The sequence below is a fragment of the Poecilia reticulata genome, chromosome 18 (genome assembly GCF_904066995.2).
Source record: "Poecilia reticulata chromosome 18, P_reticulata-male-v2, whole genome shotgun sequence".
Classification (NCBI taxonomy): domain Eukaryota; kingdom Metazoa; phylum Chordata; class Actinopteri; order Cyprinodontiformes; family Poeciliidae; genus Poecilia; species Poecilia reticulata.
Window position 1 is genome coordinate 23,284,725 of NC_088847.1, and position 288,358 is coordinate 23,573,082.

Below are 288,358 nucleotides of genomic sequence, written 5' to 3' on the forward strand. Positions count from 1 at the left end.
TCATGCCTTCGTGTCTTCATGCTCCTCTGAATCCTTCTGCTTTTTTTCTCACATGCAGATCACACCCAAAAAACATTTGCAGTCGTTTTCTCTTCACAACTTTTAGCGCACACACACACACCCACACACCCACACACACACACACACACACACACACACACACACACACACACACACACACACACACACACTCTGCTCCTCCCACCGGGATCTGACCGATTTACTCAACATGTTCCTGAAAAGACCAACATGCCCTCCGCTCTGTTCTGGTTCTGCACTGACTGGATTTTGCTGCTAAAGCACGACAAACCTCCAATTTTGGTTCTGCACTGCAAAAACAAAATCGACAAGGTGTTTTGGTTGGATTTAGTACATTTTCAGTAAGGATTAGTAAAAAAAAAAAATTGGATTTTTTTTTACATTTTCCTATTATAGGTTTTCTTTCCCCCAAAGAATTAAGGGATTATTGCTTAAACAAGCTCCTACATCTTGCTGAAAAGTTACTTGTAAGCTCATTTTGTCTTATTTCAACTATTGTTAGGCATTTCCACTAGAAACTACACAAAAAATACTCTCATGCCAGTTACAATTTAAGTCCAAAATAAATCAGTTTATATACAGATAAGGAGAAAAGTTCATGCCTAAGCAAACCCAACAGATTGTATGAAGTGACTGACGCTGCAGTTCATACTGAGCTAGCATGTGGAAAGAAAAGACGCGTCTAACAGAAAAACCCTGGTTTGTCAATTTTATGTTTCTTATTAGGAAGTTTTAGCTTGTTGACAGTAAAGCAGTAAAAAATAAACATTTGAACATTAAGTTAATATAAACTGTTATAGTAGAAATCCCTCAGTTTATTTCAACAGGCATGATTAAAAAAGTAAAGTGTTAAAGCCTGTTAGCTAGCTAGCCAGCTAGAGCCAGGCTAGTTAGCCTTAGCTAAACATGTGAAAATTAGCTTTAGCAGGATTCTTTCTGCTTCCTAGCTCACTCTTTATTGTTGCTCTTTTTTTAACATTTGTAAAAGGGTAACAATTTATTTGCTTCATTTATGAAGCCATTGTAAAAGTAGTTAATGACTCTGTGGGTTAGCTGCAGCTAACGGTTCAAAGCTAGCTTTATCCTTGCTAGGAGATGGTTTGCATCAAATTCAAAAATAGCTTTTTTAAATTCCAGAGGCAAATTAAGTATTGTTTTAACTCATATTAAATAATTTTCTTCAAAATGTTGTAGATGCTAATGGCTGTGAGTAAGAAGGATCTCCTGTAGCAGTCTGTTTTACAGTGAACCTGAGGCAGCCTCTGACTGTAGATTCTCTTATAAAGAAGATTGCTGTAGTTTTCTTCAATTGTTTGAAGAATCCATTTCAGAAATAGTTTTATTTTTAATATACTGAACTTTATTTTTGGCAAACAGCCTGTTTTTTGTTGTTAGCTTGTTATGTATGTTGTGTAATTTTAAGATTTTTTTAAAACTACGTGTCAAACTCCAGGTCCAGGGACTAAATCTGGCCCGCTGTAGCTTTTTATGCGGCCCTCTAGACTCTAAATGGCATCAAGAAGTCCCTCCACTTTTTAACAAATCAGCAAAATTCAGACAAAATCAGCAGATTATATTTTTTTCAGATTTCACAGATGTAATTTTTTTCTCAAAATTGGTAAAAAAATAAAATAAATAAAAATATTGGGTTTAAGTCACCAGCTTAAATATTGTCCGTAGATCACGGACTATTACTTGATGTCAAGTTATAGTCCGTGATCAATACGGCGATTAATAAAAATTTGTATTTAATATCGTACATTAGCGCAAATCTTTTAGAAATTCCTTTCAAATATTTCTAAGTTAGCACCAAAAACAAAGCAGAAAAATGCAAAACAATCAGAAAATCCTGTCTGGACTGACCAGTGTGAAAAGATGTTCAATAATATTTAATTTTAAGAAACTGTTATAAAACTCTAACAGCAATTCATTGATATTGTAACAGTTTAATCGATTCAGATTGAGTTTGACAAACAAAAATAAATCTAAAAACACAGCCCATGTTTTTGAAATAATTTCAAGGACAGTCCAAAACGAGTCCAGCAGAAATCCTCTCACGATTATTATTTTATGCCCTAATTTAACTTGCTGCCCGTACATTATTTCCTCTCTTGGTTTCTGTTCTCATGCGGTGACACTGTGGGCTTTTGCCATATACAGGTTTTATTTTTTTCCTCTCTCTAGGTGTAAATGACTTTGGATGGCCATCTGTTACTTAGCCACCCTGCAGAGAGTTGGCCTGCATGCGCACCTCCAGTGTGTGTATGTGCCTCCCTTTATGTTAAATTGCATGTGTGCAGTTACTGTAATACAGTGTTTGACTGTGGTTATTTATGCCTACGTGCACATGAATAATAGAGTAGCTTATTGTGTGTGTGTGTGTGTGTGTGTGTGTGTGTGTGTGTGTGTGTGTGTGTGTGTGTGTGTGTGTGTGTGTGTGTGTGTGTGTGTGTGTGTGTGTGTGTGTGTGTGTGCGTGCGTGTGTTGGAGACTGGGTGAAAGGCTGTGTGTGTATTCAGCTTCATTTGTACATGCAGAACATGAATTCCTGTGTATTTATAAGGTTACGTGTTTTATTCTTGTACAAGTTGCTTCATGTGTCAAAGTTTCTCAGATAATCTTTTGAAATTTGGATCTAAATTAAGAAAATAGTGTATGTTTTGTTTTTAACATGCATCTCAGAGGTTTTACTTTTTACCGATTAGGTTAAAAGCAGGTAATAAAAACTGCATTTGATTGTTATATGTATTTTATTTATTTGTTTTTTGGCAGTAAAGCTTAAAATATTAATTTAGTTTAAGTTTATATCCATGAGAAAGGGGTACTATAGTGACCGTTTTAGCTCCCCTCACTGTTTTTTGCAGGACCTTATCAGCTGCTGTTGCCTCCATGTGATGTTGTTGTACATAAATATGTTAAACCTTTGAATAATGTTGAATCTTTAGATGGAAACTGAAAAAAACACTGAATCTTACCAAGTATTTTGGTCTAATTTCTAGTGGAAATGTCTCAGTTCACTTGAAATAAGACAGAAACTAACTTACAACTTTTCAGTAAAAAAAAAAAAATCTGAGGTTGTTTTAGGTAAGTAACGTTAAACTGGCAGATTATTTCACTTAAAACATTTTGTCATTACTGAATTTATCTACTAGTGGAACTTTTTCATCAAAACTAAGGAATTATTTACTTAAAACAAGCTCCTATATCTAGAAGAAACATTATTTATAAATTAGTTTTATCTTATTTCAGTAGAAACTGGACAAAATACTTGGTAACATTTTGTGTTTTTGCAGTGTGCTGCGAGTTGTTGCAATGAAAGTAATTAAACTGTTTATATTTCATTACAAAAATAAAATAAAATACAGTCATTGATGGTGTTTAGGCGCTACAGTGATTCAGATTTCTGGTTTATTTGCTAATCTAACTTTCTAATAACATGACTATAACCTTTCTTTACATTTTTAACACTGAGTTGTTTGGTAATCAGTGTGGCTGTTTTCTGTTTTTAAACCATTTTTGTTAAAGTTAAGACGATATATCTGTTGAGAAACTCACCACACGTCTTCGGGAGCATCTTTACGTGCAAATCATGCAAGCTTCAGCGAAAAGTGCTCCTAAGCTGCTGTTGGGCGACGGTTTGTGATTTGATTAAGTCCGAGTGACCTGCGGCGTCCATCCAGCTGTTATCGTTTCCTGGGGACATTCAGATCAGAGCGCTAACCTCCAAGTTGTCCACAAACCTGGAAACAAGCTGCAAGTTGTGCAGAAAAACAATGTGGTTGTTATTATTACTTAGGGCAGTGGTGTCAAACTCATTTAAAATTTTTGGCCGAATCAAAAATCTGAATGTTCTTAAAGGGCCGGTTGTGCCAGAATCTATTGATAAAACCAGTAAAACTGGTAAAATATCAATAAATAGCTGTTCCTCCAGGATTTGTGATTATTTTACAGTTTATTTTTGCAATCAAAATGACAGATTTTGTGGTGAATATTAAGAAATATTTGTCTTTTTTTTTTTTTTTACAATATTCACGCTAATGTATGATGTCAAATGTGACTATCACTCGCTGCATCAGTTACGGATTCAATGTTTTTGACCAATTTTGAGAAAATTAGCAGTAAAATCAGGAAAGAATGTCGAAATTTGTTGATTTTGTGTGATTTGTGCAGATTTGTGAAAAACTGGAAGAACTTACTGGTGTAATTTGGAGCCCAGAGGGCCACATAAAAAGCTACGGCGGGCCATATTTGGCCCCCGGGCCTTGAGTTTGACACCTGTGATTTAGGGTAATATTAAGATAAATGTGGCTCTTGGCGTTAAATCAGGGCTGAAACGATTAATCGAAATAATCGTGATTAATCGATTATTAAAAGAATCGTCAACTGGAGCATAGAGAGTTATTTCCTAAAAGAACAACACACTATGAACAGATATTTAGTCCAAACTGTTAAAAATATATACACACATTTTGGATTTAAAATAAAGAGACACCTTTGTCTGTGAACAGGTTTTACCCAAAACTTAAGAGGTAAAGTTTCAACTTCACTTGGTTCAAATTCACTAAAATGTTTATTTTTTTACTTAAAAATTAGTTTTTTTTACATGCATATTATAGTGCATTTCAAATAACGCATAAAAAGACTCGAGGTTTGTTTAAAAATCTAGCAGAATGTGTAATCGATTAATCCAATTAATCACTAAATAGTTGATTAGTTAGATAATCAGAAATAAGAGCTGCTCAATAAGATACTTTCCAATATCTGTTTGCTTTGGTTGGATGATGCTAAATGATCAGAAAATTTCTAATTTTGACAATTAAAGCAATCATTTTCCTCAACATGAAACATATTATTCTAAATTCTGAGTGAAAAATTATTAAAATAATTTTATTCTGCATCGAGTTTCGTCCTTTCAGCCCTGATTTCCTCGGTGTGTTTAGATCAGAATCCTGTCTTTGCTGTAGTAACTAAGTGATGTGCGTCGTCTCTCCCCTGCAGCTCTCGCCCCGGCCGTCCTCCCAAGCGTTGCTCCGGCGCCGGGATGCAGGAAAGCCCCCGGCTGCTGCACCCGGGGCTCCCCGGCCTGCTGTCCCCCAACCTGCTGTCGCACACCGGTAAGACACGCGTCCATGTCCTCACTTCCTGTCTCTGTGGCGCCCCCGGTGGAGAGGAGACGCTGCTACGCGCCCAGTTAGCTCACCAAACCTGCTAGCATTGTGTGACGTTGAGGACTTTGTCTGTAGAAATGTATGCAGTCGGTTCGCTTGACTAGGAAATCCTAACCGTCCGCAGACAGGGGGCGCTCCACAGGATTAGGGAGCAGTTTGATGTTTTAAAAAGAAAATAAAATGTGTTTTCGTCACTCTTTGCTCGCACAGACGTACACATGTGGTGACGTGACATTTCCTCTGTTTTATCCGCAGTTTTCACCCCATTAAGGTGTTTTTTATATCATCTGTTATTGTTAATAATGTCTTGCTATGTGTATTATTCTACACAGCAGGAACAATGTAAAGTAAAATTAAGGCTGGACAATATGGCTGAAAAACGTATCATGATATAAACATTTCATATCAGCCAAAATTGATCATCATTGATTTGTTTTTTGTTTTTTAATATCTGAAATACAACCAAACTGGTGACGTGACCTTTTCTGATTTATTCACAGTTTTTATTCCACGACATTGTTTTTTATTATTATTTCTAAGCAGTTAAGAAGCTTGAAGGTGCTACTGTGGCAGTTACTCAACAGGTCGTTGCTAGGCAACCAAAGAGTCAGAGAGTTGCTAGGCAACCAAAGAGTGAGAGAGTCAGTTGATTCCACCAACTTAGCTTAGCTGGCAGTGAGAGGTTGAGCAGCTAACGTCTTTCCTCTGCCTACATCTCCCAGAATGCTGTGCGGTTCTGGATTGGCGTTCAGTGAAATTATTGATACTAGGTGTATTCTCTATTGATATTGATCATTTGTCCGTCAGGACACGTGTTGTTATTGATTGATTGCCCAGCCCTAATCTTGGGTGTGATTTGCTGATGGTACGAATGTTTAATACAGCAAATAATCTGAAAAGAAAACAAAGAAACAGAAATCCGTCATTGTTTGTGTTGTGATGAAAACTGGAACAAAGGGCCCCAAACTTCTTGTTCCTAATAGTTTTTATTGTTCATTTCCATGGTGGCTCTAAACTTTAGACTTCAGATATTTCCCACGTCGTCTCTCTTGTTGTAGTTTCTCCTTGGTTTATGTTTCGTTTCCTCTCCAACTCGTCTGTTCTCCATAGTTTGATCAGTTTCTTCTCGTTTGGGTTCGTCTTCCTCCTTCAAGGATCCGGTCCTGTTTGTTGTCGACGTTTTGCTCTCGCTGACACAGAAAGTGAAAATGGCGGGAGGAGCCAAGAGACCGGAGGGGCGGATGGAGAGAGGGACGGAGGGATGTCGCCGGAGGAGATAACGAAACCTAAAAATGGCTGCCAAAGTCCTGGGAGAAAGATGGAGGAAAAGAAAGAGAGAAAGACTAGAACTGTGACAGTAGCATGAACGGAGGAACAAACGGACGGATGGATGGATGAGGGGAAGAGGAGGAGGGTGAAGGAGTGCAGATTGCAGGGTGGTGTGATGAATGACACGTCTCTGGGGTCCCACTCCTCCATCTGTCCGTCCCTCCCACCTCCTTTACTCCTCCTGTCCCTTCCTCCCATCTTTACTCACCTTCTTCTCTTCCTCCTGATGTTAGTCATCCCTTCTTCCCTCTTTATTATTCTTCTTTCCTTGAAACGCTCGTCTCTCGTGTCATAATTTCCTGTTTTTCTTGTTGCAGATTCCCTCCTTTTTCTCTCGTCGTTCCTTTAACTGTTTCTTCTTTGTATTTGTTCTCATTTTAATCTAGAATTTATTTTTCACTAAATATTTTCTTTTATCATTTTATTTTTTTATCGCTTCACCTTCGTCTTATTTCGTTTTATCTTATTGTTTCACCTTCATCTGTTCCTCCGTTCATTCCTGTGGAATATATTTTATTATTTATTCCCTCTCTTCTTTGTTTTTCCTCCCTTCTTTTCTATCCCGTTGTCCTTTTTGCTCTTTTATCAACAATCCTTCTTTCTTATTCTGTCTCTTCTCTCAATCTCTCCTTTTTTCTCTTCTTTTGTTTTTTTTCCTCCATATTGAAGTTTTTCTTTACTTTTACTCTCGTTTCTTCTTAATCTGTTTTTAATCTGTAATTTTCCCAATTCTCTCTTCATCTTAACTTTCTTTTTCATCCTTTCTTTTTCCCTTTTAACTGTAAACGTCTCCATCGTCTCACGTTTCCTTAATTTTCTGCATCTCGTCACTTTTTTAATCTCTTTCTTTCTTGCCAGTTTTTTCTCTTATTCCACTTTTTTCTTTCACTTCTTCCTCTTCTCGTCCTCCCGACTCTTCGGTCGCCCCCAAAGCTGCTCCATACTTCCATCACTTTTCCTTTTCTGCTGTTTTTTAATTTATCTCTTTTATCTTTCTTCTGCTCTTTTCTTGTTTTTCATCCTTATAACCTTTGACCTGTTTTGCATATTTAGCGACTTTTGTTTGTTCATCTGCCCAGACTTCATCCCTCTTTTTCTTCTTCTCTGTTTTTGCCTTCATTCATCTCAGTTTTTGTGTTTTTTCTACTAATAATCTTAAACTTTCATTTTTCTTTCAGTTTTTCTCAGTTATCCTCTTTTTATCTTCTCTTTTTCTTTCACTTTCATTTTTGTTTCTGCTGCTTGTTCCTCTATTTGTTGATCTAATGTTACAAACAATTTCTCACACCTAAAAAAACATTTTTTTATTTAAACTATATTAAATAAATAGTTTGGACATACGATGGAGTGTTAGAGCCAGGATTAGAGAAAAAAAAAACATTTAATTACAAGAATTAAGTCATAGAATCAGAGAATAATGTGATTGTGTTATTAAAATAATGAGATTAAGTCAAATTACTACAAGAATTAAGACTTAATATTGCCAAAAAAAATCATATTATGAGAATAAAGTTGTAATAATATAATATCATAAATCATATCGCTGAAACAGTTTTAATATTGCGAGAATAAAGTCATCATGTTCCGAAAATAACAATAGTATGTCAAAGTAATACAAGAATAAAGTTGAAGGACAGAAAATCAAATTAAGAGAATAAAGTCTAAATAATATGAGAATAAATTCATAAAATGACCAAAGTAAAGTCGGAATATTACGATAAAAAAACTCAGGATTGTGAGAAAAAAAGTGAAATTTGGTGACCAGATTTTAGAGTTTAAGCTCTGAAGTCTCAGTTTAGATGTTAGTTTGAAACCAACATCATGTAAACATCAAATGATGTAAATTAAATGGTTTTACTCATGGAGAAACTATTTCTACATTATTTTCACAGCTGTTTCACAAATAAAGGTTCATTTCCTGCTGCGTTTGGCTGCCGGGGAAATTTAACGTATTGAACTTGTTGACTGTAAATTTAATGTTTATCAGCTGATGTCACTGTAAAATGGTTAAAATAAAATGGCAAACTTAAATACATTTTATTTTATTTGCTATTCCAGTAATGTTTATGTAAACTAATTGGAAATGATGCTAATAATATTAAGTATGTCAGCTGGTTTTGACATGTTGGTATGAGGGGTGGGGGGCTCAAATGAAAATCTGTTTGGGGCCCCAAAAATGCTTTGATCGGCCCTGTATCCTCTAACTTCCATCTCCTTTTACATCTCCATCACTTCTTTAACGGAGACATACTCCAAACGTCCCTCCATCTTCTCACCTCTCTAATCTTTTTTTCCTCCCATCCTGCCAGTTTCCCTCCATCCCTCCCTCCATCCCTTCATCCCCTTGACAGTGACTGTTGGCCTCCTTCTCCCCCTCTTCCTCTCCGGGATAAATAAAACATGCTTGTGTTTGGTGACATATGGACACAGCTCACTGTGGCATACTAATCACACACACACACACACACATACCTGATCTATAAGTGTGTGTGTGTGTTTGTTGAGCATTAGTGGAACCCAGAGAAAACATTTGCTCACTTATGATCGCTCATTAGCTTTCACACACACACTACATATATAACAACCACACACACACACACACACACACACACTTGGCAGTCGTCGGATGTCGCATTCCGCCTCGGCCGCACACACGCAGAGTCGGTCGTCTTAGCGGCCCCGCGTCCATGGAGACGCCACGTTGCCGGGGGAGACGGGCTGTTGTTTATGACCTCGCGGGCGCCACGTCGATGGGGGGCATCGGCCGATCGCAGATGGACATTTATCACACCGTTAGGAAGAAAAAACACAGAGCAGAGGACCAAGGAAGTTCAAGATGGAAGAAAACAAAATTAAATAAGGCCATCGCAGATGTGAAAAACTGCAAAACGGAGGTGAAGAGAGACGTTTATAAGAACAAAAAAATGGAGGAAGGTTGGGAAAAGTAAAAAAGATAAAACACAAAGATCAGAGAGAGGCTTTAAACGACAACAAGAGAGTGATATCAGTTTAATTGGCCTCATCTTCCTCAACAAAGACGCTGTGATGATAAGCGTGGGAGTGTGTTAGTGTGTGTGTGTGTGTGTGTGTGTGTGTGTGTGTGTGTGTGTGTGTGTGTGTGTGTGTGTGTGTGTGGTAACCTATGCAGGGTGATGCGGCACTCATTTGACTTGTTAATTCACTTCAGAAACAGCTCAATGCTTCGCCTTGTCCTCCAACACACACACACAAACACACACACACACGCACCTGCACAGACTGCTGGAACATAAACGTATATTTATTTTCATTTATCGCCTCTAACTTCACATTTCGGAGAATCAAACACGCACCCCACACACACACACACACACACACACACACACACACACACACACACACACACACACACACACACACACACACTCCTACTCCTGAAAATGCGAAGCGTTCAGCCTCTTCCTGAAAGGAAACCCGGGTGTGAGGACTCTGCCGCGCACCTGCAGAGAACGAGATGAAGACGAGGAAGAGGAGGAAGGCCGGAGAGCTCTGGAGTCACATCAAGTCTTTTTCATCTTCCTCTTCCTCCTCTTCCTCCTGCATCACTTTGTGCTGCTTTCCCCAAGAAACGCTGAACTCCAGGCGTTTAGCAGCAAGCGCCCCCTACTGGTGCAACTTGGAAATGTTTACTTTGAAATGCATTTAAATTATAATTATCACGTTTTTTTATGAATCTTCATCACGGCAAATGTTTGTTGGTTGGATGTTGACACAAACATCAGATGCTTCACATGACTTACTCTGCAAAAACACAACTTATTACCAAGTAGATTTGGTTTTTGTAGTGCAAATATCTTAGTACACTTTAGATATGAGAAAACTAACTTACAAGTAACTTCTCAGCAAGATATAGGAGTTTAAGTAAAGTATTCCTTAATTTTGATGAAAATTTCTAGTTCCAATTGCAGATTATTTAATTAAAAACATGGGAAAAATATCTTGTTGGAAGTGAAATAATCTGCCAATGGAACTGGAGCTTTTTCATAAATACTAAGGCGTTATTTACTTAAAACAAGCCTCTGCGTCTTGCTGAAAAGTGGTTTTGTCTCATTTCATGTGTACTAAGCTTTTTGTCCTATAAACCAGACCAAAACTACTTGGTAATATTTTGTGTTTTTGCAGTGTACATATTTAAAAGTTCATCTGAAACATGACCTTTCCTTTCTCAGAGACTAAAAACCTGAACTCCTCGAGAATTTTGTTTATAGGATTTTCAAATAAACTTATAATTGATAAATTACACGAAGGAACAAAGTGACTTCCTGCTACAACCCTGCGAAACAATTTGGTACAATTTTGTTGGTGTAAAGAGTCGATCAAAAGGTAAATGACGGTAGAAATTAAAGCCGATTAAAGACTTAAAACATTTTAAAAATGAGAAACTCTCAAAAGTCTTCAGGATGGTTTATGATAAATTTAAAATGAAAGAAGAAAAGCTTCATTGTTGATAATTAATTAGCCCACATGTTCTGGTCTGATCTGCTAGCTAACCAAATAACGCCTGACTCAAATATTTTTTTAAGCTCTTTACTTGGTGTTGTACTTTCTCTTTTTTTGTCAGTGTGTGTTTAAGCAAGTAATTGCAAAATGTAGAGTTCATACGTTTAAATAGAAACAACCTTTTAAAGTAACAATGTAACAACAGGAAAGGATCGTTTCTGTGAGGCAGTAGAAATGTGGTTGGGTTTGCAGTGTAAAGCAATAAGTTAAGTTTTGAATGCAGATGTTGTTCAAGACATCTCCTCCCCCATTTATTTATTATCTAATTCAATTTCCTTTGAGTTTCCTGTAACAAATCCTGTATATAAATCTTAAGGAGAGGTTTCGTGATTGATCCTTAATAACCAGCTGTAATGCCTCTGGAGTAGTTTACTTATGCAATAACATCTGAGAGCCAAAGAACGTGCAGATACAATTACTTTAAAGTCACTGAGTTTATTAGAAATAGCCCAAAATGGCTGGTGCAGAATGGCTTCAAATGGGCGTCTTGGACAGTCGGTGAAAGCTGAAGATGGGCGATCTAAGTGCTCTTGTGCTGAGCTGAAATCTCTTTGACTCAGCACAAGAGCAATCTACTGCATTTGTAAATTGGCGCTCCTAAGTGCTCGCAAGAATAAAAAGGAAGCAAAACAAACAAAAAGAAAAAAATCCAGACGTGTGTTTCTAAATCCAGAACACAAAGAGCAATTCCTCCGTTTCCCTGTTTTGTTTTATTCAAAGTGTCACTCCGTCTCTTAGAGCACTCCTTCACAAATGTAGGTGCAGCCAATTAAATATTTACAATCACTGGCAAACGGGGAGGGTTTCACGCAAGCTCAGTAGGGGGTTCAGAGGTCTCGAAGATCACCAACAAATATGGAGCCATGAAAGAGCGTCTGAAGGGAGCGTGCAGAGAGGACAGCTTATTTGGTTTTAACCTGCCAAAGTTTGACTTGGCTTTTACGCCATGAAGCAGAAAAAGGACCTGCAGCTCAAGCAGATTGATGGAAAGCTAACTGTTTGTATCATGTTGAAGACTTCTTCACCTGTCCAGGTACCAACTCACATAAAAAACAAGAACAGATGCATGTTAAGCTAATAGACCGATTCTGAAGTTTATTTTAAACAGCAGAGCTTGAAGTGTGGATTTTCTGTTTCCACTCAACTCAGGCCTTGTCCACACTAGAGATGGTTTTGAAGTGCAGTACTTTTATACCTCACCATCCACGCTGTGAAACTGTCCGACAGGTGGATGGGGAGGTACGTCTATCAACGTTCAATGAACATATAGATATACCTGCCTCCTCTGCCAAATAACCACCGCAACGTTAATTTTACTGATTTGATAGATTTCTTGATTTTCCATTTATCATCAATGATCTTCAGTCATCGTTGGACCAGTAAAATTTCTTGGTTCTTCCCGAGACATCAAGAGTGGACCAAGGTTTTTGGAAAACTGATGATTTTCTAGCACTGGACTTGGGTCACTTACAGTTTTTTAATCACCAGTTAAGCTTTTCTTATAAGCACAACAAGCGTCTGCTGTTCTTTGAAATCCCACAATGGAGCAACATAAACTAAGCAAAAGAGAAATAGTTATGCTCTCAAAATGTTCTTGACATTTAATGTGACACCTTGAAGTTCACTCTGGTCAAATCCAAACATATTTGGAATGACTTCGTCTTTCACAAGGTCAGGGGTTCAAACTCCATTTCTCGAAAGCCGCAGTTTGTCAGATATTAGGTGATGCTGGAATCAAATGGCTTAATTTCCTCTTCAGCATTCAGTCAAGTTCCTGCAAATGAACCATTTCTTTGACTCAGGTGCGTTGAGATGAATCTAAAAGTTTAAGCAGCACAATACCCCTAACTAGGGTCTTCTTGGGCTTTCTGCAAAGGTCTACATCCCATCCAAATATTTGCAAAGCTTTGTAAAACAATGACATTTGTTAAGAAGTACAATGAGGAGAGATTCTTTTGTTTTTCCTATATGCGTAACTTATTTCTCAAGAACTACAAGGACATTGGCTTTCTGGTTGAGAAATCTTTTTATTCTTTCTAAACAGCTCTTTTTTTCTTCTTCTACTTTGAATGGGCAATGCAGAAATCACATCTCCTATGAAGTGAAAACCTTGTATTACTCTCATTGGAAAATGGTATTAACATGGCCGCTTGTGTTTGTGGACATGGAGAGATAACGTTACAACGTTTCATCAGAAATCCGTCTATAAGTCAGACTTTCCAGCTGAATCCTGAGGTGTTCTTGTAACATTTATTTAATGTCAGAGAATCAAAGCATCTCTGTGATCATTTTCTTTCAGTTGGCAGGAGTTTTAACTGCAGTAACATATTGTGGATTTTTGTAGCTTATGGGTTAAAGCCAAAACTTTGCATCTCCAAAAATGAACTTTTCATCAGTTTTTAATGATAATGTTGCTCTGGATCCCATATTGTTTGCTTTTTTTGGATAGCCCTGTGTATTTAAATACCATATTGCAGCCCAACCCCTAGCAAACATAGCTGAAATAAAAGTCACAAAGATGCTGTAGATCTTCTCACAGCAAAGTTTAGATTCTAATGTTTTCTGTATTCTCGTGTTATGATGATGACTCACTGCTTTTCTTCTCAATTTGTGTAATGCGTCTTTTTATTTTCTTCCTCTTACGACTTCTACTTTCCTCCATCCGCCCTTCGAAAAGCATTATGATGCACAGGAACGGAAAAACAGATGGGTAAATGAGGTGCAGACAGGCCACAGGGGAACACTGACACACACACACACGCACACACACACACACACACACTCCCAGGTACACAGGAAAATATATATTCTCTCCCCACACACACACACGCACGCACACAGAGAGAGAGAGAGAGAGAGAGAGAGGTCTATATGATGCTGGTGTCTTTGAAGCAGTCTGTCAATCAATCACACACTAATTCCCCAGGTTCCGTGGTCGCCATTTACGACGGGGGTCGATGCTCGGTAACCGTGGACACAGCGGACAGCCATCGATCTGAGACAGAAAGAGAAGCAGAGCAGTGTGTGTGTGTGTGTGTTTGATAGTCATGATGGAGAACAGCATTGTGGCTCTGCCCTCAATATTGATCGACTCCTGGTTGCACTGAGGCGAAGCGGGCGTTCTGACTCTGTGTCCGAATCTGTGTGTACTTGATTGAGTGCGTGTGTGTGTGTGTGTGTGTTTACCTATGTATCTCTACACATGAAGTGTGTTGGAGGGTCAAGGTGTTCTTCAGAGCAGTAATCAATCTGTAAATACAGTTTTGACCCCACACAGGGACTTCATTTTCTTCCCCTTCATTTCGTCTGTTCCTAAGTACTCTCTCTCTTAAACTTCAAACTCCTACACTTCAACTTGAAGACCTTGTTAAATGTTTTCAGCAGCTGCTGCTGCTGCTGCGTTCACTTATAATGTATTGTCAGCTGAAAATCCATGTCTTTTTGAGAGATGTCATAAAAATATATTTGCCAAAAGTCTACTACATCGAACACTGCTCGCCTGAAGTACCGTTTCCCCTGGCGGTGAGAATTGAGGTCATTCATAGTTGAAGCAATCTCTGGTCCACTTCCATCAAATTTGAGTCCACCAACCTGGTCTGCCACCCCCTGGGTGTTGTCCCAAGATACGTTTCCAGCTTGTTTGAGGCCGACTCAAAGTTGCTTTTTTTTTTTGGCTCCCTAGAGCCTCCTCAAGCTTGACTGTGACCACCAATGGATGATCAATGCCGCAATGGTTGACACCAATGACCTTCAATCCACAGCAACTGGAAGTCTTCGTCCATTTGGATAGAAACTCTTTCCAGACATTGCCCATCATGACTTCTTTAGGTTTCTCAGGTTTTGGTGGCAGCCAACCTTGCCTCCAGCTCCAACTTACCACCATGTGGTGATCGACTGAAAGCTTAGTCTTTCTCAAATTAGCAGGTTTCTTTCTTGCTCTCTGCTTTGTGCCATTGAATGCCGAGATGTGCAGGCAGAAAGTAATCCAACATGCTGATTAAACGGTATCGCATCACGTCAGGGTTGAGCTGAAATTGGTGCTTTCAGAGCCAACCATACCCATTTCCTACATTTCTCAAGACAAATTTTTTCATTTTCTACAATTTCAGCAATGGTGTCAGTGGTTTCTCATTCTCACCCAGGATCTGAGTTATTTCTTCCCACAAATTTTTTTGTTTTCTTTAAGTCCTTGTATTCCCTCATTGATATACCCTACAAGTTTCTATATTCCCTAATCAGTTTCACTTCCAAAAATGGAGCGAATGGCAGAAATGGCCCCTTATCAGCTTGGTGTCGCATACAAAACTGTCAATGTGAAGAGTTTACCATGTAACACAGACTATGTTTCATGAAAATGGAGCTTTGTGTGGACATGTTTGCTTTGAGTGCATTGAAGTACAATGTGGACATTGAAGTACTTTGGACTTTCCAAGTAATTTCATGGAAAGTCTTCTGCATTTTAGAGCTTTAGATGTTGTTTTTACAGCCAAAGGGTCAGAACCGAGCAAGTAAAACACCAAATTTTACAACTGACAGATTTAAAGCGGCCATTCTCAAAATGTGAGGTGGGAGCCCCCTAGTGGTCTGTGAGGTACTGCATGTAGAGGACCATTTGCATGCTATGATGTGAGCTCACAGTGCGACGTTACTGTTAGCTTACCAAAGGATTGTGTTTGAAATTAATGTTGGATTAATGGCTTAAGATCGGGTCACTAGGAAGAAAGCCTGGAGGTACCGGTAGAAAGTTTCTCGGGGTGAGTTGCAGAACTTTTCTTGAACATTATTGCGATACATAGCATGACATGAGTGCGACACGCCGGTGACGAGACGGTGAGCAGCGCTGCGCCCCCACACTGACTAACTGCATCTCAACACCGAACACAAAATTATTTATGCTGGGCTTTCTACTGGCATTTGAAAGAAAATGTTTGTTTTCGCCAAAGCAACTTAAGTCTATTATCCTAAATTACAAACAGCCCTAAAACGTTATTAGCGCGCACAACACGCGTAGTAAAGAATTTATTTTATTTCCATGTGTTTTATATCGTTGGATCAAAGTCGGTGCCTTTAGCATTTCGGTGAAAAAGTGGATGTATAATAAGAGATGCACTTCTACTCTGCATCAGTCAGCGGAAAATGTGGCTATATGTATTACTTTGTCTAGGTTAGATTAACCTGCACACAGCTCTGCCCTTCATACCTCACTCATCCATCCATCCAGTCAACCTTCCATCAATCCATCCATTCTGCTTCAAATTAAATTTCAAACTCCTCCCTCCATCCCTCTCTCCCCTCTACCTTGTTTTCTTTATAGCTTACAGACAACTGTACAGTGTGTAATGGACATTCCTGCAAGGCCGTCAAGCGTGACCGGGGCAAAACCAACTGACCTAAACACACACACACATGAAAGTATGCAGAGATAAGCATGAATGCATACCTCTCTCTCTCTCACACACACACGCACACACACACTTAAAACATAAAAGCACTCAGCACAATGCAAAAGCTACCGTGCACGCTTACACACACACACACACACACACACACACAGAGGGTCATCTCTCTCACTCTGCTGGTTGTTGTGTATAGAAGTCAGTTCCAGGTCAGCGCACAGAGCCGAGGATCTTGTTCCTTACAAAAGACTGCATGTACATGTGTGTGTAGCTGTGTGTGAGTTAATGTGCACCAGGCCTGAGGTGTCTAAAACTGCTCTAAACACTCGCGTTGAAAAGAGGGTTTGACATCGACCCGTCTTGACCGTCACTGTGTGTGCAGAAAGGCATCCTGGGTAACAGCAGGCCGTGGCTAGACTGCTGGTTTGTGATTGGCTCGCTGTGAGGAACATTAGAGTTGATGGGTTTCAAATCAGCTGACTGTACTCACAACAAGATGACTAACAGTAGTGATGTGTGTGTGTGTGTGTGTGTGTTTAAGGGCTGACCGCGGCCGCCATGGCAGAGCTCCAGAAGCTGCAGAAGGTGAAGATGATGATGAGTCTCCAGAACGGCAACGAGTCCGACAACGACGACCTGCACTCCAACACAGGTGCTGCACGCTAACGCTAACACAGGCATGCTGGGAAACGATGAGTAAAGTTGCTTCTCACAGTCTGACTCAGGAGAGGAGTCCAAATATGGGGACACTGTGGAAGTTTTGTGTGAACATTAGCAATAATCTAGAGAAACCCCTGGAGACGAGTTAAACTTTTTAAGGCCGTTTGTTCTTTCTGTGCGCTGTAATGAACTCTACACCCACCTTATCAGGCCTTCACACCGTTAGTTTGTGTTCGCATCAGCAAAATGAACAAAACTAACCGGATCAGCAACTTGAGAAACTAGAGGAATGGAAGAAGAAAGGAGCTTGTAATAACCCTGGAACTAGCCTCTGGTTTACTGTGGTCTTCTCAGGATAACAAGGACTTCGTCAGCACAGCGTCTTTAAATTGGTCTGCTTTTCTTGTTTTTTTTTTTTTTTGAGAAAAATTATTTAGATTTCTTGTATGTCTGGTACATATGAAGTAGACTTTGACTTGCATGTCAATCAGGTGTAAAGAAACCCAGAGGGAAGTCTGAATCTTTAAAGTGTTTGTCTCCTTTTTGTTCTCTAAACTCAGTTACTTTTCAGTTTGATTTAATTTTGACTCTTTGTTTTGCTCGTTGCCTCTGACTCGACACGTCATGCATGCAGCAGCGATTTCCAAACTTTGGGGTCCAGGCAGAAAAAAATGACAATAATAATCAAGATTTAAATTCATCTGTAGTTGCATCTTATTCTAGTTTTTTATTCTTTTATATTAGAGCCAGAAAACCCTAAAAAATGAAATAATCTCCAGAAGGTTAGAGAGATTTGTTGAATAAGCTCTTTAGGTTTAGTTCAAAACAAATGACGTCATATTATTATGTAGATTAATTAGTGACATTTTTAAACTTTTATTACTTCTAGTTTTGACTCGCAGACAAAAACCCAAAATTCAGAGTCTCAGAAAATGAATCTAATCAATAAAAATTGATATTTTATGTGATCGGCCTGGTTCTGCTGAGGTTCTGGAAGCCCAGATCGGATTGATGGTTGCCTTCAGGTCAACTGACTCTTCTCTTCGCAACAGCCAGTAGAGTCTCCATGGGGTTAAAGGTCAGGCCAGTTTGCTGGCCAATCAGGAACAGGATCACCATGGTGATTGGACCGGCTGTTGGTACCGTTAGCAGTGTGGGTCGGTACCAAGTCCAGCTGGAAAACGAAATCAGCATCTGTAGAAAACCTGTCAGCAGATGGAAGCATGAAGTCTGAAATGTCCGGCTGCATTGACTGAGGATTTCAGGAAACCCAGTGGACCAGAACCAGCAGCTGACATGGCGACCCAAACCGATACGGACTGGAGACGTCAGTCAGCCTCTCCACTCTTCCTCCAGATGATGGGACCTGGATTTCCAAATGAAATGGAGAATTTATTTTCATCTGAAAACAGGACTGTGTATCAATGAGCAACAGTCTGGTTCTGGTTCCCATAAACCCAGAAAAGACGGGTTTTTCTGCCCATTTCTAGGATTCGTCTGTCCTGGTGAAGCTCCTGATTGGACTCTGGTTGTGCAGTTATCCCTCATACTGGTGCATCTCTGCTGATTCCCAATGAAACCATTTCAATCTGTAGCGTTTCTGTTCCTTTTTAAGGAGGCGCGGTTTTTACCTGACACCTGCAACAAAAACCGCTTGATAACTTTAAAGTCCACGTCCATTCAGGCCTGAACTGCTCTCGTTTTTTTACACGTTACCTATAAAACTTGGACACTCAATCTCTTCTGTTTGTTTCTCTGAATTATTTAAGAAGCGAAAAACAAAAAGCAGAAAGAAGATAAAGGAAGGAGCGATCCCTTCATTTGTTTCCACCCTGGTTCTTCTCCGTTTTCTCCTTTTCTTCAGCTGACCTGGCAAATGGGTTGATAGAGTTACTCTTCCTCTCTACTGTCATCTCATTCTTTCGCCAAGTCGTTTTTTATTTATTCCCTCCTGCTCTCTTTTTTTTTCTACGCCTCCTTCTGTCTTCTTTTCTTTCATTCGGAGTGATTTTTTTGCGCTCGCGGTGAGCCTCCTTTTCATTGTCCGACCTTGTTTTCTTTGTGCGAGACACTCACACCGGCCTGGGAAACTGTGGCGGACAATAGAAGAGAGGAACCAGCGTATGAAATGAAAAAGAAAATAAAACGAGGTGGGGGGAGAGAAAGGGATATTTAGGGCGAGAGGGAAAGGGGGAGAGAAAGAAAAGACGCTGTGGCGTTTGGCTCGGGCCTGTTCGGCACGCGGTGACAGAATAAAAATGAGAAAAACACAGATTGGAGCGAGGGATGAATGACAGGAAAGATGGAGAGAAAAAACGAGTTTCATGTCAACGGTCTCTGTGTCACAAGAGGAAGAGAGTGAAACTAGGTGGAGCTGAGGAATAAAAGTCAAATAATCGTGATGAAGAAAAGATAAACGGGGCGAATAAAAGGGGAAGAATGGGAAAAAGAATAGACTTGTAGGTTTAAATAAATGAGATTTTATTCCAGATTCCTGTGGGAAACAAACAGCAAAGGCTCCTAATACACAACTATTCAACATTAAGCCCTTAAATTAATCAGAACTGGCCACTAGAAAGCTCAGCTAAATGTTCTTTAAGGGTTTTTAGTTTATAATTAGCAGAATTAAACCGGTTCTGGTCCTGCAGAAAGAACCGGTTTGGTTTTCCACAGCAGGAGAAACGTCATTTTCACACTAAAACTGAAACTCTAGATCAGTGGTGTCAAACTCATTTTAATCAAAAACCTGATTGTTCTTAAAGGGCCGGTTGAGCCGGAATCTATTGATAAAACCAGTAAAACTGGTAAAATATCAATAAATAGCTGTTCCTCCAGGATTTGTGATTATTTTACTGTTTATTTTTGCAATCAAAATGACACATTTTAAGAAATATTTGTAATTTTTTTATTTTTTTTACAATATTCACGCTAATGTATGATGTCAAATGTGACTCTTTATGACTCGCCGTATCAGTTACAGATTCAATGTTTTTGGCCAATTTTGAGAAAATTAGCAGTAAAATCAGGAAAGAATGTCGAAATTTGTTGATTTTGTGTGATTTGTGCAGATTTGTGAAAAACTGGAAGGACTTATTGGTGTAATTTGGAGTCCAGACGGCCACACAAAAAGCTACGGCGGGCCATATTTGGCCCCCGGGCCTTGAGTTTGACACCTGTGCTCTAGATGCCTCGTTTCGCCACAGTGACATCACTGGTTAGCATCTTTTAGCTCTGCACTCGTCAGACCCAGGTGTGCAGAAACAGGACGTATCTAAAGGTTGGAAGATAAAACACATCTAGATGCAGATATTCCAGATCTAGAACAGATCTAGATCTGTTAAGGTAACAACTTTTGCTGGCTCATAAATTGTCCTACAAGTTGTTGCAATAATAATAATAATGTTATGAGAACATTTTCCAGTAATAATAACATAATAACACATTCTCAAAGATCAATAAATTTACATTTCAATGAAAATGTAACATTTTAAATACCTAAAATAAATAAACGAAACAACAGAAATGAATTATTAAGTCTGTGTAAACAAAACTGTCCATCAAATAAAGGGAGAGTTCAGACCAAACTACCAAACTTAAGACTTTTATCCTCCTGCTTTTGGTTGAAAGAGAGAAAAGAGATGCAAGTGGAAATGATTGAGCTTGTTTTAATTTATTATGTTATTATTTATTGCTTATTGCAACAGGAGACTTTGATGTAAAAGATGCATTTCAGGAAATATCTAAGAATGAATAGTTAAATGTGTTGAAGCCGTTAGCTCAGTGCCTGGCCCTCTAACCAGGCGAATTTCTGAGGTTTGTTTCATGTTTCAGCTAAATGTAGCTCTGCTAAATTTGGAAAACTGCAATAATCCCCAAACTTTAGCTGATTATTCAAAGGTTACGCTGGAAAAGCTCCAAGATGGAGGTGCACCAGACTGAAAGACAAAAAAAAAAAAGATGTGGAAAAGACCGAAAAGTGACAGAGGCCAAGCAAAAAAAAAAAAAGAGAAGAGCCAGAGAGAGAGCGAGAACATCTGCCCATCTGTTTATTCTTCTTTTCTTCCCCGGTGTAAATGGCAGCGGCGATGAGGCCCAGCTGTCGTCCACACACACCGAGCGAGCGCAGGGAATTCAGTAGGCAATAATAGAGAGAGACGGTCGCTAATTCAAACTAATGGAGGGAGATGAAGATGGATGAGCGCGAGAACGGTGGAGCGGAGGCAGAGGTGTGGAGGGCGAGCGAGGCAGGATCACACGGAGGAGGAGGAGAGAGAGAGAGAGAGGGAGCGACGTGAAGAGAGACGGCCATTAAATACATTTTCCAGTCAAACAGAACGTTGTCATTGTTAATAATCAGGCTGAGTTAGCTGGCACAGTGGGAGGCTTTTAATAATTTATTAATGTCATAAATTCATCCGACTCCGTTTAAAACATCAATTGTCTCTGCTGGTTAATAATCGGAGCGTTTAAAATGCTGGAAAGATACAATAAACGTTTTTTTTTTCATGACGTTTAGATGCATTTTGTCCGATTTCCTGCTGTAAAAAACGTGTTTTAGAGCCTAAACGCGATAAAAGACGAGGGTTTTATTTCTCTCGTCTCGTGTTTAGTGCAACAGAGTGTTAAGAAAAAAGAAAATTACAAGAATAAAATCATAATATTACGAGAATAATGTTGAAATAATGTGAGACTAAAGTCAATATTACATATAAAAGGGAAAAAGTTAAATATTAACAGAATAAAGTTGGATTTTTATGACAACTTTTGTAAAGGTATGACTTTATTCTTGCATTTTTTCAACTTTATTCTCATATTATTTTAACTTTATTGCTGTAGATGTTTAGTCTCATAATTTTATTTTATTATTTTCTTAGCATGGCTCTAATGTTCCGTAGCTTAGAGCCATCTAGTGGCTCAAACTGAAAATTGCAACAAAATACTCCAAACCAAGCGAAAAAGAAGCATTTCTAGCCGTTTATCTTCTGTAGAAACGTAAACAGCAGGAATAGATCAGCTTTTTTTGTGTGTTTTTTAGATGTTTTTTATAGTAGAGGTTCAGATCCCAAATCAAAATTTCCCATCAGAACCATCGTTAGATTTCAATACTTTTTTTTTGCGGTTACGCGTTTTCTTGTATTTACGGTAATTTCTTTTAAAGTGTGCAGCTTTTTTACGGTATTTACGACCCGTAGAGAAATATCTAATCTCGTCTCGGTTCTTTTCGATTAAAGTTCAGTTAGTTTGTATATTTGTTTTTCTGTCTGGTGGACAGTAAGCCGGAGGGATGGACGTTATTTACATTTTTCTAATTTTGTCACCATCCGGTCATAAAAATCCAAACATTTAAAGACATTTTGTGTTTAAGCGTCTTTACGTCCCATAAAGTTCTTTTGGTAATTGTTGTTTGGTTTTCCTGCCGTCCATTAAGGAAACTTTAACCCACAAATCTGCTCTAATCTCTGTTTTACTAAAGTGCAAAGTTTGGCCTCAACCTGCTGGGTCAGAACCGACCCGACATGCAGAACCGGCCGGGTCCAGCTCATGTGATGAATTACAGGAAACACCATCTTCCCTCTCTCTGGAGAGAACATCTGAAAAATGGTCCAGGAAGAGACTAACACAATTATGAGTAATAGAATCGAAAAGTGCAGAGACCAACGTTAAAGTAGAGGAAAAAGTGGAAGCGGCGGTTAATGTTACTGATTCACCTCCAGTCTGTTTGCTGTCCGATCTGCCCAGCAAGAACGGAGAAAATACCAACAAATACCAGCTAAAAAGACTTTAATCAGCTCAAAACAAGAGGAATCATTTACGTCCATCTCTGTTAAAACACTTACTGATCTATTTCAAGGGATTAAATCAGAAACGAGAGAAAATATGTTTATTTTTAAAACTCTAAATAGTTCATTGGTTAGAAACTAATATAAAAATGTGGGCTTAGTTAAAAGAATAGGACAGAAATGATTAATAATCCTCATTGTGGTGAACTGATTATTGAAATTGATTGTTTAGTATAATATACAGACTGTAAAACAGCAGTCAGAGCATTAATCAAGCCAAAACTGCACAAAAAATGTTATAATTTTGCATTTAATATAAAAAAAACCGCAGGGCTGCACAGTGGCGCAGTTGGTAGAGCTGTTGCCTTGCAGCAAGAAGGTTCTGAGTTCGATTCCCAGCCCAGGTCTTTCTGCATGGAGTTTGCATGTTCTCCCTGTGCATGGTGGGTTTTCTCCGGTTGCTCCGGTTTCCTCCCACAGTCCAAAAACATGACTGTCAGGTTAATTGGCCTCTCTAAATTGCCCCTAGGTGTGAGTGTGTGTGTGCATGGTTGTGTGTCTCTGTGTTGCCCTGCAACAGACTGGCGACCCGTCCAGGTGACTCCGCCTCTCGCCCGAAACGTTAGCTGGAGATGCACCAGCACCTCCTGACCCCACTGAGGGACAAAGGTGTATGAAAATGGATGGATGAAAAAAACCTTTGTGTGTAAATATATTCTAGGAAGAGCTCTACATATTAGCTTCACATTATTCAAATTCTGTAAAAGAAATCAAATAAAATATTATATTAAGCACCTTTTGTTTGTTTAACTCATAAAATAATCAACAGATCAGCCTGTATCGATGGGCTGAGCGTTGCTGTTGCATTTTAGCCTTTAAAATATGTATTTTCTGATTTTAGAAATAGATGGAGTTGTTTTTACATCTCAATGTATTTCTAATTTTGAGACGGTGTATGAAGGACAGTCGGAAAGAAAAAGGAATAAATTTCTAACTCCATTTTTTAGATTATTTTAAGAAATTTTATAGAAAAAACGTGGAAATTTCTGAACTGAAAATCTGAAAATGTGCGAGGAAAACCTCAAAAAGTTTGAGATTGATTTTAGAAATTTTCTAGAAAAAAGTTGAATTTCTCATTTTGAAAAGTTAAAAATGTTAAAAAAAAAAAAAAAAAAAAAAAAAAAAAAAAATCTAGAATTTTTTTTAAATCTGATTAATTATCTATAAAATCAATAGAACATTATTAAAATAGTAGTAAACAGCAGCTTCAGGAAAGAAGTTTAATGCCTTCTTAAATGTCCTTTTAATGCCAAACGAGCCTCATCAGAATATAAACTGTAATTTATTGAATATGGCTGCACATTGCTGCCCATAAACCATCCTGAATGATGCGTTTTTAGTTATGAGTGCGGATAAATCACAGGTGCCGGCTTGAACCAGCCTGGAGGGACATTTTTCCTGTTCACTGCCTTGGATTGCTGTAACTAGGTTAATACAGCCATGTGGAAACGAGCGCGCGTGGAGACTAGTTAATGCTGGTTATACGTGAGGAAGGTGAGCCCTGGCTGCCATACTCTTCATCACTGATTGCATATAAATGTGTGCACCTCTACCCAGGAGGGAGTGAGTGTTCCTGGGATAAAGAGCGCCTGACCAGCCCCCCTGCTGGAGCCCACAGCGGCGGAGGAGGAGGCGGCGGCGGCGCCCCGGCGGTGGGAGGAGGAGCAGCAGGAGGAGGAGGAGGAGGAGCAGCGGGAGGCCCTGGGAGGGGGTCCGCCTTAGGAGCCGTCAGTCAGCAGCAGCTCCAGCAGCAGCAGCAGCTACTGGCTAACAGTGAGCGTTCATCCACCGTGATAACCAGGAAGTCCTTACAAGGACTTCGATTCATTTAATTTAAGTTGGCCTTTTATTGTGGCAGGAATATTTACTCTTGTGAGATGTTTCCGTCTGACAAAAGTTTGAGTCACAAGCAGACAGCTACCGCTAATAAGCTGCTAATAACCCTTACTCACTAGCTAGCTGGCTAACTAGCTTTTATGCGTCTGGGAAGTGTAAATTACTGTGGTGTTCATCTTTGCTACATGACCCACACAAGGCTTAGGGTTTGACAGTAAGTCAATAACAATATAAATTGTGATGTGATCAGTATCAATAGGTATAATTTTCAATAATTCCAATGAACTCCGATCCAGAACTGCACAGCATTGTGGGGGATGTAGGCAGAGGAAAGGCTTTAGCCACTGAACCCGTCACATTTAGCTAAGCTAGATTGGTGGAATGAACTAGCTCACTCACTCTTTGGTTACCTAGCAACAACCTGCTGAGCTACTTGTTACCTAGCAACAGCCTGTTGAGTAACTGGCCACTGGGCCTCATAACTGCTTAAAAATAAAAACAACATTGCAGAGAGGAAACTGTGGATACAACGGGAAAGGTCACAATATTTCAGATATTTAAAACAAAAACGCTAATCAATAATTATTAATATCGACTTATATTGTGATCTGTTTTTCAGCTATATCGTCCAGCCCTAACGAGGCTAAGTGCATTCTGGGTAAAAAAAAAAAGAAAAAAAGCTGGGCACTATGATGAAAAACCGCAATTTTCTTTTATACATTTCTGTCATGATACAAGTCTTAAATTTCATTCATTATGGTCTTAAAGAGTCTTAAATTTGAGTTGGTGAAACCGGCAGAAACCCTGGATAACACTCCAAGCTCACACACACACACACACACACACTTACACACACACATGCATTCACACTGTGTGTTTAAAAGATGGCAATATTTGTTAATGTACGCCATTTAATCTGTCCCCATCTCCTGTATTACCACTCTGCTTGGATTAATCAGCACACACTCTACTAAATGACTCAATTCATCAACACCACCATTACACACACACACAGGTCACACACACATATGGGCAGGCAAACAAACAGATACTCGGCCCTTTCTTTCTGCAGAAGTAATGCATTTGTACTCTCACACCGGGCAGCAGGAAGCGACAAACACTCACATTGATTATTCTATCACTTCAGTCATCACGACAACAGCAATCAGTGTTATTGTTTCATTGCAAAGAAAGCTGCCAGTGTGTGTGTGTGTGTGTCCGTGGAGCGGGAGAGCCACTCTGAAAATGGGGGCTGTTTTTAGGGCAACCGGGTCATCGAGGTCAAAGGTTAAAGCTTAAACGTTTCATGTTGTCGGGAAGTTTTTAACATCAACCAAAGATAAAAAGAGTAAAAAGAAAGTGATTGTATTCACTGAAGGCAAAAAAGAGCTTTTTAATGCCATTTGTATGGAGAACCAAAAGGGCCAAAATTAAATAATTTTTAAAAATGTATTTAATTTTGGCCAAAATTAATTGCATAACAAAACAAATCGAAGCTGGTATAAAAAAAGGTGAAAATTGGTATAGATTTTTTTTCTTTTACACACCAGCTTCGACTTTTCGTCTTTTTTTTCTAAAAACAAGTGACAGAAAATATTTTCAAAAATTGGCACTTATCATTCCTTCTGTGAGTTGTATGAAAAAACAACAAATTTGAAATTGTTTTAATATGAAAATATTGTGATATTAGCAGAATAAAGGGACAACTTTACCAGAATGTCTTAAAAATTACAATAAAGTCATTTAATAAGAAAAAAGCTTTTATAAAGTTATCAAGCTCTGACGTGAGAAGCTGTTTTTTCTTTGAAATATACAGATTTTTTTCCACAAATTGTTTCTCCTAATATTACAACTTTATTGTAGTAATATTAAAACTTGTAATATTTTGACTTTATTCTGATAATTAAAGAACTCCACTACATTAGGTTAGCAGGAACAGAACCCATGAAATAATTTAACACAAGTTTAATCAATCATCTGTGTTGATTATTGTAAGTGTAGAAATTCTGGCCCAATCTTTTAAGAATGAATTTCATTCAGACACATGGAGCTTTTAACGATACGTCGCAGCATCTTAATCATCAAAATTATGGATTTTGAACCAAAATAAGTCCTATCACCTTACATTTTGCATTAAATTAGAACAATAAAGATTTCACAGTTTAAAAAGAGTAACAACTTCCTCTTCCTGCTTTTGTCTCAGGGTTGGACCTGCCGTTCATGATGATGCCCCACCCTCTGCTGCCCATGGGGCTGCCGCCTGCGTCCGTGGCCATGGCCATGTCCCAGATGAACCACCTCAGCACCATCGCAAACATGGCCGCCGCCGCGCAGCAGATACACACACACGTTCACCGCGCACCTGTCATCAAGGTAACACCAGCAGAACTGATCGCAGAGCAGATTGGTCTGTTTTAGTCAAGTTCCAGTCCATTTGTTCAGAAAGTCCAGTCCATTTGTTCAGAAAGTCCAGTCCATTTGTTTAGAAAGTCCGGTCCATTTGTTCAGAAAGTCTGGTCCATTTGTTCAGAAAGTCCGGTCCATTTGTTTAGAAAGTCCGGTCCATCTGTTTAGAAAGTCCGGTCCATCTGTTTAGAAAGTCCGGTCCATCTGTTTAGAAAGTCCGGTCCATCTGTTCAAAAAGTCCGGTCCATTTGTTCAAAAAGTCCGGTTCATTTGTTTAGAAAGTCCGGTCCATCTGTTCAAAAAGTCCGGTCCATTTGATCAGAAAGTCCGGTTCATTTGGGGAGATGTGAACGGTCAATCGAACTCTGATGCAAACTCTGGTCCAACTACAAGTCTCGGTCTCGGTTCAGTTGAAATGAACTTTGGTGCGGTTCAAGCTCATATGTGAATCCCAAGCAGACTGGAAAAAGACTTCCGCGCAGGGCATTCTGGGTAAATACATCCAAAACAAATCAATGTGTCTAACACCAATGGGAGAAATGTTTCGCAGTCTTTTACCAAAGACAGAAGATAAATCCTACAACCACTAAAATCAGACACTTTTCATTTTTGTTTACAATTTGTGAAGAAGGAAGTTGCGTTATTCTCTCATTCAGAAGTTTTTGTCGTTTCCTTCAATGTCTCTTGGTGCAGCGCCCCCACAGGCGAGGAGGGGAACTGGTTTGTTTGACTTAGAGCAGCGTGAAAGTGAACCACATCAGCTGAAAATGTAACAAATGATTCGAGTTTGGTAAATCAGGCGTGAAAGCATCCCGAGATGGCTTTTCAAGCACAAATTTTGTGCTTTTTTGTGTTACATTTAACTTGGGAAGCTTATATTGTCAGTAATCATCAAGAAAGCTCAACTAATTAACCTGCTTTTCTTTGTAGAACATTCTGAGGGATCGTCTGTCAAGACAAAACCAAAATTAGTTTACTAGTTAGATTAAAACCCATCAGTGAGCTCATCGTCCCATTATTTTCTTTACACTTATAGCCTTCATTGAACCCCTAAAGAATACCTGTTGAGACCCGTTAACTAAACATTTGAGGGAAAACTTTTTGTTTTGTTGTTTCTCTAACGTGTTGGTGTGTGACGCTCCTCTTCCTGTGTTTTTAGGAAAGAGTGTGTGACAGCCCCTCTCTGTCTCCATCTGTTGATGAAACCAACACTCCTCTGCAGTCACAGCCCAGCAGCTCGGCCTCCAGCTCGCCTGAAAGACTGGGTACACACACACACACACACACACACACACACTATTTCACGTTGAAGTTTTCAGTCTTCACAGCATGTTTGTACATTAGCTAAACACTGACAAATGCAACCATGAGAGGCTTTTTTTATGCCGTCGATCAGTGGAGGAGTAGCTGTCTGTCAATCAAAGGATTGGGAGTTTGAATCCAGTTTTACCCAACAAATGTTCAAGACGTTGAACCTCAAGTTGCCTCTTGATCTGTGAATCGGTGTAAAGGGTTTGAGTTGCAGCATAAAGTAAGAATAAAACATTGAGAGTATTCTTAAATTTTAATTTGAATGATCTGACCAATGAAATTAGAGATAAATTCCACCATTTTAATGTTTTGAATTTGGTAAAAATATCTTAAAACTTCCTAATTATGACAAGGAAACTGAGATGGACGCCTTTGACGATAAATCAAAATTCTTTATCACGATAAATGCGAACCTTTAGCTCCAGAATTGGCTGATCTGTCTTCCAGCTTCACAAAGTGCGTTTTCTTGTGAATATTTTATATGAGCTCATAATTTGGAGTCACGTTCCACAAAAAAATGTGTGAACATGAATCGCAGATATGCAGGTATCCACTTTTCTTTTCCAGCAGCCATTGTACAGCTTTAGAAAGTAATATTCAATTAAATGTAGTCGTACCACTTTACAATAAAGTGGCTATTAAAAAGTTCATAGATATATTAATTCATCTCTATGCATTTCATAAATCAGTAATAACAGTTTATTATGCATTACTTCAGAGTGCGAAGGAGACAAAATGTACTAGTTTCTTGCCAAACAGTGAGCAAAGTCTGTTCACCTATATTTTATTTAAAGTGGTTATGCAAACATTTCAGATTTCTCTGTAAGTATAATAAGCATTTGTAAACATAAAGTTATCATAGATTCTCCTTTTCACCACTTATTAATGATTTATGGAGTTGATAGTTGAGCGGATAACATATTTATAAATTATTTATTATCCGTCTGTAAGCGAAGCCTTATTGTAAAGGTGTAATACTGAAGAACGTCGTTATGAATTGCATGTAGGGGGTGGATGTAAGAACTTACACACTGCACATGTTTACACACACACGCACGCACACACACACGCACACACACACACACACACACACACACACACGCACACACACCTAGATAATGACTCTGTGTGTCTTTTCTCAAACAGGATTGGTGTCAGGTGATGCTGATGTTGCATTGACCAACTCTGCTGCACCCATCAAGAAAATAACAAAGGACAAAGGTTGGACCACACACACACGCACACACACACACACACACACACACACACACACACACACACACACACACTTACTTACACCAGTGAGGATATTCCATTATCCACACTAATCTAAACCATCAACCATTTTCTTTGGACATCTGACAAATTGTTCTCACTTAGGAGGCCTTTTCTCATCCACTGTATCCCAACAAACACTCAGATCAACACAAACAGAGAAACAGAAGCATCAGCCATTGATCAGCTGTCTCTGAACCATCAATCACAGGAAAGATGGATAGATAGGATGGGGAAGAAGGTGGGAGATGGAGTGAAGAAGGCATGGCTAAAAGGGGTCAGCGGGTCATGCACTAAAAGCATGCTGCCCCCTCCCCTTTAAGCCCCTCTGAGTTTTCCATTCTTCCAACGCGGTCCGTTCATCTAATTTTTCACTCTCGCTCCACATTTGATCATTCATGCTCCTGATGTGTCTCTGCAGGCATCAGCAGAGGGAATTAAGATCAATACGGGCGAAATAAAATGCATCCATCCGGGACTTCTTTGTTTTTGGTTTTTTATGTGGGATCGGAGTTATAAATACACTCAACGTGTTTGTTATACTTTTAGGGCCTCGTGTCACTTTAAAAAACAGATGCGCAACTATACAACCGTACATCTTTGAAAAGCAGACGTGGAGCCTCCAGCACAGCCAACAAGCAAGTGTTCTCTGGATGGTTAAGTCAACAATAAAACAAAGAACATTAACTTATTCCCAAAAATTTTTTTTGTTTTTTTTTAATGCTTGAGTTGTTTTTAGAATCAGCGAAAACCCAAATAAAACAACAAAAACGTGCAAAATGTGAGATTTTGCATAATAGGTCCGCTTTAAAATGCAAGTAAAGATTTTTATGAGCCGATCTGGATCGATTGCTTTGTGACTGCAGACTGGAGCTGCTGAGAACTTCAACGTCAGCTTTAAGACGAGATCATTTCGTTACATCCAGCTAAAGAGTTCAAGATTTCCAACTTTCTTAAAAGTGAAAGTAAGTTTTTAACAAGACAAGACGTTTGTTAAAACGACTAAAGTATTTACTTACTCTAACTTGCAGCAAAGTTACACGTTGAGCAGAAATGAAGAGAGAAATACTAGAAATGTTGCAAAAGAATAAATGCAACAATAATCACTGATTTTAAATATATTTAAAGTATATCAAGTGTTCTTTAAAAGATGTTATTTGAAAATGGTATCAAAACAACTATCATTTATCGCAATCATTTCTAGCAAGCAAAATTTGCATTGTGACGAGCCAAGTTGGTGACCCTTCAAAATAAAAGGAGGGAGACAAACAGGAAGACATTATTTGGTCTTTTAGGAGCCAAAATAAATTAATACAAGAAAAAAAGTGGACAAAATTAAACTATTGATGACGACGAAGGAATTTTGGGGCAAAATATGTGAGAGTTAAATTAGTTGGAAACAATAAAGCTGACATAGTTCAGCTGAAGGTGAAAGAATGAAACGAAAACAAGAAAATAAGGCAAAAAAGTGAAGAAAGTCGAGGATGCAGAGGAGGAAAAAGTGCTGGAGAAAATGAGTGAGTGTGTAATGGTGGAGTCGAGGGATGTATGGATGAAGTGGCAGATAGGGAGTGTGTGTGTTAGAGTGCATCTTAATCAGCGTTAATTTCACAGCAGAGTTAACCCAGTTGTCGGAGTGTTGGGCATTAAGGGCTGAGCAGACACTGTGACGCACTCGCAATGAACACACACACAAATCAAGGATGTCTTTAATCCCTGCCAATTAGTACCCCACATGATTGTCTGAATACTAACAACCTCTGAGTGTGTGTGTGTGTGCGTAATTGATTTCCACGTTGCCGCTTCGCTGTCTTGTAACGTTAGTAAACTCAAACGTTTCATAAAGTTTACTGATGACAGCTACACTTCATGAAAATCATCTAAAAGTGGAGACGCTCCTAACAAACCTCCATCAGGGTTTCCTCACAAATACAGTCGATTCTCCTAAAACAAATCAAAGTCCTTAAGAAAGTCTATCAACCCTCTTTAAATCGTTTGCAACACTCGTAATTATGGTAACTTGCAGCGTAACAGAGGCGTTATTCCTATCTAAACCAGACCTGCAGGGTGAAATATTAATGAAACCGTAAATATTTAATGCTCTCCAGGCTTTGTGCTCGACAGAAATCGGTCCGTAGACATTTGATTCTGCCTGCGCTTCAAAACGTCACCAGAAAGTCCAGCAACATACTTACTGTACAGAGTTGGAGCTGCTTGGAGCAACAGCAGAGACGACATCAACGTCGATTCGATCTGGATTAGGAGAACATTGTGTTCAGATTTACAGTGCCTAAAAACATTCACTCCTGTTTGTACGGCCTTCAGAAATCAGGCATGATCAACAAAATGTGACTTTTTTACAAAGAGACATTACAAAACAACATTAGGTTTTGTGGGTTGACTGGGTTTGTTTTGTTTGTCCCTCCAGAAGAGTCTCCATTGGGTCAGACCCTGCCGCCCGGATTTCCTGCTCCGTTTCTGTTCGCCGACGGTCTGTCGTCGGTGGAGACTCTGCTCACCAACATACAGGTATGATGGTTTCAATCAAACCAATTGATACGTATGTATAGCACATAGAAGCTGAATGCTGCTTCTCCATGTTTGGTTCTGGTTCTGAGAATGCAGAGCAGAACCAGAGAGGTCTGGAAGGTTTCTATGACGACAGCAGATCTTTAATGTATTGCGGTGTAGGGCTGAAACGATTCCTCGAGTGATTCGAGTACCTCGATTATTAAAATTCCTCGAGGAAAATTGACCTGCCTCGAAGCTTCGTTAATTTATGTTTTATCATTTAGCGCACCGTGTTTCAGCCGGAACATTATTTGCGTTGCGCGGAGCTCTGACTTCCGCCTCTGAGTTGTTGACGGAAGCTACGTGTTAGCGGCATAACGTCCAATCTTCAAGTTCGGCCCGCGGGGATTTTACTGATTGGTGATAATTCCGGGTTTTCATTGTTTTTGTGGGACCAATAAACATCCTTAAAATGACCGGCGCGATGCCGGGAGTTCGGCAGCCTTTCTGCTCCGGAGCTGCTGGTTGAACGGCGGGAAGAAGCTGAGGAGGATTTACACAGGTGAGCGGAGAGACTGAACACGGCGGGCGGCTGATGCTTACAGGGTAAGAGCAGCTTTACGGACGAACGGCAAAGTAAACTTATATCATCCCGGTCTGAACAAACGGGAGGCGGAACATGGCTGGTAGATGAGTTTCTGAACGGAGGAGCCGTAAATATCCCGTATTGCTCCCCCTGTCTACAAAAAAGTAACTGGTAGGGAAGCTCAAATGTGGAAAAAATATACTGATGTTGATATCCGATAGTAACACTGGTGTTATGGAAGATTTACCAATATTTTATTTCATAATTGTTTTTATCCGATTACTCGATTAATCGTAAGAAAAATCTATAGATTACTCGATTACTAAAATAATCGTTTACAAGAGCCCTATTGCGGTGCTTTATAAACTAGCAGTATTTTGAAGTCTATTCTCTGAGCCACAGGAAGCCAGATCCAGGGTGACGTGCTCTAACTTCCTGGTTTTAGTCAGCGTTCTGAACCTGATTGATTTTTTTCAGCCAGACCTGTAAAGATAAACGCATGGATGAGTTTCTCTAGATCTCACTTAATCCTGGAGATGTTCTTCAGGTGACAGAAGGCTGACTTTGTAAACATCTTTATGTGGCTCTGAAAGTTCAGGTCAGAGTTCATCACTACTTCTTTCTTTCAAACCCTGTTCTTTAACTATCGGGTCTGTGACGTCTTCTGGGTAAAGGATTCGTTTTTGAAGTATTGTTTTCCAACCGTACTGCTCGTCATTTCCTGTCCAACCATTCAGGGCCTGCTGAAGGTGGCCGTGGAGAACGCCCGAGCGCAGGACAAACAGATCCAGGCCGAGAAGAGAGAGCTGAAGATGGAGCTCTACAGAGAACGAGAGATGCGCGAGAGTCTGGAGCGACAGCTCAACTCCGAGCTACAGAGCAGAGGTTGGAAGCAGAACTCAGAGCTTCTCAAATCTGATCCAAAGAGACGCTGCGTGACAGACATGTCTTTGTCCAGCTTCCATCCAGAAACGACTGAAGAAGGAGAAGAAGGCGAAGAGAAAGCTACAGGAGGCGCTGGAGTTTGAGTCCAAGAGGAGGGAGAGAGTTGAGGACGCGCTCAAACACTCGTCCTCTTCCTCCCCGTCTCCTGAGCCGCTGCACGCCGCCAACAACAACTCCAAGAACGGTACGGCGCCAGCCTCTCTTCTTCTTCTTCTGCCATTCTTTACCAATGTCTGTGCATCTCTTCTTCAGACCCTGTAGGTTCAGCATTTGTTCACTTCAAATAGCTTTTCAAATAACAGAGATGTGCATTTAAAAAAAAAAAAAGATTTAGATCAAGTCTGATTTTAGGAATGAAAGACAACCTTATGTCCTAAAATCAACACCTACATTTTCCAGGAAACCGAAAGCACTTCCTGTTTGATTCATTCAGAATCTGACAATAAAACATGTAATTTCTATTAGGCTCAATATTATAGATTATCCATTTTTAACAGCTATCACCATCTACAGCAGTGGTTCCCAAACTTTTTCTCCTGGGCCCCTATGGATTACAAATAACTGTCTAGTTGAACGACTTGTGCGAGCGGGGGAGGGCGGGGGGGCAAAATGAATGTACGTAGCTGAACATCTATAGCCTACAGGCTACTTGTTAAGCTTAAGGTATTGATATTAGCTAGTCATCTTTTAGCTTACATTATTTGCTGGTTTGCTGCCATGATTCTAACACACCTGCGTAGCTCTGCACAGCAGCAGCAGGTCTCCTTCACAGGTGTAAACCCAGCGCGAGAGTCGTAGCGCTCATGGTGCGTTTAAAGGTGGCTCGGAAAAACAGGTTATCACATGTTAACAACAGATAAAACGGTTTTAACTGCTGATAAAAGTGACAGAGGACACGGATATGGTTAGTGCAGAAGCCCCTACTGTATCAAATTGACATAGGAATAACAGAGAGTTGGTCATTCTAAGGTAAAAGCCCAGCACATACAGCGTTCAGGTTTTGTTTTTGTTTTTTTTTCCATCCAGACGGCTTCCCGCGCCCCCCCTGCGACGGCACGGCGCCCCCCCTTAGGGGGCGCGCCCCACAGTTTGGGAACCTCTGACCTAAAGTAACTCTTTGGAGAATCTGAATTAATATGAATTACAAACTTTGAATTTGAATAATTTCAAACCGTTTCAAACAGATTTCAGGGTCGCTCCATGAAAACAGCTGTTGGTATTTTTTCCTTTACCACATTCCTCACTGCTGTTGGTGTTAACACTTTTCAGCGACTAACGATTTCTGATAAAACCTCCAGGAAGATGATGTTTGCTGCTAATATTCGGGTTGATCTGGGTGTGAAACACGTAGATATCCAAACACAAACATCCTTTGTGTCTCAGTTTTCCGTGTGGAACCGGTAACAAGGAGCTGTTGGGTTTTTATGGGCCGACCCACTGAGACTCTGTCTTGTCTCTGTGTTTCATACCAGACGCTGCTGTAACCGAGGACAAACCTGAACTTAATGGAAACCAGCAAGACAACGGCGCTGTACAAGGTACAAACAACACACACACACACATTAAGAGATACCATACTGTACACAAGTACGTTCAAAGGCTGAGCTTTACACACACATGGTGGGCACATGTGTGTGTGGGGGCCCCATTTAGATTAGTGGAGACATTGGACAGACGTTGTGGCCTCCCTTTGAAGTGCACCTTAGGAAACACACACACGTCTTAACATATTTTATTTAGCCTATGAGTGTTTTTTACAGCAGTTTTTGGACCAGGGCCAGACGTGGATCAGTCAGTCTGTCCAATGGTTGAGAACAGTTTACCGCAGTAACGTTCAGATGGTGAAGATGTGGAAAAAGGTTCAAAATAAGGTAGTTTTCTGTTGCTTTGTCTCACACTTGTGTTTTCATTGACGTTTTTCATGCGCTTTTTTAAAGTATTGGATGAAGGAAATGGCAAAATTTGAAATAAGTTTCTCAAAAAGTGAGATGGTTTTTGGATTTTCCAAAAAAAAAACAGGACTAAGGCGGTCCGCCGTGTTTTGTGTAAAAATATTGAAAGTTATAAAAATTCAGAGATGCTCGGCTTCATAATTTGGAAATAATAGCTTGTGAGGCTAACAGTTCAATGCGTCAACGTAGCTTAATCTGTCTTTTCTATTACTGGTGTATAAAAAACCCTGTTTAAACTAAATGAACAGCCCTTAGCCTGGCAGGGGGCAAGTAAAGCCTGGTGGCCCGCCAGGCTTATAATACACTGGAGTTCCTAGAAACTTTGTATAAATAATAAAACATCACTATTTAGAGGCTTTTTATACAGTTTTCAGGGCATTGATTTTGTTTCTGAGTGTTGAGAGATGGGCAGAAATGTTCCAGCTTAGCTTAAACTACAGGGTTATGAAGCCCGTTAAGCCGAGCAGGACCCTCACAGGTACAGTAGCGATGCGTGTGTGTTGGTATGCATGTGTCGTCGTCTTTCCACCAGCTGTGCTCAGTCCTCCCTGACATTGAAAACCTTCACCTGAAACTCTGCGAGCGTATAACATCTCTACACGCACTCACACTCCGTAGGTGTGTGTTTGATCCGCATACTTGTGAGACAGGGAGCTCTAATTAGCTCTCACTCCTCTTTAGACCCCTTTTAGATCCCCCTCTCTTCTGCAAGCCAAGCACTCCGACACACACACACACACCTGATTTCATTAATGTTGATTGGCCCAGTAGGACCCCTTTGCTGCCTTGCTCTCTCACACACACACACACACTGGAAAACACACACTCATCCCTCCTGCCATAAAAGCATTTTGCACCTACGGTGGTTTAGCTTCACACACACACACACACACACACGCGCGCACGCACACACACCTCCCCTGCCTCTCACCTTCTACACTCTTAATTAACGAGTGAGGAGAAAACTGCTGAATACAAAGAAAGACATCGCATTACAATCAAAAAGAGAAGAGGAGAAAGAAGGGAGTGAAAAAGACGAGAAACATGGGAGAGAGTACGGAAAAAATGGACGAGGGAGGAATCCTGGGCGTGTTGGAGAAGAAAGAGGAAGACGAGAAGAAGTAGGAGAAAGGGGGGAAAATGGGAGGAAGAAGCAAATCAGGCTTCTTTAGAGAACAGAGAAATGTAAAAAAAGACCTGAAGAATAATGGAAATAAAAATGAAAAAGTTTAAGTGAAGAAGAGGAGAAATAAAATGGAAGGAGCAGCTGCAGGAGAAATGAGGATTTCCTGGGACAGCGCTGAAAAATGCGACCTTGTTCTGAGACCTGGTGACATTTTCTCCACCCTGCTGATAGACTCCTAACGAGGCAGGTCAGCGTCATTTTTAACCAGGACACACACACACACACACACACACACACACACACACACACACACACACCAGGCAGGAGGTGAATGTAATTTTGGTGACAGATGTGAGGAGAAGTAAACCCTTATAATAGTAACACCGTAAAAAAAAATAAGAGGAAGAAATAAACAGGAAGTTGTTTTACATCTTCATCCGTCGTTTGATTACATATTAATACCAACATGTGGTGGGAAAATATAAGAATATTTACAAATGTTTTGAGTTTTCAGAGGGTAGCAACACTGGGATACTATAGAAACGCCCAGAACACTGCAAAAACACAAACTCTTACCAAGTAGCTTTAGTCTATATTCTAGTGCAAATATCTTGGTACACTTAGTACATTTTCAACAAGAAATATGAGCTTGTTTTTAAGTGAATAATTCCTTAATATTGATGAAAATGTTCTAGTTCCATTGAAAGATTATTCCACTAATTAAAATCTGTTTTCACCATGTTTTTGCTGATTTTTTTTAAAAAAAATTATTGATATTAAGGAATTATTTAACTTCTTAATGAGAAGTTTGTTGTAAGTTAGTTTTGTCTTAATCAAGTGTTTGAAGATATCTGCAGTAGAAACTGGACCAAAATCACTTGTTAAGGTTTTGTGTTTTTGCAGTGTAATCACACTCAGAAATCAGCCGGTTACTGACTTTCAGTCAGAAATTCAAAAATCCAATCTTTTTCCAGCCAGTGAACACACCACACGTTATACTTGGCACCATCAGGAGAACACTCTTCAGTGCAGTAGTTGTCACTGAAGGAAGAGGAATCAAAGCTGACCATTTCCTGTCTTACAGAGTTTCAAATTAAAGGTAGAAGTCATAAGAAGCTATTTCAGACGCCATGTTGAGGAAGGCAACATGGCGTCTGGTACATCAGGGAGCTGAACTTCAGTCTGTGATGATCGATTCACTCTTTTTCTATAGACTCCAACCTATTTATGGTTCAGTATTCATAGATTTTTTTCTAAAATAATAATAAAATGCAGCTTGGGAAGCTGAAAATAACCACTAATAAAGCTAATGAATAGGAATCGCAAGAAAGGAAATGAGTAAAATCGCAGATGTTAGCTTCTTTGGTAGCACTAAGACTGTACACTTGGTGTTTGATCTGTTAAAATAGATGTTTAAAACGTTTTTAGAAAAGAGTTTTTGTGGCAAGTGGTGGTGATGGTGGCGAACCCTCATGACTGTAGTTTAGCTGCAGCGGATGCTCTAGTTCAGGGTCCACAACCTTTTCTGGGTCTTGACCTTTTGAAAAAAGACAACCTATAATTTTGATGAACTTCTACTGCAGGATGCGTGTTTTTCTTACGCAGCCGCTACATTATTTACATTTCTGGGGTTGTAAAATAAAGAAAAGCATAAAACATGAATAGATTTTCCTTCCGTGGGATGTTGACTTTTATGGAAAACGATAAACTTTTTAACCGAATGACAAGAAAAGTAGATTTAAAAACATGTTGCTGGTACTTTTAGTGATATTCTGCAACTATTCCGTGAAAGTAAAACCTGTATTTATTTTTATATTAGCTGGTTTATTATTTTTTACCCATGTTTTTATTAAAAGTTATTGTTAAAAAAATCTAAAGGCCTGCAGATCTCTGCTCTATTTCCCATCAAAGTGTTTCCCCGCGTTAACACACCTGATTCTGATTACTGCTGTTCAGTAAAAGTCTGTTAATCAGCCAACTGGAGAAGAAAAAAAAAAAAACTTAAAACTTGTTTGAACAAACTTTATGGCCCCAATTTAGCTTCGTAAACATTGGTTTCACTCAGAAAAACAAACTGATAAAGTCTCAGAATGAGAAGTTGTAACGATCGCGCCGCTCCTTCGCTCCTTCCTGTCTCCGCCATGTGAAAACATCATTCAGCTCAAACTGTACAGGGTTCAGTGAAAGAATCCAAAGAATCGTCTTCCCACGTTGTACGACCTTCAATTCTTGAGTGAGAGAAGAATAATCGTTTCTGTAAGAACATATAACGGCTTAATGCAGATGATTCTTGTGGATTTCACCCACAAAACGATTAAAATAAAATTATATTCTGGATAAAATGTCTTGTTCTTTGGGTCATTTGAGCGGCTCTTTGAACTGAGTGGATCTTGAACATTCAGTTCTCTGAAGAACCTCAAATATCACTGATTTCAACATTTTTGGCCTTCTAAAAGGGAAATGCAATGTTTTTGTGACTCATCATTCTTCATATTTCATGAGAAGAAATTTGATTTATTATTGTCTCAATTTCAATTAATGACATTACTGAATTTTTTTTTTTTATCACAAAAGCGTAAATAAAATGCAATAAATAGGTTTTATCATCGTTTTTAACATTATTGCAACAATATCACAAAATATGTGTCGATATTCCGCTGATGTTGAAAACACTGTATTTCCGCGCCGTTGGCATTAAATACGAAACGCAATTAAAATCACACGTGAATAAGCTTAATGTGATGATTTAAAAACATGCAGTGCCGTCATGCATCTACCACTTCCTGTTGTCTTCTTTGTCGTTTCCGCCAGTAGTAACATCCATATTTCCATTGGAGTTTTCTAAAATATACTAATTTTCAAATAGCTGAAAAATCCTCAGAGCTTTAAAACTTATCTAATAGTTGTTGTTTTTTTTGTTTTTTTAAGTTGCTGTGTTTCCATTAAACAACTTTATTTCCGTAATTTCAATTTTATATGATCAACGGAAACACAGCTACTGTTGTTGTTAACGTCAGAGTTCAAAAGTCACTGAAGTCATTTCCTAGTTAATTTTGAGCTGCTGTTGACTTTGATCTTTGTCACTTTGGTGTTTGTATGTTTTTAAGCGCCCAGTTTTTGCTGTTTTCCAAAAATAAAAGCGCCATTAGCCGAAACCCTGACCGTCCTGCAGTAAAAGTCGTGATGAAGTTGGTATTTTTAACCAGAGGAAAGTTTCAGATTACAGTTTTAAGGTCAGCACTGAGGGGATCGTCACGGCAACTCTAAGTTTCAGAGCAGTTTTTTTTTTTTTTTTTTTAAACCTGCAGCCTGAAGGGGAAGAAAACGTAAAAGAGGGCAGGAGAGGACAGAGAGAAGAATGGGGCGGGATAAAAATAAGAGGTGGAGGACAGGAGGGAGCAAGAGGATGGGATGCATGTAGAAGAGAGGGATGAAAGAGGAGGAGAGGAGGGGGTTTGAGTGGATTGTGAAGTGATAAAAATAGGGAAGGGCAGGAGATGAGAGGGATGAAAAGGAGGGAAGGCTGGGAATACGAAGGAGGAAGTGAGCGCAAGATGAAAGAGAAAATTTAACAAAGTTTTATATTCCAGCGCGGAAAGTCTTACTCAAATCTTTTAAGGCATGAAGAGGTAAAAAAGACGAGTGTCGAAGCAGCAGAGGGCAGGGGGAAAAAAAGACGGAGAGAAGGAGGGAGGGCAGGTTTATGGTTGCTGTTATGCAGAAATGTAAACAGTTTGCAACGTTCGCAGAAAACAATGACACCGCGGGGAGAGGAAGGTGTGCGAGCGTCTCTGTTGTATGTACGAGTGTTTAATGTGTGGGTGGGAGCGGCAACAGCACCGCAGGGAGCGGAAGGAGAGCGACGGAGGTGAAATGAGAGAAAGAAAGAAGAGAGGGAGGGAGAAGGGGGTCCACCCTGGCAAAACTGGGGATATGAGATTTCTATCATAAACGGATACGGCATAAAGGGAGAACAAGACGGAAACGACTTCCTCTTTAAATAATCATGATCCCAGTTCCTGTGCAGATGGAAACTCGTTGGATTTACTTCATTTAGGGCTGAGGCTGAAGCTCCAGGAGCGTCTGACACCAAAATAACGACGTTTAAATCACGTGGGTCAAACTCGAGGCCCGGGGGCCAAATCTGGCCCACCATAGCTTTTTGTGTGGCCCCTCTGGACTCCAGAGGGGTGAATAAAACCTTTAAGGTCACAGTTGTGTGCTCAGGTATAGTTTTATCCAATCAAAGCAGTTTTGTACCTGCATGCTGCCAAATTACATCAGAAATTCACTCAAAATCAACAGATTCTCACATTTTCTTGTGAGTTTATTGCGACATTCCTGCTAAAATGGTCAGAAACATTTTTGTCTAAGTGATGCTGACACCCACCTGCAGGTGGCGGTATGTCTTACTTCTTCTACCTCAGCCTGACTCCATGCCAAGTTATCGTCCCACATCGATGTGGCGAGTTACAAAAAGTCACGTTTATAGAAATAAGCTCACTTTTTACTGGAGTAATTGCATCTCTGCTCTTATCTGAGTAACATTTCTGGATTTTCTACCCACTGAATGAAGAACAAACATGTTTTAACCAGACAATCACCTGCAGTTTGTTAAAGTTTCATAAGATTTTCACTGAAAGAAACTAATTGGGGAAAATGTTCTTGTTATTTTTTCTTACTTTCATGAATTATTGTCATTTTTTACCAAAAACTAATTTCTTGGACGGCTACTTTTTACTTGGGTAAAAACATGTTGAAGTAGTTCTACTCTTTCTTGAGTGAATGAATAAAGAGAAACCGCTTGTTAATCGCCTGTAGAGTTGAAAGTTTCTGAAGTGTTTGTTAAAACGTGACGGATAAAACGGGAATAAAAGCAGGTGGATAATAAACCTCTGGTTGTTTGTGTTTTCCTCCAGAGTCCCGGGCGTTCCTGAAGACCCCCATGATGTTCTAGACCGAGCAACAATCCTTCCTCCTCTTCCTGTACAAACTCCACCAGCCCGTTTCCACGACAACCACGACATCCACTGGACTACATCACGGCGAACGCAAACCCCAGACGTTCCGTTTCCTTTCCCACACGGATACAAAACAATGAGACTACTAAGAGACACACTGGACTTGTTTTGGGGTTCTCTTTGCTTCCTCTTTTTAGACGGACCTTCCTGCGCTCATTCCCGTTCTTCGGAATTCATTCCAGAACTTTTTTTTCCCCTCCCAGAACCTGACGGGACGCGTCGTCGCTCCCGAGAAAACGGAACAGGGCCGAACACAACTCGCGTTTGGAAAAGAAAATAAAGGGACTCATCTGTGATTGGACAGACTGACGGGGAAAACGGTCCAATCGTGCGACTCAATCTGCAGGAGGCTCTTCCTGATTGGTCCTCACTTCCGGTTTTATGGGGGGGAAAAAAAATATATATAAAGACTCAACCTCATTGGCTGATTGCTGGATCGGCCAATCAGAGGAAAAGGATTTAAGTATAAAAAGTTACGAGACAAAAACACTGAAGAAGAACTGGAGGAAAACAACAACTATAAGAACGCATGGGGAAACTTCTGACGGCTAATTTTACACTTTGAACTCTTCATCCTCTAATAAAACCATTTCTGCTCCTTTTTTCTTTTCTCTTCACATTAAACTGCTTCTCTGCATGACTCCTCACTCGTTTTCTCCTCCTCTCTCCGTTTTTTATCCCGTCGTTTCCTCGGTGACGGAGGCGATGCTCTGAAAATGTCGGCCGCAGCTTTTTGATGTGTAAACTATTTTCTATTCCCCTTAAAAATGTGGAATCGGTTTCTGACGTGATGCAAAAACTGTAGAAAATCGTTTTTACTACAATGGAGTGATTTTTAAAACACGGTACAGTAAAATCTGCTCCTCGATGTTTTTCACATTTTATTCCAGAAAGCAGAAAAATAAACAGTTTCTGGTGGTTAAAACAGGAGAACGCTGAAGCTGCCCTCATGCAAACTTCTTTTCGATGATTTTGGATTAGAAAACAAATGAACCTGCATTTTCTGCAGGCGTTGAAATCAAGCGCTCCTCATCTACAACCAGAAACCTTTTTATTTCCTAGATTTTCAGACCTACTCCGAGTGCAGACTGTTGTGTTGACGCTTTGTTTATTCCACTGCGTGTTTTGTTCATTTGTTGATTTTCAAACGTGTGTGTGTGTGTGTGTGTGTGTGTGTGTGTGTGTGGGACGAATGAGGGCGGGGAATCGGTCAGGGTGGGCGGGGCTTGGGCTTAAAGGGACATACTGTGTAGATAGAAACAACATTCAGCATTTTGTTTGTTTTCTTTTCTTCTGATGATCTCGGTCTGTCACTGTTCTCTGGGTTTGAAATGACTGCAAATATACAGTATTATAATGAACTGGAATGTCTTGTGGTGTTTTACACACACACACTGGTCAGCGAGCGTAAATAAAACACTATTAAACGTCCAGTTAAAAGGCTAAATGGCAGCCATTTTCATTTGAATTCAAGGTTTTGTTTTCCATGAAGATTAAACACACTTTGCAAAGAGTGTGTGAGTTTTACAGTGTTAACACCAGGCCTGTCGCGGTGATTAATCAGAACTTAATGTGATGAATTGTTGTTTTGAAAACATTTTCAACTGATATAATAGTAATGTCATAAAAATGCAAGAACAAAGTCTCAAAGATCGACAAACATTTAAACACTGGAACTGGAAGACGTGTGGAATATCCAAAATAAAGAAAGAAAACAGAAACGACAAATTAAATACATTATAAAGTCTCTGTAAACAAAACTGTCTGGCAAAAAAGGGTCAGTTGAGACCAAAACGCCAGACTGGAGACTTTTATCATTCAGAGAGAAACTATAAATCAATCCTTTTATTATGTGATTAATCGATTTACTAGCTGTGACAGCTAACATGTTAGCTAATGTTGTGGGTAGCCATGGTAACCAGTGACAGTTCAAAGGCCGACCGCCATGTTTACAAGCAAATAATCCCTCGATAATCGTGATCTAATTTAAAGGCCACACAGTGTTTTTAATGTCAGTAAACAATAATCAGTCTTCACCGGAAAGCGCTTCCGTCTCCGGATGGCCCTGAACGCACCGAGCGCGTTTCTGTAAGCGAAGGCATCACCGGCGTCTCCGACCAGGATGTAACACTGTCTGTCTGTCTGTCAGGGAGGTTAAGGCGTTTATGCTCACACACTCCTGATCTCCACCTGCCGATGACGGCTACACACACACACACACACACACACACACACACACACACACACACACACGTGGTGTATGTTCCATTTAGACTGTATGTTTACTCTGCATTAGGAGCTTAATGAGGTGAGGTCTTTCCCTCTTTCCCTTACTTTCTCTTTAATGGATCTCTACCTCTTTCTCTCTCTCTCCATATTTGTCTTTTATTCACTCCTTCATGTCTCTCCCCCTCTGTTTTCCTTTCCCCTCTTTTACAATCATCCCCACTGTCACTCTTTTGACCTTTGCTTTTCATTTTTCCATCCTGAGTTTTCATCTTCTGTCTCTTTCTGTCTCTCCATCTCTCTCCGTTTACCAAATAGCTGATGTCACTTTTTCCATTTCCCACTAATGGAGGCAGAAACACTGAGCGATGGACGGCGGAGGGGAAGCAGCCGCAGATGAAGAACGATGGATAGAAAGAGAAGGAGGCACCGAGGAAGGATGAAAAGGTGACAGTGTGGGAAAAGAGATTGAAGGATCCCAGGGTCAAAACAAGATGGAGGAAAAGAGACGGCAGGAAGAGGAGCAGCGATTTGAAGTCATATTTTGGAAAAGAGTTGGTTTAGAAAAAACAGGAAGTGAATATTTCTTTAGCCATTAGCTTACTAAACAAACGGTTAAATAGTTGGCGATGTTAACATTTCAAACTTTATATCAAAACTAATAAAATAAAGTGTGATATTGGATTATTTTAGTAATTGATTATTCTGTTGACTATTTGAATAAAAAAAGTCACGATCTGTAGCAGCTATTTAAGTTAGTAAAAGAAATATGTGACAGAAAATGCTACTAAAACAATGTTTTTATACATTTTATTGCTTAAAATGTAATTTAAATATTAGTTTCAAGTGTGAAGTCTGACAAAACATGTTCTAAGGTGCAAAACAGATGAGAAATAAAACATTTCACATTAACATCTAAAAATTAAAACTCAAATTGAGGCATTTTTAAACACTAACTTTCATATTATACTTCACTATCAGTCTTGAAAGTTTAAATCTGAAAATACTTTCATAAAATTGATATTTCTAATTAATTATGACAAAAGTGTGCATCATACAAATGTGCACCACACTTAAGATATTTATGAGATAAAAATCCACAATTTCCTTTTCTAGTTCATTATTTACAACTTCCTGTTGGCCTTTTTTAACTTTAGCACGACTAAACGTAAATAGTTTGAGGCCTTGGACCACCCAACTTTCTACTTTTCATTTTATAAATCTACGGGAGGCAATTATAGACACTTTGCCCCCATCCGCCTGCTGGAGGGTAAAACCGCTGCTCGCTAACGATGGCTACTTTTGGTTTTAGCTGTCAACTTGCGAAAACCAGAAACAGGGACGCAGTGCTTTGCTACTAATTGTCAACACTGACGACTAGATAACAAGGTCAAGGAAAAGTTTTAACTAAAAACAGTTGTGAGGAAGCGGGAAGTAGGTTAGCTATATGCTAGCTTGACTTTGACAAACCTAACATTTAGATGTGCTGTGGAATTTGAAGTGTTTCGGTTCAGTTTAATAATCATACAAAAGGCGAACTAAACACCAACTCTGACAGATCATCAGGTGTTTAAATTTGCTATTTATCTGCGTTATTTTTCACTTTGCTGTAGCGCAAAGCAGAAACGTTCTGCTCCGGCAGAACGACTACAGTTTTATAGTTTTATAGAATAGTTTTGTTGGACAGAATTTGTGGATGTAAACAATAACATGCAATGTGTCCATATTAGGACTTTGAACCACCTCCATTTATTTTAGTAACCACATTTATGCTTAACCCAAATCATTAGCAGTATAACCTTAACCAACATCTCTAAACCTCACCAACCGGACAAAAGGGGGTCCACCAGATTAGGACCAGGCTTTGGTCCCCATAAGGACCGTCGGTCCTTACAAGGTTAGAGAATATTCCAGAGAAGGTCCTAAATAGGCTAGATAATCAAGTACACACACACACACATACACACACACACACACACACACACACACACACACACACACACACACACTCTCCGTCATTAGTCTTCATTAGAGTCTTTATGAGGAAAATTAGGAAGGGAGTTTCTTCCCAAACTGAACCCTGGGGTCCAACCTGCCAGCCAGAGTCTGAGTGTGTGTGTGTGTGTGTGTGTGTGTGTGTGTGTGTGTGTGTGTGTGTGTGTGTGTGTGTGTGTGTGTGTGTGTGTGTGTGTGTGTGTGTGTGTGTGTGTGTGTGTGTGTGTGTGTGTGTGTGTGCGTGTGTGTGCGTGTGTGCGTGTAATTGTAGTTTAACTCTTCAGTGATTTTCAGTGGATCAGAGAAGAAAGGATTTTGGACAACAGCATCTGTTGGACAAAATCTAAAGATTAACTTTGTCCTTCATCAAATCCTTGTGTGTAAAATAAACAAAAAAAGAAAGAAAATCTGAAGAAAATACTAAAAATACTCAGCATTAACCTAGTAGAACGTAAAACAAATTAAAACATTGCTATAAAAATGGTTAATAAAACCTTAAAGAACATTTATTGATTTGAATCAATCATTGTTGGGTGTTGTAACTGAGGGCTGGCTAAGACCCGCCTCCTGGCTCTGATTGGTTGCTTTTGGTCGGGAGGAAGTGGAAGAAACTGATCTTTTCTCAGGTTTCCTGTCTCATGTAAAACTTTTATGGCAGTTTAAAAAAAACATTTAAAACTACACTGTACATGCTGCAGCCCTCAAGAACGATCAATGAGTAAATTAAAGAAAAATTTAAATTTTAAAACAGAAATATTTGCACTCAGTTCTCCTAAAGTTGGATAATGGAGGTTTCCACAATTTGTAGCCGTTAATTCCACCTTTATATTTATTCTGACGCTTATTTACAGACTGCTGATAATTTTGTACCTGCTGTTTGTATTCCTACAACATGAACTGTGTGTGTGTGTGTGTGTGTGTGTGTGTGTGTGTTTTCTGCCTATTGAACTGGTTAAAATGAATAAACACCACCGTTTCTTTCTCTTCGTCTCTCAGCGCTCGTTTGCTTCGTCCCCCTCTCTTTCAATTTCTCCCACACATATTCACAATCGTATCCATTCAGAGTGAAACTCGCACACGTGTGTCGCTTCTTCTCTCCCTTTCACACACACAATAAACACTTGTCAGTGGACGACATCAGACGTTTATTCTTGCTGGAGCGAGGGATTTGTTTTTGTTCTTCCTGTCATTCGCCCATTTGACTTGATGGATGGAGGGTGGTGACGCAAAACACCTGCCACACACACACACACACACACACACACTCAAAAACTTCTTATTTTAAAGAGGCTCACAAAACCGTTTATCAAAATATTGTTGAATTAATTATGCACAAACCAAACAAATTAGTCAGAATGAGTCTCCTAAACTAGTCAAATCCTGATTTTTTATTTTCTGTCTCTCTTCTTCTGTGGTTTCAGGCTGATACAAACGGTCACGGTTGACTTCCTGCTTGACCTGAAGTGTAAACAGCAGTTTATCTCCATCGAGGACAAATGGACAGCGAAAACACAGAGCAGGAAGAGACGAGAAACTCTGGCTCTCGGTATGTTAGTTAAGAAAAGCGTGTGTTAAAAGGAGGAAACGTAAGAAAACCTGCCCCAAACATCCACTAACAACTCAACCAGGCGTCAGCAGGGAATCCTGCTGGAGACGCAAAGCAAACACAGCTGAGACACAGAAAGGATTCAACTCTGAGGTTTTTCTTCTTCGCACAACTTCAGTGCTTATGATTGGAGATAAAAACTCCATAACTGAGCTTAAAAATGTGGTTTTAATTGTGATATCTTGTGATGGAGGTCTGTATGAAAGCATATTAGTAGAAAATTGAGTGGAAGGAAGAAAAGCTGCACCAGCAATCGGGAGAGCTGAAGCATTATCGGGATTGTCAAGTAAAATACATTTAATAATTTGGAAAAGACATAATTATCAACATTACAAGAAAGAAAGCCTTGAAAGCCATATTTAGCTCTAATCTGATTAAATATTAATTTCACTTCCTGAAATGACCGACAAATAATACTTTTTTTTTTTTGCCTAAGTGATCTTTTGGAAAGAAAGAGGCATTTTAGGAGGATATTCTAATTATTTTAGAAAAGCCTGTGTTATTAAAACATTATTAAAATGTTCATCCATCTCAGTCTCCAGTTTCTCACCACAAATATATCAGCCATAAACTTTAAATGGGTTAAAGATGTAAATGTTTCTCGTTTTATTCATGTAAAATGTCCCTTGAAGATCAAATAATCTGATGCATGACAAGTTTGTTAAAGTTCACTAAAAATAACAAAATAAGAAAAACTGAGAAGACATGTTTGTTAACTGAAATAAATAAAAATGGAAATTAATGGGGAAAAACCACGACTGGAACTTTATCATGTGTTTACGAAGCTGACTAAATTTAGACAAACCGTCAGATGTTTGAGTTCATGAATCTATTTATCGACCTTCTGAACTGATGTGAAATAGATTTTCTTTCCTCCCACCAAAGCATTTCACGTCAGCTGTCGGCAAATTACGGCGCTCCGTACTCCACATCCGTAAATGACGACAGGAAAAGTTTGGACTAAACACCAGAGTCGATGTTTGCTCAACAATAACTGGATAACCAAGAATTAATCACCCTATCGATGTAAACGTAACCACAGTACTTTAGGGCTGTGTAATAATATCGATATTGAGATGTATATCGATATTTTCTTTCCTAGAAAAAAAATCGATATTCATCAGCCAGTATCATAACATCCATCTGTCGCCTTGCTCACTCACTGCTTGCTTCGCCGGGAGAGTGATTAGGTCATCAGGCTTAGAGTGTCCAGGTTAAAAAGGTATCAAACTATTCAGAGCAGGTACTTGGTGACTTTATTTACTTTACAGATGCATGTAAGCTACAGTTTGTACTGTTCCAATTAAAAGAAACATGTTTTCTCACCACTTCTTTGATTCATTTTGTCCAGCTGTCGACTTTAAGTCTGTGTCCAACCAGAGCCAGGAATTGTGTAGTTGGTGCTTTTAATCAGTTTTCAGTTAAATTAATTCAGTTCAACTCTATAACAGTCACAAAATGTCACAAAAATCACTCTGTCCCTCTAAAAATATATTTTTTTAAATCGCAAAAGTGCATTGAATTGTATTGTTTGCTGAATATCGCAATATACATCGTATCGTGGGCAGAATATCGTGCATCGTATCGTATAGTGAGATTATTGCATCACTACAGCCCTACAGTACTTGGACCTTTTTGAAAGAAAGTATGAAAAAAGTAAAACTAATAAAAACTCAACTAAACCTAAGCAACATGTAGCCAACAATAACTAATACAAACTAACTGAACTGAATCACGACGACATAAAACTAAACTATGATGAAAAACACAGAACTTTTGATCATCACAGACACAAAAACAGACGTGGACAAAAGAACAAGCATGTTTTCAGCAAAACATTGAAGCAACTATTTCTGCGAGCCGCGATCCTGAGGATGGACGTGTGTGTGTGGCCCATATGGCATCATGGGAATAAAGAGAGAAATGCGCACACACACACACACGCACACACACACACACACACACACTCCAACTCTGGACATAAATTGATACCAAATTAGAAACGTTCTCTCTTTCTTCCTTGAAACAGACTCAGGAGCTTGGCAGGCAGAGCGGACACTTGACCAGAGGGAGACGGAGACGGACAGAACGTGAGAACGGAGGAAGAGGAATCAAAATAACTTCATGACTGGACGGAGGGTGATTGAGGCGAAAATTGATCCGGAGGGAACCGGTCTGTATTCGCCGTGTTGTTTTAGCTGGATGACCTTGGACAGCCTTCGCGCAGATAGCAGCTGGTCATCTCCCGAGTTTAAATTTGGTTTGAGATCTGGTTGGAGCGCAGCGACGTGGAAAACAGATGGAGAGCGAAGGAGGACAGAAGAGACCAAACTCCTGCAGCCTGACTGAGGATTCGCGTTGGCAAATTGTCGTTCCATTCACTTTTATTTCATTTCCAGAAACGCTTTCGCGTCGCTTAAAAAGAGCGACGGAAGTAAACTCTGGCCGAGATGGACTCTTTCAAACATGCCAAGAAAAAAACACTTTGAGTTTAGTTAAAAGGGAGAAGATTCGACAAAAACTTCCTGCAGAAAGTCAACCGTCTCATTATGTGGGGATTTTCTCATCTAGTAGTTACAGTTGGACCCAAAGCTAGTGACCCAATTCAGCGTCAACAATCTGCTTAGAAATGGACCACAACCAAACATGCAGTGAGAGCTGGTTCAGATAAAACAGAACATGTTCTCAAAGACCAATACACTAGTAATGAACATTTAACACTGGAACTGGAAGACATTTTAAATATCCAAAATAAATAAATAATGGAAAAAACAAATAAAATGAATTATGAAGTCTCTGTAAAGAAAAATGTTCTTCAGAAAAAGGACTAGTTGAGACACCAGACAGAAGACTTTCATCATCCAGTTATTGGTAAAAAACTGGATGCAAATGGAGATTATTACATTTGATTCGATATGATGCGATTAATTGATTTATCACTTATTGCAATAGGTCTAGTAGTTGGTAAACAATAAAAGACATCATTCAATTGAAAATAAATGTATCATCTGATACCAATATATCGGTATCGGACGATATTTTTTTAACATATTGGTTAAAAAATGCGATATTGACATTATCGATACTTTGATATCGACCCGATACATAAAACTGGTCAAATATTTATTTCCATCTTGTTGCCGTTTATTTTTGGTCCATTGTTCTTCCAATGGCATCGAAACAGTAGAGAAATATGTACAATATCAGTAAATATTAATTGTCAGCAATGTTAATACTGCATATAGATATCGGCCCAAATCTTCATATCCTTAATTTTTTAAAATAATTTTAACATTTTAAATTGAGAAATCCAACTTGACTAAAATGAATACAGAGCTTCACAAGATCGGCCGATTGGAAACATCCTTCATGACCATCAATGTTTAAAAAAAACACCCAAGAATTCAATTAATATTATTTTAGCTAAAGGGGTTCAGACAAGCCCGTTTACTAAAATGGTCAGAGCCAATTAAACCATGAGAAAATGTTGCCAAAACACAAAAACACCAGAAAAAACTAGATCTGCATTCACATTTAATAAACCAACCTTTTAACAAGAAACAATGAACTGTTACATTTTTTAGAAAACGAGAGAGAGCGAGGAGCAGAATAGATCTGAAGTGAGTTGTGATATCCAGTCCTCAGGTCTGTTGTGTGATCATTTCACAGCCTAAATGTCCAAAGGTCAGCTGTTAATAATGGCAAGCCCCGAGGAGTGAGCGTATGCAGATGTGTGTGTGAGGGAGGCAGACAGCGAGTGTGAAGGCCTGCATGTCACACCTTTCTGCTCTAAATGCCATGTAGTCTGCCGTTAGTGTCACCGCTGGACCGTCCTCACGAGGCCGGGACATCAGCGTGCGTTTGGAAATTTAACCGACACCGAGCAGTTTTTTCATGAGCAACGATCCGCGCGTCCAGAGGCCCACGCCACGCCGCGCTCAGACGAGGCTCAGCTCTTCAGCTAAAAGTAGAAAACGGCTAACAGCAGGAGAAAGTTGGGCTGTTTTAGACTCGGTTCAATTAGGAAAGAAGCATTTTCAGCTGCTGTGGTTCTTTCACGCTGCAGTGTGTAAAACAAAGCAAACAAGTTGAAGAAACAGTTCTCCGCCTCGCCTGCGGGGGCGCTGCACCAAGAACCACTGAAGGAAACGACGTAAAAACTAAAGAAGACAGAGTGGAACTTTCTACTTCACAGAATGGGAACAAAAATGGAGTAGCGTCAGATATTAGCGGTTGTAAGATTTCTCTTTTATGTTTGGACTAGACTTGCATGTTTGTTTTAGTGGCATTTACCCAGAATGCCTTGTGCTGTAGTCCACTTCCTGCTTTTGGAGCGGTGTCCGATCTGCTTGCATCCACAGTCAAACTGAACCAGAGTTTACTTTAATCAAACGGAGACTCAGGTTCTTACGTGGACCACAGTTTGCTTTTTTTTGGTTTGTAAAAGCTGCTTTATGTCATTTTTATAAGATTTTATTTTACTTATTTGTTAAAATGGTCACCATGTCCTGACAGTTTGATATGAGACAGATAATCTGTGAATCTCCCTGAGTTACTATTGTTGCATGAAGCGATGCACCGCTAACCGACCAAAAACCAACCAATCAGAACCAGGAGGAGGGTCTCAGTGCTAACAATCATCCTCATGAATGCGCTGCTAAATGTGCTAATGGTGGAGAAACAACTCACCATTACAGGAAAACCCGTTTTCTGCCATCATCAGTGGGAATGCTAACTAGCCTGAGCATTCACAACAAGTTATGCTAGCTGCAGCGCAACAGAGAGGAAGCGGAACAAGATTGTGATTGACAACGCTAAGTTAGTTACATACTGCAACTTTAAAACCTCGGTCTCCATTGGTTTGAAGTTCCAATTCATTTCTGAAAACCAAGCGGACCGGAAACCGCTCCAAAAGCAGGAAGTGGACTACAGTGCAAGGCATTCTGGGTAAAACAACCAAAACAAACACGTGTTTCTAGCGCTAGTCGGAGAAATGGCTCGTCGTCTTGTACCAAAGACAGAAGAGAAATCCGACAGCCAGTAAAATCTGATGCTAGTCCAAACTGTTTACATTTCACGAAGGAGGAAGTTGTGCTCCGTTTCTTCTTCAGATGTCTAACAGATAAAAACATACCGACTTATTTCAAATAAAGTATTTGCTAAACATTCAGCCTTTCTGCCATTTTTAAATACAGCATATTAAAGGTTTCTATGCTAAAATTAAAATAAAATATATTTCAATTTCATCTCATGTAAATCACAAAAAAGGGAGAAAAGATTGGACTTAAAGTCAATTAGTCAACAAATTAATGAAAGCTGTAATGCTCCACTTGTGAAAGTAAATCTGCTGAACTTTTCATTGGGACTTAAGCAACTTTGAATAATAAATAAACATAACAACAAAAAATTAGTGTAAAGATAAACTGGAGGAAACCAGTCTATCACATAATTATATTAATTATATTGTTATAACATATAAATTTCTTTACATCTAACACAGTATCCGTAGTTATTAAGCTTTTTATACTAATTGCTCTAGTTAAATAAAACCTGATGTCATCTAATAACTCATAAGTTTTTACAGACTTGAAAAAAATCTAAACAAACACATAAATAAACATGACCCAGATTCAGAGCCAGGCTTTGAATTGGTCCAAGTGGTGAACATGAATGAATTCGGGTTTGGACTGTGTGAGCTGAACTTTGAGCTGGTTCTGGTGAACCGTGAACTGGCCCAACAGTGGCCACATTAAAACACAAACAAGTCCCCACTGAGTGGACGCATTGTTGTGCTGTCACGCAACTGACCAGTTTAACATGTGATGGAGCATAAAGCAGCAAAACACCAGCAGGAAGAAGACGTATGAGGCTGTACGGCAGGCCGTCGTAGCATAAAATCAGCTTCAACGCTTATAGTCCAGATATCCGGTTTATGACAACAAATTAGTCATAACATGCTTAGTCATAAATCATTATGAATAAACTTATACCCCTATTTATTCAATTAAAGTCGTAATGTTACGAGAATAAAGTCATAATATTATGAGAATAAAATGCTAATATTGTGAGAAAAAGGTAGAATATGAGAATGAAGTAATACGAAAAAAGTCAAAATAATACAAGAGCATCAGTATGAGGATAAAGTCGAACAAGGAAAAAGTTGAATATGATAAGTTACTTAAAAAAGTCAAAATAATACAAGAATAAAATCATAATAAATTCGGAATATCACGACTTTATTCTCATAAAACCATGTCTGCATCTCGTAATCTTAAAAACATTGGTCATAGACCTAGCACTCCGTCGTAGAACATTTTTATTCTGGTTTATGTTTTTAATGAAAGCGTCTCTTTTTTGCAGTAAACCCTTCAACCTCGTTCACATCAACACCTCCAACGCTGCAGCAGAAAACAGAAAAGGCCACCGCTCTCCTTCATCAGCTTCGGCCGCTACGACCCGAAAGTCAAGGCAGAGCGAGAATCAGAAGTTTCTGGAGACGCAAAAGTGAGCCGAGGAGTTTGGAAGTGAAATGAAGAAGAACGACGTGTGAAGGAGGAAGACGGGACACAGATCCGACTCCAGCTGACCCTGACGACCTGTTAGCTGCAGAGGTCAGCGTTTTATATTTCTGACTCACCGACTGTAATCTACTTCCTTTGATTTGTTTGGCGGCTGTTCGAAGTGTTTCCACAGAAAACTCGCTTTTTATGTACAAACCTGAAGCTGACCTCCATTTTTACCCGCAAGGAAAACCGAATCAGAGGTGACGGAGTTAAACTTGAGAGTTGTGTAAAAGCAGCGAGTTTAAAGAGGAAATAAGCCGCGCAGCATCGATCGATTACTGTAGGGCTTTTTTCCTCCCTGAGACTGGACAGCCTCAGCGCTCCAATTCATCTTCCTTCTGTGTTCTCCAGGAAGGTCAAAACCCGGAAAATAGGCTACACACCAGGCATTCTGTCACCAGACACCCTTCACCTGCTTCTCAGCACCAACAAGTCGAACACAACTGGGACACAACCAGAAATACACCAGGTGGAGCAGCACCCTCGCATTCGTTCTGCAGTCAAGCTGCATCTGCCGTCCGTCCAGAGGAAACAGAGGAAAAGTTAACCTTTGGTTGTTCTGAGATCTGGACATTTGGTGCTTGTTGTTGTAGCAAAGCTAATTAAACGTCAAACAGCTTCACTACTTCCATTTCTGCAAATCAGAGGCAAACATTTGCTGGTTTCTAGGTGTGTAATTTGTGCTGCAGTTAACTAGCATCATAGTAATCGATTAATCGGTTAATCAGATTTTAGTCTATCGGCACATTCTGCTGTTTTTTCAATTAACCACTTTAGACTTTATGTGGAATACTAGATTATAAGAATTATGCAAAGAATTAAACTATTTTTTAAATAAGAAAATGAAGATTCATTGCCTAAAATACAATAACAGCGTTGATTTTGTGAAGCTTAACTTTACAGATATTAATCTTAAATACAAAACACATTTAGTTTAATTTTTTTAAATCGATTAATTGATTAATAAATTAGCTGACGATTATTTCAACAATCGATTAATCATGATTCGTCCGATTAATCACTTCAGCCGTAGCGGGCTGATATTGTTGACAGAAAGTTTGAGTCAGTCAGACACTGAAAAAACTGAATGGTAAGATTATTGCATTCAATCTTTTTAACTTTATGACTTCTATAGAAATATTAAATTAATTTCCAATTACGATGGACTTAAAACGGCTTAGAAAAGGTAAGTTTAACCGTTTTTTCAGATTTTTTGATTGAAATATAAAAATTTTACATACATCTGTGACATTTTGACTTGACAAAATACCAAATCAAGATCATAATGTCTTTCTGACCAGTCAGAATGCTAACTGAAGATTATAGATATAAATATCTTACTTTTAACAAAAGTAACCAAGTAAAAAAAATCCTAAAAAAATTAAAATGATTTTTTTATATTCAGCAGTTCAACAATTTGTGATTCTGTTGGGTTAGGGTTTTTCTTTACTTTTCTTTACTTTTAGTAATGAACTAAATCTTACTGCAGTTTTCACTCATTAGACACATCAGTGGTGCAGTTGGTAGAGCTGTTGCCTTGCAGCAAGAAGGTTCTGGGTTCGATTCCCGGCCCCGGTCTTTCTGCATGGAGTTTGCATGTTCTCCCTGTGCATGGTGGGTTTTCTCCGGGTACTCCGGTTTCCTCCCACAGTCCAAAAACATGACTGTCAGGTTAATTGGTCTGTCTAAATTGTCCCTAGGTGTGAGAGTGTGTGTGCATGGTTGTTTGTCTCTGTGTTGCCCTGCGACAGACTGGCGACCTGTCCAGGGTGACCCCGCCTCTCGCCCGGAACGTTAGCTGGAGAGGCACCAGCAACCCTCCCGACCCCACTGAGGGACAAAGGTGAAAGAAAATGGATGGATGGATGGATGGATAGACACATCAGGATGGCTAAAGCTAACAGAAAGACAACCTTCATTGGTCTAAAAACAGAACATCAGAGCGCTTGTAGTAGATATAATACAGTATAAAATGTAGTAATAACTGGATACCTGCCAGATGGGAAAGAACATGACTTGAAATGGCATTTGAAATGCACACACACTCACTCACACACACACACTTTGACAGAGGAAACCAGATGAATATTCAAATGAAAAGAATCAATATTTCCATTTAAAGGTCTGTTTCCATTTCTCCAGGTCAGCAACGAGCCGCTGTCAGAGGAATAAATCTGATCCAAACATTACTGTGAGGTCAGTTTGGAAATGTTATAGAAATGATCAACATGCAATAAGTGATAATTCAACAACTCCATAACATAAAGCTTTATATAAATACACACTTCTTTACCTTCTAACTATTTTTATGTTGCATTAAACTTATTGCAGGAAGTCTGGTACTTGCATATTAAACTTGTATGCGTTGCAGATCAAGCAGTTCTTCTTTGTGATTTGCCACATAAAATCACTTCGAGGTCTGTAAGCACAACCTGTTTTACTCCAGAACAACATATAAGTCGCACTGTTGTTCTTTCATCAAATTAGAGGCTTTTAAGTGCGCCTTATAGTCCGGAAAATACGGTAACTCATTCTTTGGTTACCTAGAAACTAGGCGTGCACCGCTTGCAGTTTTCTGGCCGATCGCTGATTACCAATTTTTTAAAAAGCCTATCTTAGCGATTCCGATTTTGGCCGATACCATTTTTTTGTCTGAAATGTTGCTCAATATAGCAGGGAAGTTGCTGAATTGGCAACAATGGGGCGACTTTTGTTAACTGTAAATGTGCAGACATGAGCTGGTCGGCCGGTTTGTCAGTCAAACCTCTCGGCAGAAGAGAAAAGCGCAGTGGTTGAGTTTTAGACATCTGCCGAGGTTGATGACACTGGTGGATAAGATCGGCTTCTCACGTAAAAATCACCAATCTCCCAAAATTAAGGAAATCGGCAGTGATAAATCGGCTGGCCGATAAATTGGTGCACCCCTACTAGCAACGACCTGTTGAGTAATTTGTAACAGCTTCTGGTTTCGCCACCATGTCTCATAACTGCTTAAAAATAAACAAAACATCAGTGCTACCAACTGCTTTATAATAAATTATCTATACAGCACAGACTGAACCCTCAACCTCATCTTTCATCCCAATATTACTGAAAATCTGAGCCAGACATTGTGTAAACCACCCGAATGTTTAATTCAAGCAGCCCAAATCTAAAATAGTTCAAGGTTACCCAGGAAGCACATCAATTTTCCTCACTGGGATGCAAAAAAAAAAAAAAAAAAGCACAGACCGAAGATATGGAGCACATGAAGATAGTGAGAAATCTCCATGGGTAATATAAATGTGTGTGTTCACGTGTCTGCTCTCTTTACATTCCATTTCCACCGTCCACAGTGTCCAAATAAACCGTCAACCCTGAAATGGCTGATAAAGTGTGTGTTCATGTGTGTGTAAGTCACAATATTTGCCCTGTGTTATTGCAGCTCTGAGGCCACAGTTTCTTCTATAAACACCCAGCTGTGAATTATTCAATAAATAAACACATTCAGGACCTCACACACACACACACACACGCACACACACACACACACACACACACACACACACACACACACATTTCAGACAAAACATTTTTTATATGAATGGTGGATATGTAAAAATACACACACCTGTCGAGTGATAACAGGAGATATCTCAATTTCTAACATAAAAGACAAGCATACACACACACACACGCTCCCCCAAACGCACACGCACACACACGCACCACACACACACACACACACACACACCCACACACACACACACACACAGGGAAACACACATTAAAAAAGCGTTGAAAGGAGATGGGAAAGCTGACGGACTGAATTAACTTTGGAAACACACCCACCTACACACACACACACACACACACACACACACACACACACACACACACCATTTAATTTAGTCTCTGGTTAAGTGGATTTGGCTGCTGGTCAAGTGCAAAGCAATATAGAAGATGTCACTAAAACAAATGATGGGGTGACACCTACGGCACAAATGCGGTACTGCAGGAGAGCTCAATTAGATCACAACATTTGATGTGAATCACCATCGGCTCCGTCACAGAAGAGAAAATTACTTTAAAGACCACCATTAAGTCCTAAATCAAATTATTTCACAAGTCAGCACCTGCTTTTTATGGAAAATATTGGGTCTGAAACAATCAATCATTGAATTGTTGAAATAATCGTCAACTAAGCCAAAGTTTCCCTTCGATTGCAGCTTCCAGTTCCACCTCATTTTTCACAACAGGGTTGAGTATCTTCAGTTTGCTACACCTAGTTCTCGTGTGACGTCACTTCCGGGGGCTTTGTAGTTGACAGGTCTCTCTTATGACAACCATGGAGTTACTAATAATATTCTGCATCTCATACTCTTGCACATTGGTCAAAAGTATCAATACATTTTCTTTTTGTTGGTCTGGAAGCCATGACGCGTCTATGCTTTGCGCTGCATTTGCTTACCAAGATGGCGGCTCAGAGGCACTGATCACTTCCGGTTCACACTTGTAGGAACTATGTATAGTTTAAAAACTACAATACTTAGACTCTTCAAACCTGGACTAGACTGTTTTACACAAACAGTAGATTCATTCAAACTCAGTTTGAGATGCAAAAATGTGCTTAAATCGCCCATCATTAACCATTCGCATATCAAGTAAAGGTTTCACAAATCACAAACTGGATTTTAAATATTCTGGTGGTTGTGTACAACCAATCAGTTTATGAGTCTGAGCGATTTTAACTAGAAGAGATTAAAGACGCTAAAGGGAGTGAAAAATTAGGTGGAATCGGCCTTTAGCCATTTCCCCAATCAACGGGAAGCCAACTTCAGCTCCAACAAAAGCCTAATATTTAACCTTTATTTTTCAACAATTTAATAGACAACATCTCAGCCAGAGCTGGCTAATATAAACAGCTGTAAAAAATAAAAGGATCAGCTTACCTCTAATGATGACTCTGAGTCCGAAAAGATGAAGTGTAGAGTTCAGTGTTCAGATTTCGGTGCTAATCACTTTCGTTGTTATTTATCTCTCTTCATTTTCTTCATTCGCAGTGAGCTAGAAGATGCTGCGATCCAATTTGTTTAACAAGTGGGAAAACTTGTTACAACCAGCTGTATTCTTGTTTAAACGCAAGTAGCTAAGACTTCGTTAGAGGCTAACTGGCAAACGGTTAGCTAGCCGCCATCTTTGCTAACAATAATGGCGTCGAGAATAAAAACAGGAGCGATTTTACGCCAGATTCTGTTTTCGACAGATGCCTTGCCATCAGAGGGCGCCGTCATTGAATTAATCTTTTTAATGTCACGGTCTATGTATGAAAAACCCATATTTACCAGATTTATTTAATTTGTTACAGCCAACAGTACATTTTTGTTAAATTTGATAATTCTGCTACTAAAAAATGGAGGATCACGTTAACGCTGATCTTCACGTGTTTTTAACCTCCATTTTGTATAACGATACTGTCCTTTTTCTGTGGGGTAAATACTGACAACAGATGAAATACAGATTACACCATGAACGCAAATCATTTAGTAATTAATGTTGTGAACACATAATGCACGTGTTTTTACTCACCTATCCAGTCCCTTTACCTTTTCTAGGCAATCATTTGTCCAGCAACAACTTACAAATATCTGGGATTTGTTGATTCTCACATTACTTACAGTGAACATATTCAGAACATATTGGGGTTTGATTGTACCAGTAGGTCTGGCACAAATGAACCCTTTAAGTGTAATTTGAATCGCAAATACTTTTTAAATAAAGTACAGGTTGGTTTGAGATAGCTTTTCCCCTAAATAAATGAAGACACAATTATAATACAGTTCTGTTTTTTAATTCAAGCTTACATCCTGATAAAGTTTGTTTGATTTAAAAATTTAAGACAAATTGCAAAAATCCCATTGGTATTTTAAAGAAACTTGCTGTTTGTGAACTTCAAGTCAGACTCCACCTAGTGGTCAGAAAGACCACTACATCACTTTAAAAGACAAATTAAAACCAAGTTATCTTACAAAAAACAATCTTCTATAACCAGAGAATGAGGCAACATACTGACACACTTTAATTCATCCAATGTTTGCAGAGTTTCAAATAGTTCCAGCTCCAATACATCAACACCAGCATCTTACTTCAGAGTAAAAATCTTGTAAAAATACGCACAAAAATGCAACAGCTGAGGTCAACCATACACACCTTAAATAGCAGCCTCTGTACAGCGCACAAAAATAGACTTAAATGAAACACAAATTAATGTACCTAAATGTCCAGCTCTCAGGAATGAACTGATATGAAAACGGAGAATAGGAAACGAACGAGTCGCTTTGTCAGGAGACGAAAAATATGAGAAAAGTTTCACAACTTTAAAGTGAAAGTTTGCTTTCTAGACTCAGACCTCAGCTTTCATTTCCCAAGAAGTTTAATTTACAATCAGAAAACCATTAAAAAATGCATCTTTTAAAAGAAAGTAGAATTAGATTATACTTGATTTTCATTATTAAATTATTTAATCTCATCTTTCGGCCGTGATTTCAGATTCATGTCACTTAAATTTGGGGCAAAACTGAGTTTCTCAACAGAACCATGATCTTAATGACACAAGCTGACACCAACTTTTGTTTAAATAAGTCATTGAAGTCTCTTGTTGTGTAATAAATTCACTAATTTAAAGGCCCCCAAATTTAAATGCCGTTCCTTCTGATTAGTGGATGTAGACATCAGGACAAATACCAAAAAGGTACTTTTAAATTAAAACCGTTTGCCATGAAGTCCTAAAACAACGATAACATCCTGGCTTAAAGGACCTTAAAACTCTAACAGGAAGTGCTTGTTCAGCACATTTCCTGTTTAGACGACGCTGCAGATTGTTTGAAGCGGCAGGAGAATCCAGAGGAAAACCCGGCGGCTCACAGCTCCGTTTTCTGCCCAGAAAGAGGCACCTGAGGCTGGACCTCCTCATCCGACGTCTGCCCTCCGTCCGACTTCTCCACCGGAGCTTTGCTCTTTTTCTTCTTCTTCACTTTCTTCTCCTTCTTTTTCTTCTTGGTCGTCTTCTCTCCGTCTGGGCTCCCGTCTCCCTTCTCTCCTCCTTTCTTGCCTCCCTTCTTCTTTTTCTTCTTCTTGTCCTCTGCAATCGCTGCCTGGTCTCCTTTCTTCTTTGGAGTCCAGTTCTCATCCAGGCAGGCTGGATGGATGGATGGATGGATGGATGGATGGAGGTGTGAAAAGGAACAAAATTAGAGACAAAAATGTTCAACAAGGAAGAGGAAAAAATGAAAAAGAGCTTAATTTTAAAGTTATTCATTGAACAGCTAAAGGCCGAATCCATTAAGTCCTAAAGTTAATGTTTGGATGATCAATATCTCATTGTGTAATTTAACAAAAACTAAACAAAAATAAGGATACATGAAGGTAGAATCCAAAAATAAAGTCGTAAAATTACCTGAATGAAGTTGTAATTTACAAGAATAAAGTCAGAAAATTGGAATAAAGTCTGAATCTTGTGAGAATAAAATCAGAAAAAGACCTGAAACAACAACATAAGATGTTTAAATTCAAAAAATTTTAAGTTTTTCTTCATTAAAACAGCAGAATATACAAAGTACTAAAGTTGGTGCTTGGACGGTTATTGACTGCATCGTGTAATTTAACAGAAACTAAAGATTCCTAAACGTAGAGCAACAATCTGGTTACACCGTCTGTTTCCATCATCTGCACAGCCTTCAGTTAAATAAATAACAATGTAATCAATTATGCTGCATTCTGGGGAATAAAATGTTAATTTTCTTGTTTAAAAAAGGAATCTGATCATTTTCTAAATATAAATTTTTAATGGATAAAAAAGCTTAGATGAAATTTCTGCAGCATTTTTTATCTGATCGCTCGTCAAAATAATCGATACGAGATTCGATCACTGAAGTGCAGCTCTAGAAATGACTGGGCGACATCCAAGCATCCGTTTCTATTCCAACATAAACACTTATTTTCTCCCCCTTTTCATAAATAAACAAATCTTAAATATATTTAAATTAAAGAACCAAACAAAATGAGATGTTAAATTTGACCAAAAAGGCAATAAAAGTTATTTTCTTGAATGAAACATTTGATAATTATGGAAAAGGGGGAATAAAATGTAGTCCTAATGACAAACTGAAACAAAAATATTCAGATTTAAGTTGTTAAATGGATCTGCAGCCTTTCATTTACATCAAACGTAGCTCAGCTTGGTGCTAATAAGACAGAGTGAATATTCGGTTATTATTGCATCAAATAAGCAACAACTGGTGAAAAAGTTAACTGAAGTCAGAACGAGCTCTGGAAGTTTTCATGCTCGGGTTTCCAGCGGAGGATTTTCCTGGATCAGATGTTTTTTGGCTCTGGTCGCTGCGTATAAATAAACTCCTGAGAACCAGCGGCTCGCCGCTCCCACAATGCATTTCATGACATCAGTTCTGCTTCAGTTTCACATGTTTCTGCTGCTCAAACACAAAAAACGGAGCAGAGAAACATTTAACGTCCAGCTCATCTGTTCTTGTGAATTTGTTTTTATTCCACATGTTTCTGCGCACCAAACGAGGTGTCCGGAAAAAAAAACACATTTAAAGTCACAAAATCTGCAAACTGAGAAACTTTTTAAGGCAAGTGGAAATAAAATATAATTTTTTTTCCTGTTAATATGCTCCTTTAAACTCGGGAATGCTGAAAACGGACAAGAAGAATGTGGTGTGAACTCGGGCCAGAGGGGATTTTTAACCTCCGTTATGCGCGACCCTGCCAGTGGAAACATTTCTCCAGCTTGAGGAGCTGAGCGAGGTTTCTAAATCCAGAACAGCCGAAGGGAAAACATTGAGTCAGCAGAAAAACAAACAACAACCTGAGAGCATTCTGAGTGTGTTCACCTTTGTCTCCTCCTTTCAGGACGTGTTTCTCACACAGGTAAGTGGTCAGGTCCTCCTCCTGGTTCCCTTTGTACCAGTCCTCAATCACGTCCTCGTACTCTTCCACCATCACGTCACACTGGGAGACACACACTGGCGTCAACACGCTAGGGCTGTAGTGATACAATAATCTCACGATACGATACACGATACTCGGCTCACGATACAATTCAATACACTTTTCCGATTTTCTGTAAGATTTTAGAGGGACAGAGTGATTTTGGTGACATTTTGTGACGGTTATAGAGTTGAACTGAATTAATTTAACTGAAAACTGATTAAAAGCACCAACTACACAACACCTGGCTCTGGTTGGACACAGACTTAAAGTCGACAGCTGGACAAAATGAATCAAAGAAGTGGTGAGAAAACATGTTTCTTTTAATTGAAACAGTACAAACTGTAGCTTACATTCATTTGTAAAGTAAATAAAGTCACCAAGTACCTGCTCTGAATAGTTTGATACCTTTTTAACCTGGACACTCTAAGCCTGATGACCTAATCACTCTCCCGGCGAAGCAAGAAGTGAGTGAGCAAGGCGACAGTTGGACGTTATGATACTTGCTGATGAATACCGATTTTTTTGTAGGAAAGAAAATATCGATATATTTCGCAAAATCGATATTATTACACAGCCCTACGACACAAACTCACAAAAAAACGAGAACGGGGCACGCCATTTTGAATTTTCAGTTTTCTCTGGTTTGTTTAACCCACACAGTAAAGACGTCGCAACAAAATGAGAATAAAGTCGCAGCAATATGAACAGAAAGTCGCAATAATACGAGAATAAATTTGAGAATAAAGTCGCAATAACACGAGAATAAAGTTCTGGCAAAACTCATAATAATGCAACAGTAAAATCATGGCGATATGGAAATAAAGTCGTAGCGAAACCATAGAATAAATGTGTAATCATATGAGAACAAGGTTTTAACAAAGTGAGAAGTCGTAGTAGTGCGAGAATGAAATTTGAGAATTACCTGACCCAAGTTGTAATTTACAAAAATAAAGCCGTGAAACGAGAATAAAGTCATAACAGTACAGAATAAAGTCAAAGAATTACTAAAAAGAAGTCATTATTTACAAGAATAAAGTTATAGTGACAAAATAAAGTCATGATACTTAATACAAGAAATAGATATTAAAATAAGGAATGCTGAGTGTCTTGTGAAGTTAAAGTTTCTATAAGTTATCGGAAGCAGAACTTTGAAATGATTTTGTTTATTTAAAACTAAGAACCAGATGGATTTGCTGAACCTGATAACACCATCAAAGCTTTTTTCACTTTAAAACAACTTTTTCTCCCCAATTTAAAAAATAAAAAAAGTCTGGTCCTAATACTCTGTCGTCAATAACACCCAGTTGTTTTTCACATTTTATCACTATCGTATGTTCAGTTATTATTTCCCCCTTTTAATTTAAACTTTTACCCTGTTTATTCAAACACAGCACATATGAAAAGAAGCAAAAACAAAACAACCACCTGCTTCTTGAGGTCGGCGACTTCAGCAGACGTCTCGTTCCAAAGTTCGTAGGGAATATCCATCACCACCTTCACTCCCTTGTGCACCAGGCCATGAAGGGTGGAGAACGTCTCCGACATGCCCTGCACACGCACGCACACACACACACACACACACACACACACACACACACACACACACACACACACACACACACACACACACACACACACACACACACACACACACACACACACACAGGTACGCAAACACACACGCATCTGATCAGGAATCATGGGAAACTGAACTTCTTAAGGACATTTTCTCTTCTCCAAATGAATTCAGACAAAAAGCTGCAGAGACGAGAGGAGAAACATCCTAAAATTAAGTCCAGCTTCATTTAAAACTCTTCCTGTTTGTCTAGAAAACATCCAGCATTCAGAAACCTGATCTGGATCAGGGGTCTCCAACCTGCGGCTCCGGAGCCACCAGTGGTACTTTGGATCGTCCACGGTGGCTCCAAATATTTTTGGCTAAAATTTACAAAGAACCAACTGAAGTTTTAAATGTAGATGCAATAATATCTCAATGAAAAGAGACAAAAAACTCAAGACATTTTGACTTTAGCTTCAGAAATTTTCTAGGAAAAACAAGAAAGTTTTTCATATTGAAAAGTTCAAAATTTGATTTATAAAAAAAAACTAGTTTTTTTAGGCTAATCTTAAACTTTGAAATTTCAAACGTCAAAATGTTCTCAACATTTGAAACTCAGAAATGTCCTTGATTTTTCTAGAAATGTTGAGATGTTTTGGCAGAAATGTACTCCCTTATTCATGGAATAACTGCTTTACATTAAAGCAAAATGACACTAAAAGTACCAGAAATACATTTTCAGATCTGAGCTTCTTGCCATCAGGTTGGAGACTTTCTGTCTTTTTTAAAACATTTTTTCACAAATGCCAACGTCACAAAGAAGAAAATGTTTTTATTTATCCTAAATCCTAAAAACAGAAATAATTATATATATATATTTTAATGATATTTATCAAATACTATGATCTGGTCATGTAATATTTGTGGCTCTGAACCAGTTTTTCTAGCTGGACTGAAGGCAAACAGGTTGCAGACCTCAGATCTAGATGAGCCTAAACTCCTGACCTCTGACCCTTGACCACACACAGCCAGTCTGACCTTGGCGAAGCGGTTGCTGCCGCTCCTCTCTTTGTGCAGGTTGTACTCCAGCAGCCTCTGGCAAACGTTCTCCACAACCTCGATGAATCGCAGATCTCTGGAAAACGACAAAAAGACTCGGCTCAACTTGAGATAAAACTTTATCACTGCTGCGCTGCTGAAAGGTCAGAGGTCACGGCTGTCTGGTTTAGGCTTGGTTTACAGCTACTCTGAGCTGTAGAAGGAGAAAGAAGCAAATCGGATCGCTGCTTTTGTACCAAACCAACATTTCTCCCACATTTCTCTCCTCAGCCTTTCAGAGAAGAACCATTTTTGCCCCATAGAGTCGTTTTGGTTTTTCCTTCATATTTTCTGCACAGTTTGCATGTTTTCCTGCAACACAAACTGCATCTGAGGACTTTACCTACATCCTGTCCACCAGCGAGTCGGTTGATATTCTATTATACACGTAGGTCAGTAAATTAGCTTCATTTGTCAGATTAAAAAACATTTTTAAAAAACATTTAAGCAGGTACTAAACATACTTTCATTAAGACCAGATTACTGTAAAAAAGTTTACAGGTTTAAGTTAATATTCTAATCTTATTAGGGTGCACCGATACAAGAATTTGGGCTGATATCGATAACCGATATTGATATTTCTGCTGTGTTTTATTTATCGGACCGATACCATATGTTAAAACAAGACTTAATATCGTCCGATACCGATGTTGCATCCCTAAATCATCTTATGTTTTTATTTCACTTTGAACATAAAAATCAAAATAATTGACACATTTAATGGTTAAAACCATTAAATGGTTATAAATCTGTAATTCCTCACTATTGGTGAAAAAGTTCAAGTTACAAGTGAAATGATCTGCCAGTGGAGCAAGACGTTTTCTCTTATTGTAAGTTATGCTAAAGGAAATAGTGAAATTTCACTTGTAACTCCAACTTTTTCATCAACATTAAGACATGATTGACTTAAAACCAGCTGCTACAGCTTGGTGAAAAGTTTGTTGTAACTTTATTCCCAGTGTTTTAAGATATCTTCACTAGAAACTAGAGCAAAATACTTGGTGATATTTGGTGTTTTTGAAGTGTGAGCTGCACCTGTATTCACTGAAGCAGCAACAGAAATTGGTGAGTCGATGTCAATTATTAGAAATATCACCTAAAAACTAAAGATCCAGCTTCAAACTAAGGAGAAAAACTAAATAATTATGCAAATAAAACTTCTGTAAGTAATTTCTCTGTACTTTTGTTCTACAAGCTGCTGCAGATAAATGATCACTTCAGAAAGTATTTCCTGCAGCGCGGCCCGTTTCTATATCGAGTTCTTCCACAGGAACTGAATCTGACCGGGTTCTCGTCCCCTGGTGCCAGAATCAAGGTCTCATTTCTGCTTTTCGACCCAACCGCTTCGCTGAGAGCTGCAGAGAAACTTACGACTTGACGTATTTAACCGGCGGCGCTCCCTTCCCGTCTATGAAGTTGTAGTTGCTCTCGATGACCGCCTTCGTCTTGCCCGTCTCTTCGAAGGCCGACTTCATCTCGATGCTGACGAACTTACAGACTGAAGCAGGAGAAGCCAAAACGTCACTGAGGGAGATTTCTTTCTGCAGCACAAACTGCAGAGCTTCAGCTGCTGCTTCCAGCCACAGTTTGAGCTCAAGTTTACCGTTTTATTAGCAAAAATAACTAATTCAGTTATGATTTAGGTCTAAAATTATGGAGAATAAAATCTCTCTTTGGTCCAGGAAAAAAAAATAAAAACAGGTCCAACTTTTCTATCTGTTATTGATTTAATCAAATAATAATGGATTTATTTACTTAATATTAAAACTTGTATTTTTAAATTTAACTTGGATCTATTGTTTTAATGTACAGGTTGAATTTTAAGTAGTTTTAATTCATGTAGCTTTTTATTATTCATTTTTTTATATTTAATTAGCAAATTAGCAAATTATTTACTCGGGGCTGCACAGTGGTGCAGTTGGTAGAGCTGTTGCCTTGCAGCAAGAAGGTTCTGGGTTCAATTCCCAGCCCCGGTCTTTCTGCATGGAGTTTGCATGTTCTCCCTGTGCATGGTGGGTTTTCTCAGGGTACTCCGGTTTCCTCCCACAGTCCAAAAACATGACTGTCAGGTTAATTGGTCTCTCTAAATTGTCCCTAGGTGTGTGTGTGTGTGTGTGTCTCTGTGTTGCCCTGCGACAGACTGGCGACCTGTCCATGGTGACCCTGCCTCTCGCCCGAAACGTTAGCTGGAGAGGAACCAGCAACCCTCCTGACCCCACTGAGGGACAAGGGTGCAAGAAAATGGATGGATGGAAACTATTTACTCATCTAATTTATCCAGTTTTTATTGATTTTATTATTTTTCAATTACACATATTTGGTTAAATATTTAGTTATAAAACTTGAATTGCATCATAATACAGAAAAATATGAATAAAGCGATTTAAAATGTATTTCTGATGGGTTCTAGAATTTAGTTTTCACTCCAGATATTCCAACTAAACCTCCAATTATCATCAAAAGCCTTCAGATAAAATCTGACTTTACTATTATGACAATTTCTGGACAGAAATATTGAAAGAAAAAGGTTATTTTTCTTCAGATCATATGCAAACTTTCCAGGTTTTAGGTCAGTAATGAGCTCTTGAACATAAACTTCTGAAATCAAAAATAATTTGAGATATCAAACTTTTTCAACTCTTAGAACTGATTTATCCTTAAACTACTATGAGATAGCTGCTTAAATACCTTTTTACATTAATATTACAGTATTTTTACTAAATAAATACACTTATTACTCTAGCAGCAGCCATTATTGTTATTTATTTGTTCTGTAAATGTGATCCCTTCGGTACAATTTATGTTTACAGATTCACTTTTTTGCTTGTCCTTGCTCTGTAGGCAACCAATTCTTATATTTAAAAATATAAACGTACAATTGTATTAAACATGTAACTGTGACCAAGATCTCGTCATTTGGGTCATTTTAAAAAGATAAATACCTGACATAGGAGGAAAAGTGATGAAGAACAGTTCATATCAGCAGCAAAAACAACAACAAATCCACGGAAATGAAGAATTAATCTCATGTCTGTAAATAAAGTAAACATGGGGACTGTTCGTGTGACTGAGGCCCGGCAGTGGACCGGATGACCCAGTGAGGAGCTTAAAATGACCCCAACAGCTGCTGAACTTCACTTTTACCTTCACATCTGTTAGGAAGATGAACCCAATCATCGTCTCCGTCCGTTTTAGCTGCTCCAACCGACGAAATTACGGCCAGAACCGACCAGTAAACCGCGAACATCATACCGTAAGTTGTCTTCAGCTCCTTATCGCTACATAAAAGTCGTTTAAACCGTTAAAACGTGACTGGGTTTCCCATTTCAACCCAGTTTTCACATCCCTCTGCGGGTCATGATCACAGGTGTACAAAAAAACTCGACTGCAGCCACTTCCGATAAGGGCGTTACGAACGTGACGCACGCCAAAACTCGGACCAATCAGAGCCGAAGAAGTGGCAGTGGCTTGACCAATAAGAGGCCGAGGAGGTCCAGAGAGACGATATGACATGAGGTATCACTCTGCGCCCTTTTTTCGATATAACGCATAAAACACATCTCATGTCAAAGATGAACAGAGTAAAAATACATCAAAATTTGATATTTGTTAAATATTGTTGTGTGTTATAAAATAGACGTATTAACAAATTTTCAGTAGCAATATTTGTGTGTATTTTTTTTTTACTTTTCATCAATTATTATTCAATAATTGTGTATTATTAAAAAATAGCAACATGCAAGTTAGTTTTTGTTGTTCGAAAAGAGAAATATATGATTCAAAATCACGACTATCACACAATATAGTGTGCTACTTCAATTTAACTACAGTTAATTATCTGCCATTTGTTTTGTAAATTTGTGCTGGATGAATTGCATTTTTAAAGGTCTGTTTATTTTATTGTTATTTTTTTTACCAGTAACAAAATATTGCTTAGTAAAAAAAAATCATTTAAATAGTGACGCCTACCGTTTGAATTCAGTGATCTTGTAATTCCTAGATGTCTCCAGCAGGGGACGCTATCTCCAAGTCTAAAGTAGACGTGATTTCTGATAGGTAGACAAACAGCTGAATAAAACAGTATTTTTAATGATTAAACTTAGTGATCGTGCCTAACTATCACCAGAGTGTGGATTTGGAGATAATTTGATCAAATTTTTCAGACTGAATCCTTACACCTGCAGCATGTATGGAACGAAATAAGAGGTGACCTGTTTAGATTATTACTAATGAACACTGAACTGCTGTGATGACCTGGAGTTCCTTGCTAAACCACAAAGGAATCAGTCAAACATAAGATATTAATGAATGTAAATGAAAGTGACATTTAGAGACGAGACTTCAGCATCTAGTTCAGGTCAGAGTGTGTAATGTTAGCTAGATCACGGCTTCATCTGCTGTAATGACAGCTCTGCTTCAGGGTAACAAGGAGCTGAAGTTTCAGCTTTTTGTCCCGTCTTTGTTCCGCTCCTTTGTTATAGTTATGAGATCTGAGGGCTGGACTCAGATTAGAGATGCTGTTCATCAGAAACCGTCTTTTGACTCCTAACTTTGGAGGCTTTCTCAACTTTATTCAGTCATGGATCACCCCAAGGCTCTATTTTAGAACTCGTTCTGTTTTTATATGGGCTGCACAGTGGAGCAGATGGTAGAGCTGTTGCCTTGCAGCAAGAAGGTTCTGGGTTCGATTCCCGGTCTTTCTGCATGGAGTTTGCATGTTCTCCCTGTGCATGGTGGGTTTTCTCCAGGTACTCCGGTTTCCTCCCACAGTCCAAAAACATGACTGTCAGGTTAATTGGTCTGTCTAAATTGTCCCTAGGTGTGAGTGTGTGTGTGCATGGTTGTTTGTCCTGTGTGTCTCTGTGTTGCCCTGCGACAGACTGGCGACCTGTCCAGGGTGACCCCGCCTCTCGCCCGGAACGTTAGCTGGAGAGGCACCAGCAACCCTCACGACCCCACTGAGGGACAAGGGTGTAAGAAAATGGATGGATGGACGGGTATATATGTATATCCATATATATATATTGGTTTTGGAAAACTGCAACGGAAACACTTTTTGTGATCAACAGCTGGATGTTACTACTGGCGGAAACAACGAAGACGACAGGAAGTGGTAGGAGGATGATGGTTTGGTTTTTTCTGACATTTTGGCTTCATCAGAGCTTTCTCAGCATCGCCCCGTTTCATGAAAAGCTGTGTGTCATTCAAACATGTTGAATCCATAGTTATAATGTAAAAATCAGCGACAATTTCCCCAAAATGCCGCGCCTAATAGCCGCTCCCAAATATATGGACAACATTAACCGTGAACATCTTCTTCTTAAAGAATTTGAATTAACATGAGTTACAAAAACATTTAAATTTCCCTAGAAAAGTATTTTTGGACTGAATGAGACACTGACGTCTCTGATGGCTAAAGTTTGAATATATTTCAAATGTTTACATCTGTTGCTGCCATGATGATTTTTTATTTTTATTTTGCATGAACCAGATTATTCAGGTGTGATTTTTAGTTTTTTTTTATTTAATTGCAAAATGGTGTGTTTTTTTTTCTACATTGGTAACCCAGAACAAGAATCAAACATGGAGAACCAACATTTAGCTTAATGTCTCCCTAATTCAGAACAAACTTAAGATCCAGAGAAACCTCTATCCGTTTATAAATGATTGACTTTTTACTCTTATTTTTATTATTAGTTTTGTACCTTTTTGTCTTTTCGTTTGTTGTTTTGTTTGCATTTCCTTCTAATTCATGTGAAGCACTTCGAACTGCGTCGTTGCTGAAAATGACCTTATTAGCAGAATATAGACAAAGATTTCCACACATTGGTAACGGAAACGCATCAGCTAAGTCCACAATAAACTTAAACCAAAATACTCTAGAGGAAGTTATGAAACCTACTGGGTCCAAATCTGGTCCAAGGTCCGATCAGCTGAAAAAAGAAATAAATTAAGGTAATTAATATCCAAATCTAAACCTGAAGTAGCAGAAATTTCCTGCTACTAGAAAAAAAAAAAGAAACAAGCATAAAGAAATGAATTTACTGGACATACTTGTGTCATAATTGAGATAATATTTGGCTTTAATCTGAATTAATAACTAGAAACGAGTGTGTGAACCTTCAGCAGCAGTATAATGTGTTCCTGTGCTTGAATGTATTTGTTTGAACCCGGGTGTGTGTGAAAGAGAGTTTCACAGCCAGATAAGAGCCAATCCCAGCGGTTCAATAATAGTGCAGTTTTTCTGAGAGGTGCTCCAGTGTACTGCTGCCTGCCAAAAGGACAGTCAGCACACACACACACACACACACACACACACACACACACACACACACACACACACACACACACACACACACACACACACACGCTGCTGCAGATCGGTGCGTCTCATAGCAGGACTTGACACTGAGTTGGTGGAGTTGAGGTTGATGTGGAGAGGGAAAGAAAGATGAAAGCTGGTTTTTATGCAGCCCACACAACAGGCAAACCGGCGCTTTGTTGGACAAACTCTCATCTCTGCTGCTTTTCAGCTGTTCCTCTAAATAAATAAAGTAATACAGACTACATGGCAGCTTGTAGAAAAGCGCCGTCGCTCTGGTTTGATCAGGTTGAACCAATAAGAGCTGAAATACAAGTGAGCCACAAACATGATGTGAAAAGAAACACAGAGTCTTTGTTTGTGAACAAAGCTGCTTTTACGCAAACACACTAAAAATCTGTCTGTTTTAAAGTAATCTGCTGCAGCATTGGAGATGTTATGTGGATATTTACAGCAGCACCAATATAGACTGATGGGAAAAGCTAATTATTCAACCGTCTTCAGCAGCGTTGGCCCTCTGTAGTGGTTTTCTCTCTCGGTTGGAGGAATCCAAGATGGCCGCCAGGTATGAAATAGGCAGTGACAGTCTAAGTTTGTTTTCTGCTGCTTGAGGACAAAACCCGTTTAGAAACACATTGTTATCGATAGCAGAGGCTAAACTCCAAACATTTAGCACGTTCCGCTGATTAGCAACAAGAATCTGCTCAGTTTGGGTCAAACATTTTCCTCAGGTCAGAGTTCTGGAAAATCAGGGTCAGAAAAGTCCAAATGTTTACATCTAGTACCTCGTTTTTTTTTTTTTTTCAGCTGTTCGGTGGCAGGTTTGCTGCTCAGCTTGAAGAAGCTGTTGTGGTTTTTGCATTTTGTTGACCTTTCTGGGCCACCGTACACGTCAACTATCGTGCATTGTGATGGAGGCTGTTTATGTTTAGTCACATTTTGCAGTGATTTAGTTAAGAATAAACTCATTTTTATATCAAAGCGTGTGGTTCAGGTAGCTTAAGCCACAACAACAAAAACTACAACTAGTTTTTGTTGCTAGCTTCGCTTTTGTTGTGTTTTTCTTTTTACTGACTTGAACTTTATCTTTCAAGTTGTTACATATTCATTCTGAATGCTAGAGAGGAAAACAAAGTTTAAAGTTAAACAGGATTGTCTTTGTAACCTCTCGTCTATCAAATAAAGTGATTTTCTTTAAACTCAAACAGGTTCGAATTGTTTTGTTGCAGAAACTTTAACAAAAAGTTTCAGGTTTGGGTGCTGGCCCAGAGCGCCCCGTATCAAAGGGGCGGCCACAGGGTCCTTTGTATATTTTCAGCTTAGAAACAAATATATCACATTATCTCTATTCATTTTGACATCGTTAGTTATGTTTCTGTGGCTTTAAACTTTTCTCTTGTAATCAAAACAAGTTTTTATTTGAAAATATGTCCGTACGTTGCTGCTTTGCAAGATTCACACAATCAGACGGAGGAGGAAGCTCAGATAAATGCAAATATTGGTGCAACATTTCTGAAGAGGCAACATTAATCCACAGTAGAAGAACAATTTAAACTAAATGTATTAGTGTGCAACTTAACAGAGAAACACGAATGAAAATCTACAGGCATATTAAATCATTTTAAATCATAAAGAAGTTGATGTTTTATGCATCGTTCTACTCCGTCTGTGTTTTTAGTTTTTGCTCTTCTCTGCCAGAAGTAGCAGAAAGAAACGACTGGATATCAATTAGACCCCAGACTGAGTTACGGCTCTAAAAATAACTCCAGCTGCAGCTCTGGGTTTCTGATCGCAGCGGCCATTTTCTACTTCACAGCCACAAATCACACTGCAGCGCAGAAACGCATTTCCTCAAATTTTATGTCAGATTTTTATGGATTGATTAGGATTACAAAACCTGGTCACTTGCATAAAACAAGTGTTTTAAATTAGAGGCACTTTTTTATTCTTTGCTTTTAAGAAACGTGTCAGTTTTTAACTATTTTTGCCGAGTTAAAACAAACAAGGAAGTAAAAGTAAACTTGAGTTTAGAGTCTTAAACAAGTACAAGGATCTGCAATTTAAATTTTAATCACTTTTAAAAATCAACCTTAATGTTGTTCCAAGCTTATTCTTTCTGACGCAAAGAAAGACGTGAAGTTAAACCCCACAGTTTTCTAAGGATGCCTTTATTAAAGAGTCAACAACGTGCGCTAGCCGTCCAGTTCTAGAAAAATAACACAGTCATACATTCATTCATGTGGAAATCCGTAAAAACAAAGAAAAACAAGGACAGTTTTTATTCTTAAAGCTAAAAATCCCTTTAGTAGGTGAGAGGGGAACCTGAATGGTGCCGTGTGCCGTATGCAGCGTGATGAACAGACGAGTCAAAGTATGTACCCGCTTTAAAAATGAGAAAAAAGCATGAATACAAAATTTAATCCATCTGGTTTATGAAGATGTTCGAGGCTCTTGTTGAAAATGTCATTTTCAGGAATAATAAAAATAAAATATGTTTACAGTTTCGATCCAGCCGCCGCGTTTTCGTCAACAATTTGTAAGACGCATTTTAAAATTGAGCTTTACTGACACCTAGTGGACATTGTGCAGCGTTTCAGGTGAGCGGAACCGCTCCGGTTTAACTGGGATTTTATTCGTCTGTAAGTTCATTTTACTATTTATTATTTCACAACATTGTAAACAAACTTAATGTATTGTATAACATTTTATCAGGAAAGGTTTGTTCACTAAAACTCAAAGCTAAGCTACATCGCTAGCTAACCGGTCCGGTTGCTTTCTGCGTACTCTGAGGTCGACGCTTCGTTTGTTTTGTTACAGTTTTATAAAGAATCATTTATAGATGATTAATCCGGTCATAGAATAATAATAATCTGGGACTGAATTATTTCTGGCTAGCTGTGTAGCTTTGTAAGAGCAAAACACTGTGAGGGCATCATAGTCGTGACATGTGAGCTAGCCGCTAGCCTAGCAGATAGTTGGTCAAATGGTAAAAATTTGGTAAACGTTTGACCAACAGAAAACAATGTATGTCGTTTTAATAAGGTAACAGTTTACTGAAGCGTTAACACTGCAAAAACACAAAATCTTACCAAGTAATTTAGTCTCATTTCTAGTGCAAATATCTTATTGCACTTAATATAAGAGAAAACAAACAGAAGATATAGGAGCTTGTTTTAAGTAAATTATTTCTTAATATTGATGAAAAAGCTCCAGTTTTGTTGGCAGATAAATTTACCCACGTTAGACGTGAAATAATCTGTCAATGGATCTAATACTTTTTAATCAATATTAAGAATTTACTTTAAAACAAAGTCCTGTATCTTGCTGAAAAGATATTTTAAAGTTAGTTTTGTCTTAATTCAGTTGCACCAAGACATTGTCACTAAAAACTTGACTAAAACTACTTGGTAAGATTTTATTTTTGCAGTTTTGACATGATTCGTCATGTCAAAACTGCAAAAGTTTACAGTCCAACCTGCAGATCCTACTGTAATTAATCTGCCTCGTCTCGACTCTTTTAATGTAAATTTTGACGTTTCGTCCCGTCGTCGTCTTCTTGTTTATCCCCGGCGAACCATCAGGACTCAAATGTCTCAGCTGAACAACACGAGCGCAGACGGACGCATGCTCGCTGTGCACGAATCTAAATCGATCACCGTGAATCAGGACCTCAACAGAATCTAATCATGGGCTGCGAGTGGATCGATGGGCCTGCAGCGCCTGTACGGACCCACATGGGGAAACTGGAGCCCATTTCTCATGGTGATTGATTGTCCTCACTGCACCAGAAAGTACAGTATTATTATATTTTTCTACATATTATGAACTAATGCCGTGGTAATGAGTGCTCCTCGTTTCAGCGTTAAAACCTCACCTCCCAGTTGTCTCTGAAAAGACCTACTGGTTCCCATCGCAGTGATTGATCAGAGATGATTGAAAAGCTGAGTCCTGTGGTGAAACGCTTTCATAAATCTTCATGTGTCACTGAGCCGCATGTCTGAGTGAAGCTCAACCAGAAAGGCCTCCATAACCTTCACTGGTTCACAGTAATCTAACAAAGTGTTTGACCCAACAGATGTCAATCATTCAGCTGTAGCAAGAAAAAAGAGACAATTCCTGCAAAAAGGAATTTTGAGGTTAATCTCAGAAATTTTCTATAAAAAACGTGGAAATTTCTGAGTTTGAAATGCCGAAAATTTGCTTGAAAAAACAGAGAAATTTTGAGAATAAGCTTCTAAATTTATTAGAAAAAAAACTTTAATTTTTCTGAGTAAAAAGGTTTTAGTTATGAAACTCTGAAAATTTCCCAGTCAAAAATTTTTTGCCTCTTGATGCGAGATTTTTCCAAAAAAAATCTGACACAAGGTTATTTTCCCCAAGAAACTTTTTGACTTTTCAAACTCAAAATCCAAATATTTTCTAGAAAATTTCTGAGAATAAACTCAAAGTTTTTGCTGGTTTTTGTAGCAAATTTTTGACAAACATGCTAGCAATTTAAAGTCTATTATAAAATCTGACTTTAATCACATAATTCTGACTTTTAGTCTCAGATTTTTGACTTTTACCTCATAATTCAAACTTTCAACATATTTCTGACTTTTGAAAATCTAGATTCTGATCTTAATCCAGAATTCTAACTTTCAATCTCAGTTTTTTTTACTTTTAATTTCATAATTCTGACCATTATTTTGAGACTAAAGGTCAGAAATCTATTTTTCTTTCAGTGGCCCTAACCCTAACTTTTATCTCCCATGAATAGTTATGTGATCATTCGGTTAAAGTAAAATTTGATGTTGGGTCGTTTGCTGATGTAAATCCCCAAAGTCTCGTTGACGTTCAGAAAAACTGCCGCGTTTCTGCCAGGAGGCAGCAGGACGGTTTCGGAGCTCTGCGCTCCTGGCCGTGACGCCGAGCGGATAACGGGGTCGCCATGGTTGCAGACCTGACATTTTGGGACGTTGATTCATTGACACGTCGAGGCGTTTTGACGCCAAAACCGCCGGCAGCGAGGTCACAATGTCCGCCAGAGGGAGAGGAAGAAACGGGGGAAATAACGGATGATGTCACCCTGTTGTAGACGGACGACTCCTGAGAGACGAAACAAAGGGCAGAACGTTTGACTCGAAGCTATTCATCACACCTGCTGTGTGTGTGTGTGTGTGTTGTAGGTAACTGTGTTTTTCTGATCAAACATGCATAATTTCTCCACTTCATTGCCGACAGTAGTATATTATCCAGAGTAAAAGTTAACAGCCTCGGCTCATGCCAACCTTTTGAAGTCGCAGCCTCAACGACTCCCAAGATAAGAAAAAAATATGATGAAATTCTGGTGAAATTTGCCTTTAAAACTGAATTTCCCGTTCATGTCCATCCACCACTCGTTCACTTCCTGTCTCCTCTCATTCCTTCTTTTTACTCAAGTAAAACTTCTGTTGCCTTTTACTCGTCTTTCGTCTTCGTTCGCCATTCATTTCTGTCCACCAGGTCAAAGTGTACTTATTGAGGAAGAGCTGAACGAGAAGCCCAGGTACCGTCGGCAACTCAAACAGAAGCAAAGACAGTCTTAAGAAACCAGAAAAGTCCTCATTATTATCATTATTATTACTATTAGCAGTTTTATCATCATTATTATTATGATATTCTTAATTATTATTACTAGTGTAACTCGTATTAGGATGAAATAAAGTTCCTTGGCCCTTGTTGATGCAGAGAGAGAGGCTGCAGACTACGACAGCAGAGCGCCGGTTCCGTGCCGCTCCATTTCGTCCCAGAGATCCAGCTGGACTTAAATCCATCAGTCCGCAGGTAAAACGGAGGTATTCCACTGAAAGTATGGCACCTTTATTTTCAATATTCCACTTGGAGGTAAAGGGTAGTTCCATCCAACATCCAGAAACATTTGAATCCGGTTTATTCCACTGCAGGTTCAACGTTCGGTTCGCAGGGCAGACTCCAGGTAGGTGGAGAGGATTTTTAAAGATGTCGCCTCGGCTCTTTGTAATTCCACCGTTCAGAGGAATGAGAGACATTTCAGAGTTTCTGTTGAAACGTCGTCCTTTGGTCTTCCTGGGAAATGTTTATGAGGACAGTTTGCTTTGACTGAGTCAGGCTGGGCAGGAATAAGGTTTTCGCCTCTTTTAGAAATATGTGTTTTTCAACTTGGCATCAGTAGAGACGTTTTCAGTTGTTTGAGTGTTCAGTGACAAATTCAGATTAATAATTTCGTGTTTTCAAGATTGTTCATCCTTTAAAAGAAACACGTATGACATTAATGTCACAGGTTGAAAGAGTTAGCTTCTCTCCACTACTTTTTACAACTAAAGTTATTTAACTTTTATACGATTCCTTCCTTTTGGTAGCTCTTCAGTAATTTCAGTCTCTGTAAATCCCCAGAAATATTTGAAGCCCCTTTAAATCCTGTTTAAATGAGGCCTGTTACTTTCTATTTACGGTAGCTAGCCAGCTAGCAAACAATAGCTAGCTAGTGGCGGACTGGATGATAATGGTTTAATAGTTTGCAAACTAGTACAAAGTTGATTTCAAGCCAATTTGCTTCTTAGCGACTTGCTATGCCAAGCTAGCAACTTTATCAACTTGGTAGGTGATAACTAGTTTATCAGAAAATTAGCTCGTTAATGTTGGCTTAATAGCTTTAAAACCAGCTAGCTAACCTAAGCTAGCAGGTTAGGTAGCTGTTAGCTCACCTTAGTGGCAAATCCATGTTTGGTACTTTGTCAGATAACTTAAAATTAGCTAGTTAGCTGTATGACATAGGTTCAGTAGTGCCAAACTGATATCAAGTCGCTAGCTAGCTAAAGTTAGCACATTGGTTAATCAGCTAGCTAGTTTTCTCACTGACATTACATAAAACAAGCTAACACATGGATGTCCCATAACTTTCTCCAGATGAGCAGAAACAACTGAACCTAAGCTACAATTACCCTGGCTAATATTAGCTTTGGTAAACTGTAATTATAGCTTAGCTACTATTGCTAATTGTAGCTAAACTAATTAGTGGTCAGGCTGATAACATTTAACATTAGCTCAGCAGATAATAAAATAATATTGCATCACTACCATCCACTTTCCATCCCTTGTTGGAAAGTGGATAATCTAAGTTATTAACATTTAAAAACTTTAGCTAGCTAGTTGCTTTGGTTACAGATCCATTGGTGTGCAGCGACTTTTTACACATATTTAGTTGAGCAGAGCCCTTGAAAAGTTAAACCAACAACAGTGGACAAATATATATTCCATGTCCCCTGAAAAATCCCCAAAAGGAGTCAAACTGTCTCCATAAGCATCTGCCATATTGGATCCTTCCTCCTGTCACAGTTGGGAAAGTCAAAGCCCAGATAAATCCAGAGTTGGTCATGCAGAGATCCAACAGCTCCGTTGTGTCCATGCCCCTCTCTCTCTGTATCACGCCATCTTTGTTTGTACTGAGCAAACAGGCAAAGAAAAACAGTTTCGGCTTTTTCCTATAGCTGCGTGGTAACAGAGTCCTCTATGACATCGCAGCTGTCCTCTAAGACATCGTCACATGGTCCCACCCACCCGCCCATCATCATCATTCCCCCGCCTCCATCCAGGCCTCCTTCGCCTGCCCCTTCTATGCCCTCTCCCTGGAAAACGTCCTCGCTGGAGTCCAGGAGTCGCGAGCTGGACTCAGACATGTTGGAAGCACAGTGCAGGGATTGGCAGGGGCACGGCGGCGGGAGGGGAAGCGTCAGGAGCGAGTCCCGCCCGTTCGTTCTCAGCGGCGAGAATGACGGCGTGTCCACCGAGCGACCCACCTCGTTCAGGTGAGTGTCGCTCCTGGTGACGTCGCTGAGTCCGAAGTCGGAGTGACTGTGGCTCCCGAGGGGGCGGAGCAGCCCGTCTGAGATGGTGTACGAGGGCGGGGACTGGAGAGGCAGCGGCGTGGGCGGGGCTTTGCGTTTGGAGCGGGAGAACAGGTAGGAGAGGCGTTTGAAAGAGTCCGTCTTTGCGCTTGGGGACGAGAGGCGCTGCAGGCGGCCCCTCGTGCGAGAAAGCGATGACGATAACGAAGAGGAAAATGACGACGATGGCGAGGGGAGGACGTTGGTGGAGGACGGAGGCATGACGGCCGTCTTTAGCCCGTTGCTTTTTGGTTTCCCCTCCTCTTCCTCCTCCTCGTCTCCCCACCCCACTCTGTCCTCCAGTCTCCCCTCCTCTGCTTTGTCTATCTGCGTCATTCCTGAAATGGAGCGCACCAGCGCAGACACGCCGAGCGTCGGCGCTGGCCTTCTGTCGTCCTCCACCGGGTTGGAGAAGGTGACGCTCTTTGACTTCTGGACTCCAACTCCTCCTCCTCCAGGGCCGTCACCTGATTCGCTATCATCCTCTGACGCCATGGCGCCATCGTCTTTTGTCGTCTCGCTGGATGAATAGTGTCGCCGGGGAGGACGTCGGTTGCCGAGGAGATCCAAGACTTCGTAGCGGAAACTAGAGATATCCTGCTTCAACTCCTGCACAGAGATGGAGAACAGAAAGATGTTTGATGAGCCAAAGTTAATTTTCCTTAAATCCAAATAAGTTGCTGCTGGCCATGCCCCCCACCTCAACGTTTACACACATATGAAAATGGCCTCAAACAGATGCGCAATTATACAACCGTACAAATCTGAAAAGCAGAAATGGAGCCTCCTGCACAACCAATAACACTGCAGCAAGTGGTTTCTGTATGGTAAGCGAACAATAACACTTGTCTTTTCCAGCAGCCATTGTACACTGCATACAGCTGACCAAACGTGATAGAGCTTTTAAAAGAGCCCCGATTAATTCTTCTATTATATAAAGTGTTGTAATTGTACATTTATGTATCAATATGCTACTAATTACTAATGTTATATTTATGTCTGTAAATGTTTTTGTAATAAATGTTTGGGTTTTTTATGATTGGCCTCAGGAAGAGTAGCCATTGTAACGGCAATTTCTAATGGGGATGATCCAAATAAACAAATAAAAAAACATGCTGGAACTCTGCTTGGGTTGCTAGGTAACGGGGCTGGGGTTGGCTTGGGTTGCTAGGTAACAGAGGTTTAAGAAATGACTCATTTTCCAGACATTAAAAACTATTAACTTGCTGCTCAAAATGGCTGGCTGGGTTTTTTCTTCAAGAGCTTTAGCTGTTTTTAGAAGTCGAACAGAAATACAAAAATGTGACTTTTTACACGATGGGTCCCTTTTTGAACAGTTTAGTCAGCATGAAAGAAGAACCAGAAGTGGGAAGAAGAAGGTGAGGAGGGTAAGTGTCTGAGATCGAGCTGATGATCGGGGAGTTAAACCATCAGTGAGTGGAGGCTCAGGGTGAAGAGGAGGGTAAGGACTGTGCAGGACGAGCGGAGAACAGCAACAACTGATGTAAAGAGGGAATAACTGCTGAAAGCGTCAGGAAAGAGAGCGAGATCATTCGGGGCTCTCTCTCCAGTGAAACGCGTAGCTTTATCTGGCTGTAGAGAGAAAAACACCGACAACGGAGTGAAGAAAATGAAAAACCGGATGAGAAAACCTTAGTTCATCTCGTGAAGTAGATATTCAGGATATACGTTTCTCAAACCCAGTTCTGACTGAAATGTTTTATTTACTCCAAAAGGGAAAATGAATACAGTTTTTCTTTTAAAGCTTTTAAGTTTCCATCACAGCGTTTCTACTGGTTCTCATTGGCGAAAGCTTGGAAAATATAGTTAGGAGGAGGAGCTTCGTCTTGAAGGCGGAGCTAGGTGCACCCAGGCGTTTTGCCCCTATGAGTGGTTGCCATGGACACTAAACGATTTCTCAAACATGCATTTAAAGCTCAAATAAGCCGATTTTACATAACACACTAAGTCCCCTCAGTTGGTTTTCAATGACTTTTTCCAGCCATTAAGTTTTCTTGTTGTGATTGCGGCAACGTTTTAGTTCAGCAACTAATTACTATTTTAGATTTCTGGGAGCTTCGTTCTGCTTTCAGTCAATATTTTCATATATGTGGCTTCTTCTTGCTAGATTTCTATTTCCTAATAGATGCGTATTAAGTCTTTAAAACACGGATTTATTCCTCAGGCAACGTGATATTTACGCATCAATTCAGCACACGGACTCGACCTCTGCCTGATTGGACCAACGTAAACGTGTACGCTCAAACACGAAGACAAACATCCTTCAGCAGAGCAAAGCGATTCAGTTCGCTGTGCACCTGATGTTGTTTTTTGCTCTGAAAAGCCCCAAAGGAACCTTCTGCTTCAAAGCAGCTCGGGGGCCGGCCTCCAAAGGCATCATGGGAAATCTACTGAGGAGGTAAAGACGCTTCAAATAATTTACGGCTCAGAAGGAAAGAAAATGGGGAAAGACTAAAGAAGCCTTGTCAGAGAAGAGTCTGAACAGCAGATTCTGCTAGAGAAAGTGCTTGAGAGTGGACATCTGGCTGTTATTAAAAGTCCTTCAGTAAAATCTCTGGTGCGGTAAAAAGCCGCGGTGCCTGTTGGAGAGCTGAAATAAACAGGCACCGTGCAGCTGATGCTTGTGCAGCTCAGCGGCCGGAGATGCAGGACAGGAGAAAGAGGTGGCTTATCGTAGCCGAATGCTGCGTTCCCCAAACTGACCTTGAAGTTTTCCTCCGTCAGCCCTTCGTCCGTTTTGGCGCTCCGTATCATGGCGGCCACGTATCTCTTCACCAGACTGCGAATCACTTCCTGTTGATAGAAGTTGCAGGGATTACTACCGTTAGAAGAATCTCTGCTTGAAACACAACGGTACCAAACACTCACCCATGCTTTTAACGTCTACACTGCAAAAACACAAAATCTCACCAAGTGTTGCTGGTCCAGTTTCTAGTGCAAATAAAGCAAAACTAACGTACAAGTTACAAAGTGAAGAGGTAAAACCTTTGATAGATTTAAACATCTGCAGAATTGCTTTTTGGCCACGCCCCGCAGCTCTACGTTCACAGGTGAAAATGCCTGCAATTATACAACCGTACATCTTTGAAAAGCAGAAGTGGAGCCTCCTGTGCAACCAACAAGAATGCAGTAAAGTGTTTTCTGGATAGTAAGTTGACAACGAAACACCAGAGGTCATTGTGTAGCGCATACAGCAGTAAAACCAGCTGACCAATTGTGCTTGAGCTTCGATTGGGTTGCTAGGTAACGAGCTGGGTTTCGCTAGGGTTGCTAGGCAATGGCACAGGAGGGTTTTTGAAATTGCTTTTTTTTTTTCCTCCAAAAACCAAAAAACATTAACTTATTGCCAGAAAACAGCTGGGCGCTTGGACCCAAACGGAAGTATAAAAATGTTCAAAATGTGAATTTTGCACATTATTTAAATTTTTAAATGAGTAAAAACCGTCTTCTGCCAGCTCAGTTATATAAAAAAAAACAAAAAAAAACATGCAAGATTTCTTCAAACTTCTTCTCTTAAAATGTCATCAACGCTCACAGGCAGCACGGTCCTTTAGCTGTTCTCGTCTCATTAACTAATCAGCCAGCAGCGATGTGGGTCAGTCCCATTGATTTACCGACCCCAAAAAAAACAAAAACAAAAAAAACTTCACAGGCATTTGGTGTGGAGTGGGTGGTAATTCAAAACCCGATACACACACTAACACACAGGCACCGGCCCACGGTCAACACTCGTGAGCGCCAAACAGGACGGTCTGGCATGCTGTCACTCAGCACCGCTGCCAAAAGCACACCACACACTCTGCTAATGTGCAGCACACATTCACACTACAAGCCTTTTAAAAGCATGGGAGGATATCAGAGGAACAATCAGCCGTGCCAAACACCAAGTACTGGCGCCTCATTATAGACGCTCCTGCCTCGGAAGATTTGTTGCACAAATTTCTTTAAAAAAACAAAACCTGGACGTAGAGACGGCGGGACTCAGCTGCCAGAAAACACTCCGAACATTAAAGCTAATCGATAATCTCATCCTGCAGCTGCTTTTTATGTCGCTGGAAACTTGTTGGGGAGTTTTACATGCGAACGTCGTTTCTGGAAAAAAATACTGAAAGGCAAATCTGAAGCGAACGAGTTTGATGTTGTTCCAGTTACAGGGATGGGCGACTGTTTTCCTCAAAGGACCAGAGAAGAAGCTGTGGACGTTGGCGGGAGCCGATTCAACGGCCGAAGGCTTTTCTTCCAAGTGTTTATTTGATAATAAAATGCAGATATAATTCTTCTATCTTGTTCTGCCAGCAGCAGACGTCGCAGCTGAACAATAACAGTTTGCTAACAGCTAAACCTTCGAGTTTACAACATAACACCTTCAGGTCTCAGTTTGTGCTTTGAAATCTTTACTTTGGATGTTAAATAAAATCCGTTTTCATGGATTAACAGATTTATTATGCACTGCAGCAGCAGTTTTTAAGATGCTGTTAAGTTCAACTTTTTCTGAATTTGCAACTCCTGAAACGCCAGTTTTAGAAATGTAATTATCATATAGAAACCTACGGAAGAAGATTAGTGCCAATGGGGGAAAAAAAAGGAATCTGACTTTTTTCTCAGAATTCTGACAAAATTTCAAAATTATGAGAAAAGGCAGAATTTTGAGATTAAAATCAGAATTTGTTTTTCCAGTGGCCCTAATCCTCTTCTGTAGAAACCTGATATTTTTCTTGGACATTTTGTTACAATCCAAGACAGGAAGTGCCAAAAATGCTGTCCATTTTTGGCTGCCCATTTCTTTTGACATTTAAGAAATGTCAAAGAAAAGTTCTCAAAAAATACATTTTTCTATTCCACAAATGAAAATCATTGGTTTCCAGTGCATGAATGATCTAATCAGTCTTCAGCATAAATAAAGTTCACTTGCATTCAAAAGGATTTGAACACAAGTTAATGAAATAAATAAATTAAATTGCTGAGTTTACACCTGCTTTTCACAACAAACTTTAATTTCTTGGTAATCATTTTTTGCCATATTTTGTTGAACACATGCTAATTAAAATGTCTTCATGAACCTGAAACGTGTATAAAATGCTCAGAAACAGATCGGCGGTTCCCCGTCACTTATCGAGCGTTTCTCTCCGCTGCTTTGTGTCACGCTTTTCTTCCATCTCCGTTTTTCTCACCTCTGTTAGCAGCTGACTGGTTGAGTCACAGTGCTTTGGCTTTAAGAGCAATCTCTACACGCGGTCACCTGAAGAGTAATTAATTTAGTAGCAGGCTTCTCTTGCAGCACAAACAAAATGTGATTGCCTCAGCTGGAGACGCCTAATCCTGTTAGCTCACTGCGTTTACTTTCACTTACACCCTGAAAGAAACAATTACTGTCTTTTACAATTTATTTATTAAAAAACTAAGAAAAAAGGTGAGAAAGTGAAGTGGAGGAAGCTGAGCTGAGACGGTGATGTCAGAGAGAATCAAAATGCTGATGACGTCTTTATTTCTCCTCATGTGTCAATAATCAATAAATGCTTAATGACGAGATATTTAAATGGATGGATGGATGTTTGGTTGGATGGATGGATGATGGTTTGTTGGTTAGATGGATGGATGATAGTTTGTTGGTTGGATGTTTGGTTGGATGGATGAATGTTAGTTTGTTGGTTGGATGTTTGGTTGGATGGATGGATGTATGATAGTTTGTTGGTTGGATGGATGTTAGTTTGTTGGTTGGATGTTTGGTTGATTGGTTGGATGTATGATAGTTTGTTGGTTGGATGGATGTTAGTTTGTTGGTTGGATGTTTGGTTGGATGGATGGATGTTAGTTTGTTGGATGGATGTTTGGTTGGATGGATGGATGTTAGTTTGTTGGTTGGATGTATGGATGGATGATAGTTTGTTGGTTGGATGTATGGATGGATGAGTTTGTTGGCTGGATGTTTGGTTGGATGGATGGATAATTTGTTGGTTGGATGTTTGGTTGGATGGATGGATGTTAGTTTGTTGATTGGTTGGATGTTTGGCTGGATGGATGGATGTTAGTTTGTTGGTTGGATGGATGTTAGTTTGTTGATTGGTTGGATGTTTGGTTGGATGGATGGATGAATTGTTGGTTGGATGTTTGGTTGGATGGATGGATGTTAGTTTGTTGGTTGGATGTTTGGTTGGATGGATGGATGTTAGTTTGTTGGATGGATGTTTGGTTGGTTGGATGGATGGATGGATGGATGATTTGTTGGTTGGATGTTTGGTTGGATGTTTGGTTGGATGTTTGGTTGGATGCTGTTTTCCTGATTTGTCCCACTAACCTGTGAATTCAGATAAAATTTGCTTTTTAAATCTAACATATTAAATATTAAGTAATTTTTTCCTGTAATAATAATTTACACTCTTTCACCAACACTAACCACGTCTCTGTTCTGTGTTTTCACCGTTTCTTCACCTTTTTCTCTGACACAATGAAAACAGAAGGATTGTGACCGACTGCAGGAACCAGATGTGGATCTTTACACCTGGTGTGTTCTGAGCCCCACTGACCTGGTAGTGCTGGTTCTGTATCAGGCTGTCAGCGTGGCGCTCCTGTGAACAAACCAAAGGCAGCGTTAACATTAAAACAACACATCTGCATTTATCAACACATCTCTGCTTCTTCCTCTCCGTTATTATTATTACTCTTCCCCTCTTCCGTCACTCCCTCCGTCTCCTCTGCTCTCGTTATTCTTCTCAGGAAAGCTGATGTCGGTCACTCCCACATTAAATTCGTTCACGTCCGTCTCCTACAGCCACCAAACCACAACAAAGCGAAGGGGTGACGGATTGCATTTGGCTGAAAGAGCCGCACTTCTGCAGCCGGGGGCGGCCATCTTGTAAAGGTGCTGAGTGATGGACTCTGGGTAATCATTTCTCACCATTAAACATTGATAGAAACATCATGTAGCGCAAATGTACTCCCTGCTCTTGAACTGGCTGCAGCAAAAAACCCTAATCTGGCATTTGAATACATTCCCTTTACAGCACAGGTGTCTAAAGTGTGGCGCGGGGGCCATTTGCGGCACCTGAACTGATTTTGTGATGTAATGATCCATATTTGTCCCACCATGCAGGTGGATGCATAACACCCGAATCTGCTTGTAATTACATTAGTAAAACCTTTTCAAATCAACAGAATCATGTTTTTATTGCTCAGAATAGATTAAATCTTTTTCAGTTTTCTCCAGTCGACCCCAAACTAAATTAGTAAAGTGGTCGCCTTTCTGTCAGTAACAGAAACATGCAAAACCCTTTTCAAATTTTGGATCTACAGTGATTTACATTTTTCTTTAATATAAAAAAAACACTCCAATTACTTTCTTTGTTGCATTCAGCAAGAATGCAGCAAGTGGTTTCTGGATGGTAATTCACTAACAAAACACTTATCCTTTCCAGCAGCCATTGTACAGTGGATACAGCGGCAACAATAGCTGACCAAATGCGCTCGACTGTTAATAATAAATTAGTGGAGCACTGCTGAAGTTGCTAGGTAACGGCACAGTGCCTGCTGATTGTAACTCAATAGCTGGAAGGATTTTGAATTGACTTGTTTTCCAGACACCAAAAAACATTGTGTTCTTGCCAGAAAATGACTGGGTGTTTTTTTTTTTTTTTTGTTTGTTTTTTTTAACACTTGGGCTGTTTTTAAAAGCAGTAGTCCTCAAATGGAAATATGAAATTGTGCAAAAATAGAATTTTGAATAATAGGTCCCCTTAAGGCAGTGGTCCCCAAGCTACGCCCCGCGGGCCGGATCCGGCCCGCCGCCACGTTTGTTCCGGCCCCCTGAACAATACCAGAAAGCATTCAGATTTCTTTCATATATTGTATTTTCCGGTTTATATGTGGATTTTTCTTCAACCACCAGGGGGCTCTTTAGGAGGTGTGTCCTGTAAACTGTGGGTGTTTTGTTTTGCATGGCGCATTGCTGCCATCTGTTGGACTTTTAGGGAACTGCTTGACTTTTATGTTATTTAGTCAGTACGGTTGTTTGCTAGCGGTAGAGCAGATGAACACACGTGTTTGTTATGAACGCCGCATTCCAGGTTTCTCTCAATGAAATATATACTAGTCAGTCCCAGTGACCGTTTCACTAACGGTTTTTGCCCATGTGCTTTCTGGGTAAAAATCAATCGAGAAATGCACCCCCCCCCCCACCCGTCAACAATTTCCGGCAGCGCAGGTGATAAACGGGTAACTTTTTCTGTTACAAACTGACTCCGGCCCCCCACCAGAGAAGGAAAAAGTTATGTGGCCCTCACAGGAAAACGTTTGGGGACCCCTGCCTTAAGGTGTCGGACATTAGAAACAATTGGTGGTTTGAATCATACCAGTTTGTCGAGTTTATCGAAAGCAGTGACATTTTTCTGTGTTCCAATCAATGGACACAGTGTTGTCTGATACCAGAAACGTCCACCTAACGGTACCGTACCATCGTCCTACAGACCCAGGTATGGTGCGGTATATGGGTCTATTGTATGCTTCTACAATAGAAACAGTCAAAATATCTTAACGAACCGCACCGACCCATTCGGTACCGCTCAGTGGAAACGAGGCACAGGAGACCATCAGTGACTCAAGCAGCAGGACCCAACAGAACCCAGATCAGCATCCCAACTAATGAAGGCTTCGCTTGCCTCAGTTAAGGTCAGAGCTAATGATCCAAAAGAAAGGGCAAAATGGTCTTAAAGGAAGAAAACATTGACGATAAAAAAACATGAAAGCCCGTCTCATTTTGATAACTGAAACATTTGGGAACATAGTTTATAACTTGGACTGTGATTCTGAAGTTTTACCGTATTAATGCTGCCTTGAGAGAAATAACAAGGGTTTGGAGTGGCCTAGTCAAAGTCTGGACTAAAATCTGATCCAGATGCTGAGAAGCAACCCTAAACATGCCAGCTTTTGAAATTACTTAACTCCAAAAGTTGCCACGTTTTAACAGAGGCCCAGGTCATTTTGGAAGATTTTCCCCATAAAAACGTAATCAACGTTTAAATACTATTTTTAATACTTACTCTCGTTATATTTCATCAAAATGTCTAATAATCTGAAATGTTTAAACTACAATTAAGAGTAAAATTTGTCCAATGTATTATTTTGCTAACTGTCGGAGTTAGCAAAATAACTAACCAACAGCTGCTAACAGCTAGCCAAGCTGCTAACAACAACCTAATTGTTCAGAGGTTTGGAGTAAATCTCATCCAACAGCAACACTGAAGTGTGAAAAACTACAATTACCTTCAACAGAAATTCATTGTCTTCACATTTCACGCTGCTGCGTTCAGTTACCCATGTTCATTTTAATTCCTGCTCAGCTTAATATTCAGCGTTTCACACTCATCTGTCCCCTCTTCTTCCTGCTGTCTGCTAACGAAACCCCGACACATTTCTATCTGCAGCCGTCCTCCCCACATCTTTCCTTACTGAACAATCTTTTGCTTTCAGGGTCTCACGCCGCTCTGATGCTCACCCTCTGATCATGCACATAAACACAAACTCTCTCCTGCGATCAGATCTCTGCAGAGCCGTGTGCCTCTCTGAACCTACGTGGGCTGGTTGGCTTATATAACTCAGCTGACTTCAGTTGAGGTGAACACGCCAGCTGCAGTCGATGCGTGTGTGTGATGGTGTGAAAAAGCCTCATCAGTGTGTGCCGATGGCTCTCGGTGTCTCTCCAAATGACCGGACTGTTGCATGTGTTTATCAGGACATGTTCATCTGTCGATGTTCCTTCTGCACTTCCAGACACGCAGATGATGCCTGTCATGTGTGGTGGGACAGCGTTTCTGTAAAATTGCTGCCTTTAAACATCTCAAATGCACTTTGAAACGTCTTGTTTCTGAAATGTGCTGTACAAATAACATTTGATTGATTGATTGATGTCAAGTGACAGTTTGCTAGTATTTCACCTACAGCAGCAAGAGCTCAGTGTGAGAATCAGTGAAAAACTTAATGAAGTGCTCAAGCTAACTGGTTTGAGTGAAGTACACAGAGTGTAGCCAAGCTAACAGATATAAATGGTAAAGCTAACAGCTATCCATAATCAAGCTAGCAACAATTCATAATCACACATAGCCAAGCTAATATATATACACAGTAAAGCTGACAGCTATCAACAGTCAAACTATGTATTGACTGATAGTCAAGCTAAAAACTATCCATAATCAAACTAGCCACTGCCCATAGCTAAGCTAACAGCTATAGTCAATACACAGTCAAACTAACCATTAGCTGTAAAGCTAACAGCTATCCAAAGGTAAGCTAACAGCTATAAATAGCCAAGCTAACAACTATCCATAGTCAAGATATCAATCCATAATCAAACTAGCCACTACCCACAGAAAAGCTAACAGCTTTACATACTCAAGCTAACAATAATTCATAGTCAAACTAACCACTACCCATAGCCAAGCTAATAGCTATCCATAGTAAAGCTATCAGCTATCCATTGCCGAGCTATGGATTGACTGATAGTGAAGCTAAAAACTATCCATAATCAAACTATCCACTATCCACATAAAAGTTAACAGCTATGCATAGTCAAGTTAGCAATAATTCACAGTCAAATTAACCACAACTAATAGCAAAGGTAACAGGTAGCCGTAGTCAAGCTATAGATTGACTGATATCTAGAGTCAAACTAATCACTAGTCATTACAAAGCTATCTATAGCAAAGCTAACAGCTATTCATAGTCAAGCTAATGGCTACAACAGCCAAGTTAACCATAGACAATATAATAGCTATCCATAGTTAGCAAACAGCCACTAGTATTCATGGTTATAATCAAAAGTTTGCATGAATCAGATTAAAAATAAAATAGAACTGTTCATTGTTCAAGAGAGTACACCAAGTTTAAGTTAAACACTAACTGCATGCACTGCAAAAAGTCCCCTTTCAAAAACAAGAAAAAAAGTACAAAAACAGGGTATAATTTTCTTAAAATAAGAAAAATTATCTGCCAACAGAACAAGAAAATTTATCTTGTCAAGATTTTCTAAAACAAGAAAAAATATCTTACCAAGATAAACCTACAATATCTTAAAATTAGTGTATTTTTACTTAAAACAAGCCAATTTTACTTATACGAGTAAGATATATTATCTTATTTTAAGAAAAATTATCTCAAGTAAAGAAAATGTTACTTGACACTGAATTTCTTAAAATAGCGTAAAATTTTCTTATTTTAAGACAAATGTTCTATGTATTAAGAAAATAAATCTCATATATTCTATTTGTATTAGTAAAATTGGCTTGTTTTAAGTACAAATACACTAATTTTAAGATATTTGTAGGTTTATCTTGGTTAGATATTTTTCTTGTTTTGGAAAATCTTGACAAGATAAATTTTCTTGTTCTGTTGGCAGATAATTTTTCTTATTTTAAGAAAATTATACCCTATTTTTGTACTTTTTTTTTCTTGTTTTGAAAGGGGACTTTTTGCAGTGATATACCTAAATCTAGTTTATTTTTATTGTTGCATAGGATTAAAATATATATTTTGTCACAGCTTTACTCAAGGTTCTTATGCTAAGACAAAAATCCCAAAATTGATCCTGTGAATACTGGAACAAGAGATGTTATTGGCTTGCTGAAATGAAGACATGAGTTCAATTACTTTTAACATCTTTATTACGTTTAAGTTTCACATAAACACAATAAAACATGACTACTGGTCAGAATTTAAAGTCTGGATGGGCATCTGATTCTGAAACAATCCTGTAAAATGACAGAACAATGACGATCTGACACATCTGCTGCACTAAGAGTCAAGCAAACCAAATTGTCCAAAGCAAAAAAAAAATCTTGGGATTAGATGTCAACAATAGGAGCTTCCCCCGCAATGAACTTCTTCCAGTAAGCCATAGCCTTTTATATGTGGAAGTCTTGCCTCAGTTACGGACGGCGTTCTCAAGACGTCTGTCAGCAGCACAGAGAGGAGTGGCCACAGACACACGGATGCTGAAAGGTGTAGTAGCTATGATGTCCTCCTTTCAGAAGATCAGGGCAGGCATGGTTCCAATGGCCAGTAGAAAGTTGGTTTCACGATCACCACAGAGCTGAAAAGTGGTCTTGTTTGAAGTTGTTGGGTCATCTGCTAATTGGAGCACAGACAGAAAAACAGTCACAAAACAAACCACGTTTTAGGGACTAATCAGTGTAATGATGAATCAGTATCATGAATTTCTTACCTCAAGAATGTGAAGGATGCCGTCACTTGCAATTCCCAAAGTTTCTTGTAGATGGTGCAATACGTGATTGGAGATGTGTCTGGCATAGGCTTCACCATGGCAACAGTTTGGTTTACTTGAAAAATAAAACAAGTCTTATTTTAGTTTATGTGCTCAATTACAATATTACATGAATTCAAGATGGCAAGAAAGTTATTTTAATTAAATCAAACTAGGACTACTTAAATTCACCAATCAAAAATAGTGTTTAAAATATCCTGGTAACAGTGTGGAATATCTAACCTAGGCTTTTAGACTCATTGCATTTAAGTTTTTAAATTACAGCACATCAAACACCCTCAGTTAGTGAAATACTAGGCGGAATTGCTCTTTAACCATTTCCCGAATCATAAGCTACGAATGAGAAGCCACCTTAGCTATGTTAAAAAACGGAAGCTACCAAGACTCGTGTCGATATTATTTTTAAGCCACAGCTATTGTGGTTAATAACTGTTCAAAGCTCATATTCACAAGAGCGGCTCTTTAACCGCGGATGAAAATTGGCATATCACGACATGCTAACTAGCTTCAGTTAGCTTATCTTAGAAAGACAGACAACTTTAAACTTACCTCTCAGTACAGCAGCTGTAGGGTCTATACACGTAAAAAAGTCCTCCATCTTCATTCATGTCCAACCGAGATTAGAGAATTTGCCAAAAGAAAATCTTATAAAAGTACAGTAGATAAAAGCTTAGTTAGGCTGTTACAACTGAATCAACCGTTAATCAGGGCAGTTAAATGATCTCTGGCGTTGCCGTTAGTGATGTGCGGATTGATACTGAAATATCGATTCTTCCGATACCAGAACTTAATTCTTTAAAATCTATTGTCAGATCCAAGGATCAATACTTTCAACACTTTAGTAATTTGAGATAATGTAGATTAACTAGAGTACGTTAAAAAGTAACTAAATTATTGAGATCTTGCCTAAATGAAACGTTGTTAATGGGAACTACTTTTTCTTCCGCCTGGTAAGTATGTAATGTGTAAGGACGTAATGCCCAAGCGCAGCGTGCTGCTGACGCTCACTCACTCAGAAATGAACATGCTGACAAGATTATAAAAAAAAGTGACATGAAGCTATTTCAGCTGTCATTTTATAGTAGTTTTAATAATTAAACAAGGATGTATTTAGTAGGGTTATTACTTTACTAATTTTCTTTTTTTAGTTTGCAACTCCATTTTCATATGTTTTGTATATTTCTGCTGAATTAAAATAGTTTATAGTAAACGAGATTGTTCTCAATGTACTTCTGAGTTTAAAATGAGTGCATCAGAGTACATTGTGTTCTTTTTATGAAGCCAAGATATGGATTACATTTATTTTTATTTAATTAAGAAACAAATTAATTGTCTTTTGCACAAAGTATGGGATCTGTATTGCCAATACCACCTTAAATTTTACTCTGTATTGGATCGGAAAGAAAATCTGTTGTATCGAACATTAATACTATCTCACTGACATTTTGGGCGCTTTCCCATGTGGATTGTATGATGTCATAAAAGGGGTTACAAACATGATTAATAAAATATTGTTCAAACTAATATTAGTAACTTATAAAGTAAGAATTTGAAATATAAACCAAAAGTTAAAATATTTATCATGACATTGAGCTAATCAATATTGTTGATTCTAATCTCATTGTGTGGAATACCAGCCATTTCAAATCACACATCAACAGAAATTTCATGACATGTCAGTAAGAGGTCCCACATCTTGCATCAAGAAGATCAGATTAAGGTCCACAGCAGACGGAAACATGCCAAGAATTATCTTGATATATAAACTGATATTGTTTCTGAAATTGTTGTGTTAAATGTCAATCGTTTAAATATTAAATTACAATTTCCTGTACACTCTGCCAACTTATACAAGAATATAAGTTCATGGGTTTTTTAATTTTTCATTGACAATAACACAAAGGATTCCATTTGGACATAGTCTGTTTTAATTATCTGAATACATTTAATTAAGTATGTGATTTCACTTTCTGTGCTTGAAATAAGAAATTTTACTTGTATAAAATAAGTTCTAGACTTGAAGTTTGATTGGTAAATATTGATATTCTAGATTCTAGCACATATTTACTCATAATAAGTAATATTTTCTTAACATTAAGCTTTTATATCTTACTGAGATAATTAAGTACAAAAACACTTAAAATAAGAAAAATATTCTTACATAAATCCCTCTTGGTGAGAAAAATTATCTTGTCAGAAAGAAAACAAGAAAAATCTCCTTAATTTAAGATATTTAATCTTACTAAGATTTCAGTTTTGCAGTGCAAACAGCCGAGATCAGAGAAATTAGAGCCTTACATAAAAAGCTTTATCTTGTAAAAATGTCTCATAATGTTCGACTGAATTGCAAGAAAAAATTTGACCTGATAGAAATTTAACCGTCTCTTATTTGAGTTGTCGTGTCCTTCATGAGAATTTCTCTTTCTGAACTGTGATCACTTTCAAGTAAGATATTGACAGCGTACAAATACCCGAAATAACCCCAAATCAAGCCTTTTATCATTAAATAAGTCCTGAAAATATAATCCTGCCACCAGAAAACGATAAAGAAATCACCATCAACAAACGAAATAGAAAATTAAATGCTAACGTAAAGTTACATAAACATATTTACCTGTATTTTTACCTTCAGAACGGGGAAAACATTTATCTAATCAGCCAAGAACCTTTCATTTCCACTCTGTGCTGCTGGGTCGGTACAACCTGACCAGACTCCTGCCAGAGGCTCTTTATGAGGTTAATCGTTTAGCAATTTATTATTTTTTTCTGCTGCAGCATTTATCAGGGCTGCTAACCACAATTGCTTTCTTTCTGATTAACTGCAGGTGTAAATCATAATCTGTTTTCAATCAAATAAATCGTCTCAGTCACTGTAATCAAAATAAAAAGAGCCGCAACAGCAGTTCAGTCTGGATAATCAGAGCCCAATTAATCAAGACGCTGCATGAAGCATAAATATTGTTTTAGGCTAATTAGAGCTAGCAAAGGAAGATTTAAACAAACATAAAACTTCCTTTTAAATCTTCTTTACCCTCTATTTTGACTAGTACTAATGAATTTCCATAAAACATTTCTAAATTTGGTTGTAACTTTCAAGCGTTGCAGGTTTCCACTTATTTGTCTTGCAGTTTTTCTCTGCGGCTGCGAGTCGATCATCATCCAGCATTTTGTGCTGCTTTCTAATATTTTCTTCGGCTCAACTTTTCTCATTAAATAACTGTCGCTGCCGATACAACACGCTGAATATAGCATGATTTATGATTCTGAGTTGATTGTTTGGAAATGTGACCTCCTTGGGTTACACACAGCGTTTCATAACCGCCTCGGCGGCAGCTCATAATTCATATATTATGTGTGTAAATGAAGGCTGCTGCGGAAAAACCAGACACAGCTCTGCTGGAAAAGTTGTTCCTTTTGTTTTTAATTTTACTATGGGGACAGAAAAACAACAATTTGGTGTTTAAATGCTTCCTTCATAGCTGGGCGTCAAACTGATGTCGTAGCCGTCTCTGCATTCGATACATACTTGGTAAAATTAAATGATATTGAACATGTTTTTACTCAGATCAATCTCTCCAGGGATTTGCGATTATTTTTGTAATCAAAATCAAAAATTTAGAGGTATTTGCAAGAAATTTTGCAATATTTGCGCTTATGTATGACGTTTAAATGCGACGTTTTGCTGATAACCTGGTATCAAGTAAGGCTGAGGCAGCAGTGTGGTAAAAGTAAGAAACACTGCCCCCAGCAGGTGGGAGTCAGCGATAACTGAAACCCAATGTCTGACCATTTTTGTGGAAAATTGGCAATAAACTCACAATTTTTGAATTGGCACAAATATGTGTGAGCCGCAAAAAACCGGAGAGACTGATTGATGTAACTTGACGTGACTATAACGTAAATTAATAAAATAATAGTAAAAAGAGATAAAATTAGCAAATGACAGTAACTCAAAGAAGCAAAACAAGTATTTATTCTATTGTGGTTGGACAATAAATCAATAGCAAAGTATATATTGTGATAAACATGTGATCAATATCAGTAGTATCAATAACACGTCCGAAAGAAAATGAAGTAATTTCACTGAACTCCGATCCAGAACCGCACAGGGGCGGACGAAAGGTTTTAGCTTTTCAATCTCTCACTGCTAGCTAAGCTAGCTCGGTGAAATCAACTGACTCACTCATTCTTTGGTTACCTAGCAACTCCCTCATTCTTTGGTTACCTGGCAACTCACTCACTTTTTGGTTACTTGGCAACTCACTCACTTTTTGGTTACCTGGCAACTCACTCACTTTTTGGTTACCTACCAACTCCCTCATTCTTTGGTTACCTGGCAACTCACTCATTCTTTGGTTACCTGGCAACTCACTCACTTTTTGGTTACCTGGCAACTCACTCACTTTTTGGTTACCTGGCAACTCACTCACTTTTTGGTTACCTACCAACTCCCTCATTCTTTGGTTACCTGGCAACTCACTCATTCTTTGGTTATCTTGCAACTCACTCACTTTTTGGTTACCTGGCAACTCACTCATTCTTTGGTTACCTAGCAACAACCTGCTGAGTAACTGGCAAAGCAGCAGTTTAAGGTTTTGCCTCATAACTGCGTAAAAATTAAAAAACGACAAACTGGAGTGAAAACTGGATAAAACATTAAATGTCACGTCACTAATTTGGCAGGATTTCAGATATTTGAAACAAAAAAACCAAATCAATACTTATTGACATGAAGCGACATGAAGCACTGTAATTCTCACCGTGAACTCTCGCAGGTTTTCGCATTTGTGCGAGGCCTCTCCGGGCGGCTGGCCTCTCCTGCACAGCTTGTTGTGGAGCCACATCAGGAGGTACCAGAAGGACTTTGGGCTGGGGATGATGTTGAAGGGAGGGGGCAGCGTGCCGCCCTCGTCGAAGTAGCTCATCCACAGCTTGGTGCGCGCAAACTTCCACTCAATGTCGGCGTGGTCCTGCAAAACCAGCAGAAACCTCTTCGGTCTGGGAGAGCTACACGTTTCTTCTGGTTCAAACATTTGCAGGAGCTGCGTTTCCGTTGACCAGTTGTGCAATTTGACATTTTGAAAATATATTTGTTTAATGGAAACACGGCAATTAAAAAAAAAAAAAAGCTAAATGTTGATAAAAGTGAGGTGGTTGTCTTCCCCGTATCAAATTGGTTTATTTGGCAAAACTACAATGGAAACACTTTTTTTCCCGCATCGTCACATAATCAACCACCAGATGTTACTACTGCTGGAAACGACAAAGAAGAAGGCAACAGGAAGTGGTAGGAAAATGATGGCGGAGTGGGTTTTTTAGTGACCTGTGTGAAAACAAGTCACACAAGTCTTGTGTGACTTTTTAATGAAAAAACCTTTTCATTAAAAAGTTTTTTAATGAACTTTTTTCATTAAAAGTTTCTTTTTTTAATGAAAACAACCACAACTGAGTTGCCTCAAAATCAGAAACGTCAACAGCAGTAAAGGAGCCCAGGTAAGATCCCAGAACCAATCTAATATTTTATTGCAAATGTGAGCACACACACACACACACACACGCACTAAATCTTATCATGTATATCTACGTATCTGTCTAGTTCTGGTGCAAATATCTTAGAACATTACAAATAAGACAAAACTAACTCACACATTGCTTTTCAGCATATTATTTTACTTGAAACCATGAAACTAGTACTTATCAATGTACATTAAGGAATTATTGACTTGTATATCTTGCTGAAAATTAACTTGTACGTTAGTTTTCTCTTACTCCAAGATGTTTACACTAAAAACTAGACAAGAATATTTGATAAGATTTTGCGTTTTTGCAGCGTTTGGCCTCCAGCTGAAAAACACAATAAACCATTTAGAAATAATGATTAAAAAATGCTAATTTGTGGCCCCTGTGACCTCGATTGAATCCTGTTCCCGACCAGAGAGGCTGTAATCGCTTCAGGTTGTAACTCACAGCGATGAGCTGGTAGGAGTTGTTCATCATGGCGATGAGCATGTTCAGCAGAACCACCAGAGAGATGACGTTGTACGTCCCGAACATCGTCGCCCCGACGAACTCGGTGAACTCGTGCCGAGCTTTCACGTTGGTGACGTAAAGGTTGAGCAGCCCGAATATGGACCAGAAGAGCGACTGGAGGGTCTCAAATAACCTGAGGGGGAACAGAAAGACGGCAATTAATGTGACATTAGCACAAAGATCTGCAGAGGAACTAAGAGGATGAACCATAAATAACACCTTGGCTAGTCAAATGTCCACAACCCTGAGCTCTCACGGGGTTTTTATTAAAGTGAAACAATAATAAATGGTCAAAACATGACAAAACTGTGACGCCATCTTTATCTGAAAAGGATTTTTGAGAAATTTTAATATTTAAACTGTCATCTTTAGAAATTATGAGAAATGAAGCTTGTAAACGATGCTTTTCCATATTTTATTCCATTTCTGAAGGCAATAAAAATTAAAATACAGAATATTCCTGTGCATTTCTGAACTCTACACCTTATTTCTGGAGACACAGCACATTGTACAAACTACAAATATTGTGCAGATTATTTTTTAGACCAGATAGATTGGAGTTTTTCCCCAAAGATGGGGTTTTTCAACCTGTACAATCATGTTTGCAGCAAAGATTTGGCTGCTGCAGGTTTCTGTCAGTCTGCATAACAAGCAGTAAAAACAAAGTTTGAGCGCAGAGAGAAGCTTAAACTCTGGTCTCTGATTTAAATCCATATTTTTATTCAAGCTTGAATAAGGAGTCAAACTGTGTCTTTTCAGAAACTTTCACTCAGAAGACAAACTTTGCTGCACAAAATCAGCTTTTAATTTAATTTATTGAACTTGGAATATGGAAACCGTTTCGAAAGAAAGCGACTCAAAAGGATTTGAAAACTAGACGCTTTGGTCTAGTTTCTAGTGGATATATTTATTTTAGTTTCTAGTGGATATATTTTATTTTAGTTTCTAGTGGATACATTTTATTTTAGTTTCTAGTAGATATATTTATTTTAGTTTCTAGTGGATATATTTATTTTAGTTTCTAGTGGATACATTTTATTTTAGTTTCTAGTAGATATATTTATTTTAGTTTCTAGTAGATATATTTATTTTAGTTTCTAGTGGATACATTTTATTTTAGTTTCTAGTAGATATATTTATTTTAGTTTCTAGTGGATATATTTATTTTAGTTTCTAGTGGATACATTTTATTTTAGTTTCTAGTGGATACATTTTATTTTAGTTTCTAGTAGATATATTTATTTTAGTTTCTAGTAGATATATTTATTTTAGTTTCTAGTGGATACATTTATTTTAGTTTCTAGTAGATATATTTATTTTAGTTTCTAGTAGATATATTTATTTTAGTTTCTAGTGGATACATTTATTTTAGTTTCTAGTGGATACATTTTATTAAGACAAAACTTCATTAATATTAAAGTGTGGATAAATTTCCTCTAGTTATAAGTGAAACAATCTGCCAATAGTTCCTTTTCATCAACCTTAAGGGATTATTTACTTAAAACAAGCTCCTATGTCTTGATAAGATACTTTTGAGTTAGTTTTGTCTTAATTCAAGGGAACTGAAATATTTGTGCTACAAAACACAAATAAAAACTTGGTAATATTTTGTGTTTTTGCAGTGAACAAACAGGGAAAATTCATTTTAAGGTTTGGATCCACATTGAATGACGTCCTTTTCCTATGAAAAAAACCCCCAAATAATCCAAGTAACAAAAAGAAATGTCAGCTTTGCTGTTATTTCCTTGATTCGATCATTTGTTTGGACACCCAAACGGCCTGAACATCTTCGCCTAAAACTTCCCGGCCAGTTAAACCAAGAAGCTCGAGAAGAAGTCGCTTCATCGAAACACAAAAGTAGAAAATGTGCTGATCGACTCTGAGAAGCAGCTCCATATTTTTCACATTTTCCACATTTCCCTCCTGCTTTCCGAGTTGTTGTCGTTTTTCCCTCCCTGATCTCTTTCTCTCCATCCTTCATCTTTCCTCTCTGCTCTCTGTCCTCTGCTTGCCTTCGCGTGTCTCTTTGTGCGGCCGTCACTGTTACAACTGCGGCTGCTGAATTTTTGATGAAGCAACAATTGGCGGCGCTCGACGCTACATCAAGAGAACGACGCAGACGGGGGGAGCGAGGGAAATGGGGGGACGTTTCTATATTTATGCTGCATAAAATATTCAGGGATGCAGCGTTTATTCTCGTTGTGGTGAACGGCAGGATTGTTGCGCTGCAGGAACATTTGATCAGTCGGTGCGCAGGCCGTTTTGCTCCCATCATCTGAGTGATGGAGCGACGGCGTGTGGAGGTGAGAGGCTGGGTGTGTCGTGTAGGAGAGGAGAGAAACGGAGGGAGAAAAGACGGGAATTAAATCAACGGCGAATGAAGCAGCCGAGCGTGATGCTGTGTGGGTTATGAAACGGGAAAGATGGGAGGACGAGAAGAGAAAGGGATGAAACTCCATCATTTCATGTTTCATTATTTCAATTATCCCCCACTTTTCGCCTCATGGTGCCGTTGAAACATTTCGCAGCAGACAGTCCGATTGTGATTCAGGTGTTTCCTTCGTTTCTTCAACTCATCCTACAGGTTTTCCATTCGATCTAGGTTGGATTTTCAGCATATCAACAATTTCTGTGTTCATTTGTAAATATATTTGGACTAATCTATGCTTTCTAGAGGAAGTACATAAGTTTATCGTCACATCTCAACGAGCTTCCAAGGGTTTTTGGAAGAGAAGCAAACTTTCTCCATACCCAACATTTTAACATATTGTTTCCTTTACACCACATCAACCTGGTAAATATTAACATATATTTATACTTCAGGCAAAATCAAACGACTCTTTTTCATCGCTTTTTTTCAAAGAGGCATGTATGTATCTTCTTGGCACATAGTTTCACTTTATAGCACAATCAAGTAACTATGTTAGTTATATAAAAAAGACTAAAAACAACTTTGAAATTGGGCCTCTGTCTCTTTAAGAAGCTCCTACTATTTCCAGCACATCGTCACAGCAACACTTCTCCATTAAATCATCCACAGCCGCTTTCTGGAGACTTGGACTGAGAACCACATGATGACACAAAATCACAACAAGACAACGGAGGATAAGAAACAGAAAGAAAGCACAGCTAACAGCAGCGGCCTTTTGTGGTGGGACTGTGATGTGAGGCAGAATTTCATGATTATATAAAAGTCGGGTTAAATGCGATCTGACCAACTGACTGCAGGCACTTTGAAAATAATCTGATTCAGTACCACATACAGACAAATCGCATTTTTATGGGGAGAGAAAAGATTAGAATTGAGCCATTTACTCTTCTGTGAAAAGTTGGATATGGGCAAAAAATAAAAAATAAATAAACAAATCAGATTTGGGTTTGAAACGTAGCATTAGTTTCATAACTTAAAGTCCCAAACGATTTTAACGACCTCCACTCATTTATGTTAGTGATGGTAGGACAGAAAAAGGTTGAATTAGAAAATATGGCAACACTTTACTTGAATGTTTTCAACCATTGTCATACAGGGTCATTCGGTAAGTAATGACACTTTTAATGTTCAGTTGCATTAAAAGTGCCAACTTTGCCATATTTGGTAAATAATTGCACTTTTAACGAAGCGTTCTATTAAAACTTCCATTAAAAATCTATTAAAAGTCTGAACTTTGCACTAAAAGTGTCACTATTTATCGAATGACGCGTCATGACAACAGTGGAAGATTTCTGAAGACTCCGTCATGTTTGTTGTTACATCACGTTTATGATCCGGCTGGATAAAGTGTTTAAGCTTTTAGAGCTTTAAACAACCATCCTTTAACTCTACAAGCGACTTTCCCAAAAAGCTCCATCTTCCATACTCCTCCTCCTCCTCTTCTCCCACCCAGCCGGCTCCTCTTCCTCTTCCTCTCCTCTCATCTCTCACTCCACTAAGCCGAGTCATAAACTGCTCCAGCTGATCCTCGCAGCCACTCAGTCATTTCACTGTTATACTTCTGCAGTTTATGTGGGAGGTGAACCGAGAAGAGACGCAGTGTGTGTTGCTGCATTCACTGTTTCTGTGTCAGAAAACAAAGCGCGCCCGTGTGTGTTTACACTCGGCAAGCCGACCTCGTGGCGTTAATTCACTCCACTGAACGGCGCTCGTCTTTTGTAGGAACATTTCTGTGCGTTTTCCAGCAGACTGAGGACTAAAAACTGGAGCTTTGTGATGCTAAATACTGACTAATATGAGCTCAACAACAAAGATATTTATAGTTTTAAACGTTATTTAGGTTATTCAACCATCAGATTAGTATTTAGGAACCTCCGATCATTTATTTAGCTGTTTTAGAAGTGTGGCAACTCAAATTTAAGACCTTTTAAGACAATTATAAATGGAATGTAAGACTTGTATCACTACAGAAATGTACAAATTTTGTCCAGCAAATTGGCAAAAAACATAAAAAAATCTTTGTAGCTAGCTATAGTTAGCAGTAGCCTCAACCATCTTGACTTACAGAACGCAATGAAGATGATTGAGTCTGACTCAAACTTTCACCTGACAGAAAATTACAGCGAGAAAAAAATAAATACATATAAAATACAAGGTTAAATAGTTTTGCCAAAACAAAGTTTAAGATCTATGATTAACATATTAAACATTAACTTACTTTTAAAAATGAATTTAACAAACACAGACACCTTGTTAAAGGTATCAGTCAGGATGTGGATCTCCTGACTGATGTTGTTTTTAAATGTTTTAAGCATTTAAAAACAACATGGAGTTGTTTTTAAATGCTTAATGAACATTTTCTCCCACACACAAGCCTACAAAATAAGAAATAAGTTACAAAGTTTGACAGCAGACAATGTAGTTGGACGTTAGCATTAGTGTTTGCTAGTCTGTACTAGCTGCTACATCTTTAGCATTGAGATGCTAATTTAGCCTTGAACAGCTTCGCTAGCAGGCCAACTCTTTTTAGCGCAACTTGAACACAATAGTGTTTTCCAGCATCCAATCAGATCAATTTTAGAAGCAAAATTTAACCCCCCAGTGAACTAAAAGAAGCAACTTTGTTGTCCATCGCTGTTAGCCGAGGTAGCTTGTGCGTCAGATTTAAGAGCGTACCAGAAACGTGAGAATACAAAAGTTCCGACCGAAAAAAATAATTGAATTGGTGTTAACATTTTTAATGTTTTAAAAATACATAACTAATCAATTTGTACCTACTACTTGTTGCAGTTAATACAAATTGAAATAAATTTGCAACTAGTAAATATAAAATAGTCGCATTTAAAATCAGTAAGGTGTTTTAAAAACATTATTTCATTTAAACAATTTCAACATGCGGTAGGCAAGTTCTGCAAAGTCTGGGGCAAAAACAAAGTCAAATGTTTTTGACTCCATCCATAAAAAAATATTGCAGTCACGGATGATGACATGAGATGCATGACAATTTATATAAAAATCCAATAAAAAAGAACAAAATGTATGTAAAACAAGAAGCAGGTAAGTAAACATCATCAGATCCAAATATTTCTGAATAGATTTTTATTTAACTTCAGATTTAGAGCTGTTGATTCTAACCAAAATATACTCAAATTTAAATTAAAACTGTCGCTTTTCTAAGTGACTATAAAACAACTTTGTACAGAATAACACGCCTCAGTAATTCAGAGGTTAAATTGCTTTTTGATAATCAGTTAAACAAATTGTTGAACTAATTATTTCAGCGTTTACAACTGAGATGTTTCATTTGGTTTGATCAAGCAGAGTCTGCAAACCCCAGAGAAAGAGAGCTTTGTGTAAAAGTAAATAGACGAGGGACCGCAGAGTGTGAAAGAAAATGAGAGATTTTACAGGACTTGTGTGAAGGGAAAGAGGAGATACACACACACATGTATGAATGCTGCCTGTGTGAAGCAATCTAACACATTAGTGGTGATAAGTGTGTGAAGTACAGATGAGTGAGAGGAGGAGGAGGGAGATGAGACACCTGAACAGAAACAGGAAGTGATCCTGTGAAAAAACCTCCAAAATCATGATAAGTGTGTGAATTAGAGAGTGAAAGACACACACACACACACACGCACAGACAGAGAAGAGGAAATAATCCTTGCATTGTAAACTCATGAATAATGATGCAGACCGCGCTGCCTGCAGGACTGCAATCACTCCGTTTGCATAATGCGTCATCTCAGCCGTCTCCTCGGCGCGCTGCATGCTCATTTGGCTTCAGCGTGACGTTGATTTCTGTCCCGCAGCTTCTGGTCCTGCAGCAGCCAATCAGAGCTGAGGCACCGGAGTTAAACCACGAGAGGAGCAACAAGATCATTTCTTCTATCGGCGCTTAATCAGGGCTTTCAGCAACTCAAATTTAAGACCGCTACGAATTAAATTTAAGACCTTTTAAGACCGCAACGAATTAAATTTAAGACCTTTTAAGACCACTCTGAATAAAATTTCGTCCAGCCAACTGGCGATGGATTTGCACTAGACCCAAAAAGCTAGCTAGCTAGCTAGCAAGAGCATATTAGCAGCTAGTTAGCGAGTCACAGAAAGTACTTTTTTGTTTGAATGCGACAGAAAAGTACCACAAGTAAAAATAAATATAATACGCAATATTAAATTGTCCTATAAAGACTACATTTAAGATCTGTAATTAACACGTTAAAGGCCTTTTAAAATGAATTTAAAACTTTCTAAGGCCTTAATTTTAGATACATGAATATACGAGTTTTTAAGGATGTGCAGACACTCCATTAATGTCTGTCAAGGTATCAGTCAGAATGTGGATCTGAACAGTTATTTTTAAATGCTTAATGAAAAACATGATATGTGTCGATCTGATGTCTCGCACACATAAACCCACAGAATAAAGCAGGAGGTTATGAAGTTTGACAGCAGACAATGTAGTTGGTATTTCATTTCTGTAGATTACCTCAAATTTCAAATCAACATCAAAAACACTTTTTAAAACAGTCTCATTTTGTCATATAGTTTGATGCTTTGCTTGCCGTTTTTATGAAAGGATTTGACAAAATGTCATGTTTATTGCTTGTTTCATGTCTTTATGATGAAAAGCTCTTTGAGCTGCCTTTTTGATTAAATATGACACACAAATTCAAAACTTTGGCGTCACAAATGGTGCTGCTCTTTGAGAATCTCACACTTTTCTCCCATTAAAAGCATTTGAATGTGGGAGAGTAGCATCATTAACCAGAAATGCAATTTATTGTTCAAGTCCGAGTCTGAGGGGCAAATTTTCCTTTGAGGATTAAAACAGAGGCATAAATAAAGTAAGTATCTTACTTCATCTTGCCTTTAGAGAAACATAACTCAGAGTGGAGCAAAGTTCAATCTGATATGTCTCACTGAAAGCGTTGAGACTTTAGGTTCAGCAGAACAAATGCAACATTTATCTTGTGCAGAAATAAAATAATAATGTGGTGACGACTACATGTTTTTAAGAAACAATCTTTTCTTTGTGCCGCTAATGGAGCAAAAACTGTACAATGTAAGGTTGAGGGTGTGATCTGTTGATTTAGCTCCTGCTCACCTCACAGCTATTGTACCGCATCTTTTACTGTAATGGAGTCGATAACAGATCAATAACACTATTATCCAAAACAAACCACTTTGCTCATCTAAATTCATCCCACTGGCTCTGCTGCTGCCTCCCTCAGCAGCAGCAGCGCTCTGCGTCGCCGCTTCCTGTCCGGGCTGCAGCGCTGCCACACAGACGTCTCACTACGCTAACTAAACCTTCACACGGTTCCAAGAGTCATTTCTCACACAGGTTCAACTCTAAAATACTAGAATAACGTCCACATCTTCATCCATCCATCCATCCATTTTCTTCGGGAGGGGTGCTGGTGCCCATCTCCAGCCAACGTTTCGGGCGAGAGGCGGGGTACACCCTGGACAGGTCGCCAGTCTGTCGCAGGGCAACACAGAGACACACAGGACACACAACCATGCACACACACACTCACACCTAGGGGCAATTTGGAGAGGCCAATTAACCTGACAGTCATGTCTTTGGACTGTGGGAGGAAACCGGAGTACCCGGAGAAAACCCACGCAGGCACAGGGAGAACATGCAAACTCCATGCAGAAAGACCCCAGGCCGGGAATCGAACCCAGAACCTTCTTGCTGAGGCTTTCAATGGGTCAAACTCAGTGGATTTATCTGCAGTTGTCCACTAGAGGGCGCCTGATTATCACCAGGAGCATTAAGGCCAAAGGATGGAAATATTTCACTAAACATGTTTCTGATTCCCAGTTAAAACCATCAGCTGTGGGCAGCAACCAGTTACCTTAACTTGAGTAACTTTTACAAAAAGCTGTACCTCTATGAATAACTTTAATTGACCATATTTTCTTCTTCTTGAATAATACTTTGAAATAAAGCTGGAGTTACTTTACTGAATGAAAAGCAAATGTGCTTTAAGCTTTATAGTTCTGTTATTTTCTATCTGCTGAGACTGTTGATCCATTTAAAGGTCAAGTACTGTTCTAACATTAAACACTGTAAGTATTTGTTTCAAAAGCTTTATATTGTAAGAAAAAAACAACAAAAAGATTTGGAAATGCACTTCTGCCCTAATTTACTATCTTATTATGATGTTAGATATTTCTATTCAATTCAAAATTACTTTATTGACTGAAATGCCATTTAATAATTGTGAACAGGTAGGATCTCCTGTAGTGGTCAGTATTACAGCGACTCTGATGATGCCTCTGACTAAAGAAACTGTTGTTGTCTGACAGTGCCATGAAGAGTTGTCCAAAACTTTCTTGGTTTATTTGTATTTACTTATTTTCTATTTTATTCTTCAAAACACCAGAATGTGCATATAAATATTTCTATTTGACAATTTTCATAAAGTAAATCAGATTTTATGATGAAACAGTGCCTCAATACTTGAGTAGCTTTTTTACCGAATCCTTTGTACTCTTGGTTAAGTAAAAAACAATTAGAGTTACTTTCGTTGCTCTCTTCCCACCTCAGGAAATATTCGGAATCAATACAAACATAAACTTTTTGATCTCAAACAGGGAAGGTAATCAGCTGATTACCAATTTATAAAATTAGCAAAGTCATTTCCACAAAAAAAAGGTTTTTCTTGAAACCTTTTTAAAGTTTGAAGAAACCAAAACTTCACTATCTAAATAATGGATGATAAAAACAGACACTACCACAGTATGCTGCAACTTTTGCAGTATATTTTCAAGCTTGTACTCACGTGGAGAAGGCGTTGTTCTGCCTTTCACAGCGGATCCCCTTGCAGTTGTTCGGTTCTTCTGAAGCCTTGGTCTCGTAGTAGAAGTACAGCTGGTTGAGTCCGTTAGCAAACGCTAACAGAACCTACGCACGAAGATACACAAAAACGCACATTTCCATCCGTTTTCTTCAGCTAAAAATCAACTTACAGGTAACTTTTCAGCAAGATAAGACGAGTCAACAAAGTAAGTCAACTTTGTTGACTTGTTGTTTAAGTCAATAATTCCTTAATATTGAATATAAAAGTACTAGTTCCACTAGGGCCGTAACCTAGCAACCCCAGCCAAGCCCAGACCGTCACCTAGCAACCCAGATCTACTTCTACTGGCAGATTATTTCAGTTACAAGATATTTCCCCCACGTAGTGACAGTGAAATAATCTGCCAACAGAACTGGTGCTTTTCCATCCGTATTAAGGAATTATTTACTTAAAACAAGTTTCTATCTCGCTGAAAAGTCATTTTTAAGTTAATTTTGTCTTATTTCTAGCTGGACTAAAAATACTTGGTAAGATTTTGTGTTTTTGCAGTGTGCATCCCTCCAGGCTCTTTTTAAGCACAGCTTTGATCTCAAACAGAACAAAAGCAAGCTGGAGTGACGTAGACTCTGAGCCTCAGGCTCACTATGATTGTTTTGGAGCCCACAGGGAGGCGAAGCAGCCCACATGTGAACTGAGTTTTAGGTCAGGAGCTCCCTTGAGAAGGAATTAATAAATCCTAACCGTCGTGACGCAGAACTGCAGCATCTGCTAGCTTTAAATTCAAGGATTCAGGATGCACAGATCAAAAGAGATAAAATCTGGGTGTGTAGTGATGAACTCTGATCTGAAGCTTCAGAGCCATAAAGTCACAGTTACAAAGTCGGCCTTCTGCCACCTGAAGAACATTTCCAGAATTAAAGAACTAATGTCTCAGCAAGATCTAGAGAAACTCATCAATGCTTTTATCTCTAGTTGATCACTGCAACAGTGTCTTCACAGGTCTGCCTAGAAGATCAGTCAGATCCAGATGCTGCTGCTGGAGTTCTGACTAAAACCAGGAAGATGGAGAGCATCACCCAGTTCTACAGTCCTTCACTGGCTCCCTGTAGTTCAAAGAATAGACTTTAAAATGCTGCTGTTAGTTTATAAATCACTGAACCGCTTAGCACAACAACACATTAAAGATGTGCTGTTGTTGTATCGACCTTCCAGAAGAGTATTTCTATGCTTACATGCGTAAAATTTCTGGATTTTTTTACCCTGAATGAAAAACAAACAAGTTTTTACCAAAAATTCACCAGAAAATTCAAAGAAACTGGTTTGGAAAAAGTTTCTTTTGCCTGATTTTGTTACTTTTTTTGCTATTTATATGAATTATTGTCATTATGATCCTTAAATTACCAAAATTTCCACTGAACGTCATATTTTGGTCCATCTGATTATGTCATTTTTAAATATTAAATGGTTGATAATTTGATCAGTCACTGACGTTTCACCAAATATATTTTACTTGAGTACAATTTTTAGGTACTTTACCCACTTCTGGTTTTTATGATTTTGAACTGGCACAAATAAACAAATAAACTCAACTAATTGATTTTCCAGGAAACATCATTTTCTTCTGTTGTTTGAATGTTAACAGGATACAGTGGAAGCCTATTAGCTCCGCTAAACTGGCGCGAGAGCGACAGCCGAGCTGTACGAATGGAAATCGGAAAGTTAGCAGCGATTAGCAGGAAGTCATTAAAAAAAAAAAAAGCAACACCTAATGAGCTTTCTGTTCCATGTGCGGAGACTTGATGATGCCTCACCAGACAGTAAATGAAGAGAAACTTGAGGATGTCCAGCAGCATCCTCCCCAGAGAGATCTGCAGAGGGCCGAGGTGGGAGTTGGCTGTGAAGAGGGAGATGAGTCTGAGCGAGCTGAAGATGTTGGCGATGGCGAACAGAGCCTCGGCGATCAGCGTCGGGTGCCACATCTCCCACTCCTCCCTTGGACGAGAGGAGTTGTACTGGAAGGGAGAGAAGGAGGAAGAGAGAGAAGAGGGGAGTGGGAGGAGAAGAAAAGGAATAAACGCAGTCGGTTTGACTTCACCACATTCAGGTTCACTGTATTCAGTCTAACAAAATCAGTCCAGCAGCTTCTGCACCACAGTTACCGACGGCAACAGGGGAGGGAGGGGGGGGAGGGCTGTCAGTTACTGGTTGCTATAGTAACCACCAACTGCCAAGAGCAGCCTAACAGAATGACAGAACTTAAAACACCAATAAAATGTCTGGAGAAACAAGTTCAAAGAATAAATGAACAAATTCTGACAAACTTCACGTGGATAATGTTGCTGAAATAAAACCCTGTTACTCTCGCCGCGCCCGAATTTGTCAAAATCACAAAACATTTTGACACAGTGAAATAGGGAAACATGTAAATTAACATTTCTGAAATGCCAAATGAGTCCCATCACATCTCATAACCAACACTTTGAATAACACTCCGGCAAACTAAAGCTGTAAGAACTCAGGATACACTTTTAATATTCAATTCAAACTCATACTAACCAGCTTACATAAACCTACTGACAGGTCGAACAACGAGACCAGTCCTAACAGTTTCTAAATATGGATAAGTCATCTGTTTGTCAGGCTTTACTTTTTATATGTTCAGCTGTAGTATTAACCGGAAGATTCTTACTTTTCTCTATAAACCAAGCTTAAATTGGTGAAGATTTGTCTGTAACACATTAAAAGCTGTCTTTCTCCCTTCCTTTTTCGTTCCCGCCATTTTCCTCCTCGCCTCGCCGCGTTTTCTCAAGCTTTGCTTCCCTCCTAATTCTGAATTCAGCTATGAACCCTCCACAGCTCTGGAGTCTTGTTACCTCTCCCTCCATTAATGCTCCCCGTCCTTTTAAAACACACATGGGTGCACAGCCGGAAACAGAAAGTACGAACGCAGATGCGCCGTCATTAATTAATTGCACCTTTTCTCGGACGCATCAAGTCGGATGACGGAGCAAAGTCTCTCAACATCTCCGGGTGATTTTTGGTGCTGCTGAATATTTTAAAGAAGAATTAAAAATACAAATGGAAAAAAAAAGTTTCCAGCTGCTGCTCCTTTGTGTACATGTCAAAGGAGGTACGTGTGTTTTAAATGCATCTGTGTGCATGTAATTATAATGCAGACCTGTGTAGGTGGGCCACCCGCCACCGTCGGTGACTCACAGCTGTTGCATTTGGCCCAGCCGTCTGGTGTTTGTGTGAATGTGTGTGTGTGTTTTTTTATTACATCATTTTCTCTTAATTAAAGAAGCTGCTCAGCTCTTTCAAGTGGGACTGTCAGGAATATTTATGAATAGTCAGCACCTTACCTGCAGTAAACTCCAGTCTGAGTGAAAATTTGTAGAAATCTCCTGATGCTAACTCAGAGTCTAACAAACAGCTTCATAAAGGAGAGGCATTCGATTGCACTCAGGATTGCTACTTAATCCATGTTTTGCATGGCTTAGATTTAAAAGCCAGGGTTGTTGCTTTTTTTATGAGTGGCTTGGCATACAAACAAATACTTTGGTAAACAAATGAAGAAATTATAAAGGTCTCAATATCTTATCAAGCTAACAGCTAGTTATGGTCAAGCTAACAGAACCAAGCCAAGAAATTGGTGCCATTAGCTGTTACTAACTTGGTTAAAGCTAAAGGAGTCAAGCCAACAGGTAACTATGGTCAAGCTAACTGAGCAAAGGCAATAGCCAACAGTCAGGTTTTACTAGTTTGGGTACAACTAAAGGAGTCATGGTAAAAGCTACTTACAATCAACGTATAACAGCTAATTATGGTCAAGCTAACAGTACCAAACCATAACAGTCAGCTATTATTAGCTTGGTTACAGCTAGTGGCTACTTATTGCCAAGTTGACAGCTACTAACAGTCAGATTTACAGCTAACCAGTCAACATAAAAGATTAAACGATCTTAGAAATCAATCTAACAGCTAACACATACATACAAAAAACTACTTTAAGTCAAGCAAACAGCTAACAGATTCTAGCTTGGCTACTGTATTGTGATAGCTACTCAGTGATAGGATGGAGGAGTAAGTTTATAATTCTCTTAACCTATATTAAGCTAATCTCAAAATCTGATAGTTTTTTAGATTAAGGGATTCAAGCTAACAGGTAACTATGATTTTCTTTACTTCTTGTCAGCTTTGTACAAGAAAATGTGTTATATTATTATAATTTTGTCAAATGAACAATGTCCAAATTGCTGTGTTTTTATTGGCTGCTATTTAAAAACTATTTATTTAGCATCATTTATACTTGAAAACCTGCACAGATTTTATAACTAAAGATGAGTGTCCTAATTAGGACTTACTTTGTATGCAATAATCTTTTACAACTGAAAATGAGTCTGCAAGCTATCAGTGTTATTTCCTCATGTCTCATGTCATTGTTGTGTTATAATTTGCATTACCAACAGATAAACACGGCTCTATTGTTCTGGTTATGGAGAAGTATTTCATCTCCCCTTTACTGAGCAAACAAACCAATTGCAAACATTTATATTTGCCAGCTGCCTGTTGTTCCATCACTGCCTGATTACACAGTATTGCCACAATCGCTCAGTTTTATTGCTCTTCCGGATCTTCAAACATTAATAGCTTCGTGATTTTCTCGTCTATCACGGTGCCAGACGTCTTTACCTTGACGTAAGCCACTATCTTCAGAGATATGGTGGCCAGGTAGAGGGAGTTCATGGCAAAGTCCATTAGGTTCCACCAGTCATGGATGTACTCTGTGAATCCCCCATCCCACATCTCCTTGATCTCTGCCCAGATAAAACCTGAAACACACAAGCAGACACATCCCAACATCGCTGGCTGTTCATACATCATCGTGCTCCTCTTTCTGCAGACACAGGTCATTAAGCAGGGAGCGAGCATTTTGGTTCCCTATGACCGACTTCACATCAAGTCAAGCTTTCCTCTAAATGATTCAGAAGACATTTCCTCGCTGGAATAAACAAGATTTTAAGGCTATGATAAGAGAAGTGACCTTGGTTAGCTTGGTTTAACCCTTAAGCCTGATATCAATCCCTCTGGTGAGTTTGGTTCTGTGACACATCGACTCTGTGGCTTTTCAGTGACCCGAATTTTCAGACTGGCTTGACGTGCAAATCTAAATATTTCAGCAGCTGCAGTTATGCCAAACCAAGAGGTTGCACTGCAAAAACACAAAATCTTACCAAGTATTTTTGGTTTAGGTTCTAGTGCAAATATCTAAGCACACTTGAAATAAGACAAACTAACCTATACGTAACTTTTCTGCAAAATATAGTTTTGTTTTAAGTAAATAAATTCTTAATATCGTTGAAAAAAGTGCTAGTTTCATTGGCAGATTATTTCACTAACAGGAAGATATTTTTCCCTTGTTATAAGTTGATTTATCTGCCAATAGAGTTAGCACTTCTCCTTGTTATCATTTACTGGTAAAGTATATTAACAATGCAAAATGTCAGCATTAGTCAACTAATTAGTAATTAGTCAAGTCCTATGTTTTCAACTACTGCAACATAAATACAAAAAAGTCAAACTAATTTAGTTTTATTCACAGTTAGTTGCAATGATGGAAACAATCATGGGAGCTTCAGCAAGAATGCATCTGTAACTTTGAATAAACTGTTTTGGATTTATAGAAAAAATTTGAAATTTGACAAAGTCTTCTCAGGCCTAATGGTGTAATAATGTTGTAGTTGATTTTATGATTTTTATGCTTTCTTCAGGTACAAACAATAAATTAAAATGCAACATTTCCACATTTTTAAAGCGATTTTGCCATTTTTTTCTCCCACGAATGATAATGTTTGCCTCCATATCAAACTCATTTTATGGCGTTTTGTGAATCCATCTATCAAAAAAAAATAAAAAATACAGATGGGACATCAGCTTTTATTCTTTACGAGTTTCTCAATAACTTGACATATTTCCCTTTCAGTCCAAGTCAGTTTCTAAAGTAGAAGGAAGTGCATGAAGTGACGCAGAGCAGCAGATGGTTTTATATTTTTCAGAATGATTACAATCAGGATTTGGAAATGATTGGTGTCAGCGCTTTGAGAGAAAGAAGACGGAGATGTAATCATTCATTTTTCACACCTGCCCACTCGCACCCACTCACCACCTCCCCCACGCGCTCCGACCACACACATCCGCACCACTTAAGCCCACAGATATCTCTGAATGATTAGCAATCAGCCACAAAAAGTAACCTGGGATGTTTTTGATTCGTCTGTTTTAAGGAGAGGAGACAGTTTGGCTGTTTGTTTGGGTGCGAATCGTTCAAATTTATCTGTAAGATCTATTTTTATTGCAAAGACTTTGAAACATTTATTCAAGTGCTGTCGTGTTTTTGATCGTGTTGGTTTATCTCAAGGTCAGATTAAATTAAGGAAGAACTATACGCTTCTTTTTTGTTTGATTACATTATTATCCAAGAAATTAGGATTTCAAAGTAACTGGGTCCCAACAAAATGTTCTTACTGACCAATTTGGACCTGCGTTGCTTTGACGAGATTCAGGTCTGATAAGATTTAGGTTTGACACAATTTGGATTTGATCACAGTTGAATATAAGAATTTGTTCTTCCAGGTACAACAAAAATGATGCTGATAGTTGTTTTGGTTTGAGTATTAAAGACAAAGTTTTGAAGATCTTGCAAAGTTTTTTTTATTTTATTTTAGTCCTTGCACTCGGCTAAAAACGAGGTTTTAAACAAAATTGTGAAAAATTAAAAAGTTGAGGACAAAAAGAACAAGAGTCAGAAAGTCTTTAAAAAGCAGGACAGAAATAACTCAGCTGATCATCTGCTGCAAATACAGTTTCTAATAATGAAATGACAGTTTTCTTCATCTAACGTATCTGTCAAACTGGGTTATCTCCATTATTCCTAGAAGCAACTGAAGACATTAAAAGGAATTATGTTTATGTGACAGGATGTTAATGCAAAGAACCTGTAACCCTATATGTAAAACGTTTTCAGTCCACAGTTCCCATAAAGCGAAAGAAAGACTTTGAAACTAGTTCATTTCAACAACCCTAACAACCATCTTCAGAGGAGATTAACATACTTTCCATTACTTTTTTGCCACGTCATGTTTGGATGTCTGTTCAAGAAAATATTCATGTTTCAAACTGTTTAGTTTCTAGGTTTTATTTTTTGTGTTGAAGCAACATAAATCCAAACCTTTGTTTTCAGAACCTTGTTATGTCTGAGTGACTTTTGGGTGATTTCAGACCTGATAGTCCAGTACATTTGGTTTGATTGGGAAGAAAATTGCAACACTTGCTACATTTTCGGCTGGAATCAAATGCTTTGAGCAACCTGTTCCCCCCCCTGGCCCGTGGGGGCGCTGCACCAAGGATCAATGGAGGAAACAACATGAAAACCTCTGAAGAAGACTTGCATACAACTTCCTGTTTCACAAAATGTAAACAAAAAATGGAGCACCATCAAATTTTAGCAGTTGTAGGATTTTTATTTTGTCTTTGGCAAAAGATAACGAGCAACTTCTCCTGCTGGTGCTACAAATGAACGTTTGTTTTGGTTGTAATCACCCAGAATGCCTTGCACTGTAGTCTGTTTCTTGTTCCAGTCCGCTTGGCATTCACATAAGCATTCGAACCGCATCAGAATTCACTTCAACTGAATCAAGATCTGGCTTTTCAGACAGACCAGAGTTTACTTCTCGTGTCACACAAACACAATTCCTGACAAGTGACAGATATAATTTTTATTGAGGAAGTTATAGTTTAATTATTGATAACCAGACATGCAGCAGATGATCAACTGAACAATTCTGATTACACATTCACACTTCAACAAACAAACTCGACTTTCTACACAGAGTTCAGTCAAAGCGGACTAATCGTGAAAAATGTCAGACATCAAAAAGTCCAACAAGCTAAAGAAACGTTGACCAAGACGACCTTAAAAGCTTAGATGAAAGTCTGAGAGTTGACAAGTATAAAAGATAATGAGTTCGTATTTAAGACTTTGCCCTTTTGTAGCTCGAACACATTAGAAATGAAATGCACCACAGGGACGAATCGTTTGTTCTGAATTAACTCCGGTGTGATATTAACACTCTGAACTCACCCAGCACCCAGGGAAGGATCATCCACTCCACGATGGTGGGTGGGGGTCCCTGCATGTGCAGGTTGGTGCGGGCGATGTGCTGCGACGCCAGCAGCAGGAGGAAGAGGAAGGTCAGGTAGGACGCGGTGTGGCAGATGAACTTGATGAAGGGCTTCTTGATGAAGCGCCCCAGAGCGCTCTTTGGGGCCAACAGGTAGATCTGAGGAGGCGGGAAAGAAACATGAGCCGGTTGGATGGCGAAGAACATGGCAAACAAAAAAAAAACACAACCCCCCCCCTCCCCCAAAAAGAACGGCCCTGCAGAGGATAGTGAGGGGAGCTCAGAAGGCTATTGGAGTCCCAAAGTTGCACTGCAAAAAGCTCGTTTTATGCCAATAATTCCTTAATACGGATGAAATTCCACTGGAGCTGTTGCCTAGCAACCCTAGCCAAGCCCAGGCGGTCACCTAGCAACCAAGTTCTAGTTCCACTGGCAGATTATTTCACTTATAACAAGATAATTTCCCCCTATAATAAGTGAAATAATGTGCCAAAAGAACTAAAAACAATATTGATGAGGTTTGTTTTAAGCCTCTAGTTTGTCTTATTTTGTGATATTTGCACTACAAACTAAACCAAAAACACTTGGTAAGATTTTGTGTTTTTGCAGTGCAGGGATCCCTCACACCATCGGTATGAACAGTTTGGTAGGAGGCAGGTACATTTACTCAGTTACATTTACTTGGGTAACTTTTATTGAAGCTTTGACTTTTAGTTTTATTTCAACATTTTACTTTCAGACGAGTAATTTTAGTATAAAGTATTTCTTCTCTTGTAAGAGTAAAATTTCTGTATCCTTTACCCACTGAATGAATATGACCAAATTTCATTTAAATGTTCTTTACACATCTAGGTCAAGTTAGAGATGCGGAAATAAACATGTGCAATCAGTTAAGATGAGAATAAAAATATACATAAAGCCTTTATAAGGCTAAAACATTTTATTTTTGTTTTTCATATTTACTCCATATTGATTGAACTGGAGTCATTAAAATGTCCATAAATCAGAAAAAAAACCTTCATAGAAAGACATTAAATGAAATTACAACATTTCATCTAATTAGATAATAGATAAATATCTCTTCATTTATTTATTTTTTTCCATCTCATAGCAGAAAAAAAAATATTTTCAAACATTTTTAGCAATTAGAAAAGTTGTTAGTGGATGAAATTGGTTGAAAAAAGCAAAGTTTTCAATCAGTGCTGAAATCCCTTTTTGTGTCCTTTAACATTTAAGAAATCACAAGCTTACAAGGTTTTGCAAATTATGGATGTTAAGTAGTTTGTATTAAGCATAAATTAAGCAACAGGGATTAATTTGGTAGCTCCAGACTGGTCGAGCCGGAGACTGAAACAAAAAGCAGCTTGAGGAACCAGAGGATGTTTACATGATTTGTCAAAACCCTGATGCGTATTCACATGGAGGAAGATTAAGACTTTAAACACATTAATTACTCTTATCAACATTACAGCCAGAGCCAAATTAACTCAACTGAACCAGATTGGTTTGCTCCTATGCATGTCTGCATGTTTGTTTCCAAGTGGCATTAAAAAAACAACGACTACATGAGAGAATGTGGCATTAGACCCAGACGATTTGGAGCTTATTCTGTCTTCTGTCTCCAGTTTGACTCTTACCAGTGAGAAGACTGGGAACAGCAGTCCGATGATGAAGCAGGTCACCAGTTTGACGGCCCAGTGTCGCCTCCTCCAGCCCGGGAAACCGTCGTACCACAGAGTGGCCAGCAGCTGCTGGCAGTTCGGCTGCGCTACAAACTGAAACCAGACGGACAAACGGGATTAGAAACTTTATTTCTCACTAACGTAGTAAACTAAACAGCATAAAGCTAAATGTTGGTTTGTCCTCCATGTTTGATTCTTGTCCTGGGCTGTTAAGTAATAAACTAGTAGGAGTTTCTGTAGGTTTTGCTCCGATATGAAGCTAAATGTTGCTCTAAAACAATGAGCACGCCACAATTTCTAAAAGTGAGTTCTGGATTTGGTCACATTTAAACAACCAAGGCCTCAGATAAGCTTTTCCCCAGTGGCTGAAAAAAACACCATTATGTTTATGTCAGCTGGTTTCATCAACTCGGCTTCCTAAACTTTATAGACTTGAATGCATTGCAGTTGAAACAGACAACGCTCCAGTGACGCAACACTACAGATTTTATTTCTTTACTGCAAAACGTCTTGAGATATAGATGACTCCGGCACTTTGGTTTTTATTTTTTTTTGCGGTCACAAAGTTGTAGTCGGGCCTGTTGTTGTGGTCGCTTTCATTTACATCTCATTAAATTCCTCCTTTGATAGTTCTGGCGTTAAACCAGAGCCTTTTGTCCCTGCCTGCCGGACATCAAGCCATGTCCCTTTACGTCCCTAAAAACCAGACAAGTGCTTCTGTCAGGTTTCCGTTTCGCTCCCATGTTTCCATTGTATTTTCTTCCCTGCTTGTTTTGGTCTTTGCCGTCCCACGGCTGCTTTAGAGTGATTAGTTTGGTGTGGGATAAAAGTCCAAACACTATAAATTAGCTTCTCACTCTAAAAGGGCTGCAGCTACAGAAGGTTATCTATCACTTTAAGCTGTGTGTGTGTGCGTGTGTGTGGACAAGATAATGCTAAAAGTGTGTTTTCCTCTCAAACAAACATCCTATTAAATAAATGGACTGAATAAACATCAGCGCCGCACATCCCACCTTCACACAAGGACACACAACTGGTATCAAGCAAACATTTAGCTAAAAGCTAAAGGAGGCAGCCTGCCAAAAGATGATGGAGTCGGCGCCTGCGGCTGTCAATCATGCGTGATCCTCGGCTACGTTTTGACGGAGGAACATTTGGCGACGGCTGTACATATCCACACGTCCTTGTTTTCTTTTGAACATTTCTTGTCGGAGTGGGCCCGTTTCATAAACAGTTGATCCTGGCACATCTTATCTGGAACGTCCTCATCTGTTAGTGTTAGACTGAATCACTACAGTTTTACCAGCATTTTGTTTTGTGCAAAGAGGGAAAGATGGACGTGGAGATGTTTACAAGATTTTTTTTTTTCTCCTTCCTGCAGAGTCTTTTACTTTAAGACTCTCTCAAGTTTCTTTTGACTTCAGGAACAAAATTCAAAGTGATTCACATGATAAAAACATAGAAAACACTGCAAAACCACTAAATATCTCACAGTAATTGAGATTGTTTTAAGTTAATGATTTATTAATATTAATTTAAAAAGTAGTAGTTCCACTGGAGGGCTGCACAGTGGCGCAGTTGGTAGAGCTGTTGCCTTGCAGCAAGAAGGTTCTGGGTTTGATTCCCGGCCTTTCTGCATGGAGTTTGCATGTTCTCCCTGTGCATGGTGGGTTTTCTCCGGGTTCTCCGGTTTCCTCCCACAGTCCAAAAACATGACTGTCAGGTTAATTGGCCTCTCTAAATTGTCCCTAGGTGTGAGTGTGTGTGTGCATGGTTGTGTGTCTCTGTGTTGCCCTGCGACAAACTGGCGACCTGTCCAGGGTGACCCCGCCTCTCGCCCGGTACGTTAGCTGGAGGTCGGCACCAACACACCTCCTAACCCCACTAAGGGACAAGGGTGTAAGAAAATGGATGGATGGATGGATGGATGGATGGATGGATGGATGGATGGATGGATGGATGGATGGATGGATGGATGGATGGATGGATGGATGGATGGATGGATGGATGGATGGATGGATGGATGGATGGATGGATGGATGGATGGATGGATGGTTCCACTGGAAGATTATCTCACTTACTATAAAACATTTTGTCATGTTACAAGTGAAAAATGTTTATTTAGTGGTTATTAATTTAAAAGCTCCTACATCTTGCTGAAAAGTTACTTCTGGGTTAGTTTAAGTTGAGTAAGGTCTTTGCATTAGGGACTAGACACAAGACAGTAAGATTCTGTGTTTTTTGCAGTATTTCATAGTGAAGTAAAACTAACTTATAAAGTAACTTTTCAGCAAGACATCTGAGCTTGTTTTCAGTAAATAATTCCCTAATATTGGTAAAAAGTTCCAGTTCCACTGGTAGATTATTCGACTTATCAGATGAGAAAACATCTTGCTGTAAGTGAAATACTCTGCCAATGGACCTGGAAGCTTTACATCAATTTAAAAACATTATTGACTCAAGCAAGCTCTTATTTTTTTGTTTTTTTGTTTGTTGAAAAGTTACTTATAAGTTAGTTTGGTCTTATTTCAAGCACACCGACATATTTGCACTAGAAACTAGACCAACAATACTTGATAAGATTTTGTGTGTTTTCTGCAGTTTCTTTCAAAATTCACCAAGGTGATTCACTCCAAAAAGACTTAATTTTAGTGGACATTTTTTTGGTACACTTGAAATAAGACAAAACAAACTTATACTGTAACTTTTCAGCAAGATATAGGAGCTTGTTTAAAGTCAATAATTCCTTAATATTGATTAAAAAGTTGTAGTTCGTTTGGCAGATTATTTCCCTTGTACGTGAAAAAGTGAAAAGTGTGAAATGTCCCAGTGGAACTAGAACTGGGTTGCTAGGTGACGGGCTTGGCTTGGCTGGGGTTGCTAGGTGACGGGCTGGGCATGGCTGGGGTTGCTAGGTAACGGCGCCAGTGGAACTATAACTTTTTCATCAATGTTGAGGAATTATTTACGTAAAACAAGTCTCTATATGTTGCTGAAAAGTTACTTGTTGGCTATGTCTCATTTCAAACGTACTCAGATGGTTGTGCAAGAAACTACTAAACCAAAAATACTTGGTAAGATTTTTTTTTTTGCAGTGATATTTATAAAAGAAACGACAGATTTAAACGATTACATTTTTTTTAGATTTACTATTAGAAGAGTCTGAACAGGTGAAACTTATATTAGTGAAGATATTGAGCGTCAATTTCCTGAAATATTTTCAACCTTTGGGAGCTGAGTGTAAAAGTGTTGATCTTCCATCTGCCTAACGCGTAAAAACAGAAAAGTGAAAACAACTGGCCGTCTTTGAGGGACTGTGGAGGAGTCATTTCTAAATGCTCACATTTAGAAATGTGAGCATTTAGCAACTCTGCCGTGGAGTTTCTGCTCCCGGTTTGAGTTTTTCCTGGTCCTTCAGGCTCGGGGAGCCACGGAGGCCGTGACCTCAGCGCTGAACAGGAGCGGTTTGTTGAACCTCCGCCGGGTAACGCGCGCTGCCAGAATGTGAGCGAGAAAATTGGATAATGCATGTATTTAATTATACAGATGACACGATAGAAGCAGAGGAAGAGGATAAACGGGAGGAAGCAGGAGATGTGTTAGAAGTCAAACCAAGGAGCCTGCTGCAGCTTCACCTCCTCCTCTCTCATCCCTCCATCGCCTCCTCTCTCATCCCTTCCTCTAATCCTCCTCCTCATCCTCAGTGCTCCTCCTCTTCTGCCTGTTCTCCATTTCTCCTTCACATCCCACTTTGCTTATTCACTCTTTCCTCAAAATCTCATTGTTCCTTTTTTCTCTTCTTTTTCTCTCTTTTCTTTGCCTTTCTCTCTTTCCCGTTTTCTCCGTTCTCTCATTTCCTCTTTCTCTCTTGTTTTCTCTTTCCTTTCTTTTTCCCCATTTCTTCCTCTCATGTCTTTCTTCCTTTTCTTTATTACTTCTCTCATTTTTCTGCCTTTCTCTTTCTCCATTTTTCTCTTTATCCTTCTTTCTTTTTGTCATTCTCCTTTCTTTTTCTCTGTTTCTTCCATCATTTTCTTTCTTCCCTTCTTTACATCTCTTCTTTTTTGTATCTCCCATTCTTTTTTCTCTCTCTCCCCGTCTCCCTCTTTTAATCTATTTTCCTCTCTTTCTCTTTCTCCAAACTCCTTCCTTTCCCTTTCTTCTCCTCCACCTCCTCCTTTCTTTTCTTGACCTATATTTAGTCTGATTTCCTTCTTTTCCTTTCATCTTTGGTGTTTCTTTCCTTCTTAATTCCTCTCTTTTTTCCTCTCCACCACTAATCACAAATCCTCGTCCTCCTCTTTCTCCTTCACTCCATCTTTCCTTAATATTTAATACGTCTCTCGCTGCTTTTCGTCCCTTCTGGCACCCTCCTCCATCCCTTGTCCTCCTCATCCCTCCTTCCTCTTGTCTCTTTTCCTTATTCTCTCTCTGCTCTCTTCCCTCTCTCGCTCGTCTCCGGCTTCGTTTCTTGTTCCTATGGCAGCGGTATGCTAATGAAGGATCTGAACTACAGCAGTCTGCACTCCTCTCTCTCTCTCTCTCTCTCTCTCTTTTTCTTTTCTGTTTTAGGATAAATCTCACAGAGTTTCAGCTGGAAAACATCTGTGTCATAATTTACCAAACCCGTTTGAGTTCGACTTCATTGAAAACAGCCTCTGAAATCACGTCTGGCAGAAAATAAAAAAAAATGGACGCCTCTGACAGGAAGTGGTGCGTTCTGGTGCCATGAGGCGCGTTAGAAACCACCAGTGCACCTTAAACCCAACCTACGGATCAGCTCCACTTGCGTAACGCGATGGAGGACGGTGGGTGGCGTGTTCATCATCGCTGGTCAGTGGAAATCAGGCGGGAGCCGCAGGACGATCAGCATAAACACAAAGTCCAGGAGGAATCGGTGAATCAGTGAGCGGTGGGCGATCAGGTCGCTTCCAATCCGAACCCGATAGACTGAAGTTGGGCTGCAGTGGCAACAATGTGGTGCAGGTGTTACCAGAGGAGGGAAAATACAAGACGATTTTCCTCTAGCAAGAGCGGCGATACTTGAACGAGGTTTTCCTCTAGAAGAAGTAACAAGTAGCCGACCGAGAAATGACTCAGCAGAGTGTGGAAGGAATCAGACTGACATGTCACAAACATGAAGGAGTCTTCATGAATGTCATGAACTGACATTTGGTAAATAACGCTTTTAACGTTACAAGTTGCTTTAGCAAATGCCTTGAAATTCCATTAAAAGTGCCAACTTTGCATTAAAGTCTTATTATTTACAAAATAATAATGACATGTCACCCCTTTTAAAACCGTCTGTGGGGATCCTAGATATCTACTCTCATCAGTCTGTCTGCCTTTAGTTTAAATAAAACCCAGTTCAACCAAAGTTTGGGTCAGGCTTCACTGCTGCATCTCATCATCGTCCATCTTTAAAATTCAATTTGAAAGGTCACAGCAGCAGCCTCAAAGGCATTTTCAATAAATCTTTAAAACAACAATTCTTTGGTTTTAAAGCGTCTTTATCCATGTTGAAGGTTTTTACTACATTTTTAAAGACCAGCTTAGCCATATAAGCATCGTCATGCCTAAAAGATGAACAATGGAAATGGTGGTCAAGATGGGAAATGGTGACAAATGGTAAGGATCAAATTCAGTTTTGGGAGAAAATACTCATTATAAATATATAAAGTTTTTTTTTTAAACCATGAAATATGACTCGCAAAAGTCCTGATCTGGAAAAACACTCAAAATCCTGAGATAATACAGACGTTAATGCCAATATATTGACTAGTTTAGTGTATATTAGCAGTTATACGGCCTTCACTGGTACTTTAGGCCATTTGTTCACCCAACTGTGCTTCCCTCCATCCATGGTTTTCTTTTACTACATGTCATTTTACTCCTGAAAACTGGGGAAGCACCCTTCAACTCGATGATAAATGTCCAGTCCGTTTTAAATTGATTAGCGCGCTCCGTCTCCTCTGCTGCCTCTCTCTCCCAGCAGGCCAGGGCAGTGGTGTGAAAACGGCACAGGATAAAGTCTCAAACTTAATCTCAGAGTGCCTGCAGCGCAGAAAACCACACTCTTTCATGCTAATCCAATAGCAGCTTTATATAACACACACGGCTTTTACCGCTGGCTGGAAATGGCTTAAAAGGACCTGGACAAGAATGTTTTTCAATACAGAAAATAAATGAAAGTGACAGAAAATTACACTTCACTTTCATTTTTATTTAACTCTTAAAATCTAAATTATTGTAAATGATAGTTTGAACAAATACCAAAGTAAATGAGGTACAAAGTTTTGAAAGATTAAGCTATGCTAGGTTGACTTTTGTTTGTATGCTGGAATATGCGTCCACATTTGTTACCTGAATGCAATAATTAATGATAATTGATGATTTAACTACTTTAACAACACTTTCTGTCACCTAAAAGATAAAAAAGTTATAATATATATATATCTTTGTTAGCAACTTAATTGAAAATCCTCAAACGTAAGAGAAAAAAAGGTGTTGGGAGGAGGAGAGGAACCAAAACGACCATGAGTATTGAGATTCCCTCTGAAAATGTTATACTTCAAACACCAAATATGCCTCAATATGCATTAATACACACAGTGGAAACCATCTCAGCTCTAATGTTTACAGTCTTCCTTATTTATGCTCTTGGAGGTTCAGCCAATCAGAGTCCAGGAAAGTGAACACTGTTCCTGGATTGGCTGCTTTTCAAACGCCAGTCAATAATGTAAAAATAACAAACGAGCTGCATTTTGTTTTGAATATTTTAGGATTTTCTGCAAATAATTTTACAGAAAAATTCAAAAATACTGAACAACAAGTAGAGAGTGGTTTATTGTATTTGTAATAATTTAAATTTTTTTGTATTTGGTTGAACTAAAACATCACATCAATCTGAGTACATTTTATTTATTTTTTATTAAATGACTGAAGTGTTTTGTAGAAAAATTACAAAACAAAATTTCACCAAAGTGAAAATAAATATTATAGAGACTGTCTGAAACATAAATTTCATATTATTTAATCTAAATGTATTTAATTTCTGAACATTTTACGTTTCACTATTTCTGTTTATCACGTTGCTGATCTTTGCTTGGACTGTTTGAAAAGACGGCTGCATATTTTGCTTTTCTGCATTTTTGGGTTCAAACATGTCAAATTTACAACATGTTGACTGTTTTGAGTCATTCCCATCAGAAAAAGAAACTTTTGTTAGAAAACAGTAAAGAAAAAAGTATTTTAAGTCAGGACTATGTAGTAAAATACCTTTATATCTGTGTTTAGGTTGAAGCAGCTGCAAGGATTTTATACTTTTAAGAAGATAAAAAAACAGAAATGTTTTTATCTCTCTTATGACAGGGACAGTTTTGGGCCTAAAGTATAACTATAAGTATAACAAAGTAAATAAAAAACATGAGAAATTATATGGAAATATGTGTTGCACGTCTTTTAAACTGATTTGAGAGAGTCTTTTAAAGAAGAAAGCAGACAAAAACCAAACATTTAAATTGCAGACAGCTAAAACAAACAACACCTACACAAGCACCAAATCCACACGCAACAGCAGTCGGAACAAAACAGTCCATGAAATGTGCCCTGCTGGCAGCCTGCAGACTCTAAAGTGATAAAACCAGTGGACTCCATCCAGGAACGACCAAAAAAATAAAACAGCTTTGATGCTAAACATCATTCTTATTAATATATTCAATATATTCTTCTTATTTCATCTTTTCTCCTATAAACTGCAGCAGCAAAGGCACACACACACACAAAAAAAAACGTCCTTCTCTTCCTAATCATTAATGAATGCAAACAGTTATCTGGTGGATCCTCCAGGGACGAGGTGCACACTGGGAAACTGTCCAAGTGGAAAAGTTGGTCCTAAATTCCCGTTTATTGAGCTGCTCACAGCTGGACCGGTGGAGCTCTGATGACTCATGATAACCTGCTGGAGAGAAGCGCCGCCGCGCTCAGCGCAGCAGCATGAATGGGGCTTTACATAATTTGCATTTCCGCCGCTGCAGCTTCTGCAGGTTACGTGACACCGGGCAGGGCAGGCGCTACACAAGGACTGCAGCTCCGCGTTCGCCCACGGACAGGTAGCGGCTGCTGAGCCGAGAGCTGCTGGAACACGAGACTGTTTACACTGGACCGGGTCGAACGCGGCAACGCAAAGACGGGAGGAACGCAAAGAGGCTTCAAGGGGTGAGAGGAAAGTTATGGAAGAATGCAGGAACCGCTTCACCACCATAAAACACAAAGAAACACGAGTGGCTGCCTGTATTTTAGTTTCGCTTCACTTTAAAGGTAATTTTATTTATAGAGCACATTTTCAGTAACAAGGCAATTCAGAGTGTTTTACATGAGTCGACTGTAAAGCACTCATGTCGGGAACATAAAGGGAAACTATTATGCAAAAAGTTAAAATTCTGCATATGTTTCTACTAGGGCTGTTGTAAACGATTATTTTAGTAATCGAGTAATCTATAGATTTTTCTTACGATTAATCGAGTAATCGGATAAAAACAATTATGAAATAAAATATTGGTAAATCTTCCATAACACCAGTGTTGCTATCGGATATCAACATCAGTATATTTTTTCCACATTTGAGCTTCCCTACCAGTTACTTTTTTGTAGACCGGGGGAGCAATACGGGATATTTACGGCTCCTCTGTTCAGAAACTCATCTACCAGCCATGTTCCGCCTCCCGTTTGTTCAGACCGGGATGATATAAGTTTATTGTGCGGTTCGTCCGTAAAGCTGCTCTTACCCTGTAAGCATCAACCCTCAGCCGCCCGCCGTGTTCAGTCTCTCCGCTCACCTGTATAAATCCTCCTCAGCTTCTTCCCGCCGTTCAACCAGCAGCTCCGGAGCAGAAAGGCTGCCAAACTCCCGGCATCGCGCCGGTTATTTTAAGGATGTTTATTGGTCCCACAAAAACGATGAAAACCCGGAATTATCACCAATCAGTAAAATCCCCGCGGGCCGAACTTGAAGATTGGACGTTATGCCGCTAACACGTAGCTTCCGTCAACAACTCAGAGGCGGAAGTCAGAGCTCCGCGCAACGCAAATAATGTTCCAGCTGAAACACGGTGCGCTAAATGATAAAACATAAATTAACGAAGCTTCGAGGCAGGTCAATTTTCCTCGATGAATTTTAATAATCGAGGTACTTGAATCACTCGAGGAATCATTTCAGCCCTAGTTTCTACTGCTTACAAAAACAACACAGGCACTTAAAAATAACAATAAAAACAAAAACATCCAGACATTTTTCTGGCAATAACTTCCATGTTTTTTGATGTCTGGAAAACAAACTGTGTCACAAAAACCTCCCAGTTGTTGAGTCGCATTTCACAATTGCCTGGCAACCCCAGCCGAGTTCAATTTGTTACCTAGCAACCACAGAGGAACTCCAGCATGTTTGGTCAGCTGGCTTTACCGCACTACACTGACTGCTGTGTTTTGTTCTTTTGTAGCCTGTCACAATAACAAACTTTAATAGACTATAAATTGACCCAGAAGTTATTGCGATAAACAAAAGTGTTGTTTATCGCAATACTTCTATTTTCAAGTAATTTAATGGTAATGGCTTAATAATGCGAGAACAAATTCTCAAAGGTCAATAAACTTAAAACGCTAATGAACATTTAACACTGGAACTGGAAGACATTTTAAAAATCCAAAATAAATAAAAACAATAGAAACAACAAATAAAATGAGTAAACAAAATAGTCTAGTTGAAACCGAAGCGCCAGATTCAAGACTTTTGTTATCCAGTTTTTGATGGAAAGAGGGAAAAAGAGAAAAACAACAAATTCATGCAAATGGAAATTATAGAACTGGTGTTAATTTAACATGCGATTGATTGATTTATTGTTTATTGCGACAAGCTTAGCTGTTGACTAACCATCCAGAAACCACTTGCTACATTGTTGATGGTTGTGCACGAGGCTCTACTTCTGCTTTTCAAAGTAGGCAGGACTGAGCAGACTAAAATCCCCTGATCCAAGAAGTATTTTAAGCAAAAAAAAACGAACTGTTAGAGGTTAAAAAGAGTCATCTTCCAGTCAGTTAAACACAAAGCCGAGCCGTTTCTGGATCCAACAAAACACACACACGAACACGCACACGAACACGCGCTCCTTCATTTTGAATGAGGCAACATGGATCTGCAGACTGCAGGGAATTGTCCCGTTTTCATTAATAAAACAATAAGAACCGCTGCTACCGCCACACAGAGTACTAGAATGTAAACACAGCTACCAGAGGGGATAAAACGCAGAACCAGTCCTTTGCTCTCCGTTTGTCTGCAGAACCAAACTGAATTATCAGCCCAAATGTCAGACTCTCACTCAAAGCTCTCACATCCGGCTCACCCTGTCGACTGTTGAGGTCTCAGTCCAGGCGCTTTAAATATTCAAACTGCTGCCAGCTTTAAAAGTTTGCCAAGCGTAGCACACTTAGTGAGGAGGCAGCCATGTGTTGTAAATGACTGTAATGGCTGTAAAATTTAACAGCTTCGCTTCTGCTCCATCTAATCTGGGCAAACTGGAGGCTAGAAACTAGAAAACAGCAGCTATTTAGGAGCCACTTCCAGCACAAGCACCAAGAAACATATGAGGATCATTTTGGGTTGCGTCTAAGATGGCCGCTGGTCTTGTCTTTAAAACACGCTTGCTGAAAGTTTTGTACCAAAGGTTGTTCTTCTAAAACATTTATAGTATGATCTCCAGTGTTACCTGCTGTATTTAGGCAGCAGAGACAATAAGAAAGATTTAAACAACTGCAGCGTTGTCCTTTAATGTACAACAAATGGTTTTCATCCAATTTTAAAAAGCAAAATATTCTTTAAAAGGTTATAAAAGAGCAAATGATAATCCGGGCTGCTCTGTGGCACATAATGCAAAGCTTTTCTGTAAGAAACAACAATTCAAAGTTGTTTCCATGATGAAAACATAGAAAATGATGTTTCAGTTGATACTGTAAGCAGGAAAGTCAGCTCTGAGCTGCTTGCATGTTCTGCTACCAGGAACTTGTTATGCAAAACACACATTTGCATATTTCTGTACTTCCGTTTGTGTTTCTGCTGCTTCTAAAAACAGCACAAGGGCCTAAAAACAACCAACGGTTTTCTGGGAATAACTTCATGTTTTCTGCTGTCTGGAAAATGAACCGTTTCAAAATTCTCCCGAGTGTCGAGTCAAGCTGCGCCGTTACCTAGCAACCCCAGCCAGCCCAGGCCGTCACCTAGCAACCAAAGCGGAACGAGAGAAGAGTTTGGTTGTTCACTTGCCATCCAGAAACTACTTGCAGCAAAAAATAAAGCTTTTCAAAGATGCACGGTGGTGTAATGGTGATTCTGTTTGCAGCCGTTTTCACACAGGACCGTAAACGTTGAGTTGGCCAAAAGCAGCTTATTTGGATTTAAAGTGACGAGGCGCCCTAAAACAGCTGAAATGTCATCATCTAAAAATGATTTTGTGCAAAAAAAAAAGAGTAATGAACTTGTTTTGAGTTGCCCCGTTTCTCCTGCTGCGACCCTCACCGAAAACATCCAGGCTCAAAAAAAGGAAGCAAGTCGCAGGAAGGGACGCCGAGCGAACCTGCTGCAAAAGCCCTGAACCTCAGCCTCTTCGACTGCGTTACCAAAAAGCCGCTTCCCAGCTAATTCAATTAATAGGCCAATTTCTGCTGTGATCTCAGAAATACACTCAGCAGTGCTGGGTAATTTAATTTCTCTACAGCATGATGTAATCTGCCCTCGATGTTAAAAGAAAGCAATCAGCTTACCCAAAGTCACGCTAACGCTAATTCACTTTCTGGGCTCACACTCGAGTTTCTGTCCTCTTAGTCGCATGTTCACCGGGTTTTACAGAAGTATTTATGCTGCTTCTACCTGTTCACGTTACAGCAGAAAAAATAAAGCAATCTGCTGTGTTAAAAAAAAAAAGAATAATGAATATTTGTGTGTATGAAAAATGACAGTTTCAAACATTTATTTCAAATATTAATGTGAAATACGTGGTGATCTTTATTGCAGATCTAGACACCAAAACCTTTGCCGTTTCTACTTTACAGAATGGCAACTGCTATTTTCTATTAGATAAAGGTTTGGGCTTTGACTAAGCCATTCTAATTAGGGCTGTGTAATAATATCGATTTTGCGATATATGTCGATATTTTCTTTTCTAGAAAAAAATCGATATTCATCCGCAAGTATCGTAACATCCAACTGTCACTGCTTGCTTTGCTGGGAGAGTGATTAGGTCATCAGGCTTAGAGTGTCAAGGTTAAAAAGGTATCAAACTATTCAGAGCACTTTATTTACTTTACAGATGCAAGTAAGCTACAGTTTGTACCGTTTCAATTAAAAGAAACATGTTTTCTCACAACTTCTTTGATTCATTTTGTCCAGCTGTCGACTTTAACTCTGTGTCCAACCAGAGCCAGGTGTTGTGTAGTTGGTGCTTTTAATCAGTTTTCAGTTAAATTAATTCAGTCCAACTCTATAACAGTCACAAAATGTCACCAAAAATCACTCTGTCCCTCTAAAAATATTTCAGAAAATCGGAAAAGTGTATTGAATTGTATTGTTTGCTGAATATCGCAATATGTATCGTATCGTGAGCAGAATATCGTGTATCGTGTCGCTGCAGCCCTAATTCTAATACACGAACAGGTTTTAATCTAAATCAGCTCCAGCTGCATGTTTTGGTCTTAAATCTTCTGCAGCTTCTTGGCTCCATGTTTCCATCGAATCAGACCAGCTTCTCTGTTCCTGCAGGAGAAACAAAACCTCGCAGCATGACGCTACCACTGCCATGTTTTAAACATAGGGACGGTTTGTTCAACAGTTTTCTGTTAGTTTTTTATAATTTTTTGCAGCTTCTCGTGAACAGTTTTCCTGCTCCACTGTTTTACAGTTTTGTCCTCTCTCTCATTGTATTCGCCTCTTTGCATAACTTTTATTCATCTGTCTGGTGCCAGTTCTTTTTCATACACCCACTCCCCCTACTCAGCTCGGTTCATTTCAAGCAGCAACGGAGCACACTGGCATGAAGTTTAAACGATTAAAACCGCGCTGCGCTGAAAATAGCCTCTCAGGAACCTGCAGAAGAATCAACTCATCACCGTTTGGAAATAATAAACAGAAAAAGAAAGCAAAAAAAAAAAAAAAGAAAAGTGCATCTGTGGGAGCTTCTTTTGTATTTTAACTTTTCACAGAGGTTTACATCCATTCTGGCACAAAGAGAGAAAAACGCTTGAAATACATCAGTGTTGCTCTGAAATAGAAAGCAGAAGCGCACACTACGAGGTGATACACAGAGAGAAAAGCGGAGAAAGCGCGTTGCGTAACCGCATTCAGAAAGCGAGGAGACAGGTTGAAAAAAAAAAAAATCCGGCAGCAGCTTTCTGCGTCCCACTTTCTCCTGCTTGGCTGCTGATCAGATTAGTGACACTTTCTGTGGATTTGTGCATGCGTGCAATTTGCAGCAGCTTCATGAAACAATTCGCAAAAAAAAAAAGGCCGTTTCCAAACAGAGCTAAAGCTAACGTGTGTGTGCAGCTGCTGAGCGATTCCTGCGAGGCGAAGGACATAAAAACGAGGACGGTCTGCCTCCAACCGAATGCTTTCCTGTCACTTCAAAGAGTTTCTAAAGGTTAAAATTTATGACTAGGGTCAAAGGTCGGACTTTTAGATGAGATCTTCGAGGAGCAGCGAAGGGAAAACAGAACGTCCTCATGTAGATGTGTGTAAATCTCAGAGTGGTAACATGTTGAAGGATCAATTAAAGCAATAATTCACAAAGCAACGAATAAAACAAGCAACAAAAAAAGCAGGTGGATGTATTTATCCAGCTGCAGCCGACGGTTCGCTACAGCCGACCTTATTAGGACGCTGCATCGACTTGCTTTTGTTTCGGACGATTCGTTCTGCCTCATTAGGACCGGGCCGGGATCCAAACAGCGTTACCGGTCCCAATAAAGCCAGTGTTTGTACTCAAACAGGCCCCGGCGGGATGACGACCCGCAATCTATTTATTATTGAGACTGCTCTAAATGTATAATTTAGCGAGACTGCAGGTAACTCCGGCCCCGAGGACAGAAAAAGACTTTTAAATGATTCAGTGTCCACAGAGAGACACGCACAGAAACGGGCTGGACCGGCATGTGGCCACAGAACCAGGACGGTTTATTAAAACCCAATGACTGACTGACTGAGCAGCTACTGCTAGCTGTTAGCGGTTAGCAGGAAATCTGTTTTTGACCATTCTGACCAGCTCGTCTTTGCAGAAATGTTTTCATTTCAGGCCTGTTGAAGGTAATCTCAACTGAATACAAGTCCAGACTTTGACTAGGCCACTCCAAACTCTTTATTTTGTTAGCCTGAGCCACTCAGAAGTGGAGTAAAGTTAAAGTCATGAACTGATGTCTGGATGTTCTGCTTCGGGGTTTTCTGGTAGAGAGAGGAATTTGTGGTTTGTGGTTCCGACATTCAGGTCCTGAAGCAGAAAAGCAGTCCCAGAGCATCACACTCCCACCACCGTGTTTGACTGTTATGATGGGTTTATTTTTAAACGATGTGTTGGTTTAATGTCAAACGCAAGAGGACAGATGCGTCTAAAAAACGTCCACGTTTGTCTCGACCATTTACAGAATATTTTGTTTTACATACTCCTTCTAAACATCTGGTTAGGGAGAAATATTAAACTTTGTTTTGCTTTAGACTTTTCTTATAAAATGCACCACTGCTTTTGCTTCATCTTTAATTACTAGAGTTGGGACTTTCAATTACTTCATTACACAGATTTTAACGCAATAAATTGCTTTTATTTTTTTTTTTCACTAAAGTCCCAAGCCGGAACCTTTGCAGTGCGTTTCTGGTACGCCCCTAAACCTGACGCACAACCTACATCCGCTAACGTTAGCATTTTATGATAAAGCTGCTTCTATTGGCCCAAAGGGGATTCATGTTTATTTAAAACTGAATCTGATGGACCTGGAAAAGACTATTGTTGTATCCAAAAGGTGCTAAAAGGAGTCAGCGAAACTTTTCAAGACTAAAATAATCTAAATGCTAAACATGTAGCAGCAGCACAGACAGAAATATTACTTCAAAGAAGTTTCATGAATGATCAGGATTTGGCACTGATGGTTAAATAACATTAAAAAAATCAGATTAAGACAATATCTCTGTTGTTGAGCTTACAGGTTTATTTATTCAATAATTTAGCAGCAAAAGGTTTTTGAATAGAAAATGTTCAGAACATTTCATTAAAATGTGACTAAATAGGGAACCTGAAATTGACTTAATTTACATAAAGTCCCATCATTAATAATTACGTGTCCTTATATCTGTGTCCATCTTTTATAACTAACAAGTCTGTCTGAAATCCTCTAAAACCACAGAAACATATTAAATCTCTTGCTTAATCGTTTTTATTGCTGTAGAAACAGTCGTAAACTTTGATCCGTTTCTGGTTTGGGTGTTTCCCCTCTCCATCTCATGTCTGCTGCGTCTTAATAAAACCTCCATCTGGTTCCAGTCTGTGATTAATTTCTTCCCCCAACATCTCTTTTTGATTGCTGTCATTTGTCAAACTGTCAAACAAACTTCAGCTCTTCTGCTGTCCTGTTTCCGTTGCTTCTTCGTGTGTCCAGTTCAGCCGTTGCTGACATTTTATTTCTTCATTTCTCTCAGTTTTTTGTCTCCAGAAATGAACCGACAAACACGTGAAAATTACTCTTTTCTTTTCCCGGCAGGTTTCCTTGCATCACGTCCTTTTCCTGCAGCAGTTAGTGTAACGGGGCGAGCAGCCGGATCCAGGAAATGCCCGAGAGTTTTGACTGAAAGGCTGTCGATGTTTTTAAAGAAGTCCTTCCTGAATTTGTTGAGACGGTTTTCAAACATCCTGCAAGTCTGATGACATCATGTTGGTGCAAACCTTTAGCTTTTTTCAGCGTTTAAGCATCAGACAACAATTTAGAGATCTAGCTAAAGCTTACCATTTTAGTCCTGTGTTAATAAATATTAACATTTCATTTGTTAATAATGTAATGTCCCATGTTTACAGTAAAGCACAGTGTTGCCTTTGCTGTGCTGATCTGCTCAGGTTTCCCTGCACCAGCATTAGCGTTAGCATTAGCTTCTGCATTGTTTTCCTCCAGCAAACAGAGGAGGAAAGTAGGTGCATCTGGGCTGCTTTGGAGAAACTCCAAGTTTTCTTCTCTTTCTTCCAAGATGGATTACCACACACACACACACACACACACACACAAACACACACAAAACAATTAACAACAAAACCCTGCAGTAAGCAGTGTAAACAGTTTGATGTATTGGTTTATCAGCAATGATTTCATCCCGTTTCTCTGGCTTTTTCTCCAACTTGCTGCAACTATTTAAGTGTGAATCCACATGGAAGAGCGACTAGGAGAAATTAAACTGAGAAAAAATTTGTTTTATTAAATTAATCGGCTTAATCCAGATTAATCATCAATTTAGTAATTGATTAATCGCTAACTAGAGTGTACAGACTCAGAAAAATACTAATAAAAAAAAGCAACATATTCAGAGCAGCAATTGAGCCAAAACTGTATAAAATATATAAATAAAAATGTGTCTGAATACGTTCCACCCAAATATTCTCGTAGTTTTAGCTTCATCTGATTCAAAGTCTGTACAAAGCTATTAATTATGCTTAGTTTTCCAATTATTAATCAGTTAATCCAAAAACTAATCAACACACCAGCCTGTGGGTCTGAGTGTTTTCGCTTCCTTTGCTTCAAATGATCTAATTGTTAGTTGCATGTCTACTTGTGTTTCCCTCACAGCTTGCTTAAACAGAGACAGTATGGAATATGTATAATTTTATTTATTTGTGCTCATTTTAATGTCCTCATATGTAAAATCAAAGAACAGAGAGATTCTGCAGGCAGATTTAGTATTTTTCTGTTTTTGCACCTTTTTACTCAGACTGAACCGGACCGAGACTCAAAACGACAAAAAGCTTTTATTTGAGCAAACTATCCACATAAACAGCACACACCTACATAGAAACGAGCACAGCAGCCCACACGCACACACACACACACACACACACACACACACACACACACACACACACACACACACACACACACACACACACACACACACACACACACACACACACACACACACACACACACACACACACACACACTCCAGCCCTCCCCTGTTGTTCTTCTCTTTTCACACTTGTCTTCCCATTAATCCGGAGCGGCCCCACAAAGCTCTGCAGAGGTGTTGCGAAGAGTATCGGCCTCTTTCCTACACCTTCCTGCCAGCCAGCTGGACGTACTTCATTACTTCCTGTGAGTCAAACAGCCAGTCAGACGCTTTATTCGGCCCTCGGCATTATGGGTAAGCAGCGGCATGTGCGAAGCGATTTAGACGTCGAGTAGAAACTGGTGCAGGTGGACAAAGATGGCGCAGAAGAAAGAGAAGCGCTAATGCTACAGATTTTTATTCAAGAAATGAATCAACTAAGAGTAAAAAAGAGAAACTGATCAAATTATCATCCATTTAATATTTAAAAATTACATAATCACATGGATCAAAATATAAAGTTAAGTGGAAATTTTGGTATTTTAAGGACAAAAATGACAAAAATGTTCATATAAGTAGCAAAAAAAATATCAAGAAAATGTTTCCAAATCAGTTTCTTTCAATAAAAAACTTAAGAAACTTTAATAAAACCTGCAGGTGTGAGTCTGTGTCTGGTGACTTTCTGGTTAAAACATGTTTGTTTTTCATTTAGTGGGTAGAAAATACAGACATTTTAGTCAAGTAAGAGTAGAAATACCTCATAATAAAATTACTCAAGTAAAAAGTACAGCGTAGTAAAAATACTCCTAAAAGTAATTTTTTTTCCCCAAAAAGCTCCTGAAGTAAATGTAACCGAATAAATGTAACTAGTTACTAAGAAACTCTGGAAACTGCCGAGTCAAAGGAAAAACTTTAATGAGAAAAAGAGGAAAAGATGCAAGAAAAGCAAAGAAAGAGGAAATTATTTAAAGAGGCAGCGACAGGAATGCAGAGCTGTGTGTGTGTGTGTGTGTGTGTGTGTGTGTGTGCGTGTGTGTGTGGAGCCGCATGTATTGATCGCGGAGAGTCATGGATAGTTTATTGAAGATGTAATTTGCATCGATCCCTCTGGAGAACGCTGATCGGTCTCACACTGCAGCACAGAAACACTCAGATTTACGACCAAACAGCCGGAACCAGACGGACCCGGACGAAACCGGACAGAACCAGACGGACCCAGACGGAACCGGACGGAACCAGACGGAACCGGATAGAACCGGACGGAACCGGACGGAACCGGACGGAACCGGACGGAACCAGACGGAACCGGACGGAACCGGATAGAACCGGACGGAACCGGATAGAAATGGACGGACCCGGACGGAACCAGATGGAGAAAACGGTGCTTTCAGTCCTGGATCCGTCAACGTCCAGCGTTTAATTTCAAAGCTTTGTCACTGATTTGGGTTTCCGTTACATAATCAAAGTAATTGATCACTGAGTTGGACGATTAAAAGAAATAAAAATGCAATTAAAAACAACAAACTCTGTTATTTACGAAAATAAAACTGAGATCTTCAAATAAATACCAGCAGGAATGTAAACAGAGTTGTAACTTATTTTTTATTTAAATATATTTATTGGCGTTTAATTAGTGGGACTGAATTAATTGGTTAATTACTGAACCTATCAGGTCAGGTGGAAGGAAGTTCTCTTTTCTTTTTCTCCTGTGAAGCGTCTTTGTTATCAAATTAATAATCGATTAATACATAAATTGATCAATGTACAAGTGAGGAAGAATAAACTAAAGGAATGTTATTTTATTGGATTTTTTAGGCAATAAAATGTTTATTTTCTTACTTATTGGATCTTTTTACCTAATGTTGTAGTGGTTAAATAATCTGCAGAAATTGCCAAATGTTTTATTTGACTAATCGTCCAAATAATCAACAGGATAATTGATTACTAAGGTAATCATTAGCTGCCGCTCTAATCAAACGGGTGCTGTGTTTGCTAATTAGGCAACATCTGGTTTTTATTTGGGGTCATCAGAGTAAAAGGAGCCGTTTGTCAGATTTTAATTTGCAAATACATAATTAAAATTCTGTATTATTTTCCTTCCAGCTCACGTTTGTGCACCACTTTGTGTTCATGTTCAGCAAATTAATGCATGGAAGTTGAAAAAGTGTGAGACGAAACAGAAAACTGGTTTCTACAAACTGATTTAAGGACAATAAAATGGTTTCCTGCGAGAATAATTCATTCAGAGATCATTTAATGCCAATTATTGACCGTTTTAATAAACAGATGTCTCTTTTCAAAGCCAATTCAGATGGACTGTTTGATGGGAACCTGCTCCAACAGGATCAACAACGCCACGACGTTTGACTTCTCGCCGGTGTGAGTGTGTGTCCTCAGTCTAGATAATTAGTGTTTGTGTGCGCATGGAGGATCTGCGGCGGTCTCCGGAGACGAACGGCGTCAGTACACTTGCTTACATAAGCCCTTCACATGGAGCAGCCTCATTCTGCTCTCCGTCTTCAGCTTCCCGTCGTTCCCAGCGCTCCCGTTTCACGTTACTCTCCTGTTTGTGCCGTCCCTTTAGCTCCGTGTGTGTGTGTGTGTGTGTGTGTGTGTGTGTGTGTGTGTGTCACATTAACAACGCCAGGCTTTTAGGGATAATCATATAAATGTGCAGACTGATGACGAAGCATGTGAAACCATCAGCTGTCCCAGTTTCAGCTGGTTTCACTCACCAGTGTAGAAACAGTTTGTCTGCGTTTTCAAGCAGCTGATTTGAATGTTGTGTTTAATTTTGTGTCTTTTTTTAATGTTTTTAAAGGATTTTTATTATAATGTTTGGAAGAATAATCTCTAATAGCAGAGACTAGAGCTGACCCTTAATAAATAAACCAACATGAGAGAATGGAGTTCCTGTTACGTTTTCCTCTCACAGTTTTTACATTTACCTGCTGACAGCACACTGTAAAACATTAGAAGTTGGTTTAACTTGAAAATGAAAATCCACCTGCTGCCTTAAAAATGCAAATAAAGTAGACAAGAAAATTGTTTTGGTTTTAACTCAGAAATGAAAGTTTATGAAGTTGATTCAACAACAAGAGAGAAGTTGTTTTTAGAGTTCATTAATCTTGAATTGTGAGTTTTAACTTAATGCTGCAATTTAAACCAAATATTTCACAATATGCAAGAAATAAAGTTAAAGAGCCACATCTCTCGACTATTCTCACTCACTATACCAATAAGACTAAATATTTATTTCACTTTTGAATCATTTAAATTCTTGTTTTAAGTGGCATGAGCAAAATTTCTGATCCGATAATAAATTAAATTCAATACTACAATGAATTCTGCTCAAAAATATGCAGAACATTAAAATAAACACGAATCAGATCAACGTGACGCACTTCCATCTCAGGATACAGAAACATGCCGCTAAGCATTCTGGGAAATAGTTCCCACTCCTTTTTTCTTCCTTCAGTTTTTTAAGTGCAAACCTAAAAACTTATGTTATTCTAATTAATAGAAAGTAAGTTTATCTTTCACAAACTCAAACATTTAGGTTGAAAATCTAAAACTTGATGAATTTATTTGACTTAAAGAGTAGAAGACAGTAGATCCAACTAAATGCAGATCAGATGTTTTACAGTGTAAACAGTGTAAACTTTGCAAAGTTTGCACTGTAAACTTTACACTGTAACTTTACAAAGTCAAGCGGTGGGATTGTGATGCGATTCACTTCACTGACTCAGATTTCTGTCATGTTTATCTCCTGATTTACTGATTTCTGGTGCAGAATTTTGACGCACGTTTTACATAATTGACGCTGAAGTCGGATAAAACCCGACGCTTTTGGACACGTATCTGATGTTTAGCTCCACATGTGGACGCGGCGCAGATCGGATTTATTTATGGGGTTGAAAACATCAGAATTGGGCCGTTCAGACTGCCGTGAAGTAAATCGGATTTCCTTCGCATTCAGATGCAAATGTAGCCCAGAACCTCTTAGAGTTGAACTTTCAGGACAGCAATGTGCAGAAATGTTTGCACTTTTTTATCTTTACACTAAAAGCATTCCAAAGACTTTACTGGGCTTTTACTAAATTAGCAAATGGATCAAATTTAGGGAATGTATCGATATTTACTGTGCTGACTCCTCCTCATAAACTCAATAATTCATTCTGAAATGGAAACCTGAGCAGATTTTAATGTTAAGTTTACTTCCTGGGACAAAAATGAAACCAGGATTGGGTTGTGTGAATATTAGCTCTCACTAAAAGTGTAACTCTCTTCGCTGTGAGCAGAGGGAAGCTAACGTTCGACTGCATTATGCTTCGGCGACGCTTTTCTAAAAGATGCATCTCCACTGGTTAGACGTCCAGGAAAGGCTTTTTCAGTTCGTCCACAAACACACCCCAGACTCTAGATATTTATTTGTGAAAAGGTCTGAAAACCGTTCATCATTAAAGTTCTGGACGTCTGAAAACTTTTGCAGGAAACCGTTTTATTGAACCGTTTCATTCCCTCAATTAAAAAACAACAGAGGGCAGCAGAACAGTAATGGGACAGTTAATGATGCAGCGTTATGCTCCCCGGACCCATTTCCTCCGTGACACTCGTCTCTTCTCTGCAACTTCTCCCAAAATACATCACTCGTCTCCGACTTGGGAGATCTTTTCGCAGCCTGCTGTCGCTTATTTCCTTTAATTGATTAGAAACATTTAGTCTGTCACACAGTTTTGTGCTCGTTAAGAATCGTTTTAGCAGTCCGACTCATAACGAGCAAAAAGAAACTGACATTTTCAGTCAGTTTTTGACACATTTCCGTTTTCAGATATGAACCCCCAGCTCTTCCCCTCTCAAATATTTCACAGCAGTTTCGTCAGCGGCTCCCTCCTGCTCTCTCCGTCCTCTAATGCCTTATTAGCCGCTGACAGCCGCCCTCTCTGTATCTCCCAACCTCTCCTCTCCGCAGAATCTGAAAGCATTTCTTATTTACAGCTCTGAATCGAGGATACCGCCGAATGTTTTTAAAGAAGTCAGACTCTGAGCTGTCTGAGAGCTTCTTGCACAAAGAGCCGGGATGCGCAGCTAATCCTGCCTTGCAGCGAGGCGCGTCGTTCGCCTGCAGAACAGAAGCAGCAGGAAGGCAGACTGCTCATCGACTCCCTCAGAGTTTCTGCGAACTGGACTTCATGGCAGCACGGCTCTGATTAAATTAAATCACCGCCTGCTGAAGCCTCCTCGCTGCAGATTACCTGCAGATTACCTGCAGTCTGCTGCAGCGACGCCACAGAACGTTCAAATCTTCCAGCGCAAGTTAGAAATCAGCGTTTTGTTACTGTAAACGTAAATCAATGCAGTTCAGCTGCAGCGTTTGTAGTTTATGGGACGAGTCCTGCAGTTCATTAATAGTCATGGAAGAAGTTTGCAGAATTACCTTTACGTAATCCAACGTCTGCTTTTCCAAACTCACATTTTCATACATTTTCCAATCATTTGGTTAAAGAAATTTTGATTTTATCATCTTGTTAAAAATAAAATCATCATACTGAAGTTAGTTTCAGCCCCTGTTTAACCTAAAAATCAACTTTTTTAAGCTTCATATCATGTTTTAAGGTTGTTCTGGAGAGTTGAATCGATTCTTTCATGCAGGATTTAAGATTCCTCAAACAACCCTCCTCCACTCAGCTCCTCCAGACTAGCGGCAGCAGCCATCAGCAAACACCCGGTGGAGCTACTCCTCCACTGAGCTCATCACACAAACTACTTATCAGTTCAACAGTCCGAAGAATGACTGGAAATGGAATATTAGTGGAATATTGAACAAGCTTCTTAAAGAGACAGAGACCAAATTTACAGGTGCCAAATTACAAAGTTATATTTGATATTTATAGCATTTTTATAACAATGTAATTGTGAAAGAAAACAGATTTATGTGTCTGGGAAACACATAATACTGCCTCTTTAGAGCCCATCCATCCATCTAGAATATTTAAACTAGTCAAAACAGACTCATTATTGCTACATTTTGTAAATTTTTGTGCCTTTATTCTGTTTATAAAAGTCACGTTTGCTTAAAGAAGAATCCTGGAACAACTAAAGCTCAGGCTGCCATTAACTGGGTCATAATGGGACGCCAGTATCAGTCCCATTAGAGGCCAGCAGAGTGCTGACCGAGAAAGAAGCAGTTCAAATCACGTATTCAGTATATTTATTCATGATGGACAAAAGAGAAAAATCCAATCAAAGATGTTTTACAAACTAATCTGTTCTGCTTTGATTCATTAAAGTGTTGCATGTTTGCTGCATTTCAAGTGTATTAAGATATTTGTGGTAGAAACTAGACATAAAAATACTCTGTAGGATTGAGTGTTTTTGCAGTGTACATCTCAACCCTTTTTAAAGGGTTGAGATCTTAATCTACGGATTAAGCTCAAAACGTAAGGAACTGAGTATAATCTGGAGTTCAGATTATACTGAAAGCTGTATTTCCTGATCATATATTTTCTAACATTTATGGAGGAAGACCTCCATTTTCTGCTCGTCAGCCCTTCACCATCTGCTCCTGGGAAGGAAAACTCTAGATTTGATGCTTTCCCTTCGAGTCCATCCCAGATTTGTCCCCGTCATTCCCCGTTCTCCGCCTCTCGCTCCGGCTTTCATCTGTCTGTCAGGATCCGTCTGCTGCAGAGAGCTGGAAGCAGCAGGGAGCCGGCATGGAGATGGAAGAGCAGAGACACGGATCGCCTTGGGGTTCGTTTCCAACTCTGCTCTGTTCACCAGCTCCGTCACATCATGTCTCCACCTCACTGGATTCATCTGCTTCCTCATTTTACTCTTTCTGTCCCATAAAGTCTCAGCTTTTGTGTTTGCTGGTTTTGTATCCTGCTCATTATTCCTCTCCATCCCTCTTTGCTCACCGTTTCATTTGATTCTCCTGAACAGGCCAGTGAGTGGCTCTGCTTCCTAAGGAAAATGTACTGAAAAACGCAGCAGGTCCCATTAAGCTTCAATGGTTTTCCTGTTTGATTCCCATTTTTAACAAGTAGAGAGAATTGATGAATGAAAACGACAAAAGGTTCCAACATGTTTTTGGTATTTGGGAAATATTTTGTGCTAATTGGTTTATTGGCAACAATTAAAAACCGTTTCTGTGAATAATATCACAAAGGTTTTTAAAACAATATAGTGATTGCTTCCGTTTCGTCAAATGAATCTTGGTTTCATCAGACCATAACTTTTCTTTTGGAGGAAACGTCTTCAATCTTTGAGCCCTTAACCTTTGTCCAGATAAAAGAGAAAATGAGCAACGGGACAACCAGCTCTCGTTTGGCATTACAAACTAAAAAACACAAAATCTCACCAAATATGTTTGGTCTAGTTTCTACTGCAACTAACTTCAACTATACTTCTGCTAAATACCATGATAGTATAGTGCCTTAGCATTAGCTTCTGCTAAATATGTTTGCATACCACTTTAGCATTAGCTTCTGCTAAATACCATGCTGCTATGGCGCTTTAGCATTATCTTATGCTAAGTACCATGCTGGTATAGCGCTTTAGCATTAGCTTCTGCAAAATACTATGTTGGTATAGCGCTTTAGCATTAGCTTACACTAAATACTATGTTGGTATAGCGCCTTAGCTTCTGCTAAATACTATGTTGGTATGGCGCTTTAGCATTAGCTTACACTAAATACTATGTTGGCATAGCGCCTTAGCATTAGCTTATGCTAAATGCCATGTTGGTATAGCGCTTTAGCATTAGCTTCTGCTAAATACCATGTTGGTATAGCGCTTTAGCATTAGCTTCTGCTAAATACCATGCTGCTATAGCGCTTTAGCATTAGCTTCTGCTAAATACCATGCTGCTGTAGCGCTTTAGCATTAGCTTATGCTAAGTACCATGCTGGTATAGACTTATCCTTAATGACTGTATGCATGAAAGCAATAGAAAACTTATTCTAAATATGTGTGTCCTTCATTTAACCAGAAAATTCACTGTCAGATTAAAAACGTCTTTTCTAAGAGTGACCTGACCAAGACGGCAGCATAAAACGCAAAACCGATCCAAAAATACCAAACCTGTGATATAGCATCCCTTTAAAAACCAGAGGAAAAGTGTTTTTTTGTTTTTTTTAAAGAAAGCAATAGATTTTACATTTAGGGCTCCAAAACTAGTCCAGCATTTACATCGACTGCTATAAAGCTGCAGTTTTCAGTTTAAAAGTTTATTATTGTTTTGCTAAAACTGGTATTCTTCATTTAAAGCCTGTTCATCTCGTCTGATGTCTTCGGTGAATAAAGTGAGAAGGTCAGACGCCGGGTGGATAACTGCTCACTTACTTTCATCTTACAATATGGCCACTGAACTGACATTTAAAAACAATTTGCTATCCAGTTGGAACAAATTAGATGAGAAATGTAACATTTAGTTCATTAAAGCTACTCAACGGAAAACTGCACAGTGGGGCCATAAAACCGGCATCACAGCCATCAGGGCACCACATAAGAGAAGAACGTAAACACTGACATTTAACGTCCAGCCTGGAAATGAAGGCTAATTATGCAAAAACACAACCGCTAGCTCCGTCCATTACTCCGCTGCAGTATTTAACAACAAAACAGGCAAAAGATCAGGCCTAGCGGTGAAGCAGCAGCCCCTCCAGACATGGAAACACAAAGCACTTTGGCTCCGATGGGTCCCTACCTCCTTCTGGTGGTACTTGATGGCGAGCTTGAGCTTGGCCAAGTCGTGGCACTGCCTGGGGTCCAGCTCCTCGCTCTGGTCGTTGTCTCTGTGGTTCAGGATGGTCTCCAGCTCGCGGGAACTTCTGGCCTGATCCAGGAGGTCTTTGGCGAATCGCTTGCACTGCTGGGAAAGCTCCTCGTACTCCTGCCGAAACTCGTTCTCCACCTGGAAAGTGGGACATTTCATGTTACAGGAGCAACGGGGTTGAAGCCGCCCATCGCTTTCTGCTTTGGGGGTTTGATGCTGACTGCAAAGTGTTTAGTAATAAAAACATGGAGGAGCAGCATTCAGCTTCTATGCACCATAAATCTGGAACAAACTCCTGGAAAACAGCCGAAACGCCGAGTTAAATCTAGACTAAAACCCTCCTGTCTGGAGTTGGTTTTCAACCCTGATCAATAAAACAGAACTCAATATTTTGAAGTGTAAGGACGGCACTTGGCAAAATGACTTCTGTATGAATTTGTATCTTTGTGTTAAAGCACTTTGAACCGCCTTGTTGCTTAAATGAGGTACACCAATGAACTTGATTGATTGATTGATTGAAGGATGTTTTCCGACAGGAAAGTTTTCACTGCTGAAAGCAAAATGTCTGCTCTTGTTATCTACAACACAAGTGTCAAACTCGAGGCCCGGGGGCCAAATTCGGCCCGCCGTAGATGTTTGTGGCCCTCTAGAGTCCAGACTAAACACTAAGTGTGCTTAAACATTATGTTATCAACCCAAATAAATGCAGCTTTCATCTTTTTTATGCCAAATTATGTCAATCAGTCCCTCCAGGAGCTTGAGAATTATCGTGGAAATTCACACAAAATCAACAAATTCCTCACTTTTTTGGAAATCTATAGCACATTTTTCTCAAAAATTGTCAAAAACTTCCTTGTCCTAAACAGCTGCCTCAGCCTTAATTGATGTCAGATTATAGTCTATGATCTATACAGCGAGTAATAGAAAGTGGCCTTTATTGTCATAAATAATATTTCCAAATTAGTGTCACAAGCACAAAAAAAATCACAAAAAGTATCACGAAATCGTGGAAGGACTGAAGAGAGGTTCAGTAATATTTAATTTTAATAATTCATTGATATTTTAACAGTTTGTGATCAGGTTTTATCGATACATTCTGGCACAACCGGCCCTTTAAGAGCATTTATGATCATGATTTGAACCAAAAATAAAATAAGTTTCACACCCCTGAAAAACACCCAACCATTTTCTGGTGCCTGGAAAATTAGTGCGGCTGTTACCTAGCAACCCCAGCAAATCCCAGTCAGTCACTTAGCAACCAAAGCAGAGCTGTACAGCATGTTTGGTCAGCTGGTTTTCCCGCTGTATGCGCTGTACAACTGCTGCTGGAAAAGACAAGTGCTTTGAGGTTGACTAACCATCCAGAAATCACTTGCTGTTTTCCTGTTTTTTTGTGCAGGAGGCTCCACTTCTGCTTTTCAAGGTTCACATTTGTATATATATATGCAGCCATTTTAAAATGAACGTTGAACGTAAGATGAACTTACTTGGATTTAAAGTGACAGAGGCTCATTCTGAAAGACTTATTCTCACAACTGACCAGACTGAAATCTCATTAGCATGACTCCGCCCCCAGATGAAAAGCCGTCTGGGAGTCATTCCTTCACAGTGCGGTTAGTTTAGACTCGTATACTGTGTAGTAATGGGAGCTGATTTCCGTACCTTGCTCAGCTCTTTGAGTTCCCAGCCCAGTCTGAAGGCAGTGAGGATTGGATCCTCACTGGACAGCGCGATGAGAGACGGCGACGCCAGCGCCTTGTAGATGTTGAGTCGAGACCGAGAATGTCGAAGGCTGTCGACCTGCCGCGGATTAATAAAACACGTTCGCTCTCAGTAACCAATAAACCTTCATTTTGTAAGGAACACTGGAAGCGGAAAATTTTAAATATCCAAAATGAAACACAGCTACCAAAAAAAAACCAATAAATAAAACAAAAATTAAAACTACACATAACAGGAACCATAAATAAAATGGATCATGAAGTCATAAAATATTAATAATCAAAATTCATCATAATTTTAATTATTTATTGATACACTGTACTGTAAACTGTCTTAATTTAAAGTGATGGAAAACAGCAACTTCAATGGAAATCTCACAACTAGGATACAACTGATAACTCTCCTAATAAAACAGTGAACAAAACTTTTATTTTACTTTTTAAAAAGACAGAATTAAGAGTGAGATTTATTTTATTTAGTAAATTAATTTTCTCCAGATCAGAAACCATACAGTGGTTTTCAAACGGAGAAACATCGACTCACCTCTGAACTGGAAACACACTCAACGCAGTCGCATCGTATCTGGTGCGGCCTTGGGATGGTGACCTAAGAAAACACGAACAGCAAATCAGAACAGGGAATAAAACAACTAACTCTTTGTGGCAGAGAGTCTTTTCATGGCAGTGTGAACAGCACAGGTCGGATTCTTTTTTGAATGTGACCCATATCCGATAGTATCCGATTCAAATGCGACCTAATGACCAGGCCGCATTCGTCCGAACTGAACGTCACTGATTCTCAACAAATCTCACTATTCTGTGTCCAAGTGGGAAGAAAAACAACAACCATGATGGACTACATGAGGATTAAGTTGTTAATTTGCTGCTCCGCCTTGATAACAATTTCAAATATGTAAGCTAAGCTTCACCGTTAGCCTCCATGTTTACTTCCGCAAACACTGAGCTCTTCTTCTTCTTCTTTTTATGGCGGTTGGCAGAACACTGAGAACGCTGACGCTAGTGCGTCCTCTACTGCGCATGCGGGACACTTTCAGGTCGTTTGCCCGTTTACACTGCAGAACACATACAGGTTTCATTTACTGGCAGTGTGAACGGCCCCGGCAAAAAAATCGGAAGTGGCAAAAAATCGGAATTGAGTCACTTCAGGCTGCAGTGTGAACGCACCCTATAGACGGGTCGCACACTGCTACGGACCCCTGCAGCGTGACGTCACTTCCCCTGCTTCCTGCTGGACGGCTAAAAGCTGCTTGCTAACAATAGCTAGCATTGGTTTTAGCCGTTTAGTTTGTGCTAAATCTTAAATGTACGCCTGGAATATAAAAGAAAAAGGGACGCAGTGCTTTCATACTACGACAACTAGATATTAAGGTCAGTAATTTAAAAGAGAAAAAATGCGTGTAGCGTAGCGACAGAGAGAGCGAGAAAAAAAAGTGGTTTTAAGTTGCGCTTCAACAGTTTTTCCCTTTACTGTGTTGCACTGCACTAAATTAACAACACAAAAGTCTCCAGATTTCATTTAGTTAACGCAGTTGTTGTTTTTTTTAGCGCAGACAGCGCGGCGACGGCATCCGTCTTTTTGTCCTTCAGCGTTGTGCGCATGTGCAAAATTTCCGGATGTAAACAGTAATATGCTGTAGAAGTTGATCTATTTGTGCTGTAACTCGGTGGTTCTCGTGTTACGGAGTGATTACCTTGCGCTGGACAAGCAGCTTGATGATCTCGTAGTTGTTGGTGTGAGCAGCGAGCATGATGGGAGTTATGTCGGGGGTGAACTCCGAGAACTGGCTGTCCATCATCAGGGAGGGAACCTGAGGGGAAACCGGAGCAATTCGTCTCAACAGAAAGACGATAACGGATGATAAACAGGAAACAAGACAAGTCGGACAACACATCGACACATCTGAAAGCTTTTATAGCTTATTTCTAGACCAATTTTCGCCTAAACTGTTTACTGATCACAACCTGGAAAAACTGGAATGATAATGAACGTTTCTCAGGTTTGTTGTGGCGCAGAAAGAGCTGCATTCAAGAGCAAAACTCAGTTTACTGGGGGGGGTTTTTGTGCTTCATCCGTCTCCTCTGGTCATTAGATGAAAACAGACACAACCTGAAGCGGTAATAAAGCTTTCTGAGTTATGTTGGAGGACCGGAGGTGGACGGCGCTGTCCTAGTGTACCCAAACAAAGCTAGCATTAATGCGAACCATAAAAGGGACGAGCTAACTCTAGGTGGGAGGTCTCGTCAGTCCAGGTTTCCTCAGTGTCTGAAGTTTCTGCTTCGCAGCAACGCTGTACACCACTGGCCTGTAGATGGAAAGAATCCTGGAAGAACGTTTCACAGATTGGAATCTGGTCCTGCAATGAGAAAATATCCTGGATCCTAAAAAATGAGCATCTCCAAAGATATACGAACGGAGAGAAGCTCGGGATTTGGTGTTTTTTAACCAGCATTGCCACCGTTAAACTTTCTATTATCATTTAAAACGCTGTACAGCGTCTACAATTAGGGTGTGTTTACACTGCAGCCTGAAGTGACCCAATTCCGATTTTTATGACGTAATGCGACCTGTACCGATCTTTTCATGGCAGTGTGAACAGCACAGGTTGGATTCTTTTTAGAACGTGACCCATATCCGATACGTCTCCGACTCAAATGCGACCGAACGTTCAGGTCGCATTCATCCGAACTGAACGTCACTGATTCTCAACAAATCTCACTATTCTGCGTCCTGATACACGCAAGTGGGAAGAAAAACAACAACCATGACGGACTAAATGAGGATTAAGTTGTTAATATGCTGCTCCGGTTGGACAACAACTTCAAATATGTAAGCTAAGCTCCACCGTTAGCCTCCATGTTTACTTTACTTTACTTCATTGAGCTCTTCTTCTTCTTCTTTTTATGGCGGTTGGCAGAACACTGAGAACGCTGACGCTATTGCGCCCTCTACTGCGCATGCGGGACACTTTCAGCTCGTTTCCCCGTTCAGACTGCAGAACACATACAGGTCGCATTTACTGGCAGTGAGAACGGCCCCGGCAAAAAAAAATCGGAATTGTCAAAAAATCGGAATTGGGTCACTTCAGGCTGCAGTGTGAACGCACCCTTACTTTTGTGTTTAGTTTCAGTTCAGTTTCTTTCAATAAAATATGAAACTTTAAGTTTCATATGTCTGGTGAATCTTTGGTTAAAACATGTTTGTTCTTCATTCAGTGGGTAGAAAATCCAGAAATTTTACTCAAGTAAGAGCAGAAATACATCATAATAAAATTATAAAAGTAAAAGAAAAAAGGTGCAGGGTGGTAAAAATACTAATAAGAGTAAATAAATTTTTTTTTAAAGTTACTCAAGTGAATTTGAGTAAATGTAACTAGTTACCAACCAACTCTGCAGGCCTAAAATGTATCATTATAAATGAAAAATGTTTTTCTAAATGTTTTCATTTAGTTTTCCTGTTTCAGTGAATCCACTCCCCTTGACATATAACAAGCTTTTACATTTTGTTGAAAAGTTACTTTTAAGTTACTTTTGTCTGTTTTCAAATGTTCTAAGATATTTATGGTAGAAATTAAACCAAAAATACTTGGAAAGGTTTTGTGTTTATGTAGTGTAGTCGCGTCACTTTTTTTTTTTTTTTTTGGTGGAGATTAAATGAAACATCCCATGAAAAATAGCAAAAAATATATAAAATCTGGATTTGCTGTTATATTTATTGTTAAAACTTCAGTTTCTTTATCATTTTGAGTCAAAGTTTTTTAAAACCACTTTAAAAAAGTAAACACTGCATAAATGCAGAAGTGAGGCCATTTTGAACCTGAAAAGTCAGACAGACTGAAGGTTCTTGAGGAAGACGAAGGGTGAGGAAGAGGACTGAACATGTGTGAAGTCTTTCATCTCTGAGGGAGGATGAGGAAGAGGCCTTCTCGTCATCTTTCTCGTCGTCTCGTCACCGTTTTCTCCTCCATTCTTCCTTTTCCCGTCCCTCTCTTCCTCTGTCGCCTCCGTTTCCCATCTGCCCCGCCTACCTCTCCGCTGCCAAAACCTTTTACTCATCTGTTCGTTCTCTCCCTCCTTCTCCCGCGGCGAGAAGACGTGTGAAAGCAGCTGCTACGAGAGCGGCTCAGATGAAACGCGCAGAGACGGAAATAAACGCAAATTTAAGCAAAATACTGGAAAAAGACGCAATGAAAGAGTTAAAGAAATGCCTGGTTGAGTAGGAATGTGTTTCTGATTAAAACATGTGAAACAGGTTTGTTAATTTGTTAGAAATTAGCATGCTGTTGTATCTGCCATCTTGTAACAACGTTACACTGTAAAAACACAAAACTGCCTTCGTCTAGATTCTAGTGCAAATATCTCGGTTCACTGGAAATGAGACAAAAATAAACTACAAGTAACTTTTCGGCAAGAAATATTAGCTTGTTTTAAGTCAGTAATTCCTTCATTTTGATGAAAAATACGAGTTACACTAGCAGATTATTTCACTTATAAACATTTTCCCTTGTTATAAGTGAAATAATATTCCAGTGGAATAAGAGAAAATCAATATTAATGAATTATTAACTTAATAGAAGCTGAAGTGTTACTTTTAAGTTAGTTTTGTCTTATTTAGTGTTCTAAGAAACTTGAAACTAAACCAGAAATACTTAAACATTTTGTTTTTGCAGTGATAGATGTTTGAATATTTGCTGCTGATACTTACAGCCATATTTTTCAGTATTTTCTCACCAAATGCTTTTATATTTTCCCAGTTTTCTCTATAGATTTTATATTTTTCATGTAATATTTCTCTATCCAGTGAACATAGTGCCTCAGTTAGCTCTGTTGAACCGTTTGTTATTGTAAAATATCTTAGAAAAACAAACAAAATCACTGAAGTCATGGATGTAAATATTTGCGCAGCAGCAGAAGACGAAGCTCTCCATCGTCTCGTTGGGGAATTTAGCCTGAATTTAAACAAAAACACTATTTTAGGAAGAACCTGACAGTTTTGTTTCAGATTAAAACTGAAACTTTGTGGCCTCCAGTCGTGTCGTTTGTCTGATCTGAGCGACGCCCGAATCCATTACAGCAGAGAGAAAAGCTGATAAACTGCAGCTGGAGCTCCAAAAATCAATTAGGAGCAAATGTGCAGAAAGTGAGCGCAGCAAATTCTGCTTTCTGCTGACCCAGTTGGAGCATATTCTGGTTCATGCGCTTCGGTTTTAAGTAAATAAAAGTGAAACTGTGGCTGACAGCAAACTTTATTTATTTTGGACTCCACACTGAAAATATTCAGACATCAAAGTGAAAGTCGTTTCCTCTTCGTCTCCATCTTTACTTCATTTCCTCCCTCCATCTTTTCCTCCATCACTTAAAACTACACAGTTCCTTTTTTTTATTTTAACTTTTATTTCTATTTTTATTGGAAAAGCAGTGAAAAGACTGATGAGCTTGTTGCAAAAGAATTTACAATATAAATAATAGTAAATATAAGGAAATATTGTAGGTCAGCCAAGAAAAGCAAAAACACAAAATAAAAGTTTCTAAATTTTCCTGGTCAAAAATTTAACTTTAATGCAATTAAAGTGTTTTACATTTATTTTAAAATAAATTTCTGTGGTATTTTTTTTTTACATTTTTATTTGTAGTAAAAAATGTTATGAAGTTTTTGAAATCAAGTATTTATTGTTTTTTATTTTTAAATATAATTTTAAATTTGTGTTAGTTTTTATTTCATTTTTAATTAATAGCATAACTTTTAAATTTGTACATTTTAATTTTATTAAATTTTTTTGAAACTTTTAGGAATAAAATCTGTATGTTTTTAAATGATCATTTTTCAACTTTGCTTTTAAATTTTAAATATTTAAATTTAAACATTTAAATATTAATTTATATATCTATAATTTTATTACCATTTTAATTTACATTTTTTTATTTTGTTTTTTTTTAGAAATTTTTTTGTGATATTCATTTGATGATCTGAAAGAGTTAAATGCGAAAGAAAACCAAAATCTGACAATTTTCTTTTACATGACGCTCTATGCAATTGTATTTATCTTTAAAAGCAAAGAAAAATGGCAGAAAAGAGAAAAAAATAACAAAAAAAGTGAGAAACATTCCCACAATCCTTTGCTTCAGGAGGGTTTGCAGTCATGATTCCTCAAACATGAACCATCAGAGAAAAACTCGTTCAGTTTAGAGGAGAAAAAGTCTGATTTGTGTTTTCCTTCTTCTTCTGACGTCTTTTCCTCTTTTCACTCCTTCATTATTACTTCTGTCTCTCTGTCTCTCTCTGTCTCTCTGTCTCATCTCTCGCTCTTTGATTTCCCGTCTCTGAATGAACTGATGTTTCCCCATCAAGTCCCTGAACAGATGCAGTTCACTGAAACAGAGGATTCTGGTCTTTTCTCAGAGAAAACACAGAAATAAAAATGCATCAGGCAGACAAACATCCTCTCTGTCTATAAATCCTATTTCACAGTTTGTCTGCTAAAGAGCTCTTTAATTTTCCTCGTCTCAGCAAAACGCGGCACGGAGCTTTGAATGAATGAATGAATGTACAGCTCATTATCTCTGCCTCGCGCATTCAGATGGAAAAACAAAAAACGTGAAGCGCATCCACAGATGAGTAAGGAGAACGACGAGGCCACTGGAGGGGGAGGAACAGGAGAGGAGAATTTCAGAGAAAAACTAAAGGAAGTTCTGAGATTTAAATCTGAAATTTTCTAGAAAACAGATTGGGTCATGTTTTTGTCATGACTTTTCAGACTCACAAATTTTTTTTTCTAGAAATCTAGAGATTAATCTGAGAATTTAAATTTCCCTAGTAAACTTTTGACTTTTCATGTTTTATTTTTTCCAAATGATTTTTTTAAATGAATCTCAGAATTTCTGAGGTTTTTTTTCGGACAAACTTTTGACTTTTCAAATTCAGAAATTTCAGATTTTTTTCTAAAAATTTTCTGAGCTTAATCTCAGAATCTCTGAGTTTTTTTTCTTGGATATTTTTGACTTTTGCAACTCAGAAAATGTTTTTTTTTCTTGAAATATTTTAGATTTACCTGAGAATTTCTAAGTTTTTTTCTAGTAAATTTTTTTAATTTTCCATGTTTTGTTATTTTTATGTTTTCAAATTTAGATTTTTTTTTTTTTTTTTTTTAGTAAATTTCAGAGATAGATCTCAAAATTCCTGAGCTTTTTTCCTTGCAAATTTTTTACTTTTCAAACTGAAATTTCAACATTTGTTTCTAGAAAACTCCAGAGTTTTTACTTGGAAATTTTCAACTTTTGAAACTCAGAAATTTCTGTGTTTTTTCTAGAAAATTTCTGAGATCAATCTCAGAATTTCAGTTGTTTTTTCTCGTCTTTTTACTTTTCTCTGTGTCTACCGTGACCCGACTTTGCCGTTTCCTGGTTGGTTCTGAGCTCACCTGCTTCTCGCCGCTCGGCCGCCTGTGCGACAGCAGCAGCTCCACGGCGCCCACCACCTCCTTCCTGATGGCGTACAGCAGGGCGTCGCCCGTGTGGATGCCGTGGTCCAGCAGGAGCTCCATGATCTCCAGGTTCTCGTTCTCGATGGCGATGAGCAGCGCGCTGCGGCCCAGCGGGTCCAGGCAGTTCACGTCCATGTTGTAGTAAACCTCGGCCTCGCGGAGGGCGTGTTTGACCCCGGCATAGTCACCTGAGGAGGGAACACAGTCAGGAAGCTGAAGCCTGGGGAGTGGATGTTCAAGTTTATCTAGATACTTTCACTGCAAATGAGACTAAAAATACTTGGAGATATTTGGTGTTTTTGCAGTGCAGTTGTCTGAAGGCCAACTTATTTCAATCTTAGAAGATTTATTGTAAACATGACAGATCTGATCAATTTGTTTTTGCTCTGAACGGTGAAGGACATGACAGCCTGAGCGACCAGCTGCTCGGCCATCAGCACCGTTTCACGGGTGACTGGACGTCCACCCTGCAGGTGTGCAGGGAACAAACGGATAAACACTCGGCTGCAGGAGCTCCTCTCTGCGCGTTTCACCTTTCTCCACAGCGGTGAGGTAGGCCCGCTCCTCGGCTGACAGCTCCACTTCAGCTCGGACGATCTGAAGCGGGATGCGATCGCGGTACGGCGAATACGTCGCCTAAAGACGGAGAGGAAGGGATAAAAACAAAGAAACTGCTGTAATTAAGAGATGAGGGAACTAAAAGCATAAAAAACTGCTAAACCTTCCTCAAAATGCGCTTTTCTTTCTCACATTTTAAAATTAGCTTAAAGTGGGTTTCTGCAGAGTAGTTATGAGTCGTCAGTACCTTACCTACAAGTGACAGCCATGACAGAAATCTCAACTTGGAGAATTTTGGACAATTTTTTTCTGTTTTTTTTTTTTTAAGTCGAGTTACAAATTATGAGAAATTTCCAACATTTAAAGATTAAAATAAAATAAAAAAAGCCAGATAAAGCTTTTTTTCACCTATTTAGCTTAGCATTATGCAGTTGTTTGCATTGTTGCCATTTTTGTAGCCATTTTCTTGACTGAACTTAATCCATGTCTGTTTAACTGTAGAAGCATCACTTAATCTGTGACGTTTCTCTCATTTTTTGTGCATTTTAATTGCCCTGAGTTGTTTGTAGCTAGCATAGTAGCATTGCTTTTGCTCTGGATGTACTCTGAAAACAATTATTAGCTATCCTCATTATAAGTTTAACTTCAGTCGTGGAAGATTTTGAGTGGAAGTTGTTAATACTTTAAATGACAATCAGTTAACTGAATGATAATTTAAAATGAGATGAATATAATTATTTTAAAACAAAATGTTTCTGTTTCGTTGTTATTATTGCCGGCGTTTTTAACTCACCTTTTTGTAGTACAGCTGTGTCATTGGATTCATCTGGACAGTCTGGAGAAAAAGAAGGAGAGAAAAGAAGAAACGGTTAAAACTTAAAACCCAGAAAGGAGAGAATGTTGATCTGGGCGGCTGCCCAGGGCGGCAGTAGAACAAGGGCGGGAATAAAAAAAATCTATTCAGAACATTTAATAAAATGTTATTGAATCCCTGCTTACACACAGACACACACCTACACACACACACACGTGTCCACGCATACACACACATATATGCAGCTCTGTAAAAAATTAAAAGATCACTTAAAATGATCAGTTTCTCTGATTTGACTCTTTACAGGTTTATGTTTGAGCAAAATGAACATTATTCTTTTTATGCTATGATCTACTGACAACATGTCAATGAAATTCCACGCAAAAATGTAACAGAAAATGAGAAACGATCAAAATAACGAAAAAGATGCCACGCTCTCAGACCTAAAATTATGCAAAGAAAACAAGTGTATATTCATTTAGAAACAACAGCACTGATGTTTTCTCAAAAATCATTATTTGGTGGAATAACCAGGAGGTTTTCAATGGGGATCAGTGCAGAGGGCGTTTCATTTTTTCCAGAACTGCATGTGCAAAATAGAAGAACATAAACATGATTTATTGTCCCAAAATGTGGAAATCTTTGTAAGTTGGCAGGAAATCAAAGCAAGGAGATTCATGCAGAGACGGAATATATCACAAATAAGAACAGAATAAAGAATAAAAGTAATGTAAGGGCAACATTGTCATATATAAACGGTGTACTTCAGTCCAGAGGAAAGTGTTAAATTGGTTAAATCAAAAACAAAACGTGCATGTCTATTTGCAATGCCAAGACCCAGGATATTTACAATTAAAAACGATTCAAATGGTTGCAAACTGCCGCAAACATGAAAGAAAACCTGCAGGTTTCCAGCCATTTCCTGAACCTTAATATGTGACGGAGGTGTTTGAACATGTCGGGGCAGGCCGCTGCTTCCTTCTGTATTATGTATAATCTCGTCAAAAGCTGACAGGAAGCAAATGTGTGTCTGTACGTCGAGTCAAATCAACAGTCAGCATACAGAGAGCAGACACGTCTCCTCCCACACCGACACCGTCTCCACTTATTACATGTAATCCCCATAAACCGCAGGATAACGCAGGGCGCAGCTCCTCTTGTTTGCACATTTGTGTGTGTGTGTGTGTGTGTGTCTTTATTTGTTCAAGACTTAACACACATTAACTCACTGCGCCATAATTACCCCGTATTTGTTTATTTTGTGAAGCAGCGTTCAAGGCAGACGATGCACTTTCTACACTCTCCAGCGCAGCGCGGCATTAATTTTACATCAGTGGGACGCAGTCGCACCGAACGCCGATGAAGAAAAGAACACAATGAAGCAATCTGCATGTGTGATGCTGGGGTGAGAGAGGGCCTAATTAAAGTATGCCGTTGTTCCGAAATCCGGTGGGGGGGTGGGGGGTGGGGGGAAACTGTTCTTATCAAAAGAAAAGCTCTGAGCTTGTTTTACATCCGAGTGTCATTAGCTGCAGTCATTAGACAGACTGCAGTCTGCGCAGGTGTTCGATTCCAGCTGTTCTCTCTGCAGGACGGGAACCAAAGTCACAAGTTATTCCCTGGGATTATGTGAGCACGATTTTACAAACCCTTTTATTGCCTCTTCCTCCTGCTCATCTTTATCGATCGTCTCGTAGCAGCTGCAATAATCATTCTTTGTGTAGCTGGAAGTTTATTTTGTGTCAGCTGGTAACCGACGCACACTTTTTTTCATTAAAGTCTGATGAGACTGACGGTGTTTAAGTAGAAGGTTTTTAATAACAGTTTAAGGTTTTAATGGTCAACCGGCAAGAAACAATCCAGGTTTACCAAGAGCTGTTTTCTATTAAATATTAAATAGACGTATCATGCCAAAATTTACATTTCCTGCATTTTTGTACTTCCATTTGGTTCTCAAGTGCTTCTAAAAACAACCCAGGTGCTTAAAAGAACCACCTAAACATTTCTGGTAATAAGTTAATGTTTTTTGGTGAGTCATTTCAAAAACCTCCCAATTGTTGAGTCGCACTGCTCCGTTACCTAGCAACCCCAGGCCGTCACCTAGCAACCCAAGCAGAGTTTGAGCACGTTTGGTCAGGTGGTTTGCGCTGTACAATGGCTGCTGGAAAAGACAGACAAAAAGTGTTTTGTTGTTGACTCACTACTGAGAAAACACTGGCTGCATTCTTGTTGGTTGTGCAGAAGGCTCCACTTCTGCTGTTCAAAGACGTACGGTTGCATAATTGCGCATCGATTTGCAGCCATTTTCATGTGTGAGTGTAAACGTAGAGTTAGGGGGCGTGGCCTTTCCCACATACTAAAAAAACATGAACTTTCTGGACGTCTAAGCAGCTTCGTTTAACATCTGGATCAATTAAGACATCAGAACCACCTCATGTGGATCTGATTTCACTGTAGAAAAATAGTGAAATATGTATTAAAATGTCCATATTTTCTCTTTCTTTGCATTAAACACACAGCAGGTTTTCAGTACTTTGTCTAGGCCGTGGTAAGACTGGCAGTTAGCTCAGATAAATGGTCCAAACTTCTTTCTAACTCAGCTGAGGTCATCTAAACCACAGATCTAGTTATGAATTTCTACTGCAGTTACGACCCCTAATCGTTGAACAGCCGTGGTTTTAAGAGAGAGCAGCGGCGTTGCAGATGGTGGCCAGAGTGCAGCCTCACCGTGAACAGAATCTCACAGACGATGACGGAAATGTTAACGCCACAGATCTGAGTCAGGGACTCGGACCGCTGGAGAAAATTGAATCTGTTACGACACAGATCTGCATCTCAACGAGGCTGTAATTGCTTTATGTTCGAGGCAGCAGAGTCATTCTTCAGAGACTCTGCTGGTTAAAACACGAGGAATGGAAAGAGACTCCTCTGATTCCTTTTGATTTTTGGGATGGTACGCTACATGAACGGCAAATTTACAAATCAGCTGAGGGAAAACGAAAGAGAAAAACCACGACGGTTCAGTTCGTTCAAAGTGACGCAGCTTTATGATGCTTGTTTTGATGTTCAACGTGTTTTCAGAAACTGCTGCTTATTAAGGAAACATTTAAGAGATTCTACTATAACGCTGTAAAAATATCTTGATATAAGTGAAATAATGTTCCAGTGAAACTAATAATTTTAACATTAAAGAATTAACTTAAAAGAAGATCCAATGTTTTGCTGAAACGTTTTTTACCAGGTGTTTGACAGCCTCTGGTTTCACTGCAAAAACAAAACCTTACCAACTATTTTTGGTCTAATTTCTAAATAAAACATCTCTACGTTCCCACCCTCATCTATGGTCATGAGCTTTGGTCATGACTGAAAGAACGAGATCACGGGTACAAGCGGCTGAAATGGGTTTCCTCCGCAGGGTGGCTGGGCTCTCCCTTAGAGATAGGGTGAGAAGCTCGGTCATCCGGGAGGGACTCAGAGTAGAGCTGCCTCCTCCACGTCGAGGAGCCAGTTGAGGCTCGGGCATCTGTCAGGATGCCTCCTGGACGCCTCCCTGGTGATGTGTTCATGTCCCACCGGAGGAGGCCTCGGGAAGACCCAGGACATGCTGGAGGATTACGTCTCTCGGCTGGCCTGGGAACGCCTTGGGATTCACCCGGAGGAGCTGGAAGAAGTGGCTGGAGAGAGGGAAGTCTGGGCCTCCCTTCTGAAGCTGCTGCCCCCGCGACCCGACCCCGGATAAGCGGAAGATAATGGATGGATGGATGGATGGATGGATAAACACTTTAAACAAGACAAAATTAATTTACAAGTTATTTTTCTAACAGTAAATATGTGCTCATTTTAACTAAAACTCATAAAAAGTACTGGTTCCACTTGCAGATTATATCACAACAAAACAAAAGAATCTGCCAGTGGAAGTAGTAGTACTTTTTAGTAATTACTCATTATAAGCTCTTATATCTTGTTAAAAAGTTACTTGTAATTTAGTTTTGTCTTATCTCATGTGTACTAAGGTATTTGCATTATTAACTAGTGTTAGCTCAGTTGAAACAATAAAATTGGGTAAAATATTCCTTATAAAGTTAAGGAGGGATTACTTTCTCACAGGTTAGTTTGGAAACAAAATCATAAAAGGTGCCTTTTGTATTTACTCAGGTTATCTTTGATATTAAAGTTCGTCTGACGAACTTGAAACATGCAAGTGAGTCAAAAAAAAAAAAAGTAAAAACTGAAGAAGAATCCATCACCTGAGTGAAGTTGGCCCCCCACCTTCTTCAAATCAGACAAAATGGGTGTCAAACGTTTGTGCAGCAAAAATTTTCGTTTGTGCCGCTATCATTTTTATCATGTTTCTAGAGGTCATCCAAGGTCAACCACCCCCCTCCACCTTCTTCAAATCAGACAAAATGGGTGTCAATCAACTCCTCTACGTTTGTGCTGGTTTGTGCAGAAAAAATCTTCGTTTGTGCTGCTTTGGCTTTGAAGATATTAATGAAAGTGTAAAGGTCAAACGGTCAACCAGCCCCTCAAGTTTTATGAAATCAAACAAAATTAATGTCAAACGTTTGTGCTACGTTTGTGCAGCAAAAATTTTCGTTTGTGCCGCCATCATTTTAAAGATTTAAAGAAAGTTGTATTTCATAAAAGTTGAGGGGCTGGTTGACCTTTTGACCTTTACACTTTCATTAATATCTTCAAAGCCAAAGCAGCACAAACAAAAATTTCTTGCTGCACAAACCAGCACAAATGTAGCCGAGTTGATTGACACCCATTTTGTCTGGTGTGAAGAAGGTGGAGGGGGGTGGTTGACCTTGGATGACCTCTAGAAACATTTCTTTATATCTTTAAAATGATAGCGGCACAAACGAAACTTTTTGCTGCACAAATCAGCACAAACGTTTGACACCAATTTGCTCTGATTTGAAGAAGGTGGGGGTGGGGGGACTTCACTCAGGTGAATCCATCAGGGGCAGATTCCTTCTCGCAGCGCTGCGCCTCAGATTGAACCGATCCTCCCTGCAGTGAAAACTCATTTTAGCCGCTTGCGTTCGCATTTCATTCTTTATTCCAGTCGAAACCCGACGCTCAGACCGCACGAATGTAGCCGACTGGTAAGTGAAAAGCGCTTCCTTTCACTTCTTTACCACGACGTCGTCTGTATTAAGAGATCAGTTGCTGAGCCGAGATGTGAAAGTCCCAAACATTGAGTTCGGTTAGAGCGTGGAGTCCGAGAGGTCCGAGAAGGCCAGAATGTATCGATAAAACCCATTAACTAAGATTTAACATATCGATAAGTTCTTAAGATTTTAACATCTTTTCATATTGATCAATCCCTCCAGGATTACGCGATTGTTTTTTTTGTTTTATTTTCTACTAACAAAATTACAGATTTTTGTGTTAATGCAGAAATATTTGCATTTAATTTTGCAATATTTGCTCTTATGTAAGACAGTAAGTGTGGCTTTTTGTTACTGTCCATAATAATCATGGACTACAACTTTAGATCAAGTAAGACTGAGCAGGCAGTTTAGTAGAAGTAAAATATACTGCCACCTGCAGGAGGGAGTTAGTATTTTTGATAATTTTTGAAGAACATTTGCTATAAAAACCGAATTAGAGCCACTGAAAATAATCTCAAAATTCAGATTTTTTTTAATTCTCACTTGTTTAAAGAGTCAAAAAAAATGCAAAGATAATGCAGGAATTAGTTTAATTTGTGTGAATTTGCGCAATTATAGAACTTCAAAAAAAAAAACTGGAGGGACTGATTGATGTTATTTGGCACCAAACAGATAAAAACTGCTTTGATTTTATTTTTAATATAATATTTAAGCACATGAATATTATCTTGAAGGTTTCATGGTGGGGCGAATTTGGCCTTTGAGTTTGAAACGGCTGATATTAATTATTGATTAGCTTTTTGTTTTAAATATTTTAAATGCTGCCAAACTGTCATGACTTTTCCCGTTTTATCCAATTTTCTCTCCACAACATTGCTTTTAATGTTTAAGCAGTTATGAGGCACAGAGGCGGGACTTAAACTGCTGCTATAAAAGTTACTTAACAGGTTGTTGCTAGGTAACCAGAAGTTACTCGGGGAAGTTGTTGCTAGGTAACCAAAGAGTGAGTGAGTCTTCTTGCTTAGCTGAATGCTGTGCCCAGAATGCTGTGCGGGTTTGGAGCGGAGTTCAGTGAAAATGTTGAATATAATATCAGAAGTATTATCTATTCATATTTGCTGAATCGCAATATCCGCTATTGATTTATCGTCCAGCTGACGGTAAGACAACGTTCAGCCTGAAGTGACCTCAGTGCAACCTGTATCCGACCTTTTTTTTGACAGTCTGAACAAAAACAGATAAAATTTTTTCAAAAGCGACCCAGGCCACTTGGATATGTGGTTCTAAATCCGATGCCTTTCTGATCTTTTTAAATCTGCACTGGCCTGAGCGTCGTTGTTATATTCGACAAACGTCGCTATTCTGTGCGAGCGGGAAGAAAAACAACAAATATGGCGGACGACAGCGAGGTTTAAGTTTGTTGATGTGCTGCTCCGGTTAGAGAGCAACTTTAAAATCGTAAGCTATGCTCCACCGTTAGCATTCATGCTTACTTCCGCAAACACGGAGCACTGTTTATTTTTTTTATGGCTGTTGACAAAACAATGAGCATGCTCTGTGTGTGACGTTATTGCGCCCTCTACTGCGCATGCGGGACACTTTCTGCTCGCTTGCAGTCCACACAGGAGATCACATACAATATGCATATTTGGAAATGTGCAAAAAAAAAATTATTTCACAAAAACTTGGATTTGGGCCACTTCAGGCTGCAGTGTGAACGTAACCTTAGAGAGTTTCAATCATTAGCAAATTAAATTAATGCATAAAAAATAAATAAATCCGAACCGTCTCCCTGCCCTCATGAAGAACCCAAACATTTCCACCCCGCAGAGGCTACAGGCTCACACCCACACTGCGGCCGCAGACACTTGTAGCTCTTCATCCTGTCAAGTTCAAGCACAGTTTGCCTCTTTGAAGAAGAGTGACAAATCACTGCCGGGGAGAGACACACACACACACACACACACACACACACACACACACACACACACACACACACACACACACACACACACACACACACACATGAACACACACACACACACACACACACACTCTCACACACTCTCCAACACTCACATCCACTGAATCCCAAATCGGAGCCGGGAGAACTCCCCTGAATGACCAGCTGTCAGGTTATCTGCGCGCCGGCTCGAGTCGTTGCAAATCAAAGATCTATTCATCAGAGGATCAAGTTTGTAGAAAGAAGAAAGAGAACGTCTCCGCTGTCAGCTCCGCCTTTATCAGCGGCTGACAGACAAATTATTGCCTCCAGATACCACCGATGTCAAGTGCACTAAAAATGACTGACTCGCTGAAGGAGTAGAAGTGTTACCAGTGATTACTCAGAGGCAGGAGCTGCAAAACACAGACGGTTTTGAGATCACCATTATTCTTCCTTTTTTAAATAAGAAGGCTGTTTGGATCAGAGGTTATCAAAGTGGGGATCGCAGGCCCCTGGGGGCCACTAAAGGGTGATGTGTGGGCCGCAGGAAGTTGGAGGGAAGATGAGAAAAACGATGCAAAAAGTTTTAAAATTGTTCAATTTTTTAACAAAATTAAAGTTAAACTTATAAAATGTTATTTCTGATGCTCGTTTTCTGACTGACTGCCAGTCAAATTCATCTTAGCTTGTCAAGCTAACAAGAAATTAAAGTTTATGACAAAAAAACCCCCCCCGTAAAAACTGTGTTAATAAAATAACATTGCATTGCATGAGATTAAAGTAAATATTACACATTTTAGTCAAAATGAAAATGTTATCTGGTAATAAAATGTTCCACCACAGAAGTAAAACGCGGCAGCATTTACACAAAATTAATGCATTAACTGTTATAAAGTGAATAAAAAAACATAATAAAAGTTGATGTTTCTTGACATATTCTGCAGAATTATCCTGGCCCGATGTTTGGGCCACAGATAGTTTGGTAACATCTGGTTTGGATTTGACTCACAGAGCAGAAAACGTGTTTGTGAGCGCTGACCTGACGTTCCTGCTTTTGATTCATTTGTGCCGATTTGCCTCCGGGCCAGGATGACCTTGGGCTGCGGCGGCAGAACGAAGCGAAGTGGATAAAACACAGCGCGATGCGCTAAGTGGACCCGGCTCGCTCCGAGAACTGCCTGACCTGCTTGTGTTCCCCGTTATGGCTGCGGCCGGCTGGAAAAGCTGCTGCAGTTCATCTGTGAGGCCAGCGGGCCGTTCTGACCCTGCAGAGGTTTAAATATGATATCAACGTCCTGTTGTTGGGTTACTGCTGTGCCTAAAGCCCTGGGAGAATCTAAATATCCCACCGTTTCATCATAATTAACCATGAACAATTCAGCATTTTGCTGCTTTTCATAAAATTGTGTAAAAAAAAAAAAAACACAAAGCAAACACTGTGAGTTTTATTAATATTATTTTTAAAGTCAAATTTCTGGACTGGAAATTTGACTTTAAAAATTTCCAAAATAAAAGAAAATGTTCAAAAACAGCAAATAAAAAGCACAAACAACCAAAACAATAAATAAAATGGATATTGTAAACAAAAAAATAGGCTTTTGTGTCCTTACTAAAGAAAAGTAAGAAATCTGAATTTAAAATCAGATTTTGTTTCTCCCATTGTTTTGCCTGTTTTCTCAGATTATTATTCTTCGAAGGCATTAACTTTCCATTTTCATGTTTACGTAGACGTTGGCCGTTTTTTAAGTTAAAGTTTACCGATTTTTAAAATGTTTACTTCCAGGATCAAGTAGGTCACTGCGTATCATTTGTTGCAATGATTTCTGGGAAAATTTATCGTCAAGCAACCTTTTCAATCATGACAGACATGTTGGTTAAAAGGTCCACGACAGTTAAGGGGTTAGAAACACTTTGATACTTTTAATTTAGCCTTTTATTTTAAGATGAATATAATTTTTTCCACTGTATTTACTTTAAATTCCCTTGTTCAGTTTTTTATTCTGGTGTTTAATTATAATATACAAGAGTTGTGATGCTTTTTTCCAGCTGATGCATGGAGGAATGTGGCAGTGATGATATTTCCTGCTTTATCCTGCAGGACTCTGTAGAAACGGTGGCGATCTGTGCTGCTGCTGCTGGTTTGTTAATGTTTACATTATGTGGGTGAGATTTGGGTGAATGGATGCCATTAATCCTGCAGCGTGTCGGACGAGGAGCTGCTGGAATGCAGATGAGGTGTGAATCTGCAAAGTGAGGCAGATTTTGTGCTGACTGCTTTAAAATGCTCCACAGACCGGCCTACAGCATTGCAGATAAAGTCCTGCCTTATCTTTATTCCATCGTTTCTCTCTTTCTCCACACTTTTCCTTTTCTATTTGGACTTGCAGAAGTTACTTCACCAGTCTGGACAGCTGCTCTCTTGGCTTTCCTTCCTTATTGCCCTCCATGTTGATCTAATTGGGTAGTTTCTTGAACAACGTACCCGACTTCCACCTGCTTTTTGTAACAATAATAATAAAAAACCCTCTTCTGTCCCTCTTCTTCTTCTCATCTTCCTCACTCAGATATCACTTTCTAGCCAGAACACTTCCAGGTTTCGCTCGGCGCTTCCGTCAGATTTTCTGCTCTAATTTCTGAATGTCATTTCTGTTCCTGCCGTATAAAAACTCTCCATCTTGACCTCAATTCTCCGTAAAAGTCACATCCGCTCCGATTCGGCTCGTCGATTCCGTTTGCAATAAAATCAAATCTCAGTGATTCTCCACCGACTGTTTCCTTTTACCTTCTAACTTATGAAGCATGTTTTCACTCAGCAGAGCCGTTTCTTAATGGTTCCCTACAGTTTATATGTTGAACATATTAGATGAGGCAGCGTAAAAAATTAAACATAAGGAGAAAATATTTTTCACTTTGTATTTGAATTTGTTTTTCATTCAGACATTCTTCAAAAACCCGACAGCTTTTCTTGAAACACAAGGACATGATTTCAAGTTTTACTGGAAATGTATTGCATATTTAAATACAGTGAGAAAAATATTGCAATATTATTAAATTATAATATAATTAGGTCCGTCACGATTGTGATCAACAATAATATTGTTGTTTTGAGACCATTTTCAAGTATATATATATGCCAGTACTTCCTAACAAAGAACAATAAACTTTAATTTCGTAAAGAACACTTGACGTTGGGACTGGAAGATATATTTTTTTAAAAATAAAAGAAAATGTTCAAAAACAGCAAATAAAAAGCACAAACAACCAAAACAATGAATAAAATGGATATTGTAAACAAAAAAATAATAATAATCAGAATGGAAATTATAGAGCTCATTTTAATTTAGCATACTGATGGTAAACTTCTCTAAAAAAACAAAATAGTTTTAATGTGTTTATCTTAGAAAACTCCAGAAGTGAACGCAGAGTTTACTCCAGTTTAGATTCATTTTTGCCAAAATGCCAGGACACAAAAGCCTTTCGGAGCAACAAACTTCCCGTCTCAAACCGTCCGTTTTAATTAGTAAACAATATTTTCCCGTCAAAATCCGCCTCCGACTTTGCATTTCAAAAACTCCTCGCAGCAAAGATCCAACGCTGTCGTATTTCCCCAACTCCTTCAGAGGAAGTAGGTCAAGCAGAGACCTCCCCATCATGCGCACATGAATGTGTTGGTGTGATGCAACAGCGATATGCAAACTGCCCCGGCTGTCTGCGCGTCGTGTTTACAGCAGAGAGTTTTGCTCAACGGCATTCTGGCGGCTTTGAACCTCGGCTGGGAGGAAGAGCGCTCACTTCCCCACAGCAGGTCAGCAGAGTCACAGACATTTCAGGAATTATGCTCCTGATATTCACAATAACAGGAAAGTGATTTAAATAAACACTTTTAACCTCAATTCATTCATGACAGCAGTCTGGAAGAGAGTCCTGTCTAGCGACACCTGTGGGCCAGGTGTGGTAATTACTGCATTTTTAAGTAAAACTGCAACGGAAAATGTTGTGTAGTTTATTTATGCTTTTTCTCACCAAATAATGCATGTAGCTGCGTTTCCGTTCATTTGCACAAATTAGAAATATGAAAATAAATTTGCTAAATATTCTTTTCTGGATACAAAGTGTTTAAGGGAGGAGGAGGTGTTTTTGTGACAACATCAGAATAAAAGTATTTTGTAAAACTGCAATACAAACACTTTTTTTTGTAACAGTCGTCTGTTACTACTGGCGGAAATGATGAAAAAGACGACAGGAAGTGGTTGGATGATGATGGAGCTGCATGTTTTTTAGCAGCTTATCACATGAACAGGCTTATTCACATATGATTCTAATTCTGTTTCTAATTTAATGGAAATGAATAAACTGCAAAATTGTTTTTTTGGCATTAGCGGGAATGTCAAAAAAGATTTCCGTACATTTGTAATGGAAACATAGCTAAAAAACAAACAAACACACATTTACTCCAAACTATCTGAGAATGCAACATGAACCGAAAACACGAGGTGCGTTTCCATTATCCATAAAACTGCAAAAATAAACGTGCTTGATGCATCTGTCATGTCAATATCTGAAAAAAACTCAAGTCTTTCTAATACATTTTCACACGAGAATGAGGCGGTTAAGACATTGCAAAAACTGCAATGTTTCAACTTTTTTTGCTTCTCGACTCCTGTGATCAACAACTGAATGTTACTACAGGCAGAAACGACAAAGAAGACGACAGGAAGTGGTTGGATGATGAGACTGTAACAGGTTTTTTAGAGTCTTATGTGAGCAAACTTATTCATGCATCATTTTATTTGCTTTTCTTGAATAATAGAACAACTGCTAAATTGTGTTTTATCAACATCAGCGGAAATGTTGACAAAGTTTTCCACACATTTGTATGGAAACGCAGCTACAATGTTTCTAAGCACTTTTACCCCAAACAAGCTGAGAAAGCAGCATGACCAGAGAAACTAAAAGAAGAAGAAACTCCGGTGTGTGACAGGCAGCGACATGACATGCAGCTGATAAATAAATGCAGCAGGTCAGTGACAAGTGGAGCAGATTGCTGCAGCTACACAAGGTGAAGGTGGAGGAGACGGATATCTGCTGACAGCAACATGCTGACATTTGTTCCTCCTCTGAGGTGTTGATGGGAGTCGGCGCTGCCAGCGGCGACCCGCAGCCACTCACTCAGCAGAGCCCAGCGCCGCTCGCCGGAGTGGCACACAAACAGGAAGTAAGAGCCGCAGCAGGAGGGAACGTTTCTCCAAATCCAGACGACATTCCAGAGACACAGTGAGACGTTTTGTTTTTAATTCTCTCAGACACGACGCAGCTCAGGTTTTGAGCGATTCTGTTACCAGAGGAAAAGCTGAATCTCATTGAAAATACAAAGCAAAAACTCTTTCAAGGGCAAAGTTTTATTCATCAGGACATCAAAATGATCCGACTTCTAGCAGATTCAAACCTGCCTGTAATTTCTATTTCCCAAACATTTTATGTGCAAATTAGGGCTCCAACCAACTAATCGACGAATCATATAAAAAATTGTCACATTCTGCAGATTTTTCCTTAAACCACCTGAACTTATTTTGAGCAATATTAGAAATACATTAAAAGATGCATTGCCTTTAGTTAAAATAAGCTAATTCACTGCTTATAACACAACAACATCCTTTAGTGATCATTTGTTGCAACGTTAGTGCAAATTAGAATCATGAAAATAAATTTGCACCAACGTTGCCCTTTGCAACAAATGAGCACTAAAGGATGTTGCTGTGTTACATGCAGTGAGTCAGCTTGTTTTAATTAAAGGTAATGCATCTTTTAATGTATTTATTGTGCATAAAAATGGCTTAAGTGGTTAAATGAAACAACTGCAGAATGTGCCACTTTTTAAAGTCGGATTTATTGATTAATTGCCAGAATTATAGGTAGAAAAATTCACATTTTTCTATTAAAAGTTTTTGCGTTAGGATGAGATGATTGTCTAGTCGTGTATTTTTGTGTATTTCTCAAAACTGCAACGGAAACACGAGTTTCTTGATCAGGAGTTGTGATCAACAACCTGATGTTACTGCTGCTGGAAACCGCAAAGACGACGACAGGAAGTGGTAAAAGAATGATGTCACTGCATGTTTAATGACTTATTATGTGAACAAACTTATGAGATTTTATTTGTTTCTAATTTAATGGAAACGCAGCAGTTACACCAAACTGTATTTTTTCCAACATTAGCCTAATATTTACAGTTTTACGCACATTTCTAATAGAAACACAGCTAATGAAAAACTTTCATCGCTAACAGTAGCTGTGCTTACATTGACCATATAATTGTACAAATTGGAATTATGGGAATAATTCACACAATGGAAACACAGCAATTTTTGAAAAACCTTGCAAAAATGTAGCTACAGAGCCATGCCAAATAATAAATGTAACTTTGTAATCAAAGACTTTTTACAGTGAGATTATTGATTCTGCAATAAAAGATTAACTTGTTTAAAAGGTTTTTATACACGTTTACCATTAGAAACGGTACATCTGTCCATGTCTGCAGTTCAGAACCACAGCAACGTTTCCTCTGATGAATCCGCAGTGTTTAAATGCGACTGCAGCAAGCGCGGCGTTTAAACGCGACTGCAGCAAGCGCGGCGTTTAAACGCGACTGCAGCAAGCGCGGCGTTTAAACGCGACTGCAGCAAGCGCGGCGTTTAAACGCGACTGCAGCAAGCGCGGCGTTTAAACGCGACTGCATCGACCGCGGCGTTTAAACGCGACTGCAGCAACCGCAGCGTTTAAATACGACTGCAGCAACCGCAGCGTTTAAACGCGACTGCAGCAACCGCAGCGTTTAAACGCGACTGCAGCAACCGCAGCGTTTAAACGCGACTGCAGCAACCGCAGCGTTTAAACGCGACTGCAGCAACCGCAGCGTTTAAACGCGACTGCAGCAACCGCAGCGTTTAAACGCGACTGCAGCAACCGCAGCGTTTAAACACGCGACTGCAGCAACCGCAGCGTTTAAATGCGACTGCAGCAATACCATCCTCCAGCCAAATGAAACGCATGAGGAGAAGCTCACCGGTAGACCAACAACAGGAGCTGCTGTAAAGCCGCTCGATACCGCAGGAGATTTAACGATACGCCTATCAGCTGGTAAAGGTTTGATAGACTTGGCCCCGAGTGCGTTAACCACAAGCTGGTTGAGCTGACTTCCTGCAGAGCTCCTTCCTGCTGCTCTGCGCAAAGCGAACCAGAGTCCAGGGTGCAGCTGGAGGAAAAAACTCACCTCATCTTCTTCATTTTACTTTCATCCAGCGGCTTGATTTTAACGTTTGTTCTAGATTTGATCGAAGAGGCTGGAAACGTTCGGTTAGTCTCATTTAAAGTGATCTAAAACTGCTTTTTAATTGAATATGCGCATCATTAAAAGCTATTAAATAAAGATGTAAAAGCCGAACAGAAGCGGGAAGCGTTGAAGTAAAAGCTGCAGCGTAATGAGACAAAAGCAGAAGTTTGAAAGCCGCTGCTTTTTATTTCACGTAGGAGGTTCTCCGTCTCATCACTCATCCTTTAACATTTCATTCCTCCACGCTCCTCCATCTTTGTCCTCCTGCCTTCTCTGTTTAGTAACTCCTGCAGTCGCTCATTCATCTTAAACAAAAATGCATGAGATTGAAATCAATTTCTTCCTAGAAACTAAGCAGCAGGTCTCAGAGGAATTAAATTAAATATCAGGGACTAGAAAACTGCTAGAGCAGCATGTCTAGTGCTTTCTGGAAGGTTTGTGGCTAAATACTTTTTTTTGTGGAGTTGTGATTCTTTTAGTGGAAGTTTTGCTCAACAAGAAGCAAAAACAAAAATGATCTCAGCTCTGTTGTCCTTCAGACTAAAGAAAAGCCATTAATCTGTTATGGTTTCTATAAACTTAAGGAAAAATGCAAACTTCGATGCAAAAATGGAATCTTAAAGTATTTTTGTTCGAGTTTCTAATGCAAATATCTTAGTACGCTGGAAACAGCGTAACTTTTGAGCAGGAAATGGGATAATAATGAAAAGTACTGGTTCTTTTGGCAGATTATTTCACTTATAACAAGACATTTTTCCCATGTTGTAACTGAACTGGAACCAACACTTTTTATCCACATGAAGGACTTAAAATAAGCTCATATTTTCTGCTCTAAAGTTACTTGTAACTAAGTTTTGTCTTATTTCAAATGTACCAAGATGTTTGCAGTAGAAACTACCAAAATTACTTGGTTAGACTTTGTTTTAGTCAGAACAAAATATGTGAAAAACCTTAATGTCCATTTGAGCATATAAACAGGAACAAAAACTATTTTATCCTGCAGGTTTTGAAAAGAATCACCCATGTTCAAATCTCTCAGTTTATCAACAAACTAAATAATCTAAAAACAATCAAAACAGAAAAACCAAAAGGATCCCTGCAGATTTTTGGTAAATTTTCTGTTACTGTAAAAATGCATCAGTTTTGGGTTTAGACCCTCATCCTGCCTGCAGCTGGTTTAAAGAATCATCACTTCCTTGTTCCTCATGACTTGCTCTCCTCGGCGTTTTCTCTTTTTTTACCTCGTAGTTTATTAATCTCAGCTGCTCTGCCTCCACTCCATCACTCCGTCCCCGCTGGTTGTTTTCCTTCCAACTGCCTCGGTTCATCTCTGCCTCACCGTCTCCATTTTATGCTCAGGAACAGAAACCACATTTTAGCAAATTAATATATAAATGACAGGAAAGAATAACCAAACTTTAGTCTTCTGAGGTGGTTCTGACCTGAAGTTTTTAAGGCTTTTTATGAAGGTATTTTAAAGACTCAGGGAAGAAATAAATGTTGCATTTTTATTATTGAATCTTTTGCAGAGCCACACTCACTGATCCTGCTCCAAAAGCGATTTAAGCCGATTTAATGTAATCAGCGGAAGTGGCAGGAAAAGCCGGTTAATGAGAGAGCTCCAAATTACAATCAGGTGAGCCGGCAGGAAATTTCACCCAATAGGACAAAACTGAAACATAATTCACTGATTAACTTATTTATTTTTTTACTAAAATGAGTTTAGAGTTTAATCTTTTAGCAGCCAGAACAACTGAAGGAGTTTCTGCTGGTTCTGGGATTCGATGAAGGTTTGAGCTGCAGATGGACGAAGGAGACGTTTAATGAGTCGCAACATTAAATAGTTTGGAGTTTCGTCATTACGAGCAGAACATGAAGAACATGAAGAGTCCGTTTGGACAATTAAAGGAGGCGCAGAGCCAGAAGGGGCCAGAAGGGCACAGTAATTATATTTTATATCTCTTCCTCTGGGGAATTTTTCTTTTAAAAAGCATTTTAAATGCATAAAGAGACTAAATTTAAAGCAAATATTTAACCCGTTTGAAGCTTTCATCTCACTTTCACATGTCTTTGTTCATTTTTATCTTTTGGTTTAGAAAATTTTGCAGATAAAAGTTGAAATAAAAAAGTCAAATCATCAAGCAACTTTTTTAATAAAAGGTAATAAACCCCTTCAGATGCTCGCACACAGGTCAGTCTGAGCAGAACCAGCTACATCGTCGCTAAACGCACCGGATACGGTCTCTATGGCGATTAGGATGAAAAGCCATTAGCGAGAAGACTTGAGATGATTGCAGGCGCACATCAAAGACGGCCGGTAATTTCTGCTTGGAGCAACAATCTGAGCCGCTGAAGCATCAAAGAGCTGCAGGTGAAGCGATCTGAAGACGTCGGGAACGACGGATTCAGGGAATTCACCGCGATTTGTAGCCAGTAACAAATTCTGTTTGTTCTTCTGGAGTCAAAGCATATTAAAGGGAATAAAATCAACAGCGATGAGACTTTTACTGCCTGATTGTTCGACTCTAATGTCTGCAAAAGGCTTTAAGTTTTAATGTCAGCTAGTAAAGCAGAGACTTTAATGGGTTTTATTAAAACGCCTGTCCTTAAAAATGGTTTTAATCAGCTGAAAAGTGACTTATAGACAATAAGTACGTGTGTTTTCAGACCCTGAAAATAAAAGAGCAATTCATTAAGAGTAAAATAATCCAATTCCTCCACATTTTCATGGAATTATAACTAGTTTTAAAACTTTAACACGTTTTGCACACAACATTCATAATTTCTGTGTATAATTTCACATTTATCTGCTGCAGAAAGGATCCCAGATGTAAAACATTTGATTTGATGCGTTGGTTAACGTTACTGTTCAATAAAAACTACATCTCAAGACTGGCGTGCTTCTTTTTGACAAGGAAATAAAAATATAATAATAAGAGAGAAAAACACAAAAACTATTTCAATGTTTCTCACAATATCTGTGCTTCTTTTACAAATGTGCGCAAAACTTTGGAGACATTCTGGTAATGTCAAAAGACATTATTGTATTTCCAATGAATAAGAAAATCCCACATTTACAAGTTTGTTGACGTGATAAATCGTTTAAAAATAAGTCGTGCCATCATCCTGCTACCACTTCCTGTCGTCGTCTTCGTCATTTCCGTCAGTAGAAAAGTCCAGCTGTTGATCACGTGACATAAAAATAAACCGTTTCCGTTGGAGTTTTGCTAAATACAATTGATCCGGCTGAAAAACCTCTTCATCTTCCAAAATTTAGAAAATTGCCATGTTTCCATTAAACTAATTTATTTTCATAATTCCAATTTGCACATTTCTAAGGTCAAATGCAGCTTGTGTGAAGTGAAAGCACTGAATCAGAACTACAAAAAAGATTCAGACTTTAAGCAAAAAACACAATAACTACCAGATTTGTGCCAGCAGCATTTCTTCCACAATGGAAACACTTTAATTTACTCAAATCTTCAACATATAGATGAACTTTTCTACAAATGAATACAAGATGTATGTTTATTTGCTCAAATTTCAGAATTGGAAACAAGCTCAAACCCTACGCCAGTAAATAAAGCCCTGAAACTTGACACGTATTTTGAATTTACTGTATTTTGTATACATTTTTAAACCCCTTAAGGTGAAGTTTCAGCAGTAGATTTGTTTTGGGTTGAGAACTAAATGCAGATCAAACTTCAACAGACCTGCAGCCAACTTGACACATCAAGGCCAAACCATCACCAGCAAGAAACGACGGCTTCAAGGACAGCAAGTCATCCAACTTTTCCTTTAACAGGGTGATTAATTACACGTTTTTATTTATATCCGCAGCTCTTTATGAGGCGTTCTGAGCTGCAGAACATTCCAGCCAATAAAGCAGATAAAACGTTGGCCGATGATGCAATGCTTTGTTGTGTAACAGCCTAAATATAGAGCTGAAAGGTATTCAGCGTTTGGGAGGAGGAGACCGCCAGCTGAGCCGGACTCGCTCCTAAAATCCTGGAGAATCCTTCCTCTCTTCCTCAGCTCCTCATTTCATCCTCCTTCACTTCTCCTTCAGTCCTTTCTCTTCTAATCCTCCTCTTTTCCTCCCTGCTGCCTTTTTGTAATCTCCGTCTTTCCCTGAAGTCCTTCAGAGGAACGCATCCCGTCCATCGGTTCATCTGAACTTCCCGTTTTATTTTCCCCCATCCATCACTTCCCGTCACCCTTCACCTCTTCCCCTTTATTCATTCATTCATATTAAACATCCATCCATCCACTTTCTGGTCCCTCATCCCTCTTTCTTCTCATTTATCATCACTGACAATTATTCACTGCGCCTCTAAACCCTCGTCAGACATCCATCACTTCTACGCTCCGTTTTTCCTCCGTTTCTTCTCCCCTCGATGTAATCGGTATTCCCGTCCGCTCTCTTCTTCTTCTTCTGCCTTTTTTTGCACATGTCACGCTTCGGGCTGACGCTCTCGCCAACAGGGTCACGGTGCTGCATTCGACCTGAATGCAGCTTGCGGCCGTGTCAGCGTTTTAATAAGCAACTCAACATGTTAACGTGAACGATTAACATTTCCCTCCGCAGGAGGAAAACAGGAGTAACGGCCGTGTTAATTAAGAAATCCCCCCGTTTGGCCCGAGTCTCAGGCGCAACAAGCTGCTCATATTACTGGAGCTATTCAGTTTGATGCACGTCTCGTACCGGTTAAACTTTTCTGCACAGTCAGCATTTTGCCTGTTTTTGTACTTCCATCTGGGTCTCTGCTGCTTCCGCAATCAGTCAGTCAGATTTTGGCACCAAGTTCAGGTTTTTTGGTGTCTGGAAAACGAGCCGTTTCAAAATCCTCCCGATTGTTAAGGGGTTGAACTAGCAACTCTCTCCACAAGCCCTGAAATGAAAAAAAGTCAGATTTTTCCCTTTAAAACAGCAACATTTATTTCCTCGGTGCCGATTGGCTGCACCCTTAAGGGGTCATTTTTTTCTTTCAGTTTTCCATCTTGAGGTACATGACGATTTTCTCTCATTAAAAACAAAACAGGAGTGTTGCCTTGATTCTTCCATGCATGTTTGAGAAATCTGTTGGTCTCCGTGGCAACCATTCAGCTTTGCTCCTTCAAACTAGCCAGCAGCAATTAGCAAACACCTGGTGGAACATCAGCTGAGCTCATTATACGAGACACTTCTCAGTGAAATGCTGGTTTTTGTTTTTATAAGCACACATAAATACATTTAATCAATATATTTAGATAAATAACAGTGATTTTAATAATTTTATTTTAGTATTGAATAAATGATTATGTACTAAATTTGATTTATTCAAATAAATCAAATTATTGCATTTATTTATTAAATAAATTGATTTATTTTATTTATAAATGTAATAGTTTTTTTTTATTTTAACTAATTAAATAAATGTATTTAATTAAATTATGCCAGAGGAACATCTTAAAGTGACACTGATGGAATATCCTTAAGGACAGAATGTAAATATGTGTAGAAATAAGATTTACATCGCAGATATATTTAATAAAAATACTTAAAGATGGTTCAATTTATTCACACATAATTACACAGTCAGCTATAATTAAACTTGTTGCGCAACATTGGTCTTGTTAATTGTCCTGACCTGCATGTGTGTGTAGTAGAGGCAGGTGTGTGTGTGTGTGTGTGTGCGTGAGCACAGGTAGTAGAGGCAGGTGTGTGTGTGTGTGTGTGTGTGTGTGTGTGTGAAGGTTTATATTAGGGCACAGGTAGTAGAGGCAGGTGTGTGTGAGTGTGTGTGTGCGTGCGTGCGTGAGCACAGGTAGTAGAGGGAGGTGTGTGTGTGTGTGTGTGTGCGTGCGTGCGTGAGCACAGGTAGTAGAGGGAGGTGTGTGTGTGTGTGAGCACAGGTAGTAGAGGTGTGTGTGTGTGTGTGTGCGTGCGTGTGTGAGCACAGGTAGTAGAGGGAGGTGTGTGTGTGTGTGAGCACAGGTAGTAGAGGTGTGTGTGTGTGTGTGCGTGCGTGTGCGTGCGTGTGCGTGTGTGAGCACAGGTAGTAGAGGGAGGTGTGTGTGTGTGTGAGCACAGGTAGTAGAGGTGTGTGTGTGTGCGTGCGTGTGTGAGCACAGGTAGTAGAGGCAGGTGTGTGTGTGTGTGTGTGTGTGTGCGTGAGCATAGGTAGTAGAGGTGTGTGTGTGTGTGTGTGTGTGCGTGAGCATAGGTAGTAGAGGTGTGTGTGCGTGTGTGTGCGTGAGCATAGGTAGTAGAGGTGTGTGTGTGTGTGCGTGTGTGTGTGTGTGTGTGTGTGTGTGTGTGTGTGAGCACAGGTAGTAGAGGCAGGTGTGTGTGTGTGTGTGTGTGTGTGCGTGAGCATAGGTAGTAGAGGTGTGTGTGTGTGTGCGTGTGTGTGTGTGTGTGTGTGAGCACAGGTAGTAGAGGCAGGTGTGTGTGTGTGAGCACAGGTAGTAGAGGCAGGTGTGTGTGTGTGAGCACAGGTAGTAGAGGCAGGTGTGTGTGTGTTTTAATCAGTGCGTCATTCAACTCTGAATTAAAGGAGTGTGACAATCACACACAGAAGCACAGGGGGATTTTTTTGCTAAATGGTGATGAACTGAGCCATTATCCTGCGTGTGTGAATCATCGGTGTGTGTTGCTGCGGCTCATCTGTGTGTGTGTGTGTGTGTGTGTGTGTGTGTGTGTGTGTGTGTGTGTGTAACTGAAGCTGCAACGCTGCTTCCAGATTCTCCACACGTTCACGAGTGTTTGCGCGTGAGAACCAGAGACGGGGTGGAAGCGTAAACCCCGTACGCCGCCTCTGGTGCTTCGTCATGACGGACTGAAGCAGAGGCATCGCCATGGAAACAATGCCTGCACTCGACCAGTCGGGGGAAAGCAGCTGCGGTTTGCTGCTGCAGCACTTCAGAGGTTACACACACAGAGGCTGTGAGTTTTTAAAATCATTATCTGATTGGAGGTCATCAGATCGCTTTGCATTAAAAAAATTAAAAAAAAATGAGTCTTTTTGTGTTTTCAGTGATGAAACAACACAGACCTCCTGAGATTATCGTGTTTTAGACGTTATGTAATCTTTTCCCACAAGACGACGGCAAAACCAGCTGAACTAAAGCCTGAGATCTTCCAGAAGAATATCAGGAATCATTCATTCATTCTCTGTTCTATATTACATAAAAATGATTTTAATTATCTTTAAGACACTAAAAGATTTGCAAACAACATGTTTACCTTTTATAAAACGGGGTAGGTGCGTAATGTTAGACCATTTATAGTTTAAATAAATAATTTCTCTATAAATAATGGGCTTGTTATTGGTCACAGAGGGAGGAAGTAACTAGTTACATTTACTTGAGTAACTTTTTGGAAAAAAATACTTTCAGGAGCATTTTCACTGGACTTTACTCTAACTTGGAGTAATATTATTGTTAAATAATAATATTCTTATTTGTGTACAATTTTGGAAAACCTTTTTATCCATTGAATAAAGAGCAAATGTGTTTTAACCAAAGCAGAGACACAAATGTAGTTTATGTTCTCTACATCTCATATAGAAAAAACATATTTAAAGAAATGTTTCTCCTGCTTTAATTTCTTATGTGTGTAAATTTCTTTCAGTTTCTTTCAGAATTTACTTTATTGTCTGAATCGACAACTTGAATATCAAACCAGATTTTCTGATCTGTTTCTCAGTACTTGAGTATTTTTTGGACAGCTTTTTACTTGAGTAAAATATATCAAAGATGAGTAAATATTTGCTACTTTAGCCATTCCTGCATACAGATTGTGCAGATTAGGAGTTAAAATGTCATGAACTGAATTTATAGATAAGCTGAAAACATGAAAACGTTGAGCAATGAATGATTCAAATACATTTGACAAGAAGTTTGGGGACTTTTCCTCGTTGTTCTATTTGTTAAAATGTAAAAAAAATTTTAAAAAATGTCAGAATTTGTTCCAAATAAATATAATTAAACTAAAGTGTTGGATAAAAAGTTAAGTTTACTTGAACAGGCAAGTCAAAGTGCTTCAGATTATAAAAACATAAAATATGAGATGAGCAACAAAAATTACATCATCAAATATACATTAAATATATTCATCAATCTTCCAGATGAATTTAATCAAAGGAAACTCCAACGTGGTTGTTTTTTTTTAACCATTAATTTAAACTCAGTGTTTCAGCTGCTTTTTAGTTTTCTAGCAGTTTGTTCCAGATTTTTGGTGCATAAAAATTTTCATAATTAGTGAATTAGTTGTTCATTGCGTCACTTATGTGATATTAAAACAGTTACATAGGTGCCTCGTCTTATTTCTGTTCCGTCACTGTAAGATCTTTTGCTTGTAAGTTGATTTAAACTTCAGTTGCGTTGAAAGACTAAAGATTTAAGCATCACTTTTCCATACATTTAACACTGAAACATGCACTTTGATCACCAGATAAGCTGCATAAATGCAATGAAATCATAGCAGCAGATACTGAAATGTTGCAGCAATAACTCAGAAATGTTACCCGTTGTATGCAAATTCTCTCTCCACACTGACAGATTTACTGAGTTTAAACGCTTGAAGCTGCTTCAACTGACGACAGTCGGACCGAAACTCTGATTTATTCACCTAATATTCATTCCACCACCTGGAGGTTCTCATAAACTGTGCAAACAGAATTGATTTTTCGCCTCCAAATCACAAAGTATAGAAAAATAAATAAATAAAAAGAGATGGTGACACGGTAATGTGCGCCGTTCTGATGCAGCAGAAAACTGCAGCCTTGATCCCAGTAAACACGTTCTCCAACAAAACAACACAAAGATGATGTCAGATATGTGACAGGAATTTATCCATCCATTTTCTATACACCCTTGTCCCTCAGTGGGGTCAGGAGGTGCTGGTGCCTCTCCAGCTGGCGTACCGGGCGAGAGGCGGGGTCACCTGGACAGGTCGCCAGTCTGTCGCAGCGGCAACACAGAGACAAACAGGACACACAACCACACACTCACACGTAGGGACAATTAACCTGACAGTCATGTTTTTGGACTGTGGGAGGAAACCGGAGAACAGGGGGAAAACCCACCATGCACAGGGAGAACATGCAAACTCCATGCAGAAAGACCGGGGCCGGGAATCGAACCCAGAACCTTCGTGCTGCAAGGCAACAGCTCTACCAACTGCGCCACTGTGCAGCCTTCTGACAGGACTTCATATTTTTCAAAATTCCTTTCACTTCTTGACAATTTGGACCAACATGAGATGCATTTGTAGACCAAAATGTGTCAAACTTGTTAGATCAGTGGAGAATTTCGCTTAAAAAAAAAAAAAGACTCAGATTTAAGTCTGGATAAAACTAAGATCATCTGAATTAATTGGAACGATTAATTATCCTTCATCTAAAGTTGTTTACTACGAAAAGTTTGTAGTTAATATTTCTAAATCAACGTTTGAAACAAAATTACTTCTTTTAAATCGTCCTGAATATGAACCATTATAAAGATGCTAAAAGCAAATTTTAGAAAATATTTCACACAAAGTTAAACAGAGATTGTGAGTAAGAGGGATTAATCTCATCAAATCGATTGACAGCACTAATATTACTTTTACTTTAACTTTGTATTATTTGATAATAAAAAAAACTACCCAAGTACTGAGTAGCTGATCAAATCATCAATCATTTAATATTTAAAAATTACATCATCAGACAAACCAAAATATAGTCAAGTGGAAATTTTGGTATTTAAGGGACAAGAATTGACAATAATTTATATAAATAAAATAAACAAATAATATCAGAAAATAAATGTTTCCAAATCAGTTTCTTTCAATAAAAAAACATATAAAACTTAAACAAAAACTGCAGGTGTGTTTCTGTGTTAGTTAATTTTTGGTTAAAACATGTTTGTTTTTCATCCAGTGGGGAAAAAAAAATCCAGAAACTTCACTCAAGAATAGAAATACTCTTAAACGTACAAAGTTAATCTAATGGAGTAAATGTAACTAGTTACTGCCCAGCTCTGATATAAGGGTTGTTTAAAACAGAGGACTAATGAATTCAAGATGGCGACATTGTTATTAATCGGTGTTGGACTCCAGATTGCGCCGCCTTTGATCAGCTGCAGAAATACTCGAAGTCCTGCTGCGCCAGACGACACCGTCTCAATATTTACGTCTTTTTGTCACCTGAGAAACCCCAGAAGCTCACAAAACACTTCAAGTCCTTATAAAGAAAACGGGTTTTCATAGCTCGTCTTTTTGCCATAAAACATGATACGAGGCTCGTAAGCGCGGCGCGTTAAACAGAAAAGCTGCAGACTGCAGAATAAATCAGACGGTTCATCCGCAGTTCAAACGCTTCCAAGCAGGGCTTGTTGCCTTACTCATCTGGATAAGATTATGTGGAAAAAATGACAAGGTGTTGGAGGGCAATCATAACAGGAAACACGACAGAGGAGCAAAGTTTGTCATTTAGTTTAAATCAGAGTTTTTATGTCACGATAAATGTGCATTTCTGTGGATTTCTGCAGGAGTTTGAAGAGAAATGTCAGCATGAACAAGGCTGATGGTGGAAACAACGAAATGTATTCATCCCAACATGGCTGAAACGTTCAGTACTCTCACACAAACGATAGCAATGAAGATATATCTTCTAAAATAATCAAAACATGAGCTTTCACTCTGTGCTGCAACAATCACGTCAGGAGAAAACATCCAGCTACATTTCAAAATGAGAAGATGTCCAACCATCCCATGTGGATGAGTCAAGCCTGGATTGATCAGGAAATGATTGCTTTGCATCATTACTGATGAACTGTTCACATGCATCATCACTGATGAACTGTTCACATGCGATGAACTGTTCACACGCATCATCACTGATGAACTGTTCACACGCATCATCACTGATGAACTGTTCACGCGCATCATCACTGATGAACTGTTCACATGCATCATCACTGATGAACTGTTCACATGCGATGAACTGTTCACACGCATCATCACCGATGAACTGTTCACATGCGATGAACTGTTCACATGCATCATCACTGATGAACTGTTCACATGCGATGAACTGTTCACACGCATCATCACTGATGAACTGTTCACATGCGATGAACTGTTCACACGCATCATCACCGATGAACTGTTCACATGCGATGAACTGTTCACACGCATCATCACCGATGAACTGTTCACATGCGATGAACTGTTCACACGCATCATCACCGATGAACTATTCACATGCGATGAACTGTTCACACGCATCATCACCGATGAACTGTTCACATGCGATGAACTGTTCACATGCGATGAACTGTTCACATGCGATGAACTGTTCACACGCATCATCACCGATGAACTGTTCACATGCGATGAACTGTTCACACGCATCATCACCGATGAACTGTTCACACGCATCATCACCGATGAACTGTTCACATGCGATGAACTGTTCACACGCATCATCACCGATGAACTATTCACACGCATCATCACCGATGAACTATTCACACGCATCATCACCGATGAACTGTTCACACGCATCATCACCGATGAACTGTTCACACGCATCATCACCGATGAACTGTTCACACGCATCATCACCGATGAACTGTTCACACGCATCATCACCGATGAACTGTTCACACGCATCATCACCGATGAACTGTTCACACGCATCATCACCGATGAACTGTTCACACGCATCATCACCGATGAACTGTTCACATGCGATGAACTGTTCACACGCATCATCACCGATGAACTATTCACACGCATCATCACCGATGAACTGTTCACACGCATCATCACCGATGAACTATTCACATGCGATGAACTGTTCACACGCATCATCACCGATGAACTATTCACATGCGATGAACTGTTCACACGCATCATCACCGATGAACTGTTCAGATGCGATGAACTGTTCACACGCATCATCACCGATGAACTGTTCACACGCATCATCACCGATGAACTGTTCACATGCGATGAACTGTTCACACGCATCATCACCGATGAACTATTCACACGCATCATCACCGATGAACTGTTCACACGCATCATCACCGATGAACTGTTCACATGCGATGAACTGTTCACACGCATCATCACCGATGAACTATTCACACGCATCATCACCGATGAACTGTTCACATGCGATGAACTGTTCACACGCATCATCACCGATGAACTGTTCACACGCATCATCACCGATGAACTGTTCACACGCATCACTGATGAACTGTTCACACGCAACATCCCTGATGAACTGTTCACACGCATCATCCCTGATGAACTGTTCACACGCATCATCACCGATGAACTGTTCACACACATCATCACCGATGAACTGTTCACACGCATCACTGATGAACTGTTCACACGCAACATCCCTGATGAACTGTTCACACGCATCATCACTGATGAACTGTTCACACGCATCATCACTGATGAACTGTTCACACGCATCATCACTGATGAACTGTTCACACGCATCATCACTGATGAACTGTTCACACGCATCATCCCTGATGAACTGTTTACACGCAACATCCCTGATGAACTGTTCACACGCATCATCACTGATGAACTGTTCACACGCATCATCCCTGATGAACTGTTCACACGCATCATCCCTGATGAACTGTTCACACGCATCATCACTGATGAACTGTTCACATGCTCTGAGGTCACTGTGACGTGCGGATCTGGTTTCTTTTGATCAGAGGAACCTGAAGGCACTGTACCATGATTAAATCATTCATCATTTCCCATCACAGGCAGATATAATGTGAAACAAACGCACTGTAAACCCCTAACTCTGTGAAATCACAGTGGTTCCTAATATAAATGTTAGAAAACAAGCAGTCTGGATGAAAACATCTGAAGGGAAATCAGAATTATCATTGCGTGGCTTTTTTACTTGATTCTCATCTACCTTCAGTGTTCTGCCTGGGATTTCCGCCATTGACCTAAATTTCTCAAGCATCATTTCCTCCTGGCCAATCAGCAAACAGAAGGGGAAGTTGAGAACGATGATGTTGATTTTCTGCGCCTGTCTATGAAGTGAACAGGAAGTAAACGAAGCCATTCGGTTCACATTTGAGCAGTTAAAGTCGGATGAACAGATTTTATTTCTTAAAACAATTTTGTTTGTTTTGGCCAGTTTGTTTGTTTGTTTGTTTACAGTTAGCTTCGTAGCAAATGTTAGCAATTTGGTAAAATTTAAGGATTCATTCAGACCAGCCCTGCTTATCCCACTTCAACCAAACTGGTTCGTTCTGGTTGCTTCTCTAAAAAACATGATTGCACTTGATGGTTATTATACGAAACAGGATTAGGGCCATTGGGAAAAAAAAGAAAAAAAGAATTATGACTGATTTTCTGAGGAAAAATCTGAATTTTTCAGATGCTAAAACAAAAAAAGAAAGTTTTTTTGTTTTTAGCACTAATCCTCTTCCATATCATCAATACACATTAACATCCAATGTACAAGGAATGTACTTAGAAAAGTAAAGATTCTGAGGAAAAAAATATAATTCTGAGGAAAAATCCCAGAATTTTGAGGAAAAATGTAAATTTGCATTTTTCTTGTAATTTTACCACTGGCTAGAATCTTTTTCCGCATTATTAGTACATATTAATCACCAATGTACAAAAGATTGAGCTTCAAAAGGGCTAAGAAAGAAAGTCAGAATTCTGGGAAAATGTTTTTATTTCTTTTAAACCACTAACTTCAACCCTTTTCTGTATTATTACATATATCCAACATACAAGAGTCTGACCTTAAAATCCTAATTCTGAGATTCAAGTCAAAATTTTGAGGAAAAAAGTAAAATCTTTGTATTTTCCAGTTGTTTTAATCCTTTTCCATATAATTTATATAACATCCAACCTTAAATGTGCTAAAAGTGTTTTCTAATTCTTTACAGTGAGACACATTTAGGCAAACTAGAAAGAAAGCTGATGAAAACAGGCCATGAGCTCATTAGTCTCTCCTTTACGCAACCTATGTGTGTGTGTGTGTGTGTGTGTTGGATTAATTAGTCAGGAAGACAGCAGGCAGACGTAAGTCGGCTTCCTTTGATCTGACACTGTTAAGCACTTCCTAGTGACTCACTTGGACATGAAAACACACACACCTTCTGAGCGGTGAGGACAATGGCCGACCGCACGGTGACATCTGCCCCAAACACACACGCACACACACACACACACACACACACACACACACACACACACACACACACACACACACACACACACACACACACACACACACACACACACACACACACACACACACACACACACAGACACACACACACACACACAGTATATTAAAATGTTCAGGTTGTGTTTCTGCAGCAAAGTTTTCTAATTATGGATCAAGCAGCTACACTGAAGCTCTGATGCAAGAGCTGATAAAAAAAGAAAAGCGCTACAGTACAGCGGGTCGCCTTGAAGGGCACTTTGTGCTGCAGAGTTTAAGTGAAATAAATGAGGGGAGATAAGCGGAGAAAACATGAAAGGAGTGAACAGAAAGGACAGAGGGAGAGTAAAAAAAGAGAAATGAAGGAATGTTAGAACATAAAACAAGGTCATGGTCTGCATTCAGCCTCGTTTGTTTACTTTTTTCACTCGTCTTGCCTTAAATCTGATGCTTGCTGCTCAGTTCTGCACAGTGTTAATTATTAGCATCTTTATGTGTTCGGACATTGTTGTACTTCAAGTGCTGCGTCTTCAAATTCTTGTTTTTTCTTCCTTTGTCATATACTGCTCAAAAAAATAAAGGGAACACTTCAGTGTTCACTTAAATGTTAAAGTGTTCCCTTTATTTTTTTGAGCAGTGTATTTTAGTTGCAACGTCTTTGCTAACTAGTCACCTTTTGTAAATTTTAATCGGCGTTTTGTAAATCGAAGAATTACATTTGTTTGCAAAATGCTTCATGATCAATACTCTGATGTATTACCTATTGGAAACGGCCGTATTTGTTTTCAGAAAAGGTATTTTCAAAGTTTAAGAAAAGACAAGAACACAATCTGTCGGGAGTTTTTTTTTTATTGCATATTCTGATGGAAGAGGACCAAAATGTTATTCTGCTTTATTAATATCCATTAGATCAGCTTCTCATTTGATCAACTATAACATTCAAACATGAGACAGTGTATTACGGCTATTTTATATTTAAAAAAAAAAGAAAATTACAACAAAAATTCTGATATTTTTAGATTAAACTCAGAAGTTTTCTAGAAAAATTCAAATTCCACTTTTTGTAATTTTTCTAAAATGTAAGAGTTAGAAATGTACTTGTTTTTTCATGAACGTTTTTGAAATTACAATTTGAATTTTTCTAGAAAAAACCCCCTCAAAGTTCTCAAAATTCAAAGCTTGAGAAGTCAAAAACATGCTAGAAAAGAATTCTGAAATTTTTATATTAATCCTGGAATTTTACATGTTTTTTTTCAAAAAAAATATTCTTTAAGTCAAATTTAAAATTTTGTGAAAAACGTGAGTTTCTTTTATCAAAGCTGCGACTTCAAACCGATAAATTTAGTTGTTTTTTTGTTGAAAATTTCTGACATTATTCTCAACATCTCAGATTTTTTTGTGCAGAAAGTGACGTATATCTGCCCTGATGCAGCAAACGATCCCCTTCTGCCCTGTGGTGTGCACATCTTTACATTCATCATCAGCTTCCCAGCAGAACGGCTCCACGATAAATGCTCCACACACACACAGGTTATTTTTCAAACTTTGATCCGTATCAGCTTAAGTAACTTTTAATGAAGTCGGTTTTGAAATTAAACCGCGACTCTCTCCCCGCCTCACTACGAGACATAAAGTGATGTGGTTTTCTCTGTCCATTAAGTCGCTATTAGCCGTCTGGAAGCCACTACAGACGCAGCTGGCAGGTAGACGACAAAAACATAAAATCCTTCTCGAGAGAAAATGAGGACAGAAAGAAAAGCAGAAGAACAAAGTCAGACGTTTCTTTAAAGTCTATAAATCCTCTTTAAATTTAATTTAATTTAATAATTTTACATGAAACTACTGAGTTGGCCAGAAGTGAAACTATAGCCTTGAAAATAAGAAATGAGTCAAGTTGATTTGTAAAGTGCTTCATAATACGGTAATCAATTATAAAACAGCAAAACATTTTGTGAAATATCGTATAGATCAAATATATTGATCAATGTTCCAGTTTTTAATTAATCAAAAGCAACTCTTATCAGGTGAGGGTTTAGCCTTAATTCAAATTAATTCAGTGTTTTGGCTGTTTTGCAGTTTTCTGGAAGTTTATTCCCGACGGTATGTGAAATTCTGAAAAATTAAAGTGCAACAATCAACATAAAGAAGAGGAAAGACAGGAAGAATTATCAGAGGAAATGAGAATCACTTCTCCAACGAGAACTGATCCATCCGAGGATGAAAATTTATCCACATTTTTCCTTCAGCACAACGGACAGGAGGGCAAAAAAAGAAAAGTCTAAATATTCATGAGTCAGGTAAAACTGCCAGACAACTGTCTGACTGTCACCAGAGGAGCAGACAATGAGTCACAAAGTCGTTTAACTTCTCTCACTGAATTTATTTTCCTCTACTGCCCAGAAACGGTCAAGTGTAGAAAACTGATAAGCTGGGAGGAAAAAGGTTTAGTGCGACTTTAATGGAAGTTTTAAGATTAATGATATAAAATAAAATTTTAAAAAATCTGGAGGAGCTGGAAAGGAGGGAAGAAAAATGACAAAAGGAAATGAGGAAAAGGACAGAAGTGGGAGCCTAATGTGTGATTTTCTTTCAAAGTCATGGCCACACCAACAAGGTTTTATTGAAGGTAAACGGGAAAACTAAATGCTACGTGGGAGCTAGCGCTATATGCCGTCAGAAACGAGAAAACAGGAACAAGTGGACATGAAACAACATAAAGAAAAAATAACAAAAAGCAGCAGGAGGCTGCAGCTGGACAACTTTTCAGCTTAAATGGGAAGTTTGGCAACATTCTTCAGTGTGGAAGTTGTTACTGAAGTACGAAGGTTTCCATATTAGCCTCCAAAGTCGTTTTGATGACACTCCAGTAAAGTGGTCTTGAAATCACATCAGAAGACGGATAAGAGATTAAGATGCTCTTTACACTGCAAAAACAAAATCTCACCAAGTATTTTGGTTTAGCTCCTGTTGCAGATATATTAGTTCACTTGAAATAAGACAAAATCCACTTTTCAGCAAGATATAGGAGCTTGTTTTAACTCAATATCCTCTTAATATTGATAGAAAGGTGCTAGTTCATTGGCAGATTTCACTCATTATATGTCATTTAAACTTTGTCATTGTCATTACTAATATTGTTGTCTGCAGATTTTCTTGTCTCGTTATGAGTTATAGATTTTAAACATTCTGGTTATGTAATATAATTATCTGTTGGCTCTTTAGCCATCCAGGAATGTCAAACTTTTAAATAAGATTAGCATTTTCGAGTAGATACACGTAGATTTGGATGTTTTTAGCAATGCTAATCATGCTAACGCCATATTTATTTTGTATTTGCTTCAAAATCCTCTAAACAGGACAGGATTGTTTCCTCTGCTCCTAATATGATCAATAACTACTCATGGTTGGAAGATCAGAAACGATATTAGGACGCTACTAATTACATTTGTTAAAAAGCAACAGGAATCAGGTAAGTTTGGCAGATTAAAGTAAACTGCATCAGTTTCAGATCACGAGTTGAAGTGGTTACAAATATCCTTCATAATATCCATATGAATATGGAAATATGACATTTTGTCTTTTTCCAAATGAATACTGATGAGTCTGCGGTCATCTTGGAGCTGATGCTAACTGGATTTAACAATCCAGCTCGAGAACATTCAGCGAGTAGTGCTACAATCAAATCATATCACCAATAATGGTCTGTATCATTAATAAATGGATTAAAGAGTTGTTTATGACCAAATGCGAACAATGAAAAGTGTTAAAGTCAATGGGAGCAAAATGGGAAACGATAAAAATGACAGAAGAGAGACGCGACAGCGCTGCGCATCCCGAGGGTCATCAGTCACCGCCGCCGTTCCCTAACGACTGACACCGTCATGGCAACTAGCGTGGCTGTCCTGACAACAAGCGTGGAGTGTGTCATGCAGCTCCGTGCCGTCTGGGGACAATCTGTCTGGGCATGACACATAGAAAACACACACACACACACGCACACACACAACACACACAAACGTCAAACAGAAACATTTCCACACACGTTTCTGCGGTCAATAACACAGAAAGTCAAAAACTGAGAAACTAAAACAAACGCGTTCCAAAATTTGAACCCATTTACATTTTGATAGACACACGTTTCCAAAAAAACCCCCCAAAAACACACACACACGCCCATGCACGCACCCACGCACACACACAAGCAGTGTGTTCACAAGCAGCACTCGCAAATGTCACCTCCTCTGTGTGAGTCCATCTTTGATCTATCGCAATAAATACACACATGTGGCGGCAGCGGGAACACACAGTCATTAATATTACAACAGCAGAGGAGAGACCGGCTCTCCGTCTGCGCAGGTCACATGATCCAATCAGAGGTAATGTACAGCGGCCGTCCATCACACACACACACACACACACACACACACACACACACACACACACACACACACACACACACACACACACACACACACACACACACACACACACACACACACACACACAACATGGATCCCCTCTGAGGGGAAACAACACACATTCCTGTGCATCGTCTGATCTATAATCGTATCGTTTGTTATCGTTCTGTATTTAGACCTTTGGACCTAAAGAGAAACGATCTAAAGCGCATTTGCCAAACTCAAGGTCCGGGGGCCAAATCTGGCCCACCATAGCTTTCTATGTGGTCATCTAGACTCAAAAATACATCTCTAAGTCCCTCCAGTTTTTCATAAATCTGTAAAATTCACACAAAAATAAACAGATTCCAATATTTTTTTTATTTTACTGAAGTTTTTTCTCAAAGTTGTTCAGAAACAATGAGTTCCAGCCTTACTTGAATACTCGAAATGGTGATTACTAAAAAGTCACATTTAACATCATACATTAGCTACATTAGCATTATTGGTATTTTAATGATTTATTGGGTTTTATCAGTACATTATGGCACAACCGGCCCTTTAAGGACATTCAGATTTTTGATTCGGCTCCTGATCTAGAGTCAATGCACAGCTTCAGTTATTGCAGCTGAAAACCAGCAATCAGGCCTGAAACCTGGGAGTAGTGATGACCTCTGACCTGAACCTTCAGAGCCACATTAAGACAGTCACAAAGTCGGCCTTCTATCACCTGAAGAACATCTCCAGGATTACAGGACTGATGTCTCAGCAAAACTTAGAGAAACTCATCCATGCGTTTATCTTTAGTCGCATTGATTACTGCAATAGTGTCTTCACAAGTCTGTCCGACAAATCAATCAGATCCAGATCGCTCCCACAATAAATCAATATTCTCTGAGCAACAGGGATCCAGTGAAGGTCTTTAGTCCTGGGGGATGTGCTCCATCCCCTGGTTTTAGTCAGAACTCCATCAGCAGCATTCTGGATCTGATTGATTTCCGGCTCAAGACCATGGCCTCGGATTTGGAGGCACTGAGCCTCATCCCGGCCGCTTCACACTCGGCTGCGAACCGCTCCAGTGAGAGCTGCAGATCACGTTCCGATGAAGCCAACAGGACCACATCATCCGCAAAAAGCAGAGATGCGATCCTAAGGCCACCAAAACGGATCCCCTCAACACCTCGGCTGCGCCTAGAAATTCTGTCCATAAAAGTAATGAACAGAATCGGTGACAAAGGGCAGCCTTGGCGGAGTCCAACTCTCACCGGGAAACGAGCCCGACTTACTGCCGGCAATGCGGACCAGACTCTGACACCGGTCATACAGGGACCTGACAGCCCGTATCAAAGGGCCCGGTACCCCATACTCCCGGAGTACCCCAAACAGGACCATCCGAGGGACACGGTCGAACGCCTTCTCCAAGTCCACAAAACACATGTAGACTGGTTGGGCGAACTCCCATGCACCCTCCAGGACCCTGCTGAGGGTGTAGAGCTGGTCCAGTGTTCCACGACCAGGACGAAAACCACACTGCTCTTCCTGAATCCGAGGTTCGACTATCCGACGGACCCTCCTCTCCAGGACCCCTGAATAGACCTTACCAGGGAGGCTTAAGAGTGTGACCCCCCGGGGGGACCACCACCCCGGTCTGCCAGTCCAGGGGAACTGCCCTCGATGTCCATGGGATATTGCAGAGTCGCGTAAGCCAACACAACCCCGCAACATCCAGAGCCTTAAGGAACTCCGGGCGGATCTCATCCATCCCCGGGGCCCTGCCACCGAGGAGCTTTTTGACCACCTCGGCGACCTCGTCCCCAGAGATTGGAGAGCCCAACCCAGAGTCCCCATGTTCAGCTTCCTCAACAGAAGGCATGTTGGTGGGATTGAGGAGGTCTTCGAAGTATTCCGCCCACCAGCCCACAACGTCCCGAGATTTAGATAATCAGATCATTATTTTCCAATCCAGAAATTACCAAAATAAAAATCTAAAAATATTAAGTAAAATCTTTTGAACTCTTTGGATTTCTTTTTTTTTAAATTGAAATAACTTGTTTGTTCCTCCAACTTACTGATTTTTGTTGCGGATCACTGGCAAGTTAATTACTGTGTTGCAAGAAAGATGATGATATTTTTCATAAATCTTTTGCTGTTGGACATTTTTACAGTGGTAAACAACAGAGGGTCCACATGCAGCACTTAGCTGCTGCAAATTATGGGTCTCTTGTGCTGCTTGTCCTGATTAAAACCATTTATCCCTGATTGTGTGTCTTTGGACGTCCGTGTTCAGATCAATAGATAGCAGCCAAAACTCTGCGTCATTCTGGGCTTTAAGACCACAAACTGTTGTTTACGGCCCAGAAGTCTCAATCTGCTGGGTGAAACATCGATATGGTTCAGGAGGAAATGAGCGCATTTCAAATGCACTGTAAAACACGAGAGACGCAGTTAGTTGTGTCTGCCATCTTCTGCTCTTTAAGTCATAAATTTCGTGAGTTTTAGATTTTGAACCTAAATGTGTTTGTGAAAGATAAACTTAATGTAGTAAATTGTTTTAACTTTTTACTAGTTTTGTCATAGAGTTGAATAAACTAGAGTTTTTAGGATAGCAATTAAAAAAACTGAAATAAGAAAAAGACGGGAGTGGGAACAATTTCCCAGAATGCTTAGCGGCATGTTTTTGAATCCTGACACGGAAGTGCGTCACGTTGATCTAATGTCCTATTCACACTAAATTAGGGCTGAAACGATTCCTCGAGTGATTCGAGTACCTCGATTATTAAAATTCCTCGAGGAAAATTGACCTGCCTCGAAGCTTCGTTAATTTATGTTTTATCATTTAGCGCACCGTGTTTCAGCCGGAACATTATTTGCGTTGCGCGAGCTCTGACTTCCGCCTCTGAGTTGTTGACGGAAGCTACGTGTTAGCCGCATAACGTCCAATCTTCAAGTTCGGCCCGCGGGGATTTTACTGATTGGTGATAATTCCGGGTTTTCATCGTTTTTGTGGGACCAATAAACATCCTTAAAATGACCGGCGCGATGCCGGGAGTTCGGCAGCCTTTCTGCTCTGGAGCTGCTGGTTGAACGGCGGGAAGAAGCTGAGGAGGATTTATACAGGTGAGCGGAGAGACTGAACACGATGCTTACAGGGTAAGAGCAGCTTTACGGACGAACCGCACAATAAACTTATATCATCCCGGTCTGAACAAACGGGAGGCGGAACATGGCTGGTAGATGAGTTTCTGAACGGAGGAGCCGTAAATATCCCGTATTGCTCCACCGGTCTACAAAAAAGTAACTGGTAGGGAAGCTCAAATGTGGAAAAAATATACTGATGTTGATATCCGATAGTAACACTGGTGTTATGGAAGATTTACCAATATTTTATTTCATAATTGTTTTTATCCAATTACTCGATTAATCGTAAGAAAAATCTATAGATTACTCGATTACTAAAATAATCGTTTACAACAACTCTACACTAAATGTTTCTGAGCTGAATTCATTTTGACGTTGAATAAAATTCATCATCAGATCAGAAATGTTGTTCTTGCAATTTGAAACAAGGATTTAAATTGTTCTAAAGTAAAATAAATGATCATAATGTGATAATATGAGTGAAAACTTAAATGTGGCTCTTTAAGGAGGTGAGGGAAGTTTTTTTCTTGCATATTGTAAAATAATTATTTGGTTCAAATTGCAGCATTAAGTTAAAACTCACAATTCAAGAGTTAAACTTAAAAAACAATGTTCAGACAACTTCTCTCTTGTTAAATCAACTTCACGAACTTCAATTTAAAACCAAAACAATTTTCTTGTTAACTTAAATTGCATTTTCAAGGTAACAGGTGGACTTTAAACCACCTTCAAATGTTTTACAGTGCAGGAAGTCAGGTTTGTCACAAATAATAAAATTAAGTAGATCTAAGTAAATATATTAAGTTTAAGTTGACATGTTAAGCAAACATAAACAATAAACTTACATAAAATAGATAAAGAAGTAACATATATAGCATTTATCAACATTTAAAAATGAAAAAAAAAATCCAAAAACCTGAAAGAAAAACTCGGACAAGATGTAATTCATCAAATGAAAAAAAGCAGCCAGTTGTTTTTAGGTTTTAATAAAGAGCCTTTCAGAGAGATGAATGGAAACTCATGACAAAGATTTTAACATTTCAAAAGCTCATTAAGCTGAACGGCTGATTTGTGGTCGTCGTCGATTTCACTCATTTTTAATTAACCCACTTTTATTATGTCATCTGTTTGAAACATATTATAGAAAGCCTCAAGTTTCACATAAATTTTTAATAGATTCACAAATTTAAATGTATTTAAATCAACTCGGCTTCTCTCATAACATCTATGAAAATATTTTGAACTATTGCTCACTTGTGAATGATTTAAAGAGGTTTATAAAAGTTAATAGTTTCATATAAAACACTGCAGGGAGATGATGACTGTTTGCACCTACAATGTCACTTCAGGCGTTTCGTAGCAGCATAAAAAATAAACCCAGATTTGATTTTACTCTGTGTTGGAAGCTTCATTGATCATTTTCAGTCTCCTTTTCTTGACTGGATGCTGCACAACACCAGTTAAAGAATAATAACTAGGAAAAAAAGAGCAATTTCATCTCTGCTGAAGTGGTTAAATGAGACTTTTCTGCAGCTGAAGAAGCTCTTTCTTTTTAAAAAGCCTGACTGTCAAGCGTCCTTGAATAACAACCTGCGCGGCTGCCGGCTCATTCACCGTGAACCGAGCCGTGTGAGAGCATCAGCTCCATACTTGCAGCACAATGAGGCACATCAGAGTATCTGAAGAGCTCACACATTGGGATTTTGACACAGATTCAGCTGTAAATACCACTTTGAACTCTGAAAACATCTCTGCTTTCTGCTCTGAAAGCAAGCAGGCAGAACATGGATATAGATTCAACATCAATACGGAGATTTTTGATATTTTTATGCCTTTTAAATCTTGGGGTTTATATCAGACATAACCAGGTTTTTAGCAGGTTTAAAATGATCAAACTTCAATGATAGAAATCCTTAACTATTATTTATGAAACAAAGATCAAGTGAAAATGAAAGAGATGTGCATGAAAAACTAAATACAGCTGATCAAAAACAGATCATTACACGAACAAGACTCGTGTTTTAGACTTATTCATGAAGTTAATCATTTATTAAATTTGCAAGTCATTGTTGTCTTTGATGAAAAACCTTTGCAAATACTCGATTTCTTAATAACTTGGAGATTCTGAATTATGACAGATGATTTTTCAATCTCTTTGTTTTTTGTTAAAAATGTCCACTTTTTTCCAAGACACTTAGAATCTCACGCACAGAAAACATAGATCAGGTTAGTTGGAGTCCAACCGAGTAGAAAAATATGTCAAAAACACAGAAATATGGCCAACTAGCAATTAAAATAGCCTTTCCTCTTACCGTTAAAATCGTTTGAACATGCAAACCAGCCTTGTGGATTCATATTTTACGACCGTTTGACGTTTTGGAGTTTTCTGCTGTTGATCAAGGCATCCTGATGAAACTTCAGAGAATTTTTCTGTCAGCGAAGCAACTCAGAAGGTAATGTGGAACCTAGCGGGTGTTTTATCTGTCAGGTTCCCTGCAGCGCTCAGCTTTCTCTTTACGAAGCTGCAGGAAAAATAACAACAAAAAAAAAAGACTATTCCAGTTCCATCGCTGTCTGGCCGAGATCGCCTGTTGCTTAACACTTCAATCACTAATTCCTCTCACTGTGAGAGTTGTTTTATTGGATTGCTAGTTTGGCAGGGAACGCAGCAGCAGGGTGAAAGTGAGGTTGTTGGACCATAATGGAGGAGGAAGAATGAAGTTAGGTGACAGAAGTTACCTGGTCTGTGGCTCTGAAACCTGAAAACCTGAGAGCTCTTCCTCTTTTCAATGTATATTGATCTTTTGCGACTACGTCACTAAATCATTGGAGGCGCCATGAGTCGGACGTGAGGGAGGGAGTATTGGATTGAGCAACTTAAATTGTTTTCCAACGTTGTTTTTGCCAGTTTATTCAGCTTCTTCTTGTTGGAGTCGAGCTAATTTGTTTGTGAACGTAGCACACCTGGTTAGGGCTCATAGACGGCGGCATTTACAAAAGTTTGAAACAGCTTACAAACCGACCCGAACCTCCTCTCTCCTGACGTGTTGATCAAATTACCGACTTTGCCTGAATTCACACCACATTATTTATGTCACCATGCCATAAACAGCGTACGAGAGGGGAGCGGCTGTCTGCTGTAAAACATGAATAGGTTCACTCTGAAGCCGTGACTGATTAGTTTTTCAAGAACAATCTAAAACACGACTTAATCAGTTAATAACTTTTTTCTAATTTCATATCGTTTCTGAACTGTTCGTGCTGTTAGAGCAGGGCTGCGACACGCCGATTGCGGAAGGTTTTGAGTCGATCTCGGCATTAGGTGACAAACTGAACGCTGCCAGGAGGCTGAGAGCAGCATGTCCTCCTCTTGGTCCTTATCAAAACGTTCTTAATTTTATTAAAGAACAACAAAAAATCAACAAAACGTGTTCAAATTAATGACCCAACAACAATAATAATCTCAGCGATTATTGTTTCTACAGGGAGTTTCGCAATTCTGTTCGTTTCGGTTCCATTACTAGCAGAGCAGGAGTTTAATATTAACTAATCAACCTCCTCTGTGTTCATGAGGCTTATTAATGATCGCAAAATAAATATCAAGCCTGCAAACCTAATATCATAACGGACTGAATGTTTATGTTTTTAACGTAATCTCTGGTCGGCTTGTGTAGCGCAGGAGGTTGCCATAGCAACAGGTGTGCTTAAATGACAGAGACGGAGAGTAAAAGGTGCGATTGGTTTAGAGCTGATCACCTGTTCAGGTTGTTTTACCTTTGCATCACAGCCGCTGTAGTTTCTGTACGTTCAATAAACTACAGACTTGGACTAATGACCTCGTTCTTTGTGACTATATGTCATTTACAACAAACATCAAACACGGTAAATATGTTTCATTAAGTATTTAACAAACAAATGGCTTCTACTGCGATAATTATGTGAAATTAAATTAATTGTCTAATATAAAAAATAGTTTGGTGCTGTTGGGCTCAGAGTCTGAGAGGCTTTTCCTTCATCAAACAAATTTGTTTTTTTCCTCTTATGTAGAGGAAATATTGATGTTGATGAGATTTTCTCCATAATAATAACCTTTTTCAACCTTTATAGCTCCACTGTTGAAAATGAGGCTCTAACATTCACAAATGACTGAAATAAAATCCAGTCCAATATCTGGTTTGAGGTGATTCCTCTTGAACCAGCTGGAGGAAAATATCCCAACTTCAGAAGAAGAGCTTTAACCTAACAGAGCTCTGTGGTTCCTCCTGTCAGTATGAGAGTCAGGGTGAGGAGGCGCCATGTTAGGAAGAGAAGTGGAAGCTGCAGGATCTTCAGAACAAACAGGTTATGATGCTGGGCTACTGATTATCCCTCTGTCTGGACACAGGATCAATAGAACCAGTTTAAAAGCTAAAATGAATGGTTTTATGCCAGACATGGAAAACTGGGATGTACTCCATGCCATGATGTTCAGGATTTAGGTCTCATGGCATCTCAAGGTGTCAACATTGCAGCCAGTGGGCTGAAGGAAATACAGCTTTATTTTGTAGCAATTCAAGAGCTACCAGCTTTTATTGCTTTGCAAAAAAAAAAAAAAAAAAAATCAGCAGCACAGAAACTCCAAAGCACATAAAGAAGCTAAATATATATATATATATATATATTTTTTTTGTCATAGTACCCCCAAAAATTTAAAACTACTTTCATCCCTGCTTATAACGATGCTTTATAAGTAAGTATCTGTCTAATCATACTTACTTATAAAGTTTATGAACGTTAAACTTCTTACCTTGTAAAGTGTTTGCTGTAAATCCGCGGTTACACCGAGGGCTGACCGTCATTATTATCGTCAGCTGCCAGTCGCTATGATTGACGGCTGCCATCCATCTCCGCCGCATCTTTCCTCATTAAAAGTTATAAAATAAACTGACGTTTGGTCCGCATCCTTTTCTGTTTGTGGAGCAGACCGCTTAGCAACCTGTGAGCATTTTTAAAGTCAAATCAACTCAACAAAAGGATATTAGGTTACAGATATCTGTTTTTAAATGAGCGCGTTGGTTGTTTTGACTGCCGTCATGGCGGAGTGGGCGGAGTTCTGGGGTGCGTGACGTCATGTGCAAAGCATCAGTCGGTTGTTGCAGATGTTGACGTTCAAATAAAGATCTAAGTGCTAAAGTGAGAGAATATGCGCAACTTTTAGATTGTTTTTAGTCCGTCAGCCATGAAGAAAGTCCTTAACAAGGATTCAGTAATTTTAATAAAAATATCAATAAATACATGCTTACTTAATCTCTGGAGTCACTAATGTTACTCACATAAAAGTAAACATTGAGTTGATCTTATTCAAAATGTTAGTCAGTTAAATGCAACTATTTACTAACCTCTGCAAAACCAGGCAAAAAAATAAATAAACAGCAGCAGAAAAGAGATTATAATCGTTCAAATAAATCTGAAAAGTAAAAAAGTAAATGAACCAGAATTTAGGAAATAGTTTAGAAAGCATATTCATTCAAAAACATAAAAAAAAAAAAAATCCAGATGAATGCAGGGAGTTTTACATTTAGAAATGCGCATTTGACTTCTTTTTGTGTTGCATGTTGTTGTGCCTCACAAATGAGGTTCAAAAATATAACTTATCTACACTATTTTGAACTGAAAAGTTGAATTAAAATGGAATTTGCCTCAGAATATTAATTTTTTTTTAAAGAAAAACACTTTGTTTATAAATGTACTTATACAGTCTGAATAAGTAATACATGAGGAGTCGGTTTAATGACCCTCTTCTTTCAGGTTAGGGACAGAAAAGAACTCCGTGACATTACCCAAATATATCCACTTTCTGCAGCTCAAGCCATCAAAGCGCTAAATAATAATCAGTGTGGTCAAGAATAAAAAGGATGCTAATAAATCAGGGTCAATTCTAGGAATAGCTTTATAGTCTGCGCTTCTTCCAAAGGATAAAACATGGTTGTAAAGATAATGGTTTGTCAGTTTGACCCCAACAGCAGATAAGGACAGGAGGAGGAAAGATGGAGAGGAACCTTTTTAATCAAGCAGTTAGAGAAAAGAAGACATTCAGCAGATTTATGTCTTTTTGTGCAGCAGTAATTCTGTTTTTAAATCTTCTTCCCAGTGAGACGTCTCTTCTGTTGACGGGGTTTTTACTGTAAAACTCTTCAGGCGCTGCAGGGAAAACCTCTCAACGCAGATTTAGATTGTTTCCAAGATAAAAACCTCGCCAGATACTGAGCTGGATCTCATCCTGGTTTTAAATTCATTTCTGTCGTTTATCATCAGTGAAATGGAACAAAAATTCAAGAAACAACTTAATTAAGATGGAAATGTAACAGAAGAAGAAGAAGCTGTGATTAGATTGACCTTAAGAGAAATGAACAGAAATAAAAAATAGTAGGGCTGCAACGAACAATAAGGCTTTCGTAACGAATTAATCGTTTATTCTGACGATTAATTGGATAAAAACAAAGATACATTCTACAGATTTTTAATTTATCCACTTAAGCCTTTTCATAGGTTGAGTCTGTATTCTCCAGTTAGTGATTAACTACTAGATAAGTTGACGATTATATAAATAATCAGTTAATTAAGATTAATCTGGACCAAATGTCCATTTTTGAGTCTGTGTGCTCTGCTTAATGATTAATCAATTACTAAATGAGTTGACAATTCTTTCAAAAATCGAATAATCATGATTAATATGGACTAAACTGATATTTTTGAGTCTGTATTCTCCAGTTAGAGATTAATTAACTAAGTTAGTTGAAGACTTATTTAAATGATTGACTAATCATGATTAATCGTTTCAGCCATTACAAATTGCTCGTTTTCTCAAACCGGACCACATTGTGAAGTGAGACTTTAAGAAGCAGCTGCAGCATTAGTCTGTCGCTCAGAGCGGCTCTTGGCTGTAGGATTAAATACTTTACAGAAAGAGACAGAAGCCAGAGGGGCGGCCGCGCCCCCTTTTACGTTCCTTTAGCTCCATATTTGAACTGATTTGTATTTCTGACCCATTCACACTTCCTCTCACTCTGCATAGATCCCCTCCAGGTGCTCCCTTTCATTTTCATTTCCAACCCGTCTCTTTTTGATACGGGTCGTCTCCCCTGTACGAGTACTTCACTCTTTCATTTTCTGATGCTTTGGTCTCTTTTCTCAAATCACTCTGGGGAAGTTTTGCTTCTCTTTGTTTGATATTTGATTGTAGTTTTTCAAACATCTCTCCCAGTCTCTCTCTCCTTTTTTTATTCTGCTTTAAAAACTAATTGAGAGGAACAAATCTGAAATGTTAGCCCAGTAAGAGAAAGACACAGGAATAAAACTGAAAAATAAGATTATAAGAGGAAAATGTATGTCAATCACATTCAGACATCACTTTAAAACAGTGGTTCTTAACCTTTTTTGAGGTACCAAACCCACCAGAAGGGTTCAGTGAATGCGCATATGAAGCGCATTCACTGAACCCTTCTGTAGTGATAAAATATGATTTTTTTCCAACCAGAGTCTAGCTGGGTCACCCCATGATCACCAAGTCTTCTTAAACAGTAGAGTCTCTGAGAACAGTTCTTCAAAATACAGTCAGTGTTTTCAGCAAAGTTGAGCTGACTGTCCAGGAACGACCCAAGGTATTTAAAATCTGCCACAGTATCAACAGGTTGGCCATCGAGAGAAACTGGAACCACTTTAATGTCTTGTTTAGATCATTTAATTAGCTCTACATTCTTAAGAGAATGAACAATTAATAATAAATTACAAAAACTTTGCGGTATTCTGATTTAGTAATGTAATTATATTAGTTGTGTTACCACCCCAACACCACTAGAGGCAGTAGCAACCCCGAAAAGATGCGACTATGGAGCAGATTTAGAAGTTCACCGAAAGCTACAGAATGTGGTAAAAACTTTGAGCTTTGCTGAAGTAAATAAAGACACAAGTTCAAATCCATGCTGAGAGAGGAGCTCCTTCAATCAGGGCTCCTCCACAGCTCTGATTGGCTAAGCAATGTAACGTAATCCTCTGATTGGCTAAGCAATGTAACGTGATCCTCTGATTGGCTAAGCAATGTAACGTGATCCTCTGATTGGCTAAGCAATGTAACGTGATCCTCTGCAGCAAGTGATGGCAAAGTGGGGCGTCATCACGACTTTACACAAGTGTGTCTTTATATCCGCGGCAGAGGCTCCACCGAACCCCTGAGACCAACTCATTTGAACCCCTGGGGTTCGATCGAACCCAGGTTAAGAACCACTGTTTTAAAAATATTTATTAACATCTGGATTTTATTTTTTTTCACGCCTCATGTTGGATCCTAAGGCCGATACATACTGATGAGAGTAAAACTGCAATTTTTACAATGAAAAAGTTAATTTTGTCCTCAATTCATCTAAATAAAACAAGTTAGAGTCACAAATATCGCCTGACCGTTTGAAAAACAGACATCTTGTAATTTTTGATACATTTCTACTGCAGGAAATCTATTTTAATTTTTAAATTGAAACCATTTTATTGCTATTTTTAGGTTTTACTACAAATAAAAACATGAAACTTTCCATCCTAATAAGAAAAATACATCTAAATAAAAATGGCGGCTACTTTTAGTGAAAAAATTTAAATAGTCTCCATATGTTGCAGACGCAGTGAAGAAAGGAAGCTAAAATACAACCGAATCTTAAAATAAGAGTTGAAGGCTAAGCAGGGAATAAAAATAAGATTTTATTTTCTACCCAATAAGCTAAAAAGGATCTTGACAGTTTCTGTTTCTACATTAAAAAGTATTTTATTCCCACTGTGTTTAGACACATTGTCAAATGTTTTTCTCTTCCAGCCTTTCTGAGCTTGATGGCACGTCAAAACGAGGGGATGATTTTATTCTAATGTTTCTCCAATGCTTCAGTGACAAACAACATAATCGTGACTCATTTTTGATAACATTTCTGCAGAACATCAGTGCTGTCATAAACACAATCAAGAGAAAGCTGCAGATAGGTATGCATCTCTCCTCCTGGCAATAAAAAAATTTTAAAAAAAGAAGTGAATTCATCCCATTATCTGGACGAGTAATTGCTGTGTTTTTGTAATGGGCCTGTTCTCATTGTTCGCTAAATTATGGAGGACTGCTGTTCCCGCACATTAAAGCTAAAATAAATTGCAAATCATTTCAACAAAGAGGCGCTGATTGTGCTGCTGCTGCTGCTGCTTTGTCAGCTGATGGAGGATGGGTTTGTATTTAAACATGCTGGCTGGAGTCAGACGAGGTTTGTGCACTGGGAGGATGTGGACACAACATTTCCCACTGCAAACATTCGCCGAATGAGAGGACGGGAGTCCGGCAGATCAACCTGAACTGATGCTCATCTACGATCCGAGCCAAAAGAAAACATTCAGATGATTACTTTTCTTTCCTGAGCCCCATGATGGCTGTGAAATGAGGTTCTATAGGAGCGCTTCGGCCCATTTTCTGACTCAAACTAAAGTGAACATCAGTCTCAGTGCTTTTCATCAAACTGAATACCTTCTAGTCTTTTTTTTTTTTTTACCTTCTGGAGAATAACTGCTAAAAATTCACAGCGGCCTCTCTTGCTCCACAGACATTTAATTTTACTTTTAGCTCAGAGGTGCATAACATAATGTTAGGGGAAACCCACTCAATAGATCAGCAACAAATCTCTGGTATCACCTGCTCTGTTCTTAATTTATAAAAAAACATTTCTGCTCTTATTTGCACCTCTGGTTTTCTGGAAAAGTGATCCGACTCAGCTGTATCTCCATTCAATGTTTGTATTTGTAAAAAATTGCACAGGATTTCATGTTATATAGTATTATATTATTATTATCCCTTTCATTGTTAATCATTTTTTTATATATTGTTTTTAACACGGGCTGCACAGTGGCGCAGTTGGTAGAGCCTTGCAGCAAGAAGGTTCTGGGTTCGATTCCCAGCCCCGGTCTTTCTGCATGGAGTTTGCATGTTCTCCCTGTGCATGGTGGGTTTTCTCCGGGTACTCCGGTTTCCTCCCACAGTCCAAAAACATGACTGTCAGGTTAATTGGCCTCTCCAAATTGCCCCTAGGTGTGAGTGTGAGTGTGCATGGTTGTTTGTCTCTGTGTTGCCCTGCGACAGACTGGTGCAGCATTTCAAATCTGGAACAAACCGTCAGAAAACTGCAAAACAGCCGAAACACCGAGTTCCTTTAAGTCTAGAGTAAAAACCTGCCAGTTGCTTTTGAACCATAATAAATTAAACACTGACCAACTCATTTGACATGTATTGATGATTTTAACAACACTTGTAAAAAACAACATTGAAGTTTTAAAATGAGACAATCACTAAAATGTTGACAACATAAAGCACTTTAAACTGCTGTTTTATAATTGATTACCATTACAGTTTTATGGTGTAAAGCACTTTGAACGGCATTGCGTCTCAAATCTGCAATACAAATAAACTTGATAGATCAATCAATACATCTGAATTTCCCATTTGCAGGCAAATAAAGATACACGTTTATTTTCTATTCCAGTCTAATGCAGTTAAATTAGGTTAGATTTTTTCTTTTAAAGGAGCTGCAAACGAAGTGGCAGCTGATTTTGGCTGTTCAGTTAAAAATCAGCAGTAGAAAACCATAAACAGGTAAATAAGTGCCGAGTTTGCAAAGGGACTTAATATCTGTAATTTAACAATACATAGTGAGTACAAGCCAGAATAATGTGCATATTCCTGCAAATTAGTTTTTTCTTGTCACTGGTGTAAAGAGGGATTATATATTTTAGTTTCAAATGAACTTTTATGGACATTTGCTTCACTTATTTGCAGTTTTTAAAATCCTGACTCCAGTAATGTTGTAGTGTAAAATATTAAAATACTTGGATCTAAAACTCAACTCAAATTTCTGATGAAAAATCTTTGGAAGTTCCGATTCTGTTCTGTGCCAACATTAACAATTTAAATCAAAACATTCCATTAGCAAAAAGACAAAACACATGAGAGACGTTAAGTTTCTGAATGCCACGACACTGAATTACCTCCAGAAATCCGGAGTGGTCTAAACGCAGCCCACGTTCGCCCAGAGGAGCTTCCGTCAATAAGAACGAGTTTCCAATCAAACGCCCAGAGTGTGGTAAACATGCAAACACTCTGGGGGAGACAACGAGCACAGATGCACACGTGAATTTACTCTAAAATTAGAAAAGCATGCAGACACGTGCTTTGGAGACATGAGGAGAATGAGCGCGATCAGAGAGGGAGCGCTTGAAAAAGACGGAGCTGCCAATAATTCTCACATGTCAGTCAGTTCGGTTCGCTGATGTGCAAAACGAGAGAGAAATCTCCAAGGTGACCCGTTTCACCGATTCATCCGTCTGAGTCTCTGTCCACATTTATGTTGTTGTTTACAGGAACGGAGGCATTTCTGACATTCAGTCCTCGGTTCAGGTAATTATGCTGGAATCCTGCATTATTTGGAGTTTATATACAAACAGATTCTGCATTTTAGTTGATAGAAAATATCTTTAAATGAAGCTGAACTGAAAAGGTAGCAGTGGGAAGAGTACCCAGAAACTGTACTCAACTATGAGTGAAAAAGTATTTAAAAGTTTACTGAAGTTCTGAGAATTGATCAAATTATCAATCATTTAATATTTAAATCGTACGTCATCAGATGGACTAAAATATAAGGAAGAAATTTTGGCATTTTAAGATAAAAAATGACAATAATTCATACAAATAATAAAAAGAACAAAATTAAGCAAAAAATAATGTTTCCAAATCAGTTTATTTCAATGAAAAACTTGTTAAACTTTAACAGAAACTGCAGATGTGTCTCTGTCTGTCTGGTGAATTTTTGGTTAAACAAGTTTGTTTTTCATTCAGTGGGAAGAAAATCCAGAAGTTTTACTCAAATAAGAGCAGAAATGTGCTGATATTTTCATGCTTGCTCACGTTTATAAACAAAATATAGATCATAAGAATTGTTATTGTAAGGAAAACGGCAAAGGAACGAGATAAAATGACAAAAAAAACAAACAACTAACTGAACAAAGAATCCAAAGCTGAGAAAACAAGAGAACAACAAGAGAAACTAAAAAAACGAGTCAATAAGTGAAGCAAAGACGAGGCAGTGGGAAGATAAATGGATAAGATCAGAGAAACTAAGAGGAATTAAAAAACTGTTTGGTTGTTTGGAGGAAGAAAAAGAGAAATAGATGCATTTTAAAAGATTATGTGAAAAAGAAAAGAGTTTACATCAGAGATTTATTCACTAGCTGAGTGATAACAGAACAACAGAGCAGGAAAAGAGGAAGATGAAACTTAAGAAACACAAAAAAGAAAATACTGACTGAAAAAATAAAGCAAGGTGAGAAACAGCAGGACTTTACAGAAGCAAAATGGAACAATGCATGAAATAACGAAGCTACGGACAGAGGCAAAAAAAAAATCATCAGTGATTTATGAGAAAGACGGAGTGAAATGGAGTCTGCAGTGGGATGAAGTGCACCACCCGTTTCATTCTGCTGCACAAAACAATCACACCCCGAGCACCTCCATCTATCCATCTATCTGAGAACGACAGAGTGAGTGGAGGAGGAAGACAAGGAGGGAAGGGACGGCTGCTACAGAGAGAGAGAGAGCAACACTGAACTAAAAAAATCTCACCCACACAGGACACAGAGGAACAATTTCACAAATCCGAAAGAGGATCCTGAACTTTTACTCTCTCCTTTCCAGGCCTAAACCAGATCGAATGCACAAGCAGCACAGATTAAAGTGAAGGTGTCAGATCCGGACATTTTGCTTCATAATTTACTAATTTTTACGGTCAAAAGTAGAGATCTACTTACACTACCTAATAAATTACACTGGAAAAAAAATCTTACCAACTATTTTTGTCTAGTTTCTAGTGAAAACATAGTAATGCATTTCAAATAAGACAAAATTAATTTAAATGCAACTTTTCAGCAGGATATATGGGCTTGTTTTAAATCAGCAAATATTGATAAAAAGTTCTAGTTACACTGGTAGATAATGTCACATGAAAATTTCCTAGAACTTTTAAGAAATTCTCAACTTAAAACTTAAAAAGTATTATTTCCACTCATAAGACATTTTTCCCAGGTCATGAGCGACGTTATCTGCCAATATTTGGGAATTATTTACTTAAAATAAGCTCCTACATCTTACTGAAAAGTCATTTGTGAGTTAGTTGTCTTATTTCAAGTATACTCAAATGTTTTCACTAGAAACTAGAATTAAAACAAGAAAGATTTTGTGTTTTTCCAGTGTAATTTATTGTGATCTTTATCTCAAAGAATTTAGCGAATCTCCTCCACGTTAACTGTTCAGGAAAAACTGGAAACTCTCTCCAGACCTCACTTTATTACCAACAGCACAGAGGTTTTGAAACTGACTGAGTTTGGCCAAACTGAGATCTACAAGACAGACGACAGCTGAGAGAAAACCAGAGAGACTCTGAGCTGAGGTTTCCTGTCGAGTGTCAGTCAAACTGTGCAGCAGCGGGTCAAAAGCAGGTCAACCTGTCACACTTACATGACGCCTATCAGAACCAATTTGGGGAAAATTACAAAACTGTCGCCTAAATGCTTTCAATTTCAGTGTAGAATTACAACAAAGCACAGAAATGCTGGTAGAATCGACGTATTCCTGCAAACCCCAAAATAATCGGAAATAACCTCCAATCTGCCAATGCTGTGACTTTTCAACCAGTATGTCCTGTTCGGTTGAAGTGAACTCTGGTGCAGTTTGAATGCAAGCAGACCAGAAACCGCTCCAACGCTTGGCATTCTGGGTAAATACAACCAAAACAAGAATGCTAATCTAGCGATAGCAGGAGAAATGGTTCTTCGTCTTTTAACAAAGACAAAAAAAGAAATCCTACAATCGTCAAAATCTGTCGCTACTCCCTTTTTTGTGAAGGAGGAGGTTGCGCTCAGTATCTTTTTCAGAGGTTTTTATGGTGCAGCGCCCCCACAGGCGAGGAGGTGAACAGATTTTTCAATTATTTTGGTTTATTTGACACAGTGCTGTGTGAAAGTGAAACGCAGCTGCTGAAAATTTAACATGTTACAATTTTGGTTTCCTATCAGGTGTGAAAGCTCCCTAAGAAAGCAGAAGTAGCCCTTAATGGGAGATGAGAAAACTACATTTATCCGTTTTACTGTGAAGTTTGAAAATATTTTGATATCAACTGGATCTGCATCTGATTCAGTCCCACATGTGGAAGTGGCACAAATCAGATACTGTTTTGAGGGGTGAAAAGATCAGAGATTGCATGAATTAGTTGAGTACAGGCAACAAAATAAAATTACTTAGATTTGAATCACATTTGCTTGCTGTATGAGCACAGCTTTTATGTCCACTTTTATTTTTTATTTAAAAAAATACATTAAACAATGTCAAAGAAAAACATTTCTGCTGTTAACTTTTTTAATTTTGTCACGTGTTAATGTACTTTGTCTACTGTTGGTTTATTAGCAGTAGAAATAAACCGGTATTTTTTAATATTCTGTTATTTTCTGACACTAAGATTTTTATTTTAAAGTGGAGGAAATGGTCTGCCTTTAAAACCGTCCACCAGGGTGTAATTGGAGTCTTTTTATTTTGTCTCAAGAAAACTTGTCAAGATTAGAGTCATATATAAAAGATGAGGTATGTCTCTCAATGTGAGAGCAGATGGTTTCACCACATTGCATCATACTTGGGCCAAACTGACCACACACCACTCCTTTAAATCCACAATTCAAATGAGAAAAAAGCTTAGGCAATATATGGCTCCTTCAGCGTGACGTCAGGCATCATGCTCCTGCTGGAGGGCAAAAAGCTGCTGGCTGACAATGACAAGTATTGGTTTTAGCTGTTAAGCCAAATCTTAAATGCATGCCTGATACATTTAAAAGAAAAGGGGACAATGTTTTGCTACCAATTGTTAACACTATGACAACTAGATAATTCAGGAAAAAGTTTTAATTAAGAAACATTTCTTGAGGGAAGCAAGATATCCTTGCTTGATTTTGTAGATGTGATGTCGAATTTGTTGCGTTTCAGTTCAGTTAAAAAGTAAAAAAGGCGACCTAAACACCAACTCTGACAGATCATCACTAAATTAGCTTGTTAGCTTAGCTAAAAGCAGCTGTATGCTAATCTACAAAAACCATCACTTATTAATAATAAAAATAAATAAATATAATAAACATCAAGCCTGAAAACTGTAACGGACTGAATACTCTGTTCTTTTCTTTTTTTTGTGGGAAATGTTTGTGTATTTTTTTTGTGTTAAATCCTGTCAGTTACTATGGCAACGAGTCTGCGTGTAACGTAGCCGACAACAGAAAGCGAGTAAAAAAGTGGTTTTGATGTGTTTTCTAACGGTTTTTCTGCGCTATTTTTTCCTTTTGCTGTGACGCACTGCGGTAAATTAGTAATACCAACATCTCCATGTTTTATTTAGTTAACAGTATTGTTCAACCGCGGCAGGGCGGCTGTGGACGGCGTGGACAAGAACCGTCTAGTTTCCGCTCTAACTTTGTGCGCATGCGCAAAATTTCCGGACGTAAACAAAACTCATGCAGCGTGAAATAACCAGATGGAAGAGGAGAAATGATTCGTCCGGGCAGCTCGTGTGCTCGCTGTTTACAGTCTACCAAACTCACCGGGCTCCAGGTGCTTCCATTTCACATCCCTGTATTTCAGATTAAGAGTGAAGCAGCAGCCATCTGCTGTTAGCGTTCAGCAGTGCTGCAGCAGCAGATGAAGTCAAGCTGCAGGCGGCTGCAGAAGCATCGCTCTCAGAGCTGACAGATCCCGTCCAAAACGGTGAAAATAGGCCTGAACGTCGAGAACTAGTCTGAAGCATTTTCTACTTTCCAGTTGACAGTTTTGAATCTATTATCCCGAGACAAGACTCAAATATGATCCGTTTCCCCCTGCAGTCAAACATCGTTCTTGGTGTGAAATTCTTGCCTCTCGCTGCACTCCGCGGAGCTAAGCCACAGCTTTCTTTTAAATCCCTTATTTAAACAAACATTCATGTCAGCGCCTTCTCTCAAAGAGATTTTTTTATCCGCCTTTGCTCTTTTTCATCACTTACTATTTCTTTCCCTGCCACACTGTTTCGCCTCGTCTTTTGTTCCAACCCTTACAAAAACTAGTCAAGCGCTCAAAAGTGAGAATATGCTTGATAATGTTCACATTTTGAATTATTTAGCTCGTGGTGGGGAAGAGGAGGAGGACAAACATGGTTCCTAACAGAATGGGACGATTTGAGTGCTGAGAAAACGCATGATGTGGAAGTAAATAAAATCTTCCCATCTGGTTTCAGGTTTGACTTAAACCTTTTTTTTTCTTTATCTAAAATGTACAGAACTTTTTTTCTTCTTTTTAAGTTTCAGTGGTTTTTAGTGAAAACATCAGCCAAAAAATGTGGAAAAATATGCAATTAATGCAGCAAAGTTAAACAAATTTGTGATTTCACTGACGAACTAGAATTTTAAAAGGTAGGATTTAAAAACTGCACACGTTTTTCAGTGACCAGAGTTTATTCCTGCGATGTCCCTCCCCCACCTGTTACTGCTCACTGCAGGTCAGCTGGCTGGAAAGAATGTTCCTATACTTTCAATTTGCCTACAAGAAAAACAAATATGAATATTTGGAAATATTTCTGGTCACAAAAGATGAAAAATGTATTGAAACAAAGGAGTGGTCAATATTATGATTTAAGAAAGTTGAGCTTTTTGGACTTAAGAAGTTATGTTTTAGCTTATATTGAATTTTTACTGTTTAAAGGATATTACTTTGTGCAATGCTAGACAAAGTACCATCACACGGGTGCTTCATGTGCTAAAAGCTGGAATAAACTCATTTTAAACAGCAGAACAAGCTATACAGCCACTTAAAAATGACTACTGAAGTTACAGCGTGTTTATTCTGCATTTAATGAAGTTTTCTAATATTTTAAGTGAAAAATGAATAGTTTTAAGGTTCTTAAAACTGGTGTAGTTTGTTTAAACACTCGGTGAATAGCAAAGAAACAGCAAAATAGACACTATATGCGTAGTTGTGTTTCCATAATTGTGCAAATTGAAATTACAAAGATAAATCTGCTTAATAAATATACTGTCATTTAGAAACAAACACGTTTTCTGCTAAAAAGGTTTTTGTGCTGGGATGAGGTTGTTTTTTGACTGCATTTTGCAAAACTGATCAACAGCCGGATGTTACTACTGGCGAAAACCACAAAGACAACGACAGGAAGTGGTAGGAGGATGATGTTTTTTTGTTTTCCTGACAATGTGCAGATGACTCTATCAAAGTTGTGTCATTCCAACGTGTTGAATCCATCATTCTTCTGTATAATCTACCTAAAACATGCCTACGCAACCGCTAAAAAGTAGGCGGGGCTTGTCATGCTAGGACTATGGCTAAATCATGGATACAATCTCATGTAACTGTTTATGTCCATTGCTGCCATTTTGTAAAATAACTTATTGCATGAGCAAGCTTATTCACAGTTTTAATTTCTTAAACAGAAACAGGTCTTCAATAACCTTAATTTGAAAGTAGAAAAACACAGCAGCCTAATGGTGACATCTGCACACAGTTGCACTAAACCACACAGAGGGTTTAGTTTGTCTTATTTTGAATGTGCTTGGAAATAAACAAGAAAAGAAACAGAAAATGGGATAGGAAGAAGTGAAAACGTATTAAATGAAATCCCAGTGACTTATAATTTCAACACCTCTAACATTTTCTGTAAAATTCCTCCCAAATTACTTTAATAAGAAGCCAGAGAAAGTGCAGGAGTTTTATTCTTTTCTGATACTAAAGCGCATTAACGCAGTGCAGCCCCTTCCCCACCTGTTGCTACATTGTGTCTGTCAGCTGTAAGAGGTTTATACTCTTTCCCCTGAAAAAGATTCATTTGAATATTTGAAAATATTTTCAATTGTTCTCCGTTTTTTATTTATTCTGCATGTCAAAATGCAAATACCCAGCAATTATAATAATAGCTTAATTTATAAAGTGCTTTCAAAGCGCTGAACATTTACAAGGAGGTAAAAACTAAAACAATACATTTAAAAACAAATAAATGACCAATAAAAGCAGTAAGAACAGTAGGTATTGTGGTGTCTTCAGGAATACGACTGATTTTATTACAAACTTAAGCAAAACCAAATCATAAGGAAATCTTGGCCCAATCAGTGAAATCGCCGTTACCACTGGGCAGCATCTCTTCTAGGGTTCTGGTCAACACAAAGTAAACGTCATTACATATCTATGCTCCACATATAGACATGTTTAGGTCTCGGCGGCGGATCGACTGCTAGTGCGTCTGGAGTCCATGGATTAAACTTGTTTTTCAAACTGTGTATTTTAACGTGACTGTTCAAGCACTTCCAAAAAAAAAAAAAATCATCCAGTATAAAATTAGGGAACGTAAATCAAAATAAAAGAGTTATAATGTTAATTTAATTCTATATTAGTAGTAGGAAGAATTTCCACAAACAAATCAGGTTTTAAGATATTTTTACTCAATGTTACCAAACTTGTTACCAACAATTTGTTAAATGGTAAAACAAATCTGCTGCTTTAGCGCCGATTTCTGCGCCACAAAACTGCAGTGGCTTCAGAAGACTGTCCAAAAAATAAATGCACAATTCAGCAACTTTTGCTGTTATCAAATAAAATGATCAACTGTCTGTGTTGATTTTCCTCCTGAGCATCTCTCCTGAAGATGAAGTAGCCAAGATAAATTTTCTGGTTGTTGTTGTTATTCATTTTGCTGCAGGACGTTCATTTCCCAGATGTTATTGTTTGTGGGTGGCTGCGCCTGCAGTTAGGTCTTCCTTACATTTTAGAGAGGATTGTGTTTCCCTGCAGGTGGACAGACCGAGGGAACACTTAGAAAAAAATAAATAATAAATAAAAAAAGCTGACGGAGGGTTTAATTTGCGGGGAAAACCCTTAGGCTTTATGACTCTGCGCGTTATGCGCTTCCAAAACCATGGGGGAGCTCAAACATTTTGCAGCTTTATCCATTTCTGTCTCCATCTTCATACAACGTGCCACAAACGAGCACGCGCGCGCACACACACCCACACTGCAAATACAGCAGAAAGCTGCACCATCCTCTCTCTCTCTCTCCGTTTCTAACCGCACAAATCCTTGTCATGCGCACCCAAAACGCACCAACGCGCAAGGCAGAGTCCATGGAGACCCACACAAACTCTGCGGCCCTCACACACAAACTGACGCGCACGCACTTCAGCTACACCCCCTCTTTTTTTTCTCCTCAGCATTAGTCAATACATTCTGGATACATAAACCACCCACCAGTCACCCAAAGCATTTCTCTCTCTCTCTCTCTCTCTCTCTCCCCTCTCAACCTGCAGCGACACCATCATCACTTTGAAAACCAGATCAGACCCAAACACTGGAGCTCTGTGATGAAAATAAACATGGATCCAGGTATGCACCATGTTTCAGGGCTTCATCTGCGTATGGAGAAGCTGCTCAACCTAAACAAGAGCATAATATGCAGCCGAACGGAACAAAAACAGCACATTTGCTTAAATAAAAAAAAGAAAATAGCTAACGAGTAAACAGACTAAAAACAAAAGTGAAATAAACTAACGCTAATCTTTTATTAAAGCCATTTCATTATTGAAAACACACGATTTAAATGGTGGCCGTCGTTTAACTGTGGCACCATGACAGACAGCAGCTGCTGTTAATTGAGTCAATCAGGCTGAAGATGCTTACAGGTGTTTAATTCTCTCCGTGTGCGGCAGGGGAAGGTTTAGAGGGAGCCGTTAGGTGGTCCTTACCTGTTTCGGAGACTCTTTTTCTCCGTCTGTGAGCTGGAAAAAGAGCAGAAATTCACCGCGGAGCTCCTCCAAAATTAATGATTACTCCCCTCTCCGCTCGCGCGCCTCACGTGCGGCGCTTCTGCTCTGAATGCGTATCTGTCCGCGTTTCTTTCCCCCCCCCCTCTCTCTCTTTTTTTTGTTTCTCGCGGGATTTCCACCTCCGTCTTCCTCTCCTCCTCCTCCTCCTTCTCCTTTAACTCCGCAGAATCAGCTCGTCCTCCTCGAGCCTGTCGAACCGAGACGGAGCGGCTGGAGACGCGCCTGCTCGCGCTGCTGATGCGTCTCCTCCGCGCGACCCATCGCGATGCCAGTGGCGGGAGGAAAATGATGGAAATGCGGGATAAATCCCAAATGAATCCCAACACCAGAGCTACAGGTGACGGATCATTGGCTGTTTGGGAAATAAAAAATAAAAACCAGATTGTTGACTTTGGTTCCGGCTCTACAGAGTGGCGTCTGTAACTGACTCTGGTTTAGGAAAGACATCACTTCATGCACCTTCTCTCTCTCTCTCTCTCTCTCTCTCTCTCTCTCTCTCTCTCTCTCTCTCTCTCTCTCAGCTCACTCAAGAAAAAAAAATCGCTGGCAACATTTCAGTTTTCCAGCTATTCCAGTTAAAATGGTTTCTTCTCTTGTTTCACATAAGCAGAAGAAATTGGCTCCTTTATAAATCATAAATTAGTAAAAAAGAAAAAAAGATAAGTTGGCATTTTGTTCCTATGTAGACTCTTTTTCTAGTGGGAGTTTCCTGTTGGTCGGGTTTGAAAATCATTAGTGGAGCCTTCTGCTCAACCAACAAGAATACAGAAAGTGGTTTCTGGATGGTAAGTTGACAGAAAAACGCTTGTCTTTTCCAGCACCTACTATACAGCTCATATAAAACCAGCTGATCAGGACCTGGAGCTCAGCTTGGGTTGCTAGGTGATGGGCAGAACTCCCCTTGGGTTGCTAGGCAACGGGTTGGGGTTGCTAGGTGAGAGGCAGTGCCTTAACATTCTGAAGGTTTTTAAAACAACTTGTTTTCTAGACACCAAAAAACATTAACTTATTGCCAATTTTTATTTTTTATTTTTTGCGCTTGGGCTGTTTGCAGAAGCAGCAGAGACCCAAATAAAAATACAAAAATGTAAAATGTGAATTTTGGACTGATGTCCCAATTAAGTTAGAGAATTTCCAAAACTTTATATAGCATGGTGGTTTTGTAACATAATACAAGGAAGGAACTATTGATTTGGCCTGGTTTGTTCCAATCAATTAGTGGAGCTAATGTACTTTACATTTCAGTACAAGTTAATGCTGGTTCTGATAGAAGATCAGGTTGTTGCACATTGGATCTGCGCGGCAGTAGACCTGTCAAGATGCCTGTTGACCACTCTCTAGCTTCAAAGGTGGTAACCATGGGTACATAAGCACTACACCATCGGAAGAAGGCACCCTGGTTTGATGAATTTTGTTTTGTTTTACATCTTATGGATGACCTGGTTTATATTCCTCACTTAATTGGAGATACACGGCACCAGGATAAACTTACGATGCAAGACAAGCCATTGGTGAAGCCTGCCGACATGTTGTGTCCTGCCTTTACTTTGACGTCTACTACGTCAGCATTGCTGCAGACCATCTGCATCTTTTCACAGGGATGTTATTTCTCGGTGGCCGCAGCCTCTTTGAGCGGAAAATAATGTTCAGAAATGGTTTGAAGAGCAACAAAAGCAACTGCTGACTCCGACAACTCTTTGGAACTGAACATAAGCTGAATATTCTGAAGAAAGAAGATAAATCTCTCCTTGCAACTTGCAGGATTCAAAGGATCTGCTGCTGACATGTTGGTGCCGGATAAAGCAGCACAACTTCAACAGTCTAATGGGGAACAGTGATGTTACTTACGCCTGATTGGTGTCTAAATGCTTTTTCGATCAGTCTGAAACATTTTGTTTTGGCTGATGTTGGATATTTCTGAAGGAAGGAAAGTTTGCAGGGTTTTAAATTCTTGGGTACAATCAAAACGTTTGTGAATTTTTTTTCCTGACATCTTGGCATGAGAAAAGGTTTATTACGTACATGCAAGAGCTGTATTTAAAGCGACTAGTCAAACATTATTTCAGCAGAAATAATGTTTTGCCATGACATTTTAGAAAATAAACTTGTCAAAAACAAATCTGTCACATTGTTCAGTTGTCTAGAGGGATCAGAAAGTGTGACAAACACAGCTACCGGTTCCCGTCTGACATGCCAAGTCTCTGAAAGATCTTCGGTTTGAGTCATCGCTGTTTTATCATGTCAGACACTTTTTAACTTAAAGCGAACCAGTCTAATTTCAACGTTAGCACCTTTTCCAAAACATTCACAAGTGGACACTTAAGATTCCTTCTTCCTGCCCTGGAGTTACGTAATACTGAAGGCAGAATTGATGCACTTACTGAGTGGAAAGGTTCGGATCCAAACCACTGCTAAACAGAGTATAAGACTGATTTTACAGTCCATGCTGGAGCATGTTGACACTTGAGGACAACTTTTTCCAGACGGACTGTGGGGAAAACCAAATGTGATGGTGTCATGTATGTAACCGGATCCTTTCTGTGCCATGTTGGTTTTATTGAACGATTAGGGCCGGGACTTGGTTTCTCTCTTGGTTTATTCTGACAAGAACAACAAACAGAAAACAACCATGTTATCAGCTGCCTGCTTCAACTCACACACAAAACAAAGTATGTAACACAACTACAGTTAACTCCAGCTAACTTTACAATCATTAGTTCACTAAATATTCACATAAAGGAATCAATTTATATATTACAACGGTGATGATGATGTAGAATAACTTAATAAATCTATAAAAAAACTGGAGGGGTTTAAATAATAATAAAAAACAGAACCATTCACCTCTCCTGGAAGACAATGTAACAAAGGGGAGGATCTAAAGGACGCAAACTTTTTTTATTCACTAGTGTGTATACAACAAACACAGATGGCCTAACAAAAAGCAAAAAAGGAGCATTGATCTACAAAATAATTAACCAGACAATAGAGCAAACAACAGCAATTAACCAAACGACAAGAAAAGAAAATAACCAACCAATCAAGGAGGTATGCATTAAAATGGATACAGTCCAAACAAAAATGAAACACAGAACATAATCAACTGGTGTCACCACAAAAGCAATGAAATTGTATTAAAATGTGTGGATTAGGGTTTTGTTTTCCAGTCGTGGTAGTTATTTTCTAATTTGAATTAATATTTTTCTGTTCTCTAATATTGCTTGATTAACCTAGCATCACAGATATTTTGGCTAGAGATGGAAAAGTGGGAGAAAAAGAAATCAAACAAAGAAACAAAGAAAGGATAGCTAAAAAAACAACAACAAAAAAACACTATGCAGTTTAACAACAATACCACAGACGAAGAAATAAAAAAAAGGGGCTCCTGATTTTAAAGTCACACGGTTGTAACAATGACGGAGTTTTCAAAGGTAAAGGAACAATCCGGAAAACAAAATATGGACATTTTGTGTAATAATACAACAAATAATAACAAAAGAGAAATATAACCCAGTGACATGTGGCATCCAGTAAGGAGAGCTATTATTATTATACATTATATCTAATAATAATAGCTGGTTATAGGCTTTGGAATCCTATAACCACTGGTACCATCATTTATTCATTATTTGTTTTTAACAGCTAACAATCCAACACCCCCTCAGGAAGCCTATCAATCAATCAATCAAATTTTATTTGTATAGCACATTTCAGCAGCAAGGCATTTCAAAGTGCTTTACACAACCAAAACAAAAACAGAAATAAACAGTGAGAAAGAGAGAAAATTAAAAAATAAATAAAAAAAAAAAAAAAAAAAAAAAAAAACTCCCTTACCAGAGGACGCCGCCGTCCCACACAGAATTTAACTAACTTATAGTTAGAGGAGTCTGCCCTCCCGCGGACTTTAACTGGTTCCATTCCATTTCCATTCCACTTTAATTTTCATCGTTTTCCACCCTCATTTTTCACTTTCTTCCCCATACATAAAAGAAAGAAGAAGAAAAAAATAAAAAATAAAAAAATAAAAAATTAAAAACATTAAAGACATAAAAACATGGAAGACATCAAAACCCGCACTCTAACCCTAATTTAGCCATAAGCAACTCTAAACAGGTGGGTTTTAAGTTGAGATTTAAAGGCACCCAGTGTTTCAGCTGTTTTACAGTTTTCTGGAAGTTTGTTCCAAATCTGTGGTGCGTAGAAACTGAATGCTGCTTCTCCTCGTCTGGTTCTGGTTCTGGGGATGCAGAGCAGACCAGAACCAGAAGATCTGAGGGGTCTAGATGGTTGGTACAGTAATAACAGATCTTTAAGGTATTGTGGTGCTAAACCGTTCAGTGATTTATAAACTAACATCAGTATTTTAAAGTCTATTCTCTGAGCTACAGGGAGCCAGTGTAGGGACTTTAAAACTGGTGTTATGTGCTCTATCTTCCTGGTTTTAGTGAGAACCCGAGCAGCAGCATTCTGGATCAGCTGCAGCTGTTTGATTGATTTATTAGTCAGACCTGTGAAGACGCTGTTGCAGTAATCAATGCGGCTAAAGATAAATGCATGGATGAGTTTCTCTAGATCGTGCTGAGACATAAGTCCTCTAATCCTAGAGATGTTCTTCAGGTGATAGAAGGCCGACTTTGTGACTGTCTTAATGTGGCTCTGAAGGTTCAGGTCAGAGTCCATCACTACTCCCAGGTTTCGGGCCTGATCGCTGGTTTTTAGTTGTAATAACTGAAGCTGTGCATTGATTCTAGTTCGTTCCTCTTTAGGTCCAAAGATAATAACTTCAGTTTTGTTTCTGTTTAGCTGGAGAAAGTTTTGGCACATCCACACATTGATCTGTTCTAAGCATCTATTCAGTGATTGGATGGGTTCAGAGTCACCTGGTGACATCGTGATGTAGAGCTGTGTATCATCCGCATAATTGTGGTAGCTAATCCTATGTCCTGTTATAATCTTTGCCAGTGGGAGCATATAAATATTGAAAAGAAGGGGTCCTAGGATTGAACCTTGGGGTACCCCACATGTGACCTTTGACCTCTCTGATGAGAAGTTTCCAATTGAAACAAAGAAATCCCTGTTCTTTATGTAAGATTCAAACCAGTTGAGCACTGGACCGGAGAGTCCGACCCAACTCTCCAGTCGATTCAGTAAAATGTCGTGGTCAACAGTGTCGAAAGCTGCACTGAGGTCCAACAGAACCAGCACTGTGGTTCTCCCACAGTCTGTATTTATATGGATGTCATTGAACACTTTTACAAGGGCCGTCTCCGTGCTGTGGTGAGCACGAAAACCAGACTGGAAGGAGTCAAAGCAGTTTGTTATTGTTAGGAAGTTATTTAATTGTTTAAAAACAGTTTTTTCAATAATTTTGCTGATGAATGGGAGGTTGGAGATCGGCCTGTAATTCTGCAGTAGGGATTTGTCCAGATTGTTCCTTTTTATAAGTGGTTTGATAACTGCTGTTTTCAAAGCCTGGGGGAAAACACCTGAAGAGAGCGATGAGTTTACTATTTGGATCAGATCATTAGCAACAACAGGCAGGACTTTCTTAAAGAAATGTGTGGGTAGGACATCCAGACTGATCCAAATCACAGATGGCCTAAAATTTCCATCATGCAGAAGGTAATCCATTCAAAAATAATGGTCATTACAGACTCCTGGGGCTCCCGCTAACCTGACACTTCCTGTTCTGTTCGCCACATCATAAAATCAAATGACTTTAATCCTGTACATGTAATCTTCACCGTCGTCCCTGTCGACCGGGTGGATTTGTTACCATGGATTTGCTCGACGGTCACACAGTGGGATCACTGGGATTGCTTTTAGATTGGTTCTCCCTGCGCTCAGCTTCAATAGAGAGACTGAGATCTGATAAATTACCAGCTCAAACCAACTCTGTGTTGGATTTCCAGTAAGGAAAACTGGTCAGAAATGTATCTGGCTTCTAATTAAAAGGTTAATTATATAACATATTTTTAATTATTTTATATATATATATATATATAAAAAGAATAGGGTACACATGACTGTGGGGTGACTGATAATGTAGCATGTTTTGGTATTGATCCGATAACTAGTAAATTCAGGACCAATATCAGCAATACCAATACAATATTTAATATTTAACCTCGATTTGATGTAATCAAACTTCTGACCTATTTTAGTCATTTTTGCAGATTTTCTTTTGAATTATTCTTTTAAAAACTAAAAAACAAAAATTTGAGTGGATTGTTTTCTAAACAGGGCTGCACAGTGGCGCAGTTGGTAGAGCTGTTGCCTTGCAGCAAGAAGGTTCTGGGTTCGATTCCCAGCCCCGGTCTTTCTGCATGGAGTTTGCATGTTCTCCCTGTGCATGGTGGGTTTTCTCCGGGTACTCCAGTTTCCTCCCACAGTCCAAAAAAAAACATGACTGTCAGGTTAATTGGTTTGTCTAAATTCTCCCTAGGTGTGTGTGTGTGTGCATTGTTGTGTGTCCTGTGTGTCTCTGTGTTGCCCTGCGACAGATTGGCGACCTGTCCAGGGTGACCCCACCTCTCGCCCGTAACGTTAGCTGGAGTGGCACCAGCAACCCTCCTGACCCCACTGAGGGACAAGGGTGTATAGAAAATGGATGGATGGATGTTTTCTAAACAAAGAAAGAGCAAGATATTAAACTTTGAAAGCAATACAATAGTTTCTCAATAATAAAATACAATACAATAATAAAATTTCAAGAGGGGATAGACAAAAATAAACAGATGAGCTAATGCAGAAATACTTCCTATGTTCATGAAAATCAAAAAGTCAATGTTAGAAGAGGACATGACGTAGATCTACAGTAAAAACGGTGCCGACATGCGAGCGCAGCCGACAGAACTCGCTCTTTGGTTTCAGTACAAACTGACCCGGTTCGTCGCCTTGTTCCCGTCTCGGCTGCTAGAGGTTCAGATATTCAAACAAAGAAATTTTCTGATTGGATCGCGCCGGGACAGAGTCACATGATGACGCGATGATGTCATCAGAACCGACTGTTTTCTATTTTTGGTCACAGGTTTTTTTTTTTAGTGTTATAATTATTTTATGTAGTTTGTATAATTTGATAAGAGTTTAGTTGAGTTAGAAGTAATTGCTTAGTGTTTTTTTTTTTCTAAACTCAGACTGACCGCAGGGGGTCAGTCTGAGTTTAGACTCCCAACAGGTCAAACTGAAGCTGATGGGCTTCTGAGCTGCTGAAGGTACTGTTTTTTTTTTTTTTGGTCTATTTTTAAAACTGCCTGGGCAACTTCTGACTACGCTGCACAACTTCTCCACCTTTTTTCACCTGAAGATGAGCACAATAAACACCATCTGAAGTGAACTAATGCATTGGCCCATCATCTTTTGTGTTCAAGTCATAACAAATTCCCGCCACAGACACACTAATCTTAGTTTTACCACTTTAAGGACGTCTTTTTGTTAGAACCTATACCTTATGCTGCTGAATTTTCCCTTCAAAATAAAGGCTGTTTATGTTTCTATTCCTATTTTTTGCCTTGATTTAAAGGAACTCAGTTTTTTAGCAGTTTTGCAGTTTTCTTGAAGTTTGTTCCAGATTAGAGGAGCATGAAACCAGAACGAATCTGTGTGCAGAAACCAACCGCTGCTGTATGAAACCTTTTGTAAATGCATTGCCAATCTTATTGGACTGAACATAATGTTAGTGTAAACATTGGCTGATGTGTGTGTGTGTGTGTGTGTGTGTGTGTGTGCATTACTGAGTACATGGGAACAGATGCGGTACATCATAACAGACACCTGGAGCCTCAGTCGCAGCTTCTGCCGTGGTCTGGACACAGCGTGCGCCTTTGCTGCGTTTTGTTCTGCCCGGTGTGGGGGAGTTTGTATCCATGGGATGCCTAATTCAATTACCGCAACATCATGAAGGGAGAAACGAAGCGCAGGGAAAGGAGGTGGAGTTCAACACGTAGGAAAGGAAAATGCAAAGAAGATGTGAGAGGAGAGGATAGGAGCAGGCACGTGCAGAGGGGGGAGCTGGGGGTGCTTGAGCACCTGCCCTTTTTTCTCCTTGCCCCCAAGTGCCCTTTTGGTCAATTTATTTATTTATTTTTATTTATTTATTTATTTTGGTATTATTGTTTTCTAAGCCCTCTTCTGACACATATAAACATGTGCTAAAATTCTTTGCTTTTTTGTTTCTTTTTTGTATAACATAATAAGCCGGTCACCTTGTTACCTTTGACCTTTTGCCCGTGACGCATGATGCAATTGCCTCTCGCGCAGTGAGATAAGGTGGCTAACTGGAGCTCAACATAGCGAACGTTCCAGATTACAGAACAGTTTTTGGTGAATTAAAAACGTTTTTAGTGAATGAAGTGGAGTAACTTGCTACTTGTCAGATGACGGAAAACGTTGAAGTATCGTTTCTGCTTCAGCTCGGAGTCGCGGTTTAAGCAGAGAGATAATGAAATACAACAGACACTGACAGGCCTCTGCGTCTGCCTTTCTCTGAAGAACTACTGAGGGGAGGAGACAGTCAGGTGAGGAGAAACTGTTCTTATCTATCGATTCAGTATTTTTAGCATACAGACATTAGGCTGTTGTTGTTGTTGTGCTATTAGCTAGCTGCTAGTTAACGATTTTGCTAGCAAAGCAAGATAACTAAAAAGCTTCTCCCCTGTATCTTTAATGATATCAGTCATTCTTTAGTATCGCTTATGCAATAAGGGCACATCGCCCGTCCAAAACCGATCATCTCCCTAATGGATATATGTCCAATCTTCTAATTTCCTTTGTTGCATAATGTACATGTCATTTATTCTGGCGTTAGGTAAATGTATCTTGAAGGAGAATACCACTTAAATAACAGTCCAACAAGGATATTCATTTAGAATTAAAAGTAACTCACCCTGAATTACCATGATAGATATAATGAATGTAATAAATGTGTATCATTAATGAAGCGGAAAAAACTCAACCCAGACTTTAAGTTTAGACAAAAGACTTTAATGTGAAGTTAAATTTGTTTCCCAATTATTCAATGGAAAAAAAAACTAACCTCAGTTAAGTAAAAATAAAATTGTAATCAAAACTTTTGGAATTGTAATGATTTCTTTAAAAGAAAAAGGTTTGTTTAAAAGACTTTTTTTAATTAAATAACTCATTTTTACCAAACATAAACATTTATTTGCACACATCAGAAATCTTTTGTGATTTTAGGCCCTGCTCACGACGTCATGTGAGAATCACAAGCAAAATTTTGAGTCACAAACAAACTTAGAATAGCAAGAACATTTTTCTAACAAGCGCAAATAAGTTTGTTTTGCAAAAAAGAAAGTTAACATCATGAGTCAAAAATTTATGATTTAAAATTTTTTTTAAAGTTTTTTTTTAAGCAAAACTCAGTAGGCTTTTCTCATGGTGACATGCATTAACAATTCAATATTTGCTTTTGTTTTTTTTCTGCAATTCCACATTAAAGTTTGATGCAGCTCTGCTTTCCTAAATGGACCATCTTCATCTCCACTGCAGCAAACAGGCAGATCTTTTATATAGATACAGTCACTAAAAGGTTGCATTGTGCCCTTATTTATATTTTTAATAGTGTAATTCTGTAAAGACAAAATATGTCTGGTTGTCCAGCTCTGATTTACATATCTTGCTAAATTTCGGGTTTGAATATTGCAACTTTCCTGTAACACAATTGACCTGCAGAAAGAAATTAGTAATAAAATATCTTACATAGGCATAGTTGTATGGATGGATGGACATTTTTGTAATTTATCATTGTTTATTAAACTCAGAAAGCTGTGTGGCTTTAATATTTTGTCCTAGAATGTGGTTAGATGTGCCCTTTTTTTGTTGTTGAGCACCTGCCCCTTTAATCGTCTCTGCACGGCCCTGGATAGGAGGTTGAAGGAGTAGAAGTGAATAAGCAGTAAGGAAGTGACAGGAAATGAAGAGAGAGAGATGGGAGTGGAGAGGAAGAACAGAGGAGGGAGGGAGCGTCGTTCATCTGGATGAGTGTGTGACATTTTCCAGAACAGCGCCTTGTTCTAGTGAGAGAGTGTGTTTGTAAGGAATAGATTATTTTAGGCTTATCCAGCATCTACTGACACACACACTGCAAATATTTGAGATATGCTTCCATATAAGCAGAATCAGAGATGGCAGCCTGCATTTTAACAATGAACGAGGTAATAAAAGCGCGGACGTATGCTGATCTTTATCTGCTCCAGCTCTGTTGGCTCCTCACACACACACATACACACACCTATACGGGTTGTGGTGTATTAGTGGGACAATTTTTTTCAATCCAGTTTTTTGCAACACTAAACGGACACCCCTTTCCACTTATACTAGAAAGACGTAGTAAGTTGTCAAAAATCTTGTTGATCTTGTTGAGGGCTTAGGAAATAATAATACCGAAAAAATAAATAAATAAATAAATAAAAATAAATAAATAAATTGACCAAAAGGGCACTTGGGGGCAAGGAGAAAAAGGGCAGGTGCTCAAGCACCCCCAGCTCCCCCCTCTGCACGTGCCTGCTCAAAACCTTCTGTGATTGACATATTGCACTGCTGCACGAACAGTTCAGAAACAATATGAAATGAGAAAAAAAACTATGTATTAACTGATTAAGTCGTGTTTTAGATTGTTCCTGAAAAACTAATCAGTCACGGCTAATTAGTGGGTGAACTCACGGCTGCAGAGTGAACCCATTCATGTTTTACAGCTGACAGCTGCTCCCCTCTCTTGCAGGTACTGCGCACCCCCACTAAATCTTTTAGGGGTACGCAGTGCCTGCCGTACCCCCTTACTTTCACCCCTGGTCCCACCATGAATACTGCCTCTGTGCTGTGTTTCAGTCTAAGCCTTTCTGTCCATTGCAGCATTATTTGCTCTCTGTTGTAAAATATCCTGTTGCTATGGTTATGCATCAAAACAAAATAGCAAAGTATGAAAAATATTTCCAAAGATCAGTCCAAATACATGGTATCCAAAACAAGAAGCAACTTTTGTCCAAACAAAAGCTATTTTTCCTCCAGAAAGGCGGAAATGAAAGTTTAAAAAGTAAAAATCTCAATGAAACAACAGAGCTATTCCAATGTGCTACAACCTTGAGTGGCACAATTTTCCATGCATCATAAGCAGCTTTTGTATTCTTATATCAGTGGAGTGAATTTTTCTGTCTTAATATGCCAGCAGGGTATATGATAGCTGTCAATGCACACCTGTTGATTGTCTGGACCTTGCAAAAGTATCCATAGCCCTGGAACTTTTCCATATTTTGTCACAACTGCAAATATATTTTCACAGAATTTTATGGGAAAGACAAACACAAAGTAGTATACAGTTGTAAAGTAGAAACAAAACTATGCATGATTCAAAACGTTTTTTACAAATAAAAGCTAAAAAGTGTGACATGCAAAAGTGTTCCGCCCCCTTTCCCTGAATGCAACCAATCGCCTTCAGAAGTTGCCTGATGACTGCTCATGGTAAACAAATTCAACTCCTCTGACTGCCTCAAAAGTTGGCTGAGAGAATATTGGGGAACAAACAGCATCATAAAGTCCAAGGAACACACCAGACAGGTCAGGGATAAAGTTGTGGAGAAGCTTAAAGCAGGCTCAGGCCATCTCACAGAGTACTGTTCCATGAATCATCTGGAAGTGAAAAGACAATGGCACAGCTGTGAACCTACAAAGAAAGAGCCATCCACCTAAACCTACAGGCTGAACAAGAAGAGCACTGATCAGAGGTACAGCCAAGAGGTTCATGGTGGCTCTGGATGAAATGCAGAGATATCTGTTCACAGTAAAACTATTAGTCATGCACTGCAAAAATGTGGTTTTATGGAAGAGTGGCAATAGAAAAGCCATTATATAAAGAAAACTATAAGAAGTTCCATTTGCTGTTTGCCAGAAGCCATATTGGGATACAGCAAAAATGATAAGACAAGACCCAAATTGAACTTTTTGGCAAAAATGCAAAGAGCTATTTGTGGTGGAGAACAAACACTGCACATCACTCTGAACACACCTTCCCCACTGACAAACATGGTGGTGGCAGCATCATGCTCTGCGGGTGCTTCTTTTCTTCAGGGACAGGGCAGACGGTGAGAGTTGATTGTAAGATGGATTGAGCCAAATACAGGGTAATCTTGGAAGAAAGCCTGAACACTCCTGAACCCGGAGTCTGCAAAAGACTTGAGGCTGGGGCAGAGGTTCACCTTCCAGCAGGACAACGACCCTAAACATAAAGCCAGATCTACAATGGAATGGTGTAAATCTAAACATATTCATGTGTTGGAATGGCAAAGTCAAAGTCTAGACGTAAACTCAGTGGAGAATCTTTGGCAAGATCTGAAAACTGCTGTCAAGTCAATTTTATTTGTATAGCACATTTCAGCTGCAAAGTGCTTTACATCAAAGAAGTAAAGTCATAAAAATAACATACATTCATATTAATAAAATATGTGGTTTAATTTAGAAAAATACAAAAATAACAAATATAAATGTGCAAGTTGAAGCATTAAATTGAATTCAAATCCATTTTTTTTCCTTAGAAGTAAAAAAGAAAAAGGGATGTTAGTATGTCACTGATTTGACTTTATTTGTAAATTTCTGTAGCTGTTTTGGTTTTTATTCATATTAGTTTTTGGTATTTTCTTTTGTCTTTTTATTTTATTTTTTATCATCTATGATGTGATTGTTGTGAAGCACTTTGATCAGCTGAGGTTGTTATAAATGTGCTATAAAATTAAACTTTGACGATTCTGTTTTGGACAATCTCTAAAATAAATCAAAACATCTCAGATAACGATAAGTTTGGGGTGATAACTAAAATATACAAACTTTTTAACGAATAAATCAAAAATTGTTCCTTAATTAATGAAGCAAAACAGTTGTAGGCCTACTTTAATAAATGTGGTGTTTTTATACATGTTTTTCTTTAAGAAAAGTCAGTTTTTCTCAATTTCTCAAATTGAACTCATTACAGCATTGAATTGATCAAACAAAATACGGAAGAGGCAGAGACAAATGGACATTTTTCCTGCCAAAATGCACAACAGCAAGCGACACGGTGGAGATGCACTAATCGATCGGATGGTGACAAGAGTTATCTGATTTCACGGCGCCGTCTGACTGACGGCTCTCTTACATCCGACTCACTGCACAGGAGATAAACACACACATCTTTCACCTCCAGTTTACTGACAAATTGGACATTTTGTGCTGCAGCAAAAGTAGATTTTTTTTATTTTTATTGAAGGATAAAATTACGTCTCATAAAAGAAATCGGATTGTGAATTGAATCAGTTTGTCGTTCACGTCGTTGCAACATGAAGACAATAAGACAGAATCAAATTAGAAAACCTGAAATGAGTTTGATAAATCACATGCTGCTGCTGCTGGTCTGCACAGAGCCAAACTCTGACACTTTGGCTTTTCTGCAACACTTTTCTATTTTATTTTAAGTTTTAACTTTTGCGTTTTCCTCCCCCTGATGCTGATGGAAATCTCTAAACTTCTCATCAATCTGCATCTTTCCCTGCTACAGAGTTAATAATGACTTTAAACAGATGATTTGCAGATTAAATGTTTAAAAAGACAAAAATCAGACAAAGTGTTTCACTGTGCAGATCAAACCAACAAAGGTAAGTTCAATTATAATTTCCCTTATGTAATAATTAACATTTGTTTATTTTAATCATAAATGATTAATCATAAATATTCAGTAAAATGATTTGACTTCAGTAACCAGCTTTTAAATGAAGAAGCTAATGTTTATTTAAGCTTTATTTAAGCTTAAAATGATTTGTATCACTAACAGGTTTAAGGTTTGAATCATTGTTTTATTTTACCAGTGACCTCTGACCTCAACCTCAGCAGTCTAAGCAGAGAACCAGAGATTAGGGTGATGGTGTGGAGGGCTTTCTGCAGCACTTTTAAATTAGATAAATTTAAATTTGAAATCGAGGTTCAAAACTTGGACTCTGTTAATCTGACTTTTATTAGAGGAAAACAAACAGAGTTGAGTTCCTCTGAAGCTGCCAGATTTAAAACAAGTGATCATTTTAAAGATTTAGATTAGAAAGGATTTGAAAAATGTAAGTAAAGATGAAGTGTTTAAGCAGAGTGAGAAAATAAGACACTTCCGTCTCTGTTAGCTGCTTTTCGCCTGAGCTTTTTACCAGATTAACGTCTGATCCTGCTGCTGCCTACCTGAGTCTATTTTATCCGTCTGCGAGAGCGAAAGGCGTTTGATCACAGCGGTGGGGAGGAGGATTATTTCCATCTGCTGAATATGTTCACTTCTGCAGAGACAGAGGGCACAGACTGATGAAACGGAGAGAAAAGGCTGAGCTGATAGCAGAGGGAAGGGAATAAAACTGAAGAGATAAGTGGCACAGAAAGAGACGCTCAGGTTTACTCCCATCCAAATGTCTTGGAGCCAGAAATGAAAAAAAAAAAAAAGTATATTTACTGAGTTTCCTGCTTCGCTGCCGGAGCTGAAGCCTGGAAGAGTCGCTTTAGGTTGGCATCTGTTGGGGAAAATGTGGGAAGGGAAATTAAAATTAGATTTTTAAACTCTGAGGGACGTGAAAAGAAGCTTCAACTCTCAGGTTCATGGCACCTAGAAACAGAAAAACATCTTATATTTCATTTCTACTTCTCATATTCCACCACGCATAGTGAATAATCAGCTATAAACAGACTTAAATAATGTACTGAATCAAACCAGCTAACAGGTTCACACCAGTTAGCATCTCTGTACAGTTTATGGTTAGAACTGCCTCAGCCTGACATGTTTGCTTATCGCTTCTGCCAGGCGCAGGGCTGTGGGGGGGCTGGGGCCCGGGTCCGGATGGGCGCCCAGGTCTGGAGGTGCCAGGGAGGGACGAATGGTTTCAAGTCACTTTAAAGTCTGATTATAGACGGAGAAAGTGCGCCCTCGCCTGTTCAGAAAGGTGTATGTAACGTGAAAGTTTCTGTCCCTCAATAGAATATATAGCAGTCAGTCTCAGTGACTGTTTGACTCACGGTTTAGCCGATGTGCTTCCTGGGTAAAAATGAAACGAGAAACGTGGCCCAAACCGCCCCCCCCTCCCATCCCCAACAGTTTCCAGCAGCGCAGGTGATGCACGTGAGGGGCCCGGTCATTGGCCCCGGTCATTGGCCCCGCCTCCCGGCCCGACGCTGACTTGTTCCGCTAGTGGCTTCTGCTCAGGCTCCAATAATGAATTAGACAAGGTGAATTGTAAATTTATGTTCATTTTGTCAGTTTAATTTTAATATCAAGCAATTATACACTTATGGAACATCTGTACATTTTATTCCAGTCAGTGACTGGAATAATATATATATATATATATATATATATATATATATATATATATATATATATATATATATATATATATATATATATATATATAAACAAGCCCTTCAAGATCTTTCAGTATCGGTGAAACAAATTAAATGTTCTTGTAACTCATCAATTAAAACATTTTTCATGACTCTAAACAAGTTTTATTTTTCTGAACTCAGGGCAAAATTGTGTAGAAAAGCGTAATTTATCATTTGACAGGATAAAAGCAGTTTCTCTTTGAGAGGCTTGACCTTATTTTAATTTATTTAACCTTTATTTAGTCAGATGACTTAGTGAGGGTAGATTCTTGTTTACAACAAAGATCTGGAGGGAAGGGAAGAAAACAGAAGATAAAGCAGGATAATGAACATTCAGCATCGAATCTCACACTGATTAGTTATGGATTATTCAATTAGAACGAAATGAAAGGATTAACCTTCAGGATGATGTATTTGTCTCAGAGTCCAGTGCAGCTCAATGTGTCTTCATATAAACTGAAGCAACAGAGATATTAGCTCAATACTTTTCCTTTTTGGAGAAAAGGTCAAAGTTCACAGATTGATTCATGACATAAACTACATGCAATGGTGCATGATAAAAATGTAATGAATTAACAAAAGATAAATTAAAAAGACCCATAACTCCAACCCAAAAAGAAAAACTGCATTCAGAAGCTGCTACATTGTTTTTATTTCCTGGAAATATTATTCAAATGTGCAGAAGAATAACTAATAACATTAAAAACCATTAAAAATCTTTTGGAGTATTTATTACCTGGTTGTTGAAAATCCATGTCTGTATGTGAAGGATCCAGTTTCCAACACAAACACCAGATGGCAACAAAGTATCATAAAAAATGCTGCACACTTGTTGGTCTGATGCTCCTTCTGCAAATGCAGACGATTACAGAGACGAATCTTTGCTCAAGGATAAATATGAGTAATAAATGTGAAAACTAGACCATATATATATATATATTTATATAAACATTAGGTTTACTCAGTGTGAGAACAGATGATTTACCTCAGAAGTGATTTATTTATGTTTTATTCTTGACTTCCTGCTGATTTGCAGCATTCGCTCCTCTTGTGACGTTTGCTAATGTTGTCATTGACTTTGCAGCAATCCGTCATAATGAGCATTCATGTAGCAACAGTGGAGAGGAAAACCTTCCCTTTAAATGGAAGAAACCTCCATCAGAACCAGAACCAGAACCAGTGTAAGCGGCCATCTGCCACAACCGACTGGAGGCTGTGGCAGATACATTTAAAAGAAACAGGAGAACTTATAATCATCCATATATGGTCGTCCCTTCCTGTTCTCCTGTGTGACTAAAGTCTTTATTTTAAAAAAATAATTCTAAAAGTTAAAGATTTAAGTTTTCTGCCTCTAAATAGGACCATAAATGCACTCTAACTTGGTTTAAGTTTTGTATTAAAATATTTTGATAAGTTTTAACGTGATTAATTTTGTAATATATCTGCACTGGTGTGACACAAGCAAAACGAGCTAAATTATTAACCTTATTTTTTGTGCATATTAATTTGTGCATTATTAAAGCACTGCTTTCTTTGCCCTACAGCTGTTTTTATTTTAGTCAATGTTGCTTCTTTGTTCTTTAGAGGTACTAAACGGAAGTCGCTCACGTGGATCCCCAGCAGCTCTTCAGAAGTCAAGCAGCTCTGACAGATGATTTATAGGGTTTCTGGCAGCTGCCTTGTCTGCTTTCTCGTCTCTCCGTCCTCCAGCCTTTCACTTCACAAACCCTCACTGCACCCATCAACACTCAGGGACTCGTCCTGCACTCAGGAGCGGTTGACTATAGCAGTATGTTGCACAGTTACAAGGTTGGTAGTTAAAAACCCAGCATGCACTTTCCTTTTCTTTTCTTTTTTTTTGATAGAATACAAACAAAGACTGAAATAATGTTGATTTAAAAGCCGCACCTGCTTTTGAATACATGACGAAACGTCATAAATATGAAAAACTTTTCACCAACTTTTCGCTGTAAATGAAGTAAGCTCTCTGCTTTCTGGAACAATAAGTCGTCATTTGGTGTCAGTGTGCACGCAACGCCGAATGACGACTGCATTTGCAAATGAAGTGAGAAAATTTTCTCTTTAAATGAAGTATGCCGTCTGCTTTCTGGAACAATGAGTCGTCATTTGTGCACACGACACCAAATGATGTGAAGCACCTGATTTAGAATACATGGCGAAACATCATGAACATGAAAAACGTTTCACCAACTTTTCTCTGCTTTCTGAAACAATAAGTCGTCATTTGGTGTCAGTGTGCACGCAACGCCGAATGACGACTGCATTTGCAAATCGCGTGTGAAAATGTTCTCTTTAAATGAAGTATGCCGTCTGCTTTCTGGAACAATGAGTCGTCATTTGTGCACACGACACCAAATGATGTGAAGCACCTGATTTAGAATACATGGCGAAACATCATGAACATGAAAAACGTTTCACCAGTGCTGCAACTTCTCACCGTTTTTCATGTGGTTTTGTGTGCACACTACACCAAATGACATTTAACCACAAATGACTTTTACGTTTCTCTTTAAATGAAGTATGCCGTCTGCTTTCTGGAACAATGAGTCGTCATTTGGTGTGGTGTGACAAAACCCCTCCTTCAGCTGGTTTTATATTAAGACATGCAAGCAAGAAGGAAGGTACAAGTGGGAGGATCTTTAGTCTCTGAATATAAACTTCAGCTTATTCTCCTTTGACCTAGAGGAAGAATCCATTCTTCATCTTTGGCATGCATCTAAAAAAATAATCCAGTCAGATTAAAGGTAAGGACGTTGTGTTTCTTAGCCTCTTTCTCTGAAAACTTTTAATTTAATTGCATTTAAAATATATAAAACTACATATTGAAGAGGCAGTTCAGAATTTTGGAAGTGAATTTCTATTTATAGTGGATATAAAGTCTTCACACCCCTGTTCAAATGCCAGGTTTTGGTGATGTAAAAAAACAAAAAACAAAAGACAGAAGGACAAATATTTTCACAACTTTTTCCACCTTTAGTGTGACCTATAACCTGCACAATGCAACTGAAAAACAGACAGAAACCTTTCAGGGAGGGAAAAAAAAAAAAAAATATATATATATATAAAAAATTACAATAACCTGGTTGCATAAATATGCACACCCTTAAACTAATACTTTGTTGCAGCACCTTTGGCTTTTATTACTCAGTGTTTTTGGTTAGCAGCCCATCGTTGTGGCACATCTTGATGTGGCAGTACTTTCCCACTCTTCTTTGCAAAACCGCTCCAAATCTCCTGGCACAGCCCTCTTCAGATCACCCCACAGATGTACGATGGGATTCAGGTCTGGACTTTGGCTAGGCCTTTCCACAGCCTTAATCTTATTCCAGTGAAGCCATTTTGTTGCTGATTTAGATGTGGGCTTTGAGTTATTGGTCATTTCTAACAGAGGGCCGAAGGTTTTATGCCAGCACTGACTGATATTTGGAACTGTTCGTAACTCTGTCCACCCTGACTAAGGCCCCAGATCCAGCTGAAGCAAAACAGAACCAAAGCATGATGCTGCCACCACCATGCTTCACTGTAGGTATGGTGTTCTTTTGGTGACGAGCAGTGTTGTTTTTGTGCCAAATATACCTTTTGGAATCATGTTCGAAAAGTTCAACCTTGGTTTCATCAAACCGTAACACATTTTTCCACAAGTGTTTGGTAGAGTTTAGATGTGTTATTGCAAAATTAAGCCGGGTTTCGATGTTTTTCTTTGAAAGATAAGGCTTCCATCTTGCCATCCTACCCCACAGCCCAGACATATGAAGAAGACAGGAGATGGTTGTCACATGAACTGCACAGCCAGAACTTGAGAGAAAATCTTGCAGCTCCTTCAGTGTTGCTGGTCAGCCTCCCTGACCAGTTTCCCTCTTTTCTGATCAATTTTTTACGGATGTCCTGTTCTTGGTAATGTCACTGTTGTGCCGTGTTTTCTCCACTTCATGATGACAGTCTTCACAGTGTTCCATGGTATATTTAATGCATTGGAAATTGTTTTGTAGCCTACACCTGACTGATATCTTTGGATAATGAGATCCCTCTGATGCTGTGGCCGTTCTTTGCAGACCATGGCTTGTGCCGGATGATGTGGCTAGAGAAAACCTTCTAGAACAGCTGAACTTTATCAGAGGCACTTTAATTGGTGACAGGTGTGCGCTGACTCCAATTTAGCACGAGTTTGAATGTAATTGGTTACATCTGAACACAGGCCCAGTTCTAAAAGGGTGTGCACACTTATGCAACCACGTCATCTCAGTTCCTTATTTTTACCTCACATTGTAGAGGTCATAGGTCACATTACAGGTGGAAAAAGTTGTGAAAGTGTTTGTCTTGCTGTCATTTTTTACATGACAAAAACCTGGCATTTGAGCAGGGGTGTGTAGACCTTTTATATCCACTGTAAATGTTATGAGCTGTCAATATTTATGCGTCCCAAAAACAACAATAACCTTAAAAATTGTACAAAAAAATTTATAGAAATGCTATTTTATTAAGGAGCTTTAGTCAAAATCGCAGTAACTCAGTTTACAATAAAAGTAGAAAGAAATAAGCTTGAAATATGTCCCACTGTGTGCAAAAATACAAAATGTTCAAAATCTAAAACGAAATGTAAACATAAATTGACTTTTCAGTGATAATTAAAGGTGCAGTATGCAACTTTTAGACTCTATTTTACATATTTGTTTAAATTTTTACGATATTGTGACAATATGGTACGAGACAGACAATCTGAAAATAAAAATCAAGCTCCTCTGCCTTCTCTCAGTACTAACTAGAGACAACCAATCAGAGTGAGGGTTAGCATTTGCAATCACTGTCCATGTGGTGCTGCTCATTGCCGACCCCTTGTTGTCTGCTACAATGCAGCTAGCTTATCCTGTTGTTAATCCTCCGGTTAATTAGCGTAGCCACCAATGACAACGGTTAAAAGATTCCTGTTGTTTCTCCGCCCTTGGCACATTTGGCAGCACATACATGAGATTGATTGACAGCGCTAAGACCCTCCCCCCTCACTATATTTGGTTGTTTTTTTGGCGTTGTATTTTTTGAGATGGCAATATCAAAGAATTTAACAGAAAATTCTTTAACAGAAAATAATTTTCTATTAAATTCCAAATGTAATAGAAATCTTATTAAATTTTTATTAAATTTAAGAGAAATGTAATGGAATTAAATTTAATTTAATAGAATTAAATTCTATTAAAATTGACAGAATTTAAATTTTGATAGCATTAAAATGAGCTCAGTGAGAAGGTGGAGATTGATCTTTTCACAGATTATTAATCTCATATTAAACTGTCACAACACGGCGACAGTTTTAATATATAAAAAAAATGTTTTATAGAAGTTACATATTGCACCTTTAAGATTCCCACTGAAACAATCTGACGTCTTGTTCTCTCCCAGATATGGGAAACTCTTCTTCCAACAGCTCCCATCTGTCCTACAGCGAATGCATCATGACCAGACCCAGCGACTTCATCTACACAACCTTCATCGCCATCAATGTCTTCCTCTTCCTCCCGCTCTTCATCTCGGTTCTCTACCACGGAGTCCAGCAGTGGTGGAAGAACTGCTCCTCCACCCTGGGTCACTCGGACTGCTTCACCTGCCACTTGGTCGTCATGGAGCTGATCGGCGTGTGCGGGTGCATCATCTCCTTTGGCGGCATCTACAGCAAAGAAAACACAGTGGTAAAGGGGGGGACCGTTCTGTTTTCCTTCACCTGGCTCGGAGAAGGGCTCTTCCTCATCTTGACGTGTGTGGAGCACTACCTGGCGGTCGTTCATCCCATCGACTATCTCAGCCTGAAGAACAAAAGAGGGATAAAAATCAGGAATGTAGTGCTCTTCTGTGTTTGGCTGCTTTGTTTGGTAGGACTGGGTTTGGCAGTGAAGGACTACTACGTCGTCATAGACTCCTGCGTTGTGATATTGACCGTAACCACGGTGCCATACTGCAGCATCTCAGCGCTCCGTGTTTTGACCCAGTCAGGCCCAGGTGAGCCGGGCAGGGACAGAGTGGACCAGTCAAAGCAGAGGGCTTTCTACACTATCGTGACGATACTGGGAGCGTTGACCCTGAGGTTGTCTTGGAATGTTATTTTTATTGTTTGTACTTTAAAAGAGTTCAGCGCAAACTGCATCATGATGACGTGTGAAGCTTTGTTTAACCTGCCGTGCAGTTTGGTGTTGCCTCTGCTTTTTCTCCAAAGAGCAGGAAAATTGGTTTGTTGGGAGAGAATTGTTATTGATGATTTTTACATTTAAATAATCAATTAGAGTTAAAGATGAAGCCAAGTCAAAAAGTTAGAAAGGTTTACCATCTAGAAAGCATCAAACATCGCAATGAATAAATCCAGTGGTGTTTTATTTTTGTTGATGGTGTTTCTATTATGCCATTTATCCAAATACAACAGTCTCCTGTGTGCATTAGCATAAATTTACATCTATGATCATCTTTTGTCATTGTTTTGACCTACTGCCTATTGACCCGATTAATCATTCGAGGCGCCATGATGGACGTCAGAAATGAGGATCGGGAATATTGAAAACAACCTAAATTGTTTTAAAAGGTTATTTTTGGCAGTTTATTCGTGGCTTCTTCTTGTTCTAGTCAAGCTAATTTGTGAACGTAACACACCTTGTTGGGGCTCATAGGCAGCAGAATATAAAAGTTTGAAACAGCTAGCTTAGAAACCGACCCTTAACTCCTTCCTAAACTAAATAGATGACAGGCTTTACAAGAGCGCGTTGGTTGTTTTGACGTCCATCATGATGGAGCGGGCGAGAGAGTGACGTCACGTGCAAAGGGTCATGTGACATCACTTCCACATTCATGTCTTCATCCCAGATGTGCCACTGGGATGAAGTGACACATTAATGGACCTTACCACAGGGGCTGCATTTAATTGGCTAATGCCCATTTTACGTCACAGTGCAGCTATCACGTGGGTTACCGTCTCACAAACTCATGCTAATGTACATTGTGGACTAGCAGACGGCAGAAAGTTTTTGCGTCAGGACTCGAAAAGAATCGTTCTCCACTGTCAGTGGGGTATCTGTACAGGTGATGTCAGGTATCCTGATCGTGTTTGTGGAACTAAAATTCACAGATTTCCAAAATCTGAAACTGAAAGCCTTGCTTGGATCAACACTTGTGCACGACCACATTTACAGCTCAACCGTCGTAGGATCAATAAGAACAAAGGAGTGTCTGCTGGTGTAAGTATTATTGCTTTGCTTTCTTTGTGTTTAGTGAATGAAAAAAAGAAAGTCAATAATAAACACATCCATTATGAAAACCTTTTAGCCAAGTACAGCATAATAGCAGTACTGATACAACTTCTACACCTTGAAGCCTGTCTGTTACAGCTTTACGTTAGCTGAACAGATCAATATGCAATGTGTACCGTATCTGACATACATTAAAGATTTTGTTTCACCTGAAAAGGCTTTTTACTAAACTGTAATCGTGTTAGCCATGCTAGCACCGAGTACAGTGTATAAGTCCAAGGCACATTCCAACCCTCTAAACCATGAATGCCCGACTCACCCAGCCTTGCAAGAACAATAGCCATCAGTGATCTTGTCCACGGCTATATTTATGCTGAGGGTCTGAGGATCTGCTGTTTTCCTCATCGACTGGTAGCATTTAGCTGCAACTCGCACAATGTTAGAGGCATCGCGTGGCTAAAACGTCTTGATGTCGTCCAAAAAAGATGACATGAACTTGTTGGTTCCATTGTCGTGGCTGATATTTTGTGAAAATCCGGCAGAAATGCTGCACTAATCGACTCAGAAATACTCTGCAGAGAACGAAAAATGCCATGTTTAGACATTGGAGCTAAGCTGTTAATGTGAGACATGTAGTCACGTGGGATTTTCGAGGGGCGTTTCTGGGCGGACCTTGGTAAGGTCCATTATGAACTCTACCAAAGTTCATAATTAAAATACACAGTGAATGTGTTGTTTTTGGGTCATTGGCTTTATGATTTGATTATTAACTTTTCACTTGTTTTTAGAAGTAAATTGTTAATTCTTAAAAATCCCAAAAGTAGACACAATTGGTTGTATTTCATTTTTTTCTTGGAAAAAATACATACAACGGATACGCCATTTTCTGGTAGATAATGGCGTATCTTCCCAAACAAAAGACTTTCAATCGAAACATTTCTGATTTTTGTAGTTTTATGAAAATAATTCAATGTGAATATATTTAGTGATGCTTTTTTTTTTTTTAGCTGAAGCAACGTGCAGGACATATGAACGTAATCATGTAGATATTTTTCTGTAGAACACAAATGCAAGTTAGGAAAATATTTGTGGATTTTTTTCTTAGAGATCTAAAATATTTGGAAGAAAACTAGAACTCGGGAAGCTCAAATTCTTGTGTACAACGCTACTCGACACGCTATTGGCTGACATTTATGAAGCAGCCAATCCAGGAGCGACATTAATTTTTTTGTTGGTGCTGATTGGCTGAAACCCAAAGAGCAAAGATGACGATGTTGGAGTGCTAAGATTTTTCCACTGTGAATGTTAAGGCATATTTAAATATATTTGCTATTGTAACTCACTACTTATTACCTTAAAAATAGTGAGTTATAATAGTTTTTAGGGGAAATCTTTAGTATTCATGGTATTTAGATATTTGTGGGTAACTTTGCTCCCTTTATTTTTAAAATATTTTGACTTTATTCCCATACAGCTTTATTCTTGTGATATAACTTTACTCATATTTTTATTTTTTTTATAGTTTTGTGTCATGTTTTTGACATAAAGTCAAACGTGAAAAACTTCTAAAGGACATTTTTCTTTACCTTAATTTGTGCAAGAAATACATCTGCGAAATAAAATTCACTGGGAACGAATATAAATGTAACGTCTTTTTTTCTAGTCTCAACTCTAGAAATAAAAAATGTTTGAACCCTGAAAGTAACAAGTTTTCATGTTGTCACTTTCAACACTCTTGTTTTACTTCCTTCATCAGCTCCACAGTGATAGTCTACGAAGCAAACTTACACGGATTTTTATCTGTCGCTTTTTACTCGTATATAAATACAGATATGCACTCAAAAGTATTCATACCCCTGACAGATTAACATTAAGTTATTTCCATTCAGTAAAGTTAATTCTGATTGGAAGTGAGGCAAATGTTTCATTATTTTCATTTAAAATTAAATTGTTTTTAACACCCTCCTCAAAAATAAATAGAAACATACTTATTGACATTACTGCAATCAAATCCTTTGGTATAATTATTCACACCGTTTTTACATGTTTACACTTTTATTTTGACGATTTAGTTTGAAGATCTCCATGTTTTTCATGTTGAAAGGCCTCAGATTCTCCATCAGATTCAAACTGATCCACGCTAACAGTCTTAGCTTCAATCAGATGAACATATTAAAGTTTAAAAAAATCTAAATATAACTGGGGAACAAATAAGTTTAGGCTTAACTTTACAGTATCTAACTTCCTGTTTGTATAGGTAAATATTTCCGCTGCTAGGTGAGAAAATCCGTCTCATTGCGGCGCATCATTAGCACCTGTTTCCATTACTGTTAGATACACAACAGGAAAAGGCTACATGTGTTTTATGTGCAGGCTAAAACGGCAAGTTAATTTTTAACAGAGTTGTTCTGAGAAACAGGAAATGTTTTTTTCACTCTATTCTTAGACGTCAACCTCAGGCCACATCTTCTGCTGAAAGTCGAATGGTTCATTTTAACCAATCTCAAAGCTATGTCTTAATTTGGCAATGAGTGCCGAGCAGAAACGTAAGCTAGAAAGAAAACTCCACCTGCTGTTTCTTGAGAATTTATGTTGGAGGTTTTTCGTAGTTCAGAAATTTTTTTTCTCTGTTTGATTTTCTCCTGATTTTCCTCCTTTCTTCAGCTGAGGAAAAAAGGTAAAAACTTTATGTTTAATAACGTTTTTGTTAGCAAACATACAAGCTAATTTAACACATTATGGAGAAAATGTAAGAAGGAATTCTAGGAAAGTTTGTGAAGGTAATTTAACTCGTGGATTACTTTGTTTGTAGTATTTCAAAAGTTACAAAGTATTTCCCATAAGTAAATGTAAACATTATTTATCAAACTCAAAATAATTTGTCATAATTTTGACTCCAAATGGTCAGTACTTTACTAACGTCGCTTGTGTTAAAAATATGTTTTTCCTGACTCCTGTGTCCAAATTGTCAAAAATAAGAGATTTTGCTGTAAGATAAGGAGTCTAATATTGAATAATCATTTGTCAACATTTCCTTGTACAACAATCCAACTGAATTTAGCTTGTAATGTTAGTTAAGCCATAATAGTCAGATAACGTCATTTAACTCCCTATAAATGACATTATCTGGCAAAGAAGATTTCAAAACATGTTAAAAAACAAAAACAAGCCCAAATCGGAAAAAACAACAATAAAAAACAGTAGCAAAACTAGAAACTGTCACATGGAGGGAAAACCTTAAACAGGAATCAGAAACCATAATGATGTTGCAAAAATAGACTTTAGTAAGTACAGGTGAGTTAATTATCACAATGAATCTCAGCTGTGAGGGGAGTGAAGCTGAGAGACCAAAGAGTAATTAAAAAAAAGAATAATAAACTGAGAATATACGAGTCTCTAAAGAGCTCAGAAAGCTGCAGAGTGGCTTAACAACTCAAGATGAGGCTAAATAGAGAAACTAAAAAAACAGGAATAACAAAAAAGGAAGCGAACCGACCACAGAGCTCAAGAGATGGTAGATAACCCACGACCAGAGGAACTAGATGTAAGAAGCACTAAAAGCTAGAGAATGAATCAGATACTAAACCCTTAAAGTAATTAAATAAGAAAAAGTAAAGATGGTTGAATTTGACCAAATTAAAATGAGAAAATACTGAAAGTACAAAGCCAACATGAGTCGATGCTTCTTAACTCCTCCAATGACAACTAACCAGATAAAAGTGTTATTTTATATCATAATATATTCACATGCTCTGTCTGCATTGATGAAGCATCATCCACCTGCATTACCTGAGTCTTTGGAAAGGTTTACCATGGAAATGGAGCTAATTAGCATTAGCTAGTAACTGCTTTACCACTCAGAAAACATTATGTTTCTATAATACTGAAATTCAGATCTAAACTCAAAAGTCAAGTGGTCGTTAATAATTGTACCATACGTTCACCCGCTTAAATAAAAATATTTTAAAGTTAAATAGAAGAACCAGAGCTACTGCAGTGTGTGCAGAGCATTTTAAGCTAGCAACGATGTCATGATAAAATCTGTATAAAAGAATCAAACCGTTTGTGAACGTCACACCACTACTAAACTTATCTAAAGCCATTATACACACTAATGTGTTCACTTTGCATTTGACAGGACAAATTAAAGTTTTTCTGCCAGGATCTGGATGGACAGCAGCAGCGGTATTATATTTTAGGACCACAGAGAGAGAAGAAATGTTGGCAAACTCCTCCTCTTCCTCCCATCCTGTCCTGTCCTACAGCCAGTGCCTCTTCACCAGGCCCAGCTCCTTCGTTTACACCGCATTCATCGGCATCAACGTTGTTCTCTTCCTCCCTCTGTTCATCTTCATTCTCTACTATGGCTTCAAACAATGGAGGAACCGCTCGGCGTCGGCTGTGAGCAACTCCGACCTCTTCACCTACCACATGGTCGTCATGGAGATGGTCGGCGTCACCGGGTGCGTGATCTCCTTCGGAGGACTCTACGGCTCAGAGATAAACGCAGTCAAAGTGGGGACGGTTCTGTTTTCCTTCACCTGGTATGGAGAGGGATTCTTCCAGAACCTCACCTGCGTGGAGCACTTCCTGGCTGTCGTCTACCCGATCGCCTACCTGAGGCTGAGAAACAAAGACGGGATCCGGATCCGGAACGTCACCATTGGCTGCGTTTGGCTGCTCTGCTTTGCGGGGCTGGGTTTGGCTGTCAAGGATAATTACATCATCATGGATTCCTGCATCATAATACTGACCGTAACTGTCACTCCTTACTGCTGCCTTTCTGTTCTGTGGGTGTTGAATCATCAAGGAGCATGGCGGGACGGAGTGGACCAGTCAAAGCAGAGGGCGTTTTACACTGTGGTAGCCATACTGGGCGTGCTAATCCTGAGGTTAGCTTGGAGTGTAATTTGGATTTTTAATCTCATACGAGCAAATACTAATTGTGTTGTGATGACGTGTGAGGTTTTGTTTAACCTGCCCAGTACGTTGGTGCTACCTTTGCTTTTTCTGCAAAAAGCAGGAAAATTAGCATGTTGGAAGAAAGACGACGATGATTAAGATCATGTGGAGCCCCCTACTGGACATGGAGAAAAGTTTTTATTTTGCATTACCTTGCAATAAATTAGGAAATACAGTCTGGTTTATTTTGTACACAGTCACAAATGTTAATTTAAAATTGCACAAATATATGTGCGTTTAAAGAGCCTCAGTGAAAACATATTATCATCTCTTTGGTGCAAAAAACTGACTGAAAATTGATGAATTCACTGCAGGTTTATGTCTGTTTGTGAAAGGTTGAGATGGAACAGCTCATGAAAACTACCAACACAAAAAATACACAATCAGAACTGTGACTTTATTACCACACAGTGAAAATAACTCAAATAGTTTGGATGTATTTTTTTCTTTCTTTCATTTTTGTGGAAAGTTTCTGTTTATATCTTAGGAGGGAGATGGAAAGTCCATGTTTGGCCTGTTTTATGTTTGCATTTAGCACAAAAGGTCTGTGGTTCATTTCTATTCTAAAGAAAAAGATATAAAACTTCAGATATTTCAAAAACGAGATATTAACATACATGCAAAAACCTCACAAAACCTTATATAACTGCAGAAAGTACGATGTCCACCGTAAGAAAGACTTTCAGTAGTGCTGCATGAACTGATCAGTACGTTATTGATAGAGAATGCAAAAGAGAACATGGAGTACCCTCCATGTCCTCTAGGGGGCGCTGTAAGATTATATTGCAAAGGTAAGAGAATATAAACGGATGGAGAATCTTTAGTAACTTTCAGAGGGTTTAGTTTCTGAACCAATTGGTTGTTTTACACCAAAGAGATTTAGATGGTGTTGAGCTCTTTAATTACGTAGTAAAAGTTACATATTATGAATTATTGCACAGAGTTTAGATAAATGTTAAGAGGTAGAAGGACAGTACTTTTAATATTTGTATAGTATTTCTCCATGCTGTAAATGTCTCCATAATGTACAGTATTTTATTCTTACTTTTGTTTTTATATTTTCATTTTTGCATAAATATAAATTTTTTTGACTTTCAAAAAAATTAAATAATTAAAGTAGAAACTACTTTAATTATGTATCAGAAATTAAGTGTTAACAAAAGTCGACCTGTTGTAGATAATTTGTATAATGTGAATATTGAAGATTTTACTTGATTAACTTTGCTTTTCAGTTTTTTCACCAGCCGTAATATTTATCTGTGCAGGCGAAAGAATGTACTTATTGTTATTTTTGTATATTATAAATCTAAACACACTGATGTTGATACTTTACATGCTGTGGAAATCTGTCAGAAGATTTAATGCATCTCCATCACATTAATGCATTTAACAATTTGTCACTTTATCCACATGTCATCATTTGTTTAATGCAAATAAACGGCATTTGAATTGAATCAAGAGGGGAAGCGAAAAACTCACCAAGTGCCTGATTTCAGCCGAGAGAAAGACGAGGAGAAGCGGTGACAAACACTGAGAAGGTCGGTTTGTTTTTCTTCAACAGGAACGCAGAATTTATAAAAACATTTTCTCATCATACAATCATAATATGCTTAAGAGTAGCAATAAAATATGGAATTAATTGATATAAAAAGTAGTTTAGGAAGAAGATCGTTAAGAAAAAATAGAGCAGATGAAAAAATTAACACTGTAATGCATCAAAAATTCACATTTCCAACATGAATTAATAGCTACAAAAATAAACTAGACTTCTGGCTGTTTTGGATCTAGTAGAAAAGGTGAAAGGTCAGTTTTAGCAGAAAGTACAAAAGAAACATGAAATAACTAAAGTATCACCTGCAGTTTTCCAGACTTTTGAGTTTGTATGTGTAATTCTGACCCTGTGTGGATCAGAGGGAATCCACAGTAAATTCACATTTTAAACTCATGAATCTGGTTTTTGTTTTTAAGCAGTTCTCTGGATACACGATATATCGGCACCAACATCGGTATCGGCTGATATCAGTCATTTTTTAACAAATTTGAATCGGTCTAGTAAATGAAAGTGGGCCGATATAAACAACTGATACTTAATTGATCTGTTTCTGGTGGTTGTTGTTTTTGTCTTCAAAGATGTCAAAACTGTTATAAAACCTATATAGTTTAGGTAAATATTGGTTATCGGCCATAACAGCAATATTAATATCAGAAAGTATCAGATCGATATCGGACCAAATGTTCTTATTGGTGCTTCCCTAGTTGTAACGTCGGCCACAAACATCTGGTCCTGAGCCAGGATTCAGCTCAGGTCCACACGTAGCAGTTAGCTCGGACTTAGCAACAGGTGAAATAATAGCAAACGAATAAACTTCAAATCATTCATTTAGCTGCAGTAAACACTCAAAATATTGCAACTTACTCATCAATGACGCACAATTATAAGGAGAACACGCATATCTTGCGAGTCTTTCCCATGTGTTAACACAGTGGTTCGGTTACCCAACTTCCCCACAAGATATCAGCCACGTTGGTTACGGCAAGGTGACGACGTCATCGCTACCCTAACTACGGTATGCCTTAAGGGACAAAAGTAACGTACACAGAAATCACATAATACAAAGAGTAATACTCAACACTGAACTACATTATTTAAGGGTCTTTTGAACAGTCTGCCTTAGATATCAGTAAATCAGGACAAACTCCCGTTTTTGATTTAAAGTGATACACACATTTTTTTTTTTTTGACTTTTCAGACTTTTTTTATGAAGTCCCTGCATTCTAAAGTTTTAACATGTCAACAGTTTTGTCTGTTCTTCTTCTAGGTAAGATGCCGCCTTCCTCTCCGTCTCATAATGAAACCACTCTTCATCCTCAGCTTTTCCAGACTAGCGACTTCATCCATTCGTACATGACGTGCCTCGTCTCCAGACCCTCCGCCATCATCTTCCTCACGTTTATCATCGCCACCGTCTGCCTCCACCTCCCTCTCTCCGTGTTCATCCTCCATCAGTGGAAAAAACGCTCCTCCTCCTCATCGGCGCCAACGAGTCACTCTGACTGCTTCACCTTTCACCTGGCCAGCATGGAGCTGGTTGGAGTCCTTGGTTTCGTTCTGACTTTCTGCACCATTTGCCAGGTGGAAATGCCTGGTTTGTTTTGAAGCAGGGGTTCTTCTTTCCACCTACACGTGGTTTGGAGAGGTGTTTTTCCATATATTGATGTGTTTGGAGCGCTACCTGGCTGTCGTTCACCCCGTCGTGTATCTGAAGCTGAGGAACAGAAGATGGATCAGAATCAGAAACGTCGTTCTTGGTTTCATCTGGCTGCTTTGCCTTTTCGGAATAGTTTTGGTAGAAGTGAATTTTTTCGTCATCACAAATTACTGCTTGTTGGTCTCATCTGTGTCAGTTGTTTCCTTTTGTAACTTTTCTGTGTTGAGGGTTTTGATGCGTCCAGGCCCGGGGCAGCAGGGTGGGGGCAGGGAGCGGGTGGACCAGTCAAAGCAGAGGGCGTTCTTCACCATTCTGGCCATACTGGGAACACTGGTGTTGAGATTTTCTTGGGGCCTCTTCTCTGCTGTGCTGTATTCAGGAGGAAGTTCCAGCTGTATCCCAATGACCATTGATGTTTGGCTCAATCTGCCCAGCAGTCTGGTTGTGCCTCTGCTGTTTCTGCTCAGAACCGGTAAATGTGTGTGTTGTAAGAAAAACATCCAGTGAGTGTGATGGCAGCATTTACGTCAACTACACTGAAAAAACACCAAATATTACCAAGTATTTTTAGTCTAGTTTCTAGTGCATATATCTTAGTACACTTGGAATAAGATAAAACTAACTTACAAGTGACATTTCAGAAAGAAAGAGGAGCTTCACTGTAAAAAAGCAAAGTCTCTAATTTAGGAATTTTACCGTATAAATTCAGATTTTAAAGTATCAATATGGTAAAACACGTATTTATGTGGTAAAATTCTGTGGCTGCCAGAATTTCACTGTCTAATTACAGATTTTACCGTATTTATTTATACAGTAAAATCCATATAAATATAGTAAAATCTCTATTTATACAGTGAAATCCTGGCAACTACAGCTGCCAGTATTTTACCATATTTACAGTGTTATAAGTAAATAATATTGACAAAAAGTACTAGTTCTATTTGCAGATAATATTACCCATAGAACTGATACTTTTTCATCAATATTAAGACATTACTTACTTGAAACAAGCTTCTTTTCTTGCTGATAAGTTACTTTTATGTTAGTTGTGTCTTAATTAAAGTGAACTGGGACATTTGTGATAGAAACTAAACAAAAATACTTGGTAAAATTGAGTGTTTTTGCAGTGTAGGTCAGTCATAAGTAACTGCTTCCCGTATGTGTTTGGATGTAATCACCATTTGTGCATAAATACTCTGTGTTATCAATTCAAATTAAAAAAGTACACATATTTTAAGTACTGTGTTCAAAGTAAACATACAGACTTCTAGTTGTCCGGTTCTGTGTTTTACCAGCTCAAGAAATACTAATAAAGTCAGTAATTCACTTCGTGTGTTTAGCGCTTTTCTTAAGTTTTGTTTTTATATTTAATTTGTGTTTTAGCATTACTTTGCTATCCACTGTTGTTGATATTTTCTTCTTCTGTAGCTTTGCAGAAAATCTGTGTAGGAAGGAAATGCAGGAAGCCATTATGTTTTGCATTGGTTTCTCCTGTTTTCTTGGATTTCTGTCTAATTTTTGCATATTTTTTCTGCTTATACAGAAAAAAGCACACAGGGAGTTTTTGAACGATTGAGCTCTGGAAGCTGTTCTCAATTCAACGTTTTCACATAAATGAACAGAAGCGTTCCTGACTACTCACTTACCTGATGATAGGATGAAGTTAATCATTTTATTCAATTCCACAATGTGAGAAAAGTATACAATGTTTTATAAAAATCTAGTTCTATGATCCCCAGCTGTACTTTGGGTGCGTTCACAATGCAGCCTGAAGTGACTCAATTCCGATTTTTTTGCCGGGCCGTTCTCACTGCCAGTAAATGCGACCTGTTATGTGTTCTGCAGTCTGAACGGGGAAACGACCTGAAAGTGTCCCGCATGCGCAGTAGAGGGCGCACTAGCGTCAGCGTTCTCAGTGTTCTGCCAACCGCCATAAAAAGAAGAGCTCAGTGTTTGCGGAAGTAAACATGGAGGCTAACGGTGGAGCTTAGCTTATATATTTGAAGTTGTTGTCCAACCGGAGCAGCAAATTAACAACTTAATCCTCATTATAGTCCGTCATGGTTGTTGTTTTTCTTCCCACTTGCGTGTATCAGGAAGCAGAATAGTGAGATTTGTTGAGAATCAGTGACGTTCAGTTCGGATGAATGCAGCCTGAACGTTCAGTCGCATTTGAATCGGATACGTATCGGATACGGGTCACGTTCTAAAAGAATCTGACCTGTGCTGTTCACACTGCAATGAAAAGATCGGATACATGACGCATTACGTAAAAAAAAAAAAATCGGAATTGGGTCACTTGTGAACGCACCCTTTGTTGTCCGGCGTGTTTGGACAGATCAGTATAAATATGTATTTGGTTCCCCGGCAAACTGCAGAATTTCGAACTTCAAAACTAATATTTTGATAAAAATCAAGGAAAGACACTTTCAGCATAATTTAATGTAAAGCGCCCCCTGCTGGAGGAAACATTTTGAAGCAGGATGCAATGCATTTAAATTAGATTTAAAGGACATGTTCACTTGGGTTAGTGTGCAAATCCCTCGGTGGATTCATGCGTCTTCATCACATGCATGGAGTTTGTCATTTTTCTTATGATCTATATGGAAAGTTTTTGTTAATGCAAATGAGCCGGATTTGAATTGGACATTAAGACACAGAGAGGCTGAGCTGCAGGTTTTATCCAGGGCAGCTGCTGGTCCAGGAGACGGAGAAGGAGCAGCGGAGCTTTTAAACACCGATAAGGTCAGTCTGCTGGTATCAGGGGTTAGAAAAGCAACATAATCCGACTAAAACCCAAATATTTTCCTCAGATATCTTAAAATATAGTTACTTTTTACTGACTACAAGTCTCTTGAAATGACATAAATTTGTTCTATAGCTACAAAAACTTATTCAATCTAAATATAAAACATAAATCTTGACGAGTCTCTATTAACTGATATGGAAATACGTATGTTTAACAAATAAATGCCACAATGTCACAAGATACCAGTATAATAATAATTTACTACATTTTTACAGCTCTTTTTTACATCACTTTATTGTTATAAAACGTCTGTATTTAAAAGTCCTATTTGTTTATTATTATTATTTAGACTTTTTTATGCTGTAATTTTTCTTTAAATACGATTTTGGGATAAATTCCTCGTGAGCTTAGAGGATGTTTTCTTTTGTATATTAGATGTTTTCTTAACATCTAATATAGATGTTAAGAAAACATCTATATTAAGGTGAGAAGTTTTTAAGATGATAAAAGCAAAAATAATCAGATTTGTGACATTTTGCATTAAAGAAGCTCATCTGTTATTCAGCTTTGAGTGAATTTATCACGCAGAAACCCATCCATGTAATGAATTATTGATATGAAAAATAAGTGAGAAATAAAGAAGGAAGCTGCAGCAGTGATTGAACATAAATCCACACAGTAAAAATGCCAGTGTTGAATTAACACCCAAAAGTGTCTATATGTGTCCAAGTCAGCTGGTGTTAAATTCAGCGATACAGAGTCACATTAACATTTACAACGGTGCTGGTGTTAAAATATATTAAAAGTAACACCAGTGTAGTGTTGATCACAAAACATAATGTGGTGTTGAAAAAGTAAATAATTGACCCACAAGGTGTCAAAATCAATCAAATCCAGTGGAAATTATTCAAAACGATACACAGAAATGGAAAGTTTAACTTTTCTTAAACCCATTTCAGTATTATAGACCAACGTTAATGTAACAAAAAAATGGGTGTGAATCTTTTAACACTTTCAAAAGTGTTACTTTAACTCCTGCTGACTTGGACACATATAGACACTTTTGGGTGTTAATTCAACACCGGCATTTTTACTGTGCATGTTTTTATTTTTGATTGTTATTAAGATGTAAAAATCATGATGTGGTTCAATTTTAGCATCGATATTAGCATTGAAATGTGCATTTTACCCATTGATGAAGGTTAACTTTAATGGTTTTAATGGCTGTATTTCGTGTTTTTCTTCCAGATGTTGATGAACGTCTCTTCATCCGCTCCTCCTCCTCCTCCCTCCTACCCGTTCCTCACTGACTACATGATCTGCCTCGGCTCCAGACCGACCTCCACCGTGTTTCTTCTGTTCGTCATCATCTACGTCTGTCTTCACCTCCCGCTCTCTGCGTTCGTACTCCATCATGGCCTCCAGCTCTGGAGAAAGCCGTCTTCCTCCTCTTCCTCTTCCTCCTCCTCCTCCTCCTCCTCAGTCAGTCACTGTGACTGCTTCACCTACCACCTGGCCGGCATTGAGCTTGTCGGCATCACCGGTTACATCCTCGCCTGTTCCGCCATCTACATGGGCGACGCTCTGAAGGTTTTACGGAGCGGGACGTTGCTGTACTCCTTCTCGTGGTGTGGAGAAATGATCTTCCACATTTTGACGTGTGCGGAGCGCTACCTGGCCGTGGTTCACCCCATCGTGTACCTGAAGCTGAGGAGCAGAAGATGGATCAGAACCAGAAACGTCGTCGCCGCCGTCGTTTGGCTGCTTTGCCTGTTTTGGGTTATTTTGGTTTTACTCAGATTATTTATGCACGCAAATTTCTGCCTTGTCATATTGTCTCTGGTAGTCGTTTCCTTTTGTAATCTTTCAGTTTTGGGTGCGTTGATGCGTCCAGGTCCAGGTGAGCAGGATGGGGGCAGGGAGAGGGCGGACCAGTCAAAGCAGAGGGCGTTCTACACCATTCTGGCCATACTGGGAACACTGGTGTTGAGGTTTGCTTGGGGTTTCTTTTGGATGGTGGTGTATTTGTCAGAGGGGAACACCGACTGTGTCACAATGACGGTGGATGTTTGGTTTAATCTGCCCAGCAGTCTGGTGTTGCCACTGCTGTTTGTGCACAGAAAGGGAAGATTTCAGTTTCCCATCAGCTAGAGCCACAGTGAGAGAGGAAAAGGAATAAAATCACAAGAATAAAGTCATAAAATTACGACTGAAGTGAATTAGAATCTCAAAGCAAAATATATGTCAAAAATAAAGTTCTAACAAAAGACAGCGTGACTTGATTTTATTTTTTTCCTTTTGGTTATTAGTTTTTGACGTTTTTTGGTCTTATTTTATAAAACTAAATGTTTCCAGGAATGAGAATAAATGAGCAAAACTTCAAACTAATAAGTCCTACCTTCTGTTTTTCTCTCAAACTACAAAATTTAGTTTTGTACTTGTAGTTTTCTCTCCTTGGGCTGCCATCTTATCGTGGTGGAGGGGTTTGAGTGTCCCAATGATCCTAGGAGCTATGCTGTCTGGGGCTTTATGCCCCTGGTAGGGTCACCTACCAGGGGCAGACGGATCCTAGGTGAGGAACCAGACGAAGCGCAGCCTGAAGACCCCTTATGATGGACACAAACTTTGGACTTCGTTTTCCCTCGCCCAGACGCGGGTCACCGGGGCCCCACTCTGGAGCCTGACCTGGAGGTGGAGCAAGATGGCGAGCGCCTGGTGGCCGGGCTTTTACCCACAGAGTCTCCTCTTCGGGCTCAGCCCAAAGAGGAGATGTGGGTCCCCCTTCCGATGGGCTCACCACCTGTCGGAGGGGCCAAAGGGGTCAGGTGCAGTGTGTAACGGACGGCCGCCGAGGGAGGGGACCCTGGTGGTCTGATCCTCGGCTGCAGAAGCTGGCTATTGGGACGTGGAACGTGAGGTGTTCCGGGCACGTCCCACCAGGAGGAGGCCTCAGGGAAGACCCAGGACACGCTGGAGGGATTATGTCTCTCAGCTGTCCTGGGAACGCCTTGGGATTTCCCCGGAGGAGCTGGAAGAACTGCCTGGGAGAGGGAAGTCTGGGCCTCCCTTCTGAAGCTGCTGCCCCTGCGACCCGACCCCGGATAAGCGGAAGAAGATGGATGGATGGACTTGTAGTTTTGTACTTAGTTATACCGATTTTGGGCAGCTCTTCATCATAATCCAAGAATGCACATGTTTTCTCTGACCTACTGTCTGCTTGTTTTCTTGTTTTTAACAACCTGTTTGAAATGAATAAACTGAATCAAACACCAAATTGTTTGGTTCTGTGTTTTCTGTGTATTTATTTTGAGGTTTTTCTGTGTTTGTTCACTTCTGTTCCCACACAAAATATTCAGGTTCCAGGTTTTTGTTTTGAATTTAATTTATTTTAGTAAATTGGTTTTGTCCTTACGTTTAGTAAAATAAAACAAAACATCCAGTTACATTTACTAAAATGTTTATTAAATGACATAATCGTTTAATAAACTAAGCAAGAGTGACCCATGTCTGGATCTTGCTGCTGAAAAGACAAAAAAAAAAAAAATCTAGAAATAAATGATCAACCTGAAAACTGTTAAATATCTTTAGCTTTTTTATTTTTTTGTTTTTGTTTCATCTGGCAAACCTGCAAGAGGATTTGAGGTTTTAAATCTACAATGATGAATTCACTAAAATAATATGTGCTTGGTGTCTTGTTGAGAAGTAAAAAAAAAAATATATATATATATATATATATATATCTATACATCCATCCATCCATTTTCTTGCACCCTTGTCCTTTAGTGGGGTCGGGAGGGTTGCTGGTGCCTCTCCAGCTAACGTTTCGGGCGAGAGACGGGGTCACCCTGGACAGGTCACCAGTCTGTCGCAGGGCAACACAGAGACACACAGCCATGCACACACACACTCACACCTAGGGGCAATTTAGACAGACCAATTAACCTGACAGTCATGTTTTTGGACTGTGGGAGGAAACCGGAGTACCCGGAGAAAACCCAGCATGCACAGGGAGAACATGCAAACTCCATGCAGAAAGACCGGGGCCGGGAATCGAACCCAGAACCTTCTTGCTGCAAGGCAACAGCTCTATATATATATCTTGCAATATTTTTGAGTACTTTCAGCTTGACATGTTTGGCCTTAATGTCAAAACGTTTGGACACCACTGTGTGCGAATGCAAGAGAGAGATATGAGATAGAATAACACTTTCTATAATTTAATGTGTTTGCTATAATATACTAACCTCTGTGTTCACAGAGTCGTGACAAATGGCTCCTGTGATCCATGTTGGTCCATGACATGCATGTTGTTGGTTGTTGGTCTTTGAATTCGCTTGACGTGTCAATTTGTTAATGCAAATAAAGAATATTTGAATGAAATATTGAAAACGGAGATGAAGGGAGAAGCAGCAGATTTTCACCATCATTTCATCCAGGAGACGGAAAGAGAGGCAGGAACGAAAAGAAGGTTGGTTTTATTATGAAATTCTCCTATTTTAGGTCCCATCTGTGCAGAAAGCTTAAGTTATTGCAATGTTTACTTATTTTTATTCGTATACAAACAGGTTCCAGGTAGAAATACTCTTATAATCGAGTAATTGTCTCCAGTTTAAAACAAAAAGACAAAATGTTTAAATATTTATAAGAAACTAAAGCAAACGACAATATAAATGTAATTATTATTTTAGAAAAGTGCTCAACTGTCATCATTTATTTGTGATTCAGTATAATGTGCAGTGTTTATCTTTTAAATTATTTATTTATTTTATTTTAATCTTTGTACTGGACCTTCCTGTGTGTCTGGACTAAAGATGAAACGGTGTCACTTGCATCTCAGTGGTTCTGTGGTTTAATCTGTTTTCCTTTGAAAGCAAGAAACTTTCCAAAAAGCTGAAGAATATTTTAAATCAGTTTTATTTTAAGACTCTATAATAGAAATATACTGTATGTCTTCTGTCTTATGGTCTTCGTTAAATTTGGCGTCTCTTGGTTGAGTTTTATGAATTTTTTTTCTACATTTGAGTAATTTTTCTGTTGTATTTTATATTTTTTGTGAGATTATTGTTCCAACTTGTAAAAAAAAAAAACCTATAAGCAGAAAAGCAGTCACATGTTTTATCCTTTATTTTATTTCCCTTTGGGATCAACAGAGTATTTTAAACTGACATCAGTGACATAAACATTTGCTAAACTTTGACATGACCATTTGAAAACTCTCAAACACAACGTGATTCTGTGTAAGAGATTTGCACTAAGTGCTGCCTATTCCCACTAAACACAGAGCACCAGCCGCACTCAGCTCCTACAGACTAGCGGCAGCAGCAATTAGCAAACACCTGATTAAACTGTGAGTCTGCTGAACTCATCATACGAACTTCTTCTCTGTCCAACGGCTGTAAATGGCATAATGGAGGAACACTGTTGTGATTACATATTGAAGGCGGCATGTGGGAAAGAGTAGAAACTTCTTAAAGAGACAGAGGCCTAATTTCAATTCGTCAAATTGCAAAGTCAAATTTTTAAGGTCATTTTTGATACATGCAGCATTTTACTTACTTAATTGTGCTGTAAAATGACACTGTGTGGCTGTGAATTACATCTAATATATGTTCTTGTGTTTGCTTGAACTGCTTTATGCTCTTCTCCTCCAGGTGTGATGGAACCGTCTTCATCCTACAATGAAACTGAGTTTGATCCTCAAGGTTTCTCAGTGTTCATCTTCTTGTCTTCCTACATGACCTGCGTCGTCTCCAGACCAACCTCCTCCATCTTCATCTCGTACATCGTCATCATGGTGTCTCTCCATCTTCCTCTCTCTCTGTTCATCCTTTATAAGGGCTCACAGCGGCTGAACAAACGCTCGTCTTCCTCAGCCCTGAGTCACTTTGACCTCTTCACCTTCCACCTGGCCAGCATGGAGCTGATTGGGGTCGTTGGTTTTGTCCTTACGTTCTGTGGTATTTACAAGAGAGAAGTGGGTAAAGCATTAGAAGTAGGGATCCTGATGTTCACCTTCACGTGGTTTGGAGAGCTGCTCTTCCACCTGCTGACATGTTTGGAGCGCTACCTGGCTGTCGTTCATCCCATCTTTTATCTAAACCTGAGAGAGAGAAGCTGGATCAGAATCAGAAATACGATCGCCGGCTGCGTCTGGCTGCTTTCCCTTCTACTGGTCAGCTTAGTCAGCGCCAAGCTGTTTTACATCGTTAACTTTAGCTCCCTGGTTTTATCTGTAGCAGTCGTGTCCTTTTGCAACCTTTCTGTTTTGAACGTTTTGGCTCGTCCCAGGCTGGGGGAGCAGGCGGAGAGGCCGGACCAGGCAAAGAGACGAGCGTTTTACACCATCCTGGCCATCCTGGCGGCGCTGCTGCTGAGATTTGCTTTTGGGGTCTGTTGGGTTGTGATGTTTGCTTTCAGACAGAACGACTGCGTGACGATGACGATCGACGGCTGGTTCAATCTGCCCAGCAGTCTGGTGTTACAGACGCTGTTTCTGCTCAGGACAGAGAGTTTAGTGTGTAAGAGGAATAGTTAATGGCGGCCATGTTGATACTTACTGTGTGGGTTGGTGCAGTTGGGTTTGTTTCACACACTATTTGACATCATTAAACACTGTTGATGCTGTTAAAAAGCAACTTAAGATATTGTATTTTTAAACAAGCATTTTAGCCTCACTGTTACCTGAGTTACCATGACCATTTTATGCTATTTTGATGTATTTTTACACGCGTGTTTGAGTTTCTCTTTGTAACTGTTGTCTGAGAAAAAAAAAAAAAAAACTTATTTACTTACATAAATGGCACCAGGTCCATCCCATCTCTACTTTGTCTTTAAAAAATACGTTGCATGTTTTTATTTTGACACTATAGACGTCTTTTAATGCAGATATTGTAAGTCGTGGACTTTAAATCTGAAAAAACATGTTCAAAGTCACGTTTTTGTGTATTTTAAGTGCTCTACTTAAAGACTGGTTTAATGGATGTTAATAATTGTACTTGTAGCAGCTTTAGAAAAAAATCTATTTTAAGAGAAATGGTGAAAAAGAACATTTTAGAAATTAACATTTGTATGCTGAGCTGTATCTGTCAATATACAAGTGGATAAATAAAAGTTTAGTTTGTACAACTGTGACCTATTGCTTGTATTAAACTAGAATTTGTACATAAGTAATCCAGGTGTGATGCATAATGATATTCAATAAATTGAAATGTTAGTAATAATTAGCAACAATGCTAAGGTTAGCTAAGAAGTAGTCATGTGGGTTAACATTAGCATGTTGACCAACAGTAACTGTATATATGTTAGAGTATGACCTAAAATTAGCTCAAATGCTAAGGTTAGCTTAGATGTTACGAATAGTATGTGGGGTGTCATTAGCACAGAGGTGTTCAAAGTGTGGTTCGGGGCCCATTTTTGGCCCTTGAGATGATTTGTTTGGCCCCTGGCCCCAAGTTAAGAATGGTAAAAAATTTGGCCAATAACAAATTTAAACGATTCATAACCCAAAAATGTTAAAATTGTCCATTTGTCATTTGTGGGGTTGGTTGTTGAGGTAGACATGATTGGACTCAGGTGGTAGTGAACAAATTGTCGTTTTAATGATTATCTTAGCGTTCAGGCAGCACAGGTGAGCGGAGAAGCAACAGAGACAGTATTTGCCCTGGAACTGAACCGGACAGCGATTACAAGGACACAACATATGACAAACGATGACGGGAAACTATAATCAGAGGAGCGAGACACAGCTGGGAGCAATCAAGAAGTACACAACACTAACACCAAAACAGACACAAAGTACCAAATCCTCACACCGTTTCTCTTCTAAAAGGCAACAATCCAGACCAACGTCTATGTTTTGGATCTTTAATGATGTATAGATTTCATTACTAAAAACTTTTAATAAATAAAAGTTGTGTTCATTGTTGAACAAAAACCAAAAGAAAGAGAGTGATCACAATAAACAGATTTTTCCATTTTTATTAAATTTGGTCAGTTTTGTCCGTTTGGACACCACTGCACTTGCATGTGGATTACATTGACTTCCAAAGTCTGCCAACACAGTCCTACCAATCCTGAAAGAAGCCTGGCTTCACCATAACACACTTACAGCAATAAACAATGATTGAAGAGTCACCATCTATGTTTAAAATGCTCTCATTGAACACAGGAAGAACTTCATACCTCCTCCCAATCCAAAAGAAAAGAAAACGCCTGACAGCGTGGGGAAGCATTCGCCCCACCATGAAGGTGTGATCTGTTAAAGTTATGTGAACTGAAACCAAAAACAGCAATAACTACATTCAATATACTCAACTATAGTCATAACAAGATACTAAATGCAGATAAAATTAAAGGTCTAAAGCTGAAGTTACCCGGTTCTTTGCAGCATCTGTTGTCTTTTCAAAATAAAAGCTGCAGGTGCCCATGTATGGAGCGCTTCACCGGTCATTTTTACAGCAGACTGATTTCTTGTTTCTGTGCAGAAACAGCAGCGGCAACAGCAGAGCGCTGGGCAGATTAATCCAAAGGCTACATGTTATCAACATACAGCCCAGATCATATCGATAGGTATAAATCACAATCCAGATCATATCCCAAATAAACCTCAGCAGTAATACTCCCAGTATGGCCATGATGGTGTGAAAAGCCCTCTGCTTTGACTGGTGGAGCCTCTTCACCTCGCCAGTCGGCTGTCCCGGACCTGGACGAGTTAAAACACGGAGAACCGAAACGCTGCAGAAGGAAACGACCGACACTGACAAGATCAAGACCAGTACATTCAGAATCAGGAAGAGCAGGTTGTTGGACATCATACAAGGTCCGATTAACGAGATCAACCAGACACATCGAATGCAGATGTTTCTGGTTCTGACCCCGTTTTCCGATCTGAGGTTCAGGTAGGTGACGGGACGCACGGCGGCCAGGTATCGGTCCACGCACGTCAAGATGTGGACAAACACATCTGCGATGCTTGTGAAGTTACACAGCAGCAGGCCGCCCACTATCATCTCCTTGTGATTGATGCAGACGGCGCAGAAACTCAAGATGCATCCGGCGACTCCGCTCAGCTCCATCACCACCAGGTGGTACGTGAAGACGTCAGAGTGGCTCGTCGACGCCGATGAGAAGGTGGACGGGTTTCTCTTCCACTGCTGGAGTCCGTGGCGGAGGACGAGGACGCAGAGCGGGAGGAGCGAGGAGACGTAGGCGACGTTAAACATGGAAAACATGTAAAGGTTTTCTCTGTAGGCCAAGCAATGCAGTAATTTTAAAAACGCGGATTGAGGGAAAAGAAGAGAGTCGTTGGAGGATGAGGATGAGTTCACCAACATTTCTGGAACAAAAGAAATCACAGTTTGATCTACTGGAAATATCTCTAGTTTATAATAAAGTTATGATAAAGGCTCACTACAGACAGTTTATACTTTCATATTGTAGATAAAATCCATTTCTGGAGTAGCAGCTTTTTTGTAAATAACATACTGAGCTCTTCAAATGATCACAACAAATGTTTTTCTGCGCGTGGATGAGAGATTACACAAAGTTAAAAGAGAAGAGAGCTCACCTGTTTGTTTTGAGCCGTTCCTCATCTGTCTCTCCACCTCAGAGGACTTCACGTGTTTAAATCTCTCTCTCTGTCGTTCTTCACATTAAATTCATCTTCATTTGCTTTTTAAAAAAAAAACTCAGCCTCATCAAAATGATGGAGGATCTCTGAACAACTTTGGCCCAAACTAAAATAAACAGATCATATAAGTTCAGATTAATGATCCTTTCTGACATACTAGTCATGTCAACATGTGTTGATACAAAATAATGAGGGAAAATTTGATAGTAAAATCATTAAACTAGAGGAATATTGGGATTCATGCTTCAATTTGCATTATTTGAAGGCTGATGAAACGACAGGCTAAGAAAAAGCAAATAGATGCAAAATACTTTCTCACCAAACTCCTCTTTCTCTCGTTTAGGCCACATGAAGGCAGACATGGGTAACTTTCAAAGCATCGCTGAAAAGGTCAGTATAAATACGTATATAATACAGTATTTTCTGCAGGGAAGCCTTACAAATACATCTGTACTTTTTATTTTTTATTTCATTGGTGAAATTAAAAGTGTTTGAAATAATGAAATTTAAAAAAAGCCTTTCTTGATGAGATTTTTCATTTTAAAAAAAGCCCAAATTTCAACAAACGTATAATTTTGCTATGTTACAATCATCAGTATTTTATTATGATTCTCTGTAAGAGACCAAAACAAATGACAGAGTTCTGCAGTCGGAGAAAAGTAGTGCTTTTTTCACAGGTAAGAAATCAGAATAATTGAGTTTGAGCTTTTATTCAGTGCCTTGTTGCTTCGATTATGACTCCGATTCTTTGGGATTCGTGTCTTGTCCAGCTTTGTTCGTCATTTTCTGTCCCATTTATGATTACCAAAAGCTCCAGCTGAGTTAAACTGGATATAGACAACATTCACTGCAAAAACACCAACTGTTAGCAAGTATTTGTCTAGTTTCTTCTGCATATATCTTGTTACACTTGAAATAAGACAAAACGAACTTGCAAGTATCTTTTCAGCAAGATATGGGAGCTTGTTTTAAGGAAATAATTCCTTAATATTGAAGAAGTTCTAGTTCTACCAGATTATTTACTTAAAACAAGCCTCTATCTTGCTGATAAGTTACTTTGAAGACAGCTGTGCTAAGATATTTGTGCTGGAAATACTTGGTGAGAATATTTCTGCAGTGTGATGCTGCCATCACCGTGTGACGTTCATGTTTGTTGTACACCGGTGAGTTAATTTGTGTCTTACATGGGATGTTTTTGTCTGGTGCTCAGTTCAGGTGAATATAACGATGTCTATTTAGGAAGTATTTTAGGAAACTGTGTATCATTTTGCTTTTACTTCACATATATGTTGTTCTGTTGGTTGGTTCTTCTCCCCACCAAAGTCCATTGAAGTGTTTTCTTTGGGTTAAAATCTAAAAATGTTAAAAACTAATGTTCTTTTCTCTTTCAGATGTCGTCATTTTCTTCAGCCTCCAACGTCTCGGTTCCTGATCTTCACGTTTCCATTGATGACTCTTTGATCTGCTTCTTCTCAAGCCCAGGACGGATCATCTTCACCGTTTTTAATCTTGTTCATGTCGTCACCATCCTCCCTCTCTGCACCTTCGTCCTCTACTTGGGTCTCCAGCAGATGCAGAAGAAGACGCCGGCCTCCTCGGCTGCAATAAGCCACTGTGACGTCTTCACTTACCACGTCGCTGTCCTGGAGCTGATCGGGGTCATCGGGTTCATCCTGAGTTTTTCTGGAAACTACACTGAGGATTTTAACGTCTTCATTTATGGTTTTGTTCTATTTTCTTTCACTGGATATGGACAAATATTCTTCCACATGCTCACCAGTGTGGAGCGCTACCTGGCTGTGGTTCATCCCATCACCTACATGGGCTTGAAGAACGGAAAAGGAGTCAGGATCCGGAACGTGGCCGTCGTCTGGGTCTGGCTGCTCTGCTTTGCCTCAATTGGTTATGTGGCGACGGGAAAGTACATCATCCTGGATACCTTCCTGAATGTTTTAGCCACAGCAGTCATCATCTTCTGCTGCGTTTCTGTTCTGCTTGTCCTGATCCGTCCAGGTCTGGGCTGGAAGAGGCCTGACCAGTCGAAGCAGAGAGCTTTCTGTACCATTCTGGTCATACTGGGAGTTCTGATGCTCAGGTTGTCCTTCGGACTGGTTTGGGTTGGTTTTGATCTGACAGGAAATGTGGCTCGGTGTTTAACTATGGTTTGCACTACAGGGGTTAATATTCCCAGCAGCCTGGTTTTACCTTTGCTGTTTCTGCAGAGAGCAGGAAAATTAGTATGTTGCATAAAATAACAACCCAGTTTTCTAAAGATTAACTTAACCCTTTCATGCATGAATTATGATGCTTTGTGTCAGGAACTTTTTTACCTTTTTTTTTTTAGTTTCTTAAGGCATAAAAAAAGGTAGGAAACATTTTTTTTTAATTTTTAGGTGATCAATTGTAATTTTCTCCAAATACAAAGTTATTATTTGAAAAACACATCAGTAGTTTTATTCTTTAGGGGTTTTCTGATTTCACAATATTTTTTTTACCTGAGTCGTCTACAGTAGAAGGAGGGACCGGGTCGGTCGGCCATATTGGATTTAACAAAAATAATTTCTTGCAGTTGCAGCTGATGGTCAGTAGTTGATGGTGTCTTTTATGATGCATTAGTGTCCACTTCAGTGGTCTGTGTGCATTTATAACATAAAAATCCACAAGAAGCACAAGAACGTGGCTTTTAGAGAGCTGTCCACTGTAGTGACTATGGAAGACCATTTCTGCCATGAAAGAAAAAATAAAAGACCAACAGGAAGTCATAATTTCGACTTTCAAAGTCATAATTATGAGATTGAAAGTCATAATTTCGACTTTCAAAGTCGTAATTATGAGATTGAAAGTCATAATTTCGACTTTCAAAGTCGTAATTATGACTTCCTGTTGGTCTTTTATTTTTTCTTTCATGGTGAAAATGGGCTTCCATAAGTGACTGCTATGCATGAGAGGGTTAAGTTTAAAACTTTTTTCTTGAATTGCATGTAAATCAGCTGCAGCTGATTGTTTTATCAGGTTAAGAAGCAGAAAACTGGGATCTTAAAAATAAAATGAAACATCAACTTACCTACAAAGAATGAAAAGGTAAACAAAAAGGATTTTCCACTCTTCATCTTTTAAAACTTTTAAAAGGTAAGTTCTGTTTCATAAAGAGTAGGATTTTGCAGCACGCGTTTTGACTGTTAAAATCTGTTTTTTCCAGGATTTTTCTTCACATAAGAAAAATAAAGTCTTTACATTAAACCACGATGAAAACTTTAAAACTGTTTGACTCTGAGGCAGAAGATCATCAGCTGGAGGAAGATCCTGTAAGAATATTTACCTGGGACACTCAGAGCTCATTTCACTGCTTTATTTAGCATTTTAACAAGTAAATCCATAGATTATATGCATTTATTTTGCAAATATAACACAACCTGCTGACAGCTGCAGCTCTAACCTGCTGATTCCTGCATTAGTCACAACGCAGCACAACTGACTGGTGAATAAAGGCGACGGGAAGCTTCAGGTTTACAGTTTTGTGATAAATTTGTTCAGACATTCTCTAGTAGTTACATTAAACAGAAACTGTTTACATCATGAAAATTGTCATACTATTTTAATAAAAAAATGTTAAATAGAGTTTTGTTTTCGCTGTCAGGAAGAAAAAATATTAGATGAGGCTTTTGTCTACCTTTTTGTGAAAGACTGCATGTTTTTTATGGACATTTATGGTTTGATTTCTTTTGCATGTATCGACTAGATGGATTGTTTCTTAGATCTAGAAGTGAATTTTATGTCAATTTCACCTTTAGAAATACATTTACTTGGATAATTTGTGGCTTTTCAACATTTACTTTAACTGCTCTTTTGTGAATTGGTGACAAATAAATAAATTAAACCTAATTAAACTGATTTCACCTGAAAATTGGCTCTTCGTTAACAACATGCTGAAGGTGTTTCCTGTTGCTAGGAGAAGGTTGAGGTCCTTCTGTGTAAAAAAGGCTGAAATTAATAAATAAAATTAATACTGAAAGGATTGTATGTAACTTTTCTTCTTTTTCTTGAGCATCTTCAAACCGAAGCAGATTCGAGTGACTTTTAATGATGATTGTGAATTCAAACTAATCGAAAAATTGAGTTTTCCGCCTCACCTGTAGTTTTAAACATAACTTTGAACAGGATGGAACCGAAACAAAGAAGTTCATTGATAAATAATCAATTAAATTGAACTGATACAAACTAGAACAAATCAAGATGCAGATGCTTAAAAAAACACTTGGATACATTCACAATTTTTACTTTTTGAAGACTTTATTTTAAAATTAAAGAACAGCCATTTAACTTTGAACACAGAGTTGTGATATAACTGACAAAAACAAGTTAAACAAACTTATTTGTCCAACATGAATATTTAAACCGTTTTAAGCAGGTAATGTAATAATTTTTAAATTCCAAAATTAAACCAAAAGATGAAAATATGTAGAACTCAATAAAATGTAACTAAAAAATAAGTTAATCTTTATCATGGGGATTTTAGATCTCGGCTTATTAAGTTATTAGTGATGGTGAAACAGTTAATTTTACAGTTCAGATTCCTTGATATTACTATATTGTTCTATAATGTAATGTTTTGTTTTTTGTTTTTTTGTTTTAATTTTAATTTTGTTTTTTTTTATTTTTTTAAATCTCTTTCTCACTGATTATTTCTGTTTTTATTTTAATTATGTAAAGCACTTTGAAATGCCTTGCTGCTGAAATGTGCTATACAAATAAAATTTGATTGATTGATTGACTATATTTGTATAACCATACAGTACTTATACACTGACTCAGACATCTAGAGTTTTGCATTAGATTGATTAATCTTATGCAATCTAATTGATTAATTTAACATTATTGTTACTGTTAGAGATTTTTTGGTATTATCATTTTGTTATTACTTTAGTTCATATTCAGTCTAATGTTCAGTTTAAAGTGTTCTCTTTAAACTGTGACCTGGAGGCCCCATCTGCCTGTGTGCCTTCTTATCAACCGGAATACTCCCTATTTTAGAAACTGCCTGTGTGCCGTCATAAATTATCTCTGCTGTCTTCTTTAGCTATCCTCCCTGTTTCTGCTTGATAATAAAAGACAAGCTGTAACCAAAGGTCTTCAGACGCTCAGTGAACGGCTTGGAGGAGCAGTTTGCTGAGTCTTCTCCTTTTGCAAAAGCTTGGTCATAAAATTCAAATACGTTGTCTGTGGTTCTTTTATTGAAGGTTCGAGAAAAATACCTATCAGTTACTAAATTGACTCAAACTGCTGCAGCCAGTGGCGCAAAAAGTGGGTATGCAGGGTATGCAACGCATTGGGGCGCAGCACCAGAGGGGGCGCCAAAACCCCGTCTGGAGGGGGAAGCGCGCCGATGATGTTTTCCCATACACTTTAGCGCGTCTTACACTCCTTCACTCACTACATTAAGTGGGGGGGCTAGTAAGCGTCGGGGGGGCGTGAGCGTCGCTCCTTCACCCTTACGTTCCTTACCTCGGGGTGGGGGGATGGGAGGGCGCTGATCTATGTTTTCGCATCCACCTGAATAATGTGTAGTTGCGCCACTGGCTGCAAATTGGTGATGAAAAACACCAAACTATATCAGACAGTGAAGTGGATTTTATTGTAATTTTACAGGATCAATCTATTGACTTACTGTGAGAGAACAGAGTGGATTTCATTGTTACGTTTTTCTACACCTGAAATTTGAAAAGTTGCATATTTACATTTATGTCCAACTACAACTAAAGTCACACATTTATGCTGTTTGTTTACGTTTTGCACAAAAGTAACAGGATTCAGGACAAACGGTAAAGTTTGTTGCATGATAAACATCATGCATGCGTCAGCTTTTAATCATTTAGGATTTAGATTTTAGGCAAGCAAACTTTCCTGCCTTTTGCAGAAACAGGGCAGGTAAAACCAGGCTGCTCGGCAAATTTAACCAAACATCCATCGTCAGCATCACACAGTTCAGGTTTATACCAAACGCAATCATTACAACCCAAGCTATAGTGAAGGAAAACCGCATTGCCAGCGTTCCCGTTATGGCCAGGACGGTGTGCAACGCCCTCTGCTTCATTTGGTCAACCTTCTTCTTGCCCTTCAGTTGTTTTCCTGGACCTGGACTGATCAGAGCCCGGAGAACAGAGAGGGTGCAGTAGAAAATCGAGGCTAAGGACGGGATCAGAACGCAGAAGTTTAAAACGATGAAAACAAGACCGGCTGTCATCAAAGCCGTCTCCACAACGCCAAGCAGCCAAACGCAGCAAACACAGACGCGTCTGACTCTGAATCCTCTGTCCTTTTTCAGGCTCATATAGGTGAGAGGATGAAGAACGGCCAGGTAGCGATCCACACATGTCAGCACGTGGAAATAGACCCCCCCAAAAGAAGAGAAAGACAAAATGTTGACCGCTGTGACCAACACACTCTGGCTGCTGTGCGCAGCACAAAGACCCAGAACACATGCAAACACACCCAGCAGCTCTATGACCGCTAGGTGGAAGGTGAAGAAGTCCGAGTGGCTCATGGATGAAGTGGAGCGATTGTTTCGCCACCACTGCTGGATCCCACTGAGAAGGACGAAGAGGCAGAGCGGGAAGAGGAGGAAGATGTTGGTGATATTAAATGAAGTGAAGATGAGAACGCCGGGTGTGGTGAAGAAGCAGGTGAAGTCCGAGAAGGAGACGGACGCCTGAGCAGAGGAGGCATTGGGACGTGATGGGAGGTTTTCCATCGTCCCTGCAGGAAACACAGTAGGAAACGGTTCAGGGTGCATTTAGTCAAACTGATCTGTTTGTCTGGAATGCGTGTCAAACTCGAGGCCCGGGGGCCAAATCCGGCCCGCTGTTGCTTTTTATGTGGCCCATAGATTCTAAACACTCAGTGTGCTTAAACATCATGTTATCAGTCAAATCAATGCAACTTTTATTTGTTTACTGCCAAATTATACCAATAAGTCCCTCCAGTTTCTTGAGAATTATCGTGGAAATTCACACAACATCAACAAATCCCCACGTTTTTGCACTAATACATAACTGGGAATTTTTTGCAGTTTTTTACTCCAAAACTGTCAAAAACTTTCTCACTTGTCCTAAACAGCTCAGGCTTTACTGGTGTCAGATTATAGTCCACATCTATACAAAGAGTGATAAAACTCACATTTATAATACTAAAGAAATACTGAAAAATCTACAGCTTTTCTCTAAAGTAATGGAAAATACAAAGTTAATCCTGTAACTTTAATGTTTTGTATTTAATAATAATGAAATACAACGTTAGTACCAACCTTAGCTGTTTACTTGTTAGCTTTGTCTCTGTCCGTCTTCCTTTGATGCTCAGGTTTTACTGCACCAACTTTACCTTCATCTGTTCATGTCCTTTCAGTGATTATTCAAATGTCTTTGATTTGCATTGAAAACAGATTTTCACTGTTAAAGTGACCAGGAATATGTGGGATCAGTTCACCTGGATACTTCATTGTAACCGATTGGATTACTGAGTAATCCCGTTTTAATCTTCTGCTCTAAATTTGATCAAATTAAAAGTATCAGGAAGAACAACATCAAGGAGAAACTGCTGGTGTCCTTTTACAGGTGCTCCATAGAGAGCATACTGACTTATTGTATCTGCGTATGGTATAACAACAGCACTGCGACTCAAAGGAAAGCTCTACAAAGGGTTGTGAATACAGCCCAAAAAATCATTGGCTGTTCTCTCCCCTCACTGGAGGACTTGCACAGTGACCGCTGTCTAAAAAAGGCACAACTCATCACAAAGGACACTTCTCACCCCGGATATTCTCTGTTTACACTGATGCCTTCAGGCAGACGATACAGAGCAATCAGAACAAGAACCAACCGATTCAGAGACAGTTTTTATCCTACAGCAATAACAAAACTAAATGCAATCAAATAACCATTAATCATTATGAATGATGTGTGTGAGAATGTGGTTATTCTTATTTATTAGTTTTATTTTATCACCTACTTGTTATGTATTTCTTACAGTATATGTAAAGTGTGACACAAGTTTTTTTCTTCTTTTTTTAGCATATGGACTGACTTACGGCACTTTTTAAATTTCGTTGTTCTTGTGACAATGACAATAAAGATTTATCTATCTATCTATCTGTCAATAATCAGAACAGCAGATTTAATGCAGCATCATGTTAGCGTCACCTGGATAATGAAAGGTGCTGCTTTGCAGTCAGATCGTTTAAAATCTGAACCTCATATTTACTGCAGTGTCCAGGTATAAATAAACTACTGGATGAAATAAATACAAAAACAGGTTTTAACATTTTTCTGTTTTTCTTTTATTGTATTTTTATTTGATGAAGCAGTACACTGATTTGCTAATGAATATTGTAGTTACAATCACAGATAGACTTCAACGGCGTTTATTTCTGATAAAATCACCAGAACCACTGAGAAACTGTCAAAGGTCGTAACTCATAAATGTTGCATGTTATGTTCAATATCAGATCAATAAAATAAAAATAACTCCACGTTCAATAGATTCTACTTTTCACTGAACTATTTCCATGTTGCCAAAAACTCACAAATGTCTTATTTTTTGCGGCAGACACATTTCCCTGTCCTGTGTAAAAACAGAAACGGCAGAACCAGGCTGCTGGGGAAGCATATCCAGCCGTCAAGAGTCATCAGCGCACAGTTAAAGTTTTCTTTAGCAGCAGTTAATACGGACCAGGCCAAGGAGTATAAGAACCGCAGAGCCAGCGGCGCCTGTATGGCGACTATGGTGTAAAACGCTCTCTGCTTGACCGGGTCCACCCTCCTGGTGCCCCGTCCCTGACCTCCCGGACCCGGACGAACCAGAACATAAAGGACACACACAGTGCAGAGAAGAACTGTACCAAAGGAAGGGATCAAAATGGCAAAATTTAAAACCATTTGCATACATTCGATGCTGAGTAACCCATTCATTACAGTGGAAAGTATCCAGATGCAGCCAGCGCTGATGTTTCTGAGTCCTCGTTTGCTTTTCAGTCTCATGTAGACGATGGGATGAACCACGGCCAAGTACCGGTCCAAACTCGTCAGGGTGTGGAAAAACATCTCCGCCACGGATGTAAAGGTTAAAATGCGGATTCCTACGAGTGATACGTCTCCCTGATGACTGAAAGCAGCGCAGATGTTGAGGACGCATCCAGACACTCCGACCAGCTCGACGGCTGCTAAGTGGAAGGTGAAGCAGTCGGAGTGGCTGATGGACGACGCCGACCGGCCGCTTCGGCGCCACTGCTGGACGCCGACATGCAGGACGAGGAGAGACAGAGGGAGGAGGACGATGATGTTGGTTATGTTGAACGAAGTGAAGATGAGGAAGCCCGGGCTGACGATGAAGCACTCAAAGCCTGAAGGAGAATAGCTGGAGTTGGTGGAGATGATCTGAGAAAAGGAATCGTTGAAGTCTGCCATCGCACCTGGAGAAAGACGGTTTACAAAATGTTACGAGTATAAAAAGCACTGCCTTGTAATGTTTTGTGACCCAATTGACGAGTGCAAATGTTTTCTCTGTCCTACTGATTGCTTGGTTTCTTGTTTTCAAAAACCAGTCTGAAATAAATAAATCATCCATTCATTTTCTTTACACCCTTGTCCCTCAGTGGGGTCGGGAGGGTTGCTGGTGCCTCTCCAGCTAGTGTACCGGGTGAGAGGCAGGGTCACCCTGGACAGGTCGCCAGTCTGTCGCAGGGCAACACAGAGACACACAACCATTCACACCTAGGGACAATTTAGAGAGGCCAATTAACCTGACAGTCATGTTTTTGGACTGTGGGAAGAAACCAGAGTACCCAGAGAAAACCCACCATGCACAGGGAGAACATGCAAACTCCATGCAGAAAGACCAGGGCTGGGAATCGAACCCAGAACCTTCTTGCTGCAAGGCAACAGCTCTACCAACTGCGCCACTGTGCGACCCATAAATAAATCAAATAAAAGAAATCAAATCAAACCGCTTAATTTTGTTATGTCAGGCAGATGGGAAAAAATACAAAAACTAAAATAATCATCCAAGTTTTTGTTCTGAATTTAATTTCTTTTGGTAAAAAGAGACACATAAAAACATGCACATCAAACGGCACGACCATTCAATAAACTTCTTGTTACTGAAAAGACACAAAACAATCTAAAAGATGATCAACCTGATTTTTTTTAACCTGCAAGTTCATTTTATGTTTGAAATCTACAACAGCTCATTTATTAAAATATTGTGTGCTTAGTGTCTTGAGTAGCTAAAAATAAAAATATATATCTGTATATATTGCAAATATTATTAAAAAGAAAAATGCAAACATTCTGAGGCCCAAAAGTATTTTCAATTTCACATTTTGTCCCTAATGACAAAAAAGTTTGGACCCCAGAGTTTTATGCAGTTACTAAAAAGGATAATTCAAACCTTAATAATCTGATATCGTTTTACAAAAACTTCACAAAGCCTCTTTTCCCAAAAATGAAATGAGAATAAAATACGACAGCAGCACCAACCTCACTTCTTTTTTCCGAGCTTCGTTAGTTTGTCTCTTTTTCGTGAATCAGACTCACATCTAAAGTTATTCTGAACCATTGCAGATTCGCAATCCTGCTCCACCTGTTTTATTCCCTCTAGATTTATTCAAGTTTTCTTGATTTGCATTGAAAACATGCCGTCACTTTATTGAACTTCCAGCTGAAGGAATAAATCAGGTCAAACCATGGCTTATGCAAAAAATGTAAATAAAAAATAGGTCAACTTGCTGAATCTCCAGGAGTGTTTGACATAATGCGCATGCCTTTGTGTTTATTTAACTCTTTGAACTCATCCTGATTAAGAGTGGCCAGGATATGACATGGAATTGATTAATATTCTCATCAAGCGGTTTTGAGAATAAGCATTTAGAAACACACAGACAAGACAGACAATTTATTAAAACTTCAGGATGATATTTAAGCCAAACCGGTAAAATATATTCATTTTCTGCAAAAAAAAAAATCCTTCCAACAAATAATCTGGATGAAAGGATATACAAAGCAGATCACATTTATGTTTCACAATGCAAATGCTCACAGATGTGACAGAATACAGTGAAAGATGGAGGAATATATTGCAGCTTAGACAAAACATGTGGCTTTTCATCTGGTTCACAAACATCACTAACAACCTGTCAAATCTACGTACATGACCAACGATTTACAGCACAATCAGGTCACCTGCTAATTGATTTATCAGCATGTCTGAAGCAGATCTGAGTTTTATTTGTCATGAAGCCAAACAACAGATTTAATGCTGCAAAAACACAAATTTTTACCAAGTATTTTTGGTCTAGTTTCTGGAGCAACTATATTAATACGCTTACAATCATAAATGTAACTTATAAGCAAGATGAAGAAGCTTGTCTTAATATTGTTTATGCCACTTGACAGTGACACAATCTGCCAGTGTAACTAAAACTTTTTTCATCTATATTAATAAATTATTGACCTTAAACAAGCTGTTATTGTTGAAAAGTCACTTGTCTTATTTCAGATGTAATAAGTGTCATGCGGTGTGGTAGGTTGGAAGTGGCGAGGAGAAACGCTGAGACCCAGGTTATAGATGAAGATGATTTTAATAATGAATATACTCCGGACAGTCCAAACACAGGCAGCACAGCAGGAGAACTAGCACACGGCTAACACCGGTAGCAACTGATGCGGGACTGGACACAGGAGCTGATGCCAACTCAGGACTTAACAGTTCTACTAAGACGACTACTCTAGTTTAACCGACTCAGGACTTAACAGTTCTACTGAATGGCTAACTGACACTAAGAACAGGACAAACGACGTGCGACTAACGATGACTGACGTATGTCGATAGACAAGGATCCAGACGAAGAACACAGACAACAGGTGAGACTAAATACACATGGGGTAATCAAGGGAAGGAGACACACCTGGGAGACAATCAACGGGGGAAGAGCAGAGACAGGACTCACAGGGAACAGGATCATACAGAAACTCAAAAATAAACACACAGAAACACGGATCACGACAATAAGATATTTACACAAGAAATTAGACCAAAAACATTTGGTAATATTTTGTGTTTTTGCAGTAAAAAAATCAACTTTTATTCCCAACAACCTGTTTCCAGATGATTAATCTGCTCCTAAGCCTTTTTTCTTTCTCTGTGTAAAAATAAAGCTGGCAGCACCAAACTGCTGGGGAGGTTAAACCAAAACACAGACGCCACTACGATACACTGAATCTCTCCTGTGGAGACCTTCACCGTCTCCCACACCAGATTGGAAACCACCCTGAGCACCACCACTCCCAGTATGGACATGATGGTGAAGAAAGCTCTCCTCTTGAGCTGGTCCACTCTGCTCCGGTCCTCTCCCGGTCCTCCTGGGCCGGGTCCAACCAAAACGCAAAGGGCAGAAACGCTGCAGAAAGAGACAACCACTAAAGCTAAAACCAAGAAGCACAAATCCCAGACCATCAGGTCTGTGACGTCACACAGACACGTCCAGACCAGGCAGAGCAGCCAGACGCAAGCAACGGCGGCGTTTCTAATTCTGATTCCTCGTTCACTGCGAAGGCTCAGGTAGGCGATGGGATGCACGACGGCCACGTAGCGCTCCAGACACGTCAGGATGTGGAACAGAACCTCTCCGTACCATTTGAAGAAGAAAACAATCACCCCGGCTGTAGCTAAACGAAACGTCTTCATGTAAACGCCGCAGGAGCAGAGGATGCAGCCGAAGACGCCGATCATCTCCATGGCAACGGCGTGGAAAGCGATGCAGTCGGCGTGGCTCACTGCGGCGCTTTGCCTCAGTTTGTGGAGGCCTCGGCGGAGGATGAGGAGGCAGAGAGGGGAGAGCAGTAAAACGTACGTGGTGGTGAACGTGGACAAGACGACGAAGCTCCATCCAAAGAAGAAGCAGAAAGAGCCGGAAGGGAAAACGGCGAAGGTCGAGTTCGGCTCAAGGTCACCAGTGGAGGGGAAGAGTTTGCCATGAAATCTGAAAGAGGACAGGAGCAATAATTAACTTTTCTACACCTTTAATGCTGCCACCAGTTTTAGAAAAGAATGTAAGCTTAATTATAATTGTAGAAATGAAACATCGTACAACAAAATGGTGAAAGTCTCCAGATAAAAACGTCTCACTTAAAAAAGTCCATGTTGCACTTAATCCATCCATTTTCTTTCACCCTTGTCCCTCAGTGGGGTCAGGGGGTGCTGGTGCCCATCTCCAGCTAACGTTCTGGGCGAGAGGCGGGGTCACCCTGGACAGGTCACCAGTCTGTTGCAGGGCAACACAGAGACACACAGGACACACAACCATGCACACACACACTCACACCTAGGGACAATTTGGAGAGGCCAATTAACCTGACAGTCATGTTTTTGGACTGTGGGAGGAAACCGGAGTACCCGGAGAAAACCCACCATGCACAGGGAGAACATGCAAACTCCATGCAGAAAGACCGGGGCCGGGAATCGAACCCAGAACCTTCTTGCTGCAAGGCAACAGCTCTACCAACTACGCCACTGTGCTGCCCTGTTGCACTTAATCCTTAATACATTAGCTGAAAACTAAAATAAACATAAACATAAAAATCAAATTGAAGTTTTCACACCAGCAAACGAACTTTAAAAGTATTTTCTCGTTAGCTGAGGTTTTTCTTCTTTACTCTCTGAGTTAAACTCTGGAACAAAGTGAGTCAGGTGATCAAATCAGGTAAAAAAATAAAATAAAATGTTGATTCCAACCATCTGCAAATCCTGAAATTATGTCCTCAGTCCAGGAAATCATTATTCATAAACTCTTCAGTCACTATTTCAGTTGTAAGTTTCAATAAATTAAAATAAATATGAAGAGTGAAATCTTTAAGAAAAACTGAAATTATGTCTTTTTTCTTTCACAAACTCTTTGAAATGTTACTTCCTTATTATTGTTTCTCAAGTTGACATGCATAAAGCTTACATTTACATTTATGCATTCAATTCAAAGTAAATTACTTTAAATATTGCAATTTAATGCATGATCTTGTTTTATAAGATGATGAAGAGAGTCATATTTAATCTTAATAGGCAATAAAGTATATTTTCCTATTATAGAAATCCTATAATTCAGTGTATTCCTGTCACTAATTACACATCCAGCTAGTGTAATTCACTAACGTTGGCATTTAACATTATTACTTTATAAGCAACTTTTGAAGATTTTCACCTTTTACAGATTCATCAACTCTACTTATCACTTATTGTGATAAATTATTAAATTTATCTCATTTAAGGTAAAACAATCAGCATCAAATACATGCCTGACAAGTTGATCATATTTAATGATGCCTCTTAAATTATAATTGTTATAAAAACACCAACCTCATGGTTTATATCAAAGCTTCGTCCGTCTCGGTTTCTTCGCTCTGAACCCAAAGGATTTGATTGGAAAATACAGAAGTCGGTATATTCCACCTGTTTGCATCAATTATTCAAATTGTTTATTTGCATTAAAAAAACGAATGGATCTAAGATAAATAAATCATTTCTATGGATCAAAATTGAAGCTTTTAAATGGTTTTATTTGCCTTTTGTCATATTTTGTCCTGTCTGTAAATAATCACAGATAAATACTCAGTTTTTATAATCATGCATCTATTTCTTATACTAATATTAAAACGTGATTGCAATACAAACCTCGTTATTTTACGTTAATATTTTTTCCTGCTTATACCATACCAACTTTATTTATAAAGCACTTTAAAACAACCACAGCTGATACAAAGTGATGTACATTAAAACACAACATATCAATAAAAAAATAAAAACTCTTACAGTTTAAAAACAAACATAGAATTTAAAACTAGATCCCGCTGGAGTTGAAAGCCAAGTAAAATAGATGGTTTTAGGACGAACTTTAAAAGTGGACAGTGAAGGAGCCTCTCTGACCTGCAAAGGCAAGTCGTTCCATAACTTAGGACCCATGACAGAGAAGCCCTGTCCCCTCTGAGCTTCCTTCTGGATCTCGGTACCTCCAGGAGCAGCTGATCTGCGGACCTGAGAGACCGATAGGATACGTAGGGGTGAAGAAGCTCAGAGAGGTCAGCCAGGGCAAGATTACGCAGTGATTTAAAAACAAACATAAGAATTTTAAAATGAATCCTAAAATATACAGGCAGTGAAGTGAAGTGAGGCCAGGACAGGGGTCACATGTTCCCTCTTTTGAGTTCCTGTCAGAAGTTGTGCAGCAGCATCTGAACCAGCTGCAGACGTGAGAGCAGCGACTGACTGACTCCCAGATAAAGGGAGTTACAGTAATCCAACTGAGTCGAAATAAAAGCCTGGATCACTGTTTCAAAATGCCGCCTGGAAAGAAAAATATTTCACTGACACCAATCGCCTTAAATGATAAAAGCTGGACTTAACCACAGCTCTGATTTGGCTGTCCAATTTAAAATCACTGTCTACCTTAAAACCAAGATCTGCAATAATAGGTTTAAAATATACCAGGTCAACAGAGGAGGACTCACAGGAACCACTGGGTCCAAACACCATCACCTCTGTTTTGTTTTCATTACAATTTAAAAAGTTCAAGGCCAACCAAGATTTAATATCACCAACACATGCCAGGAGATGTTTGATAGAATAAACATCCTTCTGCTTCAGGGGCAAATAAATCTGACAGTCATCAGCGTAACAATGAAATGAAATCCCATGTTTCCTGAGGAAACATGACTTTATCTGACTTTATCTTCTACAATATACAGTATGAAATAAAACAGGTTATTTTCCAAAGTCCAATAAGTGTTTGTGATTCTTGTTTGGCTCAAAAGGTTTTATTTGCATTCAAACAAAATATGACTGATGGACTGTCAGCTTTATCACTGCTGTGGAACAAGATTAACGAGTTTCACTTTGAATATGTGTCAGGCCCAGAAAGAGTGACGTAAAGTATTCAAAACAAATAATGCAGAAGTCAACTCATCAACATGTGATATCAGAAAAAAAATAGTAACATCATCCTTTTATAGTCAGTGGTTCACTGTAAACAAAACAAATGGATATGGGGAAACTGTGAATTACCAAGTTATTATGAGTTAATTTTTGATGTTTTTTTGCAACTTTTAGATGCCCATGTAGTGCTGAATACAGAAATTTAGAACATATTACCGACTCAGTTTGCAACATGAATGGCTTAGGAATTTGATTCACATCTAAATCTAACAGTTACAAAGAAAATCAGACTTAAAAAAGTGAAATGTTGCAGGAAACTAGGCTTGAAGATCTATCTGTCTGTCAGTCAGTCTGTCTGTCTGGCTAGCTAACTAACTAGCTAGCTAGATAGATAGATAGTTGTACAAACCATCTTTTTAAAATGTAGTATTGCTGAAACAAAATACAAACTAGGCTATTTAGTGACACCAACAACACAAAAGTAGGTTGACATTTTTGAAAGCTAGCTAGCTAGATAGATAGATATCTAAAGCTAGATAGCTATCTAGAGCTAACCGGAGATTGCTAGCTAGCTAAATAGATTGCTAACTCTCATTTAGCAATCATCCATCCATCCATTTTCTTTCACCCTTGTCCCTCAGTGGGTTGGGAGGGTTGCTGGTGCCCATCTCCAGCTAACGTTCCGGGCGAGAGGTGGGGTCACCCTGGACAGGTTGCCAGTCTGTCACAGGGCAACACAGAGACACACAGGACACACAACCATGCACACACACCTAGGGGCAATTTGGAAAGGCCAATTAACCTAACAGTCATGTTTTTGGACTGTGGAAAGAAACCGGAGTACCTGGAGAAAACCCACCATGCACAGGGAGAACATGCAAACTCCATGCAGAAAGACCCCAGGCTGGGAATTGAACCCAGAACCTTCGTGCTGCAAGGCAACAGCTCTACCAACTGCTCCACTGTGCAGCCTCATTTAGCAATCATCCTATTAAAAATCAGTTTTTTCTTTCTTTCTTTCTTTAAGTACAGAAGTGGCAGCATCATGCTGCTAGGAAGGTTAAAAAACATAATAGATGTCGATAACATGCAGTTGTTATGCCCTATAGAGATGTACAGCAGTTCAAAAATCAGATTTGAAGCCAGTCTCACCACTAGCGCTGCCAGAATGCACAAAATGGTAAAGAATGCCCTCTGCTTGAACTGGTCGACCTTTTTCCTGTCCTCAACTTTCCCCCCTGGGCCTGGGCGAACTAAAACACGGAGAACAGAAACGCAGCAGAAGGAAATGACTGTCAGCGTTGGAACCAAGAGGCAGAGGTCCATAACAACTACCTCTTCTACTGTAAGCCACAATGCTGATGCAAAGGTAATCACCCAGCTACAAGCCATTGTAACATTTCTGATTCTTATTCCCTTTTCATTTTTTAGGCCCATGTAGGTGATGGGGTGTACAGCTGCCAGGTACTGCTCTACACACGTCAGCGTGTGGACGAAAAGCTCTCCGCACCAGGTTATACAAAACATACAGTTCCCGATCGCAAAAATTGTATATTTTTTTATGTGTATGACAGAAATGTTGAAGATACACCCAACGACGCCAATCATCTCCATGGCGACGTTGTGGTACGTGAAACAGTCACAGTGGGACAGTGTAGCTGCTGAAGAGCTGAAGCCCGTTTGTCTCCGTTTTTGGAAAACGTCGTAGAGAACAGGGAAGCAGAGAGGAACGAGGAGGAAGATGAACAACAGGCTGAACGTCATGAAAACCACAGAGCTGGGTCCGGATACGAAGCAGGCCAAAGGTGAAGGGTCAGACAAGATGGAGGTCACGTTTGACTGGAGAACGGAGTCGTTGTGAGACGGTGAGGAGTTCATCATTATCTGGAAAAACAAAGGGTTAATACAAAGATTATTAGCCATTAATGGTAACATGTTGAACGTAACAGAGTAATAAATATATGGAGGACCAACGACGTACCATGAGATGAGAAACTGCAAAGATTCAGACGTTTTACTTTGCCACTGCAAAACAAAACAAACAAAACAATCTAAGAAAAATGTAACAAAACCTGCCAGAGGTTTGACAATAATTTGATTCTATTAACTAATTATTAACCAAGCAAGAACAGCTCTAAAAATGCTGTATCCAATGTTAAGTTAAAGAAAAGCTGTGATGTCTGACCAATAAATCTGAAGACTGAGACAAATTAGAAAAATGAAACAAAATATAAAATATTTAAAACTCAACTTTTATTACTGAGATTAATTTGCAAACAGAATTTTACTGTTTTAAGATGTTTTGAAAGTGTGTCTGCTGTCCACAATAGAATGACTGCTAATAACAAAAACACATTGAAGAGCAGGAAATCCAGTTTTAAATTTTAAAATGTAGCGACACCAACCTTCAAATGTTTCTTAACGTTTGTCACTTGGTGTCTTCTGTCTGGAAATCGAAGCGTCTGATTTTTTTCTTTGTTCGAGAATATTTGAATCTGCTTTATTTGCATTTGAGGTGCTGACATTGACTAAATGCTGCTTGGAAACATGGCTGCTGTGGTGAATATAGTTATAAATTATAGCTCCACTGTTCAGAGCACTGACTGCGTTTCCACTGACAGCACGATTTCACAATTGCAAAATTACATTTCATGGACACACAACATTTTTGTAAAAACTCACCTTTTTCACTAAAACGGTTTTTGGCTGAGGTGCTTTTTCAGATAGTCGTGCATTTTAATGGAAACATTTTTTCACGTCGCATCACGTGATCAACAACTGGTGACGAAGACGAAGACGACAGGAAAGGATGCTGCAACATTTTTATTGCTTTTGTATTTTTTTATTTTAAAACAAATTCTTGTTTTAACATTTTGCTGGTTTTTCCTCTCTAGACTAATAACTAAACTATGACAAAAGTTGTAAACAGAAGCTCCAAACATTGTTTTTGATATCTCCTGGTCAGAATCTCAAATAGTTATTTTGTCCAGTTGAAATATAATTGGAGATTTCATAAATGTACAGAAATTAAGTGTGATGTAAAATTAAGATCAGGTTGTAAAATGCAAATTAGTTTTATTTGGGAGAAATTTACAAAAGGAAAAAAAAACTACATTTTGTCAAACATCCTGGTCAAGGATTATCCTGATCTCATATATTTACACACACACCCATATAAATATATATATATATACACACATGAACGATAATATAAATCAGTCTCTGGTTGATTCTTTTAATTATCTTTCAGTAAAACACAAACATGTTTATGTGTTTGGTTCTTTTTTTACAGAGCTCTACTGTGATAAAATAGAAAAGCTTGATTTAGTCACCATTAACTAAACCTTTTAGTACAGAACAATTTCACACAGAATAATAAAACTACATGGCTTAAAATAACAGAAACATGTTTTCATTATAAATGGGAAAAAACTCCATCCCAGAGCTTAAAGTCGTCACCTCAGAAAAAAACAAAAATAATAATTAAAACAAACTTTATCGCATCATAATGTGAAAATATCCCGTTCTGAGAATAAACTTTTCATATTTGTACAATTTCAGAATGTATATTTTAAGAAGCTGCACAAGTATTGATTAAATTAAATGTTGAATTTATGACAAACTGAAGGCATTTGGAACAAATATAAAAGGAATAAGTAATCAATAAGTATCAATGGTGCCTTTCATATTAATTCAAATATCTACTTACATTTTCTATGTCATTCTTGTGGAACCAGAAATGACGTGCAAACAAAAAGAGCTGAAGTTCATATTTTAGTGTTTTAATAGGAGGAAATGTCACACACACTCAGATAAAACAATAAAAATCACTGCATGTGATTTTTCACAATTTAAACATTTCAGTTTGTTGCATATTGTTTTTCACCCCAAACACACAAAATCTTATCAAGTATTTTTCATCTACTTTCTAGTGCAAATGTCTTATTACACTTGAAATAAGACGAGTAGCTTACTGATCTTTTTAGCAATAAATAGGATCTTGTTTTAAGTCAATAAGTCATTAATGTAAATGACAAAATATCAGATCTATTTCACTACAAACATGCTGGAAACATTTAGTTATAAGTGAAATAATCTGCCAATGGAAGAAGTACAGTAGTTTTTAATCAATATTAAGGGATAATTAAGTTATTTTTTTCTTATTTTTTCTTAAGTGTTTTCTTGTTTTCTTCTTTTATCGTTTATCTTCTTTAATTAGACAAACACATTTTCCGGCTCTTTGTAGAAACAGCAAAGGAAGCACAAAATTGCTGGGCACGTTGATCCAGGCATTGAGGATAATAATCCAACAACTAGTTTCATTGTAAATCATATCTAACAAAACCCAAGAAACGCCACAAGACAACCTCAGCATCAGCACGCCCAGTATGACGATTATGGTATAAAACACCCGTTGCTTTGACTGGTCCACTCTGTCCCTGACCTGGATTGTCGAGCCAGGACGGATCAAAACACAAAGAACCGACTGGCAGCAGAAGGAGATGACTGCTGCTGCTGCACACTCCTGGATGAAAATGACGACTTCGGTCATGTGGTGGACGTAGCACAAACCTATCCCTAAAGCGGTAAGCAGCCAGGCGCAGCTCACAGCGACGTTCCTGATCCGCATCCCTCTTTCCTTCCTCAGACTCATGTAAGTGATGGGGTGAACAGCCGCCAGGTACTGCTCCAAGCACATGAAGGCGTGAAAGTAGGTTTCTCCAAAGCAGGAAGTGCTGTACAAAACATAACCAACTGACACTATTGGTTGGTAATCTCCACAAAGCCCACAGAAACAGAAAAAACATCCAAAGACGCCGATCAGCTGCAAGGCGGCCAAGTGGTAGGAGAAGAAGTCAAAGTGTTTCACTGCTGAGGAGTTTTTCTGCCACCGTTGGAAACCATGATGGAGGATAAAGATGCAGAGAGGGAGGAAGACAAATGTCTTGAAGACGCAGAAGGTGCTGAAGATGAAATACTCTGTGTCGGAGAAGTAGCAGCTGACGTAGTCGGGGAAGGAGTAGTTTGAGGAGGAAGAGTTCAGGTGAGACGACAGGGAGTTTACAGACATCTGAAAAACAAAACAAAAAGATGCCAACACTTGATTACAGTAAAAAAAACAACAACACCATATTGTTACCAATCTGTCTGTCCCCAGAGACTGTAGGCAAAAACATGATAATGGAAAAGTCACAATCATCAAAACTCTGTACCATCTTAACATTTCAGTTTTTGCTATAATATTGAAAAATAGACCAACCTTTTGGAGTTTTTATCCACTGATGTGTCACCAGATTTATTGGACAAACTGAACTTTGCTGCTGCTGCAGCTTCTGATTCTCCAGCTGCAAAACAAATCTTCTATATTTGCATCGACTTCTTCTAGTTTAAATGAGGACTTTGGTTTTATTTGTGCATCTAAATTAATGTTGTATTCAAATCCAAATGCATAAATCCAACTAGTATTAAAGTCAGCAGGATGTTTGAAGAACATTTGATGAATTTTTTTTTTTAAATGATGAACTAGATTACAAAAAAAAAGTTATTGAGAAACATAGTGAAGAAATTAACTAAATGTTTTGTGTTAGTTGGACATCAAGGTAAAAATGGTGAACATTGACCTGCATCATTAATCAAAAAACTTCTTGTGCCGACACATTTATGTGGAAATTATTATAATTACCCTCCAACCCAATGGCCTCATATCAGTTCATCTTTGTGACAGAGTTTTTGTAATGCAAACAATCATATTTGAATTTTTCCTGACATGTTATGGATGAGACTGAGGCTGACAGAGCTTCAAAATGACTCAGTAATAATCAGATAGAAACAGAAAACCACTTAATGACATAGTTATATGATTTTAAGCTTAAAAAAGTCAATTTCACATGATCCCCACAATTACATTTTTGGTTTTCTTTTCACATTTCTGTCATTTTTTTGATGTGTGCTGATGCTAAATGTTGTTCATTTTCATAATTTAGGTTTAAACAACATTTAAAAACAAAACAAAAAAAATGGGTTTGATGCTCCCAGAGTTAATTAACACTGAATGAAGTCATATTTCAGTGAGTTTTGATGCTTTCTAGTTTAAAATGTTTAGATTTTATACACAACGACTCGAGGCCCCTGATTTCACGTCTTCCTAATCAAATTCAGGGACACATTTTGTTGATTCTGTTTGCTTTTGTTACCCAGAAAACTTTGAACATAATTTGAATAATTTCTTTCTCCATAAATGTGTCTCTGTAATGTAATAAATCTAATAAATGACTAAAACTGTCATTTAATAAAGTGGAAACTGACTGCATGCGTTTTGCATACCTGTAGATGAATCCCTGCTGCTTTGTCAGTGTTTGTTGTTGGTTTTTTTTGCTGTTTGAATTGGACTCTATGCAGAAAGGTGGAGATAGAATCGCTGCCAAATATTTGGAGCACAGAGCAGATGTCTAAAGGAAGGAGGTCAAACACGGCGACAGGGTTTGTGTGTTCAAGGTCGCTGCCTTTCTCATTTCTGAAGGTAAAATTTATTTCAATTCAACTTAAAAACACCTTATTGATCCCAAAGGGAAATGAAATGTTGCAGCTCATCGACTAAAAGTCTTCAAAGCGTTATTGTTGGTCGTGACGGGAAAGATCTCCTGTAGCAGTCTGTATTACAGGGAACCTGAAGAAGCCTCTGACTGAAGACTCTCGGTCTCATGAAGAGGATGGTCAGGTTGTCCATAATTTTCCTAACAGATATTCACTTTTGAAGATGAACGATTCAAATGAACAAGTGTTTCCTGTGGATCAGAAATCAGATGAAACATTTTTCTGTCTGATTAAAATGTCCACATGTCAGTAAAATAAAGTGCTTCAAGCAGGTTCATTTACTAAACTAGTGTTAAATTTCTACAATCACTGTGACGACCTGTGTTTTTGTGTATTTATTTCTTGGTTTTTTCCTGTGTCCTTGCTCCCCGTGAGTCTCTGTGATGTCCTGTCCTCCCTGTTGATCCCAGCTGTGTCTAGTTTTCCTGATCACCCTCTCAGTGTATTTAAACCCACCTGCTGTCTTTGTCTCTTGTCGGGTCCTCGTCTGTCTAATGTCAGTTGTTGTCTAACGTCTATGCTCTCCAGTAGGACTGTGAAGTCCTGGTTAGCGTTAGCTCTCGTTTTTCAGTCCTCTGTATTTCAGTTGCTACCGGTAATTAGCTGTGTGCTAAACTCTCTGCCTGTATTGGACTGTTTGAGCTTCCATCATTAAATGAATCATTTCCTTCACTACCTGGGTCTCTGCGTCCTTCCTCACCACCTCTCCTCATCACACATCATGACAATCACTTTGCTTTCTGTGTGTTTTTCCCTCCAGGTATGTCTGTGAGCGTTTCGTCTCCCTCCAATGACTCCGTCCTCCACGTTTCCGACCTGCCGTTAGACATCCGGTGCTTCATCTCTGCACCGAGCTCCTTCATGGTCTCCGCCTACTTCATCAGCAGCATCCTCCTCGTCCTTCCTCTCTCCATCGTCATCCTCCACCATGGCCTCCAACAATGGCGGCTGAAGTCCTTCACCTCCTCCTCGACAACAAACCACTCCGACTACTTCACCTACCACCTGGCCATCGTCGAGCTGATTGGTGCTTTCGGACATTTTATTGGCCTCTTTGGAATTTTCTGCCCCCAGTACCAGACGTTCTTGACAGGGTTTTATTTGTTCTCCTTTGCCTGGTTTGGGGAGTTGTATTTCCACGTGCTCACCTGTGTGGAGCGTTACCTGGCCGTCGTTTGTCCCGTCACCTACCTCAGCCTGAGAAGCGACAGAGCGGTCAGGACGCTGACCGTCTGCTGTATTTGGCTGATTTGTTTTGTGGAGCTCGGTTTGATGATGCGGGAGTTTTACAACTTTTTGAATCTTTGCATCTTAACCTTAGCAATAGTTTGTGTCTCCTTCTGCAGCGTTTCTGTCCTCTGTGCTCTGACTCGGCCCGGCCCGGGGGAGCAGAGGAAGACGGTGAAGAGGATCAGCCGGTCGAAGCTGAGGGCGTTCTACACCATTCTGTTCATACTGGGAGTGCTGGTGGCGAGGTGTGCATGGTGCTTGTCTTGGGCAGTGTTGTACGTATCTCACCAAAGGTCAAACTGTTTTCTGATGACATATGACCTTTGGTTTAACCTGCCCTGCATTCTAGTGTTGCCTCTGCTTTTTCTGCACAGAACAGGGAAGTTGAAGTGCTGTAAAGGCGCCTCTTAACATCCTAAAAACAATCACCTTCATGCTGCCAGACAAATGGGTTGCTGTGCTTTCATTGATTTCATTCAGAAATATTTAGTTCACTTCAAGCAGATCACATTTTTCCCCTCAGACTCTCAGCTTGTTGTGTGAAAGCTGCTTTACCTGCTGTAGATGTTATATAAAATGTAATGACATGGGTCCAGTTTTGTGCTAAAATGTGTGGAAAACGTCTGGTTCTGTCGGGTCGATGGCGGCTTGTTCTCACTCCGACTTCCGTAAAATTATGTAAAATCTCCACTGATTTTTGCAAATGTATATTATCTGTGTTTGGATGTTGGTATTTAATGTGTTTCTGCTTAACTTTTCTCTAAATGGTTTGTATAAGATTAGTAACATTGTTATTGATTTATTTTTATGTTAAAAAAATATTATTAGTGCAACTTTAATTTCTCCCTGAGCTGCTTAAACTTTAGGCCGAACAACAAGAGGAAAAAAGAAAATTATATTGATAAAAAGGAAGATGAGACACTGGATGGCAGTTTTAGGACAAATTGTACAAAGTCAGTTGTTTCTTTAAAACGCCACAAAAATGCATAAAAAATTAAGTTGATCTGGATTTTGAACACTGTACAACATGTAAGTTGATCATAATTAAATTGTTTTATTGATATATTGTTGAACATTATTCCCTTTTTTGCATTTAATCTGTTAAATGAAATGCTTATATTGTTGCCTTTATAGATACTACAGTTACATTAAATATTTGATGTATTTTTCCCTTGATTTTTGTCTTATTGTTTTTAATTATGGCACAAAAGTCCAAACACAAGAACCTCAGAGACACTTTGAAACACGTTGATGCTCAAGTTGTGATGAAGTCGAATCCATAACTGGTGAAAGATTATGAAAATTCATAATGATGGGTAAACGCAGGTCAAGTGGGGAAAACTTTGCATTTATTCAAATAAAAGTTACGAACTTTGAGTTGTGTTACTTGTGACTGAAAATGTTGGAAAAATTACAGAAGCAGTCATGCTGATAATTAACAGATCAGGAAAGAAAAACTTGTTAAAAACCATGAAATACAAAACATACTGCATGTAAAATGTTATAATCGCAATAATAAACAATGCACTGCCTATTTATGACTGTAGTTTATTTACATTTTACACAAAAACACAAAACATTAATAATAATTGGATAAATGGACATACATTTAAATGAAAAACTGCCAAACACATGTAGTTTTTTAAATACATATCTCTGAAAATGCTGAATTGTGCTTGTTCAGGGCTTACATTGTAAATTTAAAATGGTTTTCTGTCTGCCATCACTCATTGTCTTAATGCAAATCAACTATATTTGAATTTAAGTTGAAGGGTTGATAAAAGACTGAACTGTAAATAACAACCTGTAGTGCAGAGATAAAGAGGAAGGACATAGCTACGCACTGATCAGGTCAGAAACTATTTTATCATCAGATTATATTGGCATTAAATGAGCAGTTCAAAGTTCAGACTTTTGGAAAAGTATGTTGTCTTAAATATTTGATCCAGTTTAAAAAAATTAACAATTTTAAATATTAACCCAGGGAATTTATAACCTGATGGGTTTCTAATCTTCACTTTTCAGACACTGAATAAATAAGAAAAACTGTTTTACTATATGAGAAGTGAAAAAATACATTTAATGTAAATTAAAGAATTACTGATATAAAACAAACCTCCATCTTGCAGAAACGTTACTTTAGTTTGTTTTGACTCACTGAATTTATAGAGTATTAATATCAGAAACTAAACAAAAACATATTTGTGTTTTTGGAGGTTTTGTCTTTAACTTATCCGTTCAAACTGGACAATGTGACTCATAAACCTTCAGCTTATGCACCATAATTTGTCTCAACTATTTATTTATCTGGATCCCCATTAACCACTGTTAAGACAATGTTTTCTATTCCTGGGGTCCATTTCATAAAATAAATAACATTTGTTACAAAAACTCAACACTCAATAAGAAACACAGCATATTAATTCATAACTGCACAATTATAAGACTTTACATAATAAAATAATAGTTATATTTAACAGATTTGCATGACTTTAACACTATGTAATTAAATAATTAAGCTCTAGCATTTGTTGCATTTATACCATATGAAGGAATTTAGTTCCATGTTTTCATTCCTCTAGAAATAACTTTTGTATCTTTTGTCCAGTGTTCCATGGAGTGAAACAACCTTTTCTAAAGCATGTCTTGTATTAAAATTATGTAAAGAATGGCTGAATAAACATTGATTATATAAAACATTTGGTGTTTTAGGTGCAGCAATATTTCAACAAAAAAAAGCACAACAGGTGGTGCTTCTACAGAAGCCGGGAAGCAATTGGAAAAAAAAAGAAGAAGAAGAAGAAGAAGATATATTTACGATGTCAACAATGACTAACGTTGACTCATAAAGACAAAATAAATCAATAAATCAATCATCCAAGTTTATTTACGTAGCAGATCAAAGTGCACAACATCATAAATACAGTCAGAGAAAACACATCAACAACTGAGGCATTACATTTTGTTTAATGTTGAAAACACTTTTTTTTCAAGAGAAGAAATGTTAAAATCAGTTAACAAGCAATTAGATTCTTTTTTCCAAAAAGATCTCGTTTGAATTGTTATTTTTCTTTTATCTCTTTTCCTTCCAGAATGTCGTTAATCTTCTCATCCTCCAACGCCTCCGCTCTGGTTCCGCATGTTCTGCTCAGCGGCTCCTCCGTTCCTTCATACTTACTCTGCTACGTCACCGGATCCAGTTCCCTCATCTACTCATCGTTCCTGATCTCCAACATCTGCATCCTGCTTCCTGTCTGCATCGTCGTTCTCCACTGCGGCCGCCAGCGAGGGCAGCTGCGGGTCCTGTTTTCCCCCTCCGCGGCTCTGAGCCACTCCGACTGCTTCACCTTCCACCTGGTCGCCATGGAGATGATCGGCCTGTTTGGGTGTGGCGCCTGCTCCGCTGGGATTTACCAGCTGGACTCAAACCTGCTGATGGTTGGGAACTTCAGCTTCGCCCTGGCCTGGTTCGGAGAGACTTTCTTTCATGTCTTGACGTGCGTGGAGCGCCACCTGGCGGCGGTCCATCCCGTCCTCTACCGGAACCGGAGAAGCGCGAGCGGCGTCCGAATCAGAAATGCCAGCATCGGATGTGTTTGGTTGTTTTGCTTTGGGGGGATGACTTTGGTGATGTCGGAAGTTTTCTTTATCGTGAGTTTTTGCCTCCTGGTTTTGTCTCTGGCGCTGGTTGCTCTCTGCAGCGTTTCCGTTCTCTACGTTTTGATCCATCCTGGTCCAGGAGAAACGGGCAGAGACCAAACCAAGCGGAGAGCTTTTAATGCGATTGTGATGATACTGGGAGTCCTGCTGCTCAGGTTTTCGTTCAACATTGTTTGGGAAGCGGTGTATTTTTCAGTAGGAACTGGAGGCTGTGTGATGATGACCTGCTGCGTGTGGTTTAACATCCCGTGCAGTTTGGTGTTACCGCTGCTGTTTCTGCACAGGGCAGGGAAGCTGCCATGCGGCAACAAACTGTTTTAGATGTGCAAACATTGACTGCGACGCAAAAAATAAAAATAAACAAAAACCTGAATACTCTTAAAATACAATATTTAGTGCTTCGGTAAACAAGTTATTTCATTAAACATAATTTGCATAAAAACGGTTTTTGCTTTAGCAAAAGCACAAATTTACACTTGTGCACTGAAAATCAAAATTCATTGTGTCAGTCTGTGTGTCCAGTACAGGAACTATTCCTAACTAATTTGGTTTCAAATAAAAAACATTGAAGGTAATATGAATTGGTTGTCATGGTGATATACTTTGGTTTCTCTCCATATGCCTTTTTGTTTGATCAGTTTCTTATAAGAATATTTCAGAGCCATCAATCACATTTTTGAATTTTTGTAATAAACTAGACATTTTATTCAAAACAATTAAAGTACTAATAATTGTACACTTAATTACACAATAAACAGTGATTTCCCACTTTACACAGAAAATGTGCTTTAAAATAAAAGTGTGCAGGTCAACAACAAACGTCTTATCATTTTCAGCAAGAGATATTAAAGATACATGAAACAAATAAACTGATCTGATGGAAATGTTTACTAATTTTGACCATTTTGGTCGTCTATGCAGACGCCTGTCAGTAATATTTTGTCCTTGGTGGTCAAGGATAAAAACTGAGTGATAACAAAGAAGTGTATAAGAAATATAAGTATATTTCACAAAAAGGTGGTTTTATAAGAAAATAGTTCAACTTAACCCAACTAACACTTAAAAAAAGACAAACTAAAGATGGTTAAGTGAAACTCCAGCAATTAAACTAAAATAACCAAACGGGTAAATCTAATGTAAACTCAACATAAACTCAAAAAGAAAAACACTAAAGGAGCGCTGAACCTCCCAAACACAAACTTCTCGCTTTATTAGACTCAATCAACTGCTAAGCAGAAGAAAATGGGTCAGCAGAACCAAAATATGTCAAAGGTGTCCATAAGAGTCAGCAGTTACAAGCAAAAACAACAAGGCAGGAGGCAGCTGGACTCTTCCTACAGGCTGACCCACTGGAGGAAGGTGGCAGCAGTGTTCATAGGGTTCAGGTTGAGCCTCATCAGCGTCTGATTGGCTTGACGATCCCCTGCTGGTCCAATGGCGTCGCTGCGCTTCTACAGCCTCCAGGCAGCCAATCAGCAGAGGGTTCTTCCACACCTGAGTCTACATAACAGGGACCGTAACAAGACGAGCCAAAATACAAAGCTGTGGAAAATTTTGGAATTTTAAAAATGGAAATAATTCATCAAATAACAAGGAAAAAATTTTCAACTCAGTTTCATTCAATAAAAACCTTATGAAACTAACAAAACTGTGTCTGTTGAATTTTTACTTAAAACATGTCTGATTTTCATTCACTGGGTAGAAAATCCAGAAATTTGACTCAAGTAAGAGTAAAACGTACACTTTTTTTACAAATGTTTGCTAGTTTTTACCCAACTCTGCTGTTCAGAACCAGATCCAAAACAGATTTAAACTCTATTTAAAATCTAAGCATTATGTAAAATCCCTGTCATGAACATAAGTGCAGGGAAAAAACAATCCAGATCTTTCCTAGTCTGAACTCTGAGCCGAGCTCCTGTTTTTCCTGAAGCATGCTAACCCCCCTGATTTCTGTAGAAACAAGAGAGGAAGAACCAAACTGCTGGGCAGGCAGAACCAGAATATGGACAGCCACATCCCACACTTTGTGTCTTCCCCCATTTTCAGTGAATTGAGCCTCAGTATGGAGAACAAGTTGCTCCCAGACCGCAGCAGCAGCAGAGCCAGGACGGTCATGATGGTGTAGAAAGCTCTCAGCTTGGTCTGGTGGACCGGCTGACGGTCTCCAGCTCGATCCCCTGGCTTTGACTGAACCAACACACGAAGGACAGAAATGCCGAAGAAAAGAATGACGAGTAGACAGGCGAAAATAGTACTTCCTGCTATCACTATGAGAGCCAGCTCATCCACAACATTCACAGTACCCAATGAGAGAGCAGACAGAAACCAAGTCAAACCAAACACAGCGTTTCTGACTCTGATCACGTTCGCCGTCCTCAGGCCCAGGTAGGTGACCGGATGAACGACGGCCAGGTACCGCTCCATGCAGGCCAGGATGTGAAACAGCATCTGCGCTGTAAGCTTGAAGGGGAAGAAGTAGGAACTAACAACGATCAGATCCGGGACGTCGGCATAGATGCCGCAGCAGCACAAGATGCAGCCGATTGTATGAGCCAGTTCAATGATCACCACTTGATACGTGATGAGGTCGGAGTGACTCGTCGGCGCGCCGGAGCGCCGCCATCGCCGACGTCCCACGTCGATAATCGGGATGTAAATACGGAGAAGTAGGACGGAGATGACGGTGTAGACGGTCATGTTGTAAATGCCGATCTTTGACTGGAAGCAGATGAGGAGAAAATTATAGATGCTCAAAACGGGGGAAGGTGGAGCGATTAGAGAGCCGTTTGAAGAGTTAAGTGACATGATGGCGGATGTCTGAAGACGGAGGTGGAGGGAGAGGCAGACAAAGACAAAAATAAGGTTTGAATTTAGTACAATTCAAGTTGTTAAGTTTATTTGTACAGCACACTTCAGCGACAAGGCAGCTCAAAATGCTTCACATCATAAAATCATCAATTATGAAACGAGCAATAAACATGTTGCTGCTGAACAAAGGCAACTCTAAACAGCTGTGCTTTTAACCTGTTCAGAGGATTAAAACCCATTAAATAAACTAAACAAACTGTACACAGTTTAGAGCAAATGTGTCAAACTAAAGGTCTGGGGGCCAAATCCGGCCCACCATTGGATGTGGCCATAAAGACTACATAAAAATTATATAAAAAAAATATACCAAATTATATATTTAGGTTTTTTGAGAAGATTCAGAAAAAATAGTAAGACGTTGGGCTTTCGTGATGCTTACTCCCACCTGCAGGTGGCAGTGTTTCCTATTTTTACTGCTTCAGATCGTCTTCATGTCAAGTTAAAGTTTGTGATCGATCTGGTGAGAAGCAAAGAGTCACATTTCACATCGTACATGAGCAAATATTTATAAAATAGCCTTTTATAATCAGGAATTTGATTGTAAATAAATCACAAAATCCTCAAGAGGCAGCTTAATTTGAAAATTTGTTCAATATTATTTAATTTTAAGGAGTAGTTTAAAGCAGATACAGATATTGATTCGTATTTTAACAGTTTGTCAATGATTTTCACCAATACATTCTGGCACAAGCGGCACTTAAAGAACATTCATCTCAAAATGAAGAAAAGAAACATTAATAATAGTAATCTGCATTAATATTAAGTGAGCAGTTTTAATTTTAAAAAAAAGTCCTACCTTGAAATACTGAAACCAAGACTGTTTGTTGCTTATTAACAATAAAATAATTTTAATATTAGAGTTGAATCCTTACATTTACCACTAACATTTATATTTGCTTATATAACATAAAAACAATCTCTGCCATAAAGTAAAATAATGAAATTAGAAATGCGGAGCGTTCCAACCTGCTGACCTTCTGGACGGCTCTCTGCTGCAGCTTTGAGGAAACACTTTTGTGTTTTATACCATTTGTATGAGTCATGAGTTTTGCATAACATTTAACATTGATTAATTTATTTTGTGATACATCATGTTTGCACAGATGGAGTAAAACTTTTCCTGCTGCCCATTTTTTGATGTCATTGCTGCAAACCTGTTGTTTCTAAGACCAACTTTAAAGCAATGAGTCTTTAATTTCATATGCAATAATCATATTTATTATTTCACCGTGCATTAATCCAGAAGGATGAAATAAAAAATCTAAAGTTATGTTTATGCAACATCTTAACATCTTACAAAATATCTCATCTAAGGTTGAATGTTCTGACATTGAGACAAGTCAAGATTATTTATTGAGTACAAGTCATTTCTGTTCAAAATAAAACAAAACAGAACATATATCAATCACAATAAATAAAAACTACTCATACAAATAGAAAAACATACAAAGACTCAATTAAAACTCAAGAATATAAATGTGAAAATAGGGATTTTGAAAAAATAAACTACATCTGTGGCTTTACATGTTTATGCAGAAACAGATAAAAGACAATTTACAGACTTGGAAAAGATATGAACAGCTTACCAAGGATACAAGTAAATACAATACAGGTTAAATACAAGTAGTTTCTGAACATGTTTTAACAGCATGCAGTGATCATGATTATTCCTGAAATTTAGAAAAAACAATCACACAAAAAATAATGGCCAGACACAAGAAAAACTTAATACCATTTATTTAGTTTTTCACATTTTAGCTTCATGAGTTCTACATCAAGGTAACCACTTAAAGTTTAATACATATATTACATATTTTTTCTATCAGTTATGCAATCCAATCAGAATAAAATAAATAAAGTACAACGACTGATTCTAATCACTTGTAATGTCTGTGGGGTATAGAAAACATTTTTATTACATTTTTTACAAAAAATCAATCTGAGAAGATGAGATTTTATTCTGTTCAGTTCTGCCTTTTTTTCAGAATGAATTGTTTTTTGGACTACTGTCACTTTAAATCCAAATAAGCTGCTGCTGACCACGCCCCCAAATAAACGTTTGCACTCACACGTGAAAAAGGCTGCAAACAGATCCGTAATTATACAATGGCACATTTTTGAGAAGCACAAGTGGAGGCTCCTGCACAACAAACAAGAAAACAACATGTATGGTAAGTCAGCAACAACTCACTTGTCTTTTCCAGTGGCCATTGTACAGCACATTCAGCGATAAAGCTAGCTGACCAAACATGATGGAGCGCCACTTGGGTTGCTAGGTAACTAGCAGAGCTTTGTTGGGGTTGCTAGGTAACAAGCTGAGCTCGTGACATTACATTCAGAAGGTTTTTGAAGCGACTCATTTTCCAGACATCATGGATGGTCGAAGAGGTCGAGAGCGCGGGGACGCCAGGAGTGGCGTTAAGGGAATCAGAGTCGTTCAATGGCATGACGGTGGCGAGGATGAGGTACGGTGAGCAAGAGGCTGCAGGAGAAGAAAGAAGGTTAAAATCTCTAGAGAAAGAAATGACGGGAATTTGTGTTGTTTACTAATACAAATGGTTGTTTTTGTATCATCAGCATCTTATCAGAAGCATTAATCTGTTTCTATTGCATTAAATCGCTAAAGTTCCACTGTATGGAAGAGAACAAAAAATGAAATCTGACTTTTTGCCTAAGAATTCTTAAAGTCAAAATGATTTTTAATTCTTTTTAACCCTCTGGAGTAGAATTGTGACTTTTCTCTCCAAATTCAGATTTTATGTCAACATTTTTCACCTTTTATTAGACTTGGAGTTCTGACTCTTTTTTCAGTGGCCCTGATTCTCTTCCGGTTAGTTACTGCAACCAAATGACTTATTTTATCTCCTGGGTGATTCATAAACGGAAGAATTAGCTAAAACCAACACAGACGCACTAGCTATATTTAGAGGAAAAAAAAACATTAAATATATGTAAATTATTTCCACTGGTGAGCTTTTAGGTTTAAATATATTGTAAATTCATTGCAAATATACTTTTGGAACAAATGACAGCTCTGTTTTTATTGATAGATTAATTGTGCAACTGGGGCTGCACAGTGGCGCAGTTGGTAGAGCTGTTGCCTTGCAGCAAGAAGGTTCTGGGTTCGATTCCCGGCCCCGGTCTTTCTGCATGGAGTTTGCATGTTCTCCCTGTGCATGGTGGGTTTTCTCCGGGTACTCCGGTTTCCTCCCACAGTCCAAAAACATGACTGTCAGGTTAATTGGCCTCTCCAAATTGTCCCTAGGTGTGAGAGTGTGTGTGCATGGTTGTTTGTCCTGTGTGTCTCTGTGTTGCCCTGCAACAGACTGGCGACCTGTCCAGGGTGACCCCGCCTCTCGCCCGGAACGTTAGCTGGAGAGGCACCAGCACCTCCTGACCCCACTGAGGGACAAGGGTGAAAGAAGATGGATGGATAATTGTGCAACTCATAATTTTATGTATTTGCGTCTATAGAGTGCTGTGATAAATCACCAGAAAAATGGAGATGATCTGCAGAGCAACAATCACTTCCTCAGCTACAATGCATTCCAACTTAGATTTCGATAATATGTAAATATAAATAAAAAATAAACAAAAAAGAGAAAAAAAAACACATATGAAAGACATGCATCCAGAAATCACAGTTTAAAAAGTTAATTCTTATCTTTTAAATACTGCAAAGCTGCTCTAAACCAAACCAGTAATCCAAAATTACAGCTTAAATAAAAAGCTTTATTTTAAGAACAGGTTAAGTACAGAAACTCACCTTTATGTTGGTTTTTAATCCAGAAGTTGATTCTTCACTGTAATCAGCTTTATTGTGTCTGTGGTAAGATTGAGTGTCTAATATGAACCCAAAAGTTTTTTTTCTGTTTTATCATCTAAGCTCCATATGCAAAGTAGAGATGAGCACAGAAAAAAACAAACAAACATATGAAACGTTAAACCTTTGTCATCTGCTAGGAAAATGTCCTGAGCATCATTTCCACTGTAAGAGATACTTTCTACATGTAAACATCCATCTTTTATTTCTCTGCAGCATCTCTCTAACGTCACATTTATTCATTTTTCTGCATCAAATTGTGGATTAAAATTTTAAAGCAAAATTTTATTAAGTTGGAGAGAAACAAGTCTATGAAATGTCTGAAACTAGAGAAGCACATTCAAATGAAAAGCTGATATGATCAGACCTAATGTATTTAAATGTTTCTCTGAACTGGAGCATTAGTCTGTCAGAATTTAAATGGAAAAATCAACAAATCCTGCGGAGCATTCAAATCACCTGCCCAGCTTCTCTCTGTTGATTTATTTATCCTTTCAGACAAAAAAAAAGGTCAAAACACAAACAACATCCAACTGGAAGCTTTATTTCAACATTCACAGCAAATTTACAAAGTATAATTGTTTATACAGCAATGAAGAAATGTAACTATTGTTATTGTATGTGTCGTAGTTTAAAATAAAGCAGTGCAGTTCAGTAAAGGAAGCATATTTATTACACCGTGGTTTTAATTTGAGTATGAATAAAAATAAATGTTTCCCAAAAAGAAGTTCTTCTATTAAATTAATAATTTAGCTTTGTTCAACAATCAAAACAAAAAGCTGCAGACAGTGGAATCAATTTAAAATGTTTGTCTGAAATAGTTAAAAGTATTTGGATCAAAGATATGCTGTTCGTGGTCCATGGTGTAATGAA

The 288,358-nt window shown here is 38.9% G+C and overlaps 4 protein-coding genes and 1 long non-coding RNA gene across 6 annotated transcripts in view; 2 read left to right on the forward strand and 3 right to left on the reverse strand.

The window, feature by feature from the left end:
* Positions 1–43,301, forward strand: part of LOC103481242 (dachshund homolog 2) — a 102,961-nt gene extending 59,660 nt beyond the window's left edge. Inside the window, exons 2-12 of the mRNA XM_081599813.1 lie at positions 5,038–5,153; positions 17,013–17,123; positions 24,529–24,744; positions 27,011–27,180; positions 28,373–28,478; positions 29,671–29,745; positions 32,228–32,328; positions 33,634–33,781; positions 33,855–34,025; positions 35,314–35,379; positions 41,839–43,301. Coding sequence (XP_081455939.1) covers positions 5,038–5,153; positions 17,013–17,123; positions 24,529–24,744; positions 27,011–27,180; positions 28,373–28,478; positions 29,671–29,745; positions 32,228–32,328; positions 33,634–33,781; positions 33,855–34,025; positions 35,314–35,379; positions 41,839–41,876 — 1,318 coding nt within the window. The 3' untranslated portion in view covers positions 41,877–43,301. The remainder of the gene's footprint in view (positions 1–5,037; positions 5,154–17,012; positions 17,124–24,528; positions 24,745–27,010; positions 27,181–28,372; positions 28,479–29,670; positions 29,746–32,227; positions 32,329–33,633; positions 33,782–33,854; positions 34,026–35,313; positions 35,380–41,838) is intronic.
* A 17,064-nt stretch (positions 43,302–60,365) lies between these two features.
* Positions 60,366–69,393, reverse strand: cnpy3 (canopy FGF signaling regulator 3). Its single transcript, XM_008435789.3, has 6 exons — positions 69,122–69,393; positions 67,349–67,475; positions 65,918–66,014; positions 64,747–64,869; positions 63,222–63,339; positions 60,366–61,507 (listed from the first exon to the last, which is right to left on the reverse strand). The coding sequence occupies exons 1-6, from the start codon at positions 69,225–69,227 to the stop codon at positions 61,230–61,232; spliced, it is 849 nt and encodes a 282-aa protein (XP_008434011.1). The 5' UTR covers positions 69,228–69,393; the 3' UTR covers positions 60,366–61,229.
* A 9,513-nt stretch (positions 69,394–78,906) lies between these two features.
* Positions 78,907–210,251, reverse strand: trpc5a (transient receptor potential cation channel, subfamily C, member 5a). Of its 2 annotated transcripts, none has more exons than XM_081598915.1 (18): positions 210,082–210,251; positions 154,073–154,114; positions 153,255–153,357; positions 152,659–152,909; positions 146,935–147,051; positions 145,767–145,829; positions 145,164–145,301; positions 143,433–143,639; positions 117,565–117,702; positions 115,888–116,086; positions 112,440–112,579; positions 109,559–109,759; positions 107,730–107,851; positions 98,439–98,634; positions 97,232–97,441; positions 86,728–86,769; positions 82,907–82,996; positions 78,907–80,791 (listed from the first exon to the last, which is right to left on the reverse strand). In XM_081598915.1, exons 2-18 carry the CDS (start codon positions 154,103–154,105, stop codon positions 79,781–79,783), a joined length of 3,261 nt encoding a protein of 1,086 aa, XP_081455041.1. In that variant the 5' UTR covers positions 154,106–154,114; positions 210,082–210,251; the 3' UTR covers positions 78,907–79,780. The 2 variants fall into 2 exon arrangements, with proteins under 2 accessions (XP_081455041.1, XP_081455042.1); XM_081598916.1 differs by lacking the exon at positions 210,082–210,251 and adding an exon at positions 195,017–195,321.
* LOC145548476 (uncharacterized) lies at positions 91,834–93,504 on the reverse strand. The gene is made up of 3 exons (XR_014084490.1): positions 93,021–93,504; positions 92,412–92,526; positions 91,834–92,317 (listed from the first exon to the last, which is right to left on the reverse strand). It is a non-coding gene; the product is annotated as an uncharacterized LOC145548476 (long non-coding RNA).
* A 17,641-nt stretch (positions 210,252–227,892) lies between the features above and the next one.
* Positions 227,893–235,717, forward strand: LOC145548756 (uncharacterized). Its single transcript, XM_081599688.1, has 2 exons — positions 227,893–228,317; positions 230,968–235,717. The coding sequence occupies exon 2, from the start codon at positions 230,970–230,972 to the stop codon at positions 231,828–231,830; it is 861 nt and encodes a 286-aa protein (XP_081455814.1). The 5' UTR covers positions 227,893–228,317; positions 230,968–230,969; the 3' UTR covers positions 231,831–235,717.
* Positions 235,718–288,358: the final 52,641 nt, after the last annotated feature.

Excerpts from the sequence above, each read along its gene's own strand:
- cnpy3 (XM_008435789.3), bottom strand. The coding sequence starts at position 69,227 with ATGATGTTCGCGGTTTACTGGTCGGTTCTGGCCGTAATTTCGTCGGTT. Across the intron at positions 64,870-65,917 it reads GCAGCAACCGCTTCGCCAAG|GGCATGTCGGAGACGTTCTC; the intron begins GTCAGACTGGCT and ends GTGCGTGTGCAG. Across the intron at positions 63,340-64,746 it reads TCGCCGACCTCAAGAAGCAG|TGTGACGTGATGGTGGAAGA; the intron begins GTGGTTGTTTTG and ends TGTGTCTCCCAG.
- trpc5a (XM_081598915.1), bottom strand. The coding sequence starts at position 154,105 with ATGAATCCAATGACACAGCTGTACTACAAAAAG. Across the intron at positions 145,302-145,766 it reads AGTGTGTTTCCAGTTCAGAG|GTCGACAGCCTTCGACATTC; the intron begins GTGAGTCGATGT and ends AATCCGCGGCAG. Across the intron at positions 86,770-97,231 it reads AAAACCTGCGAGAGTTCACG|GAGCGCCACGCTGACAGCCT; the intron begins GTGAGAATTACA and ends GTTTGTTCACAG.
- LOC145548756 (XM_081599688.1), top strand. The coding sequence starts at position 230,970 with ATGGGAAACTCTTCTTCCAACAGCTCCCATCTGTCCTACAGCGAATGC.